At 40.7% G+C, this 281326-nt stretch overlaps 20 protein-coding genes, 2 long non-coding RNA genes and 2 pseudogenes across 56 annotated transcripts in view; 16 read left to right on the forward strand and 8 right to left on the reverse strand.

The window, feature by feature from the left end:
* Positions 1–6786: 6786 nt before the first annotated feature.
* Positions 6787–13380, reverse strand: LOC144078805 (oxysterol-binding protein-related protein 11-like). The gene is made up of 13 exons (XM_077607179.1): positions 13003–13380; positions 12687–12755; positions 12421–12596; positions 11635–11714; positions 11370–11555; positions 11016–11214; positions 9907–10052; positions 9686–9826; positions 8558–9020; positions 8299–8485; positions 8042–8224; positions 7610–7763; positions 6787–7525 (listed from the first exon to the last, which is right to left on the reverse strand). The coding sequence occupies exons 1-13, from the start codon at positions 13116–13118 to the stop codon at positions 7469–7471; spliced, it is 2157 nt and encodes a 718-aa protein (XP_077463305.1). The 5' UTR covers positions 13119–13380; the 3' UTR covers positions 6787–7468.
* Positions 13381–13895: 515 nt separating this feature from the next.
* On the forward strand, positions 13896–16682 carry LOC144083796 (glycerol-3-phosphate dehydrogenase 1-like protein). 2 transcript variants are annotated; one of them, XM_077611887.1, is made up of 8 exons: positions 13896–14122; positions 14774–14951; positions 15137–15277; positions 15353–15491; positions 15580–15692; positions 15757–15990; positions 16090–16196; positions 16265–16682. In XM_077611887.1, exons 1-8 carry the CDS (start codon positions 14055–14057, stop codon positions 16359–16361), a joined length of 1077 nt encoding a protein of 358 aa, XP_077468013.1. In that variant the 5' UTR covers positions 13896–14054; the 3' UTR covers positions 16362–16682. The 2 variants fall into 2 exon arrangements, with proteins under 2 accessions (XP_077468013.1, XP_077468019.1); XM_077611893.1 differs by having other exon boundaries at positions 13949–14148.
* A 610-nt stretch (positions 16683–17292) lies between these two features.
* Positions 17293–23017, forward strand: fam171b (family with sequence similarity 171 member B). The gene is made up of 8 exons (XM_077614413.1): positions 17293–17608; positions 17953–18186; positions 18925–19017; positions 19108–19260; positions 19363–19533; positions 19611–19724; positions 19790–19904; positions 19986–23017. Exons 1-8 carry the CDS (start codon positions 17401–17403, stop codon positions 21253–21255), a joined length of 2358 nt encoding a protein of 785 aa, XP_077470539.1. The 5' UTR covers positions 17293–17400; the 3' UTR covers positions 21256–23017.
* Positions 23018–24271: 1254 nt separating this feature from the next.
* Positions 24272–33514, forward strand: LOC144069239 (calcitonin gene-related peptide type 1 receptor-like). Its single transcript, XM_077594494.1, has 13 exons — positions 24272–24382; positions 28405–28470; positions 28551–28695; positions 28783–28893; positions 29268–29380; positions 29456–29547; positions 29774–29900; positions 29972–30125; positions 30198–30258; positions 30329–30395; positions 30469–30687; positions 31154–31195; positions 31932–33514. The coding sequence occupies exons 2-13, from the start codon at positions 28408–28410 to the stop codon at positions 32136–32138; spliced, it is 1401 nt and encodes a 466-aa protein (XP_077450620.1). The 5' UTR covers positions 24272–24382; positions 28405–28407; the 3' UTR covers positions 32139–33514.
* Positions 33515–36797: 3283 nt separating this feature from the next.
* On the reverse strand, positions 36798–52948 carry LOC144084558 (uncharacterized). The gene is made up of 55 exons (XM_077613110.1): positions 52721–52948; positions 48498–48710; positions 47959–48183; positions 47813–47829; positions 47059–47097; positions 46945–46977; positions 46803–46856; positions 46421–46513; positions 46242–46319; positions 46110–46154; positions 45843–45896; positions 45707–45760; positions 45538–45591; positions 45390–45443; positions 45253–45306; positions 45121–45165; positions 44995–45048; positions 44860–44904; positions 44682–44735; positions 44493–44591; positions 44370–44414; positions 44193–44291; positions 44069–44122; positions 43786–43893; positions 43635–43688; positions 43422–43520; positions 43294–43347; positions 43122–43220; positions 42991–43044; positions 42842–42895; positions 42622–42675; positions 42491–42544; positions 42375–42419; positions 42197–42295; positions 42011–42118; positions 41875–41928; positions 41690–41743; positions 41524–41577; positions 41390–41443; positions 41206–41313; positions 40556–40609; positions 40408–40461; positions 40170–40331; positions 39979–40086; positions 39796–39903; positions 39666–39719; positions 39490–39597; positions 39339–39392; positions 39158–39265; positions 39021–39074; positions 38837–38944; positions 38428–38764; positions 38160–38350; positions 37814–38053; positions 36798–37378 (listed from the first exon to the last, which is right to left on the reverse strand). The coding sequence occupies exons 1-55, from the start codon at positions 52815–52817 to the stop codon at positions 37232–37234; spliced, it is 4752 nt and encodes a 1583-aa protein (XP_077469236.1). The 5' UTR covers positions 52818–52948; the 3' UTR covers positions 36798–37231.
* A 1767-nt stretch (positions 52949–54715) lies between these two features.
* pjvk (pejvakin) lies at positions 54716–57020 on the forward strand. 2 transcript variants are annotated; one of them, XM_077614246.1, is made up of 6 exons: positions 54716–54929; positions 54993–55188; positions 55466–55607; positions 55707–55824; positions 56508–56651; positions 56719–57020. In XM_077614246.1, exons 1-6 carry the CDS (start codon positions 54716–54718, stop codon positions 57018–57020), a joined length of 1116 nt encoding a protein of 371 aa, XP_077470372.1. The 2 variants fall into 2 exon arrangements, with proteins under 2 accessions (XP_077470372.1, XP_077470382.1); XM_077614256.1 differs by lacking the exon at positions 56508–56651.
* A 725-nt stretch (positions 57021–57745) lies between these two features.
* Positions 57746–63750, forward strand: pwp2h (PWP2 small subunit processome component). Its single transcript, XM_077603317.1, has 21 exons — positions 57746–57927; positions 58252–58364; positions 58437–58531; positions 58610–58709; positions 58790–58933; positions 59347–59482; positions 59562–59800; positions 59883–60026; positions 60096–60166; positions 60238–60374; positions 60583–60731; positions 60812–60959; positions 61050–61200; positions 61503–61683; positions 61752–61899; positions 61985–62093; positions 62241–62306; positions 62385–62603; positions 62700–62850; positions 62919–62993; positions 63503–63750. Exons 1-21 carry the CDS (start codon positions 57910–57912, stop codon positions 63690–63692), a joined length of 2784 nt encoding a protein of 927 aa, XP_077459443.1. The 5' UTR covers positions 57746–57909; the 3' UTR covers positions 63693–63750.
* A 57-nt stretch (positions 63751–63807) lies between these two features.
* eed (embryonic ectoderm development) lies at positions 63808–67538 on the forward strand. 2 transcript variants are annotated; one of them, XR_013300659.1, is made up of 12 exons: positions 63808–63979; positions 64458–64610; positions 64724–64816; positions 65129–65194; positions 65346–65471; positions 65553–65634; positions 65708–65799; positions 65889–66022; positions 66086–66191; positions 66269–66393; positions 66955–67028; positions 67104–67148. XR_013300659.1 is itself a non-coding variant. In XM_077603331.1 (12 exons), the coding sequence occupies exons 1-12, from the start codon at positions 63860–63862 to the stop codon at positions 67228–67230; spliced, it is 1332 nt and encodes a 443-aa protein (XP_077459457.1). In that variant the 5' UTR covers positions 63809–63859; the 3' UTR covers positions 67231–67538. The 2 variants fall into 2 exon arrangements, 1 of the variants encoding a protein (XP_077459457.1); XM_077603331.1 differs by having other exon boundaries at positions 63809–63979; positions 66269–66427; positions 67104–67538.
* A 1038-nt stretch (positions 67539–68576) lies between these two features.
* Positions 68577–83906, forward strand: LOC144072936 (copper-transporting ATPase 2-like; annotated as a pseudogene). Its single transcript, XR_013299969.1, has 20 exons — positions 68577–68872; positions 71053–71785; positions 72865–73071; positions 73216–73379; positions 73441–73602; positions 73669–74023; positions 74459–74692; positions 74787–74878; positions 74962–75089; positions 75414–75568; positions 75704–75838; positions 76113–76307; positions 76384–76566; positions 78188–78365; positions 78444–78584; positions 78652–78794; positions 78881–79084; positions 79168–79285; positions 82416–82518; positions 83684–83906. The product of XR_013299969.1 is annotated as a copper-transporting ATPase 2-like (transcript).
* Positions 83907–87635: 3729 nt separating this feature from the next.
* On the forward strand, positions 87636–120647 carry LOC144070934 (uncharacterized). The gene is made up of 5 exons (XR_013299508.1): positions 87636–87870; positions 87995–88023; positions 102760–102902; positions 102975–103060; positions 120543–120647. It is a non-coding gene; the product is annotated as an uncharacterized LOC144070934 (long non-coding RNA).
* On the reverse strand, positions 88812–92196 carry LOC144077712 (leucine-rich repeat-containing protein 3 pseudogene; annotated as a pseudogene). Its single transcript, XR_013301075.1, has 2 exons — positions 92049–92196; positions 88812–90453 (listed from the first exon to the last, which is right to left on the reverse strand). The product of XR_013301075.1 is annotated as a leucine-rich repeat-containing protein 3 pseudogene (transcript).
* Positions 99396–113068, reverse strand: LOC144070903 (poly(rC)-binding protein 3-like). Of its 9 annotated transcripts, none has more exons than XM_077595437.1 (13): positions 112711–113053; positions 108067–108232; positions 107952–107975; positions 107841–107873; positions 107437–107553; positions 107052–107183; positions 106856–106984; positions 106215–106358; positions 104892–104933; positions 104175–104253; positions 103700–103752; positions 103366–103535; positions 99396–101623 (listed from the first exon to the last, which is right to left on the reverse strand). In XM_077595437.1, exons 2-13 carry the CDS (start codon positions 108139–108141, stop codon positions 101569–101571), a joined length of 1053 nt encoding a protein of 350 aa, XP_077451563.1. In that variant the 5' UTR covers positions 108142–108232; positions 112711–113053; the 3' UTR covers positions 99396–101568. The 9 variants fall into 9 exon arrangements, with proteins under 9 accessions (XP_077451563.1, XP_077451571.1, XP_077451554.1 ...); XM_077595445.1 differs by having other exon boundaries at positions 104175–104250; positions 112711–113052; XM_077595428.1 differs by having other exon boundaries at positions 103700–103755; positions 104175–104250; positions 112711–113050.
* LOC144070940 (uncharacterized) lies at positions 119654–122905 on the reverse strand. Its single transcript, XR_013299509.1, has 3 exons — positions 122690–122905; positions 121085–121236; positions 119654–119712 (listed from the first exon to the last, which is right to left on the reverse strand). It is a non-coding gene; the product is annotated as an uncharacterized LOC144070940 (long non-coding RNA).
* A 296-nt stretch (positions 122906–123201) lies between these two features.
* On the forward strand, positions 123202–140087 carry LOC144070929 (fibronectin type III domain-containing protein 4-like). The gene is made up of 7 exons (XM_077595495.1): positions 123202–123731; positions 132877–132992; positions 135030–135131; positions 136840–136942; positions 137151–137240; positions 137315–137481; positions 139287–140087. Exons 1-7 carry the CDS (start codon positions 123647–123649, stop codon positions 139326–139328), a joined length of 705 nt encoding a protein of 234 aa, XP_077451621.1. The 5' UTR covers positions 123202–123646; the 3' UTR covers positions 139329–140087.
* Positions 140088–145728: 5641 nt separating this feature from the next.
* Positions 145729–160319, reverse strand: gpd2 (glycerol-3-phosphate dehydrogenase 2 (mitochondrial)). 2 transcript variants are annotated; one of them, XM_077599087.1, is made up of 18 exons: positions 160194–160319; positions 157187–157293; positions 156239–156256; positions 154525–154693; positions 154330–154454; positions 154155–154252; positions 152965–153128; positions 152036–152200; positions 151812–151956; positions 151353–151546; positions 151155–151289; positions 150902–151077; positions 150171–150302; positions 149931–150089; positions 149633–149745; positions 149455–149533; positions 149287–149385; positions 145729–148108 (listed from the first exon to the last, which is right to left on the reverse strand). In XM_077599087.1, the coding sequence occupies exons 2-18, from the start codon at positions 157286–157288 to the stop codon at positions 147983–147985; spliced, it is 2199 nt and encodes a 732-aa protein (XP_077455213.1). In that variant the 5' UTR covers positions 157289–157293; positions 160194–160319; the 3' UTR covers positions 145729–147982. The 2 variants fall into 2 exon arrangements, with proteins under 2 accessions (XP_077455213.1, XP_077455221.1); XM_077599095.1 differs by lacking the exon at positions 156239–156256.
* Positions 160320–161415: 1096 nt separating this feature from the next.
* LOC144066200 (nuclear receptor subfamily 4 group A member 2-like) lies at positions 161416–167309 on the forward strand. 2 transcript variants are annotated; one of them, XM_077589685.1, is made up of 7 exons: positions 161417–161548; positions 161631–162436; positions 164413–164542; positions 164632–164789; positions 164890–165089; positions 166346–166524; positions 166795–167309. In XM_077589685.1, exons 2-7 carry the CDS (start codon positions 161636–161638, stop codon positions 167052–167054), a joined length of 1728 nt encoding a protein of 575 aa, XP_077445811.1. In that variant the 5' UTR covers positions 161417–161548; positions 161631–161635; the 3' UTR covers positions 167055–167309. The 2 variants fall into 2 exon arrangements, with proteins under 2 accessions (XP_077445735.1, XP_077445811.1); XM_077589609.1 differs by having other exon boundaries at positions 161416–162436.
* A 4502-nt stretch (positions 167310–171811) lies between these two features.
* On the forward strand, positions 171812–176034 carry LOC144070942 (tubulin alpha chain-like). 2 transcript variants are annotated; one of them, XM_077595536.1, is made up of 4 exons: positions 171812–171981; positions 173651–173873; positions 174521–174669; positions 174872–176034. In XM_077595536.1, the coding sequence occupies exons 1-4, from the start codon at positions 171979–171981 to the stop codon at positions 175844–175846; spliced, it is 1350 nt and encodes a 449-aa protein (XP_077451662.1). In that variant the 5' UTR covers positions 171812–171978; the 3' UTR covers positions 175847–176034. The 2 variants fall into 2 exon arrangements, with proteins under 2 accessions (XP_077451662.1, XP_077451652.1); XM_077595526.1 differs by lacking the exon at positions 171812–171981 and having other exon boundaries at positions 173645–173873.
* Positions 176035–178801: 2767 nt separating this feature from the next.
* LOC144075698 (inactive dipeptidyl peptidase 10-like) lies at positions 178802–199423 on the reverse strand. Its single transcript, XM_077603019.1, has 27 exons — positions 199187–199423; positions 191732–191846; positions 190774–190869; positions 189019–189113; positions 188847–188921; positions 188333–188385; positions 188163–188244; positions 187981–188101; positions 187180–187334; positions 186183–186280; positions 185986–186109; positions 185768–185806; positions 185305–185412; positions 185146–185237; positions 184282–184329; positions 184081–184199; positions 183928–183975; positions 182856–182954; positions 182694–182763; positions 182209–182337; positions 182072–182137; positions 181539–181593; positions 180841–180940; positions 180683–180741; positions 179423–179495; positions 179262–179335; positions 178802–179195 (listed from the first exon to the last, which is right to left on the reverse strand). The coding sequence occupies exons 1-27, from the start codon at positions 199244–199246 to the stop codon at positions 179064–179066; spliced, it is 2385 nt and encodes a 794-aa protein (XP_077459145.1). The 5' UTR covers positions 199247–199423; the 3' UTR covers positions 178802–179063.
* A 2979-nt stretch (positions 199424–202402) lies between these two features.
* On the reverse strand, positions 202403–209567 carry LOC144085027 (sodium/hydrogen exchanger 2-like). Its single transcript, XM_077613989.1, has 13 exons — positions 209106–209567; positions 207245–207570; positions 207042–207179; positions 206679–206929; positions 205842–206059; positions 205570–205769; positions 205405–205494; positions 205260–205330; positions 205020–205187; positions 204700–204805; positions 203192–203308; positions 203016–203109; positions 202403–202947 (listed from the first exon to the last, which is right to left on the reverse strand). The coding sequence occupies exons 1-13, from the start codon at positions 209380–209382 to the stop codon at positions 202619–202621; spliced, it is 2385 nt and encodes a 794-aa protein (XP_077470115.1). The 5' UTR covers positions 209383–209567; the 3' UTR covers positions 202403–202618.
* Positions 209568–212240: 2673 nt separating this feature from the next.
* On the forward strand, positions 212241–243201 carry LOC144070970 (inositol polyphosphate-4-phosphatase type I A-like). Of its 13 annotated transcripts, XM_077595591.1 has the most exons (27): positions 212241–212373; positions 212745–212830; positions 219632–219866; positions 219982–220026; positions 220099–220217; positions 220309–220425; positions 220498–220577; positions 220654–220765; positions 220852–220942; positions 221160–221307; positions 221395–221525; positions 222669–222773; positions 222849–222957; positions 223125–223142; positions 223745–223931; positions 224005–224220; positions 224620–224761; positions 225661–225819; positions 228549–228581; positions 228682–228854; positions 228929–229052; positions 229698–229765; positions 236750–236949; positions 237249–237346; positions 237431–237543; positions 238173–238327; positions 239913–242313. In XM_077595591.1, exons 3-27 carry the CDS (start codon positions 219761–219763, stop codon positions 240091–240093), a joined length of 3030 nt encoding a protein of 1009 aa, XP_077451717.1. In that variant the 5' UTR covers positions 212241–212373; positions 212745–212830; positions 219632–219760; the 3' UTR covers positions 240094–242313. The 13 variants fall into 13 exon arrangements, with proteins under 13 accessions (XP_077451717.1, XP_077451754.1, XP_077451698.1 ...); XM_077595628.1 differs by lacking the exons at positions 212745–212830; positions 239913–242313 and adding an exon at positions 242678–243201; XM_077595572.1 differs by lacking the exon at positions 212745–212830.
* Positions 243202–246302: 3101 nt separating this feature from the next.
* Positions 246303–248442, forward strand: LOC144071018 (D-beta-hydroxybutyrate dehydrogenase, mitochondrial). The gene is made up of 4 exons (XM_077595693.1): positions 246303–247040; positions 247191–247343; positions 247443–247576; positions 248014–248442. The coding sequence occupies exons 1-4, from the start codon at positions 246689–246691 to the stop codon at positions 248377–248379; spliced, it is 1005 nt and encodes a 334-aa protein (XP_077451819.1). The 5' UTR covers positions 246303–246688; the 3' UTR covers positions 248380–248442.
* Positions 248443–250950: 2508 nt separating this feature from the next.
* Positions 250951–269334, forward strand: als2b (alsin Rho guanine nucleotide exchange factor ALS2 b). 4 transcript variants are annotated; one of them, XM_077596173.1, is made up of 34 exons: positions 250951–251136; positions 251346–251442; positions 255148–255293; positions 255365–256341; positions 256785–257163; positions 257746–257920; positions 257990–258086; positions 258421–258498; positions 258582–258782; positions 258984–259155; positions 259224–259413; positions 259498–259563; positions 260193–260355; positions 260425–260556; positions 260952–261080; positions 261177–261200; positions 261996–262066; positions 262157–262223; positions 262316–262488; positions 262567–262632; positions 262724–262822; positions 263389–263553; positions 263636–263747; positions 264360–264437; positions 265123–265256; positions 265605–265769; positions 265859–265976; positions 266313–266470; positions 266587–266916; positions 266991–267042; positions 267115–267176; positions 267474–267623; positions 267716–267812; positions 268237–269334. In XM_077596173.1, exons 2-34 carry the CDS (start codon positions 251423–251425, stop codon positions 268273–268275), a joined length of 5085 nt encoding a protein of 1694 aa, XP_077452299.1. In that variant the 5' UTR covers positions 250951–251136; positions 251346–251422; the 3' UTR covers positions 268276–269334. The 4 variants fall into 4 exon arrangements, with proteins under 4 accessions (XP_077452299.1, XP_077452308.1, XP_077452316.1 ...); XM_077596190.1 differs by having other exon boundaries at positions 250954–251136; positions 256785–257118; XM_077596182.1 differs by lacking the exon at positions 261177–261200.
* Positions 269335–270330: 996 nt separating this feature from the next.
* Positions 270331–279752, forward strand: mpp4b (MAGUK p55 scaffold protein 4b). Of its 3 annotated transcripts, none has more exons than XM_077612000.1 (22): positions 270331–270527; positions 270971–271052; positions 271142–271263; positions 271749–271826; positions 271904–271985; positions 272073–272206; positions 274019–274100; positions 275360–275445; positions 275716–275790; positions 275870–276066; positions 276140–276189; positions 276800–276817; positions 276908–276949; positions 277028–277048; positions 277172–277186; positions 277414–277455; positions 277534–277704; positions 277783–277863; positions 277963–278056; positions 278229–278337; positions 278601–278735; positions 278839–279752. In XM_077612000.1, exons 2-22 carry the CDS (start codon positions 270995–270997, stop codon positions 279028–279030), a joined length of 1884 nt encoding a protein of 627 aa, XP_077468126.1. In that variant the 5' UTR covers positions 270331–270527; positions 270971–270994; the 3' UTR covers positions 279031–279752. The 3 variants fall into 3 exon arrangements, 2 of the variants coding, with proteins under 2 accessions (XP_077468126.1, XP_077468135.1); XM_077612009.1 differs by having other exon boundaries at positions 275719–275790; XR_013303649.1 differs by lacking the exons at positions 275716–275790; positions 275870–276066; positions 276140–276189; ... (9 more) ...; positions 278601–278735; positions 278839–279752 and adding exons at positions 272468–272852; positions 272981–273813 and having other exon boundaries at positions 275360–275426.
* A 34-nt stretch (positions 279753–279786) lies between these two features.
* Positions 279787–281326, forward strand: part of LOC144084333 (transmembrane protein 237B-like) — a 5571-nt gene continuing 4031 nt past the window's right edge. Inside the window, exons 1-2 of one of the 2 annotated variants that reach the window (XM_077612659.1) lie at positions 279787–279961; positions 280167–280202. In XM_077612659.1, the coding sequence (XP_077468785.1) occupies positions 279941–279961; positions 280167–280202 (57 nt within the window). In that variant the 5' untranslated portion in view covers positions 279787–279940. The other variant, XM_077612667.1, reaches the window with a different exon arrangement.

Consider the following 281326-nt stretch of genomic DNA (forward strand, 5'->3'; position numbering starts at 1 on the left):
CTTTTGGGGAGTGCCATGTGTTTACACAGTCTGGGAGCTGCTGAGCTGTTTTCCTGACTCACATGGCGGCTGCTGCTGCATTCCTCAAGTGTGTTGGCTTGGCAGCCCAAGTACGTCTGTCCTGCGTTGCCTTCTCATTTAACTGGACGCACATGACTCCGAGGTTCGCTGCCAAGTAGTTCTCTTCACGCCGGCTAAGAGCCACTGGAGCTTTGGTTTTCATTGGCTTTCCTGCAGGGGCCTGCATTCCTCCTCGCCATCCACCCATCACGGTCACAAAGATGTGCAATGAATCTCATCCCAGATGTTATATTTGGTGTCTTTTAACTTCTGGAGCATGCACATTAACTTGAAATCAAATTGCATGTTTGTTAGTTGTCATTGGACGACGCAAGCTATGGGTTCAGCTACCCACGGCCTGACTCGCACAACCGCAGCAAACAAACGATCCACTTGAGGCCATCTTTGGCACATTCCTTTCACTCATCAACACAATCACTCTGACCATGATTTTGTCCTGTTGTTGCATTCTTGCCCAATAAGCTCACGCAATGGAAGCAATATTAGGTCAGAGAATGACATAGAGGATGAGATATTACAGAAGTTGAAAAGGTCACATTTCTAAACCAAAATAGAAATACACACATAAAAAATCAGGAGCTCATGTCAGTGTTCAATTCTAATTCATTGACTGGAATGCTGTTAAATGCATCTGGAGACAGGCAACAATATTGACCATGGCCTTTCCAGTTCATTTTTGCTGCGAACATGTTCTTTTTAATAACATTTTCTTATGTGGTTCCAAGTTGGGGTTTTTTCTATAACTAGATTGCTGACATAAAGCTGAAACATCCAATTTGTACTGTAAATAATCTGGCTATATTTTAGTTGTCATGTTTTGAAATGTTCACACGCGACTTCCAGATGAAGTCTGCTTCACCTAAAAATGTGTGGGTTCATCTGGTCAAGAAACACAAATGCAGCATAGATCTAGGACACAAGCCACGTTCAGTGTCTGTCTCCTCGGACACTGAGCAAGGCGTTAAAGAGAAACAACACATCACTTTAAGAAACGCATTTATCAGGGGACTCCGTTGTTGTTGCAGCGGCTGAAGCAGTGCCATTGTTTTCTCATCGATACATACTAATGTCAGCTGTCTTGGGGCCCCTGGCTATTGCCTGCCCTGTTCCAACATCTCTGACTGTAATCCAGATAATTGCCTCTTGTTTTTCACAAACAACACGTGGAAGTCAACTGATGGTGCCACGGTAAATTCCCCTGATTTGAGTGCAGTCCTCACTTGCTGATGTTTTGAATGGAAGAGTGAATGCTTGTCATTCTCTTTATAGGCTCTTTCACTTGCTGGCAACAAGTGCACACTGTAGTCCCCATTTCGGAAGAAGTCAGCTGGGATAGGCTCCAGTTCCCTGCATCCCTGAACATGCTAAATGGTATAAAACACTGGTCTAAAACTCAAGGCCCAGGGGCCAGATCTAATCCACAATATCATTTTGTGTGGCCAGCGAAAGTAAAACTGAGCATCAACTTTACTTTTCGAGCAAATATAAAATTCTAATCCAATCTCTGTACTCTTCAAAAAAAAGATCAACAACTTCAAAAATCCAATATTTTTGTAGTTGTAAATATTCTTTGAATTTAGAAACTAAATAGAGTATGGGTTAGTGCAGGGGTGTAAGACTCGGGTTGATTCGCGGGCCGCGTTAATGTCAACCCGACTTCATGTGGGCCGGACCATTTTAGATAAACTTAGATAGCCTTTTTATAAATGGATTAAAAGAACTGGATTAAAAGCCCTGAATATTCAGTTTTTTATAGATCTAAAACAATGTTTATTTTAGCTTTTTATGTATTTTTAGATTTTACAAAATGATTTTTGAACTAAAAACACTGAAAAAATGTATAAAAAAATTACAATTATTGATTTAAAAGGGGGAAAATCAGGAAATTTAATATACATCTATACTCTTCATTTTAATTTGATCCTAAAACAGATAGTCGGCATTCATGAGTTACTTTCTCGGGCCACACAAAATGCCAGATTTGGCCCCCAGGCCGCCACTTTGACACGTGGGTTAGTGCATCGATCTGACAGTTCGAACCTTCCTGTGTGGAGTTTGTATGTTCTCCCCGGGCTTGCGTGGGTTTTCTCCAACATCCCAAAAGCATGCATGGTAGGCTGGTTGAACACTCCAAATTGCCCCTATGTACGAGTGTTAGCGTGAATGCTTCTGCTCTGCTATTGACTAGCCACCAATTCAGGGTGTCAACTGCCTGGTGCCCGTATTTAATCGAATTGAACTGAATGCCTTTATGGTCATTATACAAGTACAATGAGATTTAAAGCTTCAGCTGAAAGTGCACACATTATAAGTAGGCATAATATATATATATATATATATATATATATATATATATATATATATATATATATATATATATATATATATATATATATATATATATATATATAGAAAAATTATACACAATAAAAAATGAAATGAGGTAGGAAAGTGACTCTAGTGGTGAGCAGCACATGAAAGAGGTAGCTCTGGTGTTTTTGTGCAAGTATAAAAGTGCAAGATAAAAATGTCCAGTGTTCGGACTGAAGAACATGTCAAGAATTGTAATGACAGTTTAGATTAATTCCTCAGTGCAAAACTCGAGTTGAATGTAGTGACGGCTCTTGGGAAGAAAGTGTCTCTGAGTCTGTTTGTTTTGGCTGATATGGTCCTGTAACGCCTGCCACAGGGCAGCAGGTTGAAGAGGTGGAAGCCGGGATCTGTGTTATCTTTTATGATGCTCTTTGCCCTTCCTAGGTGAATGGAAATTGTAGATGTAGGACAGGGGACATAGGGGGCAGCTGATGATCTTCTGAGCTGTGTTGATGACCCTCTGTAGCCTTTTCCTGTCCGTGTCTGTACATCTTGAGTGCCACACTGACACAGCATAGGTAAGCAAATGAACTGTTTCTTTTAAGGAACAACTTTTAAGAGTAATAACATTATCCCAACACACACAAAAAAGTGCTTTTCGCACTACTGTATATTACCTCATTCTCTAGTAGTGACAGCAGCGGACGACCAATCCATTTATCTGGGATGGTTGAAATTAAATGATGATCATGTTTGAGTGCAGTTGACTAAATGATCGCTGCTAGCCCTCCCATTCAATATGGATTGGACGTCTGGACCCGGCAGCCAGAGAGTTGTATCCTTTGAAGTAGTAATTGCTTTAAAATGTTTTAGAACCAACATGCTGTTTGAGTTCTGGTTTAAAGGCAATGGCAGTCTGCCCTCTGTCAGGCAGAATTTTGTGCTGATGTCAGCCATTTTAAGAGCGAGTATGAAGCTGGAAAGATTTACTGTACGTTACAGCAGGATGAAGAGCAGAAAGAGAGCACTTTGCACGCTGACATGTTATTGCAATAAATCAAGGATGCTTTTTTGGTGGTTTATCTGCATTCGTAACGGATTTCAGATTTTTTTTCGACTGAAGTTTTTTTTAAAGTGGGAAATGAGACCGGGCATCCTGCCAGATCTTTACTGCACGTCGGCTTAATTCAATTGACTTATGGTCAATGATTTCCGGACATGGGCCTATTTGTTTGAATGGAGGAATCCATGGTATTCTAAAACCATCTGCTTTCCTCTGCTCCCCCAGATGTAAAAGGATGACAGTCACTATCTTGTTGTGTATTATACACATCTTTGGATGAGATCTCAGCAAATCTTGTGAGAAGACAGTTAAGTGTTTACCAAAAGGATACAGTCACAAGTTGTTTTGCTTTTCTGAATATGATTACTATTCCTTTTTGATGCCACTGCTGCAAGGGTATCCACAATGGCAAAATAACCCTCTCCAAGCAGAAAGTTCCCTATTCACGTTTTAGTGCAGTATTTGAATGTAAGTTTAGTTAATTTGCCTAGCACATCCAATAAAAGATTTATGGAACAGTTAACAAGAAGCTTTTCTAAATTAAACAGTTAAGTGCAATGAAGAGTAGTGAGAAGAAAACATTTATGATGACAACCGATATTAAGCACGAAATAATCGAAAAACATGCGAGTGGTGTACGCGTGACTGAGCTTGCTCGCCAATACGAGAGGAGTACTTCGACAATATGTGCCATCCTTAAGCAGAAGGACGCTATAAAGGATATCAAGCCTTCCAAAGGACTATAACCATAATTTCCAAGCTGCACAGTGACATTCATAAGAAAGCCTTCTTTTAATATGGATAAAAGATAAACAGTTAGCAGGAGATAGTGTGACTGAGTCAATAATATGCAAAAAAGCCAGTGGAATCTACATAGACTTCAAAGCAAAGCAAGCATCTGAAAAAGACACCAGCAAAACCCTTCAAAGTGAGTTGTGGTGGTTCGGTAATTTAAAAAAATAAACTGGACAAAATGAACACTCGGCTTTGAGGCATGGAGAAGCAGGAAGTTCCGCCTCGAATGCCGCAGTGGAATACATTAACATCTTTGCCTCGATTATTGCACAAGATGGTTTAAATTTAATGTGACGTATTTTTAAGTGTGTGTATAGGTAAATTTAAAGTTTTAGTTATGTTACGAGCTCGTCCATCACGTTTCTCCGTTCTCTCTCTCTCACTCTCTTGCTCTCTCTCTCTCTCTCTCTCTCTCTCTCTCTCGTCCGCGCACTCCGTTACCGTCTGTCTGTACTGAGTAATGTATCATTTTAGTATTGAAGATCACAACCACTAGATAGGTATTTGTTACTTTGTGAATAGGTGGGGAATTAGAACCAATAAAAATATTTTTTCCATTGTAATATCCTGTTTTGGTGGGGGGGTTTTCAGAGGGTGGGAACGAATTAAATGGTATTTAGTTCATTTCTATGGGAAAATTCATTTGAGATACAAGTAAATTGACATACGAGCTCGGTCCCGGAACGCATTGAGCTTGTATCTCAAGGTATTACTTTATTTTAGATAATGTCCCCATGTTGGTAAGTGCTTTGTGGATCCAGGAAATATGCATATTATAAGGTATTGTGGTATAGGTCCTTGCAAGAAGGAGAGACCGATTAATTTATATATTTGTAGGAGTGGGCCAGAAAGTAATGACGACAATGAGTGTCAAACTGTGATATCAACAGCCGGCATTTTAAATGGCACACAAAACAAAACTCCAAAACCTCAAAATAATGCAGAACAAGTTTCTGCCTTAACTCACATTGAGCACATTTCCTGCACTTATTTTCGATCAAATTTCATGTATTCAGATAAAATTCATCAATTTGAGTTAACAGCATCTTTGAGTGTATTTTATGCACAATTGGTAACCAAGAAAGGCACTAAAATGAATACAACTAAAATGAAGGCCCAATTGATTACACAGGTTTTTTTCCTCGTCCATGTAGCAAACCTTTGCTCACAAAATTGAATAAAGGGTTCAAAGTTTAAACGTATTTGCCTGTCGGAAGTGCAATGATCTACAGCACTTCGTGTGAGGTTTCGCACTCCTTCATTGAAGGCTGTAAATCTAAAGATGTGAACCATGCGGTCTGGCCCGAGGGTGGCCCACATGTGAAGAAAAGAAAACAACTGTGGAGCAGCTGAAAGCTGAAGGAAGAAGTTTCGATGAAGCAGTAAGACATATATGGAGACACACATGATAAGAAGCCACTGCAAATACCATTCGGATTAAATCATAGCTATTAAATAAGTGATGTAAATGAATAAAACATTTGAATTTGAACTTCTAAATATATACAGTCGTACCTCTACTTATGAAATTAATTGGTTCCAAAACTTTTCACGTAACTTGAAAATTTCGTACGTGTACTTTATTTGAAAATTCTCCAATTCGTTTCACGGTCATCACAGAACTACCAACTAAACCCTTTAAAATTGGTCAGTGTCCCAATTTTTTATGAAAGATGTGAGGAAAGACACAAAAATGAGAGAAATTGTAAGGAAATGATTTATTAATGTCTTAAAATAAATAAAGCATATGAAAATGTGCCCTGCACCGCTGAACTATCTCCTTCTGCGGCCGTTATAGATGTAATAACCGTGTTTGTCTGCCAGATGGCGGCAAGAGCCCGTTCTACCACGCCCGAAAGCCGACCACTTTTTCGTGTGCTATGTTAGTGTGTGAAAATATGTGTGACGCTGCATTTGTAGTTTTTAATCGCTTAAGGGGAATTCAAAATTTTAAAAAAAAGGATAAGGAAATGCATTTACTTTTTGGGGGGCTCGTAATTTGGATCTTTTTCGTATCACGAGTCACATATAAAAATTTCGTAACCTGAAACTTTTGTACCTAGAGACTTTTGTAAGGAGAGGTATGACTATAGTACTTTCTGCTGAGATATAAGATATTTCCCTTATAAACACCAGCAAGTCCAACTCTTACAATTTAAGATGCATTAAAATATTTCCTTAACAAAGGAATATCTATTCCATAATTTGTAAATATAGAGAATTAATCTGAGGATGTTAATGGAACAGGTAGTCGGAACAGGCTGCGTGAAAAAAGACCTCAGGTCTATTCATACATCTAAACAGTGCCACCATGCGGAATACAAGTGTAATGCAGACAGTAAATTATAATAGTACGCAATTTGCCTTTCATAATTGCACCGATATTATAAGTACTATCTGGAAAAAATAACTATGCACCACTGCATTAACACCAAGCGTTATGTGATTACGTAGTACGCATTGAAGAAATGCTTAAACAAACCTATTATTTAATACTGGTTGGTCCCCAACTGTGCTGGAATCAGTGCAAGACGTTTAAAGAAAATTGTATTTATTCCATTAAAAAACAAGCACAATTGGTCAAAAACCTCGAATATATTATATAAATGTGTGTAATGCAGATGCAACATGAGCAGCATGCATTTACACCAAATTCGTTCATCCACTGCAGCACAACAAAGGAAATAAAATAAAGGGAAGTCATTCTTTCAGAGTCAACACATACTCCATCTGTGATAATCTGGCTACAATGTGACTCCTCAACCAGACTATTTAAGGCTATAGAATACCTGTACAAGAATAGCTTTTATCGACAGTAGATTATATACATAGACACTTAACAATGTAATTATATCCAAGGCAGGAGCTGCACTCGTGCACGGTAACTACTTGATGCAACTATAATCTTAAACCCCGCAGTCATAACGATAAAGCGGTAAAGTTCTACACCCCAATGCATGAACATATTGGTTAATTACTGCTGATTTGACTCTCAACCAAAGTGGAATATTACCACCATTGCCATCACAGCTCTGGTATTGGATACCAATGACACTGTGAAAATTGTCAATGTTGTGCCTGCTCGTTGTATACTGTGTAGATACATAATCAGAACAGCAGCTCGGAGGGTTTGTTAGAATTAAAACTCCATCTGTTGTTGATTGCAGGTGATCTTGCTCTCTTTCCACAGGTTTATCGACCGCAGTAGAGAGAAAACTATGACTTCACAGCAGCGCTTTTGGACAGTAGTTTGTGATAAACCCAGCCATCGCCCTAATGGAAAGAAATCTGACTTTAATACAGGACACAAGGTGTGAACAGCAGTAAGAAATTCCACGCTGAGTCATTGTGCCTCACCTCCCTGTCAAAGTATCTGGTCCGCCAAGAGGTTTCAGTCTCAGCCCGGTGCCTCTCCTCAGACCGTTGTCGCTCCTCCAGGATCCTCTTGTGCTCAGTGGCTTTGTCGATGTCTTTCTGCCGTAGGGCCTCCGTAACATGCTGCCATAAATGCCTAAAAGACATTCAGTTCAATCCACTAAACACGGGCCATTTTTTTTCGATTCATGGTTTGGTCTACAGCTTGTGCTACTTCCTCATAGGGTGAAGCATTCTTTTTTCTAGGTCAAGGTCTTCACACAGATTGTGAATTGTTTTAGAACACACAAGCAACTTTGACTTAGCTAAAGAAGTAAACTGAACTCAACTCCATTATTGTTAAAGTTGAGTTGAGACATGGCATGCTTATTTGACATTTACAACTATGACAAAAGAATGAGTCTGCGTACTAACCTCGATTCCATTGGTCCTTGCTTCTCAAGGGGTCGAAGCCACTTTCTTGTTACAGGTAGTTTAGTGACATCGATCACCCTGGTTTCCCCATTGGTATATGCAAATTCCAAAGCGCCATTCCACTCCCCCTGAATGCGGCACACGACCACGTTGGTGGTGTTGTGTTTCACTTCCGCTGTTACTCTAAATTTGTGAAATAATGCAATTCATTGTCATATTCTTGCCCTGGATTTAACTGTGATATAGTTAAGTTTTACTTGTGCAGTTTGCCACCATAGAAGGGTTTGGTCTGGAAAGTGATGACTGCGGCATAGCCTGTTTTGGCGCACGTGATGGTAACTTTTCCGCCCAGCTCCACCCAAGGAACAGTGAGGATGGAGCGTGCGTATGCGCATGGCAACGTGAAGGTGTATTCTTCATCATGTTCAAGCAAGGTCAGACAACCTGGGACCAAATACGTCAGGACAGCAAACATTAAACAAGGCCAAAAATAAAAAAATAAACAGTCTTGCTTACCTTCTCCAATCATGGAAACTCCGATAGACATGCCCATAAATTTGCTCTTAGTCCACACGTGTGTGTTTACACACATGCGCCTTTCCTGACATTCTGCATAGAACCCAGACACAGGCGGGTGATGGGATACTTGCTCGGCCACAAAACGCACTTGGTAAGAATCCTGGGAGGCAGCTGGTTCAGGGCTTCCTTCTGGGGGGTCAACAGATGAGGCCTCTTGTGTCTTGGGGACTTTCCAGGAACAATGGAAGGTTTCCCCAATAATTGGATTGTAGGGCTTCTTGGCAATGGCACCCTTGCGGCCCTCGTGAAAAGAGGTGAGGTAGTACTCTACAAAGCGGACCATGCGGTCTTCTGGGGTGGTGCCATCTGTAATAGTCACAAAGAGTTCTGGGTGCGACATGAAGTCTGCGTACATCTCCAATAGAGAACGCTTCTCCAGGATGAAGGTAGGAAGAACAACCTGGAGGACAGTCCACAGGAGTCAACTTCACAGTTTATGTTTTCACGTAATATAGATACCACACACGCATATTAGCTAATCCAAACATTTGCAGGGCTTTCCGTGTGCTTTATAAGCTTGGCGCATCGCCAGGCATCTCCCATTTGTGAGAATGTGCATTGTTGTTTGTCAATACGTTCCATTGATTACGACTCGACGCTGAGAACTACTTAAGTTTACTTCCCGGCATTGGCTTTGTTGAGCGGCTAGACAGGAGCATTTTAGCAATCATTAAAAACAACTGCAACTTGATGGGATTATTTCAACTTCAACTTTTGACCCTACATTAAAAATATTTTTCCAAATCAGATCCAGATATTTTTTTTTTTTTTTTAAACACAATTTAGTCAAGTTATTATTCTTTTCCATTTCCCAAAAGCTGCATGCACTATGACCAAACTTTGAATAAGAAAATTCTTGAATAAATACCTATCTATAATTAAACTAAATTCAATTCAGGTTAATATGTAAGAGACACTGGTTTCAAAGCTGAAAACAAGACATTGCTGACAACAACACAAAAGATACGAGTAGTGGAAATAATCCGATAGACTCTGCAGTCGTTTGCAAGACAGCGCACCACAATTTGTTTTTTGTCATCGGTCAGCGCAGGGAACTCGACCTACCCGCGTGAGGTCCATGCCTAGCTTCAGCTGCGAGAGCAGGTGTAGGATAACGCTGCGCTCCTCCTCCACCGCACACAAGTCCTCCTCTTCATCTGTAAAAGAGTCCATTATCTCATCTTCAGGATCAATGTCGTCCTGCTCCTGAAAGAACGAAACATAATGGATGAGATTACCCATGCTGCATTTTGGAAAGTGTGTGTCTATATCTCCATCAGTCTTACCCCAGAGAAACTGCATGAATCTGGGCTGCTGAGGCCAAGACAGCCCTCCTCCAGTGGGCCCTCTCCTGTAGTGAGGCTGCCCAAGGAACTGCTGCCATTTTTTAGGATGTCAGGCAGCTTGGGCTCCAGCCACTCGATGGTGGGTCCTGCCATGGTCAGGAGGTGCAGAGCAGCAGGTTCAGAGGTACTCATTGTGTTTATGTACCCCCCCTCTTTCTCGAGACCCTCCTTTCCTGGACCTCGCACTTGTGCTGAAACACTGTAGCTCTTGGTAACCTAACAATCGCGACGACTGCCACAACCACCTGACTTATGCTGGACAAATTGTTCTAGTTCAAACTCTACGGAGTGCAACTCGACCCTTCAGTTAGACCGCTCACAACAACGGGCCCACCACCAGGAAACATGGGCCCACTCTGATTGGCTAAAGCCTGTCGGTGTGGCATCTTTTTATGTGAGTTTGCTGGTGGGCCGATCCCATTTAAATTCACCTTGCATGTTGCCGGGCAACTTAATCTGATTGGCTGTCGCGACTGGTGCTGCCTGATGAAATATGCATTGAGTAATTGGATCTGCTTGACAAAAAGTGGGACATTACCTGCCTGTTGGCCTGCTTCAGATGATTATGAACAGTGAGAAAGTGCACAAGTCAAACACAATTCTGATATACTGTGCAATATTTGCTACATACTTTAGACTGACATCCTAATTTACTCATATATACCCTGTTGTGTCACCACAGACTTACATGGATAGTTTAAGTCAAATTACTGTTGACACAAAGACTGATAACAGGTATAGTTCCCTATCAATAATGCAAAATGATTCCACTGTTTGTCTAAATTGGATAGAGGCCAACAAGCACAACTATGTTTTGTCCCTCAGCCTTGGTGATGAAACATTCTTTCTTCACATTTTAACTCATACGCTCCCACTAACGGTGAAAGCTGCCCAACCAGTTTTTTGACTTGAAGGCTATAGCCGTCGAAAGCAGTGAATCGTGGACATTGACTCCCAGGCCCTCCCAATTAAAATGCAAGGGACATCTATCACCGTGAATGGCAGCAAATTAGTTAATATTTGGAATGGAAAGAAAACAAGCCACTCACCTTCCATGGAACCTCTCTGTCGGGCTACCTGCTGCAAGTTCAGGATATGTAGGCACTCGTTGAGGCAGGTCATTGTGGCCATGGAGGTAGCCTTAAGCATGAGCAGGTCCTGATCCAGAGCGTTAAGTCCAGGAACTGTAGGAAGTCCCTCGATGCCCTGGATCAGGTCTTTGTGCTGACCTTGAGCCTGGCACATCATCTAAACAGTCATTAGATTTTTTTTAAAAACCTCAAATGATAGAACACTTTTAACATGTATTTGACACCTTTGTGTGTCCAATTATTCATCACGGGAATGTACAACTATAACAATAGAGATTTCTGTCAAAAAGTGCAGTGTGCTTAGTTATTTACTTCTCTAGCCTCCAATAGGTGATCCGGCAGCAGGGAACGCTTGCTTGAGTACAGTGATGAGCCTTTGTGTATTTGCCAATTGAATAAGGAACCAGGATTCTGGCTAGGTCGGCGCATAGACATGGGTGAGGTGCTGCTGCCTTGAGACACCGTGGAGTAGCTGCGTGACTTGGGTGGAGGATTGCTCTATGTAGGTCCGAAGAGAGTTGGAAAAGAAAAATACTAAATTTACATCTATTTCCACCTGTATCAAGTTAAGTCTTACCTTTCCCATGGCTTCTGTGTGATGCTGTGTGCAGATCTGAAGTCTGCTTACCCAGTGTTGCCTCTCTTTGGCGTCTGCGGCTGATTATGTGGAAAAATAAATAAATTGGAAGGGTCACTTTAAAACTGTAACACAATAGTTTTCAAACATTTTAACCCCCAACTCTATTGCTAACAACATTTGGCTCTGCAACTACCACCATAATGATAAGACAGTTATGTAGTGGGCCAGAGTATCATCTAAACAATCATATATAAACTTGAAAACGTTCAAAAGTTAAGTTCAAGATGAAAATATATTTAAATAGTGCCTGAAAGTAATCTAAATATTCATATATCAATTGAAATGCTCACTATAAATGAACCAAGTACCTTTAGATGTCATCATATTTTTCAAAATCCACTAAAATACTCTTAAAATGAATATGAGAAAAAAAAATGCACTTAAAAGATGATTAGAAATGTCTGTCATGTAAGAATGAATAACAATTGTATTGATTCCAAGCAAATGTTCAAAAACCATTTTAAGTGATTAGTTGCAAATGCATTGTTCCAACAGTCAAAAGCCACTGAACTGGACTCCACAATTGTATTGGGATTTTAAAACCAAATAAAAAGTCACTAACATTATGCAGTTTTAGTGATTTCTTAGCTTTATCTTTCAAGGGAGCTGGTGTAACACCAAGCGATACTCATATTGCAGTTTGAGAATTACAAATCAGACAGATAGGCATAAGGGGAAAGAAAAATAATGAATGAGTGCAATCTGGCAATTTGTCCAACACACCCCTGAGCTTGTACTGCTCCCCACTGATGGCATTGACAGTGAAAGTATGCGAGTCCTCGTCACTTGGGGATATGACCGCCCCGGCCAGCGAAAGCATGCCGCGGGGCTTCTGGGGTCGGGACTGCTCATTGACAAAGTACTCCAACAAACCTGCCTCGTTGTTTAAGACGAAGTACCTGGCAACACAGGTGTACAAGAATGTAAAAGACAGTCATGTGCATCACATTGTTAAATGTGTTTTATGTAGTTCAAAGGTGGCAGATCACCTATACTGCCATCCTGTCACCAAGTTGGTATACTTCATCAAGTTGCCGTCGATATTCTCCATGTGGTCACTGGCAGCCAACGTTATCATACAAAAGAGGACAAACAGAAGATAACATTGGGGTTGGTGAGGCTCAGCACATAGATACAAAGGTGAAGTTTCTCCTACCTCGTGATTTGTCGGGTGAAAAATAAAGCAAATGAAAGTAAAGACAAGGACCGAAACAAACGTTTCTGTCAGCTCTACTGTCTCAAACACAGCGATTGGCTTCTGTATCGAGCTTTATAACGTCATCAAGCTTAAAAACGATCACTCACCTATACTGCCAGCTCTTGGCACTTGCTCTTCCCGAGCTCGGAGTCGTGTTCTGGGGGAATACATCCAGTTTTCCTTCGTTTTCCGTGATTCTTATTGCCGTGGTTTCCCCTTGCATAGTCACGGGCAATACCACCACCTTTAGCTTAGCCGCACTGTGCTGGCCTTAAACTAACCCGTCAAAACAGGACAACGTGAGTGAAGGAGACGATCGCCCTCTAAAATGTTAAATGTCGTTTAAATTCCATTTGGCCTTGACCACTCAATTTAGATAAACCCATTTGTGTATTTGCTAAATTGAACGAAACCTAAAAAAAACATGCCCAGCTAAACTAGCGGCATAGCCTTCCTGGTAGCTCAACCGGATATAGATCACGTGACTCATCAGCGGCGGAATTTCCCACCCCCAAGAAACGCCAAATTAAATCAAATTTAAACAAAATTGCATTTTCAGGCCATTTAACAACAAATCAAGATTTTTGAAGTGCTCAGAAAATATTCTAAATTTGCTTGGTACTTTGAGACAGTGCTTCCGTCACGTGACACAAGTGTAACGTTTCAGCTCAAAATGAAGATAAAATAAATGAGTCCTGATGTTTGTGGAACAAAGAATGAAACACATTTAAAAAGTTAATAATAAATTTAAAAAGCGTTTTTATCACCTGGTTTTTCGTCAGACATTTCTGGTGTGACGTCAGAACAAAAACAACAATAAGGTACCTGTTGAGTAGCATATACAATTTGCAATAAAATTGTATTTATTACATTTTCATATGGTAACATGACAAAATTTACATTGTACTTATCGACATAATTTTTAAAATGACATTAATTTCCCGAAAGATATGGGTGGATAACAGATCCAACGCCACCCTAAACAGGAAAAGCAGGAAAATATAGAGTATAATTGTAAAGACGGATGTATTACTGTTCACAAATTAACATTCGGAAAGGCTGTCAAAACGGTTACAATTTGTTATTTCAAAATAAAAATAAATTTAACGTTTGTGATGAACGTGTGGGTGAATCATGGGGCGTGTAAGGAAGTTTTTATATGCGGAACACGGCTAACGTAACAAGATCAGACAAGTACAATCTGGATCAAAAATGCCTGGGACCAAAGTGTGTATTTTGGGATCGGGAAACTGGTGCAGTACATTTCATTCTCCTTTCTTATTTCTTCCTTCGTCTTTTGCGATTATTTTTTTGTGAACATTTCACATACTTAACATATTACATTTGCATTTTGAGTTGTAATAAAACCTCATTAAAAGTATTTCAAATCATGGAAGAAAAATGATGTCGAACTCATTTGGATGTGCACACAATTAATTTTAGGCCCTGAATCCATTGAAAATTAGTTTTTCTCAATTCTCATTAAAAGTTTTTCTCAAAGTCAAGTAGTAGCCCTATACAACTTTTTAAAAAATCATCTTCCGTAACATACATACTGTAATGGCAACTGTTACTGTACTTTGACCTCGTTAGGACTGATACCTGTTTAATATGACTTGATTAATTATTTACTTTCTTAACATTGTAAAGCACATCAATATCTGGTTTGAAGAGTAAATTGTATCGTGACAAATGTCTGGAGAAATAACGTTTTTTATTTTATTTTTTTGTAAGAGGATGCAAATATATTTTATTGGAAAATTCCATACTCTTTAGACCCAGAAGAGCCTGTTTACCAAAGATGGAAAATTCTTACAAGAGAAAAAAATGAGTACATGAATGATTGACAGTTCAAATAAATCTCTGCTTTTTTTTAAGGGGCTCTTCAATAGCCAAAATTATTGGGCACAATGTCAGGTCATCGAACCGATTTGACCCCGTGGTGAAGTTGTGGGTTTACGAAGAAATGGTCGATGGGAAGAAGCTTACTGAGATCATCAACACACAACATGAAAATGTCAAATATTTGCCTGGTCACAAGCTGCCGAATAATGTGGTAATTGTATTGTCAATATGAATTAATTACGTTGGAATAGAACAGTAAAATAACAGAACATGTTTACACCATGTTTTAACATAGAATTTGCCATGTTATGTTGACACAATTTAAAGTTGTATAGAGCTGAATTATTTGTCTCTTTACCGCACCCACGTGTCCACGTTTGTCCATGTTTTGTACAGGTGGCTGTGCCGGATGTGAAAGAGGCTGTGAAAGGAGCAAAGTTGCTTATTTTTGTCATCCCACATCAATTCCTCAACTCACTTTGCGAAAAGATAAAATCTCACGTTGCAGACGGGGCCTTGGGCATCTCACTCATCAAAGTAAGCTCATCTTTGTGTGTTCTATTGAAAAAAATAGAAGTTGCTGGGTAACTTCTGGTCATGAACTCAATTTAGGGCATCGACGAAGGCCCGGACGGGTTGCAGCTTATATCAGACGTCATTAGAAGGAAACTGGAAATTGAGGTCAGTGTCCTGATGGGGGCCAATATTGCCAGCGAGGTGGCTGAAGAGAAGTTCTGCGAAACCACAATAGGTTTAACACTGTTTTGGGTCTAAGTTGATCACTTCTTCCTGTCGCTTATTGTTAGTTAAAGTTACTGTTCTATTTCTCCATCTTACAGGTGCCACAAATCAGGCAAGTGGACTTGTCTTCAAAGAGCTACTTCAGACTCCTAATTTTCGCATCACCGTGGTCCAGGAGAGTGACACAGTGGAACTGTGCGGTGCCTTAAAGGTAAACGTGTACATATTGTGAAATCACAGTGGCAGAAAGGGAGCCAACTATTGTGTTGCCTCAGAACATAGTGGCAGTCGGGGCCGGATTCTGCGACGGCCTAGGATTTGGGGACAACACCAAGGCTGCGGTGATCAGGCTGGGTTTGATGGAGATGGTTGCCTTCACCAGGTTGTTCTGCAAAGGTCAAGTGAGCTCCAACACCTTCTTGGAAAGCTGCGGCGTGGCCGACCTCATTACTACCTGCTACGGAGGACGAAACCGCAAAGTTGCAGAAGCCTTTGTCAAAACTTCGAAGGTGACTTTTTTTTCTACACACCATAAGCCACCCACTGTTCTGTCATTGACCAGTTCATTCCTTGCACGCTACAGTATATTAAAAATATTTCTTCGCTAGTCCATTGCAGATTTGGAAGCTGAAATGCTCAACGGCCAGAAATTGCAAGGTCCACAAACCTCGGCTGAGATATACAAGATTCTGAAGAAGAAGGACATGGTTGACAAGTAAGTCACCTGGCCTCCCTGATCCAGATTATGATGACTTTTCAGAAATGATTGTTTTTCTCGTTCAGGTTCCCACTCTTTGCATCGGTATACCAGATCTGCTTTGAAGGCAAAGAGGTCAACAAATTCATCACCTGCCTTCAGAACCACCCAGAACACATTTAACAACCATAATAAGCCTTAGGTGCACTGATGCAGACAAAAGTCTTCTGAAACCAGAAGCTCTGGGAATCCAAGAATCTGGTTGAATATAACCCAGAGTTAACAGTCATTCATTTGTCACAAAAGTGGTGGTTATGTTCTTTTTAGTTTTAATTATTGGCAGAGCGTGACGTGCAAGATAAATGGTGATGTAAACAGAAGATGCCTTACCTCTGATTTGAAAATATTGTTAGAAAAAAGTATTATAAAGACACCTCTGGAAGTTATCACTCTCTCTATTCATGCTACCCGATGCATTTCAAAATAAAATCATTTTGATACCCATTCTGTGTCTTTCATGACATTAACAAAGGTCTCAAGACATGTTTCACTCATTGGCATCCCCTTTTCAATATTTTTTTAGCACTTTGCTTTAGAAGAGAGAGATAGAGAGAAATTTGGGGGAAATGTGAAACAGCAGTCGTGACAGTTGTGAGCTTCATGTCATTCAATCTTCGGAAGAAATCAATCACATTGTAAAATGATTGTAGAATGATGTAAAATGAATATGGGATTCTCAACATCAAGATCACATTAGTAGTTACTGAATGTGTAGACAATAAATTCACAATTTCGTCAACATTACAAAAACAGTTGTACTTATATTTCAAAACGGAAAAAAAACACAAATGTATACATTTGACAAAGTCCAATTACGTCACAGTGTTCATTCTCAAAGATATATACAAGCGTAAGATATCTCACTTTGATGCGTTTGGTTTTCCTATTTGTTTATTTTTTCCTTTATCTCCTTTCCCTACCAACCCACTATATTTTTTCATTTTTCACAATAGTACGCAGCGTGAAAAGTATCACTCTCATCGGTAGAGTGGAATTCTTGAAGAATCCGAAGTGATACGTCTTTTTGTTAGAAACGATCTCAAACAATACACACTCCCAGCCTCAGCACCAGCGCATCCTGACTTCATTTGCACCCTCTCTTTAGGCCACGTTCTCTTCGCTTTTAGCGGGTCGTTATGTCTATACACATTTATGTTTCGCCATGCCCAATTCCGAGCTCCGCCTGACTCCATTCCTGCCGCTGCAGCCGCTTTTGCTGCTCTTCGTGCGCGCCTTGCTTCTTATTTCTTCTGATGCGCCAGTGGGAGCCGCGGACGAGGGCGGCGGCCTTCCCCCCACCTTGCCCGGGGACAATGGCTACAACGCCACAACCGTGGGGGTGGTTCTCGAGAGCCCCCTTTTAACCGAAGGTAATGAGAACATCTGATCTGCTCATTATTACCCGATGTACTCACGTGCATTTGCTTTTAATGTACTATGTTGTTGTTGTTGTTGTTATTCTGCTCTGCTTGTTTTAGCTCATATTTCCCCAAAGTGTATCAACATGAAGTCATAAATGCTATTTAAAATTGACTCTCTTCTTGTCTTGGAGGATTACAATATAAAACACCAGGATCACAGTCATTTTGTTGAGGCAGCATATTGTAATCCTGTGTTGCTCTGCAGATATGGAAGTGTGTGTCAGCAAAACGTAACATATGCATGATACTGTTGGGGTGTGGAGGGTGCTTCATTTCTTCTTTATGAATTGTAGAGACCCGGTTTGCCCTAAAGATTCTGGTGAAAGACATGGTGACACGTCGTGTTTTACCGGAGGCCACAGTGGGGATTTACTTGAACCACACCTTGAACAGTTCCGACTGGACAGGGCAGAAAGGTGAGGCTCTTCTATGGATGCCTTACAGCCCAGGGCTAAGTATGACTTTGGTGGCCACCCTGGAAGGTTACATTCCCAGCCTGATGCCTTGGAGCACGACCAAGCGACCCAGTGAGTAGCACCTGCTGGAAAAATCCATACTTTGTTATTATTATTTATTCATTCATCTTCTGTACCACTTGTCCTCACGCTGGTCACACTTATAGTATTATTTTTAATCGTATTTTATGTATTATACACTGTGATCATGGACATTTCAGCTTTATATATATATATATATATATATATATATATATATATATATATATATATATATATATGTGTATATATATGTATATATATATATATATATATATATATATATATATATATATATAAAAAGCTGAAATGTACATGAATAATTATTTAAATTATAGTAAAAACTATCAGTTATTCAGATCACTAAAGCCAAAACAGCACAATACGACAGCATGTTTACCAAACTTTTGACCTCAATCCAAATGAGTTACAACTCCATTAGTCTTCATCTTAAGTATTACCTCTAGACAACTCCATCAACCCTGGAAGTAAAGGGCACACCAACAGATCTATTCTTGCGGCTGTGTAAAACAAAATAAAAAACAACAACATATAACTCACACCTGAGAATAAATCACATACTCAGCCAAATTATGAAAAACGTGTTACTTTTAGTCTGGACAATATAATATAATTTTGGGGGGAGGTGTAAAATCAGTTTCAAAGCTCATTTTTTGATCAACTTCAACAGGTCATGTTAACCCAAAATTGAAAGTATTTTTGAATTATGCGAGAATCAATTAATATGTGCATATGGCTGTGTCATTGCAGTCTTCTCTGCTGTGACATTGCTGCTGCTTCCTCAGAGGCAAGGAAACATTTGGCTATTTGAAGATTCAGTACTCATCACAGCCAAGTTACCTGGTACGTTAAGACATGGCATCTTTAAATCTGGCAGTCTTACTCTGTCAAAAAAAACATACACCTTGATGTTTCTCTTTCTTTTCTTTACAGACAGTGCCTCTCAACCAAAGATAAAGATTCCCATGAACTTGCTCACACTACCCGACAACAGCAATGTATCATCATTGACAGCTTACCTGACTGTGCCGCCGTTAGCAAAGGACTGTGTGAACTGCACACCAGGCATCATTGTCAACATGTCAGGTGATCACTCACAATACTTAGTATCCATATTTACCATTTAATACATTTTCTTATGATTAGGTTTTGTATCTTTTGGAAACATAACATCATTGCTTGCTGCAGTTTTTCGAAGCATTAGGTTGAAGCCGCTGGCGGCTATCAGTGTCCAGCTCTACTCGGGTGGCAAGGAGCTCCAGATTCGAGGGCCCATTCAGTTCAGCATACCTCTTGGGAGAAGCAACCACCTCCGTGTGTCTGACACCATGCCAGCCTGGGCCTTCAACCTAAAAACAGGTCGGCACGAGTCTAACTGAGCATGAAATGACTAGTTGGGTATTGCAAGAATATAGGATTAATTTATTTATTCAAAGGTGCCTGGGAGAATCAAGGTTTGGGAATAGTGACAACAGTTGGTGAGGAGCTGGTTTGGACTTATACCGCTTCCCATTTGGGATACTGGATCGCTGCTCCCCTGCCTTCAAATGGTGAATTTTTTTTTTTAATAAGTCCTGTACTGCTACTATACGAATAATCATTTTTCATGTGTTAGAACAAGGAAGCTCATTGGACCTCCTTTCCCATCACACCCTCCTGATGGTAGGAATATTGGCAGGAACTCTGGTGGTAATGATTGGATTCCTGTCTTTGCTGATATGTCAGTGCAGGTAGGCAATTGCATGTAATCCATTTGATACACCAAGCCTTGACATTTCTGAAAATTATCAATTCAAATATTTCTCTAAAAGTTCCCACCGAGAGCCCAAGGGGAGGCGAGGCCGTTTTTCCAAACTCACAGTGGTGAAAAAAGACCAAACCACCTCCATGCATATGGAGGAGGGCCTGCTTTTCCACTCAGGTGAAAATATGCTGGCTTCTTGTAATGTCCAGTCTGAGCCTTTGTCCACCCCCCGGCGCAAAGCCAACTACAACATCTATGTGGAAGACCCGTCCAGTCAAGCGACAGCTTCTCCATATGACAATACTGATCATATCAAAGTTCACCAAATCCACTCTCATTACATCAACAACGAGGACGTATCTCGACTTATGGAGCAGATGGATTTGAACCACAGCAACCTGAACTCTGACAGCTTCTTTCCTGACAAACTGGTTCATATCTACAACCACCCAGTTGCCATCATTCAAGCACCAGATATTTTTAGCAATCAAGAGGCACAGAAATCTAGCTGCAAGTCTGCCACATTTCCCCGCAATGGAAATGAGTTTGACTCTCACTCCGATGTGCCAAGTAAAGACAACTACCCTCAGAATCTTGGCAAAGTCCAAAACAACCAGCAGCAAAGCAATCCAGATGAACCGCAGCCTCTTGAGACACCTCCCCAAAGCCAAGGACCTCCTACTGTATGGGGTCGCTACAGTAACCTACTAGAGTCCTCTGTCTCAGTACCCGGTACCCTCAACGAGGCAGCTGGGATTGAAGCCTTCGGCGGCTGTCACGGCATTTCTAGTGAGCTGCAAGGCATCTCAGAGCGCACTCTGTTGGAGCTGACTAGGGGCAAGTCTTCATCATCCCACCCCAGGGCCTGGTTTGTCTCTTTGGAGGGCAAACCTGCCCCTCAGGTGCGCCACTCAATCATCGAGCTCCAAACCCGCCACCGTCCTCCCAGCAGCAACGACACCAGCCTGGACTCTGGAGTGGACATGAACGAGCCCCAGCAGAATATCCGCGAGCTGCACCGAGAGAGGATGTCAATCAGGGCTTCAGGCCGGAGCGGGAGATACGGTGACGAGCAGGATCTGAGCAGCAGCGAGAGCGGCACCACTGTTACCGGCACTCCAGAGGACCACTCCCTCAGGAGCATACTAGATGGAAGCAGTGGGGCTATTCCCAACATTCCCGAGGAGCAAGACGGGATGGACACATCCAGCACTCAAGAAGAAACTGAGCTAAGAGGGACACCCCCACCACGCCGCTTGAAGAAAGCAAAGGTGAAAGCAGAGAAAAGAAACATAAAGCATGTTCGAGAAGGGCGACCTCTGACGAAGCGACGATAAATGAAGCGAACGTTCAGTGAGATCCCGGTCTTGCTTTTCCTCTCCCAGGCAATGTTGTTGTAGAACTGCGTGATTATACAACTTTGCCAAAGATTTCAGAAGTATTCTGTCGATGCATCAAGTACCTGCTAACACATTCTTAAGATCACCAGCGAGATTCTCATTTAATGTTGCACAATCCCTGCACTGAGCGTGCCTTCTTTCTGCCTGCAACTATGAAGTCATTTAAGATGGAGATAATGCTGGTCAGTCTGCGCGACGGACACAACACAGGACAACATACGTATGTAGTGCACTTATCCTCAGCACCAACTTCCGGCAACACATTTCCGGCATACTGCCCTTTTTCTGCCTCAAAAAGAAACTCTTTAAAGGGAACGACAACATGAAAATATGATTATATGATTTTTTAAGTATCATTTTCTGAATATTTAAGATTGGAGAATGATTTAAATGAAAACCCAGGATTTCCAGGAAGTGGCTGCCTGACATGGGGGAAGCCATTTTCTCATGGCTGGTACTTGAATTGAATTGAACTATTTTATTCATTTATTTTCTGTACTGCTGATCTTCACAAAGGTTCATGGGGGGTACTGGAGCCCATCCCAGCTGACTTCTTCGGGCACCAGTTGGTCACACCCTTGATTGGTGGCCAGCCAATCGAACCCACGATCTCAGAACTGTGAGGCTGGTACTATTTTAGCCAATCATATATGAGTATCCCAGATTCCCGGCCTTTATCGTGACGTCATTAATACTCATGATCACATGCACCTGTTCTTCAGTCTATCGGTGCATATGTGCGTTGGTAAAATTGAGGTCACATTTTGGCTGCCCTCTTAACAGTTGTGCATTTTTTGCGTTTAAACATTTTCTTCATTATCAGAGATTTAAGAAATTCTCTATTTGCATCTTTAAACACTGAGCAACTATGTTCAACTTGAAGGTCATTTAATGTAAACTAGGTGTTGTCTGTCCCTTTAAATGTTACTAAAACTCAAACTTTGTGGCTTTCAGGTAGGGTAATGACATTTGTAAAAGTCTGCTGCCATTTTTGAATTGCATGGAAATAAATATACTGTAGTTTATTGTTTTTCAGAGAAATATGGTTCTCTGTAGCGCAATTGTCTTATCTTTGTAGTTGACTGAGCGTAAGCATTATTCACCTTTTCAAATTCAATTTTAAAATATTTCCCATTTTTCCTTAATGTATCTGTTCCTTGTTAAACTACATTTTGTGCCTTGAGAATTTGTTTCAAACTTTTTTCCCCTTTCAAACCATGTGTAAATATCCATAAGAAAGGCCATCAATCTGGGATTGATTTTCGCAAACAATGCCAAATCCAGAAGTAGGTGCAGCAAAATTGATGTTGTAGCTGACCAGTTTTCCCGATTGTAGTCTTCCATTATGGATTCAAGCTTTGTATTAGTTTGTGCATAAATAGCTGAAAGTGATGTTGTTAGTTGAGCATTTTTTCCTTCTATTAGTATATCTTCATTGGTTTGAAATGCTTTCACAAAACATGTGGTATTATTACTTTCTATGTGATAATCAATATTAGTTTTCAATGTAGCAACAATATGAGCACTTAATGAGACAGCAGGCTTACAGAACATTCACATATGTACAGTAGTCATCTTTGAATTCCTGAAAGTATTTGTCCTGTTCCAGCTATTTCATTGTCAGTCCTGCCAAGCTTCTTTACAATGATTTATGTACCTACTGTATATTTTGGTGTGCTCTAAATGATTAAACACGTATTTCAAATCACTGCCTCAGGCTTTTTCGTGAGATCTTAAAAAAATGATGTTGAGCCTTGATTATCTTGCTGGATAACAAGTTGGCCACGTGATCCCATTAGAACCTTTAACAATATCAGTGTGACTGACCCAAAGACAGCTGCCAATAAACCCAATTGCTGCTCTTCACTGATAAGGGCTCCCATCCTGGATCAGGATCAAAGATGCTGCTGGTCATTAGGCTTGAAATACTACATGTGGACTGAAGAGGGCAATGTTTGGTACGATACTTACCGTATGTGTGCAGTGAGGCCGGTGAATCAACCTCATCCATTCCTTCTTGATAAAGCTCTCGAGTAGGTCGAGAAATGGTCGCATGCTATTAGCAAGACACCATTCGACAAACGAACATTCACACCGAAAAAAGTGTCTTGATTTTATCTAGTGTGTATTTGATTGAATGCATGAGGAAACTGCATTACCCCGATAAATCCCATGCAGATAAAAGGGAGAACCCACAACCTCTTACAGTGATGGTCGGTCTAAGAGGCCTTGCTTTTTGAGGCCTAAAAAATGATTATTTTGAAATTGCCCACTTTCTCATGAGCCAAACAATTCAAGCAAGAATCACAATTTAAATAATAAAAGTACCCCACCTTAAATTCCCAAAAGAATGCTTGCAACCAAACTGATTTGGATATCTTTCTTCACACTACAAGACAAGAAAAACAACAATGGAGTACATCAGAAGCAAATAGTGGAAGTCTCGCCAGAGATGGACAAAATCTGTTTCAATATTTATAATTCGTAGGCCGCTGAAATGTGTAACGCCCAATAATCCAGCCTAGGCACAACAAATCAAGGAGGTTGTCAAAGAAGAATGCTAAAGTTTGGGATGTCACTAGGTCATGAGCGTAATGCAGTTTTTACAAGAAAATAATATACTAAGCAACTAAATACTAATCCTATTTTAATCAATTGAATCAATGTTAAATACAGTAATCTTAAACTGCTCATCCAATTTAGCTATAAACATGGAAATATATCTTGGCAAGTCAAAACCCTTCACTTTTAATTAACGGGCACTTTGTACAATTCAATACAAATGTATCAATTTAAATATTTACTGTGTATATGTTTTGAATATGTGTATGTTTGATGTTGCCAATCTTATGCAAGGATGTCCCTTTACGCCTACTCTACATGGAAGGCAAACACATGATGTCATCTGTGAAGTGTCCTTATCAGGACAGCTCAGTGTTGCCTCAGACTGTGGACGGGAACACTGCAGACACACTGACTCCTCAAGAGCAGATATTAAATCTTTTTCAGTTCAGCGACGAGAGTCAAGGGATTAGTTTTCAAGCTGCTCAAGTTACCTGCAAAGGTAAGCTCTTGTTTACGTCCTCATTACACCTTGACATGATTATACATTGCAGTGGACTTCATGAAACAATCTATGATGGATGACATATGTTGACTACAAATAGAGCAAACAAATACTTGTATGCTTTTGCTTTGGAATTAAAAACGTTGGGGTCAGTAAAGCAGGATCACCAGGAAGTGATTTTATGCTGAATTGCCATTCATTTTGCTCAACTTGCTCAATACTGTAAGTATATAACAAACAGGAAGGAAACTGTGGAGGCCAAGGAAAGAGAGAAAGATCGAGGTTCAATCTTTAATCTACTTTCAAACAAGGAAAGGTAGCAAACTGTGTAGTATCCGAATGAGGGCTCAAGAGCCTCGCTAAAGAACCCCCTGACAGTAGGATTTTGGAGATTTTTGTTATCATGTTTTTAGAACATCACTCGGTCCTCCTGTTTTTCATTTTCTCCCTGGGCTTGCTTGTATGGTTTTTTTTCCCAGGTACTCCGGTTTCCTCCCACATTCCAAAAACATGCATGGTAGGCTGGTTGAACACTTTTAATTGCCCCTACGAATCTGAGGAGTCTGAGCGTGAATGGTTATCTGGCTCCTCGTGCCCTGCGATTGGCTGGCCACCAATTCAGGGTGTCCCCCGCCTTGTGCCCGGCCGGAGTCAGCTGGGATGAGTGAGGAGGATAAGCAGTTCAGAAAATGAATGAATTATTTTTTTGAGATATTGGGACACAATTATTATTATTTAATGGTTATATTTTAACTTAATAGATTAAATGCAAAATGAAAATAGTCAAATCATATAAGACTATCACTCAATTTACAGCCACCCTTTTTCTAAGCACTGCTGAAAGCACACAAGAACAAAAACAAAAAAAAAATCTCCAATTCTCAAACTCATTTCGCTGCTTACTGTAGTCACTAGGAATTTGTTCATTACATTTTTTTTAATCATAGTATATATCCATTAATCCACACGTTATGTTCCTGGAAATACACAAACAAAAAGCATTGCAATAGATGTAAGACAAAATCACCTGCTTATGACAAATGACAAATGAAAAGTAGGTAGCAAGTGGCACTCTTAATAAGTCATGTATACCAAAGAATACACTGAGAGGTACATAAATAAAAAAGCTTGTATTGTTCCAATGTAGTGGCGGGACAGCACTGTGGCACAGAATTTGGAGTCAAAGGTTAAAAAGAGAAAATATTTAGCTTATCAGTTTGATTCAGAACTATGTCCCAAAACAGGAAGTAAAAGAAATGCAAGCATTTCCTAAAAGAAGTGGATTATTTTATAACATTACACATTAATGTATTAATACATTTTCTGCTTAGCCTCACAAGGGTCACGGATGTGCTGGAACATATCCTAGCCAAATGCGGGCAGTAGGTGGAGGACACCCAGTTTTGTTTGCCAGCCAATCCCAAGACAAACAAATATTTACACTTATACATAGGGACAATTTAGAGCACAGGTGTCAAAGTGGCGGCCCGGGGGCCAAATCTGGCCCGCCGCATCATTTTATGCGGCCCGAGAAAGTAATACATGAGTGCCGACTTTCTGTTTTCAAAAAGCATTTTGTAAAATCTAAAAAAGCACAAATATTTTCTGTTTACCGTTTTAATATTGAACATGATAAAAGTATATTTTGTTTCCTTTTGAAATGGAAAAAAGCTCAATAAACATAGTTTTATTTCTATTAAAAACGGAATATTTAGGGGTTTTGATCCATTTCTTTTAATCTGATTTAAATATATATATATATATATATATATATATATATATATATATATATATATATATATATATATATATATATATATATCAATAATATATCTAAAATGGTCCGGCCCACGTCAAATCGAGGTGACGTTATTGCGGCCCGCGAACCAACCCAAGTTCGACACCCTTGATTTAGATTGTCAACCAGCCTACCAGTGGCAGGCCGTCAGGGCCTTCAAGGCCTTATCTGCTGGCCTAAGAAATATCTGAATCATATTATATTTTGTCCATCAATACGTACTTATTATTCCAAATGGTCTGTTAGCTTCCTTTCATTGCTTTTCCCCCTGGTTGCACTGCTTCCAGATGTGTGTTTTCATATTGAAGCATTTAACCAATCACATTTCAGCCATTATTTGTTGCCAGATCAGATCTGCCTCAAAGCTTGCACAATCAGTTCTTGCGGGCTCTGCTGCATTAAACTAGACTGTTGCTTTTAACCAATCAGATTTCGAGTTGGCAACCCCACAATGATTTTTCATAGGCGTTAGCATTTTGCTGGCTGGGTCATGTCATTGCTTTCACAAACTATGATTGGCTAGTAGGCGGGCCAAAGCAGTACCGAGGCAGCCGAGATCGCAAACTCCACCCACTATGGCCGGCAGAAACAAAAACAAATAGATTCTGTTTGCTCACAAAGCTATTTTCCAGACGGACTTTTTCAGGAAAACAATGGACATCATTAAGAAAGGGCGGTCAACTCCGAAGCTTTAATCCTGTTACAGCCGGGAAAATGGTGTGTGTTGTGTTGATTTAATGCTATATGCTAAATATGACAGGACAGGCTCGACTTTCATCATTAGCTTCGATGGCGATAGGAAAGAAGGAAGAAAGAAAGGAGGATGGATATTGTGTAAAAAGGATTTTTGGTGAGTAAAATTACAAATATGGCTATATTCCTAAATAATATTTCAATTGTGGGCCAATTTCTGATATCTGAAAAGCTCCAGTGTTTGTATTTAATCACAAAATGCTGCTAGGAAGTGGATTTTACCCCAGTTTAATTTTTGGCGTTTCACCATTGACGTCCATCGCTGTCTTTTCCCGGGAAAAATCACCCCCTGGCCTGGTTGTAATGTCTCAAAAGCTCCAGTATTTGTATTCAATCAATAAATGATGCTAGGAAGTGGATTTTACCTAATTTTAGTGCATTTTTGTCATTTCACGTATGGACGTATCGACGTTCATCGCTGTCTTTTCCCGTGAAAATCAACCCCTGGCCTGGTTTTAATGTCTGAAAAGCTCCAGTATTTGTATTTAATCATGAAATGCTGCTAGGAAGTGGATTTTACCCCATTTTTGTGCATTAATTTATTGATTATTTTTTTATGTGTCGCAGCTGTAGCTGCAGTAGAGGTTTTATAGCCATAAAATAGTTTTTATGGGTTGGATTGATACGTTGAAGGCGCTACCAGAAAATTCACCGCCCGCCACTGCAGCCTACGTACGTGTTTTTGCAATGTGGGAGGATTCCCCAGTGTCCAGAGAAAACCCACACAGGTTTGTAGAGAAACTCCACACAGGAAGGTCAAAATCCACAGAGGATTGAACCCTCAATCTCAGATCAGACGTACTAACCACTCGCCAACTGTGTCACCCATATTACAAATTTTGTCCCGAAAGTAAAATATTACACAAAGACAAACAATATCCTAATTGTGCTCTTACTGATACTTAACATACAAAATAATATTCATGACACCAATGAAAAATAGATAGCATTCATCTCTAGTGACTATAAAGGTGTCAAACCTGGGTGGTGATAAAATGAAAGTAAATAAAAGTACCAAACAATAGAAACTTCACAACATTTTTTATTTTCCTTCCCTTGATTCTGGCATTTGTGTGAGATCCAATCCTATTATTTTGTGTACTGTTTGAGTATAGGTGAGTTTTTATCAATGTCACACATAATTCTAGCTCGCAGTCACACATAGTATAGCACTACAGTAAACGAAGCCATACCATTTAACCAGGGTATGTCTTTTATCAATGGCTTGAATGGGGATTTGACGTGATAGTAAAAATATGTTGAGTGAAATAAGCTGTTTTAATGGTAGACGGAACACCAGTAGTCATTTTCTACAGGGAAATTGATTCAAAAATAAACGTGGCGGAAATTCAGACCAAGGAAATGGTTAACAAGGGACTTTTTCTGTTCAGAACAGCTGATTATATGGCATTTTTTACATTGACACTACAGAATTGTTTACTTAAAATACATGATATGTCTTCCTCAGACAATGCATTGTCGAATATCCTCAGCGTGTTTTGTGTTTCTACTGGTGATGTCCTCCTTCAACAAGGTAGTAAAGAATTCCCAAAATCTTGTTTTCATAAATGAACGGCAGTCATAATACGCATTCTTATGTTTTTAATGTGTCAGCTGCTTGTGGCTGAAAGTTCAGAAGAAGAGCGTCAGGAAATTTTGAACCATCACGGGCAACATCCATTGTCAATCACCTTGGCCCAGTTCAAGTGCTTTCAGCGGATGGTGAGAGGAGACGATCAATGGAAAACTCAAACAATTGGTGAGGATGATGATGTTGCAAAACATTTTGGACAAAAAATGTAGGAGAAACAATTTTAAGGGTAATTGGTTGATGTTTTGTTTGCAGGACCAAAGTGTAACATGACCTGGGATGGGTGGTTGTGCTGGGATGAGACTGAAGCAGGACTTGTTACTGAGCAACACTGCCCAGACTATTACAAAGACTTGGACCCCTACGGTATTATTATTTGTTTTTATCGGGTATTATTATTATAAATGAAAGCATAAAAAATGCATTGTGTGAAAACCATTTTCATTCAAATTTACTGTATACCTAGTGGGGTGATATTAAAAGTATTTGAAATTAAAAATGGCTATTTTAAAGTATAATATCCTCATTCATTTCACTGCTAGTGATGGCTACATTAGTGAATGAGTTAAGCTATGGAATTAAACATTGAGCCCTCTAATCAGTGGATATTGTTAGAAGAGTACATTTTGCTGAAATACATTTATACTATTTGGATAAATTTTAATAATTTGTGTGAAAGAGATTAAACATGATTTAGGGGCATGTTCGAAATCCCTTAAAAGTCTCCAATTTGCCAACAGCGCTAGCATCAAAAGTCTGTACGGAATCAGGCAAATGGTGGCGTCACCCAGAGAGCAACCGGACATGGACCAACTTTACCAATTGCTATGCCAACACAACTCATCATGGCACGGTGCGAACTAAACAGGTGTCATGAAATACACGTAACCCACAACCTAGAATATTCTGATATGTTTTCCTTCTATAGGTAGTGATGACTCACTTCTACCTGGTCATGATTGGCCAAGGCCTGTCCCTGGTATCATTGACTATATCGCTAGGAATATTCTTCTATTTTAAGTAAGTGCAATCTATATGATTAGACTTTTCAAATCTAATTAGCATGTGATTTTTCAACTGCATTTTATTATTCAGTCAATTTTAGTCACTGGCTTGTGGTCTCAGAATAGACAAAGAAAATGAACGTTTTGATAAAGAGGATTGGCCATCTGCGGGATACAAAAGTTCAAAAGATGGGCATGAAGTGGACTACAAAGAGATTCCGTCTTTTGACTTTCCTCGGTAGGAGTCTGAGCTGCCAGAGGATCACACTGCACAAGAACCTTTTTGTGTCATTTGTTCTGAACTCAGTCATCACTGTCATGTGGCTGATGAAAGCGACCAAGAAACAAGGGCACGCTTACAACGACTCAGTGAGTGAGTGACTCTCTTTCCACGAGTAGGCCACGGAGTTATTGTCATGTCGATGTTGTCATATTGTTAGGTGAGTTGCAAGCTGCTCGCATTCATCCACCTCTACCTGTTGAGCTGCAACTACTTCTGGATGTTATGCGAGGGCATCTACCTGCACACTCTGATTGTGGTGGCCGTGTTTGCGGAGAAGCAGCATCTCATGTGGTATTATCTGCTCGGCTGGGGTGAGCCCAAACTGCGACAATGCTATGCAATCTTTCTGCAGACGTATAAGGCATTTCTTGTCCTCTCTACAGGCTTCCCGTTAGTCCCAGCAGTGATACATTCCATAGCACGGCACTGCTACTATAATGACAAGTGTGTTCAAATCTAAAACAGAAATGTATTTTTTCACTATCCATATTTGAAAGATGTTTTCCTTTGACAGATGCTGGGTCAGCTCAGATACGTCACTACTTTATATCATTCACGGTCCCATCTGTGCAGCGTTGGTGGTAAGTGTTAAGCCTTCCCATCCATGTGTTGTTGTGTCCATTCTTCCGTCATCGGCTGCCTTTTTGCTTACAGGTGAACCTCTTTTTCCTACTGAATATTGTGCGGGTTCTCATTACTAAGCTGAGAGTTACCCACCAGGCCGAATCCAGCCTCTACATGCGGACAGTTAGGGCCACACTCATTCTCATTCCACTGCTCGGGATTCAATTTGTGCTGCTGCCCTACAAGCCTCAGGAGCATTGGGTCTACGAAATCTATCTCTACATCATGGAGATCCTCATACACTATCAGGTGAGTACTGATTCAGCACCGAAATATAAAACATCAGTGTTCATTTACTGATATTCGACAATTACTTATTTACTACCAGCCCATATATGTGTACATAGCATTCACAGAATATATGAAGTAGTAATCAGTAAAAGGAGAAAGTTTGAATTAAAAACACTCATTAAGGGCACTTGACATTCAATCCACTTGAACTCGCGTGGGGCGGAAGCAAATCAACCCTTTAAAAATAAAGTAAAATAAATGAGTAAGAGTTAGGTAACAAAAATGCTTGTGATATTTTAATGATTTGTGTCACAAGCTGCAATGTTGGTATTTTAGCAACTTGGATTAAATGGATTCAATGCGTTGATTTGGTTTTGCGGGCCACACAAAATAATGTGACAGACCGGATCTGGCCTGCCAGCCTTTTGTTTGATGCCTGTATGCAATTTCATAGCTAACCAAAGAAATTCTCTGGCACTTTCAGGGTCTCCTTGTGTCCACCATATTCTGCTTCTTTAATGGCGAGGTAAGCAACATATGTACAACTTAGAGCAGAGGTGGGCAATTATTCCACAAATGGTCAAAGTGGGTCCTGGTCTTTGTTCCAACCAATCCAGCACAGACAGTTCAACCCAGTGGTCTCCAAACTATTCCAGAAAGGGTCGTTCCAACCTGTAATAGGAAACCTTTCCACCAATGTGGTATCGTAGAAGTGCAATCAGTGGATTACAGTCAGGTGCTTCTTTTTTTCAGCAGAAACCTCATTGGTTAAACTGTTTGTGTTGGATGGGTTGGGAAAAAACCTGCACCCACAGCGGCCCTCGAGGGCCGGTTTGGAGACCACTGGTTTAACCAATGAAGTTTCTGCTGGAATAAGCAACACATGACTGCAATCAACTAATTAGACTTACAAGATACTGGACTGTTGAAAAGGTTCGTATTGTTCGATTGGACTAAAAACCTGCATGTCCTTTGAGGAATAATTGCCCACCCTTGACTTAGATGCTAGTGACTTGCCACTGCTGTTCTGTAGCAATAAAATCTTTCACTGTGATTTCACACGTTTCTTCAATGACATGACCAATAATCATACTTTTGAAGTCATTTGACCATTACTTCAATACTTACAGTACTGACCGAGTTCACGGTCTCTTCCTTACGTCTACACATGGATGAGCAGTAGTCTTTCTGAGGATAATTCGTGGCATTTTTGGACCCGATCAGACTTAAGTCATTTTTTTCCCTGTGATCTGCCGTGTAAGGTTCAGAGCGTTCTACGGAGACACTGGAATCAACAACGGATACAGTTTGCTGGCACTTTTGCCAACGCCGACCTCTTCCGCCCAGCATCCTACGTGGCGTCATCGCTCACTGAGGTCCATCGCTGCTACAGTATCGAGAGTCACACCGAGCAGAACAATGGCAAAAGCTATTCGGACATATTCCGTTCTGACAGCCAATTTGTTTGACAAGGATATTTCAATTCAGAGGAACTTTGATTCTAGAACAGGATCAGGGGCATTTCCATCTTATTTTAATTTTACATCGCAATTGTTTTCCAGAATTAGAATGTAAACGGAACATCTCTGCAATGGGACAAATAACAGGTGACATGCCAGTTGAGAATTTTGCCATTCTTCTCCTTATTAGAGAAAACCACTTTTGCCCAAAACACTGAACAGTTGCATGTGAGGTTTTAGAATTTTCCCCTCGGAAGGTAACAGTGGATTTTAAGTGCTTGCTGAAATTCCACTTTTGTCAGTAGGGGAAATTTGGGACCACGTGGCGTTGTAGTCACATTTCTATGACAGTGCCTTCTCTTTTCAAACTTTTGAGTATGGCAAGTTTTCTCCGTTGTTGTTATATTAATAATTATTATTATTTATAATTTCTTCATGAACGCTCCACAAATACTTGGGCTCCTGTTTGTTCCTAATTCCAAAATGCTGGAGATAAGATGGCGCGATGAGTATCATATTGTATATAAAGATAACATATTTTGATATTCAGTTTGAATCATCATTTTTTTTTCATGAGTGGCTCTAATGGCAATGTATTTAGGAGCTGCAGGTTTTAGCCTTCTAAAATACTGACTGATTTCTCTGTCACCAGTGGCTTGCTCGTTTAAAAATACTTTTTTATTTTTCTTCATTGACCATTTGAATATAATGAACATTTGGTGACTTGCATCTCATGTAAGTAACATTGTTTTATAATAAGCATTAACATGGCATAAACAGGAATTTATGTTCCTGTAAATAAAGATGGCTGTAATGACCAACTTCTGTTACCATTTTGCTGACATTTGAAAAGATGACAATATTTATCTTAGTCACATTAAAGAAAAGATACGATTTCCTTTTCTGTATTTATAACCTGACCACTGTATGCTTTTACCCAGCATGAGAACCAAGAGAAACTCTCAAAGGAAAACCCTTTCAGTGCATCATTTTTCAAGCTGAAGAAGCAAAGCTGAAAAAACAATTAATGTGGCACACTTTTCACATTGCAGTTCTCATGGAACAGGATGTTTATCATTTTTTTGTCGACCATCCTTCTCCAACTCCTCCCTTATTTACCTTTGAGTCAGAGGGATCCCTGGCTTCCCATTTCTAAGAATACAGTACTTTTGCCATAAAGCACTTCCTTCGTCTCGTGACCAACAATTGTTTAACGTCTTTACTTCCACATGCAACATGTAGTGAATAAGGCGGGATTGTGTTGTGCTTAAGACTGCTGCACGCAAGGTTGGGCAACCGTTTTTTATGATTGGCCATGACTTGTATTTATTGTATTTCTAAACTTGAAGTGGATTGAATAGACAGACAGGTCAAAGGCCACATACTGGAAATATACAATCAACTATAAACTTCAGGAATAGTGTGTGTTACATATTGTATATATTTCTCATTTGACATTCTCCTCATCCTTCACATGGACACAACTATTCTCAAATTTTCACATAAAAATCAGAATTCAGTGGTCAACATTTATGCGAGAGAAGCAGAATTTACACTGTTAACCAAAGTACCTCTTGTTCTCTTTTAAATGTGAACTTTCAATGCACCAAGTCTCATACATTCCAATGAGTCAAAGATGTTTCCAGAACACTGACATTGAGTGCAGTCTCTCTCTCTCTCCATTGAGCACTATACGTTCTGGATAATTGTAAACCATAAAGGTATATATTACTTTTTGTTTTCCAAGAGTAATAGAAATTTTGAAGTGTACATAAAAACAATTTAAAAAAACATTTTTAGTACATACATTCTGCATCAGTTTGGTTGCAAAAATCGTGTTTTTAAGATAATTTGGGGTAGCATTTACAATGTCATCCCAAAAAAAACGGGTCCCAAATTTTGATGGGCATCTATTTTTTTTTTCTAATTAAAAGATACAGCAGCTATAACTGGTTAATTTTGTTTAAAGCTTCATTTTCAAAACTGTGGCCTCATTGACCACTCCAGATTTCTTTCTTTGGGGGTATCTGAAGGACCGAGTGTATGCAGGAGAGACCCAGAAAGGTTCAACTGTAGAATTATGCCAATGTTCACTGGTTCATGGTTTTGAACACGATGATAATCCTGAAGTGCCAAGCAAGAAAAAAAATCAAATATAGATGAAAATTGCCCTTGTGATGATAAAGGAGGGGTGACGTGCCTTTTCGAAATGCTTTTAGACTGCACAGATCATACGTGGCTCATGGAGATGATACTTGACTGGGGGAAAGACTGACTCTTGAGAACAATAGAATGAGTTCTTGGCCCCACTCAAGGGTGTGGAAGGCTTACAATTCAAGGGGTGAGCCATGCCGCCTGCCTGTGTGGATGTGACCCAGTCTGGGCGGGGAAACAGGATGTCCGCACCACCCTCTCGGACCTGCAGAGCCTCAAACACGGGGTCACAAAGGTGAAAGCAGGGACCATGTGATCATGGTAAAGTGTGAGGATGCTTCTGATCAAATAAAATAAGTACCACCCAAAAAAAAATTCATCACCCCAAGTACCACCATTATGATTACTATTAGAATACAGTTGGGGGAATATTTGATAAAAAGCAGACTGTAAAGAATATTAATTAAAGAATATTTAATACTGTTGTCATCCACTGTATTTTTGATTGATTATGCGAAGTTGAGAAAAACAGTAGTTAAATGAGTCAGTGCAAATGTATTTCACATAAATTGAATAAATTAGGTATATATGTAGGTAGTTCCTGAAGAATGAAAGCAACTGATTTAAAAAGTAAATAAACCTTAACTGTGCTTTTAAAAAAAAACTTTTTATATTGGCAATGATTGTAAATAATATGATAATGCATTCGTATACTTGATTGTAGTTCATGTTTTAAATTAATTTTATTCAGCATTACCATTTTTTGGAGTCAATTTAGTTATTTCTTCTTTCCTACTTAAGATGAATACCAAACAAACCACTCGAAACTGTCACAAACAATCACAGTATGTCACAGTTGAATCTTTTCAGTTCCTTCATTCGGCCAGTACAGTACGTGCAAGGCGTATGATCAGTCTCGTCTTCAGCATTGTCATCTGCCAACAGGAACTCCCTAACTCCTCTTTCAGTTTCCTGCCATTGTTCTCTGTACTACCACCAGATGCAGGCTCTGCCCAGGATCCTGGAAAAGGTGGGATGTTAAAGTGGTCGATTTCCCCTAACAATTGTCGATGCAGGAGGCGAGGGTTTATGAGAAAATGAATTGGAATACATGTATGCACAGATTTTCAGTCAAATCCTCTTTTGAGTCACAATTTTCATTTTCCACCTGCATGAAATCACCAGTTTCTGGTGGGTGTCTGGCGGAAAATGACTGAAAGTTTCATCTCAACACAAGTTTCTTTATATACTGACTTGTATTTTCTATAATGCTGGAGCACCTTTCATTCTAAATTAGGAGCATATTGGGGTGCTGGCTCATGTGCTCTGCAGGAAGGAAAAGGAGTTGCTGGGAAATCTTGCATGAAGGTTCCTCAATGAGCAAAAGACACTCCAGCTGTGATCAGTTGGGCGTTACTCGCCAAGTCATTTCAAGGTCGCAGGACCCTGGAGAGCTTGCAAGGATACAGACACGTTAAATTTTAGCATGAAAGTATAGTCACGTGTGAGCAGTTTCGAGAAATTATGGGAATGTTCCCAGTTGGAAACTTGCCATGATATTTAAACGGATTTAAACAAGTAAGGTTAGGTAAGGTAAGAGGGAAGGTATTACACATTGATATGAAAGATGAGTGCCGATTTGCAGTTTAGCTCTAAAACCTCCCTGGCCAACTTGACATGATGTGCCCGTAGATGGATGCCCTTTGACCTCCCAGACTCCAACAAATATGTTTCATAAAGGACTATCAGTGCACAAGGACATGCAGATGGGGGATGACCACACTAAAATGGCACAAAACAGCAATTTTCAAATTCACGGGCTGATTTGCAGCTTCCAAGTGAGAAACCGTGCACAAATTGGAACATATAAACATCTCAGAATCACACGATTTTCACAATATTGAGCTTTTCCTCATTATATGAAAATAGCAATACATCTAAAAATGACCTCCTCCCTTGATGCCAACCAGCCAGGAAGTAGATTGAGTGCATGGGTTTTCTTTCAGCATTGGTGTGGCAGGCAGGTCAACCCACAAACATGTGCAGGCTGAACTTTGGCTCTCATTCTTCCTGCCAGAACGCCTTCCCTCTTTCGAGCTCTTTGTGCTCGGTCATAAACCGCGACATTTACTTACGCATGTTGAGAGTCGAGGAGATGCCTGCCATGCTGCCATATGTTCTAAAGCTTGAAGTAATACACTGCCTTTGTGAGAAATGGTTGGTTTGATTTCAGCCACCCTAGTGAGGAACTTGTTTCACTCGGGTTAAGGTATGGCAGGAGTATACTGTACGTGTACTGGGAAAGGTGATCTTCTGCAAATTAACAGCACCACCTAAAGGACAGATGGTTGAATGGATCCTGCAAAACTAGCGTTGGAGTTGTACACGTGTTAAATAAATGGTTCTTTTATTCTTGTGCATTATTGTGTGGAATGAGGTCAGGCACCCCAGGAAAAAGACATTTATTCTAAATCAATTAACAACAAACAAATACATTTTAATTTACAGTCAAGCATGTAGCATTTACAGGTGACGTTTAAAGAATTGTTGCAACACACATTTTCTTTGGAAGACTAAATATATTTCTGAACAAAAATGTATAATTTAGGATCAATAATTTTATCTTAGCCAAACTAAGAGATTTGTGTGCAAGCTCTTATGATGAATTTTCTGGACTTAAAAATATATTAGTCTGTAATTTTCTTCATTTCAATGCCAAAAAAAAGACGTGTCTTGGCATTAGGCATTTTTGGCATTTAATTTTTTACTAAAATGACTATATGAAGTTTTCACAGACAAGATGAATAAATAATGGTGGCCCGTTAACGTCACACATTTTTTTGTAGCCACGTGTGTAACAGCAATGGTCTAACTCATCCACAGCACTCACAGGAAGTGGTGTCATTTTTTTTAATTATCAAACTTTTTTTTTCTCATGCTGCTGTATTTCATGAGAAACACACAGGTCCGATGTCAAGGCCGAACTCCTGATTGGCCTTTCCAATGTCAATGGGTGCCACGTCCACAATGGGCAGCCTGATGGGGGTTTGAGTCCTGTATTCAAATACTGTCTTCGCCCACTTTCCGTTAGACTTCTGCAGAGAAAAGAGTCACAACACGAAAGTTACGAACCCTGGTTGGTCACATGATCACACTCATATCCACGCACAATTTAAAGTGTTCAACCAGCCTTGCATGCATGTTTTTGGGATGTGGGAGGAAAAAGAAGAACCTGGACAAAACCACGGGGAGAAACTCCCACCAGGGATTGAACCATTAAGCACAGAATTGTGAGGTGGGAACACCACATTGGGACAAATTAATTGGGAGTATTAATCAGTTGACCACATACTATGTTCTATGGCTCCTAACCGCCCATTCTATGTGTAATGTGTGTTAGTCATGTCTCCATGCCCATCTGTATTTGGACCCAACTAGCCTTCAAGGATCAGGCAAGGGAGCGCATTACCTTACCCGACCATGTCTTGCAAATCTCTGGTATTTCATACTTCTGTATGTTAAGGACTTACCGCACAACCATCCTCAATGACAGTATATCGCAGGCGGTTACTGCCTTGGGCCCTTAGCTCCTGACCATTGGCGCCTTTAAGGATCATGGCTTTCTTCATAGTGCCCTTAGTGTCTTTATAAGCCACACTGTTCTTGCAGTGGTAGGTGATTCTCTGGTGAGACTCTGTGGACAGAAGCTTTAATAGCTTCATTTGAACTGCCACAGTGTTTGGCTGCTCCTCAGCATTCCCATAACGGAACTGAAAGGGTTTGAAATAGTCTTGGTCATTCACTTCCAAGGAAAGTCACAAGTGTGAATTAAAATTATACTATCAGTAAACAACCACAATCTTAATTTCTGCTTACTGCGGTTCCGTCGAAAATCTGTGCTTGAAACCAAACAGGTTTGTTGGCAGTGGGAGTGGATTTTATCCACCAGGATTTGCGGGAAATATTGGCTGGATTAGCAGAGATGCAGGTTTCACCACTGTCCATGTTGCAAAACACCTTGATGGCATCTTTAGTGCTTCCTTGGTTTGGATCGATCCAGTACTCTCCTGTAGATAAACAGAAGATATGTTAAGGTTGGGATAGGTTTGGATTTTGTAGTCCTTATTGAGAAAAGGAGTCTCACCACTTGTTTTCTGTGGATAGCATTGCTTGATGTCCTGACAAGTTTTTGCAGGATTCTCCATTGTCCCATCTGGACTCTGCATGTTTTGCAAATGCTTGCTGAGGGTTTTTAGAGTGCTGTGGGCATTGATGGGACTCCTATTAGGAAGAGCCTCATCTTTAATTAACTCTGGAAGTGGAGGAGGGACAGCCGCCACGTCATCCTTGAAGAACTGATCAAATTCATGCACGCCGTCCTCATCAAAATCCTCAGGAGCAGCAAAATATTCCTTTACAGCTGCAGTGGGAGGTCCTGGTGGTCCTGGAGGCCCTGGGGGTCCTGGTTCTCCCTCAGGACCCTGAGAATGGACAGGGAAAAAATTGAAGCTTTGGTCCAAAGGGAGGAAGCTCAACATTGTATAACACATTACCTGAACTCCAACGTCGCCGCTGGCTCCTCTGCTTCCGGGTGCACCCATTGCTCCAGGCTGGCCCATGTTACCCTCCTTCCCGGCAGGACCCACCACACCTGGAGGGCCCTGTGTATTTATGAGATAATGTAGTTATATAGGGTTTTATTCAATTTTTCTGACATTATAGTTTTTTGCATCTTACCCTCGGCCCAGCTGGCCCAATGATACCTGGAGGACCAGCATCTCCAGTAGCACCCTGAAGGACAAAAAAACAACTGTAAACTTTATTATTTGTTTATATCTTCACAGACACAAAGCTTAAAGTTAACATTCACTTACAGCAATTCCTGGCAAACCATGGAGACCAGTAAAACCTCTGTGACCTTTCTGACCTCTCTCTCCTTGTTCGCCATCTGGTCCTTTGTCACCCTGTGGTCCTTGAGGGCCCTAAATATATTTTAAAATATCTGCATTATTCTGCATAAGGATTTTAAAAATGAGACTGCACTGAGATTCTCACCACTTTGCCTCGTACTCCAGGTGCTCCATGGGGTCCGGGCGATCCTTTGCCACCCTAAACCAAAAACGCATAAATGGCAGGAATTAAAATGAACACTTCATCAAGCCGGTTTCATCATTCATTTTAAAACCACTTCATTGTTGAAACTCACATTTTCGCCTCTCTTTCCAGGACTGCCAGTAGGGCCCACTGGGCCTTCATTTCCTGGAGAACCTGGACCTCCAGCCAGACCCTCAGGACCAGCATTACCTCTATCACCCTGTACAGTTGTAGTAATGAGTACATATGTCAGCGTATGCACTCAGGCTGCCCAGTGTCTACACTTACTCTTGAACCTAAAAGTCCATCGGTTCCAGGAGTTCCTTCCTCTCCAGTTACACCCTGATTTAACGCATAACAAACATAAGCAAACTCATATAAAATAACTTCAGCACCCTCTATTGCAATTATCATCAACCTCAGGCCCCGCATCTCCTCTTGGCCCTGTGGCTCCCTTTGGACCAATACCACCAGGAGGACCTTTTCCACCTGGAATTCCAGGAGCTCCTGTTTTTCCCGGAGGACCCTAAAATTTAAAAATAAGATGAATTATTGTCCACTTGTTGATCTGAAACTGTTTAGCAAGGGAAGTCCTACATACGGCAGAACCAGGCAAGCCTGGCATGGCTCCTTCTCCTCTCACACCAGGATGACCCACAGGGCCTCGCTGTCCTGAAGCGCCAGGAGTACCTGGAGGTCCCAAAAGACCCTAATGCATAAACACAAGAACAATGGAGAACTCCGTATGTGCAGCAGGTGGGACTTGTGAACAAAAAATGACTTTCCACTTACTGGTGCACCATCCTCTCCAGAGTCACCCTTCTCTCCAGGTGTGCCTGCTGGGCCAGGAGCACCAAACTCCCCTTGAAGTCCAGGGGCCCCATTTTCACCTCGAATACCTGGGGGCCCCTGCTTTCCAGTTAAACCAATTGGCCCATCTGCTCCAACAGCACCCTATTGCATATGTCAGATTGCATGTTACAAACCCATTTAAAAAACTGGAAAGTAGGTATCACCCAAGTGGACTCACAAGTGAACCGTGTGGCCCGATGCCACCAGGTAAGCCAGGGAAACCAGCAGAACCCTGTAGCAAAAGAACACTTGTGAAACCTGTGTCAACAATGGGTTGCTCTGAACTATAGAAGTAACAATGATTAATGTTCGTAGGCCAGGCTCACCGATGCACCCTGCGTTCCTCTGCCACCTTTGAGTCCAGTCAGACCAACCGGGCCCTGAAACAAGTCTCAATTAATTTATTAAGTAAATTACTAGGGGAAATTGGCTTTTAAATTGCTTGTATACAAATCATTCGTTCTCTGATGTGCTAACCATGTTTCGAAACCAAGTACATGTTTTGCTCTGTTGTCCTTGAGCTCAATTTTTTTTGTCTCTGGGTGAGCTGTTCTATATTTTGTTTCATTTTGACAAGCGGTTATATTTCTTGTTTTGATGGGAAAAGATCATTCAACATCAAAACCAACAAGAAAAAAATAGCCACATTGTGCTTTTTTTGTATGCTGAGATAAGTGGTAGCGAATATTGTTGAGCTCTAACTGGTGGATTGTTGTGGAATGCACAGTCTCTACCCACTCCCTCATGCTGTAATTTTGGTCATCATGGTTATGAAATCCTTGGTAATACAGTAGAGAGTTTGGGTAAACGTAGTCACATATAGTACATTAGAGGACAAAAGAAGGCTAAGTCTGTAAGGCTAAAAATAGGGGCTGTTGAGACAGCTAGTAACTGTATTCAGAAAAAAATGAGGAATAAAAAATATATAACACTCCCAGTATGTCGTTTTCGAGTGAATCCTATTATTAATGCACACCTGCACTCCTGTTATGCCCGCCATTCCTGGTGGTCCAGGTGGTCCTGCTTCACCCTTAATGCCTGGTTCCCCAGTCTCTCCTTTGACCCCAGGCTGACCTTCAGCACCCTGAAGAAAAAAATGAAAGTAATATGTGGGTATTTGGACCTATAATTTGGTAGAATGTTTTGAACTGATAACTTACAGCAGTTCCAGGGAAACCTGCAGCTCCAGTTGCACCATGCTCACCAGTCGAACCCTGTAAGGGTTGCACACTTGGAAGTCAGAGACAGAGTAATGATGGGTAATGAATTATCATTTTGAAAGTGTTTTACTCACAGGTACTCCTCTTGTTCCTCGGCGTCCGTTAGGTCCTTGTGCACCAGGTTCACCCTAAAAAAACACATTTTAGGGTTATATATTACAACCATAAATTAAATCAATATTGTTGAATGCCATTTGTGTGGTTAAATGGTCAACTCTAAACAACAAACACCAACCATACCTTGGCACCATTGGCTCCAACAGCACCTGGAGGTCCAACTGGTCCAGCCACACCCTTTAATGAACAAATGTATAGGAATTTTGACAATAATACTTTAATTGCCTTCAGACCCAGGGGATCATGTGCAGACATGGTTTGATTTTTTTCAAGAGTCCATGTTAAATGTTGTGGTACAAACAACTCACACGAGTTCCATCGCTTCCAGCTTTGCCTTCTAGTCCTGCATCACCAACAGAGCCCTGTTGACAAAGACTCCCTTAGACTTCATGTGTCAATCAGTGAAATTGGTTTCATTATGATAATGTTGCAGATGGCACTTACCACATCCCCTTTTGGGCCTGAAGAGCCTGGAATGCCTCTTTCCCCTGGCATCCCCTGAAGTCCTGGACTTCCCGTTTCCCCAGCGGTCCCCTTTCCTCCGGCTTTTCCCTATAATACCACAGTATTTAGCTGAATGATACTAACTATAGTTACACTTCAATCATGTCAACCTTTTTTCTATGTTACCTTGAATCCATCTGGTCCTGGAGTACCTGGACTACCTTTAGGTCCCTGTAGTCCTTTGGGTCCAGTTTCACCCCTTGCTCCTGGTGCGCCTCTTTCTCCCTGTTGGGACAGTGCATGATGTACAAAAAGCATTTTTGCACTTGACATTTAAGAAGCAAAATACAAATGACTAATTTACCCTCAATCCTGAGGCTCCGTCAGATCCTTCCTCTCCAGCAAATCCCTAAAGAGAACATTAAAAATACATAATCCCTTATACAGTAATTGCTGAACTATTATGTTTTATTGCCATACCTCAGTTCCTGGTTTACCAGATTCTCCTGGTGGGCCTGGCACTCCGGGCAAACCCTGAAACACACCCACACTCATGAACAAACATGATCATGATTATATCAACTGCTAGGCTTTTTTTAGTGGTGTATCACCTGGAACCCAGTGGGTCCCTGTGGTCCCTGCTCGCCTCTCTTCCCTCCTGGACCCTAAAAGAGAACATGGGATGAAGGGTAGCAAGTCTAGAACATTAAGCAGACACATTGAATGTTGGACACTTGGAATTTAGTCTTACAATCTTCACTATAAAACATGTACCAAACATAATGACCAAAGTAACATGATTTTGGTTTTGATAATAAATGAGATACTCACAGCAGGGCCAGTTGGTCCTGCAGCTCCCTCCTCCCCATCTTTTCCGTTGATTCCCTAAGAGATGTTTACGGTATGCTATTGTAACTCACTTCATTTCTTTATATGATTTATAGCAAATATACATCTATTTCTCAGAGAAAACAACATACTCTTTGACCCTGGGACCCAGTACTGCCAGCCTCGCCATTTTTTCCAGGATCACCCTGAAAATTACATGGGAGTCAATATTGTCTACAGAATTAATGGGCTTCTAGAGCTAGGTGAGCCGGATTAAACTGACAGTGAGGCCTTTTGGACCTGATAGGCCCATGGGTCCGGCTAAACCCCGACCTCCAGTTGAACCAGCTGGGCCTGGTTTGCCATCATCTCCGGATGAGCCCTGCAGAAGATGGCATCAGACACATACATGCAACAATGGCTGCAAAATGCACCTAATTAAAAAAATAATAAACCTGTGGTCCTTGCTTGCCTTCTGCTCCTTCGGCACCAATAATTCCAGACAGACCCTAAAGGACATAAATGTAGCATCAGGTATGTGTCCTACAATTTTAACAGAGCTGTGGATCTAAGGAGGCCTTACCCGGGCACCAGTTAACCCAGACTCTCCAGGTCGTCCAAGATCTCCTGTCAGACCTTTTGTACCGGTTGTGCCTGGAAGCCCTCTTTCACCCAGAGCTCCCTGTGATAATTGAACAGTGTTTTTTCGTTCTGGTTCCTCAAAGATTTATTAATGATTCAGGTCTGGATGTTCCATTGAGAATGGAAATGCCTTCAAAATAATTATCAAACTCACTTTTGCTCCTGGGAAACCATCCGAACCAGAAAACCCACGATTCCCAGGGACTCCCTAAAAAGATAATAAAATAAAGTAATGTAACATTATGAAATGTTTGCCATTGTAAGTGAGACTTGTAGAAACTCCACTCCTAATTAATTCAACTCACTGTCTCGCCTTGAGGTCCCGGGTCACCGACAGAACCTGCATCACCTCGGGGTCCGCGCTTGCCTTCATCTCCCATGGGGCCGATCAGACCAGGAGAACCATGGTCGCCCTGTCAACAGGTTTGAACAACACAAGGTTAACCTTCTCAATTCTGAGAATGGCTCTGAATAACATTAGAAAATATGTTTTTTTTTCATGGCTCTCTCTGACAAAAAGGTTCCCGACCCCTGCTCTAGACTATAAAATAACCACTTTTGATTATTTTGAATTATTTTTATACGTACTCTTTCGCCTTTAAGTCCAGCGTCTCCTTTCACTCCAGCCACACCGCCATCACCCTGGAAAAAAGATTGTGTCATGTAAGTGGCAAGACTCAGAAAAACAGTGTCACTCATTCTTGGCTCTTACATCTTGTCCTTTTGGTCCTTGTATTCCAGTGGTTCCCTGGGGTCCTGGAGGCCCAACTGGACCCAGCAGCCCTGATGGACCCATCAGACCTGCTATGCCCTGGAAACAAGTTATAGATTTAATTTAAAAAAATAATTGTTGCCATAAGATTTGTTGGTCCGCATTTGGCTCACGTACTGATGCGCCTCTGGCTCCTGGCGTTCCATCAGGCCCTTCAGATCCCTGTTAACAACCACCAACATACTTAGTAACAATATCAACTTGATTTCTTTCATTAAACAGAATAAAACAATTGCTTGCCTGCTGTCCAGTGGGCCCTGGTGGCCCAACGTGACCTGCATCTCCTCTGGGTCCCTGCTGACCTCCACTTCCTCTCACACCAACTGGTCCAGCTTCACCCTAAAGATAATCAGAGTGATATATGAGATGGCATTCATTTTATTGGTCTAAGTTTTTTTGTAAACATCGAAGGCAAAACTGCAACTCCACCTTCTGTCCAAAGACACCTGGGAAGCCAGGCACACCAGGGATTCCAATTGGACCCTGTGGTTGAAAGGTATTAGTATCTTTTTTGGAGGGGGGGCAACATTTCAGAGAAAAAGTTTGATTCACTTCACAATTGTTTTTGCCCATATGATGAAATGAAACAATTGCACTTCAAACTTACCAGAGGACCTGGTTTGCCAACATGTCCAGCAGCTCCACGTTTTCCCTATACCAGAAATTGATTTAGACATTTAGTTAAAATCCTACAACATTGTTCATGTTCCAATAAACACAGGTTATGGATGACTGCTCTTACCACAGCACCAGATGGACCTGCTCGTCCTCTTTCTCCCATTAATCCTGGTGGCCCCTGACAGACAATGAATTTTCAATACTTTACCACATCAAAAGGTGTCGTGAGATTATTGTTTGGGTGGCCTACCACTGGGCCAGTAGCACCCATAGATCCAGGAGTTCCAGAAGCACCCTGCAAAACACAATAGCAAATAGAGAATGGAGGTGATAGAAAATTGGGAATGCATGTTGAATGTTGTTATTGATAAAGAAATCCTACCTTGAGACCCAGAGCTCCTGGCTCTCCTCTGGGACCAAACATGCCCACTTCACCCTGTTTTGAGAGAGATACACGAGTTCTTCTTCTGTCCCAAAATGTAAAGGCAATAAAAAACGTCAACTACTGTTTGAACATACCTTGTGGCCTTTCAGACCTGTAACTCCTGGAGTACCGGGAAGTCCTCGTGCACCCTAATGAAGTGGCATAGTTAGATATGAAATAGTATCTACGTTGAGCCAAACAAGCAGAAGAACTAGGCAGTGGATGTGGAAATCTTTTAAATACCAATGATCCTGGGAATCCATGCTCTCCTGGAGCACCAACAGGTCCAGCCTCACCCTAAGCAAATAAATATAGTCATAACATTTAAATCAAGTTAATCATGATTTATTAATTAACACCAAAAGATGGGTAACAATATTATTGAATGGATTGATGAATGAATTTCACTGACATCAGCACCATTTTTTCCTGGCAATCCTTCTGGACCTCGAAGACCTGGTTCACCCTACAAACAAACACAGGGAACCTCAAAAGTTGAGACATTTCAAGATGCCTCGGCAAAAAGGTCAAAATGACAACAATTATACCATTTGTCCTGGCTCTCCAGCCTCTCCTGGGAGTCCCTGACCACCGCTTGGACCCTGAAGAAGAACGACAGGAAATGTCTACTTGGTATTCATGCAAAAAAAATTTGGGGAAAAACTAGCCATTTCCACAATTGTCAAACTCAGGTTCCATCTATCCATTTCATGAACCTTTTATCTATTTTGTTAAAAACAATGTGTATGTGAAATTTCCTTCACACACACTAAATCCGTTTTTAGCAAATACTAATTTTCGAAGATTGAACTTACAGGTGGTCCACTTGCCCCAGGGGGTCCTCGTGGTCCTGCTTCACCCTGAAACAATAACACTTCGCTCACTGCACATGCTGCATAATAAAATTCCAAACAGTTTATGGACATACTGGGACTGGTTGCACTCACCCTTGAACCGGACACCATACCGGTCAACCCTGCTGACTTCTCATTGAAACCTGATGCCATTTGTGAGACAAAATTACCCTTGAATGACGAAAAAAATTGACATTAATATCTGTTGGATATAAGGAATAAAAAAACTATTATTTTTTTGCCAGAAATGTTTTAAAGAGACACAAGCTAACCCCGGGAAGAGAGGGGTAACCCGGGGGGCCAGCTGCTCCTGGATTCCCTGGTATGCCAGGTTCTCCATCAAAACCTGGGGGCCCTTGGAATCCCTGCAATGACAGTATTTACTTAAGTCATCAGTTTAAAAAAAACAATTAAGTGTACTGTTCTTCTACTACTTCTTGATTTTACCTCTGAGCTATATGACAGACACCTACTGTATTTATAAATGTAAGCAGTAAAATGGGTTAGTCTAGTTTAGTATGGTACAGTATATAGTAAAACTAGTGAATATTAATTCCTACAATTGATCGAGGTGAATATTATGAACAAATTTCCAAAATGTTCAACCCGATGCCATAGTTTGTTCAAGGTATTTTTCAAAGTGTTTCAATTTACCCGTCTGCCTTTAAATCCTCTATGTCCAGTTCTCCCCTGAGCACCTGGAGGGCCCTGAAAAGGAAACATGCCAGATTCAATCATTTTTCAAGATGGAGACAACGGCTGATCTTTCTGATGCTTTAATCAAAAGAAAACTCACGCTAGGTCCCTGTGGTCCACGGATTCCCACCAACTGAGTAAGAGAAAATAATGTTGTGTCACAAGGTGTACAATATGAAAACTCTTTAATTAGTAGACATCACTTATGGCTTACATGGGCATGGGGAATATCACCTGGTTCACCCTTGTGTCCCTACACGAGTGAAAAAACACAATTTATTACATAATGAAACTTTTTAAAGGCATTCACAATTTATACATATTATTAGAGAGCACAAACCTTTTATGATGTGATTATATTCATAGTAACGATAAAGATTAACTTATTAAAGTACTAAATGACAACAGTTGTGACTGAAATTTGTGACTTTTGGTGTCAGTAGGGGACTAGTGGTGAGCGCATCGGCCCCACACTTCTGATATCGAGGGTTCAATTTTATGTCCCGACCTTCCTGTGGTGAGTTTGCATGTTCTCCCTGGGCTTACGAGGGTTTTCTCTGGGTACTCCGGTTTCCTACCACATCCCAAAATCATGCATGGTAGGCTGGTTAAACACTCTAAATTGCCCCTAGTTATAAGTGTGGTCGTGAATATTTGTCTGTCTCCTTGTGCCCAGCGATTGGCTGACCACCAATTCAGCGTGTCTCCCGCCTGGTGCCCGTAGTTGGCTGGGATATGCTCCAGCACCCTAGTGAGGATAAATGTTACGGAAAAAGAATGAATGAATGTTGTCAGTAGTTACTCCATAAAATAGCTTCATTATATACATATGCTAATTTTATGGCTATCTTTTCTATGTATGTGTATATTAAGTTATTAATTTGCAAGTACTGTATGTGCATGTACTGTATATAAATGGATATTAGAATATAGTACACCGTGTTATTTGAAATTTAAAAATGACTTACCCGATAACCCATGATAGCTTGAAGAGAATGGGAGAAAAAAATATTGTTTAATTATCAAAGTAATTGTAATTTATGCTTTCAATTTACACAGCAGTGCATCCTTGTGGATAGGAGACAAAAGTGCACATTGATCCTGGCGATCTTACCGATGTGCCTGGTGGCACTGGCCAGATTCTCACACACTGGGCAGCACTCGCCCTCTGGGGTCATCACTTTGGGACAATTGGGCACCACCTCGCATTGCACATCACTGCAGATGCTTACGCCATTGTCGCATACACAAACACGACACGGCACTGGCTTCCAGATGTCGTTATGAGCGTAGATCTCCCCCTCTACCTCGCAGTTTAAACTTTCCTCATCTGTGGGAGCTGTAGCAGTACGAAACACAGATCGGTGGAAGGTCTCTATGCCGAGAGCGTATCATGACAGACAGAACAAATGATGGCAGAGTTTTCACCAAGTAAATTCAACGAGATCACTTCATGAACCCCTTACTTAATGTAAAAATGCCCTATTAGCAAGGACCACTGGCGTGGTGAGTGGACGAGAATCAGACATATGTATTACTCAATAACCATTTTTGGGGCATTCACATGAAATATTCTTTTGTGCAGTGTGATTTTGGAGAAAAAAAACAGCTTTGCTTCAATAAAGTTTAGGATACATTGACATCAACACGTACCTGAAGAAGGGTTTGATATTGATGTGGTCCCTGGGGTCACGCACACCGGGCAGCATTCGCCCTCCGGGGTCACCGTTTGGGCGCAGTCCCCGAGGTCATCACAAATTATTGCTTCACACATGGTGTTGCCAGCCTCACATACGCAGATCCGACAAGGATCAGGGCTCCACATTTCTTTGTTGCCATATATTTGTCCATTGTCGACGCATGTGTCTATAAGGAAGAAGTCAAATGTCAAAAAGTATTTGGAGACAGAGTGAATATTTTTGTGGTTGAACATCATGGTGGGCCATGGATTTGCAAATACAAAGTGCTACAATATGTGTTGAATTGAGTGCTTTTATTGTCATTATACAAGTATAATGAGATTTAAAGATTTCACCACATAGTGCATAAATAACAACAACAAACAGACAAAAAAATAATCAATAAATAAGAAATAAATGAATAAGTAATCGGATGTTTGTTCAATGCTCTGGTGGGTTTTTTAAAGCTTGCTCTCATATTCCAAAAACAGAATGAAAATGAAGAGTAATCAGTATATGACCTGTGATTGGTTAACTACCAGTGGTGAAGATGGCCTAGTGCCCGAAGTTAGCCAACGGAACCAGCTCAACCACAGTTCTAATGAGGCCAGGTCATATAGAAAATTAATGGAATGGTTGCTCTTGTTGCCAATATAATGGTAATGCTCAAACCTCAGCAGAAGGTAAAATATTGCAAGAAATTAAAGGGTTTCGATATGTAAATATAATGGAGAATATAATTAGTATGAGGTATCAGGAAACAGCAAGAGAGTATTTATATGATATATGTTGTCATCCTTGGAATTTGGGTTTTCGGTCTGAGTCAAAGTTCTCACTTCACATGATTGATTAGATATTCTGGGTTAGAGATGACAGCTAGTTATTTTCATCATTATGAGTACAGAGGCAAAAATAAATAAAAAATACAATAGATTTTGCGGAATCATTTGCCCCCTGTTATTTGAATCTGAATAAGTAAAGTACAAAATCCACAAAAATCCCACTACACTTTATCCATTTTTCACATTTTTTTCCAGTTCTAATTAAGTGAACTTCAGAATATAGGTGGGCGGGCCAGTAGTATCTATGGATCCTCAGGGCCCAATTTCTGATTTTATTTTGGATCAGGGATGAATAATTAATTGCAGACTGATTAGTGACTGTGTTGCCTTAGGTTACTAGTTAACCAGTAGAAGGCAGGAGCATATACATACATACATGGACTCATGATGCCTGTTTTGCTGCTAGGTTACGAGTTAGCCAGTAATGGGTGGGTATACAAGCCTCCAGCCTGTAGTGTGCTCAAGCACCCGCATGATTGTGTTATTTCAAACATTCCATCATTTTGAATAAGATGCATGTGACACGTTTCAAAAAAGCTGGCAAAAGAGCAAGTTTTCAAATGCTTGCTTGGATGGCAGCATATGTTGCTCCATAACCTTCATGTACATTTCTGCATTAGTGTCACCATTGCAAATTTACAAGTTACCCATGGCATGGGCGCTAAGACACCCTCAAATCAACCATCACTGATGCTGGCTTTTCAACTTAATTGCTAACAGCAGTCCGGGTGATCCTTTACCTCTTTAGCTCAAATTTTCATGAACAGTTTAAAATGTGGCCTTGATAAAATATGCAGGTTTTCGGTGACTCTAGCAGTTTTCATACATGGCTAGCAGTTTTCATACATGGCTAGCGGTTTTCATACGTGGCTGACTGTGTACGCATGCTTTAACTTGCATTAAAAACTGGCATGTTAAGTCAAATTGGTTTTATAAAGGTCAGATTTATCATTGAGCTCTGTGATTTTTCCCCCCATATTATTAAGAGATCGTTTTGGGGTGGTGTTTCGGAAAATAGGTGCCTTGCCTTGAAGGGGTTGACAAAAGCGTTATCATGTCCATCCCAGAAGAAAGGATCTTACTACTTAATAAATTGGAATAAAATAAAATTGTCCTTTTTATTGATTATTGAAATAACGAGGAAAAAAAATACAATTTTAAATAATAATTTTCTTCACAGTCAGAGATCAATTTACATACTCAAGTAATGAGCAACTGTGTTTTACATGAATTTCAATAAATACTAAAACTGACTTTTTCTTTAATAATAATCATTACGAATATACTAGTGCTACTGCGATTGGCTGGCAACCAATTCAGTGTGTCCCACGCCTGCTGCCCATTTTGGGATGGGATAGGCTCCAGCACCCTCCGTGATCCTTGTGAGGATAAGCTGTACGGAAAATAAATGTATGAATGAAAGAATACCAGTGCTAGCCCACCTTGCATAAACCTGAAAAATTGTTAGGTCACATTTTTTGCGGGTATTTTTAAAGTACCACTTGATAAAGTTACGTTCCTAAGACCTTATTATTAAGTGAATATATACAATTTACAGAGAATCACAGAGTAAGTGAACAACAATCACCTTCAATGGGGTTTTCCACTGCGGTGCAGAATGTGAAGGCACACTTAGGTGTTTAAGGAGCAATCAAGCTGTGGTAGTTCGACGCCTGTATCATCATGACAGGAATTCGCCAAGTGGCACTCTCACTAGACTACACTATGATTGTGACAGTTCCTCGATGTATGAAGCCTGTGACAAAGTTATTATGTATATAAACTGCTTTCATAGGGTTTTCCTTTTTTAATTCAAATATCTTTTTGTGAACAATTTCCAAATAGTGTGTGATCCAAATCCAGAGCCCATTTAAGCCGGTTTTGTCAAGAATGTGGCCACCTGCTGCAGGCTTTGTGAGGCTTTCCATCTGCAGGTCATAATTATGTGGTGAAGCCTCTCCCCGCGAAAGACACTCCAACTCACCAGCAGCAGTTATTTTTGGGAAAACCTCAGTAGATATTATGTATATGTTGGATCTAGCCAGAACCGTGTGGTTTTTCTTTATTTGGGCTATGCCACGCCCGCACGAGACTCATGAAACCCCGTTTACAGATACAAAATCTGTCTGGAAGTATTACATTAGGATTATCTTCTTCCTTGTTTGCAGAATTCAAACATAATTTGCGTTTATGTTGAATTTCACAGTATTTTATATAGTCCTGCTTCACTATCTAATCCTTTGAAATGAAAGAAAAAAGAAATCCAGATACAATGCTGATGAAATACAGGACAAATGTGACACTTGCTCGTTATGCCATCCTGCACCTGAGCAGCTCAAAGTCAGCAATGAGTTAAATCAGCAGTGGGCTATTCTACTTGAGCATAATCCAGCATCCTTTCACTTAGGGTGTGTCCTATGTGCCTTTGAGACCAAGTCTGACCAAAATTAGTGGCCTGCTTTTGTCTGTCCCTCCACGTGGCCACATCATTACAGGAGAGGAGCTCGGCACCCCTTCATTGGGTGCTGACCTCGCACTGAAATAGACTGGCCGTCCCACACGCTTCTGTAAGCACATACTATACTCAGAGGGGGTAGAGATTGATTTATTTTTCTTCCATCTTGGCATCATTGTGATGTAGAAAATGTGCCAAAGTTTTTTTTTTCCCAAACTGTTTAGGAATTATTTTCATTCTTCTACATAGAACATAGTTAATTTGTCAAGAACACTGATGTCAAACATGTAACCTGTTGGTACCACTTTAAAAACTTAAATCTCATTATACTTGTAGAATGACAATAAAAGCATTCAATTCAATTCAAATCAATTCGATGAAACCATAGAAAATACGTAGATTTGATTCTTTTGATGTAACATTACTGTGATGCAGGCAGCCTCGCAGAATGAATATGCGACATTGTAAAAATTATTATGTACGGGTCTTAATATTCTTTATTCTGCGATCGATGCTACTCCAAATTTCACCAAAGGTTAATAAGACAATACTTGGGGTGGGGTACTTTATTTTGACCATGAAATCTTGGGACAATTTTCAATCTTCAATTTACCCACCACCATGCATATCAGTGGATTGTGGAAAGAAGCCAATTTTTTTAGAAGAAAACCCACACAAGCATAAAAAGACATGCACATTTGACACAGGAATGCCTGATTTTAGATTCAAACTCAGAAGCTCTCAACTATGAGGAAGACACACTGAATAGAGTCCCTAAATAAACAAAACTAAAATATAAACACAGGGGACAACAGACCAGAGCATTATGCAATCATGAAAAGATTGTGTGATGCTCATGGGAACACATGAAAGGCCCTAAAATGAAGGTAAGTGACTCACCATTTGTGTGGTTTTCTTGGCAGGAGACAGTGATCACCTGAGTTAGGTAGATGGCAGCCAGGAGTACAGTAATCCTCATATGCACAGAGGAGCCCATTTTTGCACGCAAGGCATGCAAGGACCTCTCACACACACACAGTTAAAAGAGCCTGACCCCGAGCTAGAGCATCCAGCCCGAAAGATCCGAATATCCCTGAGTGTACCCGCAGAGCTCCTTCTCCTCCTCCTCACTGCATCTTCCTCCCGCCTCCGCCTCCCTCTTCATCATCCTTTCTCGTTCCACTTGAGGGCCAACCTCCCCAGCAGACGCCACTCGAGTCTTTGAACGACACACATAATTAAAGGCTGTTTGTAAATTCTCCAAGATCAACTGAAAATTTAGAAGGTTGGGAAAGCAAAAAAAAGAAGGAACATAATGTATTAAGCATGACCTTTAACCTTGAGTTCTAGCACAACAGATTTTTGTGTGACTTCATATACCACACACATACATTTTCCTGCCTTACATGTTGAGGTATGTTCAAACTTTTGTCAGAAAGGACATCCGGTGTAAAACTGAATCTGTTGGCCAGCCAATCACAGGGCACGAGGAGACGGACAACCATTTGCACTCGCACTCATACCTAGGGGCAATTTAGAATGTTCAACCAGCATACACTGCATGTTTTTGGGATGTGGAAGGAAACCACAGTGGCAGGAGAAAACCCACACAAGCCCAGGGAGAACATGCGAACTCCACACAGTAAGAACCGGCCTGGGATAAAACCCATGACTCCAGAACTGTGAGACTGATGCGCTAACCACTAGTCCACCAGGCCGCCGTATGAATATTTAATGTTTGAATTTGAACACCAGCACCCCCGCCAATCCTTTGAGGATAATCAAGTAATTAATAATTTGAACTCTTCACTTGGATTGGTTGTTGGAGAGTGGATGTGTTGGTACAAGCACATTTAGGCAAGATTAATGCACCATCACTGATTGCAAATCTACTCGTTTGCAATCGTTTGGCTTACAAGAGCCATTGCCATCAAATAAGAAACCACAACATAACAAATTTTAATCAGATCACGCACTAATTTCCACCTGCATGCAAGGTTGCCTTTAAATAAACACCTGTAGACATTTATTCTGCTTAGACCCCTATTTAAATAAAAAAATATATTGTTTTGTGAATCCTTTCTCTCCCCAAATGTGTGATTCATATTTTAAGGCCATACATTTTCCTCCTGTCTGTCATGTTTGCAAATTATTACCAATAAAAAGTGTTAAAAATGCTCACAAGTAAACCGTTTGTAATGGTTTGGACACTTCTCCAGTCTCTAAGCATCATTTTACTCGAAATGTCGACTCTAAAATTACAAGTTTGAATAATAAAAACCAAAAGTAAAATACTAATTATGGTATATTTTAATATTCTTGTTTTCATGAAAGTGTCGTAAAATGGTGATGTTTAAAGATGTTAAAATAGTTCTAACTTCCTCTGTCAATACAAAAAAAAATATGCTAGGAATTGTTTGTTTGTTTTCATTGTCTTAAAAAGAAGTGGCCAAGAAGATGTAAGGACTTTTTCCATTGCAAGGTCATATATTCCTTTGTGGAGGACTATATAAAGTGAAATGGCTTCCTCGCCGTATGTTATGGTGAGATGACAAACTACAAGTTTGTCATCTAGCCATGTATGAATCCATAAGTGCTGCCACAAAAGAGAGCAGGTTGGCCCACATGCCATGCACCACCACAGATTTACAGTATCCAACCTAGATGAATATGTATGAATTTTCCACAGTGGAAAAAAATGTGCTTTCTATTCTCTGTATTCTCTTCTCAAATGCTAAAGATAAGTCATGTGACAGGAAGTTACAGCCTGAGAGGTGACCAGGTTGAACACGCATATTACTTTACAAAGTCCCTGCATTATTTACAAGCCAACGCGAGAAGCGACACAATGATGAGCACGGAGGGCTAGTCTGGGTTGCGTGTCGTCCATTTGAGATGTTTACAGCCGCCACCAAGAACTTTGTGAAGCAGGTGGGAGACACCGGAAGGTTGATCCCCGTCCCGAGCCTGAGTGAGGCAGACCGCTATCAGCCCCTCAGCCTTGTGACCAGAAGGAAAAAGAAGCGTTTCTGGAAGAAAAAGAACAAATACGCCTCCACTGCATTCTCTCTCAAAGACATCCTTGTTGGGGAGAAGGAGATTACAGCAGGTACAGTGAGGACATACGTTTTATGACTGAATCAAAACATGAGATTATCTTTATATTCTTCAGGTGTATCCTCTTATCAGCTGCTGAACTATGAGGACAAATCAGACGTGGCTCTCAACGGTCGCCTTGGAAACCACCTCATCAATGACGTGGGCTTCAATGTCAGCGGCTCCGACTCAGTGGCCGTCAAAGCTTCCTTTGGTATTGTGACCAAACACGAGGTGGAAGTGCCCACGTTGCTCCGAGAACTCAACTCCAGGTAGAATACAACTTTGAGTCAGCCTTCATTTGTCAAATCTGATAATCGTCTCGGTTGTTTGACTGAGCTGCAGTAGAACAACAAGTTCGTTCCCACGTGAACTAAAGATACAACATCCATTGACAGTTGACCTATTTGACAGTGGGAATATGAGAAGAGAGCTTCTCTGAATAAATGATCATGTTATTCTACACTAACGCAGAGTTCGCAAGGGTGTCAACATTGGAGTAAGGTAAGGTTTGGAAGGAAAAACTCACAAACATTAACTCTACTTTAGGAAAGTAGATGTTGAACACTGCCTCGTCCGCCAGTCAAGGGAGAGTGGATGCAGTGTCCTGTGTGTCGTCATGGAGAGCATTCGTACCACCCGCCAGTGCTCTTTGACTGTCCATGCTGGAATGCGAGGGACCACTATGAGGGTAAATGTATACTTCTGCTAAAATATATTCACTGTTTTCACCAAAAGGTGAAAACAAAGCAATAGAAGACATGTTTGCAAGGTGATCTTTTTGCTTCAGTTTCAAATTGACGATGGAAGAAACCCAAAAGGCCGAGACAAGGCCATTGTCATCCCGGCCCACACCACCATCGCCTTCAGCATCTGCGAGCTGTTAGTTCGACTGGACGGGCGGCTAGGTAGGAAGGTCACCTCCATCCTTAACAACCACATAATCAACCCCAAAAGGGCACTTCCCCATTAAAAGTGCTCGTTCTGTGATCAAGAGCAAAGTCAAGGAATCACCTCAGATATTAAAAATGTGTTATTTTTGGGGAGGATGGGTTCATATTTATAAGGCTACATGAAAAAGTCACGTTAGCACTTAAAGATTTGCTCTGCATGTGATTACCTTTCTTGAAAGTTGAAATAGATGTATATAATTGATGGAGAAGTTTCTGCTTATAATGCCCTGAAGTGAGTCTCCCTCTAGTGGTAAGAGAAAAAAGGCATTAAAACGTCACTGCAGTCTTAAATTGCAGTTTTAAATTGAAATATTACTTTCCACTCCAGTATCACATCCAAGGTGCGTCCTCACTGTGTGAAGTTTAGTGTGTTCGCCCAGGGCCTGCGTGGGTTTTCTCCCGGTGCTCCGGTTTCCTCCCACATCCCAGGTAGGCTGGTTGAAAACTCTAAATTGCCCCTAGGTATGGGTGTGAGCATGAATGGCTGTGTTTCCTCGTGCCCCACAATTGGATGGCCATCATTTCAGGGTGTCCCTCGTCTGTGACCGAAGCCAGTTGGGATAGGCTTCAGCACCCCCCGCAACCCATGTGAGGATAAGTGGTTCAGAAAATGAAAGAATGTTTTTTTTTTGTATCAGATATCTGTGTAGCGCCAGGATCTCAAGGTGGATTTGAACAGGAGCAAATCAGGGAGCAGCTTGGTGGCTTCATCGGCCATTTCTCTATGGGCCGACTGCGTCGCTTCCTCTCAGGAATCATCTACGGGAACCCCTTCAGAGCAGGTGCAGTAGTGACATCTTCTTTCTTTCTACATTTTCTTGACTCCATGTGATCGCTCTGCATATACAGATGATAGAACATTCGAGGAGCTCACTCACTCTGACACCTTCATGGACGACACGATGACCGACTACTATGAGAAAGCTGCCAGCATGACTGACATATCCACCGCCTATCTGAGGGAAAGCTCCCACACACGCGTCAACCTCCTCAAACACAACATCCCCAAAGGGCCATGTGCACTCTGTGGCATGGGCAACCAAAAAAGAGAAACTGTCTATGGCTGCGTTGAATGCTCATTTGGTGGTCAAAAATATGTGAGGCTTCATGTGGTACCCTGCTTTGACCTCTGGCACAAAACGCTTAAATGAAAAAAAAAAACATCTACTTTTGTTTCCAAGGTTAAATATTTGTGTTATATTTTGTGAATAAATGTCTGTATCAACACTGGTGATACTTGAACAAGTGCTGGTAGCATTATTTCTGGCTTAATTAATAACCAAAGTAGGCCTACTGTACTTAAGTAGATTTTCAGGTATCTTTCCTTTATTTAGGAGAAGGGAATCTTCTTGATTTTAACCTCACCTGCTTCTGGGATTTGTTTGGGGCAGTCCGGAATCTTATTAATGGACATGTAGACTTGGCCACAGTTTTGGAGAATTAATTTCTACATAAATTGTTTTTGGCTGTGACCACTGTGTGTTGTTGTTGCATTATGTAGCATTGTATTCTGTCATGTGTATAATTGTACTTGTGTACTTGTATTTTTGTATAAGGCCAAAAACGTAGTATGGTGTGCACTGTGTAGTTATAATAGGGTAACCCTACTTCACGTTTTTTAGCGGCAATCTCTGGTCTATATTATTCATATTCTATACTATATTTGAGAGATTCCTGTAAATATGGTGTCAGATTCAATAAACGATCCCATTTTAACCATACATTTTGTTTCCACTCATTTAAGTTCAGCTCCTTTTACCTAAAAGCTGATTAAATCAGCCCTCAAATTAATTTTGGCAATGCCCAACAAAAACCTCCAGAGGATGAATGCTGGCCTTCCTTGCCATGTGAGGGCGCTATATTTAACTTTCTTGACTCAATCCAATGCGGAAGTTCTAAGTGTCAACACAACGTAAACACGTGCGAGGATCGCTGGATGAATAAGCATGTGTTTTAAGACCTTTACTAATTTTTCCATTTCAGAGTTATAAAGAATTATACTGATCATACAGTATATTAATTTTGGGACAGTCAAGCAGAATGAAGTTCGCCTATAAGGTGAGTAAAAAATCATGCTTGGCAAATAGAACAAGAGATTCAATTGTGATCATATGTCAATCAGACAGAGTTTACATTTTTCTTTCTGTCACAATTACTACATTCATGTTGAATTCAGTTATATACGCTTTAATTCGGCCGACGTGGCTGGCTTTACTACATAGTGTCATCATCCGAGTAGATTAATAAAAGGTGACAAGCCCATTTGGACAAATTAAAGCGTAGGAAGTACACTTCCATTTTGGAATGTATTCTTGTTTTACTTTAAAACAAGCAATTGTTAAACATTTTAAAGATGTGAACAAAAATATTCTCCCCATCAAGTTTTCAAATCTGCTTGGAGCTGTCTATCGTCAAGGAAATATAAGTTTCTCCAGGGATGGCAATGCTGTAGTCAGTCCTGTTGGAAACAGACTCTCCATTTTTGACCTAAAAAAGTAAGTGTTCTTAATGCGCGTGTCATTTTTTGAACACTGAAATGAATTGGAATGAACACATTTGTCCTTCAGCAACACATCAGAGACTTTACCTCTCTCCACTGAAAAAAACATTACAAGTGTGGGGATCTCACCAAATGGGAACTTGGCAATCGTGGTGGATGAAGGTAGGTCCACACATTTTACTTTTATCTTTTTTTAATACACGACCCTGAAAAGATTTTAAAAAATCCTATTTTGTGCAGATGGTGCAGCTTTACTGGTCAGTCTCATCACACGCGCTGTCCTTCATCATTTTCACTTCCACAAACCTGTCCACAGCATCCGATTCTCACCTGATGGCAGGTAAAGTTGTCTGATGGATTCATTCATGCAGTGAAAGCAACCACAGCAATTTGTTTAATATACTGTGTCATGGTTTACAGGAAATTTGTTGTCACCAAGGAGAATGTTGCGTTACTTTACCATGCTCCTGGCAAGCAGAGGGAATTCAATGCCTTTGTGTTAGACAAAAGTTACTATGGTCCCTATGATGAAACAACTTGCATCGACTGGACTGATGATTCCAAGTAAGCCACAGCCACATCACAAATTGTCTTTGACTTATGTACTTTACAGGATCCATTATTTGAAACCTTGATTTTGTGGTGATGCTCTTCAAACAAGATCAAATAAATTGTGTTTTTAGCCCTTAACTCTTTCACTGCCATTGACAGTTAAAGACATCCAATCCATTTCAATTGTAAAGGCTGGCATTGAGTGATCACGTTTCTGTGCCATCCAATAATTGCTGTCAATCCTCCCAGTCAAACTGGATTGGACATCTATTGCCAATCTGTTAAAACTTAAAATTAGATGAATACATTTTAAAAACCCTACTTAATTAAATAAATAAAACAAAGTAACCAAACAGTCAATTTAGCAAGCACCACATAGGATTGCAGACATTTAGCTGTGCTTCCTATTTCCTATTTTTCACCAGGTGTTTTGTAGTGGGCAGCAAGGACATGTCCACATGGGTTTTCGGTGCAGAACGCTGGACAAATCTCATCTACTACTCACTGGGTGGACACAAAGATGTTATCGTCGGATGTTTCTTTGAGAAAGACAGTCTGGATGTAAGTTTTTTCTTTTTCTTTTTTGTATTCTATTACTCAAATACTTATGATCTGCCACATTGTGTCTATTGGGCCTTAGCTTTACACAGTGAGCCAGGATGGGACTCTGTGTGTCTGGGAGAGTGACACTGAGCTGGACGCCCTCGTTTTAAAGAATAAAAATGACAAAACCAAGAAGCCGAATCAGGGTGAGGATGACGAAGAGGAAGAAGAAGAGGATGTGGAAGGGACTCAGGAGGGGGAGGTCATCAGAGGGAAAGCTCAAACGTCCAAAAATCAGGAGAAAACTAAAAATGTTCGATATAAGCAGATGGGCAAGTACGTGAATACGCTTTCTCACTCCTCTACAGGATGCTGTTATGTGATGCACTTTTTAAAGGTTTAATCCTTTCCCTCATAGGCACTTCTTCAACAAGGAGCGTGACTTCAACAACCTGACTGCAGCAGCCTACCACAAAGCCACTCACATCTTGGTCACAGGTTTTGCATCTGGAATCTTTCACCTGCATGAACTTCCAGAGTTTAACCTCATCCATTCACTCAGGTTGGAAACTGACCACAAACAGTGAAAGCTTGCGAGGGGGTATGTGATTTTGAAATGTTTCTCCTGTAGTATATCAGACCAAAAAATTGCTTCAGTGGCTCTAAACAACTCGGGCGACTGGATTGCCTTTGGCTGCTCAGGTAAGAATTTTTGTTTTGTATGAGCATGGCGCGTAACTTTTGCGTGTTGTAAACTGCTGCTGTGTTTCCAGGGATGGGTCAGCTTCTGGTGTGGGAGTGGCAGAGTGAATCATATGTCTTCAAACAACAGGGACATTTCAACAACATGGCGTCGCTGGCTTATTCGCCAGACGGGCAGTACATTGCCACTGGAGGAGATGATGGCAAAGTACATTCGAAAGAAGTGGACTTTTTGTGGAATAGCAATTGTTACCGCATTTTTAAGATAGAATTAGTTAAAATTAGTGTGTGGTCTGGGGGTGGGTGATATGGTTTAAAATGGTAATATAAGCAATCATACACAGTTTTGCACACTGTATATTATGCTTGCTTTAATGCCCACTCTGGATTTGCTAATCCGTCTCAATTGTTTTTAGGTCAAAGTTTGGAACACCAATAGCTGCCTTTGCTTCGTCACCTTCACCGAACACACCAGCAGCATCTCCAATGTCGTTTTCACCTCCAGTGGCTTTGTTGTAGTGAGCGCCTCTCTGGACGGGACGGTTAGAGCGTTTGACCTGCACAGGTAGCCGATCGTAATGATTAGTGAGAAAACATGTTTATACGGTTCATATGTAAAGAGTTCCATTTCCGCCTTTGCTGAAGGTACCGGAACTTCCGCACGTTCACGTCGCCTCGGCCTGCGCAGTTCTCTTCCCTAGCAGTCGATGTCAGTGGGGAACTGGTGAGCGCTGGGGCTCAGGATTCCTTTGAGATCTTCTTGTGGTCAATGCAGACTGGAAGACTGCTGGAGGTGCGCAAACTGTATATTCTGAATTGGTAAAGACCCACGAATTGAATTTGAAATGACTGTCAGACCTCTGCATATTTTCTTGTTGTTTAGGTCTTGGGTGGTCACGAGGGTCCAGTGAGTTGCTTGTGTTTCAGTCCAGTTCAGTCAATTCTAGCCAGTTCTTCGTGGGATCGGACCATTCGAATGTGGGACATGTTGAACAGCTGGCAAGTGAAGGAGACGATTCACCTCACTTCTGAGGGTAAACAATCATAATTCAAGCCAAAATTAGCAGGTCTTGTTTCATTATACTACATTTTGAGGTCATTTGGTTAACACCTGGCGTGGAATTGTCTGTAATTCTTAAGATTTCTTATTTAGGGTTGTTTTTCGAACAGCTCTTTGCATTAGTAGAAAATATCTCCATTTTTATGTTTAATTTATACTCTAGGTCTAGGTAGGAAAACAACTTCAAACGTGAACAATTTAGACACAAAAATTGGACATTTCTTTACATTGGAATTATGAAATATATGGTTTAAAATGCTTCTTTTGTCACCTCAGCATTGTCGGTAGCTTACCGGCCTGATGGTCAAGAGTTGGCGGTGGCTACGCTGAATGGCGAAATCTCTTTCTGGAACCCCAACACTGCTGCACAGGTCGGCTCTGTAGCAGGACGTCATGACTTGGAGACGGGCCGCAAGGAGACTGATAAAGTCACTGCTAAACAACTGTCCAAGGCCAAGTGAGAGCCAAAACTGCATCCCTTCTTTGTGTCAGTGCATGCTCACGTTTCACGTTGGCTGTATCTAGGTGCTTCACATCACTCTGTTACTCTGCGGACGGGGAGTCCATTCTGGCTGGTGGCCAGTCCAAGTTTGTCTGCATATACAACGTGAAGGAACAATTGCTCTTAAAGAAGTTTGAGGTCTCGTGCAACTTGTCGTTTGACGGCATGGAGGTATTGGTGCACGTTAAGCTTGATACCAATCTTGTTAGTATGGAAACAGTGGTGTTTGATGGAGGTGCTTGCATTTTACTTTTAGGAGTTTCTAGATAGACGTAAGATGACAGAGTTTGGCAGCCTGTCTCTGGTGGACGAGGGGGCAGGCGACAAAGACGGGGTCAGCATTAGTCTCCCAGGGGTGCGGAAGGGTAAGAGGTCACCTTTGATTATCAGGGCACATTATTGACGTCATTTTCTTTTATTTTTTTTTATTTTTTTTATATATAGTAGTTTTAGAGTGGTGTGGCCCAAGGCTTAGAGAAGCTTAACATTCTGCTTGCATTTTTTCCCCTAAGGTGATATGAGTTCTCGAAATTTTAAGCCAGAAATTCGCGTCAGCTCGCTGCGGTTCTCTCCAACGGGTATGTGACAGAATAATCCATTTTGGGTGTCTGAAGAAAAGACCCAGGGTTTAAAGACATCCATTCTTGTCATTTCAGGGCGCAGCTGGGCAGCCACAAGCACCGAGGGCCTACTCATCTACTCCCTCGATGGGTCTCTCGTCTTTGACCCCTACGACCTCGATCTGGACGTAACGCCGGCCAGCATACACACGCAGCTACGGCTTAAGGAGTGGACATCTGCCATTATTTTGGCATTCCGTCTCAATGAAAAAGCCCTCAAACAGGAGGTGCTGGAGGCAGTGCCACATGACCAAAGTGAGTGCAATGCAGTGGGGTTACAATGGCTAGAGTGCCTGTTTTTTTAACTGTATTACTGGTCATTTAACATTGCATTTCATGTTTCCCTTCCAGTCCAAGTTGTTTGTGGCACACTGCCTGACATTTATGTTGAAAAGTTGCTCGGCTTCATAGCAGAATGCTTGGAAAAGTCAGGTCACCTGCAGTTCTACATGACGTGGGCTCAAAGCTTACTCATGCTGCATGGACAAAAGCTCAAAAACAGGTATGCTACTGCCACAACTTCAGTCAATGAGATGAGAACAAGATCTCACAGTAATGTTGGGTTTGTAGGTCAGGAGCTGTACTGCCCACACTGCAAGCTTTGCAGAAAAGCATCCAGAGACACTGGGACAACCTATCTAAACTGTAAGTGTCATCATCGTCATTATTTGGTGAAAACCCATGATTTATCTTTTCTTTTTTACTCTGGCATATCTTCCAGACTATGAGGCTTGCATTTTCTTACAATCCGATGCGTCTTATATATGGATCAGTATTGTTTAAATCATGGTATGGTATTCTTTTTTGCGTAGCTCCGTCTAGTGGATGCATAAAGCAACCCTTCCTCAACCACCAGTATTGCTACTACTGTGCCTACTGTGCCTTTATAATGCGGTGTACCGTGTATATGGAAGAAGTTTTAAAATGGGCCATCTATGGACATTGCACCTTTTATAGGGCGGAAAATACGGTGCTTTTAGTGATAGAAGTTTCATTCAGTTGCTTTTGATAGGAAATGTGCCATGTAAAAAAAATACTGTTCCTTGCCTTAGGGAAACCATAACTACTATAACAGACTTGAACTCTGGGTCTATAATATTGTACATGGATTGACATATTGAAGCTAATTCCAAATGTTATTTCCATTTCCTTAGCTGTGACTTCAACCTGTACAATATTCGATATGCAGTGGCTCTGTCCAAGCAGAGGGGCATGAAGAGGGTAGCAGACCAGGAGAACAGCGAGGAGGAGGAGGAGGACGAGGGCGAGGAGGAGGAGGATGAACAACTGTCTGAGATGAGCCAGGCCTCTCTAGATGATAAAGAGATGTCAGAGATGCTTTAGACTGTGTATCAATTAATTGTAATCTTTTTTTTTTAAATAAATGTATATTACACGTGTAGTACAGAAAACTTCCTGTGATATCGGTACGTGTTGAAATCGAACTACACTTCCCAGCAGCCCTTGCGACGACTGAAGCCGCCGAGCGGAAAAGGCGGAGTTGCAGTAACATGAGGGAAAATAAGAACATGTCTGAGTCCCCTTTTCAAGCGGGAAAAGAAGTACCGGTGAAGAAACATAAGCTAAGCAGTGATGAGAATAGTAACCCAGATTTGTCAGGAGACGAGAACGTAAGTGGTCAGCTGTGGTTTTGTTTCTCGAACGACATGAGTCTCAATTGTGTTAACACTGAAATGGTTTAGCAGCCTCGTGCTACAGTAGCCGAGCGTGAAAAGCAGCTAGCTTGACTCCCTGTGCAAGTAGTAAAATTTAATTTCGCGTTGACTTTGAACATGTCTCTAAAACAGAGCAAGATTCTTCCCTGTAATTTTCAAAATGCTAATCCTCTTCAAATGGTTTTGGTCCCAACAACAATAAAATCATCGCCGGTGATAGCTATAGCACACTTGTTAGCACAAGTTACTACCCTAGTCGTAACTAATTCAAGCATTCATTTCAATTCATAAATTGTTCAATTTTTGAACTTGAGTAAATGGTCGTTTAGCGTCCTTGTTCACTCTGTGTGCGCAGAGTAGTTTTACCCAAGGCATCTGTTTGCTTTGATTCATCCTGTGTCATGATAATGGTTGAGTTTGTGTCGTGTATCAGGATGATGCTGTCAGCGTTGAAAGTGGCACCAACGCAGAGCGCCCCGACACGCCCACCAACACCTCCAGTGCACCAGGCAGGAAGAGTTGGGGCAAAGGCAAATGGAAATCCAAAAAATGCAGATACTCCTTCAAATGCGTCAACAGCCTACGAGTGAGAGCTCACAGAATTTATTTTTTTTCTATTCCAAAAACCTGGTCTTGTTGCTGACATTGTGCCTGCAAAATGTTTTCACAACAGCACATTTGATGGGTTTTTTTTTGCAGGAAGACCACGGGCAACCTTTGTTTGGAGTGCAGTTCAATTGGCACAGTAAGGAGGGAGACCCACTGGTGTTTGCCACAGTCGGGAGCAACAGGGTAATAAATCTTGCACCTTTTGAATTGTTAATAGATATCCACTAAAGTCTTAGGTGAGAAGGACTAAGCTATGTTAGGAATAGCAAATTTCTGCAAGTAGGTGATGCCCCCCAAAAGTTTTATTTCATCGCACAAGATTCACTGTCCTCACAGTTGACTAAAATCCTGCTCATACTTACTCAATGACCCATATTTTTCTTGGGATATTCAAGTTAAGATTTTACAACAAATGGATTGTGACTACTATACTGTGTTATGTTTATTTTACTTGATCATTAAGGGAAATATTAATGTATGCTGTTTCCTCCCCAGGTTACACTTTATGAATGTCATTCTCAAGGAGAAATTCGACTTCTGCAGTCTTACGTTGATGCTGATGTATCCTTGCTCTTATCAAGTTGCTCTGTTAGAAGACAATTGTATTGTCTTACAAGTTATTACGTGTCTTTGTAGTCCCTTAAGAGTAGAAGTTGCTGTATAGTGCAGTGAAAATGTATCGGCCAGTTTTCTTGACGGAAGGCACACACAGGCAGATGAGAACTTCTACACGTGTGCGTGGACCTACGACACTAACACCAGTCACCCCCTGTTGGCTGTAGCCGGGTCGCGAGGAATAATTCGCATAATCAACCACATTACGATGCAGTGTATCAAGGTTAGCCTTATTTTATTTATTTTTGCAAGGACATACTCACAATAACTTTTCTCAGTAAATCCTTGGTTTTCTCTTACGCAGCATTATGTAGGTCATGGAAATGCAATTAATGAGCTCAAGTTTCACCCTCGGGACCCAAATCTTCTCTTATCAGTCAGCAAAGGTACAGTTTCATCCCCACGGGGTAGAATCTTGCGTAAGTTTTGTTTTAATTCCTTGAAATTGTGCGTCTGCAGATCACGCCCTTCGCTTGTGGAACATACAGACGGACACATTAGTGGCCATATTTGGTGGAGTGGAAGGTCACAGAGATGAAGTCTTGAGTGCTGTAGGTTTTTTTCCCCTCCTCGTCTCACTCTTAATTTGCTCATAGAAACTATAAACCCACAATTTTTTTGTCTTTCAATCCCACTTTAGGACTTTGACCTCCTGGGCGAAAAAATAATGTCATGTGGGATGGACCACTCCCTTAAACTTTGGCGAATTAACTCTGAGAGAATGCAAAAGGCCATCCGTGGATCTTATGAATACAACCCGTCAAAGACCAACAGGTAACATCAGAAGCAAACTAACAATGCACTGATTGTTTTTCAACCATTCTGTTTTCTTTTCAGGCCTTTCGTGTCACAGAAAATCCACTTTCCCGACTTTTCCACACGGGACATTCACCGAAATTACGTAGACTGCGTGCGGTGGCTAGGCGACCTCATTCTTTCAAAAGTACAAATTCTAATTGAGGCTGATGAGTCGGGTCTCCCTTGAACCACGCTTACTTGCTTTTATGTGTCTCCCTGTAGTCGTGTGAAAATGCCATCGTGTGCTGGAAGCCAGGAAAAATGGAGGATGACATTGATCACATCAAACCAAACGAATCAAACGTCACCATCCTCGGACGTTTCGACTACAGCCAGTGTGACATCTGGTACATGCGCTTCTCCATGGACTTTTGGCAGAAGGTGAAGCACAGTGTTTTAGTAATTTTTGCATTGTCAGGATGACAAATCGGATCCACACAATCACTCCAGCCTCAGTTTGCAAAATTACTGTCACATGATGTTTTCGAAACCATGTATGAACACGTGACGCAAGTGAAGTTTATTGATGAAAAAGGTTTAGGTCACCGATTGGTACGCACGCCATTAAACAAACCCGCCACATAGTAAGTAGTGGACACCATCTGTGTGCATTTTTATTCTAGTCACGGTACCACATTTGTCTTGTCTCCTATGGCTTTGGACACTGCATAAATTATTGCTCACCTTCATGCTGTTTTTACTCTGAACTCACTCCCCCATTGTCTGTACAAATGGATGCAGCTATAAGTGGACACAGCATGCTGCATCTGAAATAAAAAAATTCTAATTCAAGTGCATACCTTGCAAAATTCCGGCAGCTCAAGCACAATGAGATATTAACTGCAGTCTAAATTTTTCTTATTTTTTTCACATGTCTTTGTGTGCTCATCTTTCCTTTTTCCTGACAGATGTTGGCCTTAGGTAACCAGGTGGGGAAGCTTTACGTTTGGGACCTCGAAGTAGAAGATCCACACAAAGCCAAGTGAGTTGATTGAGACAATTGGTTGTGTTGCTTTTTTTCTTCCCATGTCTAACAGTGTCCCGGTCTCATGTTTAGGTCGACCACGCTCACGCTCCCCAAATGCACGTCAGCCATCCGCCAAACCAGCTTCAGCCGCGACAGCAGTATTTTGATCGCCGTGTGTGACGACGCCTCTATCTGGCGCTGGGACCGACAACGTTGATCGGCTCCAACCCAATCAACTGTTTCTTTTTCTATTTTTTTTTTTGCAGTAAAATCCTATTTTGTATTATGTATAAAAAAATTCCTACATTCCTCTCTGTTTTTCATAACTTGACATGATGGATAAGATATTGTTCCTGGAATCACAGCCAAGAGTTACTCGGCAAGATTAAATGTTATCACGTAGAAACTTTTCAATTTATGTAGTTACCCTGTAATATTAATTTAGGAAGTCATTTTCCTCTGTAGGGTGCTTCTATTTGAGTGTACTGTATGTGGACTTGAATAAACCTATTTTTTTATATACAACTTGCATTATTTTGTATGACTTGAATGAATACAGTATATGTTAAAGATCAGGATGCAACTGATTTACAGATGATCTTCTGGCTCATCAGAGACCACTGATTTGTTATTGCATTTTTACTCTCAACCTTCAACAGGTTAATAACTTTTAACTCTTTACTGGACACAACTTAAATTGCTCCCATTGGTGGTCATCCGCTGGTTGTCTTACCATAAATGGCACTGTAAAATGAACATTCTTAGTCAGTACTCCAAATGTTATTCTAGAGTGTACATATTTGTGTGGGTTTTTTTTCCATTTCATTATGTTTTTACATAAACGTGTTACCTTATCCATTCTTGAATGAAAAAAAGTATTAAAATTAAAAAATCCAATGATCTTTAAATAAAACATAAGTTGAGACCTATATACGTGTGCGTATGTAAACATGTACTATATACTGTATAATATATAGAGAAACTAGAAGTGGTGAAAAATATAACTTCATAAATAAAATGCATACTTAAAATTAATTAATTATTATTAATGTACTATCTACAAAGTAGTCACTTCTATGCCAAGTGTCAACACTGTGGGATCCAAAACCTAAAATGTCATGCCCGCGAATGTGATTCCCAGGTTTATTTAGTTGTTTAAAATGGCCAAAAGGGGTTAAACTACGACTTAAATCCGAAATGTAAACTTTTCCATGTCTTTTTGCGCCAGTGCTCCTACGCTACCACGGCCAATTAAGCAAACAGTGAAGGAGTTGGGTCAATTTCAAAATAAAAGCTTCTAAAATACATCGAACGGGAAAAAAATGGCAATTTCTGTCCAACCAGAGGTACGGAGAAACATGTATTTAATAGTAAGTGATTTATTTTTATTGAACTGCGGAAATTAAATTCAGTGTTAAAAACGTATTATACGTTTTTAACACTGAATTTAATTTCCGCAGTATTATACGTTTTTAACACTGAATTTAATTTCCGCAGTTCAATAAAAATAAATCACTTACTATTAAATACATGTTTCTCCCTACCTCTGGTTGGACAGAAATTGCCAATTTTTCCCGCATGACAAAATTGCATGCGCTGCACGGGAAAGTCAAGATTGAGATTGTTATTCCAAAAGCCTCGTCTCAACCCGGCGCTCTCTACTGCGGACTTTTGCACTCTTTCATTGACGAGAAGACACGGCAACGGCACGAAAGCGCTGGAACCAGAACAAGTCGGAGATGTTCGCCACCAAGTCGCCCAAAAGTCTGTCCGAAGATGCGTCAGCAGAGCAGATGTGTATGGTCGAGTGCCCCTCCGAAAAGGAACTCAAATGTTCCGAGCGCACTTCTGAGCAACAGGTAGGGCTCCTCAACACACGCAGTAGTGCATATATTGTTCGAATTCCTTTATTAATACCTTTTAATTTCAGCTATTTTTGCACCATTGATCACATTGATCATAGTTATTGGCTATTACATCAGAAGAATAAGACTAAATACATAGATGGAGCATAATGGAAAACTTTTATTATCAGTGAATGGTGCAGACATTGTTTGCGATATCATTTTTTACTTTTATACGTATTGACAAAATTTGGAGACAGAAGCCAAAGCGACGTCACTTAGACGTTTAAGCATCAAGGCTTTCAAGATTAAATGGTGGATACCCAAACTTGGAAATCAACTGATTCTTCTTGTTTATTTGGTTGCTTTTTCATACAGTATTTTAGTCCCCTGATCATTCCACGAACATCCTGTAAAATCCCTCTGAAACTATGAGATAATTAAAAATGTACAGGCAGTAAAAAATAAGACTTGAGTCCATTGCAACGACAAGATGTTTATTGAATAGATGTCAAAAAGGCATGACTAACAGTGCTGGGGGGGGTTCATCTCAAGGTGAGCATGTACAATGTCTTCATTTAGTCTCTATTGGGCAAGTTGGCAATTTTGGGGTAATTAAAAACAAATCTTTACTCTGTAAAGACGTGGTCTCTGCATATGTGGACGTCAGTTTTTTAATCAAAATTTTCTGATGATAACGGTATGCATATATTCATTAATTTTCTGAATCGCTTATCCTCACGAGGGTCGCGGGAGGTGCTGGAGCCTATCCCAGCCAACTATGAGCACCAGGCAACAGGACGCCTTGAATCAGTGGCCAGCCAATCACAGGGCACAAAGAGACGGACAATCATTCCCTCTCACACGCATACCTAGGGGCAATTTACAGTTTTCAACCAGCCCGCCAAGCATGTTTTTGGCATGTGGGAAGAAACCGGAGTACCCAGAGAAAACCCATGCAAGCCCAGGGAGAACCCTAACCCTAAACCAAACACAGTCAGGACCCACCAGGGATCTAACCCTCAACCACAGAACTGAGAGGTCGACACGCTAACCCCTCATCCACCAGGCTGTATACATATAGTATTTTTTGTTTGTTTGAACGTACACATTTGTAAAACTGATTAGTTATAGACTTCATTATGGCAGCCTCAACATTTGTGGATACATGTCTTTAGATCTAAATTGGCTTTGTTTACTCCAGTTCGATATGCACTTTGGACAGTAAATGAGTCCTTTTGAACCTCACAGACAACATTAGTGTTTGCCGTTCAACTGGACCGCAAAGTAAAGAGACACTATGGTGGATGCAGTTTTTGAACCCCATAGATAGATTCACATGCCCGTACTGTAAACCAGCAAAATCAATATGTGATGTAAGCATTTTCTGACCTGTAGACTGGTCACATTGCTGGGCTAAAGAGTTGACTTTGAACCCGTTGAGGTGCTACTGACTGACTTTAAGCGGAGTCACATTAGAAATCATGTGGAACGCAAGTCATGTGCCTTCAGAAAGGTCATTTTGGATTAAGGAAAGACCGTCTGTCAGCACCGAAGTTTAAACAATACAAAAGAAAAAAATGTAGACATTAATTCTAGCATTAACTTTTCGCTGTGTGACCAATGGGCCATTTTCAGCAAAGTAAGGGTGTAAAAACTGTGTGTAAAAACAGATTTTTGTCAGAAGTTGTATTTTAAATCCAAACCCTCTTTTTTCTAATTTTATAATCCACCTGCAGTCTAGCACCGAGTCTTTTCTGGCACATAGTCACACACTTCTGTTGGGATTCTCATCTCGACCATCTTGATGTTGTCCACGTCTTAAAAATAGTTTCCTTGCTTGGAAAAGAGGGAAAGTAATCACTTGGAGCCAGGTCAGTGAGTAGGGAGATTGCTCCAATATATCGGATGCCCATGCAGATTCTCATACAAGTTGTCAGTGAAGCAGAAAAGTTGTCACTCCAGCAACTCTCGCCCAAAGCAACTGCCTCAGAATAAGTTTGTAGATATTCAATTTCATCGTCTGGCCCACATGGAAAGTGAAAAGTTTTGAGTTTGGAATATTTTTTGACAACAATCATTGTACAGTTTTTTTTTGCTTACAGCATGTTGAATTGGCTACAGCATGTTTCATAAACACAAGGTAGGTGGACCCCTGGACATGTGAATATGATGCTTTTCTATTGTCTTTCCAGGAGGGCCATGACAACTTGGCTTATGAGTATGGCAGCCAATGTGACATCTGCCCTTCAGTCAAAACCTCCACAGAAACCTTTAAACTCGTGGGCGTTGCCCAGGAGCACCCCGCCCAAGCTGTCGTGGAAAGCAGGATATCCAGGCTGAGCGGAGTGCTGTCGGTCAGCTCAGCTACGCCAAGCCGGCTGACCAAGGTGGAGTACTTGAGCTCTCTGATCTCTGCTGCACAGATCGCCCAGGAACTGCATGAAATGGGCTTCCATGTGGAGTCTGGAGTATGGATCAGTGTGAATGGCACGCGCCGGCAGTCTTGTGTGGAAACTATCGAGCAGCATGTGGCCTCCCTGCATGGTGTCTTACACGTTCAAGTTTCACTTGAAGAGGGCAAATTACTTGTTGTTTTCCAACCACTTCACATCACACGACAGGAGATCAGAGAGATGATTGAGGATGTGGGTTTCCAAGCTACTTTACTGACTGATGATCCATCTGGAGCTATCAGCCACTGGCAGGCGGTTGCAAGCCAAACTGTGACCGTTTGGATTGGAGGAATGACTTGCAACTCTTGCGTGCAGTCCATAGAGGGGGGAATCTCTCAGGTGACGGGTGTCCATTCCATTGAGGTGTCACTTGAAGATGAAAAGGGCACAATTACATTTGACCCTGGCCTCACAGGGCCGGAGCAGCTCAGCCTCGCTATTGAGGACATGGGCTTTGCTGCGTCACTCCAAGGTTAGTATATGTTCGAAATGTTGGTGATTCCCAGTCTAAAGTGGACTCATAATTAGCTTGTGATGATTACAGCGATATTGATAATACAACATTTAAAGGCCCACTTTCACAGATTTTTATACACTAATGATAGAATCCCATCAAATAGGATTTAAAAATAAACTTTCAAGAGTCACGTAGATTCATAACTATTCAAATTAGAACAAAAAAAAGAACGTATGTACAGTTAGCATCAGCTTTTAAAAAAAAATGTGATGCCGCTTAAGCATCATTGGCCACCTGTCATTTTTCACTTGGTCAAAGCAGTCTTGAGGAAAATATTTGAATTAAAACAACAGAATAGACTACTTAGTAGGTGCTCCATTTCCTTCTGGGTTCAAGTCACTAACTTCACCCCTTGGTCGGATGGGAAAATTAGATGCATATATCGGCAGTGTTTGTATTGTTCCAATTTCCTACACAACATGGATGAAGTATTTTCCAATTTAATAATTTAATTTCTTGGGGGGAAAAACTAAAACCCTGGCCACCAAATTAATAAAACTAAACGTAAGAGGTCATATATGCAAAGACTCTGTTCGTTACAACACTCGGTAGTAGTACTTTAGTATTCTCACCATTAGAGAAATGGAATTAAAACAGTTTTTTTGGGTTGCATTTTACAGTGAAAATGACTATGGATCGTGACTCAGTAAAGTCCAATCTATCGAATTCAGTAACCCCCGCCCCTAAGATAGTGAGCCTTTAAGTGTGATCTCCTATGTAGAAAGCAAGACCGAATGTGTTAAATGTCAGGGCCAGTCACCCTTAAGTTGGCCCCGAGTCGGCTACCATAGAAACAAGCCAGCCTTGCGCGCTCGCCATTGTGACATGAAGGGTTCTTCTGGGGTCTTTCTTTTTGGATTCAAGTCAGCAGCATTTTAGAATATGCATGATTAACTACAGAGAGGTCAAGTACTGCTTTAAAATGTTGCAGACACATGGCATCTTTGGTTTAAGTTTAATTATATGGAACTTTTTAAGTAGAAAATGAAGACGCATTAATCCTTGATTCTTTTGGCCAATTTTGTGCTCATCAGAACCTGTCCAACCTCAGGAAGCATCCATAAGCCATGAAATCTCAGACTGGTCTAGGAAAACAAAATTTAGCAATGGCAGTGTATGTCATTCCATTCCTGCAAACCAGCAGACCGGCACCAAAGAGCAAAAATGCTTCATCAGTGTGAATGGAATGACCTGTGCATCATGTGTAGCCAACATTGAGAGAAACCTATTGAAGCATCAGGGTAAGTCCTGTAAAGTAGTTGAGGACTGTAAACAAAATCATGAATTGAGAATCTTTAAACACATTGGAAACTGAACCATTTTGTTAAACATCTCCATCACCTTGCTGTTGCAAAACAGATAACTTACAGTTCACCTTTGCGTAGGGATCATCTCTGTTTTGGTGTCACTGATGGCTGGAAAGGCAGAGGTGAAATACAACCCAGATGTAATTGACATTCCTGCTGTGACTCAGCTTATAGAGGACCTGGGCTTTGGTGCCAAGTCCATAGAAGACAACAAAATCACACACGGGGAACTGGAACTCACTGTAAGTTGATTTATTGTACCAACAGCTTTTGGAGAGTTACTTGCCTTCACTTCACTTCCAGATAATTGGAATGACGGGCACGTCTTGTGCCCACAATATTGAGTCCAAGCTCAGCACAACCAAAGGGATAATAGGTGCCTCTGTTGCCTTGACAACCAAAACAGCCAGCATTCAGTTTGACCCAGACCTACTGGGACCTCGAGATATAATCAAGCTCATTCAGGTGAAACGTGGGACTCATACTGTGATACTTTCTCTGCCATATCTTGAGGCAAGTGTCTCCCTTTAGAACCTTGGCTTTCAGGCCACTCTGAAGAAGGTGGGCTTCAAAAGCAATCTTGACCACTCAGAAGAGATTCGACAGCAAGTATCTGGTCACCTTGTTGTTGCAACAAATTTATGCAAAAGTCATTTTAAATACAATAGTGAAAAAAATGTGTTTGCTTTTAAATGGTTGCAGATGGAAAACATCCTTCCTGCTTAGTCTAGTCTTCGGCCTGCCTGTAATGGGCCTCATGATCTACATGATGGTGATGGATAGTCAGCATCAGCAGCATGGTGGCGTCATGCCAGAGGAGCAAAGCCTGCTGCCTGGCCTTTCAGTCCTAAATTTGACCTTCTTCCTACTATGTACGCCTGTCCAGGTACATTTCTTCCCTCATCAGTGATAATCAAATTGCACACGCTGATTGAGGATTTTTCTTATGAGGTGTTAGAAAAGTTGAAGAATCATTGGTCTACATTTTATAGCCTCCCTTTAAATCTCATTCACTACCAAAGAAGTATGTGTACATTTTTTTGAACACTTTCATTCGCCACCAAAAGTTTTGTATAAACAATGTTGTTCATGATGTTCAACCTCTAATATAACTAAAGAATGAATAATACTAAAATATACCTTTTTTGATGGTAAAGATGGGAATCTAGTTTTTGTTAGTTTTATGTTTGTTTTTCCATGGAACACAATGTTATCCGGTGCTTGAAAGATCAGTCAAAGTCATCGCACATGCCCGGTCCCGAAGGGGATGTCTCGTGAATGAGTAAACTCACAACATTCTCTTGGCCTTGCTTTCCACCAGGTATTCGGGGGCCGTTATTTCTACATCCAGGCGTATCGCTCTTTGAAACACGGCACAGCCAACATGGATGTCCTTATTGTACTGGCCACCTCCATCGCATACATTTACTCTTGCGTGGTGCTCATTGTGGCCATGGCAGAACGAGCCATTCAGAGTCCAGTCACATTTTTTGACACACCACCAATGCTTTTCGTTTTCATTGCACTGGGCCGATGGCTGGAGAATCTGGCGAAGGTACATACAAAATGAACAATTTGTAAACTATCTACCCAAAAAGGCCATTCTACAGCAAGACAATCAATATGTTGTTCACCTTTTTCATGATTAGAGTAAAACCTCTGCAGCTTTGGCCAAGTTAATGTCACTACAAGCCACTGATGCAACTGTGGTCACCATGGGACCTGACCACTCTATTATCAGGTGAAAAAAAACACAAATAAAAATGTAGATAGTAAAATTTGAGCTAACCTTTAACTTATTATACTTGACATTGTGTTTCTCAGTGAGGAGCAAGTGCCAGTGGAGTTGGTACAACGGGGTGATGTTGTGAAGGTGGCCCCAGGAGGGAAGTTTCCTGTGGATGGAAAAGTGATTGAAGGAAGCTCAATGGCAGACGAGTCTTTAATCACAGGTAATTCATTATTTAGCCTATCCATTATCTGTGTGACATTTCCACAGAGGAATTAACATATGAAATCCGCAGTTCAGTATTTTCGGTGTGGTGTCTGCATTAATGGTTTCATGCCTACAAATATTTTTTTGGGTTTATCAAAGACTCTAACTTGCCCATAGCAGTGAAAAACTGTTTGATCGAACATATATGCACAATGGCTGGCTGTCAACCAATCCAGACACAGGCTTCAGCTACCAACACCCTTGCATAAAGACCGGATGAGTGGATTTCCAACGTGCTACTAGTGTGTCCTAAAAGGCATTTCCTTCTCACCTCCCTCAGGAGAGCCCATGCCTGTCAGTAAGAAGGTGGGCAGCTCAGTGATTGCCGGCTCCATCAATGCTCACGGCGCTCTTCTTGTGGAAGCCACCCACGTTGGCGCAGAAACAACACTTTCACAAATAGTCAAATTGGTGGAGGAAGCCCAAACTTCCAAGGTTAGTCAATATGCATTTTTGAGTGTTTTAACGTCCAAATTTTTGGGGGGAAAAATCCAGTTTTGCCCTACTTCTGATATTTTGGCTTAATGTGATTGTATGTATTAAAAAGCCTGCACTATTTCCTTCCGCCAGGCTCCCATTCAGCAGTTTGCTGACCGACTCAGTGGATATTTTGTCCCCTTCATCATTGTGGTCTCTCTTCTAACACTGGTGGCGTGGATTGCCGTAGGCTTTGTCAACTTTGACATTGTGAAAGAAAACTTCCCGGTAGGTGTGCACTTTGCCCACCCTCATATTCAAGAATACTACTTTATCAGAGCTTGAGTAGATACAGTAGGTCAGGAATCTCCTCATTATTTGAATTGTTTTCTCATTATTTGTTAGCGCTATTTTTTGCATTAAAAGCAAACACATGCATCGCGTCTATGGTTTCTGCACTGTGTGAAAATATGCTAGTTTTATCTATCTATCAAACTTGCGATCACATTCAAGAAAAAAAACATACATTTTAATGCTTTGCACATGCTTATGTTCGCCACAGGGTTATAATAACAACACATCGAAGGCAGAAGTCATCATCCGGTTTGCCTTCCAGGCATCCATCACTGTCCTCTCTATTGCATGCCCCTGTTCTCTGGGACTGGCAACACCGACAGCAGTCATGGTGGGCACCGGGGTGGGAGCGCAGAACGGGATTCTCATCAAAGGAGGGGAGCCTCTGGAAATGGCGCACAAGGCAAAGCAAATTAATTTAGGCTTCACTAGGTTCCAAGAGGATGGAGATGATTAAATGACTTTCACTTTCCCTTTAGATCGATGTAGTGATGTTTGATAAGACCGGGACGATCACTAATGGCGTGCCACGTGTGACGCGTGTGTTGGTACTGTGGGAGATGGCCCGAATGCCTCTGAGAAAGATCCTGGCTTTGGTGGGAACAGCAGAGGCCAGCAGTGAGCACCCACTTGGCATTGCAGTTGCCAAGCACTGTAAAGGAGTGAGTGTTTTCCATTGTGTTTTAATTTTCTGAAGTCAAGTTGGTTTTGTTTGTACAATTCTATTTCACAGCAAAAGTTATGTCAAGGGTGCAAGCCACCTGATGGTGTAGTGGTTCACTCGCCTGATTTCGGTGTGGGCAGGCGCGGGCTCGATTCCCGCTGGTAGTGGTATGATTGTGAGTGCCAGTGGTTGTCCGTCTCTGTGTGCCCAATTGGTAACTGGCGAGCAGTCTAGGCTGTAGTCTGCTTTTCGCCTAAAGTCAGCTGGGATAGGCTCTGGCAACCCCCGCAACCGTTAGGAGGATGCCCGGTACGGAAGATGAATTAAGTTATGTTAATGCACTTTTCCCTGAACCTCACATTAGTGAAAGTCTTGGCATTGGAGTCAAGGATGGGCTTCTTAATGCAAGAACCCTCAGAAAGGAGGGCCCCTGTCTTAGCTGGCTGGGTTGCAATGGAAAAACAGTAGAGGGACATGCTAATTAGATTGAATTTTAATCATTATCACAATTTTGGCACCAAAATTACAGTAGCCTGATTGTTGCCCATTTGTACATTTAAACTGTGTGTTTTGGTGCGTAGCTCATCAAGCACCTTCTCACTCAGTTGTCAGCTAACCACTAACGCGAGAGGAAGATAACAGGATGGAAACTTATACTGATTACATAACAAATGCACACATCTTGCTCAGTATTGGCAAGAGAAAAAAAGGACAGCGAAATTGGAGATGAGGAGCATAATACAAAGAGTAAATGCATCAAAGGGGATACATTTTTATTTTTTAACTTGTTTTGGAGTCAGGGCCAAGTAACAAAAAGAGCCCGTTATATGTTAAAATTGTGAGTATACATTTATTCTTTTGAGGCCCTCAAATCTAATATGACAACCATTTCGTTTAAAAGTTTCATCGTCGACTGAAAACTTAGATATTGTTTGTTGAAAGGTTGTGCAAAAAAAAACTGATTCCTCAGTTCATTCAGCCATGCCTACACTGTCACACACATGGGACTAGCTGTTACAATACGGAGCGGAAGGAGCAACACCTCGGTGCCGCCGGGGATTCGGAGCTGGACAAAAGTGCCGGGAGAAGAGGCAACGCTTCTGACCAACCGTTCCATCGTGGGATAAGATGGAAGAGCTGTCGGCGCTTACTAGCAACGGAGTCGAGGTGCCCTACTCTGCAACTGTTGTCTTCAGCTCCAGACTACTGAGGAACTGTGCAGATAAGCTTGGAAGAGTGACTCTGCATATTCTCTACCTCGGTCACAGTCTGCAGAAGTTCCCTATCTTGTGGAAGACTTCCTGTGTGTGGTTCCAGTTTTTTTTCTTCCATTTTCCAGTTTCCATTTACTTTGATTTGCTTTGTACTTTTTGCTTTTGCTTTGTTGTTGTGCGGCCTTTGCGACTGTACTGTCTAACTTATAACTATGCCTTTTCTTGCTACTGTCACAATGAAATTTCCCGAATACGGGATGAATAAAGTTATCCAATCCAATCCAATCCTTGACTATAGGTTCAAGTTTGGTCTAAAATGTGAGCCAGGAAGATGGCTTCACAGAAGAAAAGCCTTAAAACAAAAGGCAGCACAAGGGAGCTGATTGGTATTGTTCATGTGTACAGGAGCTAGGCTCCGATGTGCTGGGTTACTGCCAAGACTTCCAAGCAGTGCCCGGCTGCGGGATCAGTTGTCAGGTTACCAACGTGGATCACCTGGTACCTTCGCACCGTGAACAGCAGTTCCTTTTACCGGGGTCGTACACAGATGAGACAGCGGAAATGCCGAAATCAGGTCCATCAAGTGAGTGACTTGACAGCAGATGCAATTTGCTCACTTGAATTACATTGTAATGCTTTAAAAAAATGATCTGTCTTACAGACGAGATTGTATGTTACTCTGTCCTCATCGGGAACAGAGAGTGGATGAGGAGGAATGCCCACCATGTTGGAGCAGATTTGGACGAGGCCATGTCGAGCCACGAGGCCAAGGGCCAGACGTCTATTCTGGTGGCTATCGATGGTGAGCAAAAGAAGAACCGAGGGTTATCCTGGACAAGCTGCATTCTTTCAAATGCTTCTTTCTACAGGCGTACTGTGCGCCATGATCGCCATTGCAGACACAGTAAAGGCGGAGTCTGCCTTGGCAGTGCACACACTCCAAAGCATGGGCATTCAGGTGGTTATGATAACGGGGGACAACAGACGCACTGCTGAAGCCATAGCTGCACAGGTTAATGTACACGAAGCAGTCTGAAAAGATGACTGAGCATTAAACACTCTCAGCCTTTCACGTCCAGGTGTGCTTATCCACCACAGGTAGGGATTAGGGAGGTGTCTGCGGAGGTTCTACCCTCACACAAAGTGGCCAAAGTGCAGGAGCTTCAGGAACGAGGTTTGTGTGTGGCCATGGTAGGAGACGGCGTCAACGACTCCCCTGCCCTCGCCCGTGCTGATGTTGGCATCGCCATCGGTACAGGCACTGACGTGGCCATCGAAGCAGCGGATATAGTTCTCATCAGGGTGTGTGTCAACGCTAAGTGTAGAACGTCACATCCTTGTCATGTCACGGCTTGCCATCATTTCTTACTGTGTCCGGTCTGCAGAATGACCTCCTGGATGTAGTTGCCAGTATCGACTTGTCCAAGCGAACTGTGCGGAGGATACGGATAAACTTTTTCTTTGCCACTATCTACAACCTTGTCGGAATACCCATTGCTGCAGGTGAGCACTTAGGTGATACCACGTAGAGCAGGGGTCTCGAACTCAATTTACCTGGGGGCCGCTAGAGGCCGAGTCTGGGTGAGACTGGGCCGCATCAGGATTTCCACAAGAAAAGCACTGATAAAACATTCCAACGTTATCAAATATCTTTATTTAAAAAAAAAAATAATGAATTAAATAAATTAACTTAAAGATGAATAAAAAATAAATCAATCAGTAATACAAAACCAAATAATACTAATGAGCATACAATAGATATACACTGGCTGGCTAAGTAGAGAAAATGAATTATTTTTATTCCGTTTCAAATGTCTGTATTAACAGCTCTTTAACCTTTAACTTTCTGAACTTGAATGGAACATTGAACATGAAATATTCTGAACACGGCTTCTCTTGCCTACTCCTTGCTGCTGGAGACCTGGCAGCGCTTCTTCTCACATAGTCACATTTGCCTTGAGGGAGGAAGCAGTGGAGACCCTCAGTATTGCTTGAAGATGCTCATCAGTAAGTCTGGACCTGTACTTGGACTTATTGAAGTTCAGGGTGGAGAAGAGCTTCTCACACAAGTATGTGCTCCCAAAAAGGCACATGGTCTGCTTGAACATTCGGGAAAGTTCAGGGAAGCTGGGGGTCAACTCTCTCAAAAATTGCCCAAGCTTGTCTGCTTCTCCACTCACCTCCCTGAACTTGGCTTTGAGTGCAGAGTTGCACTGCAGGTCAATGAGCTCCATTTGAAGCTCAGGAGGGGCATCTTGCACATCAAAGGAGAAGGGGTCCGCAAAAATTTGAAATGTGGCTTTGTGTGTCTTGAAGTCTGCAAATCTGTGATCAAATTCCTCCTGTAGCTTCGAAATGGCCTCAACATACTTCTCACCACTGAATGGTGTGCCTGCATCCACGAGAGCCTTGCATGCTGGGAAATGGCAAAGTTTTGTCTGAGAGAGCTGGGCTTTCCATAAAACAAGTTTAGTCCAGAATGCTCTCACGTTGTCATAGGCAGCACTGACAAGTTGCCCCTGGCCTTGTAGCTTCTTGTTCAGTACATTAAGCTCATGTGTGATATCAACAAGAAAAGCCAAGTCCATGAGCCATTTGGGATCACTTAGCACAGGATCAATCAACTCACAAACGGCGTAGCTAGCTTTGACTGCTGCATTACTGTCTTTGGTAGCCTTCTTGAAGAAATCCTGTTGCCTCAGAAGACGTGTTTTAAGACTGGCAACCTGGTTGGCTCTCTCATCTCCCTGGTATTTTTCGTACTCCTCAGCATGTCTCGTAGTACAATTACGTTTCAAATTGTATTCCTTGTGCACCGCAACTTTTTCAGTGTAAATGGGACACGTCGGGGTGCCCCTGTGTTCAACAAAGAAATATTGCACTCCCCACTTTTCTTGAAACTGTCTGTGCTCATCACCGACCTTTCTCTTCACGGCAGGCTTTGAAAGAGACATCTCTGGGGCTCTGTAATATGTTTTTCCACTTGGAATGAGTCTCGGGTTGATCTTTCACATTCAGTCGCGCGGGTTTGTGGCGCATGTGCACTTTCGCTCTCCGTTTCAATCGCGGAGATGGCTACAGACACTGACACAGGCTGGATCACGGATCATAGCGCCTCATTCAGTTCTATGCTGAGAGCAGCGGAGGAGTGTGCGCGCCGAGCGGAGTGATCGGCCTCACGGCTTCTCCTCCGCCCAGCTGATTGGAGGAATGAATGAGTGAGTGAGCGAGGCACTGGACAGCCCGGCCGATGTCCCGCCCTCCAGAGCCGTATACCTCACCGTGATTGGTTCATTCAGCTCCGAACCAAAGTTCCCTCTAATTTTTTGTTGGTCTGAGCAGAAAGACAACCTCCCTGAGCGCACTGAGTACCAGTGTGAGCGACATCATCGGTACTCGGATGATTCGCCTAAAGACGTTTCGCCGACGGACGTTTGACAGACGGGCAGGTCGCCGAATGGACCTTCCACCGAACGTTCATTCGGCCGAACGGAGGTTTCGCCGAAACGGGATTCGAACGCTCGCCCCGCCGGATCGTGTGTGTACAAGTTTTTCAACCTCGGCCCGCGGGCCATATACGGCCCGTTAGGATTTTTAATCCGGCCCGCCGCCGGTGTTGTCCAAATTATAGTAAAAATCAATGTTCGTCTACCATCAATGGCAGCCCGGGAATAAGCACTCTTGGGCGGGCATGGCAGTCCGGGAATAAGCACTTTTGGGCAGGCAGATGTAGCAGAACCGAGCCGTAAAATGACAGCAATCGGGTCAAATCCATCCTAAAACAGCATTTAATGATTAAATACAAATACTGGATGATATCGCGATGGCGGCAAAAAAACGTCTATAGACGTCCATTCGCCAAACGGCTCAAAATGCTCTCAAATTCGGTCAAATCCAGCTGAAAACAGCGTTTAATGATTAAATACAAATACTAGTATTTGTATTTAATCATTAAACTAACAAATACTAGTACGACCTGTCCGTCTGTCAAACGTCCGTCGGCGAAACGTCTTTAGGCGAATCATCCGGTCACGACATCATCATTGCTTGCTATGGGCACACCAGTATCACACCTGCCACAAGCAGGTGCATGTCAATGTTCCCTCTAATTTTTCATGTAAAACGTGCTGTAAAACACGAAAAACATGAGTGGACAGAGCTACTGCCACTGGCTGCCACTTAAACGGCGCCATCATGGGGAAAGGGGTAAAAAAAAAAATAAAAAAATAAAAAGATTTTTTTTTTACTGCGCGCCATATGATTGTTACTGCGCAGAGAAGACGAGAGTAGTGCGCAATTGCGCATGCGCGCAGCTTAGAGGGAACATTGCTCCGAACACAAGTGTCATTCATATCAATTTTGCGGGCCCACGAACATTAATCTTTCATATTAAGACGGGGGCCGCAAATTATCGTCCCGAGGGCCGCAGTTGGCCCGCGGGCCGCAAGTTTGAGACCCCTGACGTAGAGGTAAATCAGTCTTCAGTGGTGTTTCAACTTACAAAAATCAGTTTTTAATTCATTCATTTTCTTAAATAACCATGTAACTATTTAACGAAAGAGTGCGCTGTTGAAGTAGCATTGCATATGTCTTGAAAGCCATGCCTACCAAGCCCACTTTCCACACACCTTAGGAATGTTCATGCCTGCCGGTCTGGTGCTCCAACCGTGGATGGGCTCAGCTGCAATGGCCACCTCTTCCATTTCTGTGGTGCTGTCATCTTTGCTGCTCAGATTGTGAGTGCTGCTTCACTATTACATTGTGTGTTTGTGTTCATTTGCATGGTCTTTTTGTGCTTGTGTAGATGTTCTCTGCATTGTCCAAATAATGCTTTTACAGGTTTCAGCTCAACCCCTCATTTCTAAAAGGTGTTTGTGTTTTGGGCAGCTATTCAGATACTAGAAGCCACCTGTCTTCCTATTACCACAGCAAATGTTTGGATTCGATACACACAGACCAGACTTGTCTTTCCATTATGTAGTTGCCAGATGCCAAGTCCTTGCTTGAAATGAGCAAATATTGCTATGATATTAGCTGGGTTGGCAAACAGAGCACCCATGCACTGGGAAAATGCAAACAACTCACAGAATGTTCCAACAGCAACTGACTTGTTAGACAGTGAAAACAACTTTGGCAAAGTTTTACAAATACAAATGTAAAGACAAGAATTTGGAATTTAATGTATTCATGGACAAATTTAAGGCAATTCACCAGGTCCAGAGCTGAGAAATTATTTAAGCCAAACATTCAAACATTAAAACAACATTTTCTTTTCAGCAATGCAAGAAAATAACCTTAACTTTAAACATTTATTTTTGCAAATCAGTCAATTTCAGTAGTTCTACGTTACAAGTTAGGGCAGCCCGGCGGCTGAGTGGTTAGCGAGTCAGCCTCACAGGTCATGGATTTAAATTAAATCCAGGCTCGTCCACCTCTTTGGAGTTTGCATGTTCTCCCCGGGCCTGCGTGGGTTTCCTGTGGGTGCTCCGGTTTCCCCCCACATTCCCAAAACATGCATGGTAGGTTTATTGGACACTCTAAGTTGCCCCTAGGTATGGGTGTGTGTGCATGGTTGTCCGTCTCCTTGTGCCCTGCGATCGGCTTGCCACCGATTCAGGGTGTTGTCCACTGCCTCTGGCCAGAGTCAGCTGGGATAGGCTCCAGCTCCCTCCGCGACCCTAATGAGGATAAAGCGGTTCAGAAAATGACATGATATGAGTCTTGCATTGAGACTCGATATTGGCACACTTTCAAAATCAGGTGACTCAGACTCGCATGCAAAAATATATGATTGGGACATCCCTCTTTACTGCTGCTGCCACATAAAACTCAGTGGCTGTAGTGCATTTTATGTATTCATGTCATTTAAAAGCATCCAATCATATGAGTATATTTTTCCAGGTACAAAAAAACTTCTATGGAGGTGTATGAGTTAAGAGCGAGAAGCATCATCCAGAGTCTTCAGTCCTCACAGATCAGCACGTATCCGAGACCAGAAGGTCACCGGCGCAGTCCTTCTGCAGCTTCTGCCACTAGATCCTGGGATCAAAATGGCGCCAATGGTGCACTCGTTTTATAATACAGTATCTCTGTATATTTATGTGAATAAAGATTTCCAAAGAAATTCTTTTTTGTTCGCCGCATCAATGAGAGTAGTCAAGTGTGAAATAGAACAATTGCTCAACGCATTAACAAATGTGACTCGTGCACAATGATTTTGGTTATAATTTCAGGTATTATATCCCTTTGAAAACATGAAGTTACAACGAATTGATATATCACGGGATCCGGTTTGTTTTAAGTAAATCATTTTTAGGACCTCCAAAATTGTAAGTTAGTTTTGAGCAGCTTTTGGTTCTGACTGTATACTGGTTGTTAATTAGATATATAGAGCGCATGGAGGCATAATGAAAATATTCATCACAGTAATTGAAAACATGCTGGTGATGATAGATTAAGTCTGACTGATTAAACAACTTCCCCTTCATTTTAAACAAGTACTGAGTGCACCATTTGAGTATACAGCATAAATATATAAAAAATATATGACAGGTATATCATCAGCAGAAGAGCATATCAATAAAGTTAATGTGGCAGCAGGGAATGGGGGGTGACAACTAATGAATTATACTTGCGCTGTCCTTTTTTCTCTCTTTAGAAACGTAGCTTCCTTGGAGCTGGACTTCATTCTAAATAAGGACATCAATTTATGGAATGACATGACATTTTACTGGCTTAAACTAGTGAATGGTTGCATCTAATTGGACATAGACTGTAGCACAGAAGCCAAATGTCTTGTGGGTAATAAAAAAACTTTCAAAGCTCTTTTACCCGAACTTAAATCTTAGTTTCTTAATAAATCACTGATATTTTTAAGATTTCCATCAACCCCATTAATCCTTCTTTGAGAGGATTAAATTTTTTGGCTTGATAGCTGAGGCCTCCAAAAAGTGCGATACTATCGCAGACCTTCAGCCTTCCAACTACATTCTCATCTGATCGACACTGAAATGTTGCAGTCATTTGTTTTCATACAGGCAGACACATTTGTCAATCTTGTGCTCTCGGTGCCTTTGCCTTTGAGGGCCCCACAAGGTCCTTTTAGCATAAAAATATCAAAGCCAAGAAGATCTTAAGGTTCAAAGCTAATACCTGTGATTATACTGTTGACAGGAAAACATAAGGGCACAATGTCCTTTGCTCTTAACTAAGGAGTCCTCCCATTTTGCAATCTGGGTAATGTGAAAAACGATAGAAACCAGTACCTTTTCCCTGCACATTTTCACTATCGGAAGCTAAAAAAAATAAAATAAAAATTAAAAAAGCCTCTGCGTGGACATCTTTGGCTGCTCTTCAAAAAGGATGGTTTGACCAGGGAGCAGCAGGAAGCCTGGATCAAGCATAGTTACGCTGCCGCTCCCAGTGGTTTACACTTCTTGCTCTGCAGAGCAACATTTAGCTGTGATGCAGCCAATTTTAACTTCTGCTTCAGAGATTTGTGTAAGCGACCTCTTTGTTATGGGGTGGCGGCCAATTTTTAAAGCTGCATCAGCTTTTGATAAATGACCTCCCCAATAGGTGACCGTGTGTCGAGGGCATTTTTTTTGACTGAGCTTGGGGCTTTATTGTTCTGTTGTGCATTCAAGATCAAGTCCACCCTATAAATCACCAAAATAACATAAAAACAACAAACAAACTGACAAAATCGAACGTTATCACAGAATCACTGATTCAATATATTGCTGTAGTATATAACACATCTGAAATGAAATCCAATTGTGGTTATATGTTGTGACACATGCAGTGATCCAGATTATATTACAGAGCCTAAATTATGCTTTACATGTGAAAGGGGGGCAAGTGGTTAACGTGTCAGCCTCACAGTTCTGGGGTCGAGGGTTCGAACCCAGGTCCGTCCTCACTGTGCGGCGTTTCCATGCTCTCCCCGGGCTTGCGTGGATTTTCTCTGGGTACTCCGGTTTCTTCTCAGCTCTCCAAAACATGCAGAGTAGGCTGGTTGAACAATGTAAATTGCCCCTAGGTATAAGTGTGGGCTATAGCAGCTCCCTGTGACCCTTGTGAGGATAAGCGGTTCAGAAAATGAATGAATGTAAAAGTGACACTAAGAGTATTCATGAATCCATATATCGTTTCACTGAGCCTTAGTCCTCTCACGGTAAAACATATCTGATTTGTGTCATAATTTAATTACTGTACTGTATTTGTGCTGAGTTCTCTAGCCTGTCCTTGAGCAATTCATTGCCAACTTGTTACTCCGCACACCCCCAATACCTGTATTCTATTAATTTTCAGTACAGCTTGTCCACCTTGAGTTATGGAATAGGCCACTAGTTGCTACTTAAATGTAGGGCGCATTTATGTACATATAGATGATGGAATGTTCACACTCACATTCAAGTCTATAATGATTTTAGATTAAAGGTTTATGCATTATGATTTACCAATTGATCTCCTTTCAGATGACGCACATCTTTAAATCTGAGTCCAGGAAGATAAATGGAGGTGATAAAAGCCTTGTGGTGATTTTATTTGCTTTTATCGGCATCTGGCAGAGACGTATAACTTTGCATACATCTTTAGACTGTACATAATGAGTTTGATCCTTCTTGGCGAGAGTTGACCTGTTTAATCCATTCCTATTTCTAGCTGCGTCATTCCAAAATATGATTGGCACTTGTTTTCGCGAATGTCTCAGTGAGTAATTACAACATCATAAAAGTTTCCTTTTCATTGATTTACTTAAGTCATAGCCAAATAAATTTATTGCATGATAAAAATGAATTACACTGTGAGATCAAAAAATGCCTTCAGTGTTGATGTTTTTGTATTTCTCACCTTTGGCTGAAACGCCAATAATTTCTCCCAAACAACGTCCTAGCATTAAATATTATTTTATTATATTATATTGTTTTTCGACAAAAGAGCTGTTAATTTTCAAGGCCAAATTTTTTTTAAACCTATTTCGTCTTGCATTTTATACATTTTTCACTTAATTTACCCATAAAATATTCAGGAAACAAGGTGCACTAAAGTCACACAGGTTTTTCAAACCGAACCAAAATTCGACCAAAATTCTACAAAAAAAATTCAAATGTATTTCCAATATTCCAAAATGACCCATTATTAACAGGAGACTCACAAGGGTCATGGGGGGAAGGGGGTGGGGGAGCATATCACAGCCTATCCCAACTGACCATTCACACATACACTCATACCTCGGGGGGCAATTTAGAGTGTCCAATCAGCCTACCGTGCATTATTTTTTAGAATGTCACAGTTCTGGAGTCCTGGTTTCAAATCCAGGTCGGTCCACCTGTGTGGAGTTTGGATGTTCTCCTTGGGCTTGCCTGGGTTTTCTCTAGGTACTCCGGTTTCCTCCCACATTTCAAAAACATGCATGGTAGGCTGGTTGAACAATCTAAACTGCCCCTAGGTATGAGTGTGTGTGTGAATGGTTGTCTGTCTCATCGTGCCCTGTGATTGGCTGCCCACCAATTCAGGTTGTCCCCGCCTCAGGCCTGAAGTGAGCTGGGATAGGCTCCAGCAACCCCCGTGAACCTAGTGAGGATAAAGCGCCTCAGAAAATGAATGAATGAATACATTTTTAGTTTTTCGCTTATTGATGGAGTGGTCTGGATAAGGGAGTGATTTTAGTGGAAGCAAGACCCTTGGCCACTGAGGGAGAGTAAGATTTTTGGGTCGATGTTAATGGAGTACTGTGAAGCACTTGCTTTGTTTCCCATTCAGGACTAATGAGCCAACTTCAAGCAGCTGGCAGAGCTGCTGATTACATGAGCCAGTTGCAAGTGATTACCTGATTGCACCTGCTGGAGGGGAACACAAAGGAAACTTATTTGAAATTATATAGTCATATTGTTCCACATTATGAAGTGTAACTTTAAAGTCCAATTGTCACTTCAGGGGCTACTTTACTGAGTTTGGTAGATTGAACTTTACTAAGTACAAAATGCAGTCCTTTTCTCTATAAAACAATCTAAAGTGAATTTTTTTTAAATCTCATTTCGATGTTAGCCAGGAAGTTGTTGCTGGAAGTGATGTAGACGAAGGTAGGCTTTTCGCACACTGTGCCCTCACTATCATTAAATAACTAGTTAGTGTGTAAAAAAATTGTGACAGTTGGACTTTAAGGTGTGAAGAAAGGCGCCAAAATCTTTGCCATTTCTGTTTCAGGTGAAAAGAAAAGTTATTATTGCTCCACAGTAAGTAACAAATAGTCATCTTCCAGCTGTTGATTGTCTAGAAATATGACATTTTTGTAATGTATGATTTGTGCATTTGTTTTGTTGACATTTTTCAATTTTGCTGAAGGTCATCACATTGAGATGACAATTGAGGTTGAGTGGTTGTTCCCGCAGTTAACCTGCAGCCTTTCAGTAAATGTGCAAAGTCCATAAAATACTCACACTTCCAAGGGGATAAGGCATAAACAATACCGGAGTCGGTTACTAGTAGGTACTAAGTGATGTTATTTTCATGTTTCTATCATGTGCAAAATTGAAATTACCAACTTTTTGCACAGTATAAGTTATTTCTTGTTCTTAGCTGCAAAAATACTTTTTTTAAATCAATATAAAACTCCAGTCTGGAGAAATGGTGCATTATGCACTGACATACCTTTCTCCCTGATCAATGAGTTGGATTTAATAACGTTTCGAGAAATGCTCGTTATAATTTTTTTAGCTGTCTGAACTCAAGAATTCCCAAATATGAACAAATGTTGCTAGGTACAACCTAGGGATGACTAAGATCAAAGTAGAGGTGATTTGAGCACAGCAATTTCAACAAAACATATAAAAAAACTGTTTTTTGGTAACGAATGAGAGCACAAAAAGTAATAAGCTACGACAAGATAGCATATAAAGCATCGCACAAAGTCTGCTCAGATTTGTAGATTTAATTTGTTGATGGAATTAAACTCATTAATAGCAGTAAAATGATTTATTTTCTCTAGAACAACAGAAGACAAGTGTTATTATTTTTTGCCTGATGTCATTTTCATCTGCAGCAATAAACAGGTAAACAAAGACGCTGCCGCCACTGCCTTAAAGAATAGATGTTGATTTACCTGTCACCAACTTAAATGAAATAAATGATCATTTAATTTTTTTTTTCATCATAAACAAATACTCAAGCAATCTATCTTCCTCTCCGTTTGCGGGATTATTTTCAGCACAAGAACCAAAATACGTTCACATTAAACAAGCAATAACAGATCTTCAACATCACTAAACATCCACTTATACTACGTACTATTCCATTAAAATGTCTAGTACGGAGACTGACTGGCCTTTTTGACAAGGTTCTAAATTGTAGAAGGTAAAGACATAAATCTTGAAAACCCACAACTTGAATCCCAGGATATAAAAGGCATGTGCCCTAATTTTCTTATAACAGCCAACACATTGAGTTGTTTACACACACAAAAAAATCTGCCACAACTGTTTCTTACAAAGGACCAAAAACTCACATTACAAGTTGTCCGTCTGGCTACATTCTGGTACTGAGAATTATTTTACTTCTTATTTGCCAAATCTGACTTGTGCAGCAATGTAACGTCAAGCAGAGTTTTATCGGTCACTCGCCTCAAACATATTCCCTGCTCGACTTTCATCTATATGCATCAATGCACACTCATCTATATTCATTGCCGCATCTTTTCTAAAACACACTGCTGGCTGTATCGTAGTCCTTGCTGATATGGGAGCTGCTTGGCAAGGACTTGAGGTACTCCATGTGCCTCTTGGCTTCCTCCTGGTTGTGCCGGATGTAGTAGATGATATAAGCGGTGACCATGGAGAACCAGCAGAACATGGCCACAAACATGGCCACATCAGTCGTCTTCTGGTGAAAGTTGCAAAAGTTGATTCCCGAGTCTAGGACATGAATGACCGGTTGTCCTACGTATTTGTCCGGCACGGCCGTATGGCATCTGACCTCGTTGATGGTCTCGGGGTCTAGTCTCAGCTCCCGCAGCACTTCCTGCAAGGAGCACTCGCAGTTCCAAGGGTTGTTGGACAAACGAATACGAGCTTGCATTTTTGTAAAGGTTTCCTTGGGAAGGCTGCTGAGGTGGTTGTTTGAAAGGTCCAAGGTCCGCAAGCCTTCAGAAATTCCTTGGAAGGCACCCTCCTCTATGCTTTCAATGAGGTTGTGGGAAAGGTCCAATTCCCTGAGTCGGTGAAGGTCGGTGAAGGCCGCCTTAGGGATGTGTGTGATCTGGTTGGATGAGAGCAGAAGGATCACGGTGTCCTTGGGTAGATTGCTGGGGATGTTCTCCAAGTTACGTGACGTGCACTGCACCACGGCGCCATTCCTTTCAGCGCAATGGCATCTTTTCGGGCATGCGTTTGCAATGGAAATCTTGGTTGATAAAAGCCACAGAGCAGCCAGAAAGTGAAGACAAGAGGAAGATTTAATGGACGACCTTGGAGTGGCCCCCATTAGTCTTTGAGTTTCATCCTCAGGGTATTTTTTAAACTATTGCCTGCCCGTTTGTCATCTGTGTCCAGATGAGCCTTCTCGTTGCACAAAATGTCTCCTAAAGTTTGCATGATTGTTTGTTGAGGAATCAGAGTGGAGCGTGATCAACATCAGTTTTGTTCTTGTCCCACCCCATTTTTCACCAACAACTGGAGGAGAAAAGAGATCAAGTTGCAACATTGTTTGTTTACTTACGTCACCATTGCATGGCATATTTATACCATTTGTACCCATTTTCAAGACCCCACGAAATCTTGTGTTCTAGGATTTAACCGAGGCAATACAACTCAAGGACACAGCAAAACAAAGTGATTGTGCTTTTTTTCCCCTTCTGTGGTAATAATTGATTTTTGGGGCATGGGTAAGTTTTACAAAATGAAGCTGTTTGTGTCAAGCTTTTTGTGAAAAGGAACTCATCAAGCAGAACGGTGACTCTGATGCTAATGTTTTTCGCCATTATGTCATCACTGTTTTGTATCGAGTTTTTTTTTTTCACATTTCTGCCTGTTCATAGTCTGTCTTTCCGTTGTGATTTTCCATTTTCACCTGTTACTGCCTCAGCCTCTGCTGCCTCTGTGTCACCCACCTGTTCCCCACGTCTCATTAACCCATGTCTGTGTATTTAAGTTCCCTGTGTTTGTTCATTTCTGTTTGCGTTCTTGTCGATGTTATATGTATTGTCGTGCCCTGTCCAAGTCTTGTCCTTGTTTCGTTGGTTACTCTGGCTTTAAGTTTACATAGTGTATTTTTGGACTCCCTGCCTTGTTTTGCGCTTTGTTTTATCGTCTTATTGATAAACCTTTGAGCTACCACGACCCTGCATTTGGGGCCATCCCTATTTTTTGGCTGCTTGCACGTCACATGTGACACCTTTATCATGTGGACAGTCATTTAGTTAAATAAATCTGCAATAACGACATTTGCGAAGTGCTTTTGATTGCAAAATAGCGTATTTCGAGGTGTACACACATTTTGAGATTATTCACCAGGTTAGATGCCAGTCGTGGGGTTGGTACTGATTAAGACTTGTTATTATGATGATCATGGTCCTCGCTATACATGCAAGATCTCAGTTCTACCTGGTCATATTCATGATACAAACTGAGCACCACAAAACTTATACGTTTAGTATTAAGACATATAATTTCTCGTCTCATTTCAGTTGTAAATTGTGAAACTGATATTGCTGTTTTTTTTCTCTTGATGCCCCATCATTTGCAGTCACAAAAAGAACTGCAACTCTCAAATCTAAAATGATGCGTATAGTAGGAATTCAATTACAAATTACTGTAGAAAACAAATCCGTGCAGTGTACGGTCCCCCGAACAGAATCAAACGGTAGTCTGGATGAGCCTGAATTCAAAATTGAAATTAAATGATTAACATTGACAGGACAATGTATGAGAGAACTGAAGGTCAGTATCTGTCATGACATCATCCGTCAGCAGAAAGACAAGCGCACGGAGGACAAGTCAAAGTAACTTATATACAATTTCAGATAATGTTTCTGCTTTGCTATTCCTTGCATTCAGAAGATTGCAGACACATTCCGTAAATCCATTCAGGTGTAAAAAGTATACTCCTTAGAAAGAGTGACAACATTTAAGTGTACAAATCTAGCTGGAATGAAAAAGTAAATTAACCAATGTCATCATTAATTTAGGAGCATATACACTTCAGTTTGTTTTTCCTTTACATCAACTTCCATGAATAATCCAGAAAGGTACAAGTGAGAAGTCAGTACCTGGCCGGTTTCTTCCTCTCAGTCCAGTCGCGATGTGTTGGGAAAAGTGTTGAGAATCGACCTTCAAAATAAAATCGTTTCTATCATGTCCTTCGATCCTATGCTAAAGATGAACTGCTGAGCACACTTGCAGCCGCCAAGATGTAAGTGCTTACTGAGAGTTTTCCTGCTGCTGTCTGAGCAGCTTTGAGGCTGTGTGGTTACGCGCGTGCCTGTGTATGTATGCGCCTTTTGCGTCCCTCTCATACTGTATGTCCTACTATAGCAGACAATGTAGTAATTACATCTTCTGGTCATTTAGCTCGTATCAGTGGCAGGCAAGTCAAATAATATCTTACAATTAAAATATTGGAGTTGTAAATGACAGTATGGTTGGATATGGAAATTGAAGGGATTTAAAAAAATGCACCTCAACTAATTTGGAATGTAGATTTTATGTGCATTTATTTAAAGTTTGTGACTTTATGATTAATATTGCATATTTATATGCATCCATCTTCCGTACCGCGAATTCTCGTAAGGGTTGCGGGGGTTGCCAGAGTCTATCCCAGCTGACTTCGGGCGAAAAGCAGATTGCACCCTAGACTGGTCGCCAGTCAGCTGTGAACCACTACACCATCAGGTAGCTCTATTTATATGCAGTACATACTATTTTGCCTTTGTTTCCCTTTGCACAGAGATCTATTGAGAAACAAGTTTATTCCTTTGGCAGCTGTTACTTGATAAACTATTTTCGTCATGGTTCACATTGTACTGATAAATTAAATTAGATTAAATTTGATTTCTCTCATGGTTACCTACCACGACTTTGAAACCCTCACAGACCTGCCAAATACCATGAATATTCTATGATTTACTATGCCATTTTTACCGAAATACTATATATTCATTTTGTATCAAAACTATAAAAAATAAAAAATAAAAATAAAACGTTTTTTTCCCAGCAATTTACGGACTAAAAATTGAAATGTTGAAAATGTTCATTTTTGGATCGCCATTTTAACTTACCATGACAATTAATTTCCGAATGCAACATCATTTTCTAAATAAGTTTTGCATTTTGTCAAAACGTTAAAGTAGCGTTCTCACTCTTCAACGTCATTATTCATTTCAAGCAGTGTAAATGTGCTATATATGTCCACAAAAAAAAACGTGAGTACAGTGGTACCTCGAGATACGAGCTTAATTCGTTCCGGGACTGAGCTCGTATGTCGATATTCTCGTAACTCTGCCGGGTTGGCTGTTTGCCCCGCCTCCACCCTCACTTTCACTATCGATGGGCTGTTTGCTTTTGTATTTCCTTCAAAATATTCCGAAAATGATGCACACAAATGTCCTCACAATAGGATAAACCACGACCACTTGCCTACAAGAAGTAGTCTTGAATAAGCGATCGCTCCGCCAACAGGAGCTAACAGGCTAAGGGGAAAAACACTGAAAAACGCTCCGCCCAGTGCTCGCAGACACATTACAAAAAGGGAGTTGCGACCAGAGACATTGCACGAGGGAGTTGCGGGGAGAGAGCCAGTGCTCCTGATGTTCTTATGAGCAGCCAACGAGAAGTGATATATACTCCTCGTGTTAGCGATCGCTTCGTATTTCACGCTGAGTGACGGAAAAAACACTGAAAAAAATGCAACGCTCCGCCCAGTGCTCGTAGATATCTGTTATACACGAAAGAGATGCAGCAAAAAGTGCGCTAAAATCATAAACAGCCTCTCATGTCTTGGCCACCTGGCTTTCTCGTATCTCGAAATTTGTCTCGTATCTAGAGATAATTATTTGCTCGAATTTTTACTCGTATCTCGAAATGCTCGTATGTCGGGGTGCTCGTATGTCGAGGTACCACTGTATATGTCCACGCACAAAAACGTTGGTAATAGTAATTGTTTTGGTGTTTTTTTTCTTTGCAAGGAATAGTATTGAAAAAAGGAATCTATTTGAAAAGCTTTAGAAACTGTTATTTCTGTACGCCTGGCTGGTAAATGCCACTAGGAAAAAGGGTCACAAAATCTGAAAATTCTCTTTACCCACTGCAAACCATGAGTTTTGACGCCAGGCAGCTCTGCATCAAGACCTCAGGGTATTTTTACTCTTGCCATCGTTATTTAATTTCTCACCCTTAACAATGATAGATGTCTGATTCATTTTAAAGGGGAGGAATGGCTGTGAATGCTCATGTTTCAGTGCCATTGACGGCACTAGCCGTCAAAATCATTTTGACCGATAGAGCTGTCGGCCGGAATGGCAGACATTGAGTTATGACAGCCCATTCGCGGATAACTAGTTTCTGGTCGTTCACAATTTTCTTTCAGTCATCGTGGAGCGATACAGGACTGTAATACCTTGTCTGTCACGCCCATGATCACAAAAGACCTTTTGAAGGTAGTCCAACACCATCACTGTAAATACCTGGACACAGCCCAAGCATCTGTATGATTAAATGGCAGCTGTGAGCAGAGTTCAGCCACGGCATTTTGCTGAAAGGCAAAATGATTGATTATATTGACGACTGAAGCATTTTAGTGTGTATGAGTTTGCTTTATCCTTCAGTCTTCTTGACAGTAGCCCAAGTGTCAAAGTGCACTAATAAATGTTGCAAAAGCCCAGTAGCAGTGTGGTCCTTCTACTGGATAATCAGTCTTCCCGATGCAGTTGACAGAAAGGGGAGCCGCGCGGAATCTGCCAAGGCATTTGTTTAACATCCTTACTCATCTTGTCGGATTTCTGGCAAAATTCCTATCTGCTCACCCATTGTGACGAAAGTGCACCAGCATCCCCGAAGACCCTTAAAGTGTGGCACCACATTTAATCAATGTTTAACGACTAACTGACCAAAGAATCAGAATACACATAGGACACGTTTTGCTTTTTTCCCATCTGCTACCGCTGCATGCTTTATATTCTTTATGCTTTATTTTGTGAGGTGGCCCTTGGTACCCTGAAAAGGAAATGGCTCCAGAGACGCGGTTAATTCCCATTTCATTTGATTGGATGACAATGTGCATTTAGTTGAGAAGCTCAGAAACCATAATGCAAAGTCTTCACCATTTGTATAATGAAATGACAAAACATATGGGTCTATCTAGATTTTTATTATTAATAATCATTTCAGCTGGATCCGTGACAAATGTAATTTTTTGTAAGATTGCATCTGTCAAGACAATATTTTAAATCTTTTAGTTGATCATAATTTGTGATCAAATAAACGCTGTCAAGATCAGTTACCACAACAGTTGTTGTTAGATTGACAGTAGGGCGGCCCGGCGGATGAGTAGTTAGCACGTCGGCCTTACAGTTCTGGGGTCCTGGGTTCGATTCCAGGTTGATCTGGGCGTGTGTAAGCTTTCTCCGGGTACTTTGGTTTCCTCCCAGATCCCCAAAACATGCTTGGTAGGCTGGTTGAACATTCTAAAGTTCCCCTAGGGTCATAAAGCACTGAATTCAGATTTTTGAGAAGAAGATTGAAGCTTCATATTGGACGTAGTTTCATATCCTAACCGGACAACATGCTTCTCAATCTGAACAGCTCCGATTGGTATTGACTGTCCATGACGTCGCTCTACGTGATGGAAAATTCAGTGCGGCAAAGTGTCAATCTAACTGTAGGGCGGTTAAAGATAATGGAGCACGCTGAGGAGAGAAGAAGAAACGCTCTTCCTCATTGGTCTGTGGGGAGATAGATCTTGACAGGAAGAGCTCAAGGCCATACATGAAATTAAACAAGACAATATATGAAAGTATTTTGTTTGAGATGAAAGAAAGAGGATAGAGATGGGCATGGCTACAGTTCTAAAGAAAGGTAAAAAAAACAAGACTGTTGTTAGTGAATGGTTTTCGACAGTTGCGGGTTTGAAAGTTATCTTCTTGGGTTGAAAGTGGTTGCGGCACTGGCGCTGCCTGGAGTTAAGTAAAAGATTTATGTTTGTACACATTTTTTGTGTTGTTAAAAATATATCAAGTACACGACAAAGACAAGATATTAAGAAATTAAGATTGGCAACAGCGAAAGTGAGGCATGGCAAAAAAGGGCCCTTTAAGAATTATTACATGGTATTTTTGGGGACTGACTCAGCGTAAACAAACTGCTTTTGCTCGCCAGCACAGAACCTTACGAAGACGGGTATATGGAGCATATAAACAATGACAATATAGGTAAGTAATGTATGATACTTTGGTAAAATGCAGTGCACTGGTTAATATAATTCCCTACCAATGCTGAAAAGTGATTTTCCTCTGCTTTACATCGTTTTTTACTGAGCTGTTTGGTTACAAGCAAACTTAAGTTGGATTTTTTTCAAGATAAAACTCATTCTGAGCAATTAGTTGTGTGATGTCAAACTACGGCAGGGGTGTCAGACTCGGGTTGGTTCGCGGGCCGCTTTAATGTCAACTTGATTTCACTTGGGCCGGACCATTTTAGCTATAATCTTTAGATATTTTTTTTTATAAATGGATTAAAAGAACTGGATTAAAAGCCCTGAATATTCAGTTTTTTATAGATCTAAAATGTTTATTTTAGCTTTTTTATATATTATTAGATTTTACAAAATGATTTTTGAACTAAAAACACAGAAAAAATGATTAAAAAATTACAATTACTGATTTAAAAAGGGGAAAATCAGGAAATTCAATATACATCTATACTCTTCATTTTAATTTGATCCTAAAACAGAAAGTCAGGACTCATGATTTACTTTCCCGGGCCACACAAAATAATGCGACGGGCCAGATTTGGCCCCCGGGCTGCCACTTTGACACGTGCTCTACGGGCTCTGAATGATGACCCATTTGTTGCCACAGTAACCTGTCGGATGGGTCAATAATATGCTGAACAGGCCCAATTCCAATTTGGACACTTTGGATACAAAAAAATCTGAACAGCCAGCCCTAAAAATCAGATATGAGGACGAAACATATTGGAATCAGATATGCCTGCAGCACAGCCGTAGAGGCAGCTATGCAGTGAACTGACTTTTGCATGGGTAACAATTCCAACATGCTCAAATGTCAGAGATCAGTGAGGATAACACTAAAGAAAACTTCCAAATAGGAAATTTAAGTGAGAAATATAAATTCACGCTTTCCTTTGTTCTGCTCACAGTAGCTATAGTAGCTTTTCTTTTGCTTGAAATGTCATCTGATACCAATTCAACTTCTGACAGCTCCCCTTATTAACGATACTGTGCATTTTTTCTTATTCTTCAGCTAATATGGATTTGGGTGCAACAATTTTGATCTCCACTATAAAGGTGACCCATCTTTCCGAACTCCTAAACTCCGGGTTTGAAATCTTAGTTGCGATATAATGATCTGTTATTAGCAACCAAAATTGGCCACCTTTAAATGTAGTCAATACGAATTATTTTAGGTCAATATCACATTTTTAGACATAATTAGGAATTATCCATTTATATGCTCGAGCATACATGATTGATAATCAATCGGCATAATACTTTCACTTGGCAAAATCATTACGCACAGACAACGTGCTTAAGGACATCACATCCATTTCAGTAATCCGCTGACTGGACTGGACTCATTTTTACACTTTGCAGCTATAAGTTTATTGGTCACGCAAAAAGCATTTTATGTGTTTTTTTTATAATTGGACTACTTTTTCCTGTGCTAAAAGTGCATACGTTTAATTCAAAAGTACTATTCTAATAGTGAGTTTACATGGCCAGACATTTGAAACCACAACATGATCTTATTTTGGTGTTTGAAAGTCTTTACATTACCTTCCATAATTGGGTTACTGCCAAGGTTTGTTGGCTGCATGTAAACAGTGTTATAGACATTAGCCAGTAGTTCAGGATATTCAAAAGCTTGGCAAAGATGCCCATTTGGCATGCAGAGATTGACAAAGTAAGTCACCTGGATGATTCAGTGCTGCCTTCATGAGAGAAAAAAAAAACACCCTAATAACATAACCTCACATTTTTTTCAAATTTGTTAATTAAAAAAATACTACTACAGAAACAGTTACCATGGTGTTTTTGTCTATTGATTACTTGTTGAAAACATTTCAGTACAGTCATCATATGTCTTATACGTTGGAAGACTGTGTAAACCTAATCCAAGTCTAACATATTTTAGTTAGAGGCACAACTAAAACTTATATTGCTGGGTCCATTACAACAAATTCCAAATTTTTGTATCTTGCGCAACCCACTGACTTTAGTCAAAGAGCCAATAATTACCACCTCGCCAGCACAAAACATAAATAGGTTGGCACACACCCAATGTCGTTGGGGTTGGGGGAACATGGTGTCTATAATCAGGTAACCATTTTGGAAGGGCAGCTTGCCCCTTCAGAGTGCATGCTTGTTTATTAATGTTTTTGGTACAGCTCTTTGAGTTACAAAAGATCTATTCCTATGCTGGCGATGTAACGCAAATTTCCGCATAAAAAAGATTTCACCATTCATTCAGGTGTCCCCTGCCTGGTACTCATAGTTAGCTTGGCTCCAGCACCTCCCGTGGGTACTCGGTCGTTTGGTCGCCGGTCTTTTGGTCGGCCGGAAGGTTATTGATAATTACCATTTAAATCGTTGCTCAAATTCCCTATTAATTATTATTTAGTCATACTTAATGCCCTTTTAATTATTAGGCTAAAGAAAAGCTCCAAATTTCCCGTACTTTTATTGTTTTTTGTTGGAGAACTTGTTAAGACCCTGACTGACGTACCTTCCGAAGGGGACAACTCCTGTACATACAAACTTATACACTCACACGTCGGCTCAGTGAAACTGCTCAGGGCCATTGTTGGCTTTTATTGATGCGTAGACCGTGTTGTTTTACCTTGTTTTGTCGCCAGTCTTTTGGTCGCCCGTTGTTTGAGTCCGGGCGACCAAAAGACCGGTGACCAATCGACCGCACACGCCTCCCGTGACCCCTGTGAGGATAAGCGGTTCAGAAAATTTGACCATTGCTCGAAGGACCTTCTTTGACTAATAAACCTGACCTTTAGGAAACACAGCAATTTTCGACATGGCTCTTAAAGTCTGCTATTCTGAGCATTAAGATTCATAAGACACTGGACTTTGGCAGGAGCCGACGGCAGTATGCATCCATTTTGGCAGAGCAATTTGTAAGCTATTTCAGGACACTGAAATATTTTTCTTCTTTGGCTGTTGCTGACATAAAGACTTAAAAAGTCAGCATGTCCCTACCTTGACCCCAGTACATTGTGCTGATCTAATCTGGATTTTGAAAGTATTATTATTTTTTTGCTTCAATAAAATGAGTGAGTATGTATAATCTTGATTGCTTTCAGTCTCGTGTGAACCAATTCTAAACCCAAAAATGAAATATTACCCTGGAAGTTTAAACAGCAACACATGGTCACAGAAAGCAAAACTGAAACTTTATTTGTTTTTATGCTTACCAACACTTTGAAATTAAACATAGTACTCACAACTAATATAGATCTTCACACAGAAAATAAATCAAAAAATAGTTACAAACTTCATCATTTCCCCTCAAAAACTGCAATACACAGTGCAACACGCAAACATAAGCTGAAAAATAAAAATCTTTTTTAAACCTCCTTCCACATGGAAAATAGATCTGAGAACAAAACATTTTGCAACAAGCTACAAAGCTCTTCTATGAGTCAAAAAGGAAAAAGAAACTGAATAAATAATTGCACATTGCACCCTATTATTGCATTAGTTGCAGTTTGTTTCAGTCATATACACAAATGTAAATAAATACAATTGTTCCAAATACATAATGGTACATGAATATTGATGTAATTGAAATCACACTATCACTATCAGAGAACCAGCATTACAAGTGAACACACTCTGGTCTTTTGTGCATAATTCTGAAACTTTGCAGAGGATAATAGCTTGTCTTTTGACATTCTATTCAGCCCAAATAATAGAAATTCAAAACTATTGTACCTTGCGAAGCTCAACTATCACATCAAACTGTACGATTATTGCAGAATAACCACCGACAATGTATCCTATCAACCTTTGCTCCATATTAGAGTCAAAGGCTTGGCAAGCTGCAAAATAAAAGTCGTACATAGCAATGGTTGCCGTGTTGGACATACAGTAGATCATGTGACTTGGACAGTAACATTCAACAGCTGTTTGTGTACATCAACACAGAATTGAGCTTTTACCAGAGTTTGACCTTTGTTGACTATATCTTTCCCTCATTTTAGTTAGCTAGTGTTTACTGATGAACAAACAATGTGTTTGTCATCAGACTTCGTCCCCAAATAATCAAGACCAATGAAGTTTCTGACACAGTTGTGAGCTTAAAAAGACATTCAAACCTAAAGCGTCGAATAAACAATGAAAGAAACGTGACAGAAATAAACAATCGTGAAAAAGAGACTGAGTGGTCAAGCCCGCCCAGGCCCCCGAGGGTCCCTTTCCCCTTCCCCACCCCCCAACAAACCCCTGAACATTCTTTGGCCTCTAAACACCGTTTGGCTTGGTCCAAATCCTTGTAGGTGGGAATATTCTGCTTCTTTCCTCTGTGAATTTTTTCTCTCTTTTCGTTTTGCCATCAAACAACAACAAAGGCAAGAAGACAAAAGGTTTTGGACACAACCCGAGGCCAACTAATCCCTCGCATATCAGAGGCAGTCCAGAGTAAAGTGTTGTATCGTCTATTGCATGAGCGCCGCGTAGTTGACAAATAGTCTTAAAAGTCCTTGTACAAAACAAATAAAGTATGATCATAAACAATCATTAAAATTTCCAGTCAGTTTTGTCTAATTTGCTTTCATGCATGTCTACACAATAATAGAAGGAGGCTATGGGCAGGATAAGGGACTAATAAGTGTGTGGCCAGAAAAAAGCTTAAAACATGAGCGGAAAAAGCAGGCGCACAAAGATAACATTTCAGGGTCCACTGAACAGGTTTTGCTCAAATACACAACGACACGACACTCAACACATGCAATATAAGCAATAATGTACATAAAGAGAGGATATATAAACACAAACAAAATAACGGGAGGCTCTAGGAGTGATACCATTGGCTAAAAAGGGTCATGTGATGTAATTTGACAAAAATGCAAATCCGGACAGAAATGGAATAGTCCAATATTCTTTTCTAAAGGCTCTGTTTTTCTAAGGTAGATTATAAAAATTTGGCTACATCCCACCACACTCTGCCGATAGCATCACTGAGCTGTAATAAATGCAAAAAAACTACTTCTACAAAATGTTCAATCGTTTACTTCTTAATTGTTCTATGACGCAGCACTGACAGAGAAAAAAAGATGAACAGAAAGAATAAAGTAACACAAGTTGTTGCTAATAAACATTCAACATGCTTCAACAATTCCCTAAAACAAAAACATGAACAGATTTCTTCTTTTTTTGTGTTTTTTTTAAATTGGCTCTCTGAAATCAAAAGTGAGCGCTCGGCCTCACTGGTCCGTAGAGGACCAGGGCGACGGATGTTCAGGGTTTTCGGAGAGCCACAGCCAGAGTCCGAAGGGCGTCGTCAGTTGTTGGAAAGGGCCAGATGGAAGAGCCAGTCAGGGAGCTCAGGAGGTGGTCATGGAGGATGGATCGTTCCACATGGCCGCCACGTCTCGAAACCTTGAAGATGAAATTAAAGGAAAAACTCTATTCGGTGCTTTGTGAAGAAATGAATCAAAAAGTCATTTAGGATAGTCATAAAAAACACTGGGCAGCCTGATGGTGTAGTGGTTCACTCCCCTGACTTCGGTGTGGGCAGGCGCACGCTCAATTACCACAGCTGGTGGTATGGTTGTGAGTGCGGCTGGTCATTTGTCTTTCTGTGTGCCCTACGGCAGACTGGCGACCAGTCTTGGGTGTAGTCTACCTTTTGGGATAGGCTCCAGCAACCCATTGCAACCCTTACGGGAATGCGCGGTACGGACGTTGAATGAATAAAGTGACCCAGTTCGATATGGTCCAACATACTCCCTATACATTAGTGGTGTCAAACTCGTTTGTGGGCCAGATTAACATCACCAAGACTGGGCGGACCAGTTTGTTTTTAGCTAAAAAAGTTAACTTACTGCCTACCATTGAGGACGCTAGACGTCCAATCCATTTTGACTGGGAGGGGCGAATGAATGTTCGTTCACCTCCCAGTTCAGCCATTTCGCATCATTTCGCTTTCTGTTGAGTTTTGGGCATTTTCAGGCTACTTCATGTGGTTCCTTGTTAACTCTCCGATATTGAGGAAGCCGTTTTGACGCCAAGGGGTGAAATAACGAATGTGACTGTGGATAGACAATTGAACAAAGTGCAGTAGTGCACAGTCCATTACACAACTCGCAAAATTCTGGTTTTGCGGCGCCCGTGTAAAAAAATAAAAGCATTTAATTCTGTATGTACAATATGAACAAGCTTCAAAGTGCAGTCAGAACAACCCAGTGGGCCAGATTGGACTCCCTAGCACCCCTGCATTATCTTGAGTATTTAACCAATGACTTAATCAGAGAAATAAATGGCATCTCAACTTCAAAAGGACTTGAGGATTTAAGATTTACTAGAGGGGCCGAATGGCAAGTCTGCGATCCAAAAGGAAAACTTCATGTTCCCCATCAAAGAGATGGTCCAACCACCAGAGCTTAGTTCGTCGAAAGAACTCATTCACTGGCAGCTGTTCTCAGAGTAACTAAACTCATCTTGCTAGCCATTATAGAGCATTTTACGGACTTGTCGATAGCCCCCAATTCTCACTGCATGTACTTCAATTTCAGAAAATGATGGGATTGATTACCTGGCTCCCCAACACAATCCACCAATTTCTTTTTGAAAAAGAAGAATAATCAAAAGGACGATTGCACGAATGGATCATTTGCGTCTGAATACATGCTGAACCCCCTGGAACAAGTTGAGGCTTGTGTGTCTGTTAGTTCTTACCAATGAGGTTTATACTATTTAAAAATCCTAATCTCGGGTTTTCTTCTTAAAGGGAGCAGCAGCTTCCTGATTTATTCTGAAGCTTGAAGGTTGTTGGGAGCACTTTTGACATCAGCGACACTGCGTGCCATAAAGAAGGTAATGGGCTGGGCTATAGTGATTTATGAGTTTATTCTTGAACTGTTTCATACACTGTAAGGGAAGCCAACGATGAAAACTGAATGGTTTAACCTGGCATGAATTGTTTGCCAAATTTAATGGACAAACAAGCAACCAGACAGTGACTCAAAGGTAGACTGAAAATTCCACTGCCTGTACCCTAAACAGTCACCCTCTTTATTGGCTCCCCAACCTCAAGCAGGATTAACCTCCTGAAAGTTATGCAATCAAATGCTCAAAGGAGCACTTAAAGGAAGCTTGAAAAAAATGCACAAAGTTTTTACCTTGCATTGATGAGGTACTGGGCCAGGCTTATGTTGGCGGGGGTTCCTGTGATGGTGATCTGGCGCTCCGATGACCCTTCCATGGCGTTAGCAATTTTGATCTGTGCCCCAGACATCTGACGGATCTCGTTGATTTTGGTTCCCTGACGTCCAATTATGCAGCCTATTAGCTAGTGAAAAAACGGGGGCGGGACTTAATAGGATAGCCAGGGCATATGCATGTTGGTCTTTATCGTCGGCATTTATTTGTCAGATTTATACTAGACTACAGTCAATTTTTCGTTATGAAATTAGCATCAATTCATCTTGAATCGTGAATTAGTTGGATACTCACATCATTGGGAATGGTGAGTTCATGAGTACTGGCCTGGTTACTGGCATCCAGACCTGCTGTTGACCACACCAGGGACAGGAAGAAGACGGGAGAAAAAATACATAAAATAGAGTTGGACACATTGGCGGAACTCGCAAACATTTGAGCATTGCGCCACACACTGCCCACCAACAACCATTAGAACACCTGGCTCTCTACACAGAAAGTCTCGAAAAGGCAGTTGCATCATTTTAAGAAAGGATGCTATGGAGGGGGGGTGGGGTTTGGGGACACCTCAACACCAACAAGAGCAGACCACCAGCAGGCCATGTCCAAGGCAGAGAAAAAGGTGGAAGACAACAAGAAGAATAAGAAGAGAAAGAGCAAGAGAAAGTGAAGAAAAGAGTGTAGGAGGAAGAGAATGTGTGCGCTTCTACAGGTACAAACGAGAGAAGGAGTTTCGGTAAAGAGGGTTGTCGTGTAGGTGGGTACGTACCGGGAAAGGCAGGGGTGGTCTGTCCGAGGGGGGTAAAGGGGGTTTGCTGCATAGCCAACTGGTGGAGCTTGCTCAACTGCTGAGGGGGGGAGGAGGAGGACAGCAAAGCTATGAGGTCATCGTTAAAAACACATTTGGACACACACTCACACAGAAGTCTGTCCGAAAAGTTACGAGAGTCAAGATAGGATCTGAGGAAACATTAAAAAGGTGAAGTTCGAGACGTTCGCAAGGGCTTGGCCGGGATTTATTGTAGAGATACAAGCATCTCGACGTTGTCGCAATAGAAGCCATCATTTTAAAATAAAGAAATAAAAATACTTCCAATACTTAAGAAAAAAAAATATCATCCTCGAAGCATCTAAAATTTACTGTAGCTAAAATTTTGAGCAAAAATCTTTTCTGCTCATAGATTTTACGAAAATATCATACTCAATACGAGCCTTTCATTTTGCATGAAAAAAGGAGGTAAATGGAAAATCATGATGTTTGTCATGAGCTACAGGCCAAGCCCCTCGAGATTTAACAGAGAACAGACAGAAGGGATTCAAGAGTGTTCAAAGTCAGAATCAATTGGAATTACATGTCAGATATTAAAGCCATATTAATATTAGCATTTAATATTCATAAAGGAGGAAGGGTGTGCTGGTAGGAGCCTGTGTTTCCAAGAGAGATATTTGGATGCAATGTGGAGTGCCTGATGTGGCGAGCACTCACGTCTGGATGAGGGATGGCATATTGTCCTTGGATGGTGTAAGCCTGCAAACATGAAAGGAAAACCTCATTTTTTATAGTGTATTGTTAACGTGCTGCCGAAATAAAAAGGTCCATGTAGCAGTAGCTTGGTTATTGTGGAGAGTTACTTCAGTTTACAGGAAAGGCATGCATTGCATTGTTGAATGCTGTCAAGTTGGACTATCATCAATCAAATCCAGTTGAATTACAATACAATACAATCATGGGATCACTGTGACGGGGGTAAGGGTGGGAGTAGAAGGGGGATATGTGACTTGGTCTAATGATTAGATGCCCAGAGCGCCGCAAAACTATATTAGGTTATGGGTTGGAGGGTTCAATTTGGGTCTCCACATGTATAGCAAGTTTGGAATAAATTTAGTAAAAATCTAATAAGAACTTTGTATGGCCCCTCGTCATCATAGTTAACGAAGTAGAGTTGAATAAGGTGCAAGAGTGGATATTGTTTTGTGTTTTTAGTTTATTTTGCCATATTCTTGTTTCTTACCAACACTGAGCTCAATCACGCAATCAATGTATTGACCATCAGACTAAAACACTTGCAGTTTCTATATCGTATTAATCCAGGATGGGTTCTGAAATATCCCCAAAATTTACGAGTTGGGTCGAGCAGGGTGATGTTGCCGGTCACACATATTATGGTTTCCAATATATTGTGTAAATATCTAGTTTTAACACATACGGCATCATCATGAAATTTCCCAAATACGGGATGAATAAAGTTATCCAATCCAATCCAATACCACGTGATGTCACAGGACTCATGAATGTGCGATTCTCTTTTGAAGTGAGCCACAAAAATCGACAATGGATACATTGAATTTGGTGCCATAGGCAAAACTACAATCACAATCTCGTCTTTTTAAAAATGTATTTTATGAGTTTCACCTGGTTGGTGTGAGCGTCAATTACATAGGATTAGTTACAGCTACAGCTAGTTCGCACTAATTCCTGAAAGTTTTTGTGTGCTGCCTATTCAGTCCTGAAGCAGCTTGGACATTTTTCCAATCTTTTTTTGGCTCTCATCAATAATTTATTAAGCCGGCCAGCTTCCTCCTCCCTGCAAACTTGATGGATTTGTACAACCCAGAATAATACAGTGCAGACCCAGCCAAATCATCTCTTAATGAGTCCTGTGATGCTTTTTATCCCAATTTCAGGCTGATGGATGACAGTGGGGGCACAGCGGACAGCGGGGTTTCATGCCAGTCGAGGGGACAGGTGGGGAAGTGAGGGTGGGCGGTTGTGTGGGATTGGTAGAATAAAACCTGGTGCGACACTAACAGGCAGTGGCTGGTGCTGCAGTAAGAGGCTGAGGTTGGCTGTAGATGCCCCCAGTGGGTCTGCTCTTACCTGGCCACCTGAAAAAATGACAGGGGTGGAGGCAGGCTTGGGGCGGTAGGGGATTGTGGCACCTTTCGGTGGGGACTAAGGAGAGCAAGGGTGGGAGAAGGAGTGAGATGTGGAGAAAGTGTTAGAGAAGAAAAAAGAGGAAGAAAGAGAGCATCAAGTGAGACCGAGAGGGACAGTGCCTGGGGGAAGATCTGTGACACAAAAGTGCTCTTCACTGTGCACATGCTGACAAAACGTCCAGTTTTGTGAATCACCTGGAACATCACTTTCAACTGGATAATGATGACGCTACGCAGTTAAAACAACTCCCTGAGCACTCTGGAGACTTACAGCCATGTCGCAACTGTCCCGGCAGCCCTGGTGGGTGCCATCATGAAGGCCCGCTGCACAGCTGGCAGTGTAGACAGTTCACATTTTAACAATTAACAATCCCAATAAGACATAAACCAGAATAATGATTGCCAGTGAGCTATGCTCATTTATAGCAATCAACACTGTCAAATCCTTTTAGAAATATCGGGCAGTCGGGGGTGAGTCTCATGCATCCTCATGAGAAGGTAAAGCTGCCGTACCTCCAGCATCACCACACATATCTGTTTAACACACTGTATGATGGCTTCCGGCGCCCCGGAAATGGTCACCGCCCTCTCTGTTGAGTTGGGGAGCATATCGCCTGCCACCTGGACCTGAGCACCTGTGGACTGGGGGTGGGAGGAAAAAAAGTCTGGATGTTTTGTTCACTGGATAGTTAGTTTATCTTTTCGGTACCTCTCTCATCTCCTTTATTTTGGAGCCTCCTTTGCCAATGAGCGAACCACACTGGCTAGCTGGCACTACCAGCCTTAGAGTCACAGGAGGCTTGCTGGTGGCAGGACTGTTGCTCATAGAGTTGATGATGTCCTGGAATGACAATTTGGGGGTCTTGATCAGAATACTTGGAATTAACTATATCAGAAAACTTTACTAGATGCCAGAAATGTGATTGCCCAACCATGAAAAAAGCATGTTGCACCTACCAAAGGTACACCAAAAGTTTTTTTGTTGATGTTGATATATTGAGCACTTGTCCAAATATCCATTCATTGTTTTTGTGCCCTAATAAACTACACAAACAGTGAACCTCAGCAGAGGAAATAAGAGTGAAAACCTGTACCTCCTCAAATTTGTAGGCGATCATTGCAAAGGCCTTGAAGATGGCGTCCGTAGGCCCGGTGATGGTGACTATCCGTTCGGGACAGTTGCCTTCTGAGATGTTGATACGAGCTCCACTCTGTACATGAGCACAGTCTCCTCTATGAGTGAGAGGTTACAGCAGTACCTTGACTAACAAAAGCCCCTACTATTTTCAATTTTTGATTCATATCCTTAGTTGTTTACAACACTGTGCTATTTCCCTTGTGATTTAAAATAAAACTGTGTATTTTCAGGGAGGTAGGACAGTCAATGGAATAAAAGGCATACTGAATTGAAATACAATATTATTGCAAATTAAACTCGTAAATCAAAGTACTGCTTTTATTAGGTTTCACAAGATGTTTGCAAATAATGTCAACTTACATCTTCACGCATTTTTTTCACTGTCTCCCCTTTCTGGAATTCAGAGTTAAATTAGATATTGGACGTATTTCTTAATCCAAATATTGGAAAATGTGAGCTGATGTTATTTACCTTCCCTATGATGCTTCCAACCTCCTGCAGGGACAAAAATGCACACAAATGTAAGGAGTTTGTTTGTTAGTTTGTTTGTTTGGATGTGAAATTTTCTTAGTTGTGGACATCACACCTTTCCGTGCATCAGCAGCCGAATGGTAAGGGTCACATTCAGTCCACCTTCTGATTGGACCTTAATGGGCTCCATGTCGGATGTTAGCGGAAGGGGAATGGTCACGCCTGAGAGGAGTTCGTGGGGAAAAACAGGGGTGTGAGGGTGCAGTTAGTCAATGGGTGACCTGTAAAGTAAAGACGGACAACATTCAGAAATGTCACATGGCTGATACTCTTGAAATTACTGTATGTCCAAAGGTGTGTTCTGCCTAAAATGTGCTCAATTTTAGATTAGATTAGATAACTTCATTCATCCCATATTTGGGAAATTTCACTTGGCAAATAAAAACACCTCAAAACCCTGATGCCCGTTTATATCATACAGTACAGTAATTTTAATGGAATGTACTAAATTTCTATTTCCAAGGCATTAAAAGCGTTGAGGCAATAGTTTGCTCAAGTCCTTTCTGACTCTTGGGTGACGTCAGGTCTCATTTAAAGGGTGAACACTAGAGGGCGCTCCGGACCATAGTAGAAAATTCAGTTAGGATGGGAAAAGACAGCCAAATGAACTTCGTCAAAATATATTGTACACCGTTATTGCTGGTGAATATGATGTTTTTCTTTTCTTGGGGTGTGCATATTAATGGCTGAAAAAGGCAGGTTTTTTCTAGTGGAAAGGTTTACATATATTTTACACTTCTAGTAGGCATTTGAAAATTACATTTGCATGTTGTGTTTTCGCAGAAACACAACCAGACTATAGGCGTCATGGAAGGTCGTCAAAGTGATGTTAAGTTGCTCAACTGGATTTTAGGATTCAGTAGAATATGCAGGGTACAGCAACATTTTTTAAATTGTTTTATTGCCCATCCTCATGGAATGAAGGGCCCCTAAAGCTTTATACGAGAATGTCCAATCAGTGCGATCGACATCCAAATCGATTAAAGTCAGAGGGATGGTAGTAAATGATTGTGTTTCATTGTGTCATTAATGGCGATAGACGTCCAATATATATGACCTGGTGGTGGTTGACAGGAATTATTTCCAATTCAAATACATTGCATGTCTATTGCTGTTAATGGCATTGAATGAATTAACCGGGAGAGCTGGCAGTGATCATTCATGGAGTGAAGTCAGTTGTCAATCCATTTCAACTGGGAGGGCAAGATCACTACCAGTCTTCCATGTTTAAAATGGAATTAAATGAGGTCATTGTGAGTGGCAGCCAATTAGTTACTATTTGTGGATTAAAACTCATTTTGATCTGTTGTCAGATCTTGTACTTTTTTTTAATGTTCAGATTTTTTTTAAACTAAGATGCATCATATCCTGAAAATGACACTTGAATATGAAGAGGGAGAAACCTTTAAAATCAAGTGACCTTGTGAATCCGCCGAGCAGTTGAAAAAAAAACACTTTCAGTTTTCATCTCACCTGCCCCAGGTGCATTATTCTGTGGCATCTGTCTCCGTGCCCGCTGCTAATTAACAGCTGTGTAATTATAGTCGTGCCCTGGAAATGTTTTAATTGCAAGAAATCCAGATCTTCCTTGATTAAAACCAAAAAGAAGCCAGCTGTTTGGGGAGGGGAGGAGAGCTACTGATCTTGATTGCATTTAGTTTGACGTTTGGAAGGTCAACAAAACGCTCAACGGCTAATCATCCACGTTTGAGAGATGGTTCCATTGTTACCTTGTGAGCAACATATTGTTTGCTATTATTGCAGCAAAGCCACATTAGCATGTTGAAATCATACCTCTGCAAAGCTAGTATGCTGCATGGCTTGGTTAGAGGCCAGTGGACGGCCAAGAGATAAGGACAGGGATTCTGTCGCCAGCTGTCTCTCCAATCTCCCAGAGGAGACCAGATTACATAAAAAACCTTAATCCGGGTTTAAGACTCGATCCAGTGGTTCAGGTCTTCACCCGGATGGGAGGGGGGAGGAATGGCATATCGAAGCGCTGCAAAGCCCATTCTGTAAGTTGCTTTATGTTGAACTCATAGACTGCCATTGATGGCGATAGAGATCCAATCTGTTTTAACTGGGAGTTCTGTCATCGAATGATCATGTTTCAGTGCCATTGACGGCACAGTCCACTCCCATCTGGTTTGGACGTCCATCGCCTTCAATGATAGCCAATGAGTCGAGGTTGCGTTTCTCCCTTCATGTACACGTAGACGTATGTAGCACCTACTTAACTGCCATTAATCACGCCAAAAGCTGTAGATTGAGGTCAGTGAAAAATATACAGAAATCCCTAGCAGTGTTTTGAGCATACATCCCAGCAATGGAATTAGGTCGAGGCCCTGTGATTCATGTAGCCAATTGGACTAAAACCTTGCAGCAAATTGTCATTTTATTTTTAGGTCAGATTTTGTTTTTCATTTTGGAAGCGAGTTTCTTCACATGCCCAAAATGGTCCTTGTGAAAAATAATGTCAATTATTTGTCCCTTCTTTGACAAAATCCAGAGGCTAAAGTGTGACAAATATCCACTAATATTTTTGAAACCCCCCCATGTCTGACAGTCTGGCAGGAAGTTGGGGGGACGACACACAATGAGGGACGACAGGGAATTTTTTATGACATCTGATGGAGAAAGTGGGTCATGCTCGGCGTTGCAGCGCTGCTAGCCTCCTCCTCTATGGCGGCTATTGAATTAATCACGCTTTACGCTTGGCTGGGCAACACAGTGCACAAAATGCATCGTACTCCCTACGCACACCCCTCGCCTTCCTCCTGAATTTCCTTGCCTCTGATTGCCGTGCCCAGAAAAGACTTGTGCATTGCTGTTGAAGAAAGATGAACCCGAGGCCTTGTCTCTTTGTGTCTTGGCTTCCATTTCTGCTCTTGTAACAATGGAGAGGTCTTGCTTTTTTATGAAGAGCCGCTGATGTGTAAATGATGCAAAAGTACCCCTGGCTACAAAGGTCTTTTTAGTCCCAAAGACCACCTTCCTTACCTCTCTTGCAAAGGAATCTTGCATTGTGGCAAGGGCAGGTTTAACCACTGTGTGTGTCAATATTCAATAAGCTGTTATGTAAAAATGTTGTCAAACAAGTCACAGCAAGTACGGGAGAAATCCTGTATGATCCCATCCAAAGCCTGTGTCATCTGTTCCTTCTTAATCCACACATCAAGGGAGGGACGTCACCATGATGGCTAGATGACGGATGAAATATTCCCTCGGCAGCAACTCAAAATCTTGACATTCTGGTCCCGTTCGAGGCAAGAGTTGCGCATCATAAACTTGTTGAGAAGTCAATGTTCCTGCAATCATCTGTCACAGATGTTTGCATCTTCACAGGAGACCACTCATCATTTGGATTTTGGCAACGCCTGAATGTGGCTAATCATACAACTCTCATGATATCTTTGTTCCAATTACGGGTCAGCCTTCTGGTTGACCTCATTGATACATTTTTTTTTTACCAACATTTGTCATGTAACTCGTAGACATCCAATCAATTTCAACTGGGAGATGGGGGCCTCTTGATCCCAGATGGTTTGGACTTCCATCGCCGTCGATGGTAGCCGACGAGTTTGGGGATGAAAATCAGATTTCCATTGAAAAGGCTTGCCAGCAGACAATTCCAACAGATATTCAATTCACTGGTATGAGAGTAGCTCTTGGCTCTTGTGGGCTTTTGTGTTACATGTGATACAATAGGATGGAAGTAGGAGGGGGCATCACGATGCGCCACTATGACATTGCTTTCAAAAGATGTCAGTCCTAATCAGCGACCCAGAATTCCGATACCTCAGTCCTGATCATGATCAAAAGCTTCCGCAAAGATGCCAGAACCAACTTGTAGCAAGAAACATTCAAAGTATCTCTGAGCGTGTCTGCCTTGCAATTGTGGCAGTAGTCGAAGGGGCGGCTGGATTGGTGGCGGGGGGTACGAACATCCGTGGCGCACTGTCAAAGGCTTAACGACACAGGCGCACCATGTTGTGCTGTGAAAAAGCAGCACGTCAAGTCGGCCATTTTAGATTTGCCATAATTTGTGATAAGTTCGATAAGTCGGGCTCCTGTGCTCTTTGAAGCTCTTTGACTTTAAGGTTGCTTTTTGGGTGTGGAAATGTCGTCCGCGTTCCTCAAAGACAACAACAAAGCAGCCATTCATCTTGCCACGGAGCCTTAGAACGCAGACCACGTTTCAGGTTTACAAAACATGGCAGCCTTAATAATATTAATGTGATGATAATTGAAATAACTATACAGCAAAGGTCATCCCAGCCACAGAAATAATCATTTTAAGTAAAATCGATCATGCTTGAGCCAAACAATAGATGTGCTGGGTCAGATCACTGAAATTCCTTTGTGAAAATACATGTTCATCAGACTGGGAACAAGTTAAGAAAACGCCAGTGAGATCTTTTCCGAATGACAGAATAAGATAACGAGCCATAAATACGGCATCTCATTGAAAAGGTCATGGTAACGCCGGTTAATTAATAATTTGAAGTACCGATGGCTTGATTCTGCGCCTTAAGTTCCATGTGTCGGAAATTCCAACAACGATGACTTTCCCAATTATATGCAATTTCCAATATTTTAAGGGGACAAATATGAGCAATCAAGTCAAAACAGCTAACATATGATATTGGCCTTCCGAAGCCAAATAATTCCCCAAAATGAAGAGAAAAATGAGTTTTACCTTTCTGTAGGGCAGGATGGTAACAACGATGACAGCGTCCAGCGATGGTGTAGCAGATTAAAAATCGTAAAAAGGAGAACGATCTCCGCCCTCTTCCTTTTGCTCTTGCGAGAACAAAACGCCACCCGATTGGACCACGTCAAGGGGTCACGTGGGTGACCAGGAGAACGCGTGACCGGTGTCGAAATTCCGTGATCGCTGTGCGCCTCGGCGATACAAGTTTCGTTGCTTTGCCGCAATTTGTTTTTAACGTTGTTCGGTGTCGAGTGTAAATAGGCCGTATGGTGAAGCGTAATCTGGACGAGCATCACCCACCGCCCTATCGGGACCCTCCGACCCCCCTCTGTGTTTACCGCAACAAAAGGAGGGCATGCATGCCCACTGAGGCAAAAGGGCATCGTAGGGACATATCTAGGATTGAGGTGCTCTAAATCAGTACTGTGGCCTGGGGGAATCTGGGATTATTAAACGCGATGCCTACTGCGTACTTGTTTTATTTCTAATGTACTTTTTGGGATCGCCGAGGACGTTCTCAGAAGTTTAAAATAAATAAATAAAGCACCCACTCTCCTGCCATCACATGCAGATCCTCTGCTTTTTAATCTGATCAGTGTGTAGGCGTGTGTATGTGTGTGTAGAATTATAGGGCTTTGGAAGCAGCCCATCCAGATTTTCCAATCCAGCACAAATCCAGCCTTCATGTCAGATGGACAGTTGTGGAGAGCTTAATCTGACATTATTAGGCTTGGATGGGGATGCTAGGAGAAAGCAAATGTTGTTGGATTAGGGGCAGTGCAGACAATAAAGAATGTGTTTTACCTTTTTCATAATAGTTATCCCCGGTTTTATAACATACATTGCTGATACATATGGGGCTCTCAGTTTCATATCTACCCCACACAAATTGTAATGCATCAACCCAACTGTAAAATAGCCCACGGGACAAACTACAAATAGAGCATTAAATTAGCTCTACATTGACCAATAAGAGGTGTGGGGGTGCATGTTATGATGGCTTGCCCTACGTCCATAATGAGAACTAAGTGCAATCATGAGAAAAACATTATTGAAAGACACTTGAACAAGGGACAAAAGCCTTTCAATAAAATTGTAAAAAGCTACATTCGGGTCCAGGCTAGGATTTTACAACTAGAAATGCCAGATTAAAGACACAGAAGGTTTTAGGTGTCAAGAGAGCCCTATAACCTGATTGACCCTGCCTGCCAATGGCCTCCAGCAAGGGGATAGGAAACCTCGTTTACACCCTACCCTACCAGAACTTGTCCTCACATTTCCTATCATTATGCTTGTGTCCTAATGGAGGCAGACGGCTGTGAAGGACAGAGTAAGGGAGATGGCAGTCATAGTCAATCCAAACGATTGCTGTCCTTGCAAGAGAGAGAGAAACGACATCAACATTGGCTCAGATGACCCCACTGATTGAGCGTTTCCCCCCCCCCCAAATTTGTTGGGAAAGTCATGGAAATTGTGTGATTGTGTTTGAATTATGTTGTGAAGATGAAGCCTATACTAATTTTTACCAATAAAGCATGATATACCATAATATTTCAAATGTGAAACAATAAGAGTGAAGACAAACATAGTACCAGATGCATACATATTACAATGCGAAAATAAACTATTATTCAGGTGCTACAAAAATAGTAAAAAGTCAACATAATTCCCCTGGATGTAAAGACAGGAGGATTTTGTGGGAAAAATCCTTTTGATTTTGAAATACAGTTTCTGTACATGGATTTTGTGCTTGCAATTCTGCAAGCAAGATGATATGATGATCTGTATTCTTTTAGGGTACTAAACTCGTGTTACCAAACAGAAAATGCAGTTTCTGTAAAATGCATGAGAATAACAAATGAAAATACGATAAATAAATTAGTATGTTGAATAAGGTGGAAGAAAAGTGGAATTATTTAGAATCAAACATTTGGGCAATAATGTGCAAAATCATTGAATTGTGTGGAATGTTCAACAACCTTTTATGTTATTTAATAAGGGGGAATGATGTTCAAAAGTGTAGAATGATCTGGAATAATGTTCAATAACGTAATTGATTCTTGGCCACTCCTGGGTCACTTACACTGTTGTTATTGGAACACTCCTGGGTCATTTCCTGTTTAAATTTGGAATGATGTTAACAATTTTCAAAAATTGAGGGAAAAAAGTACTCCCAACATTCAAACAGTTACTGTATATAATTTACCTCACAGGATTTATAGAATAGAAAGTCAGTAAAATAATGTGAAACTTTCATATCCTCGCATCTTTATTTCTTTAAGTTTTAAGCTTTTTCTGACACACTTTGCTTTGCAGTATTGATTTCCAGCATCAAACACAACAGCACAACTGAAATTGACATCAATGATATGGACTAAAACCAGCCGGTGGGCACCACATAAGCAATCATCACTGATTCAATTCTAGTCCTGCATGACCCTAAAAAAGTCATGTATTTAGTTAATAATGAATGATTATTCCTTACTAAATATTATCATTTGCAATGAAATGTTGTGGTAGGAAGTCTCAATTTAAAAATCCACTGGCATACATCATTAGAAAACACACACAAAAACAGTCCACTTCAACTATAAAGATGTGAGTTGGCTAAAAATGCTGTACCTATCTTTATGTATAAAATGCAGTGGTATCTGGTTTGCCTGTTGTATTAAAAAGCATTGAAAGAGATTCAATACTCTAATGTAATCTGGCATCTTTTGTGTTGAGTTTATATTCCCGTTGGCCACAGTCAGAGCACTCTAGTGCACAATAAAGCCTCGCTCTAAAAGCATCCCTTATACCTCCGATGGCCCGCCAACACAAACCCCAGCTTCCTAATGGAAAATAGTGCCTGACCCTCTTTCCTGTAACACGTAATGGGTCGGTCCACTTTGCCTGCTGGCAAAAAAAACAATGATCTATTCAAACTTCTCTCTCTTTGAATGTGTCGGGGCTTTTTGTGTTTGTTTGTTTTATCTCTAGGTCCTGCAGCTCTGTCTTCATACTTTGCTGGAGTAAAGAAACATTTTGACTTGTAAAAGGCAGCTGTGTGCGGCCCGGTGGAAAAGTGGTTAGCACGTTGGCCTCAGTCCTGAGATCGAGGGTTGAATCCCAGGCTCAGACCTTCCTGTCTGGAATTTGAATGTTCTCCCTGGGTTTATGTGGGGTTTCTCCTTGTGCCCTGCGATTGACTCATAACCAATTCAGTGTGTCCCCTGCCTGATGACAGTAGTTAGCTGGGATCGGCTCCAGCACCCCCTGTGACCCTTGTGGGGATAAGCAGATAATGAAAGAATAAAAAAGGCAGCAGCATTTTATGTGTGTTTGTATGGGATGCATTTATCTGTGTTTGCAGTGTTTTTATTGAATAGCAAACCACAAGTTATATATTTTATGCAATACAGGCTTAATTCTGTGAGTGATCACTCTTATCCACCACTTAGAATAATAGTTTTTTTTTTTAATTTACCTATCAAGAAGGCTTGGCTCGGTGAATAATAGTTGTTATTGTTATATATATTGGCTGGGTGTGTTACTATCTGTTGCAAATCTTGATCTCATTTTCTGAACCGCTTTATCCTCATTAGGCTTGTGGGGGGTGCTGGAGCCTAACCCAGTTGACTCCAGAGAGAGGCGGGGGACATGCTGAATCGGTGGCCAGCCGATCCCAGGGGACAAGGAGACCGACAACCATGCACACACACACACCCATACCTAGGGGCAATTGAATGACAATCAGCCTACCATGCATGTATTTGGAATGTGGGCCCAGGGAGAACATGTAAACTCCACACAGGTGGACCGACATGGACTTGAACCCGGGACCCTAGAGCTGTGAGGCCGACGCGCTACCCACTCGCGCCCCTGTTGTAAATCCACTTGCTTTAATGTGAAGGCTCAATTCCAAACTAATGTATCTACAAAGAAAAGAGAATAGATGTAGACTCCATCGCATGATTACCTTGATGGCACCACAGGACATAGCACAGCTCTTGAGTCATAATAAATGCAGCATGAGCAAAATCTATTTTAATCAACACAGCACATTGACACGTGGGCCCTCCTGGAACAATCCCAATGGGATTTAGTCCCCAGCCATGGGATGAGATCTGACACGCTAAGATACATGCAGCGGGGAAATCAGATGATGATGATGATGATGTTTAGAAGGGCACCCTTATGATGAACTATAGCCATATGAGCTAGGGGATTATGGGTATGACCGTGCACTACGGGGTCAGAAGTATAGGAACGCATAGTGTACTCACTAGTAAATGAAAGTACAACTGGTTAAAAAGACAAACAGACAACTGGTGCATTGCAGTGGTGGAGCAAACCATTTCCTTAGCTTGTCCAAAGCGTGCTGTGATAGAAATTGGACCTGACCATGCCAGAGGCTGGAGATGAGACACACTGGCATGCACGCGCACGCACAAACACACACTAAGAGGAACATCATAAAGCTCAGAAGGACAGCTTTTGACGTTAGCAAACTTGGAGGGCCTGCAGTGCAGAAACCCAAGCGATAACCTCAGGTGCTTCAAGTGGCTGCAAAGTCGGCAGAACCAGTTCGAGATGCTGCGGATGACTGGGTGCTTACATGGTAAACATTTATGAGCTGGAACACGAGAGAATAAGGTACCTACATTTAGCAATGCTTGGGTGTTTTATACAAATGTTGTGGGTGCTTAAGAAATTCAAACAAAACAGAATAATATCTACTTTTTGAAGGGATTCTTTGAGGAAAGCAACTCATATTAATACAAAAAGTGGGTTCGCGGGATTTAGCGGCCTCAAGTGTTGAGGTTGCAAACTGCCACGAAAAGTTGTCACCTGTGTGGCCACGCAGCTTTAACCAAACTGCTTTGACAAAATTAGCAGTGCCTATCGCAGTTTATTTGAATTTGTAAAACTGACCTTCTCTCACCGAGATTTTTTTACATCCATCCAAAGAAATGGAAGTGAAATATTCTTCAAGCTCCTTGTAACTGAGCATGGCTGACCAGTATGCAAGATAATCATTCAGATCACATCCTCAGCATCCCCTTACACCAGCCCACCCCATCACGGCTCTGCCTTCTAGCTGGAGCTGCCATTGTGGCACAACCAGTTGCTTTGACAAAGGACACAAGTTCCCCTGGGTGTCAGAATGGCTAAAGCCTTCATGCTTTCAATTGACTGAAAGTGTGTGTGTGTGCGTGCGGCCATCTGTGTGTGTGTAAAGGAGATAAAGTGGGGGGTCTATTCTGCAGTATTTAGTGGCTGAATTTACATGACAAAGTTATTTTCTATTGCTTCTAGTTCTAGACTGCATGTTTGATACGCATGCATTAAGTGGTCACATTTTGCAATGCTCAACTCATGGTAGGGGGGGCCTTGGCCATGAATTACTATGTTTCTTGTGTATGCAAATACATAGTAATAGGATGGACATGTTTGCACGAAAGATTTGCAGTTATTATAATTGTCTGCGACACTTTTCAATCCTTCATTTTCAACACCGCTAATCTTAGTCAGGGTCCCGGGGTGACGGGGCCTATCCCAGCTGTCTTCGGACTACACCCTAAACCAGTGGCGGGTCGTCAGGGTCTTCAAGGCCTTCTCTGCTGGCCTAAGAAATATCTGAATTGTATATTATATTTTGTCCATGAATACTATTAAATAATTCCAAATTGTCTGTTAGCTTCCTTTCATTGCTTTTCCCCCTGGTTGCACTGCTTCCAGATGTGTGTTTTCATATTGAAGCATTTAACCAATCACATTTCAGCCATTATTTGTTGCCAGGGTCAGAAATCTGCTTCAAGGCCTTCACAATCAGTTATGCAGGCTCTGCTGCATTAAACAAGCGTCGGTAAGACTGTTGCTTTAACCAATCAGATTTCGAGTTGGCAATACCACAATACCTTGTCGCAGGCGTAGGGATACGTCATTGCCTTCTCGCAGGCGTAGGGATACGTCATTGCTTTCTCGCAGGCGTAGGGATACGTCATTGCCTTCTCGCAGGCGTAGGGATACGTCATTGCTTTCTCGCAGGCATAGGGATACGTCATTGCCTTTTCGCAGACGTAGGGATACGTCATCGCTTTCACCAACTATGATTGGCTAGTGATTAGCCAGAGCTACCAAACTGTATCTGGAGTGAGCTGCACAAGCAAATATATTGTTGTGTTGATTCAAAGCCATTTTCAAGACAGACTTTTCAAGAAAAAAAGCTGGACATCATTAAGAAAGGTCAGACAACTCCAAAGCAAGCAACCGGGAACGAACATTTTCAGCACTAAATCGAATAAAAAAGGATGCCAGAAATACGACAGGACAGGCTCGACTTTCAGCATTAGCTTCGATGGCAATAGAAAAGAAGGAAGAAAGAAAGGAGGATGGATATTGTGTACAATTAAAAAGGATTTTTGGTGAGCAAAATATGGCTATATTCCTAAATAATAATTCAATTGTATGAGGTTATTATTGATTATTTGTTTTATGTGTCGCAGCTGTAGCTGCAGTAGAGGTTTTATAGCCACAAAATAGTTTTTTAGGGTTGGATTGATTCGCTGAAGGCGTCGCTAGAAAATGCACGGACCGCCGCTGCCCTAAACTGGTTGTAGGGCACACACAGACAGAAAACCATTCAAACTCACAATCACACCGACACTGAGGGGGAATCAATCCCACTCTGCCTGCATCAAAGTCAGGCAAACTAACCGCTTCAGTATACACCGTTAGATGGCACTATACGTATTAATATTGATATCATCATAATATTATTAATAAATACCAGGCTGCAATGATATATTAAAAAGCTCCTGAAACTCTCTGGTTCTATACAAGGTCGACATGCAAAGTTTTGTCGGAAATACTTATTTTCCTCATTAAAAAAAACACTAACGTTTTTTTATGGATGGGAAATCAATGTTCTTACCATACTGTGGCCTATTGTGGATTTGTTGGTGATAGGTGTGCCGAGAAGAGCCATTGTCCAATCAGCAGCTGAAACAAGGTCAATTGGATGTTTTCCAGGTTCATTTGTGTAAAAAAAACGGCAGATATATGGAACAATCAATCGAGCATGCCAGGTTAGTTTAATAGAGTATGGTTTAATGATCTTGTGACTAGCTATTTCAGATTTTTTTGTAGGGGGACACATGTTTATTACTAGTTGGCAATATTATGTTCTATAAATAAATTTAATGGTGTACAGTAAAACAGTATTTGTATATGCACATTCAAAATTATCTTTTGAAAACAGCAACTTTGAAAACAGCAACTTTGAAACTCAGCGACAGCAAGAATTGTGTGCAGGTGTGTTTATAACTAGTGGAAAAATAGCCATCAAAACGTACACTCCTGCCATTCTATCAGCACGTACCCAATATTAAAACTAGGTTATCTCTGTTCAGATGTAAACTAGCCTAGATTTGAGATTAGTCATGGTGCTTCGTGCATGTGTGTGACGACTTGACGATGGATGGCCGCTTACTAAAAGTGACTTTCCTCACGGCCACAGCACACGGCAGCACAGCACCATATGTGGAGTTACTCACTTAGTTCATGCATGACTGCCTCTTCTAATTAGCAGAGAATAAAACAAATCAAATTAGCCCTCATAATTTCAAGATCCCTCTCAGCCCCTTGAGGAAAATTACATTTTCGGGCATGCGCCTAAATATGTGGAATAAACGAACATGGGTAGTAACATGTCATTTGAGGTGCATGCATTTAATAAGATTTTCATAATGCAGATGTCATGCCAGGCTATTTTTACTCATAATTCTCCACAATGTTTTAATCTGCATGCATTTTGGGTTATAACACACCAGGAACCAGTCAGCTGTGAGGAATTAAAACCAGCCCGGAAGCTCAGCACCTACTTTGTTTTTTTGTTTTTTAACAGGGATGTTGTTTTTTTTATGACTGACCTAACGCATCTTAATATTCAGTAAATATTCCAGGAGTGGAGTGAGAGTAAAGATTTACATAAATAGAAAGATTCATAAAATACCTTTTTTGCAGAGGTGTTGACTGTACAAAAGTGCAATAAATAATGAGTGGCTTTTTTGAGACAAATGTATTTTTTTGCCTTTTTTAAGCAATACTTGGGGTCGATTGGAGTTAGTTTTTTTGTATTATTTATTTATGTATTATTGATTAGGCCCCCAGTTAATTGCAGTGCTCATAGGCAAGAAACCATTCAAATGCTCCCTTATCGGAATTCAGATGTAACTGAGGTATACCTTCTTTTATTGTGCCGGGAACCCTGACCACCACAATTCTTTTTATGTTGTCTGATGTTCATCTTTTTTGTCATGCAGGCTATAAATATATGGAGAGATCTCAACGTGAATATAAAATATGTAACCACCTGAATTAAGTAGCCCCTTTTCACTGGGTCTGCACTGCATGAGGGTACTGTAGTGTATCTAGAGGAAGACGCGTTCTGAAGTTTCTTGACTCAGACAGGGAGCTTTTGCATCGCCAAAGGTCACATGAGCTTCTGCTGGATCCTGACGCCCCCTGCCGGAAAATATTGGTCAACAGCAATCCCAGTTTAGAAGTACTATTATTACGAATTCTAAATGGCTCACTAGGACTTTGGGGATTTTCTCTCTGTATGAGTGTCTTTGTATAAAATTTATTCTTAATGTAGTATCTAAAAGCAGAGGCAATCTTGGCCAATTTTGCTTTCTGGCCAGACAAGACTCTCACCCCAACCCCAACACATATATCCCACCCTCAACGTAAGAGTATATCATATTATTCATGTAATTTATGTTTACCAAATACACGCCAACATACAAAGGTGGATATTCTTTTATTTATTATATTATTTGGAAAAAAGCACCCCCACACTAAAAAGAGTCGAAAAAATGCCAACATTTAAACACCTATGTAGTATGTGAAAATTAAAATAACAATCTGATTTCATCTGCCTGATGGTGTAGTCTGTAGTGGTTCACTTACCTCTCTTCAGTGCACACAGTCGTGGGGTCAATTCCTGCTGGTGGCAGTATGATTGTGAGTGTGACTGGTCATCTGTCTCTCTGTGTGCCCTACGGCTAACTGGCGACCAGTCTAGGGTGGTCTGCTTTGCGAGCAAGATCAGCTGGGATAGGCTCCAGAATGAATCTAAATTCAGTGTTGAGACTGTAGCAGATGTTTAAATGTGTATTTGGCATTAAGTTACTTACTAAATGTAACTTTTCTGGCTTTATGTGATGTGAAATCATTTTCAAAAACCACAACTTTTGTTACAGTAAGAAAAAAAGGTACCCATTTTAGACTGGAAACGGTCACACTTTACAAGAGAGGCAATGTCCCCTTGGTAAACTCTGCTGCACAGCAGACTCATTTGATATTGAAATGAGGAATAATGGTCTGGAGGACTGGCAATATAATTGGGATCAATGTTTCCTCTAATTTTTTGTTTGTTTGGGCAGAAAGACAACCACCCTGAACACATTGAGTAACATCATCATTGCTCGCTATGGGCACACACCAGTATCACACCTACCATAAGCAGGTGCATGTCTAATACACATAAATGATTTAGTAATAATAAAATGTAATGATTAATATCTATGAATGGGCGGCTCGGCGGATGAGTGGTTCGTGCGTCGACCTCACAGCTAATAAATAAATTTTTAAAAAATGGGATTTTATTTTGTGTGCTCCATATGATTTGCTGTGCGCAGAGAAGACGAGAGTAGTGCGCAATTGCGCACGCGGGCAGCTTAGAGGGAACATTGATTGGGATTGGTTTTTTTGGGGAGGGGGGGTGACTACTGTGCACCCCCAAATAGACTGCACCCTGGGTGGTTACCCCCATTGCCTTTAGCAACAACTGGCCCTTTCTAAAAGTTACCAACTTGTTCTTTGGAAAGTGAGGATAAGACACTTCTTTCAGATGTCAACATTCAAATTCCAATGAGAATGTGCCATTAAGTGTGACTTTAAAGTCAAGACTCACCTACTGTGTGTCCCTCAGTGAGCGATCTTGCAACAAATCAATCCCACGGATGCCATTTTGCAGCAGACCTGCAGTTGTGGGCAAACAAGATTTGAACGCAAACGCCTCCAGCGGGGGAACCTTCCTAAAGGCATCCTTCTTGCACGTGACACATCCACCTGCAGTCTTGTGGGAGTCACACTGTGCCATCATCAATTATTCATGTCTTACATCTTTATCACTACGTTGTCTTCTCGCAAATCGTCTGCCATTCACTGAGATGGGAGGGAAAAAGAGACAGGCTTTAAACTCTTTTATTTTTTGCTTCATAAATTCATTCCTAGAATCAGTGACATAATTTATTTTAAAATACATCTTTACATTTAAGTTTAGCAAGAGTGAATGAAATTTAAAACACAATGGTGTGGGTCGTCGATGTCATCATATGCAGCACACACGTGCGCGTGCCCACCCCTCATCCATCCAAGGTACCCTCCCTTCTTTCCTCCTTTCCTAGAACTATCAGATGCAGTGCAGCTATGGGCTGGAAGCATCTCTGTCTTTGCCCTAAAAGAAATCCGGAGCTCCTCTAGCTCTTTCATTTATTTATCAATCCATATTTTGCTCTTAACAACCGTATTTGTCGCGCAGCGCTGGACGGAAGCGGAGCTCCAACTACCTGTTAGCACCAAAAAAAAGAAAAAGAAACAGAGGAAATGTGAGCGCACACTCGCTGATGGACAGTGTGAGAGTGGAGGGGGAAGAAACAGTATAGAAAGAAAAGCTGCACCGCATTTTTCCAAGCTACTCCCTTTTTGGCTATTTTGATTTTTCTCCTTTTTTTCTGAGAGCTGAGAAGATGTCGGGTATCCTGTGGTGACCTTGAGAACAAAACATACCGTCAGTCTTACTGAAAGGTGGAGGTGGAAGAAGGTGCGCGCCGTAAAGCCAAACGTGTGCGCGCACTCCCAGCAGGTGATGACTGCGTTTTCTCACCTGGACGCCAGGCTGCTCCTGCCAATGATGATACTGATGATGATGGGATGCTTGATGGTGGGCGGAAGTAAGTTTTTAAATGATGCCAGTATTCTGTCATAGTGTGTCATTAGTGAGTGGCATAAATATTCAGATAATAATCAGAAAGAGGCATTTAAAGCAACGTACAATGGCAGTAAGGAGTCGAGATTCGGAGACTGGGACTATGACTTTATTCGTTGTCATGGCTTTTTATAATTTTATTTCCGGAGTCATTCATTCAGCATATTACTTTTGATTTCTTTAGCAGTTGGCAAAGTATTGACTGATATTATTATTATTTTTATTTCTCAGATTAAGTTATGTGGGACCGACAGATAAGTGGTTAGCGCATCAGCCTCACAGTTCTGGTGTCGATGGTTCGATCCCAGGTCAGTCCTCATTGTGTGAGGTTTGCATGTTCTCCCCAGGCTTGTGTGGGTTTTCTCTGGGTACTCCGGTTTTCTCCCACATCCCCAAAACATGCAGCATAGGCTGGTTGAACACTCAAAATCCCCCCTAAATATGAACGAGAGCATGAATGGTTGTCTGCCTCCTTGTTCCCTGCAATTGGTGGACCACCAATTCAGGGTGTCACCCGCTTGGTGCCCATAGTTAACCGGGACATGCTCCAGCACCTGGCCCGGGACCTTTGTGAGGATAAACGGTTCAGAAAATGAATGAAAGCTCAGCCGATCACAGGGCATGAGGAGACAAAAAAACATTCATACTTACACTCATGTCTAGGAGCAATTTAGAGTGTCCAATCAGTCCACCATGCATGTTTTTTGGAATGTGGGAGGAAACCAGAGTACCCATAGAAAACCCACACAGGCCCAGGGAGAACATGCAAACTCCACATAGGTGGACCGACCTGGAATCGAACCCAGTACCCCAGAGCTGTGAAGCCGACGCGCTAACCCCTCAGACGCCGGGCCACTTTTCACTTATTATTATTATTTAGTAAACAAAAATAGTAACTTGGAATTAAAATAAAATGACTACTTTAACTATCTAAAGCAATATTTGTGGAAGAAAAAACAAAAACAAGCAACAACGTTCTGGCGTCCACATCCGTGGATAGGACATGTTGGTCTTAAATCGACTACAAGATTAACATTTCCTATAGTACAAGTATAGCCTACAGGACCCAAAATGTGATATTCATGTGTATGGATGTCAGGTCTCAAAATATACTCTACATACAGTGTATTTTAAATGTGATCAATATTTTTTCATTTTTTTTAAATATTTTATTAATGTATACATTGAAAAATGTTAATAAAAACAAAATTACTTATATTAAAATGAATAAAAACAGAAATACACTTTGATTATGATATTATTTAGAATTTTGAGTGTACATCCCCTCTAAAATACTCTTTGTCTACTTCTCATACAGAAATCAGTGCAGGGTTTTTTTTTTAGGAGTAGGTGCAAATTTTTAAATTCATGGGTGCTTGATAACCTCTAAAACTGGTGAATACACATTAGTAAAGGTAAACAACAAGGTAGACAAGATAAATTTACCCATAACAGTGTGCTCCCCAGACTTATCTTCTGGTTTATGTCCGGCAAGGATTCAGTGATCTAATAAACACTCTCACAACATTTGGAAGCGGTTTATCACTCACTGCAGTTTTATTAGTGGAGCTTCATTGTTTTGTTGAACAACATTTACCGTGTGTAAACGTGTCGTAGTAGTTAATCATTCAAAAAGTGGTGTTCTCTTCACATAGAAATATTAGATAGATATGTAAAAAAAATGATACGCACCACTCAACAAGTGGTGTTTTTGTCCTATAAAAATGAAGACAAAAAAAAGACTCACATGATGTTCAAAACCCAACATTAATGTGCCTTTTACTTTTGAATTTAAATGGGGGTGTGTAGAGATATTTGGCTAAATGATGAAAGAGGCGAGTACTGCTTGAAATCCAGCATCAAACTCCACTTTTTGGGGGCACGTGGATACTTTTACACCACCATACTTCAACTGGAAAACAGTTGCTGTAAAGCTGCCAAAACGGCAATCGATTATCCACCAAGGGGTATTCCAAAGCAATATCTCTTGTTGACTGCCTCTCTGGCCTTTTTAATTAGCTGCAATGCATATCTACAGGTGTTTAATTCCTTCAGTCAGCCCTCCACTTGCTCAAGCTTAGTTCAAGCAAAGCACCCGTGGCAGATGAGCCCATCAATGAAGAAGAAGGAGGCTAATCTGCCTTTACCACTCTCCATATTGATTGGGCAGAGGAAGCACTTTCAGGTTGCTCGATTTCACCCACTTTGCTCCAATCATGTGACTTCAGGTGAAAGAGAAACGACATCTCCAGTCAGTCACAGGACCCATGGTGCATAGGCACTGACAGTTCATGAGATATCTTATGACGGCTAATGTGAAAGTTGGAAAAAGATTGAATAGCAGGAAAACATTTTTCTTGTGCAGTAATTTTTGCAGACTCCCCGCTTTGAATCCTGCAGTTTACAGTCCAGTGTGGCTAATATCACATAATACAGTATGGATACCTCCCGTTTATAGTCCAGTGTGCCCTGTAGTATAAAAATTGCAGTATTTTTTTTTCCTCCACATTTTAAGAAGAGACATTTTTTTCTGGAGATAATACTATCCACCCACCCATTTTAACAGTGCACATCCTTGCTTGCTCACACCTCATATCGTGGAAACTGAATTGGTTTTCAGTCAGTCACAAGGCACACTCAAAGACATAAAAACATTTACATACCTCACATCTATGCCACATCTGAGTGGGAATTGTTCCATACCGGCTGGTTGCAGCCACAATTTTTATGTTCATAGCACCCACGTCGAATGTTTAAATATCCATATAAGACACAGGCTGCTTAGGAAGTGTCGTATTGGTAGTTTCAAAACCTCAATTTTAGAAATGTCATGAAATGGTATATAGACTTACACTTGTAGAGTGCCTTTCTATCTTCAAGGTGCTCAAAGCACTTTGACACTAATGTCCTCATTTACATAGTGATGATACAGCATCAGTAAAAATGTGGGGTTTGTCCTAAAGGATATTTGGACAAGGGCAATCAAGGTAACGAATCAAACCCATAACCTCCGTTGTTGAAAGACCACACCGCCAAGCATTTATCATACTACTCAACCTATCCCTTCATGCACACACATGCACATCTAGACATTGAGTGGTCTTTTTAGTCAGGTGTGGCTTTTTGGGATTTTAACAGTGGCGGGCCGTCAGGGCCTTCAAGGCCTTCTCTGCTGGCCTAAGAAATATCTGAATCAAATTATATTTTGTCCATCAATACTTATTATTCCAAATGGTCTGTTAGCTTCCTTTCATTGCTTTTCCCCCTGGTTGCACTGCTTCCAGATGTGTGTTTTCATATTGAAGCATTTAACCAATCACATTTCAGCCATTATTTGTTGCCAGATCAGATCTGCCTCAAAGCCTTCACAATCAGTTCTGCGGGCTCTGCTGCATTAAACTAGACTGTTGCTTTTAACCAATCAGATTTCGAGTTGGCAACCCCACAATGCTTTTTCATACGCATTAGCATTTTGCTGGCTGGGACACGTCATTGCTTTCACCAACTATGATTGGCTAGTAGGCGGCAGCAGCCAGAGATCGCAAACTCCACCCACAATGGCCGACAGTGGCAAAAACAAATGGATTCTGTTGCAGATTTCTCTCACAAAGCTATTTTCCAGACTGACTTTTCCAGAAAAAAATGGACATCATTAAGAAAGGGCGGTCAACTCCGAAGCTAGCAACTGTTACAGCCGGGAAAATGGTGTGTGCGCGCCACTTTCAGTGTGCTAACTTAGCTGCACCATCAAATATATTGTTGTGTTGATTTAAAGCCATTTTCAAAACGGACTATGCCGGACATATGACAGGACATGCTCAACTTTCATCATTAGCTTCGATGGCGATAGGAAAGAAGGAAGAAAGAAAGGAGGATGGATATTGTGTACAGTTAAAAAGAATTTTTGGTGAGTAAAATATGGCTATATTCCTAAATAATATTTCAATTGTGGGCCCGGTTCTGATATCTGAAAAGCTCCAATGTTTGTATTTAAGCTCCAGTGTTTGTATTTAATCACTAAATGCTGCTAGGAAGTGGATTTTACCTAATTTTAGTGCATTTTTTGTCATTTCACATATGGACGTATCGACGTTCATCGCTGTCTTTTTACCGGGGAAATGATACTCCGGGCCCGGTTCTGATGTCTAAAAAGCTCCAGCATTTGTATTTAATCAATAAATGCTGTTTTCGGCTGGATTTTACCCCATTTTCGGGCAATGTTTGCCCGTACGCCATTGACGTTCATCGCTGTCTTTTCCCGGGCCTGGTTTTAATGTCTAAAAAGCTTCAGTATTTGTATTTAATCATGAAATGCTGCTAGGAAGTGGATTTTACCCCATTTTTGTACATTGATTTATTGATTATTTTTTATGTGTCGCAGCTCTAGCTGCAGTAGAGGTTTTATAGCCATAAAATAGTTTTTGAGGGTTGGATTGATACGTTGAAGGCGCTACGAGAAAATGCACCGACCGCCACTGGATTTTAATATGTCTGCTATTTGGTGTGAACATCCCATGACACAATGTAGAGACCTTCAGTGTATCGTCCAGTGCGTCTTATATGGATAAAGAGAATTTTCTTGTTTAAAAAAAATGGTGGGTGCGGCTTATAATCTTACCTTGCGGTAAACAACATTCAATTTCATTGAATGACACCGGAGTACTAAATGAACAATTGTTTTATTATTGGTGGTAATAGTTTCTGGTGGCAAAGGATGGCACAGCGTCATCTTGACAGGCATTTCCACTGAGATTTGCAGCACAGATTTAGCAAATGGACCTGTTGGTAAACAAAACGTGTCACCTCAGCAGTTGCTGTGATGCAAAGAAACATTGGAAATGATCCCCAACTTCCTGTCAGCCGTCAAGTGGTTCATAAAAATCCAATCTCATCTCCTGATATACAGTATCTACATCAGCATGCGCAAATTTCATTGTCTTTACGGCAGGCGCCGCATGGTCATTTATCCTTCACGGAGAGCCATTAGCCAGATGAGGCTGTCCCAGTAGATCAGCAAACTGTTTGTTCCCCGTGATTTAGCATCTGGCCTCGGATCATGGACCCCATGATAAACACTAATAAGTAAACATACATCAAAAAGCTCATATTTGATTTTAGCAGCAGGAGAAAAAAGGCTGAAAGGAGCAAAATGTTGCTTTGCTGAATTTGTCGTAACTGCTTTACAAATTAGGTAGGGGCATAGATTGTAAATTTGCAGCTGTGGCCTCCAAAATTAAAAATGGAGAAGGTGCGACATGTGTGCTTTTGTCCTCCACTAGTTTTTTTTAATATAATTTTATCAATCAATACATGTGTTTTCTCCTCAACAGGCTTTCTATCGCTTGTTTTTTTTCATGGCTCTCTCTATCATTGATCTCATCCCCCTCCCAGGTCATTCATCTCCCTTAGGCCCAGGCTTCTCTCGCCTCAAAACCGAAATACTGAATGTTCTATCGCTGTCTTTTGATGCTGTGGCTCATTTGTCCTTGTCATGTTTCTGCCAATGTTCAGCCTCCTTATCTTTCATATGTCTCACTTCATCTCACAATGCCCTCACTGAAATTTGACGTCACAACTGAAGTTGATTGGCTTGCTCACTGGAGAGGGATGGAATTTTTCTTTAATCGTGTGCAAGTGAAAGTGCAGTGTGATAAATTTGTCCTCTATTTGCTTCACCGTGACAATGTCTCCTGACGCACAGGCAAAATCTGCATCCCCACCATGTCAAGAAATGGACCAGAATGTAATGCGGCCATAAAACAGGTTTAGTAGGCAGTAGGAACTGGGAAGAATCCCATTCTCCTGTGGTTTATATTAATGCACCCACACACATCTGGTATATAATCCTCTCAAGGAAGCTCAAAATGTTGGCACTCAGCAACCATGCAGTCTGCTCGAAGGTCTTGTCAAAACTACAGTTAGCACACAAGTTGAACATTCTTATGAAACTAGTAGGGGCAAAGCTTGCAGGGATGGGGTGGACCCCAACAAGTCCCAGTTTGGAGAGGGGTTCTAAATTAGAAGTGTGTGTTTGCCAGATCACCCCATGTGAGCTATGAAAAGAAATACAGTATTTGTATAGAAACATGATACAGATCAAGTATTCCTGATGCACAATCAAGAAAAGATTAACATCTCTAGGGTTTAGCAATGATATATAAGGCCAACCATTAAGCTGAGTCATGATTGTCAAATACATTTTCCAGAATTGACATCTAGTTCTTGGTGTAAATATATTGAAATAAAACATGCTGTATGACTGGCTTTACTTTTAGTGTCAAATTTCAATTCATATGGCTCTTAGTGGGATGTGGCCATTATCTCTAATTCCATTCTCAGTAAAATCATCTTTTATCCACTCTAAACCACCAACGCCCTCAGTCACTTAAGCGGACAAAAATAAACTGTCATCAGAGTCTTGGAACATGTAAGTTCATGGAAACGTATATGTAGAGATTCACAGCAAAAAGAAAGGCAAAAATGTGAAAAATAGAACAACACATTTCTAAAACTAGGCACGTATTTTGTTCATCCTTCAGGAGATGAACAACCCGAGATCTTTGACAAGTTGACAACATAGGTCTCTAGGTAGGAATTCAAATAAACCACACAATACACAATGGGCTCAATTTTCCGACTTTTTATTTTCGTGCCAGTGAAAACAACATCCCACACGTTTTGGAATTCGGTAGCCCGGTCTTACATCATTCTTACTTTGTATTGGCGGACCAGCACAGCTGGTCGATTACCAGGAAGGCGCACTGCAAATGATACTTTTATTAAAAAAAACACATTTATACTCATGACCTGGAATAAATTACTATTTCTCTATAGATTCTAATGTGTAAATTAAGTGTTTAGCTGTTGATAGTTGTTATTGTAATAGCCCAGCGGTTTTAGTGTACTAGCTTTTAAAAGCCATTATTGCCTTCTCAGCTATAAAGCGGCGATCTTAGGGACTGGCAGGTGTTAGCAAATCCAAGGTAGTAGTTGCTATCCATGATCATTTACAGTGGGCTAGAACTCTCCATTTGCTCATTAATTTAAATAGTTCAAGTGGGTCATAAACAGATGTGGTTACTTTCCGTGATGCTGAACTGCGTTGAATTTGTGTGGTTTTATTATTAGGAACCATTTAGCCTTTTTTTGTTCTCTTAGGATATTCTTTATGTTCTTGCAAGCCATCCTGATGCGGGCATGTGTTTCTTTTGAAATTATCTTGGGATTTTCTTTATTATGTTTGCATGTGGGTTTTCTCCAAGTACTTCAGTTTACTCCCACATCCCCAAATCAAGCATGGTAGGCTGGTTAAATACTCTAAATTGCCCCTAGGTATGAGTGTGGCCATGAATGCCTGTCCATCTCCTTGTGCCCTGAGATTGACTGGCAAACAATTCAGGGTGTCCCCCACCGGCTGCCCATACTTGCCTGGGATAAGCTACAACAAAAACCCCTCACCCGTGGCCCGTATGAGGATGAGCGGTACAGAAAATGAATGAATGATCTTTGTTGATTTATTACAGGCTTTAAAATCAGCAGCTTGAGAACGAAAGATACATCCTTGGTTGTTACGTACGGGGATGGAGGACCCCAAAGCAGGCGAGGGTGCAAGCCTGGTTCTTTCAAATATTTATTTCGATCGTCCGCGAGGCGGGCGAGCACAAGAGGGGACGGGGCCGTAGCGGGAAGGTCGGTTGCCATGGAGTCCGTGTGGCGTGTACAGGTTCGAAGGCGCAGTCGTTGTCCGTGGTCCGTGATCTGTGGTCGTTGTCCGTGGTGCGTGATCCGTGGCCGTTGTCCGTGGTCCGTGATCCATGGTCGTGGGGGCAGAGCATGGTCGGAATCCTGGGTGCAAACAAGAGGTCGAATATCAGTAAGACAGGCAAGGAAAACCACGAGAGGGTACCTCACAGTAATCTGTTTAGACAATCCAGCAGCATGGTCATGTTCCTGGTGGCTTTAAATACTCCTTGTAGACTAATGACTCACACCTGGCAGCACTCGAGTCATTAGGGGCTGGACCTGTGACAGGGTGACAGGCGCAAACAGCCACCAGTCTAGTCTGGGGCCTGACATTGGTATCCTCTTTTCTTCATTCAATGGGAACTCTTAAATCACACACGTAAAAAAAAACATGAATGAAATATTGCAGTTGATTGTTCTTGATAAGTAATAAAAAGAAGAGTTTGTAAGTTAAATGTCAGACTTTGACAGGAGTTTATTAATATCAATATCTGTGAAAGGAAATAGGGCTTCCACAGACCTATATTACATGTTTTTTTAATAAATCAATCAATCAAAGAGAGGAGGCATGTTTGACGAATTACTGTTCCTTTCCCAAAATGTAAAATCAAGACCCCCAAAATTCAGAATTAAAATTCTATACTTAACCTTTTTGGGTCCTCATCTTGGTGCTTATTGGCTCCCATCGACAATGCTAGACATCCAATCCATTTTTGACTGGGAAGGGCTGGCACCAATCCTCCCAGTCAAAATGGATTGAATTGAATTGAATGCCTTTATTTTCATTACACAAGTACAATCAGATTTAAAGCTTCGCCATAAAGTACACACATAAATAAGTAGTCATAAAAGATTTATATATAATAAAAATGAAGTGAGGTAAAATATAAGTTACTAAAGTGGTTAGCAGCCCATGAGGTAGCTACAGTGTTTTAGTGCAAGTATCAAAGTGCAAGATGATAATTTGCAGTGGTAAGAATGAAGTCTGAAAATATTCTTTATTGATATGCATCTGGGATTGTTATGGCATGTTACGTATATTTCAGTGTCAGCACTTAATTGAGTTTAGATTAGATCCTCGGTGCAAAACTCGAGTTGAGTATGGTGACGCCTCTTGGGAAGAAACTGTCCTTGAGTCTGTTTGTTTTGGCTGATATGGTCCTATTTGTTTCCCAAAGTGTTAATAATATAGCTCATATGACCCAAAATGTGGTCTATGTGAGTGAACGACACACATAGTAAAATTATTTTACTTATTTATTTTACCCAAAAATGGTCTCTGTCCTTGTCGGGTGGATTTTTATCTGTTAAAACATCTATGCAATACTTTTCTAATATTGTGTACTTTTGTGTTACTATGGCAACAGCCGCACCAGCTGCCCCTGTGAATGTGTCAGTGACCCAGCTGAGGGCTCATTCAGCCAGGATCACTTGGAACATTCCTTTGGGAGACAATGTGATTGGATACGCCATCTCACAGCAGGTAAAGTACGCTGTTTTCTACAAATATTTTACTTTTCGGGTGGTAGTCAGTGTGGAACTGGCACAGAGCTAATGATGGATTAAAAAAATAATAATAATAGTAAAAAATAATTGGTGTCCTGCCGTTGAGTGCTCCCATACTCAACAAGCTTCAAGATAATTGTTGTCGTATCATCGTTAATCTGAATCGCTTCCTAATTGAAATCACCTTTGTGTGTTTTTATTTCTGACTACTTCAAGGTCATTAACAAACAGCATCGCAAAAAAAACTCGAAAACACTGCATTAGATGCACCTTTATTATTTAAAAAAAATATTAGGAAAGAGCTACCAAAGAGAAGTAACAATGTAGATTTTCAGAAGGCTGCACTATATAAACAGGCGCTAAAAATAACAGTTGACACGCTCCATGTAATTTTTTTAAGGCTGAGGGTGAGAGAGGTTTGTGGCCAGCATGTAAATATTGTTTTTATTTTAGCTGTGAATGTTGAGAAGCAGCATTTCTATTCTGGTGGGACCATACTTTAAAAAAAGAAAATGAGTGGACAGTTTGCTGAATTTAGGGTGTTTGTATATATGTATGTGTATGTATATATATATATATATATATATATATATATATATATATATATATATATATATATGTGTGTATATATATATATATATATATATATATATGTGTATATATATATATATGTATATATATATATGTATATATATATATATGTATATATATATATATATATGTATGTATATATATATATATATATATATATATATATATATATACACATACATATATATATAGATGTGTATATATGTGTATATACATGTATATATATGTATATATATATGTATGTGTATATATATAAATTGTGTCTGTTCTTATTTGTGCATGTGGTGAAAGCTTTAAATTTCTTGATACTTGTGTAATGACAATAAAAGCATTCAATTCAATTCAATTTAAAAATCTATCAGTCAAAGAATACAAAAGTGGCTGAGCATCTTTTATTTTTCAGGAGAAAAAAACCTGAACATCCCTGTCCTAAACTGACCTTTGAAAAAAATGAATGTTTTAAGCCTTTTACATTTCATATTTTGTCCAACTTACTCCAGTCAGCTTGTCAAGCACCCGCAGTTTGGCATCAGTGACTGACTCCCATCAGTGAAAAGTATTTTGCCAGCCGCATACTCTATCTCATCATGTGATTTGTGTATGAATGATTAAGCGAAAAGGGGGGAATTTGAGGTCCTGTAAAGCGCCCCGACACAGAGTGGTCTAAATAAAGTGCTAATTTCTATTTTAATTGGCCCAAAACAACCTTGTTCATGTTAACATAATCTTAGGAAAGCAGCTGCCATCGCTTAGGAGTCACAAATTGTGAGGTTTCATTAAGAAGATCCTAGTCATCAGGGATGGTTGTGGATTCATTTAAGAAAACACTTTGCCCTTAGTTTTCTTTCCGTGAAACAGCAAAAAAAAAATCAATGTTATGCTCTCACACACTGTAACATGCTGAGTGAGAAGGGCAGGACAGCAAAATCTGCAGACAAAGACTTTTTTCAGGTTCTGCATCCATTTCAAATCCCAAAGCTCCAGCTCTTACAAAGCACAAAATCCATATCGGAGATGCCAAACCTTTCAGTCAGTTTTTGTTTGTTCGGAGATCCCATCAAACTGAGTGATCATTTATCTATCCACAAACTGCAAGTCAAGTCATTGAACTCTGTGCTGCTTTAAAAACGGCATTAAGTACACGGGAAGACCCGTGTGTATTAAATGACATTGAAAAACATGCAGTACAGTTGACCGTTCTTCATTTATTTTATTATTATTATTTTTTGTTATATAATCTTCCATGGCGATTATGCGGTGTATTGAAGTCCGTCCCTGCCTACTCCAATCTGTTTCCTTTTACTTAAAACAATTATTGTGATGCTTGCTGGCCTACAGATAAAACTCCCCCACCCCCTCTGCATTTTCTTTCAGAGGAAAGCAATTTTATGCTGGATTGAATTGATGCGTTTTTCATCCATAGAGGCAAGACGGCTTGATGCAACGCTTCATTCGGGAGGTTAACACATCAAGTCGCTGGTGTGTGCTGTGGGACCTGGATGAGGACACACACTACAGTGTGCAGGTGGAACACACTCACACTCGAATAGCTTTATTCACAAAATGACATTCAACTGATTTTTTTTAATGTTCATCTGTGAACACGTCTCCTGCAAATGTATCATTTAAAGGCTGCTCAGCAGGGAGTGATAATCTTCGATCACATTGGACCTTCCCCAGGTGCAATCACCCTGCAAGAAACATTGAAAAAGATTATTTTATTGTATTATTATTATCAAGGACGAGTTGACAGATAAGCACAAGGACAGGAGAATGCTGAACTCTGTGTTTCACGGTGAAGCTGTCACAGCAGTCATGTTTGAAAGTTATAGCCACATAAAAACTATTCTTAAAACGCATGCATTTTGTTTTGAATGACATAGTTAGGTATAGTTTCAATTAGGAATTGATTTAATCTATTTGCATACTTCCTATTTGTAGCGATTGGTTGTTATGTGTCCCAACCTTTATGTACCACCTGCTGCAAAACTGAGCCAAAAACAACTGACATTCATTCATCCTCTGAATGACTTATCCTCACAAGGGTTCCGAGGGGGTGCTGGAGCCTATCCCTAGCTAATTACGGGCACCAGGCAGGAGAGACCCTGAATCGGTAGCCAGCCAATCGCAGGGCACATGGAGGCCAGCCAGAAATACCATTTCATTCCATTCATTTTGTGTGTTTTTATATCCATGTCAGAACTGGAAGAGTTGTGAAAGAGCATTTGTTACTTTTATTGTCTTGTATAATGACTTCATGCTTGTGTTGTCCGGGCATAAAATGACTTTATTGTCATACGAGTAGATTATTGTGCCACCTGTTTGGCATCTGCTTGACAATCTGCAAATATTGGATTGTTAAAAAGAACAAAAAAATTGCGATCATGAAAGTTAATTCAACTCATTTGACATTAAGTTAATAAAATGAAAAAAACAGAGGCACAATCTGCAAGATAAGCAAAAACCCCTATTATAAATAGTACTATATATATATATATATATATATATATATATATATATATATATATATATACACATATATATATGTATATATGTGTGTGTATATGTATGTATATCATTTTCTGAACCACTTTATCCTCATTAGTGTCACGGGGGGTGCTGGAGCCTATCCCAGCTGACTCCGGGCCAGAGGCGGGGGACACGGTACAAGGAGACCTTCAACCATGCACACTCACACCCATACCTAGGGCCAATTTAGAGTGTCCAATCAGCCTACCATGCATGTTTTTGGAATGTGGGAGGAAACCGGAATACCCGGAGGAAACCCACGCAGGCCCGGGAAGAACATGCAAACTACACACAGATGGACTGACCTGAATTTGAACCCAGTATCCCAGAGCTGTGAGGCCGACGCCCTAACCACTCGCGCCACCAGGGCGCCCAATAGCTTGTCAATATATCTTAAATAAAGTATGAATTCACATATTCTGTACTGACATTGTCAAGGATAGATGTAATTTGAGTGATTGTAAAAAAAAAAAAGCAAAAATTGTGGTTTTCAGTTCGAGGCCCATATTACAACCGTTATGACTTCTGTCTGCCACATAAATTTGTCATCACTTTTACCTTTTCCTTCAAAACACAATAAATTTGGAGTAAATGGCTTATTCTGTTGTTAATGTATTGCCAAATTGTTGTCTGAACTGTCTGACTTTTGACTTCATTACACAAAAATATAATATATAGTTTATATGTATGTCATTGGTGTCTAGGTGCAGTCTGTTGGACTTCATGGAGACAGTCAACCCAGCCAAGTCATCCACTTCAGGACACTGGAAAGAAGCGACCACTACCCGGCAGGAGTACTGGACCACCGTGAGTGAGCTTAGAGCTTTGTGACGCACAGACTAATATTCTTTTTAATTCACCAGCTCCCAATGACGGCACGAGACGTCCAAATCATTTGAGTGGGAGGGCTCAAAGCAAATAATCTTCAAGTCAAAATGGATTGGACTTTTATGGCCATCAAGAGAAACAGTGATTATTTTGCGCAGTTCTTGAGGAATACCACCTTTTTCCTCAGACGAACCTGCTATGGAGGGTTTGGGAATGACGCCTCACATGCAAACCGGCGAGCTGCTCATCATCACCACGGTGCTGCTGTTATGGGCAGGTTGGCGTCCTTTTCCCTCCGTATGCTCGCGTGTGTCACTCAACATGCTTACATGCCACCATCTTGTTTCGTAGCTGTTATCGCCCTATTCTGCCGGCAGTACGACATCATCAAGGATAACGACTCAAACGGCACCCGAGAAAAGGCCAAGAGGCCGTTAGTTCCGGTTGCGTCCTCCTACTACAACGCCTCTCCCACCAGTTCTCCCATCTACCATAACGGTGCCATTAACAGTGGCAGGGTAATTCCTTTTTTCTTGTTATTTTCTTTTTAGTATAAGAGCCATAAACCAGAACAGCCTCTGTGGGTGTCTCGCAGATCTCTTAGCAACTGGAGCTTCTATCATCAGGGCTAAATATAAAACAAGTAGGCAGGAGCAAGAGTATTCAGTTCATTTCTCTCTAAATGCGAGTTGCTAAAGGCATGCAGTATTTTGGGGCATTTTGATGTGATAAACTGGTGCAAAGGAAATTGCATTGCAGGAAAACAAAAGTATTCCTTCTGATATCCAGTGCCGTCGTTTTCGGACTATAAGTTGCACTAGCCAAAAAATACACAATGAAAAGGGGGGAAAAAAACATATATACATGTCGCACTAAAGTATATCAGATTTTTTTCTCCCTTCATCAATTTACACACAATTTACCCCTCAAGACAAACTACCATTGCCTGAATCTGTGCCCTAGCAACAGCAAGGCTTGTTCATCCGTGAACCCTTATTGTATACACACATGTAATCAAGTAAAGACTCTAATTAACTGATTCACCTTCATTGCAAGTGATAGACGGCCAATCCACTGTAACTGACAGTGACCATTCACGGCCAACTCTTCCAGGTGAAATGGATATGTCGACATCTATGGGAGTCATTGAGGTGAAGTATACGAACAAATTGCTAATTTCAAATAATTCATTTTATTTATAGGGCACGTGCATGAGTTGGGGGTACACCTTGGATTGGTCACCACCAAAAGGCACGTGTAGATTAACAACAATTTCACATCACATTCACTCCCTCAGAACTAACTAATAAATGAAACTGGTGTAAGATTTTTTGTACTATCCTGTAGTGCTGCTTAGTGGACACAGAGAGTCATGGCCTCATTTCTTCCTGACTGCACATTTTCATGAAACCTTTATATGTATAGTAGTGTATTTTTATGTGGCAATCACCACAATTAGTTAACATTCTTTTCCAAGCAAATATGTGGGATTGAGTACATTTTTTGTGTGTATATTTAACTTGGGATTTAATGCTTCATTGCAAATAATTTGGGTGAACAGATCCCTAACGTGTCTTTGTGGGGAAAATTTGGGGTTCCAATGCTTACTCTCTTTTTCTTAGTTTAAAGATTATATAATGTGCTAGAGCAATATTTTGTAAAAAGTGTATTTTATAATGGAGTGTACTTGTTAGACCTGTGTTTCATTATCGTACACCATTTAAAAATTCATTTTTCTTCTTGAAGTTGCACTTTAAGAGACAGAATAAGCAACAGAACCCCTGAAGAATAATCAAATTTTGATTCTAAAAGAAAAAAAAATCAGGTTAAAAACTAACTGACCAATAGCTATAGCCATACAAAATATATTGTATTTTGGAACACAGTAATTATAGAATATTTTTGACTATTGGGCTTTTCAGTTACAGTAGTGTCTTGGAAAGTCCGCATGCGCCCAAATATGACTGTGTATGGGGAGAGGGCATAATTCTGGCATTGAGACTATACTATACAGTACTTATTTCAGAACAAGCTCTCCTGTTCATTTTCAGTGAGGCAGAAATTTGAGGTCCCAGCGTGTTGTAATGGTCAAATTTGAATAGGATACAGGCAAAAGTGAGCTCTTCCTTTCTATCGTGAAAGTCAACCAAATGAATTATTCCCCATTTCTGATCAACATACCCTGTATCTGTGGGGACGGTTTTACAGTACTCGTGAAAGTGCATCAGTAGTCTAGTCAGTCCATGAAAATTTCACTGTGAGTGTGAAATGACTTTTTGAACCATGTCCCTGACTCCCACTCATCCTATTTGATCCTCTCTAGCTCCACCGATCCCCCTCCTCTATCAGCATTATACGAGTCTGAGAGCTGTGCGGGGTCCACGGAGGGACGCCGTCAAGGACCTTTCCATGATTTGATCACAACACACTAAGAGACTGAACCAACTTGACTGAGGGCCTATTTTGATGGAGGACATGACATGGGAAAGCAGACACGCAGGCAACCGGGACTCAAAAGCAATTGAAAAATTTCTATCAAGAACTGTGGAAGAAACTTGTTGTGGTCTGAATACTTGGCCCTGCTTTCCATTTCCTGGCTGCCCAAAAGGGACGTTAGGACGACTGGCTAAATTCCTGTTTCTGGTTTTGCTGCTCAAAGACTAACGTGAATGTTGGCCAGCATGACAGGCACATCTGCACATCCCTGTGCTTTTGTTGTTGTTGCTTTTTTTAGGCCTATGTGTGTGTGTGTCTTTGTTAATAAGTGCAGGGCTGTCCTGTTTTGCAAGCCAACTGGAGTTTGTGTGGGGTTTCATTGTTTAGTCAAGAATTGCATATTAGATTACTAACACCAAAATATTAATGCCTTTTCTTCTGAGCACATTTTGTGGTTCTCAAGACCACTTCACAGGATTTAAACAACAAAACGGATCTAAATGCCACGTTAGGGTTGATGATTTTAACGTTTACCACCCATATGGTGTCTTAGGTTGTATGCATTGTGTATCTCTATCACTAACCTAAGTAGTCAAGTCATTCTTACAGAAAAGTAGTGTTAAAAAACAACTTCTAAGCCATTCTTAGAAAAATAAGACATTCACGTTCAAAAAAAGCTTTACCACACGTGACCATACGAACTGAGAAACCACACTAATTGTTCTTTGATTAATTCACCAATTGATGTTAGACCCTCAATTCAAACATTTTAAAAACAAGATTGTTATAAGTCTTCCCCTCTGATTCAATGGTTATTTTTGTCATCATCTTCCTGTGAGAGGAAACCAAACATTTTTTAAAACATCTGCAGATTTGAACCTTTTTCATTAGCAAAGAATGTGTGTAATTAACGATTGCAAATGCCACACACTTTTAACAGTTGATAAAGTGGAATGTGGGACTTTTCCAATATGTACTAAAGCTTTTCCAATAGTAAATTAAATGATGCATTTCCAGAAAAATCCATTGAGAAAATTCCTTCTTCTGATAATAATCCAGAAGAAGCAATTTACTCTTTTTATCAAGCTCAGGAAATAAGAGGATACAGTATTCCCATGATTTTTAGTTGGCAATGAAGATTTGAAATCACAAGGATGGATCATCTGTGTCCACAAATGACAAAAAAACACACCCCTAATTAAGCGCAACAACATATTATTTGTAGGGTTTTTGCTTGATAACATGCCGGGAAAGGTATAAGGATGCAGGTGATGTCTGCTCAGTCTGATGCATTGTTTAATGCATTGATCTATTTCAATAAAAGCGGATTTTGACTTTCTTTTGCACCACATAATTTCGACATAGTAACAGCAGATGTCACCAAAGCTCCGTAATAATTGTCCGTTTCTAAAAGAAACTATACATTGTCTGTTTTTGTGTTTGCATATCAAAGGAGACGGACAATCATGCACTGTCACACCCAGGGGCAATTTAGAGTAGCTCCAGCACCCCCCGCGACCCTAATGAGGATAAAGCGTTTCAGAAAAAGAGGTGAGATGAGATATATATGTGTATATATATATATATATATATATATATATATATATATATATATATATATATAAATACATATTATATATACATACATATATATACATATATATACATATATATATATATATATATATATATATATATATATATATATATATATATATATATATATATATATATATATATATGTTTTATAACCATTAACGCTCACACTCATACCTAGAGGAACTTTAGAGTGTTCAACCAGCCTACGATGCATGTTTATGGGATGCGGGAGGAAAGCAGAGTGCCCGGAGAAAACCCACTCAAGCCCGGGGAGAACATGCAAACTCCCAACACAATGAGTACCGGCCTGGGATCAAACCCTCCACCCTAGAACTGTGAGGCCGTAGCGCTAACCATTCATCCGCCACGCTGCCTATACACACACAGACACACACACACACACACACACACACACACACACACACACACACAATTTTAATACAGAACATTATTAAATGTATGTATTAAAATTGCATGTCTGTTGTATTAATAGCACAAAAATAGTTCAACAACAAAGTTTTTCATATCTACCAATTGCATAGCTAGCGATGCATATTTTCAAAAGAATGCATATTTCTGCTTCATTTGACGAGTGGCAAATGCCAACGTGAGGTCAGAGATTAGAAGGAGATCAGGTACCGCAGGCACTCCTTGACCTTTTGTCTTAAACACAAAATATGTTGCTGCTTTGTTTTGCTTTTGCTTCACCACCGCCTTCAGTTTTCACCTCTCACATAAGATGGAGCACAAAAAACAGGAAGAAGGTAGCTCAAGCGGGGGTGTTTGAGGTAAAGGGCAGTTCAAACCTGCTCTGCACGCCAAAATACCACAGCCTGCCTGGGGCCTGTCACCCTCTGTCATACTGAGAGGACATTTGTCAGTGGGAATCTTGAGGAAGAGACAAAAGATCGATCAAGTGACTGAATCATATCTCTCCAGCTCATTAATGAGAATTTGAATGAGACGTGGTAAATTACACGTTCCTTTTATGTGACAATAATTGGCGTCATGAAGAGGTCCTGGTTATAGAAGTGACAAAAAGGGGACCGTCTTTGAAACAGGACACCAGTGAGTAAATTTAGCTGTGCCATTAAGATAATGTTATATTATAAACTACATGTATGTTCAAGTATGCATGAAGCAGTTTTTCTTTACAATGACTGTATAAGTGAAGAAGGAAAAATGACTCAGACCGTAAATGCAAAATCTTGTTAAATAAGCTACCATCAGTGAGGACCTAACATAGACCCACAACACAAAAGAGCTGGTCAAAAAAAGCTCAAAAATGGGACGGAACTTCTACAGCTGCATTGTGGAGAGCGTTTTGACAAACTCCATTCCCGTGTTGACAAGACAAAAAGGGCTGCCTGCCACTGTCACAATGGAAAACACAAACCTACAGTGCGTATGGAGTGTTTACACATCTTCAAGATGGAGCTACAGGAGTGTTAATTGCAGAACGACAGTTTTAGAAACTCATCTAACCCCACAGAAATTTCAATCATCAATATTTCAGCTTACTTTGTTAAACTTGTTTCTTTGAAAGATCTGGTTTCCCTTTTCTTCTGGCAGCTGAGTAGAGAGCAAAGTAAGACTTAACATGAACAATAAACACATTGAATTTATGAATCAAAGAGAAGAAGCCATTTTAGTTAGTATCCTCTAAAATGGTCAGGCTACCAATGGGTGAATCAGTTCGAATGATAACAGTTTAAAAAAAAAGGAACTGTGGAGTGACTAACCGTATTACAATTTCTTTTATAAGCAGAGGGACTCAAACTTTGACCCTTTACTTCAACTGCCTCACCTTTGCAGACAATAAATAAAAAGTACAGAAAACACAAAGCTAAAAGTTTATCTGAGCTTAGACTTGGAAAAAGCAAGAAGATGAATAATAAATGAAAAGGAACATGGTTGCTGTGTAAAAGTTTATTGTTTTCTTTTGTATTGTATTGTCATTGGCATTGTTGAACTATAAAACTAATAATGAAGGTCCAGACCTCAAAATGTTTTGATTTTCACTGCAAGACAATATATCAAAGTGGCCCATTTCCTTTTCCTTTTGACATTTATTTATTTATTTTACAACTACTGCGATTGGCTGGCCATCAATTCAGGGTGTCCCCCGCCACTGGCCCAAAGTCAGCTGGGATAGGCTCCAGCACCCCCCACGGCCCTAGTGAGGATAAAGCAGTTCAGAAAATGATAGATGAGGGGAGAGATTTTACAAATACGTACAGTACAATGTTATAAGGAAAAAAAACTGTCTCTACAATGAAATCTTTTGACCCTACTATAGTAAAGCAATGTGTGATCTTAAGCAAATCTTTTCCAAAAAATAATTCCAAAAATGAGTGTTAAACACACAACTAAACCTTAAAATAGTTTAAATTTAAATACAACAAACCCCTAACATTGAGGATCCCCTGAAAAGCCAAAAATGTGCCCCCCAACTCATCGACTGACAATAACACAATTGCACTCTGATCCATTTTAATAGGGTGGACTGTGTGAAGTAAATGATTTGCAGGGAAAATTGCATGCAACAACATGTAACATTAGATGTTGCGATAAGGGTGATAGATTCATATATATAAATATAGATACATAGTGGACATTTACTGTACAATATAGTAAATAGAATTGAAGGATAGGTTCCATTATGATAAATGAAGTCATGGGGATTCAATTCAAGCACTCACAAATGCAGGAAATCCTTTATCATAACTCTATAGAAACCTGTGATATTGTCCCCATCCCAGTGTGAAGAGGAGCTTTGTTGCCAGGCAGTGTCACAACGTGCCACACAATTTGCAGAAGTATACTGTGCGATATGAGGACTCTTTTGGAGAAAATTCAGAAAGTTCAAACATAAAAAGAAACTCCGTGTCAGCCAGATGAAGGCATCAATTAAGGTTCAACTTTCTGTCTTCGTTGGACTCTTTGGATGATTGGCATGCGTCTGTAATGAAAAAGAATGTGCCCCCCAGGCAAGGAGAGACTGAGTCTGTGTATGACGCAGGTAAATGTCAGGACACCTTGCAGAATGGCGCTTTGTTCCACCGGAGGAGGCTCACAAGTTATCTGGAAAGGTTCAAACCATAAATCTGAGACTGTTACAGTTCACTGCGTGTTTTTTAACCTTCTTCCTCCAGTTGGGAGCACTTCCACACTCACACATCCGCTTGAAAATGTCTGAGCTGCTGATAACATTTTCAGGTTAAAGGTTACAGGACTCGGCTACACCTGCAGTAATTGAAAAGGGTACAGAAAAGATGGAGTTGGGACTCAATGTGCTACTATAAAAGCATCTATAGTTTTCATACAGTGCAGTACGTGTATGAAATAATTGGTGTAAAAAGATCATAATATATATATATTTTTAAATCACTATACTAACTATGAGTTATTCAACAGCAGAATCGTAAAGCTCTGGCTTGGCCATATTTTTGGAAAGTATTTTTTTAATCACTGGAACAGCCCAGATAACCTCAAGAGTAAAACTGCATTAGTTACCACATGACAAGCACATTTGTCTTATGATCAATGTTCCCTCTAATTTTTTGTTTGTCTGGGCAGAAAGACAACCTTCCTGAGCACACTGAGTACTGGTATGAGCAACATCATCATTGCTCGCGATGGGCACACACCACTATCACGCCTGCCATAAGCAGGTGCATGTATACTACACATAAATGATTTAGTAATAATAAAATGTAATGATTAATATCTATGAATGGGCGGCCCGGCGGATGAGTGGTTCGCGCGTCGGCCTCACAGCTAAAAAAAAAATTGGGATTTTATTTTGTGCGCTCCATATGATTTGCTGTGCGCAGAGAAGACGAGAGTAGTGCGCAATTGCGCACGCACACAGCTTAGAGGGAACATTGCTTATGATCCATTTCAATTAATCGCTTGTGCATTCTTCCGGCTTTTCCCAGACAGAAAGTGCAAGCCACAAACGCCTGAGCTGCAAAATGCAATAGGAGGACTTAAAGCTGTCACTCAAATCTTGTGGTGACCTTTAACAAGAAAAGGCTCTAAGATTTCTAAGTTTTTCTGTGTTTATATCCTTAACAGAACTACACTGACAATGTGAACATTTTGTAGAGCTGTAACTTGATCGGGTAGCTTCCAATGTTTTGTACTGTATCACACCATGGGAAACCAAATCCCATTGTATTATCATTACTATTAGCAGATTAACCAATCCTACAGAGGTGTGCCAACTACTGCCCGTGGGCCACCTGCAGTCCGCTGCTTGAATATGCCCCAAAGAATCTTAAATGCTTTAAAAGCAAAAAAATATTTTATACTTTAAAAATATCCTGATACCGCAGGATTATTTTGTTGCTGGTAGCCCTTAACACATTCATTGCCATTGACATCATTGAATGATCAGTCAATTCGGATTAGACGTCTATTGCCGTCACTGGCAACTAATGAGTTAATATTAAAAATATATTTCATAAACCTGGCCTTTTTTTACCCCATGCCAATCCTCTCTGAAAGTGGAAGGATTTTAAGTTGGCCCTCACATCCTTTGATTTTTTCTGAAAGTGAAAGTTTCAGAGCAGAGTTTATAATGCTTATATCAAATTTTATTCTGAGTATTACAGGTAAATTACAAAAAAAATTGAGATACTCCAAGTCAATGTAAATTATTCTAGTACTGACTTCTATTAATATATTTTATAGAAAATAGTCACCAATGATTATTCAATCAGAAATCTGAAAATCTCATTTTATTGTAGCAAAGTGAGTAAAACACTGCTTTTCATGTCACCAGTCCGATATCCAATAGTTGAGTTACATGTTCACAAGCATGCTCACATGACGCCTTGTCACACGGTACCCAGTGGGAATGACGCCAGTTAACATGACAAAAACACAAAGCTGTTCGAGCAACAAGATACATTTAATTAGATAATTGTGTTGTCTCTTCAGAATACTGGTTCAAAAGTATTCTTACAGTACAAGTGGTGGAAAAAAAATGGAACATGATTCTCTTTGAGCAGAGATAAAGCTGTAATTTCATCCAAATAGGAGACATCAGGATACCGTGACTGGACGTTTCGTCGAAAGACGTTTGGTCCCCGGACGTTTGGTCCCCGGACGTTTGGTCGACCAGACGTTTGGTCGACCAGACGTTTGGTCGACCATACGTTTGGTAGAACGGACGTTTGGTCCCCGGGTTCGCTCGCTGTCAAATTATGACAGAGTTTACTGTTGATATTTTAATATTAAATATTTAGATATTAAACTCACTCTCTCTCTTTCTCATGATTATAATTTTGAGAGCTGGTTTCAGCAGTAACAACCCAGCGGCCAAACGTCCGTTCTACCAAACGTCCGTTCTACCAAACTTCTGTTCTACCAAACGTCCGTTCTACCAAACGTACATTCTACCAAACGTCCGTTCTACCAAACGTACGTTCTACCAAACGTTCGTTCTACCAAACGTCCGGTCGACCAATCGTCCGGTCGACCAAACGTCCGGGGACCAAACGTCTTTCGACGAAACGTCCGAGTACCCAGGATACACATTTAAGACTGGGTTGTGATGAGCAGTGGTTGGCAAGCAACGTTGGCAGTGTGATGGTCTTCACTTATGAAATGGATGACAAAAACCCAATGTGACGACACACTCAAAAAACACTGTTGACTGTGGGAGGGTGTCACTTGTAATACAAAAAGTACGTGCTGACATGAGCTCCTGGAGGCCAAATGGATAACATTCACAATGCTGCATAAAAGCTAAGTGTGAGCTTCTGCAGTTGAACAATCCAAATTTGACACATCCAAAGCAGCTAAAAGCTCATGGAACCTTGGAAATGTAGTAAGATGACACGTGAGTATTCCCCACTGGCTTTGTGTCATCATGGGAAGGCACAGGTAACATATATCGTCTTTTGTAAAATGAACATTAACTGTGCAGTTCATGTTCAAATTGAGCAACTCACATGCACGATGTTCACACAGCATTCCTCAGATCAGTTTTGAGGAAAGAATATAAATTCCCCTTTAAAATATTTTAAAAAAAATGTCACAACACTAAAATAAGAGCATGCATTTCCACAAAATTAAAAATATATAATCCCTTTTCAACCTTTTTTAATGAAAATAAAATACAGTGTTTCAATTACAACCCAGTGAATGTCTCTATGCCTTTATATTATATGCCAATAATTTCTCTGGTTAAAAAAATAAGTGTAAATAATTTTAAATAGCAGAATCAGTACAAGTAAAGCTCAAAACCTGTAAACATCAGTAGATTGCAGGTGCTTCAGAAGATGTTGACCCAGGTGAACATCTTTAGCTTGCCAGAGGAACCTTTACAGCATTAAATGGGCTGTAAATAGATGTTGAAGTGCTTGTACGAGTCAGTACCTGAACAGTAGTACTTCTCAGTTCAGAAAAAAACTGGAAACGTTTTACTTTGCAGGTCTACAATGCCTTGTTTCGTTTGGTGGATTACATCAAATAAATTTTCCATGGGAAAAGTGCTTGGTTGAGTGTAAAAAAGTAAAACACTTGGGAGTCATCTTTGTTGCCCACTTATCTTACAACTAGCATCAAACCAAATGTACTACTAGCCAGAGATTGTCAACCTGTAAAATAAAAATGCAGTTTCCATTCATTTCCATATGTATTTACTATTTACACAACATTCAGTGTCAAGTTTTAAAATGAGGGTTATAAAGCTATAAAGATAGAAATATTTGAGTTTAAAAAAAGATGCTATAAATGGACACATTGTGCCCTCTGGGATACTGGAGGCACCTGATGCAGAGAACCAATCAACGCACAGAAAAACAGGCGGCTCTGGAAAACAAATCTCAATCATTGGATTCTATTTCACACAAAACATTCAGGAGCGTCGCCGGTTTGCTCGTGATTTGGTCAAATACCCGCCGTCGGCTCTCTGATTGCATTGTCATTCCAATGAGGTTGTTCACAGGAGACCATCATGAAATCCTGGTTTCAGACTCCACCCCCACTGCGGTCCACCGTCACAGGCCCCCTCATATCCAGCGTTTCCTCGGCTGACTTCATTAATATGGCCAGGCGACTATCGGACACTTGACCCTTCTTGACGGCGCTCATCAACTGAGTGGCAGATGATAGAAAATAAAAGAAACATGAATGTACTGTACTACATAGCTGGGTCAAGAGACAGAAATCTGATGTATGTACAATGGATGAGTGGTCCAACCACCTAACTAACTAAACCCAACACCGGCTGCCTTTGTTGTTTTCCTGGTGTGTTAACACTGAACTGGATGTTATTTTAACTGCTCGGGCTTTAATAAAACAAAATTGATACGACAGTGGTTAGGACGTCTGCCTCACAGTTCTGAGATCAAGGCTTCAATCCCTAATGGGTTCTGGCCTTCCTGTGTTCTCTCCCCGTGCCTGCGTGGTTTTTCTCCAGGTTCTCCGGTTTTCTCCCACATCCCAATAACATGCATGGTAGACTGGTGGAACAGTCTAAAAGGTAAGAGTGTGAGTATGAATGGTTATCCTTTGTCTCCTTGCAATTGGCTGGTTACCACTTCAGGGTATCCCCTGCCTGGTGCCCATAGTTGGTTTCCAATCAGCCTGGCATGCATGTTTTTGCAATGTGGGAGGAAACCGGAGTAACCGGAGGAAACTCACACAGGCCAGGGGAGAACAAGCAAACTCCACACAGGTGGACCGACCTGGATTTGAACCCTGGACCCCAGAGCTGTGAGGCCGACACGCTAACCACTCACGCCACCGGGCCGCCCCTCCATTCTCATTCCAGAATTATTTTCCGTCCACCAGTTCTTTGCATACCCTACCTTTCTGTAGCCTCTCATTCAGCCACCAACAGGATGGAATCATGAGCAAAAACAAATATTGACATTCAGACACAGTTTTTTTTTACAAATCTGCATCTCCCCCCCCAAAAAAGGGAAAATATTACTACAAAAATCCGGCTTAACCCAAATAAATTGACCATATTCTATGTGCTTATGAGTGGTTTATACTAATGAATATAAAAGCACACACTGTCACCATGTGACCTTATGACTTTTTTTCTCAACTTGTCACCAAAGTGAGAAAGGAGCTCAGCCCTCATTATACCTGTGGCACATTATCCACCCTAATTGGTTTCATCTAGTTGAGTCGAGTTCACACCTGTTGTGTACAGCAGGACTCAGGTAGACAACCTGTTTTTCTTTTCTTTGTGCTCCAATTGGATCCAAAGGAAAGTACATATTTATTAACCGTCACAAGTACAGTAACCAGCCATTTCCTACCTTTAGGAATTCATCTATTTCAATCTGTCCATTCTTGTTAACATCCACCTCGTTAAGAATCTCATGGAGGGAATTCTCATCAATTTGGACATTGATACTCTGTTGAAAGAGGGACACTGGTTGGACTTAGTAACAGTGCAAAAGAAAAATTAGGATAAAGAAACTCACATCTAGAACTTGCTGGAGATCAACTGTTGTGATGAATCCTTTGCGATCTTTGTCAAACATTTGAAAGCGCTTCTTGTACCTGCCAACCACATTAAAGTTAGATTAGATTAAACTTTTTTCATGCTGTCATTATTCTTATGCCAGAGCCAAAGTCAGTTTATTCTTCTACTTCTTCTACCTGGCTACTTCCTGGTTGTCCAGAGTCATTTCCGATGTCTTGATCAGCTGCTCGGAGCGAGATCGGTAGCCCATCTCAGTATACAAGAACTTCTTTGCGGCTTCTAACTCGGCCTGTGTTGTAAAATGTGACACATTGAAAGAACCACATTTGCTGTGCGATGTTTTATTTTTTCTGCCACTGCTGTTTCAGTTCACATATCTTTTGAAGAGGTTGGTGTCTACTTCCCCATTATGTTGTAATAAAAAAATGCCAGTGGAGTTTTTAGGATAAACTATTTTCCAATGCTTTTTAGTACCGTTTTTCGTTCCTGGCTCCAGCCCAATTCTTTGGCCATGATCTGTACAATGCGTGGGAGGGCTTCGTCGGCAGCCTGAACGTTCAAGAAGCCTAATCTCGTTCGCCGGGCTATGATGTCAATGGCGGTGCACGCGTACTCCTTTATGGCGTATAACACCTGCAAGAGATGGCGTGTTCATGTCAGTATTTCCAAAGGAGGAGTGATCACATTGTAAAGATATGCAGCCTACTACTTCACCTCGGCCTCAATATATGGAAACTCTGACACCAGCCTTTTTCCCACGATCGGCCATCTTTGCCCTGTGACATGTGCCATCTTGGCCACGTCGTATGCCTTCCCTCCGTACGTAGAGGCCAAATGTTGCGCCACCTGAACACACATAAAAGACCTAGTTTATTAATTCAGTTGACCTGGCCTTGACTGCTCACATTGGCTAATAAGAATGATGGATTTTATTGGCGCCATGTTGTCGAGTTGTCACGTTGACAGAATACACAAAAGCTTCTTGCTATTCAGATCGTTGGTTTGCCCATCATGCAAAAGGGCAAACACTGTCCAAATATCAGCAGTGACCTTTTAAGAATATTCGGTACCGTCTGCTAGCGACTTTAATAAGGAGTAAGTAGACTGCAGAAACACTGAAACAACTGAAAGAAAGGTCTGTTCAATTTAATGGGGACACTGTGGTTAAAAGTTGCACACAGCTGATGGTGGTCTAATGAATTGTTTTTAATGAGTCAAGTCTTCTGTTGGATGGAAATGTCGACACTGTTATTGTCAACGCCTACACTTAAACGTGGAAGAAGACAATCTATCAGAACACAACAGCTTCTATCTTCTAAACCGACATGCTGGTGTAGTAGTTTATAGCTGGGCTTCCCTCTTTCTACTAAATAGAAGCAATTGATATGAACAGTAAATGTCAGCGCTTTCAGATTAAGCATTTATGATCAATAAGCATCACCCACTTCCTGCTCCAAGCCATAGTCTTGCACCAGTCGGATGTAAAGTGTCGGGGTCCAGCCCTTGGAACCCTCCAACATCAGACCCACAGTTTTGCATTCCTCAGCTGGGAGGTTATGTCTTTTAATGGCGGCATCCAATGTCTCTTCAGCCATTGATCTATAAGTAGTCCACTTCCCTCCTGCGAACACAAGAGGTAGTGTGATAATGAAAGACAAATAAACTTCTCAACATGGTCTCACACAAAGACGGACTGACCTGCAATGGTGACCAATCCACTGTCACTGATGCTGACAATATGATTACGGCAGATTGACTGAGTGTCTTTGGAGTTTGGGTCCGTCACCAGGGGACGGATTCCGCTCCAAGCTGCTAATACGTCACCTCGTCTTACTGCGGGACAAAGTTTATCATCTAAATTGTCTCACATTGTCAGGCAAGTGACCGAGACGATACCTTCCACATCAGGGCTGAGGTAGTTGCGGACCTCCCTCAGGATGAAGTTGATGTCGTCCTCTCCGGGCATGGGGTGGGCTGTTACGTCGGTGGGAGTGTCTGTAGTTCCGGCAATGGTCATCTTCTCCCAAGGCAGGAAGAAGATGACTCGCCCATCACTAGTGGCGGGATCCAGCAGGCCCATGTTGTCAGGGCTGTGTACCCCCACAAAAAAATTGTATTTAAAACTCTACACATCCTGCTCTGCCATCTCATTCAACTTTGCCGTCACAAACAGCTTAAAGTGTCGGCTTAGTATTCATTTCTAAAACATATCCTTAAAGAATGTGACTTTTGGATTTTGCCATGATACAAATGCTAAAGTTTAGACTGCTTACACTGTATTGAAAAATAGAAAAATAACAGTTGAAATAATTGAAGAAAGTTAGTGTGAATTATTGCGCAAGTGACATAACTCACCTGTAGTAGCCAGGGATGACAATGTGCACGCCGGCACTGGGCTGGCAGATGTTTTGATTTTCCTGGCTATCCATCTTCCTCACTGAGTCCGTGAAAGGCCCAGTGGCATTGATCACACATTTGGCTTTGACATCGAATTCCTCTCCTTTCAAAGGTAAATCGTTGATTGTCGTCATGTGATCACCAGCGGTGGGTTCTCTTTACACGTGGAAATCTTTTCCCACCTGTGAGCACGTCTCGGCAGTGCGCCCCGCACACATTGTCCATTCCGGTCTGTGGGTCCTTTTTCTTCAGCAGGTGAATCACTTCAGTGTAGTTGGCCATGGCGGCACCGTAGCGGGCAGCAGTGAGGCCGATGGCCAAGTTCATACGGGCATCATTGTGCTGTCCTGTATGGCAACGATAAGGAAGTTTAAAAAGGAGATTTGCGTTTCACAAGAATAAAGAAAACACATGGTGGTGACAAGAATTGAATTTTGGCTAAATAACTAAGTAAAATGAAATAAAACGACAAATGCCAATTGGTTGTCTACTGAGAATAAGACAGGAAGAGACATTTGTTGCTTAGACAGCCTCCCCAATTGCGGAGCTCCTCAGCACCTCCACACCAACGGAGAGAAGGTCAGACTCGGAAATGCCACAAGCGTGATTGTACCAGATGGCATCAATATAGAGAGAAGAAAAGAGGCACCACTTGCAAAACATCCCCCACTACTGCTGCCTTGCAGGAGGCGATGCGGGTGGAATGTACAACAAAAAACCCTGCACGGTGTTCTTACGCATTTCTCAGATTGCAGCTAACTACCTGTGAAAGGAATTCCACGATCAGTTTGACTAATCACAACATACATGGGTTGGGATATTGTTTTCAGTGGTTTGGGAGGGACAAAATCCAAAGGCATACTACAAGCCCCTTGTCATGCAACTGGACTAGCCTCATTCAAATTCAATCAGATAACAAACAATTGCATCCTTTCAAACCTGCCAACTGTTTGGAAAGGACCAGAAGCAACGTGATGGCTTTGGGCAGTTTCAACGGTAACTTTTAGTCTTTGTCTTGGTCAATGTATAGGATTTCTTGGAATCATCTGTTTAGGAGTCTATATATACAGTAAATGACGTGAAAAATTAACCATAAAATTTTGACTCTTACCATCATAATAGACAATGGCTCCCACCAGCTTGTCTTTCTTCAACATGGGAAAGAGCTCCAGCGCTTTGCTCTTACTGAGGACATAACTGGTCTTTAAACACTGTATCCCAGCTACAAGGTCGTACATCTTGATGCCTGCCCAATAATATGGAAGCTGCCACCATCTTAGACACAGATTAAAAAACAAAAGAAATACAATGGTGACACTACTACATACAGTGGTACCATTACTTATGAATGTCTCCACAAACAAAATATTTAACCAATACAACTCATTACGCTCGCTGTGCTTACATTGTAAACCAACTGATAAACAAAGCTAAATTAGTTCATCATGAAAACTGAAAAATACTCTATCAGCCTTGTTTTCTTTGATTTTAGGCAATGATTAGATTTTTCAAAGTTTTTACCCCAAACGCTGCTTGTTTTAGGCTAGCACAATGATTTTCATTGTCATATAAACCCATGTCAAAAATACCACTTGACCAGTTGACATTCTCATCTAAGGTGATGGGTACTCGGACGTTTCGTCGAAAGACATTTGGTCCCCGGACGTTTGGTCCCCGGACGTTTGGTCGACCGGACGTTTGGTAGAACGGACGTTTGGTCGCCGGGTTGTTACTGTTGAAACCAGCTCTCAAAATTATAATCATGAGAGAGAGAGAGTGAGTTTAATATCTAAATATCTAATATCAAAATATCAACAGTAAACTCTGTCATTTGACAGCGAGCGAACCCAGTGACCAAACGTCCGTTCTACCAAACGTCCGTTCTACCAAACGTCCGTTCTACCAAACGTCCGTTCTACCAAACGTCCGTTCTACCAAACGTCCGTTCTACCAAACGTCCGTTCTACCAAACGTCCGTTCTACCAAACGTCCGTTCTACCAAACGTCCGTTCTACCAAACGTCCGTTCTACCAAACGTCCGTTCTACCAAACGTCCGTTCAACCAAACGTCCGTTCTACCAAACGTCCATTCTACCAAACGTCCATTCGACCAAACGTCCGGTCGACCAAACGTCCGGTCGACCAAACGTCCGGTCGACCAAACGTCCGGTCGACCAATCGTCCGGTCGACCAAACGTCCGGTCGACCAAACGTCCGGGGACCAAACGTCTTTCGACCAAACGTCCGGTCACGAAGGTGATGGAATGATGACATCTATAGGTGACCTAGGTGATGACGTACTTGTAAACGGGAAGCATGATGGGGAGTGGTGCTGACAGGTGAGGAGCAATCTCTAGAAGGTTGGCTCGCTCATGGAGGGCCTCTTTCACCATCATGTACTGTCTCAGCAAAGGAACAATCAAGAAAAATACTATGCAGAACCAAATAAGGAGTGTCAAAAAGGTGAATTTGAAACCTGCTCATAGTCTAGTTTCATGATGGCCTTCTGGAGGTAGCGCACCCCACCGTGGATGAGCTTAGTGCTTCGACTGCTTGTCCCTGAAGAGAAGTCGTTCCTCTCGACAAGAGCAGTGTTAAGGTCTGCAAAAGACGGGATGGAATACTCAAAAGAACATTCAAAAATAGCTCTGGATGAGCTGAGGGGTCTCACTGCGTGTGACGGCATCTAAGGCACATCCGACACCAGTGGCTCCACCGCCAATGACCAGAACGTCAAAGTCTTTGCTTTTCAGTGTGGCAAGCTGTGCCTGCCTCGACGGAAGCCCATCTGCAAAGGGAGCCCTCAGTTTTGCTTCTGCTGCCACGTAAGTTAACTGGACCTGAATGTGATGCAGACAGGCAGAATTTTTTTTTTTTTTTATCTCAGACTCTTGTTTTGATGTCGTTCTGTTGGAAATGCCTAGTCTTTTAGCAACACTCATCTTAAAATGAAATAAACATTGGGCACACACCCAAGGCAAAATGCACGTTTTTTAGCATTCTAGTGACTTCATGCGTATTGTTAATATTAATTAGGTAGAGATAATAATAGAGATCATGCTTGAAGCTATTTCTTTGTATCCAAGATAGAAGAGATGTGTAAGGTGCACCCCTATTGGAATGTGAGGACATCATATGGACCTGCATGGCCTAATGTACAAGTTTTTCGAGTTCTGAACTGTCCCAGAGTTGAATTTTAGCTGTGTTGCATGCCAAATTTTATTAGAACTCGAGTTAGATGGGCACAAACTAGTTCCCACAGGCTTACACGCAAAGCACACACAATGGACAGCGCAGCGAAAACATGTTCCGACTTGACCAAAACCTATCATTATGTGCTTCATAGTGAAAGTTTAGTAGGCCCTCTTTTATTATTATTTTTTCATAAAAAAGCTATTTTGGCCAGTTGATGAAATTTAGTTACTCCAATTGAGGATGTTGACAAATTGCAAGTTTGATTATACGTCAAATGCTTTTAGTGTTTTCTCTATTTCTCATGGAATTAGATCCAACTTCAGTAAAAACGAATTAATGGCAGGATTAACGTTCAGTGTTTTTACAAGAAAGTATCATTTACGTACCTAATAAATAGAATAACTAAATTCCATTCATTCTGTTGTAATGATGTGTTCATGGTGTGTTTTTTTTTTTAATTCGGTCTGACCTGGAGTTAAACTTTTATTCAACTTACACAATACTCATTTGTACTTATATTTATGAAGTGAGAACCATCAGACATTTGTATAATCGTGTTATTTTCAGTAAACGGAACCACACTATTAATTCTGTGCGTGTCTAGGCTTAAGGAGGACTTGTGTTTAGATATTAAAGTTGCTACTGTGTGCTTGTGATGTCTCATCCTTTTCAAGTAAAGTGCTGCTAAAAATCAAGGCTTTCTTCTTGATGTAATTAGCTTCCAAGTGAGAACGTGCACTGGGGGAATTTAGGGGAAGGGGGTACAACCTGCTGCAGCATGCTACTTATCTTTGCAAAACCCACAACACAAATCATTGTATTCATTTATGTCTTGCATTTGATTAGCAAATGATTTTAAGTCATAATCACAACATCAATTCCCCCGCTGACACCAAGATGTGCCATTTCACCTCTAATGAAATATTTATTCTTGGTGTTTTTTCTTCTTCTCTCTCTTAATGATTTCATCAAGCTGCTTGAAAGTGCATGCAGAATTTGACTTGCAAATGTGAGCCAGCTTTTGCAATTTGCCACTAAAATCATTGTCTTCTCTGATGATGCAGACGGACAAATGCCGCCACAGAGTTAAATGCTGGGGATTAGAATTACTGGGATTAGAGGCATGCATGATTACAAACTATTGTGAAAATGATTACGGTATATTTCATCAACATTGGCTTCTTTCTTACCAATCCAGTCTTGGTTGTCTGGGTCACGCCAGGGAAGAGAAGACATTAATGACACGGGACACAAACAAAGTTCAAATTAGCAGGCACAGTTAAATAAAGGCTGGTATGTAGCTTTGTGGGCATTCAAATTTAAGTCTATGTCAGTTTAAAGGTCAGGGGAAACAGCTGCTTTGCCCTCCCAAAAGAAGATGACTTCGGTGACAAAGCTGGACATTAAAACTAAAACTTCAAGCACCATCTATTCAAAATAACTTAAAAAAATGCCCCTAGGAAAAGGGAGGAGTGTGTTTATTTATACAACACAAGGCTGCTGTGACAGCATCCTGCAAATACATATACACGGTGGCCTCATGAAATAAAAATGTGTTTCATGAACAAAGTTTGAAAAGGACCAAATAAAACTGACGCATTGTGGAATCTCGGGTTACCAAAGGAATATTTCACATGCAAATTGGTAGATTTAAGCCCCAAAACTACATTATAAATAAATAAAAGCTAGACTCGTGAACAAGGTCATCCGTGACCTTAAGTTACACTTTATTGAATTCATCATAACCCTTCAGAACAGAAGGTTCTTGATAAGCAAACACATGTTTGAGGTGATTCACACAAATGTAATGAGACCTGCAAGATACTGAATCTGCATGACCTGCAGGCAATCACACACCTTTTTTTTCCACACCCCAAATGACTCAACCAACAAGTTATACAGTTACATTTAATTCAGCAAATGGAGATGAACTAAACAGTGAAGAAAACGTTAGCATGGAAGTCTGATCACAGCGGCAAAATCCAAGTTTGAAGAAAAAGCTGCTTCCTGTGCAGCAGCTGTTAAATGAGGGAAGGACTATATATCCTAAAGGCATCAAATACATTCCAAAATCCAGCTAGAACATGCATCAGCAGACTGTTTGTTGCACAAAGTGAACAATGTTGTTGGTAACTTACCTGCTTTTTCCTATATTCTATGAGCTGTGACAGACCAAAAAGGGTGGCAGCGGCCCCTCCACCTATAACAGCTGTTCGTTTGAGGGCCTTCCTGAATGCCATGTTACCTGCGGAGAAAGCAACATGCTATGAGGTGTCAACGGGACTGAAAACCATGTCGTGGAGGCGTGCCAACCTCGCCATGCGTGAGGAGGATCCAAAGTGGTGAGAATGGTAAATTCCACTCCTTTCTTGTTTTCATTAGCATTGCTAAATACTGCAGTCAACATGTTCAAATGTGATCCGTGTATTTGTAAAAAAAATACATTGGTGCTTAATATGTGATATTAAAATCTACAAAAATGTAAAATACTATATACATTTAACTGGGTACAAATGAAAAACAAAGAACTAATTCCAATAAAAGTGGTTCCTTTCTGTCCCTTTAAATGTGGCACTCACGTGTGTGTGTTTAAAAGTCATTAGGCAAACAGGTGCAGCAACCCATTGGCCTGCACAAAACTCCAAATACGCCATAACATAAATAGAACCCAATAAGTGGAAAGAATGTGTACAGATTATTAATACATAACATTCTACAGGAATAGGAAGCCTTCATTGTCATGTTTATCATAATGTTGCTTATAGTGTGAGCCTAATTACAGCGGTATGAAAAAGTCTCAGCAGCAGATTTCCTACACAAACGCTTAAGCACAGTGAACAATCACATCCAGTCTTCCACAGTAGCATTAGGTTATGGTGTCATTATAAATAAATGTGAGGTGAAACTATTGCACATTTCATTCAGTCATCTTCCATTACCCGCATCCTCGCTGAAGCCTAATCCAGCTGACATCGGGCGAAAGGCAGACTACACCCTAGACTGGTCGCCAGTCAGCCGTAGGGTACATAGAGACAAAGAAATATATGCCCTCACAATCATACCGCCACCAGCGGAAAACGAGACCGCGCCTGCCCGTACTGAAGTCAGGCAAGTGAACCTCTACACCACCAGGCAGCTGCAGATTTTTCACTGATATCATATTTCAGATTACTATTTGATCTGATTATTTGTGGGGGGGAATTTAAGAAACTTGAAATTGTAAAACCAGCGCTTTCTAAATAGTGGGTCATGATCCCATCGTCGTGCAATATCGTAAACAAAGCATTTCTTGATTTAATACAAACCGTGTGCGGTCGATTGGTCGCCGGTCTTTTGGTCGCCGTCTTTTGGTCGCCGGTCTTTTGGTCGCCCGTTGTCGCGGTCGGGGCGACCAAAAGACCGACGACCAAAAGACAGGCGACAAAACAAGGTAAAACAACACGGTCTACGCATCAATCAAAGCCAACAATGGCCCTGAGCAGTTTCACTGAGCGGACGTGAGTGTATAAGAGTTTGTATGTACATGAGTTGTCCCCTTAGGAAGGTACGTCAGTCAGGGTCTTAACAAGTTCTCCAACAAAAAACAATAAAAGTTCGGGAAATTTTGAGCTTTTCTTTAGCCTAATAATTAATAGGGCATTAAGTATGACTAAATAGTAATTCGCAGTTTGTATTTAGGGAATTTGAGCAACAATTTAAATGGTAATTATCAATAAACTTCCGGGCGACCAAAAGACCGGTGACCAAAAGATCGGCGACCAAAAGACCGGCGACCAAAAGATCGATGACCAAAAGACCGGCGACCAATCGACCGTGTACCAATACAAACAGTGATGAACCATTTACTCGTTATGTTACATTTTGCATTATTTTTACTTGTCTAAAAGTATGGCCGTCCTGGGTTGGTCCACCTGTTTAGAGTTTGCATGTTTTCCCTGGGCCTGCATGGTTTTTCTCCAGGTACTCCGGTTTTCTCCCACATTCCAAAAACATGCATGTAGGCTGATTGGACACTCTAAAATTGCCCCTAGGTATGAGTGGGAGCGTGAATGGTTGTCCGTCTCCTCGTGCCCTGCGATTGACTGGCCACCGATTCAGGGTGTCCCCCGCCTCTGGCCTGACGTCAACTGGGATAGGATCCAGCACCCCCGCGACCCTAGTGAGGATAAAACGGTTCAGAAAAAGAAAAAAAAAGAAAAAATATGGCCATCTTGAAAGGAATCGGATTGGAACAGAGGTCAAAAGGTCAGTATTGGGAGATTCCTAAGTGTAATTTTATTTTGATGCAATATTGCAGATGTTTTGTAAGGCCGATAATATAAAAAAATAAAAAATAAAAATATTGAAAAATGAGGTTAATAAAGTAAAAAAAGAACAAATAAAAGTTGCTGATTTGTACCAATAAACCACTGTATATTGTCGCCGGTAGTTTCTGGTTTAAACAAGTGCATTTAATACTCCATATTTGTTCTTTGACATAATTTGAAGAATCCTTGTCAAACTACAGCAACGCGTGTTCGCATTCACACCTTCCATAGACTGGCTCATTATAGAGGGCTATAACAGCAATATACAATAATTAAAAGACGAACTGAGAAAATAGGTGAAGCCGATCATCCACACTTGTCAGACACTTGTGGGCGAGCGAAAAAGCCCTCAAAAGAAAAGAAAAAAACATCTCATGGATTGCACCAATGCTTCTCTTACATCAGCCAACACACTCATCAGCATTGGAGGGGGCTTTTTGGCTCTGATGTAAATCGTGAGATTTTTTGTTTTGTTTTCCATTGTAAAACTACTATTACATACAATATTATACTAGTACTATTATAAAGAATTATAGCATCCTGAGCTGTCATCTTGGTTTGGATTAAAATGTTCACTATAGTTTGATCTTTAAAAACACTGACAAATAATATGTTAAAGGTATAAAACGCACCATATATACAGATTACAAAAGAAACGTTAGAGGAACCCTGTCTTTTTCTTTCTTTTTTGTAGTCTGCTTATTCACATTGAATAACACCACACACGGAAGGTTATTACAATTCTTATGAGCCACATACTACGCTTTGACTTATGGACAATCGACAGGTTGGGCATGGGAAAATACTATAGAGCGAAGACATGTGTAATTTGACTTACAAGCTGTCGCGATTTGTGGAAGATAGAACGTCGGTCACGCTCAGGGCGATGCAGGGCGGCGACCGGGACATCGGTTGTTCTCCTAGCCTGCTCGGTAGCCCGAGTTTGACAGCTCCAACCAGGAAGTGGAGCAAAAACTGGAGTGACGTGACAATGCACCAATGAGAGGACGCGAGCGCGCGATGTTCTCAGCCAATCAAATTTCAAGACAGATTGTGCAGCCTTTCTGTGACGTCATTGGGGAGAAGGCTTGCACAAGAGGAGCGTCGACCCTTCAGTATAATAATAAAGAGCCAATTGTCACCATCTGTTGTCTTTCTGCACGTGACGTTTGCGCTCCAAATATCAACCTCAATGGTAACAATAAGATTATTCATTTAAAGTGACTGATTTCAAATGATTTATGCACCGCGCCTTGGATTTATTTTGTTGTATTTTTTTAAAGAGAGACCATTTTCAACTCAATATATTGTCCTCTTTATTTGATCCAAATTAAAATTCAACCAGGGGACTGACAGCTGGAATTGATTAAAAATATTTTTAAAAATATACCAAATACAACTACAATACAACATTCATTCATGTTCCGTACTGCTTATCCTCACAAGGGTCGCAGGGGGTGCTGGAGCCTATCCCAGCCAACTATGGAGACCAGACAGGGGACAGACTGAATTGGTGGCCAGCCAATCGCAGGGCGCAAGGAAATGGACAACCAATCATAACTTGGGGCAATTTAGAGGGCTCTGCCATCCTATCCTGCATATTTTTAGGATGTGAGAGTCAAGTGGAGTAGCTGGAGAAAACCCACACAAGTCCAGGGAGAACATGCAAAATCCACACAGGAAGGTCAGGACCTGGGATCGAACCTTCGTTTTGAGAATCAAATGACATATTCTCCACTTTTCTAAACTGATTGTTACTTAATCACATATCTGTGACATTAACACAGCACAATTTCACACAAATCCCTACTGTTAATCCTCACGACAGTCGCGATGGGATCTGGATCTCCACTAATCATGGGCAAGAAGTGGGGTAAACCCTGAACTGGTCGCTGTGCTCTTGCACTCGTAGGGTCCTATTAAACCATGTAGTATCTGGCTACTATGTTACCAAGTACAGTGCCTGCACAAAGCCCTGGTGGGCCCCCACCGTGGGTGCAAAGTAGAGAGACCGCCCCCTCTCTCTCTCTGCATGATGGTTTTGGTAGACACAGCACATAAACAAAAGCACATTGTGAGTGTCAAGCCTTGGAGTGCGAAGCACTGGGAGCCATTTCTTCACCTTTCCAACCAGCAAGAGCACTTGATGATCTCTACGCATCTCTTTAGCAGCATCCTGGATGAATGTCTAAGGTACAGGCCATTTCCAGAAAAATAGGAAGTGAAGCTCTATTTGCCTATGGTCATATAAGCATCATTTTTGGTCCGATTGCAGTGACCATGCCATGTGTGCAGACCCAGTGCAGCTCCTCTCCTCCAGGAGCCAGCCCGGCGTCTCAAAGCGCAGGAGGAGAGCCGAGCTGTGACCTCCTCTCGCCAGAGTTCCTCAAGTTCAGCATGGACCTTGCCAACAGTGAAATATCAGCCACATCGCCCAGCGCAGATGCTTACGCTTGTAGCTATGACGCCAAGTCCCAGTGTCTCTTCCAAATGCCGCTTCACGGGGAGATGTCATCGTGCGTCAAGGCGGAGGATGCGCGTGGATTCCCAGCTCGCTTCCAGTCCACCCAGCAGCAACAGCACCTGCATGCGGCCGATTTGTTGTCCTCTGCGAGTTCCGTTTATTATTATCCATCCTCGCGCGCGCCCATCACGCCCAACTTCCAAACTCCACCAAGAGCAACGTGGGAGGACGCGCACAGTTCTCTCTTCCGTCAAGAGTATTTAGTAGCGGCGCAGAGGAAAAACGCCTTCTCCACATTCTCCCTCTTTTCCATCAAACATCCTCAGGAAGGCAATCCCAACTTTTCCGCGTGCGCTCCGATGAAATTTGACGCTTTTGAAGCGCTGGACACTCCTGGGCTTCTTTGCCGTTCTGGACTGGGTAAGCAGACGTGTGCGGCTTTTCACCCTCTCCAGCTGGCTCACAGTCAGCAGTTCATGGACCACTTCGGTAACCCCACGTGCGCCCCCGACCGAGGACGACTGAGCGCGGAGGGTTTGTGCGCGGTGTGCGGGGACAATGCAGCCTGCCAGCATTATGGAGTGCGGACCTGCGAGGGCTGCAAAGGTTTCTTCAAGGTGGGTTCTTTGACCACACACATACATATATGTGAAATAAAATATGTAGTATATGTACAAGGAGGTGCTATGTATAGGTTGCTTACAATACTTCTCTATCCATGTGTCACCAGTATTCATGCTTCAAAGATAATGGTCCTAAACTAGTTAGACACAGAGCAAAAAAAATCAACTGTTAGAGTCAAAGAGTCACACTACGCAATGACCTGCCAAAATAGACTGACACACACAAAAACATAATTAAAACCATGTTATTCACCATAATTATCCATTATTATTAAAATATCACGATTATTATGATTATTATGTATTATTATAACACTTTATTCCCCTTACAAAACAACAATCCTATCTGACAAATTAGATTTTAGATATAATTTATGATCTATTTTTCATGGGCACCGATGAATTTGAGTGTGTTTTAGGCAAGAATAAAATATGAGGCAAAGAGACAGCATATACAAAATATGATAAGAAGCACAGAGCCCCATGTTTGCCCCCTTGTCCTAAACATATAGCCAAATAAACCCAATATCCGTGAAAGGCAGAGCCTTGTTTGGTTACTAGATGTATAACTGTTATTATTTTGTTAAATCAACATGTAAGAATCATACCCAGTATAGTATTTTGAAAAGCTTTAGACACAGAGAACAGTGGGGAACACCAGAGTTATCCAAAGTCGCATTTGTAGCTCTATAAGTTCTGGCGCAACGAAACGTCCGGTCACGATAAGGGCTAATGATACAAATACAAAAACAATCAGAAGGTTATTTAAAAAACTGTTGAGATATCAGTCAAAGAAAGTAATTTTAAGGGTAGGTATTACAAATCACAATTTGTATTTTCAGTCATTGAAAAGCTGTATGTATATTAGGAAAAAAATATACACTTTTATTAAAAGTAGTAAGCCACACAAAGGTAATGTTTAAAAATTTAATCCAAGAAAAAAAGTTACTGATGACAGGCCACAAGATGTTTACTATATACATAATAACTTCTTGCTTGGACAATGAGTATCAAACTGAGAGGTAGACTATTGTCTACCATTGTTTTACTGGATTAGCATTTGTTGAGCGAAGTGGAAAAGTTGGAAGTGAGCTGTAATCTACAAAGATACATTTTTCGTTATTTTTGTTTCAGTGTGAATTGATTAGAAATACATAAATCCATGTAATGCACATGATGTCACTAAATAAACACATTTCAACCAGCGCTTTGTTATTTAGCCTTAAGCCTGCATTGTGATGCTCATTTCTTAATGTCTGCCAGCAGGATTGTTGGGTGTTTGAAGAGCACACTTCTCTGACCTTTCTATGTTCATAATGTGTTTCTATTTCCATAAATCATGCAAATTCGTTCATTTGGAAACTCCAAATTTTTCCTTACACGCAAAACTGAGTTGCAAACCTTTTTTGTGTATCTATATATGCTCTGATGTGCTGATATGTTCTCAGTCAAGGGTAGAGCTCACCTGCAGTAAAAGTCAGCTGTGATAGGCTTCAGCTCACCCATGACCCTGAACAGCTTAAGGAGTAAAAAATGGATAGATGGATTACTCACATGCCTGCTTTTGACCTCCTGACCTTAGCGTTCACAGGGCCAAATGCCTTGTTTGAAAGTCGCCATCGACGTGCTGTGAATCAGAAACCTTCTTCTTCCCTCTTTGATAAAGATTCCCAGGACAATTGCTGCAATTATGAATGGCCATGACCCTGTATTTACCCAGACTGGCCAGTCTGCAAATTGAATGCTTTGCAGCACCTCACAGAGCCCCCAGGACCAAGAAAACTGCTCCTGATTTTCAAAGAGCCTTTCCACTTAATGGAATTTTGAGTATCTTAGCACCTCAAAATCAGTGGAACATTGATGCTCACGTTTCTTTCTGAGTCTGTTTCTGAAATGTTTCAGTGTTTCCACCTCATGTCTTTGTCAATAGAACTTTTGTACAGTGACTGAATATTGTAATCCTCCTCCAGCGCACAGTGCAGAAAAATGCCAAGTATGTGTGTTTGGCAGCCAAGAGTTGTCCAGTCGACAAGCGCCGGAGGAACCGATGCCAACACTGTCGCTTCCAGAAATGCCTTGCAGTGGGAATGGTCAAAGAAGGTAATATTTGAATGCTGTCAAACAGTTTCCTAAACTGTGACATTATTTTTTACAGTCTTTTTGGGGTGGGGGCTCCTTATGTCATTCAGTGGTGCGGACTGACAGCCTAAAAGGTCGCAGAGGTCGCCTTCCCTCCAAACCAAAAGGGCTTCCTGACTCCTCCTCACAGTTCAATTCGTTGCTCAGTTCCCTCGTCAAAGCACACGTGGAGTCCAACCCTTCATCCTCACGGCTTGATTACTCAAAAGTATAAAAAAAAAAAAAAAAAAAATGTTCTTAATATCAGAAGGAGCTTTAACTCCATAGAACACTTACCATACGTTTTTATTTTTCGTGGCCTTCCGGAGTTTCACGAAGGTCTAGAAAGCCCTTCAGGAGATGATGCTCAGCATGTGCGGCAATTTTACGACCTTCTGACCAGATCAATGGAAGTGATTCTGGCATGGGCGCTGAAGATACCTGGATTTGTCTCTTTGCCTAAGCATGACCAAGACATCTTGTTCTATTCATCATTCTTGGAGCTTTTCGTGTTACGGCTGTCGTACAGGTAAACAGAGATTACTTCCTAAAATTTCAAGTCATTCATATATTTGAATTGTCTGTGATGGTACTCGGTCGTTTGGTCGCCGGGCTTTTGGTCGCCAGTCTTTTGGTCGCCGGTCTTTTGGTCGCCCGGAAGTTTATTGATAATTACCATTTAAATCGTTGCTCAAATTCCCTAAATACAAACTGCGAATTATTATTTAGTCATACTTAATGCCCTAGTAATTATTAGGCTAAAGAAAAGCTCCAAATTTCCCGTACTTTTATTGTGTTTTGTTGGAGAACTTGTTAAGACCCTGACTGACGTCCCTTCCTAAGGGGACAACTCATGTACATGCAAACTCTTATACACTCACACGTCCGCTCAGTGAAACTGCTCAGGGCCATTGTTGTCTTTTATGGATGCGTAGACCGTGTTGTTTTACCTTGTTTTGTTGTCGGTCTTTTGGTCGCCCGTTGTTTGGGTCCGGGCGACCAAAAGACTGCGACCAAAAGTCCGGCGACCTAAAGGCAGCGACCAAAAGACCGGCGACCAAACGACCGCACACGGTCTGTGATGATATCAAAGAATTATGTGCCTGCATTTTGATTCACTCAGGTTCTATTGATACAACCAGATCGATCCATTAGCCTGTAACTCACTGGCCGCCAATAACAGCAATAAACACCCTTAGTCAACTTGACTGAGAAGTGCTGGCAGCCTTCATTGGTCCTCCCAATCAAAATAGATTGGATGTCTACCACTGACAATGTCGCTGAAACATAATCTAGTGCCTATGTAACTTTTGGCCTTTATGTATGTACTATTCGCTAATAGTATAGTATTAACACTATTGGGGGCAAAAGTGCTCTATTGAAGAGGTACAGCAAAAAAATGAACGTCTCCTGGGTCATGGAACGTGAACTTGGGGAAACAAATTATGGCTGTGTATTTTATTTCCGATCTCGTGTCAGATGAACTCTTAATACAATAAGGAATAAAGGTGAGTTTCCTATTTTACCACAGCCATTACTGAATTATGAAATGGAAGATAATTGATTTCGTTTTTGTTGACATACATAAAAAAGAAAACAAAAACAACAATAATTGAAAAATGCTTGTTTTCCCTTTACTTTTCTGTAATAAGAGGCCCACAAAAACGAAAACTATGTGTGTGTTGCGGCTCATTCTATTTTGCGCCTCCTCCCAGTCAAAATGGATTGGATGTCAATGGCACCCAATAAATCAACCATGCAGGATAAGGTTTTGCTTTGTTTCAGATCCAACCCTGTTGAAGGGAAGCTAGTATTCTGCGATGGCTCTGTGTGGCACCGCCTTCAATGTCAGCGGGGGTTCGGTGAATGGATTGACAGCATTGTGGAGTTCTCTACCAACCTTCACAAGATGAATCTGGATGTGGCTACCTTCTCCTGCATATGTGTTCTTGCCCTAGTCACCGGTGAGACGTCCCATTCTTCTTCATCGATATATCTAAATATATATATATATAGATATATATATATACACTATATATATATATATATAATATTATATATATATATATATATACACTATATATATATATATATATATATATATATATATATACACTATATATATATATATATATATATATATATATATATATATATATATATATATATATATATATATATATATATATATATATATATGTATATATAAATGAATGATCTATGTTGTTGGACAGAGCGGCACGGACTGAAGGATCCAAGGAAGGTGGAGGAACTGCAGAGTAGCATTGTCAAATGTCTAAAGGAGGGCAGTCTACACACAGAGAGAGACTCAAACACATGGTCAAATCATTTGTTTAGACTGGTGGAAAAGCTTCCTGAGCTGCGCACTCTGTGCGTTCAAGGCCTACAAAGGATTTTTTATTTAAAGCTGGAGGATCTGGTGCCGCCACCTGCAATAATAGATAAGTTATTCCTCGACACGTTACCTTTTTGAAAACCCCAGAGGGCTCATTCAAGGACATTGTGAGAAGTTTGTTCTGCGTCAAGTAAAGATTTATTTAAGAATCCAGCACACAACATTTCCTGTTGAATTGTACTTTCCTCTAAATGTGAAATTTGAATTCCAATGAATGGTGATTTTTATCCAACAAACATTATTTTTTAATACATTTGCTAATTCACAATTGTCTTGTCAATATCAATCTGAACATCCTATTTCGTGTCTTCTCGTGAATGTAAATTTATTTGTTTTGTCTTGTCATTGCCAAGTTTGTTTCAATAAATAATATTTGACAATTGCTGGACTCCCTCACTTCAGATCAGAACAGGTGCAAAAGGTCTGACAAAAGATCAGCACAATGTCAGAGAAATAAAGAAAGGGGCCCTCTCAGTCAATCATTTAATAAACGGCTGAGAGAAAACATAAAATTTAGCATTTTACTATACTACTAGATGACGTGACCTGCCCCCAATGAGTGGAGCAGTACACAATTCTATTACATTAGGTTAGATTAGATTAGATTAGATCATCTGAATGTAAACCATCAGAATCAATAGTGACTGCTGGAAATAGTTCAAGTATTAGCAATGGAGTTGTTTCTTTAATAGCCACATTTCAAATGTGTCTTCCTGTAAAAACAGTATCTTTTTGTTTCAGGATGTGATATTATATACATATTGATTGTGTACGCCACTAGATGTTGCAGGTACTATTGCAATTTTATCTAGTATCGATTATTTCTCTGTGGCGACCCCTGGTGGGATAAGATGAAAGTCAGTCACATTGACAGTCTTTGAGCGATATGTGATTAAGGCTGTATAAATAAACTTGACTAGACTTAGTTTCAGTATTAGATGAGTCTCCATTTAAGGTCTCAATCTAATGCCAGATTCCCATTTTCCTCAACTGGAGAATGAGAACTTCCTGGAAAAAAGTTTTTCTTTACTTCTGGGATGCTTTCGAACGCAGAGCCTTCGGGGCCCTCAGGCCATCTAATGGCCGCACAGCAACATCAAATAATATTTCATCAATTGGTGAGTGCTCACTTTCATCTCTGCATCCATCCAGCATCACTACAGCTCAAAGCCTTATCAGTGGCAACACAGAGCCCCCGAGCACCAGACCACCGCTGATGGGTCAAAAGGCCCAGACCCCTGATGACTTTTAACATGTAATTTATCACAGATTAGAACGAATTACTGATCAAGTGCATAGAATGTTGAGGGGAGTGCATGTGCATTTGTTGACCAGCAAACACGCCAAAGATGCATCCATCCTACCTCTATTGCTGTATGTCTTCTAGCAATAAACATAATAATTATGGATTTATGATAATATATTCATAGCTATATTATAGCTTTAGCACTTTTTAAGAACAAAGAAGAGGTATTTTGCTTTTGCATCTTAATTTCGATGTCTTCAAAGCACCATATTAGTTTAACAAATTTAAAATGGATTTCAGTTGATTAGTGGTTTAAGATGAAGTGGCTACTTCAAAAAACCAAATAATAATTGGGAGAGTTTCATTTTCAATGGAATATCCTTCAATGGGTCTCTCAAATTGTGACCCAGTAGGGGTCCAAACACTTGAATCAATGGATCGGATTATAGAATACAAGAGTCTCCCGAGAGACTGGAAATCTCCCCAAATCGCTCACTTACACCTGAAGCTAATAAACTCACCGGTGATAATTATTCCAGTGCGGGAGATTTGTTTCTTTGTTTTTCAGTAGAAAATGAGAAATAAATACTTGAAAAGGGAAAGGTAATCTCTGGATTTGAAAGAGGAGGATGGATAAACTAATTTCTTATCACAAAACAATCATTTCTTTCAGAGAAAAAACACTCAGGGGTGCGTTTGAAGAGGAAACCAGGGGATAAAGTCTGGACTGGGTAAAATAGTTTGTTTGAGGATTATCAGGATGCTTCCATTCACAGTTGGAGAAGCTATGGCAGACCTTCCAAAGGTCACCAGCCAAATTCTTCATCCCTGCACAAAGTGATCGACAAGGTATGGAACTCTTTATCTATTATATAGCATATACAGTTGTGGTCAAAAGTTTACATACACTTGTGAAGAACATAATGTCATGGCTCTCTTGAGTTTCCAGTTATTTCTACAACTCTGATTTTTCTCTGATAGAGTGATTGGAACAGATACTTCTTTGTCACAAAAAACATTTATGAAGTGTGGTTATTTTATGACTTTATTATGGGTGAACAGAAAAAAGTGATCAAATCTGCTGGGTCAAAAATATACATACAGCAACACGAATTAGCAATTTTGGTGACTTAGAAAGTTGTATCAGTGAAATGAGCTTCATAGCATGGCCTCTTAACTTCTTGTGAGTGATTATGAGTGACTACAGCTGGTGACTTCTGAGGCCATTTAAATAGGGCTCATTGGATGCAAACGCCCACAAACGCTACAATGGGAAAGTCAAAGGAGCTCAGCATGGATCTGAAAAAGCGAATCTTTGACTTGAACAAGTCAGGAAAGTCACTTGGAGCCATTTCAAAGCAGCTGCAGGTCCCAAGAGCAACAGTGCAAACAATTGTTTGTAAGTATAAAGTGCATGGCACTGTTTTGTCACTGCCACGGTCAGGAAGAAAACGCAAGCTATCACCTGCTGCGGAGAGAAAATTGGTCAAAAGGATGAAGATTCAACCGAGAATCACCAAAAAGCAGATCTGCCAAGAATTATAAGCTGCTGGAACACAGGTGTCAGTGTCCACAGTCAAGCGTGTTTTGCATCTCTATGGATTGAGGCTGCCATGCAAGAAGGAAGCCCTTGCTCCAAAAGCGGCACCTTAAGGCTCGACTGAAGTTTGCTGCTGATCACATGGACAAAGATAAGACCTTCTGGAGGAAAGTTTTGTGGTCAGACGAAACAAAAATCGAGCTGTTTGGCCACAATGCCCAGCAATATGTTTGGAGGAGAAAAGGTGAGGCCTTTAACCCCAAGTAGACCATGTCTACAGTCAAGCATGGTGGTGTTAGTATTATGCTGTGGGGTTGTTTGCTGCCAATGGAACTGGTGCTTTACAGAGAGTAAATGGGATAATGAAGAAGGAGGATTACCTTCAAATTCTTCAAGATAACCTAAAGTCATCAGCCCGAAGATTGGGTCTTGGGCGCAGTTGGGTTTTCCAACAGGACAATGACCCCAAACACACATTAAAAGTGGTAATGGAATGGCTAAATCAGGCCAGAATTAAGGTTTTCGAATGGCCTTCCCAAAGTCCTGACTTAAACCCCATTGAGAACTTGTGGACAATGCTGAAGAAACAAGTCCATGTCAGAAAGCCATCAAATTTAACTGAACTGCACCAATTCTGCCAAGAGGAGTGGTCAAAGATTCAACCAGAAGCTTGCCAGAAGCTTGTGGATGGCTACCAAAAGCGCCTAATTGAAGTGAAAATGGCCAAGGGACATGTTACCAAATATTAGCGCTGCTGTATGTATATTTTTGACCCAGCAGATTTGATCTTTTTTTTCTGTTCACCCATAATAAAGTCATAAAAGAACCAAATTTCATGAATGTTTTTTGTGACAAAGAAATATCTGTTCCAATCACTCTATGAGAGAAAAATCAGAGTTGTAGAAATAACTGGAAACTCAAGAGAACCATGATATTATGTTCTTCACAAGTGTATGTAAACTTTTGACCACAACTGTATATAGCATTTATAATTTAAAAATATATACATTTCTTTTCATACCATACATTGAGAGACATGGGGCAAACCGATTGGAGCCTGAGAAACAAAATGACGATGGCGCTATCTGTTGACAACAACTGATATTACAAGGCTCCCAATATTAATCAATAATAGGTAGTAAACTATCAAAGCTTAGTTTAGATCGGTTTGAATATCAATGGAAAAAATATAGTCATCCATTCATTATCCAAACCGCTTATCCTCACCGGGGTTGCAGGAGGTGCTGGAGTCTATCCCGGGTAGCTACGGGCACCAGGGTGGGACGCCCAGAATTGGTGGCCAGCCAAATACATGGCACAAGGAGATGGACAACCAATCATAGCTAGGGGCAATTTAGAGGGTTCAACCATCCTATCCTGAATATTTTTGGGATGTGCGAGGAAACTGGAGTACCTGGAGAAAACCAACACAAGCCCGGGGAGAACATGCAAACTCCACACAGGAAGGTCAGGACCTAGGATCGAACCCTCGTTTTGAGAATCAAAGCTTCAAATGACATATTGTCCACTTTTCTAAACTGACTGTTACTTAATCACATATCTGTGACATTAACACAGCTCAATTTCACACAAATTCCTAGTGTTAATTGTCACAAGAGTCGTGAGGGGGGCTGGATCTCCACTAATCATGGGCAAGAAGTGGGGTAAACCCTGTACTGGTCACCGTGCTCTTGCGCTCGTAGGGTCCTATTAAACCATTTGTCTGGCTACTATGTTACTAAACACAATGCCTGCAAGAAGCCCTGAGACAAAATTTCTTATCTAAATTAGGAAAGAAAATGAAAAAAAAAAAAGATATCATATGCATACTGGGTTAAACGAGGGAGAGTGATAGTCAAAAATGTTACTGTCCAAATTTTCTTCCAATTCACAAATGTATTATGGCAAAATACTGGCGTCATACTTGTCAACTGTTTAAACTGTGCTAGCTATGAGCAAAGTCATCCGCAAATGAGGCCCCTTTGCTTTTGGTCTGAAAAGGAAATGCAGGAAGTCTCCTCTCGTGGTGGAAGCCAAACTGGGTGGAAATTCAACTTCTGGCTCCACCTCTTCCTCCTCCTACTTTGTCAGTTATAAAAGTATGTGTTTGACAGACCGAATGGACTTTACTCACAGAGATCTCATTATAGGTGCACTGTGAGGATCATCTGGTTTTAAATTCTTTTCCAAAAAATAAGGACACTGCAAACATCAGAATGGTGAGTTTTAAGATTGTTACTATTGTGAATCTTCTGTGTTGTTAGACTGTACTTTTTTTTCTCTGGCAACTAAATCAGCTCACTCTCAGAATACAAATGTGCTAGAAGTGGAAAAGAAATGGAGGCAAAGTAGTGGAAAGGGGCCTCCAGGCATGTGACTGTGGCTTTTACTGAAGGTTAACACTTTCCATATGGGGCCTAGAGGCCTGATAAAAGGGTTTATGTGCGTGTCTTTCTGGCGGGGAATGCTGATGTGGCTTCTATAGGCCGAGAGGTTTTCAAATCTTTTTAAGCTTAATATATATATAGTTTCCAAAAACAAATGCAAATTATTTTGGTCGAATGCAGATTAGGGTTGATATCGTAAACACTTAGAGTCTTAAATCCTTTGTGCACTATTAGTTGGCCAGGCCTGGTCAGGGAACTACTACTGTCAACTTTTGGCGGAATCGGGGTGTGTTGTAACAGCTTGTTGAGACAGAGCGTTGATTGGTGCAATTTTGAGCAGCTGGCACTTCCTGCTTGGTCATTCAGGATACAACATGTCGAGAAATGGTGTGTGGCGTCACTAACTGACGAATGGAACTGAACTAGCATATTTTCTCCATATTGTGAGGAGACCTTCAAACGCATTTATTTTTTCAATATGCACCTTCACACGACGTGTTTTCAGTAAATTTACTCACTGTATTTTAGAGTTTTTTGCAGTTTGATCTAATTAGATATGAAAACATGTTGATGTCGTAGGAGGACCATTTTTGTTTTAATCATTTAGGTTCTACATGACACAATAACATTCTATTACATTGTTCCAGAGTTCTCTTCAACATGTTAATGTTGTTCGTGTATTAGGGATGTGTGGATGTTTATGATAATGGCATCCATATGGGAGGCAGCTGCTGAATGAATCCCTCAAAATAGCTATGCTGACTGCTGTCTCCATACTTAGCAAGCCCCTATTGGGGGGGACAAGGGAGGGTCAAAGGTCAAGGTTAGGGAATGCAAAACAAAACACCTCAAGTGATTCTGTACTGTAAGCATTGGAAGCGCACCAGACAGCCAGTGACGCAGTTGTAGCATCAGTGGAAAAACACAATGAGTCTCATTGTGGACATGTTTTAGGCTTGACTATCTGCAGAGGGCTAGAGAGAGTGGGTTGGAGTGAGAGAGAGGAATTTCCCAACAACACAAACATACCCATGAGTCACGTCCCATCCCCCTCCAAAGAAAATGAAGTCACGAGGGGAAAATTTCATAATGTTGATAGAGAGGTGCATACAGAGCACTTGAACAAAATGCCGCTCAGGAGTTTTGATAATATTAACCCAAAGAAAACTTGTTTGAGCTCATTAAATATCCTGAGTCATAGACTGAGTGCTTTAGGCCAAACTACTGCACAACGATGAGACTTGACTTGTAAATCGCAGCGTGCTCCCTCCCACTTCCTTCTCTTCCCTAGCTTTAAAAAAAAAAAAAACTTGAAAATTCTTGAGCAGGGTGTGAGATCGTGGGGCCACATTGCCATATGTGCTAATCACCACCTCGCTTATTTAGTTCAGGTTCCAACTACTTTTGATTGCCAGGATACACACAGAAATGGTCTGTCTGGCTCGGAACAAAATGGAATTTGTGCCCATGTTAAGTGTTTTCTTTCCTTCATCCCATGCAGCGTGAGTGTATCTCCATCCATGTGGGTCAGGCTGGCGTCCAGATGGGCAACACCTGCTGGGAGCTGTACTGTCTGGAGCACGGAATCCAGCCCGACGGCCACATGCCCGAAACCAGGCCCGCGGGAGTCTCTGATGATTCCTTCACCACATTTTTTAGTGAGACCGGCAGCGGCAAGTACGTGCCCCGGGCCATATTTGTCGACCTGGAGCCCACCGTCATCGGTGAGTTGGACTTTCATTGAAGTAGCTGAATGTGATAGCCGACTGTACTGACTGAATTTGATATTAGTCAAAGTTGTAGTCAGCTTGTAGAATATTGTTTGATTTTTAAAAAGTATTTGTTGTCACATTTGTTTGAAGAACAAATACACAGGACTTATGGTTGCTAGAAGCATTTTTTTATTATTTTTAACACTGACCCAATGCCCAGTTTTTATTGGCCTGCAGAAAATAATGAAAATGAATATGGCATGCATAAGAGGCTTAAATCCAGCCTACATTGCACTTCTCAGCTTTAACACTAGATTGAGCTAATCACTTAAACATCACCTCATTATCTTAGAGGTCAAAATCTGAGAATGTGTGCAACCAAAAGTAGAAAGTTGTGTAGATTTATTTCAGTACTGTAGATATTAGTATATATAGATATTAGAAAATCTTTATAGTTTTGTATTATTTTGTTGTTTGTGGCCCTTAACTCTGACGTCTATTGCTGTCAATAGCAACCAATGAATTAATACTTAAAATACATTTCAAAAACCAATCTTTTTTACCTGATTTCATTTATCTATTTAACAAAGAAAAGTGGAAGGATTTCAAGTTGGCCAATGCATTATTTGCTGTTTTTTAATCTTCAAACTATCTTGCAGATGAGGTTCGCTCAGGCACATATCGTCAGTTGTTCCATCCAGAGCAGCTCATTTCTGGGAAGGAGGATGCTGCCAACAACTATGCCCGTGGCCACTACACAGTTGGGAAGGAACACATTGATTCAGTACTGAACAGGATCCGAAAATTGGTGAGTTGACGCAAAGCATTTCCAAACAGTAACCAGAGTTACTAGTTCTATCCCTTGAATACGGGTCTTATCGGACATTTTCTTTCCCACCATTTTTGGATAATATCAGTTCAAAAGTCAAATTTCCCTAATTTCCTATCATCAATAGAGGGGAAAAAACTTCAGAGAAAATTGTTAATTGTAATTGTCTCTTCTCTTTCAGTCTGACCAGTGTACTGGCCTCCAGGGTTTCTTGGTGTTCCACTCCTTTGGAGGAGGAACTGGTTCTGGCTTCACCTCTCTCCTAATGGAGCGTCTTTCAGTAGACTTTGGAAAAAAATCCAAGCTGGAGTTTGCCATTTATCCAGCTCCTCAGGTCTCGACCGCTGTGGTGGAGCCGTACAACTCCATTCTGACCACACACACCACCCTGGAGCACTCAGACTGCGCCTTCATGGTGGACAACGAGGCCATCTACGACATCTGCCGTAGGAATCTAGACATCGACCGTCCCTCGTACACCAACCTGAATCGGCTCATCAGTCAGATCGTCTCCTCCATCACCGCCTCGCTGCGCTTTGATGGAGCTCTGAATGTAGACCTGACTGAGTTCCAAACTAATCTGGTGCCCTACCCACGCATCCACTTTCCCCTAGCGACCTACGCCCCCGTCATCTCTGCCGAGAAGGCGTACCACGAGCAACTGACGGTGGCGGAGATCACCAACTCCTGTTTCGAGCCATCCAATCAGATGGTGAAATGCGATCCTCGCCACGGCAAGTACATGGCCTGCTGTCTGCTGTACCGCGGCGACGTCGTCCCCAAAGACGTGAATGTGGCTATTAGCAACATCAAAACCAAGCGCTCCATTCAGTTTGTGGATTGGTGTCCCACCGGCTTCAAGGTAGGCATCAACTACCAGCCCCCCACCGTGGTTCCTGGAGGAGACCTGGCCAAGGTCCAGAGGGCCGTGTGCATGCTGAGCAACACCACCGCCATCGCTGAGGCTTGGGCACGACTGGACCACAAGTTTGATCTGATGTATGCCAAGAGGGCCTTTGTGCACTGGTATGTGGGTGAGGGGATGGAGGAGGGAGAATTTTCCGAAGCCAGAGAAGACATGGCTGCACTAGAGAAGGACTACGAGGAGGTGGGCCTCGACTCGTGGGAGGAAGCCGAAGATGGAGAGGAATACTAGATAAGGAGGACGTAGATGGAGCTACTTCATGTCTGACTCGCATTGTAAAGGCTGGTATATTTTCAAGTAATAAACAGATGGCGATCTAAAGTCTGCAAGGCCTCAAACCAAATTGCTTTTCTTAATCTTGAGTCTTCTTTGGAGCGATACGTGTTTGTACTGTCTTCAAATAAAACCGTTAAAATGGGGTTTTGTTGCTGTTGTTTCCAACAAGAATGTACATAAATATTCCATTCTCAAGGATAGGTATCCCGGTTGGAAAAATAAGGTCAGATAAAAATTCAGTATCATTCATAAAGAGTGTAAACTTTTTTTTTTAATAAACTCTTGTATTTACTACTAAAAAAGTGTGCTCATGCCCTCTGTTGGCTAACCTGGGAACTACAGGTAACTTCCCGACAATGTCTATTAGTTTTACATTATTTATTAGCTCAGAGAGTAAAAATACAAAAAAATGGGCTTTAAGACTTGTATACTTCCCTAGAATATGAATATATATATACAAAATGCCGTTCTAACGCAGTCTGTGTCCTCGCCAAGAAGGAGAACAAAGCGAGTTTGACCTTGAGGCCTACCTCTGAGCGGTCTAAAAATAAACTATCACTAGTGTGGTTTATACACCATGTCCAAATTTAGTCAATTCTCTATTTTCCCCCATAAATCTACAGTAGCCTTTGGTCATTTGCCATGTGGGTATATATATATATATATATATATATATATATATATATATATATATATATATATATATATATATATATATATATATATATATATATATATTAAACCAAGCTCTATTGGTTTGGAACATGAAAGGATTCCCCCCAAAACCAGTGATTTATAGGGTTTAACAATAACCTAAGGAACCTGACACATTTGTGTAAAATTATGTAAACAAATAACCTGGCTTTGGGGTGTGTCTCATAAGATGAATTTAGGTTTTTCAAAGCAAAGCCATCAGAGAGTTTTGAACTCCTCACACAATATAGTACTTCATTATACTACAACAGAATTTTCTGTCTTTGCTCACGGTAGGACAACTTCATGCTGTCCAAATAATTGGATGGAGCTGATGAAAGCTGCACAGATGGAGCAGTTCTAAAGGTCATGAAGGACTGTATTTGGCAAAATGTTAGTTTGTGATTGGGTGGACCGGCGCATGAGTGGTTAGCGTGTCGGCCTCACAGTTCTGGGGTCCTGGTTTCAAATCCAGGGTGGTCCACCTGTGTGGAGTTTGCATGTTCTCCCCCGGCCTTCATGGGTTTCCTTCGGGGACTCTGGTATCCTTACACATTCCAAAAACATGCATGGTCGGCTGATTGGACACTCTAAATTGCCCCTATGTATGGGTGTGAGTGTGCATGGTTGTTTGTCTCCTTATGCCCTTCAATCGGCTAGCCACCGATTCAGGGTGTCCCCCGCCTTTTGGCCCGGAGTCAGCTGGGATAGGCTCCAGCACCCCCTGCGAACCCAATGAGGGTAAAGTGGTTCAGAAAATGAATAAACGAATGAATAGTTTGTGAATTATTTCTCTTGGACTGTCACATACTGATGCCCTGCTTGTGTATTTCCCTTACAGAGGCCAGGTGTGTGGCGGTGGGCGGAGCTCCTCCATCACACCTGTGTTACATCTCGTCAGCACATCATTTAAATCAGACCTGGGCACTTTGGTACTCGAGGGCCGCTGTGGGTGCAGGTTTTTCTTCCAACTGATCCAGCACAGAGTTTAACTAATTAGATTTCTGCTGAAACAAGAAGCACCTGACTGCAAGCCAATGATTGCACTTCTAAGATGCCAGTTTGGTGTAAAGGTTTCCTCTTATGGGTTGGAACGAAAACCTGCATGCACTGCAGCCCTTTGTGGAATTAATTGCCCAGGTCTGATTTAAATACTACATGCCATCCAAGAGGAGGGTGGTGAGATATTACCTTGCTAGTGACAACACAAGTTTACCCTCTAGTGCCTTTGTTGTTGATAGAGCTTGTAAGATGTACATTTGTCTTGTTTTTATTTGGCCTTTGTTGTGAAAGTTGTGATTGTAGTAGCGGAGTGATTCGGATGGCAACCCCATTCACGTTCAGTGTTCTATGTGTGGGTACAGTAAGTGATGTGTTCAACAAACAATCAAAAACACAACACAAATTCACTGTATTTACAACACAATTGTAATAAATTCACCATATTGTACTTTAACCAATCAACATAAAATATAATTTGACAACACAATGAGACACTTCCTTATTTAGATCTTGAAGATATATAAATTTACGTTAAAAGGGCTGATTAAACTGTACATTTTCTGTAACTTTATCTCTCTATAAAATGTAAGGGTGAGGTTATAGGTTAATGTTTGTTTCAACTTTAAAGGTCTTGTTACACATACTGTAGACAGATACAATATTAAAGGGCAATTAGCATCACGTTAACATACAAACAATGCTGCAACTCTAAAGCTATTTTTCTACGTTCACAAAAGTGTAAGGCCTAACATTGACGGATGCAGGAGTGTATTTCAAGTAATAAACTCCCCCCAAAAATTCACATTCTGAGGACTGAACTGAATGCTTTCAAGCACATAGTCAACAAAAGCTGTTCAGTGCACAGTTGCCGTGGTTTCACCACCAACATTTTTGGTCTCAAATTGTGCAACACATTATATATATATATACTTTTTTTTTTAATCAAGCAATAGTCTTGGTTTCTAAAAACAGGTTCTGATTATCTAACTTCCAGTTCAGGGCCTACTTATTTAGCTTCTAAATTGTGGGTTTCCAAAATACTGCTTGGGGCAATTCTGCAGCCCACTGCGCATTATTTTTGTGACCTGCACCATTAACTATTAAAATAAAATCATTTGCCAAGGGATGAAATGCTATGAAAAAAAGGATGGGGATGAACAACTCAAAGGATTTTCTAGATATGCAAAACAAAAAGTAAAAAAAAAACTCTCTTCATGAGGATGAATGAGCGTTCCGTATTTTATTTTTAGAAGAAAAATAGTTTGTTGCATTTTCAGTTTCTTGTCAAAGTCCAAGTCATCAATGCGAAACTGCTCATTACATTTATTAGTGTGACAAAAGATTTTGGATTTAAGTTAAATAATTCACTTTTTTGTATGCGGCCCTCAGTTTTAACACTCCTCTTCTGATTCCTCAGTTACAAGGCTATAAAACACACACACACACACACACACACACAACTATTCTGTGGAGTTCCTCAGTCGTCCTCCACTTGCCCGTGCAGTAATGATGAACCATCCGACAGACAGCCTCTAAAATAGGCAATCAAGGAATGCCTCAGCTGAATCTGGCTGCGTCTTGACAGGAAGTGGCCCTCATCAGGGTAAATCTGTCCCAGAAAGTAGCAAGTAAATGTCTTTCAGGAACTCTTTGGTCATGTAGTCATTTCTGTTACCTGCATGGTGTAGTTGGCACCGATACTGATCAAGTGCTTGATGAGCTCTGCTGAGTGTTGAAAGTGAACATTTGCTATGGAGAAGATCACAAATGTTTACATCTGCTGCTCAACAACCGTATTGCAACTTGATTGGCATGGGAATCCAAATGTGTGTGTACCATCTGCAGTCCCATGGGCGAGAAACAGTGTTCCTCCCTGTAGGCCTCTCAAGTCCGGAAGAACTTTGGACATCTGCATTAATTAAATAAATAAAAAACTTAACTATTTATTTAAAAGGGCTGATTAAACTTAAATTAACTATAACTCATTAAAACCACAATGTGAAGCTTTATTGCCATTTTTTGTGGGACCAATTTAATCAGAGAATACATAAATGTTCACTATTTTATGCTCTGGCCCAATAAAATATAAAACCCGTCATAGACCTCAGTTATCATTGGAGTTAGTCTGGAAAATGACTTGCAACGTTTAAAATTGTAAATCAGGATGAAGGAAATATAAAATGGGAATGTGAACCAGCCAGAAAACTGGCACATATTTAGTTTTTTCTCCCAGGTGTAGTAGTTTTCTAATACTATGGCTGCACATGCCTATAGAAGGTGAAAACTATCAAATCCCAAAGCTGGCGTTCCATCAGGGGACAGACAGATGCTTTAAGACCTCATACTTCCTTCCTGCTAACAGGACTAACTAATTAGTGTCCATTCACCTTATCTCTAATCATTGGTCGTCACTTGAAGAGCAGCCCCCACCCTTTCCCCATCACAGAAATAGAGCACTCTGGCCCAATTCAACACAACCCGCAAAGAAGATAAACGTCTGCGACCTTCACTTATTGGACCGTTGTGTCTTTCAACTTAGTCCCTTTGCTTCCTTCCTCTTCAAAAGGATATAATAGCCACATTTTCGTTTCTGACCTGAATAGCAGCATATAATGTCTAAAGAATATAACATATCTACAAGAGGGCTGGGTGATCTCTATAAAAAAAGGATAATGATTTTTTTAAAATCATATTCCCCTTAATTATTTTCTCTTTTTTTTCAAATTGGTTTTTATGTTGTTGATTATTTTAACTGGAAGTTTCTATACATTGGTTTGTATCACTTTTTTTTCATTACGCTAGCAGGGATTGGAAAAATAAAATGTATTTTGTATTTTTGTTGATAATATTTGTCATTTTCTTCATTTGTGTATTACATGGACAATTTACCTGGAGTGGACTAACCTGTCTGAAAACCATTTACACGAGACTCTCTTTGATGGACAATTCATAATCTGCTGAAATAGTCACATTGCTAATGAATATGTACTATATATTTGATTAAATATGCTTTAAACTTTTTTCTATGAGACGGTCCATTTTAAAAAAAAAATTGAGATGAATTACAATGAAAATTGGTTGCTATAAGCAGCTCACTTGATAGATGTTTTCCTCAAATGAAGGCAATCCAAAATATCGCTCTGAGAATGCTGACGCTGGAAGCAATAAACAAACAGAGAAAGAAGAAAAACAGCACATCAACACAGGTATTGCATCTGACTTACATGTGTGAAGGAATTGAATTAACCGCTCACCATACATGGTCCAGTCAACCACAGGAGACTGAGCTGCAGCGCATCGGATCATCCCCTCCGTGGACCTGAGCAGCATTAGTGTCAAGTAACCGCCATAGTCCTGCAGACGTAAAGTTACTTTAAAATTCAATTGAAGATTTACTCGCACATTGAATTATTCATATTGCGCTGGGCTGCTAGTTGCTCTCACAACTTTTTTTTGTTGATAGATTGCTTGTTAGATTTTTCTGTTTTTGTTTTTTTGGTGGACTTGAACTATGAGAGCAAATCAAAGATAAACCCCAACTTCTGACCCTACATTTCAATGCTGGTCATTGTCACTGTCACACTGTTTTCCTTAGGTTGGAAGGAATAATTTTGTAGCATTTTTTGCTGCTATTACACCAATAAGGATTTGCCACCTTTTGAAATATCCCATAGAAGAATTAGGAAGGACAAAAAAAATTGAACTGTATAGTTATTTGTGCTTAAATTGTCTGAGTTTGTAAATCATGCTGTGTTCATACAGTACAATACTTTTCGGTGCATTTTTTCATTGTTGAATGAGATTTTATGGAAGGGTTAGAACTTAGCATTAGTCGGATAAACGTTAAAACACGAGTGTTTTGAGTGATAAGCCTAGCCTAGAAACATTAAACTTGGATTACAACGCTTCACTGTACAGTCAAGATGAAGAAACGGGGATTAGCTTTTCACACCTCGCCAAAAACGCCAACCCTGGTGGGGTCGATGAAGGGCAGCTTCAGCAAGTACCTAGAGAAAGATATATTTTATCAGGAGCATAAGTAAATAAAGGTAAAAGAGGCACACATTCCTTGTTATTGAGTACAAACAAACTCCCATCAGAATCAATTTTGAAAAGTCAACACAAAAGCTTATAATCAGAACAAACCGCTTGAAATGTGTGGATCAAATACATTCACAATTATTCATGGAACATTTCCCTTTTCTTTCTATTCAACATAATGCCAGCCACTAAGAGTGGCAACATATTTTTCGAAATCCAGGCGGTTTGGCCCCAAAAAAACATGAACATTAGTTGTTGACATATTTGGTGTTATTCATGCCACTGATCGCGTATCATATAAACTTCTGTTAAGCAGCTACACGGTTTGGTAACAAGTAAACTTGTCCGAATTCAAACATTTGGAGTATAAAAGTAATATAAATGCTGGCATTAAATTAAGAGACTTCAGTGAGCTTGCGTTATTTTCTTGTGAAGATCACGTACCCCAGAGCTGCTATCTGGTCATCTACGTCCACCTGCCCAATATTCTGATGGAGCTGCTGTAACATCCTGTGATGTAAAGGTTAAAATGAGCTGCAAATCTATTTGACGGACATCCAATTTGAAATAAATCCACATACCTTTGACCTTGGCACCCTGAACCCCGACCGTCGAGCTGAGCAACAATCACCTCCCCTGACCCCACGAGCACCCAACCCCAGTCCAGCCTAAACTCTTCTGTGACTTCCTGACCTCCAGGAGAGCTGCCACTATTATGTACAAAGTCAAGTTAGGACACAAAAAATAAAACTGTCTTAATCACCACTTTTCAAAAATAACTAACTGAAACACTAAAACATTTATTCAAGGTAACCTCTACCCAAATGATCAAGCATTGAAGCTAACAGATTACAGTCAGTATAAATGATAATGAAATGTGCTTAAAATGGCTAACTTATTTATCATTCTGTGACACTTTTAAAATGAAAATATCCTGAAGGCCACGTAGCTACAATGGGAATAATGAAACTCTCTAGGATGAAATGTGTCCCTTTAATTGGAGTTGAGCCTGCAGCTATGGTGGCAGTTCAGTGTGAAGGTCGCCGTGGAAGAAAACAATACCCACATGATGAGCAGAAGGCCGTAGAGGGAGGACTCGGAAAAGCCAAGAGGAAGGGTGAGCTTCAGAGGTAGCTCTGCACATGAGAAGGAAGAGGCGTCTGAATCCCCTTCACATCATCAAATTGGCATTTGCTTAACACTACAAAGCAAATCTCCCCATCCCTACCCAAGTTGCTCTGATGGATGGTGTGGAATTGGGTCTGAACTGTTGTTTTGGTGGACAGCATTGACCAGAGGGGCTCATTGTTCTCCAGAATTGAATAGGCTGAAAAAAAGACAGTCATTAAAAGTCAGAAATTATGTATGAGACATGACAAGATAATGGCTGACAATCAACAAATAAATGCTATATAGCCCTTCCCTTTTGGTCTTTAAATATTTATCTCAACTTATCGTCATGTATTATCATTGTATTGGGAAAGACATTAAGAAAAAGTACTGCATTGACAAAGTCTTAGGGCACCTTGGAGTTGGCAGCCCTGCACTATCCTCAAAAGACTTTCAAGAAGCTTAGAGTCTGGCATTTGCTGAAGAACAGTTGTGAGGTTAGAGGTCAATAACGGCTCGCTGATTTTGTTCTATTTCATCTCATTGCTGCTTCAGGTCAGTGCTCTTAAGATCTCCCGCATCAAATCCACCCAAGTATGCTAAATTGACCTCTCTTTCTATACGAGGATAAAAATAGATAGGAACACAAAATGGGTCGAAATATTTATTTTACTTGAATTTAAATTCTTGTGTCAATTCACAAATTTATTTTTTTAAGCCAAATTATTTATTTCAAGATAAAGGCAATTTTTTTTCGTGTTCGTCCCAGTGGAAAAAGACTGTATTCATAAAATAAAACCACAGAATTTTCATTCATCTGTTTTGTTGTAAGGGAGAAAAACGTAAATAAATATCAGTATTTCCAGGAAGTAGCGGCCTGACAAGGTGCTAGATATTTTATCAATACCGGTGCTATTTTAGGCAATCAACTGCAAGTATACGAGATTGCCTCCCCTTCCTCGTGATGTCAATATTATCACACGAGTGTGTATGTGCTTGGGTATAACGGAAGTCACAAAATGGGTGCGCTCGGAAGCGCTGCCATTTTTAGTGCTGGTATACTTTGAGCAAGTTTGTTCGGGTGAAGGTCCTTTATGCTAAGTGTTGTATTTCCCTTTAATAGGTGTGCTGGCATTTTGTGACTTCCCTCTAATTACATAAAGCAAACATTTGTCTGCCAATTCACTCACAGTCCATCTCATCCAAATTGAGAAGAAGTACTGATGGCGCTCCTGGACCTATACAAGTGTCACAAGAAGTAAAAAGCATACAAAGTTAAAAAAAAATTTTTTTTTGATATAAACAACAATGCCATTGTCAACATGTCATGGCGAGAGTTTTGCCTTTGCAGTGCAGGATGGCGTGCTGCGCGTTGGGACTTATGTCGACCTCAAAGAACGTGCATCCTTCTCGCAATCCGCAGGTGAGGCATTGCATTGGAAACATACCCGAGGTGGACACACTGACAGAGAGCACATGCACATGTTGGGAGAGGGAGGTGCCAAGGACCACCGAGTTAGGGAGTACAAAGTGTGTATTGCTACCTGTATAAATGCCTCTGTTGTGCTGAAACTTCAGTGCTCAGGAAGTATCTGGGTGGAGACATCAATTCATTTTACACTTTAAAAACCAGGGGTATACAAACATGTTAAATTACATGTGACATAAAGTACATTTAATTACCCAGTGTTAAATAAATTATGCTATACAAACATATTGTCCTTGTCTTGCATTCTATGAGGCCATTTTACATTATGATTTTTTTAATCACTTTTGTTCTATCATTTTTATTAATATTGCATATAAAATGGCAGCTTTTTTGGCTGTGGAATCTAATACTGAGTTTTTCTCCGGCACATCAGGTTTTCTTAGGACTGTACTCAAGATATGTGCACTTTTCTGAAAATGGGAGAGAAGTTAAAGAAAACAGACATGATTTTATTTTAACAAAGGATATTGCAAGTAGAGAGGCTCTCGGGAAAAAAAACGACTAAAATTGCAGTTTAATTGCATAAAAATCTAACCCTTTCCCAAATTGTTCTTATTATTAGTGACTGGTTGAAAAGTGCAATCATGTGTTTTTTAATTGCTCTTGACCAGGGGAGTCCCAACTATTCCACAAAGAGCGGCAATGGGTTCAGGTTTTTGGACAATTTAACCAATGAGGTTTCTTCTGTAACAAGCACCTGACTGCTATCAGGTGATTAGACTTTTAAGACACCAGATCGGTGAAAATGTATCCTCTTCATTATTTGGAATGAAAGCCTGCAACCACTTTGGCTCTTGAGGACCAATTAGGACACCCATGCCCTAGACAAGGGGTGGAAAATTATTCCACAAAGGGCTGAGATGTAACATCCTTGTTGTAGACAAATGTTTTAGAGAGGAAAAAGACAAAGGAAACATACATGACCTGCTTGTTTTCATCATAAGACACCATTTGTGTCACCTCCCAGGCACCGGACGTTATATGCTTCATTTCGTCCTTGTCTGACGCAACCTAAGAAACACAATAGTTCTTTATTCATCACTTTTTGTTTTGATTTTGTCAAGTACATTATCTGCACCTTTTTGGTAAACATGGTGATGTGGTGGAAGTCACCCTGACCACCTTGTGTCACAGGAAGAGCAAGGAAAAATCTGCTTGTGTCTTTCAAAAACAAAGGCTCCTGGTTCTGAAGGAGGAAAAAGAAAAAAAATTATAGCTGTGAGAAGAACATAGGGTCGTGACAATGGGTACTCGGGCGTTTGGTCGCCGGACTTTTGGTCGCCGGACGTTTGGTCGCCGGTTGTTTGGGTCCGGGCGACCAAACATCCGCAACCAAACGTCCGACGACCAAACGTCCGGCGACCAAACGTCCGGCGACCAAACGTCCGGCGACCAAACGTCCGGCGACCAAACGTCCGGCGACCAAACGTCCGGCGACCAAACGTCCGGCGACCAAACGTCCGGCGACCAAACGTCCGGCGACCAAAAGTCCAGCGACCAAACGTCCGGTCACGGTGACAATGACCTCTCTGTAAACTTACCTGCCTAGAGATCCAAAAATCTGAAGAGTCCTCATGCCTCTGAAGAAAAAATGAAATAAACAAACAACAGCGCTGAGTGAAGTCCTCTCTGAATCAGTGACGATAAATTTGAATGTGAAAGCAACGGTCCTGAAGTCAGGATATCATTTTCTTAAGCTAGACCACAACTAACGTGAGCCAAGGAATCCTGTGAAACTTGAGGAATGAGAAGCACGTACCACACGGCAGACTCCTACAACGCCATCACACACTGTCAGTACTGATGCATTCTGGGCCCGAGTGATCCACCGCACAGCGAGGTGCGTGCTACTGATCCACTTCACCATGGTGATATAGAAATCCCTGTGGGGGGAAGAAGCCAGGAGTGAAATGAGACCAAAGATTTTGTGTTTTCTGTGTATTTTATTTAGGTTACCTTAGCCTTAGGTGATTGGGAGGCTGCAGTTCAACAGTGTGCGTTATGCCAAAAAGATTAACCACAGATAACTTGGCCACAGGGTTTGACTGACCTGCCTGGTGAAACATTTAGAACAATATTGGAGGGTTTCTTTTTTTTTTTTTACCAAGCAGCATCTATTTAATGCTTAACCTATTATAGGACACTAATTTAACTCATTGTGTGGCATTGATGGAGCTAGATTTGTAATCTGCGAGCGGCTGGCAGCAAATCTATGTATCTAAACATTTTTAGGGGTGAAACGGTCCACATGGATATCTTTAACCTCTTTGGTTTTGCATTTTCAGTTTGGTTCATTAATTCAACCAGAGTTCCACCTTTGATATAACCTTTGATATTAGAATTGTGAGGGAGAAGTGCTAACAACTTGACCAACGAGCCACCCGGTTTGATTCAGTACAATTCTGGTTAAGTTTTATGGATTTTTTTTCATAGAAATATAACTTAAACGCACTTCTGAGCAGAACTAAATTCCTGGGGGAGTTTTTGCAGGGAGGCCTTCAAGTCTCGGACAGTTTTGAGAAAAATGGTTACACGTGAATGGTTTGCAGCCATGATAAATGCAAGCGGAAAGCCTCGGCTAGAAGACTCTCCCAGATGTGAAGATCACATTTTGTTCCCACTTATAGTATACTAAAATCTTAGAATTGTGGCCCACACAACTGAGATGGACACAATTGAAACGCCAGGTCTTGATGAGGTTCAGTTTTTTTAAAAGCCCAAACATTGTGACTTTCCCTATCAAGTGCCACTATCATAATTAAAATGAAATATAGTAATAGCACCTTTTAGTTTTGTTGGTGCTTTCCACCCGTATAGGTTGGATGAGCATTGTAAAAAAGTTTTATACATGTCTCATATGACAAAAGAGAAAAAAAATCAGCATTGAGCTGCAGTGTGAAAATAGACATTATTCCACCATAACTCTATCATTAATTTAGTGTTCTTCTCTCACCATGGGATATGGATACTGCAATCCTCGGGGGTAGGTGCTGCCAGTGAACTGGGCCAAAGCCATGTTGGGTACCAGTGTGTCATTAATGGTGAGATAAGCCAGTTTCTCTCCATCAGGCGACCACCAGTGGGCCAAGTGTGAGTGCAGAATCTCCTCTGTTGGGAAACATATACCTCTGTGCAAGTATTGTGATGTCACTTTGAGCTCCTCTCATTTAAAAAGTATATATTTCGATGGCTTATTCATGTGTCCGAGTCCCTTGCCCCCAAACGGAATTGCTAAATGGAGAATCTTATGCATTTTTTGTTGTTTATAAAAGGTTGTGATTTCAAGGCATGTTTATACAAAGAATACCCAAATAATCACATATTTTGTGGGTAAACCTCATCTTCTGTAACTCGCTTTTTGCCATCTTTGTTCTAAGGCTAAGCACCATCAGATAGCATGTTGGTACTGAGACCAAACCAAACCTCTCTTTAGAATTAGAGAGGCATGTTCTCTTTGTCGGATTATTACGGATTATAGATAAATATTGTTTGTCTCCATCATATTATGACATATGACAGGACTACAATATCACAGTGTGTGCATTAAATAATGGTGAGCCTGAGTACACAGAGTTGCTAATCAAGGCTAAAATTGATTATGCAATCCGCGCATGAATCTGTCTGTATTTGTCAGTGTAGTATTTTTTTGGGGGGGGGGGTTAAACTACTCGTATTACTGTAGAGTTTCCCAATGAGAAAAGACAATATCTTGTCTCATTGCTCATCTTAATCGTGACAAGTAGATGACTCACACCTTCATACAGCCAGTCAGCAAGCCCATTGAAAATGACGCCATCCATGCCAGAGGAGGTGATCCTCAGGGAGTTGCTCCTTACGTCCGACTGGTAGTAGATATTGTTCTCAAAAATGTAAATCTGGAGCCAAACAGGAGCATTAGCACGTTCACTTGAGAGAAAAAAAATGCTGCATCCCTACCAGTTGTTGTCCTTGTTTCCCCCATGCAGCATACTGCAGCACAGCATTAGGAACTTCTGGAGGGTTTAGCTCTAAAACCTCCCTGAAAATCACACCAACATAAGGACAAGCACCAAAGCCAAAATGGCTGTAAGTGAAAACACACACTCACACACTTACACACAAGCTACCTGGTGTATAAGTTGTAAACAATGTAAGAAGCCAGGAAGGAATGTCTGTACATCTGGTGGAAAGAGAGGAAAATCCATCACACAAAGCAAACAATGACTCCGACCTGCAGGTTGGAGACACATGAAGGTGACCCACATTGTGCAACACATCATTACAATCTATTATCACACCTTTACAGTCTGAACGTGTGGAGAAAAGAAAGCTTTCGCATGAGCACACAAACAACGAAATGTATAAAGAAGAAATTAAAGAGAAATAAGACAAAAAAACTGCAAAGAGAAAAATCATGGCACATCTGTTAAACGCAGGTGGCGGGATTATTTTCACAGCCGGTGTTTGTTTGTGTGTCCGTGTGTGTGTAGCACGGATAAATATAAAAACAATGCACACGCCAACAGACTCTTTGATTCAAGCCATTTCGAATATTGAGAAAAAATCACGAACCTGGAAAATGAAATGAATACTAACAAGAAGGTTTTAAACAGACGAGATGTGAGTGATGACAATGCTTACTTGTTTGACATCATAAGCGAAGAGTGCGTATTGGAGGTCTGCTGAGAGTGAATATTTTGCCACCTTAAACGCCACCTGATGAACAAAACAAATTGCTTACCCATGCAAGCGTCGTGTGCACATTCATTCGGAATCCACGACCAAAAACACAAAAACATGAAAAGCAACTTACAAAGGTGGTGTTGTTGAGCAGGACTTCAGTCTTGTTGAGAATGAAATCAAATTTCACCACATGATTATCTCGGTTCCTGTACACAACTTCAGAATCTGAGCAAGAAGACAAGAAACCACATTGCTTACTTTCAGGATTCCAATAATAAAGTTCAGTTTCTACATTAACCTTTTTATTTTTTATTATAGAGGTCCTTCTTATCTGCAATAATGTCATACACGCCAAGCAGAGCAACTTTGATTCACTGCATTTTCTTCCCAAGCTATTTAAAAGTAATTTCAGGCAATAAAACTACTGCCAATGAAAGTCCAGTGCCTGGTTCCTATGGCAACATAAAGGACTGAAAGCTATGCAAGCGGCCATGGACAGCAGAAAATGCTCAAAGGGCTTCTTTGAGCATGCTACCTTATTTATTCTGCGCATCTTTATTTGTCCTTGTTTTTGAAGGTTGTGCTCATTCCTCTCTTATTACATAATGTTGCTCTAAAAGTTAAGTTGAATGCAGAACTGTTTAACAAGGACTCACGGACTGTTTTTATTGAAGTATAGATTATTATGTAGAATGTTGCTCAGGCCATCTTCCCTTATGCATTGCATGAAAAAATAGTCTAATGCATTGCTTGAGAAACACAATATTTAGATTAGTTTATACATCTTGCAGATCTAATTTAGATGTGTTTTTCTTAACACAACCGTTTTAACAGATGGGTTCAAGTGTAACCCTTGAAATATTCCCCAGATTGCATTTAAACTGCACAGGCTAGCAGACATTTGGACACGGCATCATCAATCTCAACTAGAAACTAATACAACCACCATCATCTGTGGACGGAAAGATTTCAGTGTGTTTCTAATTCTTCATCACGGACACTTCAGATTGATTTGACATGCTGCATTCTTTATTCTAATCATACTTTTTTTGCGAGCGTGTTAATCATCGTGTACTCTGTCAGTAAATTAAATTGATAATGTTGCGTTTGTGTAGATTTGGATTATGTTAGTGGTAATGTATTGTCAAAACATTTTGCTGATCAAGTATGTGTTGCTTGTGCCTGCTTGTGCAGCAAAGAGATTAATTGAGTTCATGCCAACAGAAGTCAATGCCTGTGTGGTCATGTGTTGTATGAAGTAAAAGCAGCAGCCTTGACAAATGTCTTAAATTATAACAATCAGTCACCTGCAGAGACATGTTACAAAGCAATGCCTCCAGTAAGTGAATGTGTGTCTATGAATATTTGAATATTTCAACACGGGGTAACATCAGTACCACTGCATGAACACAAAACAAATGATTTCGGACAATTATTCCATCAGAATTCTGGATGTGATTTCAGATAATGTGCCAGTGACTCATTGGCTGCAATTGATAGGGAAAAAGCACAGATTATTTTACTTCCACCCTTCCAAGTCAAAATGGATTGTACGTCAATTGCCATCAATGACAGCCAATGAGATTAAAGAGTTTTGCAACTTCTATGTCTTTGCAGAGATGGATTTAAATTTATATTCATACATTTGGGTTGATGGCCTTTTCATACTATAAAAAATGATTGTAAATTGAAATTGGCTGCCAGGATAAACACTGGCTTTTAGTATTGTTTTCCACCTTATATTTGTGTGCCAAAATCATACCGATAATAATGAGAATAACAAGAAACACATAATAGCTTGTTATTGTTCTCATTTGCAGGGAGCATTAGGGGACACAATATCCTGATGGCACTCGCATCCAGGTTGCTTCTCGTAAGTGCTCACCGCTTATCCATTTAGCTTCTGGGTCATGCACAGTGAATTCTGAAGAGTACAGATCATCTATGGTCAGCGCAGACTTGCTGCTTCCTGGGAAATCGGCTAAAGAAATAGAGAAATGTATGTATTAAAAGATAAACTGAACTTTGCGCTACAAATCTCCAGGACACTTTAGTGAATCCCTGCATTTCATGGAAATCTACATGTTTATATGTGGGTGGGATTGTCTCTCTTTTTTTTCGTTTTTGGGGGGCTGTTAGTTTTATAGATAAACAATCGATAAAAACATAAATATTCAAATGTTACTTCTTTCTTCAACATGTCAGTGTAAAATAATTATCTATTAGATCAGCTGTGTCAGCATTAAGGCCCTCCGCATCATTTTGTGTGACCTGCAATAGTGAATCATGTGCATGGTCTTTGTCGCAAAAATAAAATTCAAATAAAAATTCTTTAGTCCTCAATGAAAGATCGAGGATAACAGAAATAAGAGAATATTTACTTCTAACCTGGACCTTTTTTGGCAAAGATGCATTGGAAAAGGTGACATTTGTTGTTAATTAAAAAAATAAAAAATAAAAAGGAAACACAAAAAGATCATTTTCACCAGTTTCACTCTATATATTTAAAATGTGTTCGCTTTTTTTAATTAAAGAAAAAAAATTAAAAGGCAATATTCACCCTTTTTCTTATGTAGAAGGATATGCATAATTTTTAGCTCGACAATGTCTTTAAATCATTTGTCTGCTATAAACAGTGGTCTATTAATTTGATAATCAATTAGCTGCCTTTTAGACAATTAATCGTGGCAGTCCTAGTCGGCAGACATAATGGTCCAGCAAAATAAACCGTTAGTACAATGTGGTCCAAGACTGTTGACTGATGACTTTGGCGCCCTTGTTTTAGATTGTCTTTCACTGTGATACATTATGACATTTCTCAAAATGATGCGTGCTTGTTTTACCAGGCGTGAGGACGACCACAGACATGCTAATGAGGGAGCAGACGACCACGATCACCAGCAGAGAGATGGCGATGCCTTTCCAGTTCCTCTGTGGCGTGCTGATGTCCACAAACTCCTGCAGACATGTACACACACACACACATATATATTTTATCTATGGACATTTATGCGTCCATCTGTATCACACATCCAGCCAGCCAGTTGGAAAGTTGCGCATTTAATTAATTGGGCAGACGCACACAATCGAGTGTTCCGCACACACCACTGAGCCATGGGCGGCTTTCTGACTATTAGTTCAAGGCTTATGATCCGATTCTCAGTGTGCACGCTGTGTGAAATTCCTCAGAGATAGACTTGCTACTCACACTCACTTAAACTGACTGGAAAGGCAGGAATGAGTTCAGGCGCAAGAAAGATACTGTATGCACAGTGTCTGCCGGACAAAAAAGAAGTACGCGAAGAAGCAGACCTGATTTAACTACTATTCCTCTGTCCGATTTTTACAGCAATTGTCCTCGTTAGGTTCACAACTGACTGTGTATATTCTGTTTTACCTTCAGCGAAAGGCGTGGTACTCTCTGGATTGGCCAACAGGAATGAAAAGGTGTGTAGAAAAACGACTATTCAAGCTCAAATTCAAAACAATGGATAATTTCAAACAGGTTGTTCTACGACCATGACAGAAAGGTGAAAATATAGTAAATCTATGTGTTCCTTAAAACTGAGCCCCAAGTTTTTTTTAAAAGTACATTTGACTCATTGGCTGTCCCTGCCAATGACAGAAAATTGATTGGTCGCCTGTCGCCGTCAATGGCAGCCAATGAGTTCATATAAACACAAGCTACTGAAACATTCTGTTCCTGTTGAATATTAACAACGCGATAGAATAGAGGAGAAAGGAAATGACCATTTCATTTTCAAAGCAGAGAATAATTCTAATGATTAAAGGAAAAGGATTGTGAACTTCAACTGATATTTCAATACAACGGCAAGGAAATGGCCAAGGGGATGTCAGCAATTCAATTGAACCTGACATGCCTGTTATATTGGATTGTGGAGAGGGGGTTGGTGGTAAGGGGGTCCCTGAACACCCACAAAACAAGTCATGCAAACGCAGGTAGAACATAGCAAAATGTTTTGCCTTGATTTAAAACACAAATGGAAAAATACACACTTGGATTCAGACAGAATATAAGATTAAAATCTTCTGACTAGGATGAAATGCGAGAAAATCTGTAGAACTCAGCACACTGTAACAGACTTGCAACCACTAAAGAAAATATTCAAAGGTAGTCATTCAACCATCAACCATTCTCATAACCATGTCCATTTTCAACAGGTCATCGAAGCAGTATACAAATAAATTGACATGCTTTACTTGTCCCCCTGTCAGTGCACATGGATCATTATCCCACCTTGTGAATTGGATCCCCAAAAAGGGATGCTTTTGTGCATTCGGCTCCTCCCGTTTACGACTTCATTTGCATTTATGAAAACCGTCATACAGTAAGAGATTACACATTTTCAATTGTCGCACCTGCTCACGTTGATGATTGAACCAACAGAGGAAATCTTCTAATTGGACGCTCGTGAGGATGCAACACAACTCAATGTGAGAGAAAAGAATGTTCACCCATGTTTAACGTCACATACATCGACTGTCACTCGTAGCCAGACACATTTTAGATATTAATTGTTTTATCAAAAAAGAGCGCACAATCCACGCAAGGCGCATTCTAGCAGCTGCAAGTTAATGGGAAGGTTTCAATACCTCATCTTGCTGATCTGCCTTTTGCTTTTTCTTGCTGGGATCCCTAGAAGCTGTCATGGCACCGAGTCCACCTCACCCTGAAATGTGCACCGAAACCTCCCGGTAATAACATCAAAATCTGCCTCTGAGTCGTTTTAACGCTTCAATCAGGTTAGCTGTAACGTTGATTAGCAGAACTTCCGCAGTTGACTGCCAAAATAAAGGTCTACAAAGTACATTTTCAAATACATTTCTGTGAATGGTTCATTAAATCACTGGTACAAAATCTTATTTGATATATGTATTATCTTACAGTTGTAGTAATGGTTGTTGTTGTTGTTGATTATTTGACCGGCACCGCATTATTTTAAATCCAGTCTAGATTAGATTGATTGGTTGTTAGATTTTTAAGGATTTATGACTAGGTAAAAACGTTAATGTTGACTCAAATAAATTATCAACTTTTATATCAAGAGTGTGATTATGTGACATATGTGACATTTTTTAACTAAGGTGTGGAATAATGGAAAATATATGGATTATACATATTGACTTATCTATAGGATGTTTAAATGAACGAAATCACAAAAGGTACAATTCACCCACCTGGTGTCAGTTATGCAACAGAATAGTTCTAAGGCTTCTGAGTTAATCAGCCTTTTAATAAAGAAAACAGGTTCATATTTCTTGTAAGTTTACAATTTCATTATAATGAGATTATTGTTATTTCTCTGAACACAATGAAGTTTTGCAATGTTTGCATTTTGGTTGATTACATTTTTTTTACTTCCTTTGGCAAAACAATTCCCTGGTTTTACAAAAGATTGACAAAGTACACGATTGATTTTTTTGGCGCTGTCCAGGTGCTGAAACGATAATGCAATGCGTGTCAGTTTAGAACAAAACCAAAAAATCAGTCAATGACAGCCAGGAAACACAATGTGAGTTATGATTATTTAGGAATTTAAGCAAAATATAGGAATAATCCCTAGGCCAGATGTTTTACATTAAACATACTGAAATGCACACCTGATTTACAGTTGGTAGGCTTTTAACAAAGCTGCAAATCAATTATGTTAATTTCACAATTTTCCTCCTGATCACACAGACCCATTTCAAAAACATGTAATTCTGTGAATATGATGCATTGGAATATGTACTTTAGTCTTTTCGAAAGCTTGCTTTAGCAGCTGTGACAGGATGGAAATGTTAGGTGTTGCAATGAAAGCCCTGAGGATAAACGCATGCTGTTCAAGAAGCCTAAAAATAAGACAAGAGGGGGAAAAATGACAAATGAATTTCAACAGAGTAGGATAGCGAGTGACTTTAAAACAGGTCCGTGTAGACTTTTTGAATGTATCCATGGCCATTGTTAGTTTTTGGTTACAATTGACATCAATACATGCAATTCTCTCAATATTCCTCTCAGCTGTTTTTGCCCTCTTATTGTAAATGACTCAAATTTGTTCCATTGAAATGGGCATATGGAAGAGAAATATTCATTTAAGCCTAAATGGCGGACAAGAGAGGTAGCAAATGGGTTTAATGGCCACAGATCAAAGTCTGAGAAGAATGTTATGAATTCATGCAATGTAGAAGGAGAATCATATTTTTGGACTATAAGTCACACCAGCCAAAGAATACAGAATGAAGAGGAAAAATATATAAATATAAGTCGCATTGGAGTATAGGTTCCATTTTTGTGATGGGATTTTTTAATTTTAACAAAAAACAAGAAAAAAAGTAAGAATAGTAAAATGGAGAACAATAGACCAAATAGTCATGTGTTTACATAACAGTGTTTCAGATCATTAGAGGTTACACAAAATTACATCACAGCCTGTCTGTGGTCAAAGAGAAAATAAAAAAGTGTCTATATTTTGAGTATTAGTCGGAAGCCCATGCAAATTATGAAAAAAAACTCAACTTACAAAATACTGAGACAAGGAATTAAGAAAAGATGTGTAGATATCCATGAAGATGTTCACCATGTTTGTTATATGTTAGTAACCAATAAATATATACCCTCACCAGCAACAGTGTTCCCAATTGTAGTAAAACCTCACTGTTTACTCCCTTCAGGCATTTACTCATTCCATCTAAAAATGGATGGGTTTCTGCCTGAGATAGCAGGTGAATGTAATTAGCCTACGGGCAGGATGGGAAACCCTTGAGTCTGGAAGCTGGAAGTGTGCTTGAGTTGCAATTCAAAAGCACAAGGGAGCCTTGTCCCTTTAAATTTTCTCCAATAGAGGCCTGAAGTTTCCCAATTGGTTTGCTTTAGTATTCAGTACAAAAAAAACATTGCGAAAGTAAAGAATACTATATGCCATTTCTTTAAATGATTGCGAAATAAGCAGGCTAAGAAGCATTTTCGCTTAAAATCCATTCATGGCGTTAATTTTTTTTAAAACACAATACATTTTAATTGATTTAATTTAGATTGTTTACTTACATCCCATTGCAAATTTGTGTGCAAGAAATGAGCACCACATTTTATGACCTACATCAGAATGAATAAACAGCCGTTATTTTAATACTTCTTTTCAGGCAGTAAATGCATATAGAGTAAATTTAAATCCCATTTTCTCATTGCCAACCCGTAAACGCTTCACAACTATTGGGGCCAAACATGAGCAATATATGCAACTAGTTGTTTACTCAAACACTTAAAAGTCACTTCCAGAATGAACTGGATGACCATTGTGGGGAGATTAAATGTTGGGATCCTAGCCCCAATGAGGATGTGTCACGAAACTAGGACAAGAAACTATCAACAGTGACCAAACATGTCCCAATTTAATACTGTTACCAACAACAGAGACACAAACCTGCACATTTCCCCAAATCTTTTAAGCTGAAAACCTGCATACAGAAGTTTCTCACAGGTGTATTGCTGAATAAAAACACGGACTAATCCTCCCTTGCAAAACATGTCTCTGCTTTAACAAAAGCCAGAAGAGTGTTTCCTGGTGCACCACTTCAAATTTCATGAAAACACACTTCAACTGACTGATCATACATACACTGAGCCGAGAGGAGTTGTCCATCACAGATGGGTGCACAACAGACATTTATTTTCACTACAAAGACATGGACACTCACACACACACACAACAAAAAAACTCAAAATGTTTTAGCAGCAGCAAAAAGGTCAGAGTGACACCTCACCTCCAGAAATCTCAGTTCTGGTTCCATCATCTTGGTCTTCAGATAAGAAGCATGAAACTCTTCTTCACTCCTTTTGTCTCAAGCCCAAAATGACTGAGAAAGGAAAGCAGAAGCTCGCCTCCTCTCGTCACTGGCATCTGTCGAGTTTCTCTCCCGTCGGTAAACACACGGGAGAACCCCTCCTGCTCGCGGCTGCCTTTACTACTTAAGAATTGGTGTCATTCATGAGTAAAATCGGTCAACCCAGTTTCACTTGGCATCTTCAGTCTGATGATCTAAATCTGTGTCAGAGGGGATTTGCCTGTTGAGGCCCATTGAACTGAATTTACTTACTATTCCAAGTAGAAAAAGGAGATCTTTGATCTGTAAACCAAAATTTACATCTTTTAAACCCAGAGTAAATCCATATTGATGCAAACGAAGGTTTGGTTGTGAAGCAACAAACGTCTCATCTGACTTACAGCAGGCGTTCAAAGTCAATCCATTGTGCTGAGACTAATTTAACAAATAGAATAAGAGGTGTTGCAGCGCTGAAGGAGAAAGGGAATTGGAGTGGATGTGAGGTCAGACATTGCAGATTCCCAGCAAAAGTGCAAGGTGACTTTGTTCTTAATAAAGACTGTTTAAATTGCATTGTAACCTGTTAAGTCGTATCGTAATTGTTGCATGATTGCATCATTGTTCTTCAGGTGCATTTTAACTACAAAGCTCCTTATCATAGAAGATAAGACTTAAATGACAGTATCAATCATGATAAGAGCTTTTTATAACCTGAGGGGACCGTCTGCAACCTTCTAAAATACCCCTGGAGGGCAGCCATGTATCTGAAGGTTTGTGATTGATTAAGAAAAAAGCTTTTCTGTTTCTGAAATGTTCAGTCATTTCTTCTTTTTTCATCTCAATTATTGTTATTTTTGCCTCCCAGCATTCAAGTCGGTTGCTATCAAGAATGAAGACATCATGCATGCAGCAAAATACTTGTTTTTAAGACTCTCCATCAGCTTTTGTTCAAAGATGAAGCAATTTGACATATTTGTCCTCAAAGAATGATCAATGCTTTCCCTAATAATGGCCAATTTTGAAGTAATGATGATTCATAGTGGTTTGTCTCCCATAAATACCTAAACATTGTCATGGTCGTCCCCAATTGATATTAAAAACAAACAAAATTTCTTATTGAAGCCTCTATGCAAGACCGCCCTCTAGCGTTACAATCAAGTATACAGCCACGAGAGGAACCAGATTGGTTCATCAAATATCTCATCTCATCTCATTTTCTAAACCACTTTATCCTCGTTGGGGTCGCGGGGGGTGCTGGAGCCCATCCCAGCTGACTTCTTGCCAGAGGCAGGGGACACCCTGAATCGGTGGCCAGCCAATCGCAGGGCACCCATACCTAGGGGCAATTTAGAGTGTCCAATCAGCCTGGCAGGCATGTTTTTGGAATGTGGGAGATAACTGGAGTGCCGGGAGGAAACCCACGCAGGCCCAGGAAGAACACGCAAACTCCACACAGGTGGACGTGACCTGGATTTGAACCCAGGACCCCAGAGCCGTGAGGCCGATGCACCAACCACTCGCTCCACCGGGCCGCCCTCTTCAAAGCTTTTACTAACTACATTTGATTAAAATGATGTCTAAACAGAAATAAAATACTATAAGGAAGTGTGGGCTTTTTTTCCCGACTGACTTTTTCAGTGGGTACAATACAGATCACAGATCCAGTTGAATCAAATTAGTATATTTTCTGTTCTGACACAACTCGAGAGAAAAATTGTATCTCTATTTTCATGTTGGACATTTTCCAGCTTTAGTCGAGCTGAGCTGTGTTGGACAGTTTGGTTTTAGTGCTAAATCGTTTTGATGAATTATGGTGTATTGCATTGAAAAATGCTTATTTCTTATAGTTTACAAAAATATTTTTCTATTTTAATAGCTAAGCCAGTTTAATTTTAGCAATGTATGTCATATATATCTTATTCGTGTCTTAACTGAACCCTAGAAGGGTAACCTGGTACATTTTTCAGTACGTACCAAATTATTTTTTTTCCTTTCAACACTTGCAGTATGGCAAATTATTATAATATCAATGAAACACATACAGTACTATACATACACTCAACTGTTAGATACAGGGCGTGAAAGGGGTTACCTTTCACGCTTCTGAAATAGAGGGTTACCATTCTAGGGTTAAAATAATGTTAGGTGCAAGTATGTTTTGTAGACCAAAATCAATACTGCACCTTGCCTTTTATTTTAATTTAAAAATGCGTGACTCACCGGACACTAGAGACTCTGAAAACAAATGGAACATGTCAACGTTTACTGTCTTACATAATCAGGAAACTCCAACAAGTGCCAAATGGTTACATTTTCAGTGCTCTTATGCCAGCTACTGTAATAGAAAAATCTCGGAAGCCGGTCCTTTCATGCCGAGTACATAACAGATTCCTTGGATCGATTAAACGTGCTACCCAGGTTGTACTGGGTGTGAAAAATAAACATGGTTTCAAATTTTAAAAAAAATAGCCCACCTTGACATCCTTGGTGGAGTGACACTCAATCTGATGAGAGACTGATGCAGTTTGGTTCATCTTTGCTGCCTGTTTATCCAATCAAATGTGGTTTCCTTCCTTCACGAAGCAAGAAATCTGATGTCTGCTTTCCACCGATGTCCTTTAGCTACAGCATAGTCTGACTAAACAGTCTTCTATCCTGCTAGTGGTGAATTGTTGTCATTTGATGGCCTCCCTCCCGTACTGTGTTCTTGTGGAGTCAAATTCAGCAGGTTGTCCAATGCCTCCCACATACTCTTGGATATGTCTCTTGATCAGAATGTACACTTCTGGCAAAGACGTTCACACTCTCGAGAAAGAACATTTCCCAGCAGGCTATTTGTTAATTTAAAATGCATTTTGGCAGCGTGTGTTACACTAATGTGCTGTTGGTAAAAGGCTGACAGTGAAGCTTTCAAAGCACCAGATGCTGTTTGTTCAAATAAAGAAAGTGAAAAAGAAAAGGAGAGAACAATCAAAAGACATTTAAATTTATTCAGTGGTATCATGTCATTTGGTGTGAGTCGAGAACTTTCAGTGTGCTGCAAGCCTGTCCTTTTATATGCTCCCTCTCGGACATTTCGATTAAATAATATTTATCTCTTATCCAATGATATATACACACACATGATTACAGAGTGTTCATAAAGCCTCTGTATGCTATAAAATATATATGTTTATAACTATACATATTTGTATTCTAATAATATTCTTATAAGCATAAGCATTTACAATGGACTCTTAAGTTTAATGGACTTAGTTTTTAATACAATTATTGAGCAACTCTTCACCACAATATGTCAAACTTTTTTTTATTAGGTCCCAAAAAATTTGTTTTGCAGAATTATTTTGCACAGATAGTTTGATCTTAAGAAAGAATGTTCAGTGCTTAAAAATATTTTTTAAAATATAATAGAAAAAAAGAGATTCTTTCAAAAAAAATTAATACTTAAAAAGTTGTCGGGCGGCCCGGCGGACAATTGGCTAGCCGTCGGCCTCAAAGTTCTGGGGTTGAAGTTTCAATCCCAGGCCCATCCTCACTGTGTGGAGTTGGCATCTTTTCCTTGTGCTAGTGTGGGTTTTCTCCGGGTACTCCAGTTTCCTCCCACATTCCAAAAACATACATGGTAGACTGGTCTGACACTCTAAATCACATTTGTCAAAGTGGCGGCGCAGGGGCCAAATCTGGCCCGGCGCATCATTTTGTGTGGCCCGGAAAAGTAAATCATGAGTGCCGACTTTCTGTTTTAGAATCAAATTCAAATGAAGAGTATAGATGTATATTAAATTTCCTGATTTTCCCCCTTTTAAATCAATAAATGTACATTTTTAATCAATTTTTTCTGTGTTTTTAGTTCAAAAATCATTTTGTAAAATCTAAAAATATATTTTAAAAAAGCTAAAATAAACATTGTTTTAGATCTATAAAAAACTGAATATTCAGGGCTTTTAATCCAGTTCTTTTAATCCATTTATTTAAAAAAAAATCTAAATATTATATCTAAAATGGTCCGGCCCACGTGAAATCAAGTTGACATTAAAGTGGCCCGCGAACCAACCTGAGTCTGACACACTTGCTCTAAATTCTCCCAAGGCATGAGTGCGTAAATGGTTGTCCGTCTCCAAGTGCCCTCTGATTGGCTGGTCACCGATTCAGGGTGTTTCCCGGCTGGTGGCCGTAGTTAGCTGGGAAAGGCTCCAGCACCCCCTGCGACCTTTGTGAGCATAAGCGGCTCAGAAAATGAATGAGGAAAAAATTGTCCTTTAGGGTTAGGGTTAAAATTGTATTTTACATTAGACCATATAAAAATAACAGCACACGCCACATGACACGTTTACAGACAAAATGGAGGGCAGCTAAGATTGTTCGAATTTAAGGTCTGATAGATTCCAGATTCAGGGAAACCTAAGGAGGACAAACATGGGATGTTGAAGGAAAGCCTGAACAAAAACAAAAGAAGCATGGGGCGGAAATGCAAAGTACACACAAAAAAACACAGATCTAACCAATTCCACGATCCGGAATGTTAAGGATATCAGACCATCTGGATTGCCAAAAAACAAGCAACATGTATTTCTGACAGTCCACCCACATTCTCTTGCCACAAAATTTTGTGTGAAACTGTGAAATTGCTTTAAAGGGCAATTATTACCACACAAGTGACCCAATTCTTGAAAAGTTCAGGAAAGATTTTTTACAGGAATATCGTTTCATTTTCCATACGATTTCATATTTGTACAGGTGTGATGCATAAACTAAGTTAAAACTCATTACATTGTTTGCATGGATCAAGATAAAAATAGGAGGAAGTCATTTTCACATTTGGCTGTTTCAGTCTTCTTGCAATGGTAATAAATGAGAGAGTGACTCAGAAGAAAATGACATGTGCAATTAGGTAATCATCACAAAGCCGTTACAGCAGTATGAGCAAAGTCACAGATTTGGGTTAAAAGTTCCCTTGTTGAAAGTAGTCTTCACTTATACTTAGGAAACAAGAGTCTCAGGATTCAAAGCAACGTCAAAAGTCAATATTCAGCCCAAAAAGGAACCTTCATTGTATTCTAAAATCTTAGTCCAGCCCAAAGAAGATTTTTGTTCGAGTATTTGCTTGTATGTGGCAAGAATAGTTTCCACTAACAGAACTGGAATGGAACAGAGGCGCCAAAGACACCATGATCTTTCCAGGACGGTGGAAATATTGAGGACTGTTTGGATTTGGAAGAGGCCTGCACTCAAAGGGTGCCATTCTAGTATGACTGAATGCTGTAGAGCAGGGGTAGGGAACCTATGGCTCGGGAGCCATATGTGGCTCTTTTGATGGGTGTATATGGCTCTCTGCTAACCTGTGTGGTAAAATATGGGAACCGCTGGTGAGAGACCACCTAAGTCCCGAACGCACCAATGGGAGCGTCACACTGTGGCACTATCTCTAGCGCCTTTTTAATCATAATTTTTCTTCATTGGACTCTTCTGCATGCATACTCTCATTGATACTCATTGATTAGAAACAGTGAAAAAATACTTTTTTTTAACTTTCAAAGTGGTGAAATAATTAATTAATAAATGCACATATTTTCATGTTTTCTTTTCTTTTAAATTCTCAGTATGGCTCTCAAGGAATAATGTTGGAAAATATGAATTGTTTATGGATCTCTTCATCAAAAAGGTTCCCGACCCCTGCTGTAGAGTGTAGACTGAACTCCCTCATGCATGGTTTGGAATTAGTGATTTCTGTGATGTTCTGAAATTACACTGTTCCTGTGGCTCCACCTAGTCCCATATTGATGTCAAGCAAGATGGTTGATGTGAGTTGAAACATGCGTTTGATATAAATGGGAGTGCTTTGTTGCCATCTCTCAGCATCAACTCATCATGGTTTATCCATTTGTAGGTCAACCAAGTCTGACCTTTCATGTTCTCCTTGTGTATTGAGATCCCCGTGACATGGGTCTAAGTAATGGATCTTCTGTCTCATTGTCCCTGATGTTTTGGTTTTCAGAAACCCAGCCAGGAGGCAATGGTAATGGGGGAGGAGCGACCGTTTTCTCTCCGTCCCCTGAAGGCTGGTTGTTGAGATTTTGTGGGGCTGCAAATGGACCCCTGGGATGTCTCTCATCTAAAACATCTATCTCAGGAGATGAACCAGGCTGACCAATTGCACGCGTGGTCTCCTTGACAGTGTTTAGCCTTCTCATAGGAATTATGGAACGGGATGAGGCCTGTGGCCGGTAGCTTCCAACTGAAACACATGAACAGGACCACAAAAATGCCACTCGTGTATTTTACATGTAATTTTAATGAACTCACCTGGACTTCGCCTTCTGAGAGGAAAAGCAATCTCTGAATCCTCTCTGGGCTGCAGTGAGTAGTATTTTTGGGATTTGGACAAATTCTCAGCAGCCTGGAAGAAGTACAATCTGGACTATATAAAATGAAACTATTTGGGGTGAGTGTCTGTTTCACTTTCTTCCAAAAAAACCCACCATCTCACGAAGGCTTGCAGATCGGAGGCTGCGTCTGAGGCTCGCGTGCCGACGAAGCAGAATCTCTCTGGCTCGGTTATTTTCAGGTTGGCTGAATTTGTTGGTGTAAGCCATCGTCTGCACAGGAAGCAGGTAAAGCTGAGTCAACATTATTTTTGAAAACTTCTCGCCTTGAGTATAAATTGATGTTACAGTCTACCAGTTTGATACACATGTGCTTCAAATACCTTTAATTTCATGATTATTAGCAATGGTGATTCTTAATAATCCCATATACTTTGCTTTGCTTTGTTGTTCTGTGGCCTTTGTGACTGTATTGTCTAACTTGTAACTATGTGTAACTCAGTGGCGGGCCTAAGAAATATCTGAATCATATATTATATTTTGTCCATCAATACTTATTAAATAATTCCAAATTGTCTGTTAGCTTCCTTTCATTTCTTTTCTTCCTGGTTGCACTGCTTCCAGATGTGTGTTTTCATATTGAAGCATTTAACCAATCACATTTCAGCCATTATTTGTTGCCAGGGTCAGAAATCTGCCTCAAGGCCTTCACAATCAGTTCTGCAGGCTCTGCTGCATTAAACAAGCGTTGATAAGACTGTTGCTTTAACCAATCAGATTTTGAGTTGGCAACACCACAATGCCTTCTCGCAGGCATAGGGATATGTCATTGCCTTCACCAACTATGATTGGCTCGTGATAGAGTGGACTAGCCAGAGCTACCAAACTGTATCTGGAGCGAGCTGCACAAGCAAATATATTGTTGTGTTGATTTAAAGCCATTTTCAAGACGGACTTTTCAAGAAAAAAAAGCTGGACATCATTGAGAAAGGTCGGACAACTCCAAAGCAAGCAAGCCTGTCACAACCGGGAACGAACATTTTCAGCACGAAATCGAATAAAAACGTATGTCAGAAATACGACAGGACAGGCTCGACTTTCAGCATTAGCTTCGATGGCGATAGAAAAGAAGGAAGAAAGAAAGGAGGATGGATATTGTGTACAGTTAAAAAGGATTTTTGGTGAGTAAAATATGGCTGTATTCCTAAATAATATTTCAATTGTATGAAATTCCCGGGTAAAGTCGTCCTCCGGGCCCGGTTCTGATATCTGAAAAGCTCCAGTGTTTGTATTTAATCAATAAATTCTGCTAGGAAGTGGATTTTACCCCATTTTAGTGCAATTTTTGCCGTTTCGTCTATGGACGTATATGGACGTATCGACGTTCATCGCTGTCTTTTCCTGGGAAGGTTTTATAGCCATAAAATAGTTTTTGCTAAAGGCGTCACTAGGAAATGCACGGACCGTCACTGGTGTAACTATGCCTTTCCTGTATCTGCATTCTCACCCTCTTGCTACTGTCACAATGAAATTTCCCGAATACGGGATGAATAAAGTTATCCAATCCAATCAATAATTATTACATTGATGTTCATTACTGAATGTCAGAGAACCACTCAACATAAATTCAGTGGCATTAAAAAAAACAAAAGCAGCCAACTTACCCTTTCCCTTATCTTGTACATGTTCTTTGACAGAATGTCATGCATCTTCCTAACATCAGCGGCCATGAATTTCTTTTTTGGTTTGGATGAATCCTTCCTTTCATCGCTGTGGAAGAAAATTGAACACCCTTCGTCAGTTAATCATTATTGCAAAATGCTGACAAGGCAATAAAATGATCAACATGTAGTTGACATTGGTACATATTTAAAATTTCAATACATCTCACTTGCTGCCACTAGTGGTGATAAATACGCAATAAAAAAAGAAACAACTGAGCTCTTCTGTGGAAATTACTCTCATTATTATTGATAAAACTTACTGAAGAGATACAATGGATGGCGCTGCACTCAGGTCACCCACGGATGTGTCCAGCAAATCAATTGCTGTTTTCAGCTCAAGTTTCTTGTACAGAGACACGATACTGGATTCGGCCCTGTTATCTCGAAGGAGGATGCGTCTCAAAACACGATCGTTAAACTTTTTAAACCTGAGGCACAGATTGAAAACATGGTGTTTGAATTATAGCCACATACTTTATGATACATTCTTACGCCCTTACTTGTCTTTCCAATAATAGTGACTCCATTGCCCACACAAGTCCTCAATGCCACAAACAATATGCTCCATTACCTTAACACAATACACAAGATATTAATGAAAGAAAGGGAACAGATACGTGATGAAGTAAGAGTACCACTTCCTACCCTGTTATGTATTTCTACGTTAATGGTGCCCAAGTCTTTGTTGGTCCTCCTGATATTCATATATTCTATGATGGGGCGAATACTGATCCCCTGCCAATGTCCAAAATATGTATTTTTAATATTGAGTAATTCATTCAAAAAGCCAAACCTAACAACGGACCTTACCTGTATAAAAACTGTGAATATTATAATAGCAATGGAAGCTGTGACAAACAAATTCTTCCTGTTGATAGTGTCAGGTAGAGTAAAGACCAAAGCGAAGCAGATGGCACCCCGAACGCCTCCGTAGGCCAGACCAAATTGGTCTTTGAAGGTGAACTGGATGGTCCGGAATGGATTGACAATCTGAGAGAGAACCAAGATGCCTACAGGGAAAGAAAATCGAACAGATGATTGAAGTCTGATTGCTCACACTCATTTGTTCAGGCTGCACTTACCAATTCCTCTCCAAAAGAGTGCAAACAGGAGCGTGAACAGGATGTAGGCCCAATTCCACTCATGTTCGCTTGTAATGGTTATAACTCCCAGGAAAAAAAAGATGAGCGTTTCAGAGATGGTGGCCAACATCTTGACCACATGACGAATAGTCGTGCAGGACCTCTGAGACACATTCTCCTCAACGTAATACTTCATAGTTATTGCACATATTACAATCCTGCAGGAGGGCAAAGATACACTGAGAAATGAATTTTATTGAAAAGCAAAGATTGTATGTGTATTTTACTTTTTTGCTGTTTGTGTCATTATTAAATAATATCACCATAACCCCCGAAATAGCTAAACTATTTTCTCAGATTGAACAATTGTAAGGCTCATCCTTATTTTTATCGGCATTTATTTATTTTTATTTATTTTTTAGGCTTGGCGAAATTAGCTATGTTTAACTGCAAAATGTCATGAGAAACACTTTTTTATTGCTGTGAAGGTGAACATTTTAACAGCTTTTGTATTGGATGCCATAAAAATGTTTATAGCTGTCCCTTATATATTTGCCAATGAGTATTTGCTGCAGGGCAATAAATAAATGAATCAGAGCATTGTCCTTTTCGAAGCCATACTCCCAAATTCCATTTTACTTTCGCCTTCCTAAAAGAGGACAAGCAAGTTTGACATGTTCCATCAGGCCACAAGAATCAGGAATGATACCTTACAATCTCTTGACCTGGATGTGTACTACCACAAAATGAATTGCATCAAAAGAATGAATCTATTGGTGCCATAAATTTTCTTTTCACTTTATATTGGATTATAATGCAATGCACTTGTTTACTTACGCAAGAATGCTTGAAATGGCAAACAGCTCGGCCGCCAGGTATGCCAAGTAGCTGAACATGAAGACAAAGAGGGGCTCGATTTGTCGAGCGTTGTGGGTGAAACGTGTAGTGAAGGCCGCTACAAAACCAAACACAAGACCAAAGAAGACACCCCCGGCCCCCACTACAATAAACCGAGCCACCCCCAGAAAGACATCGGAGGATTCCATGGCTGGCATTTCCGCCACAAAGGAAAACATGTTGTAAAGTACCTGTTATGAGAAAAATGCTGTTTTCAACAATTTGTTTTTGTTTCATTTTGAATTGAGTTCACAGCCAATACAAGACAGTAAATCTATTGCTATCTAAAAGGTGCAAACTCACCACAGTGACAGCATCATTGAAGAGTCCCTCTCCAAATATCACAATGTGGGTCTGCTCATTAACGTCAATGTCTTCAAACACATTAAGCACAGCCACGGGGTCCACAGCAGATATGATGGATGCAAATAATAAATTTTCCTGCCAAAAGCATAAAACATTTGAATTCTGGGATCCACTTGATCCTCCCCGCTTTCCCAACTAACCTGCAAGTTGATATCTTGAACTCCAAAGACCTCAAACTGACAAATGGCAAAGAGTGAGAGGCCAATTCCAATGCTGTTCCACAGAGTTCCCACAACGGCATACCAAAGCACCGTGCCAACATTCTCGAAAAAGGGCCGTGTGGGCATGAAGTAGCCATTTTCCAAGACAATGAGCGGCAACATATAGAGGAAAAAGACATTAGAATTGAGCACAGCTGGCGGTTCCTCTTTGACCGAGTGCATGATGGCGCCAACAATGAGGCCGATGGTAATGAGCAAGCAGGACTCGGGGATCCAGATTGTGATTTTTTTGTAAATGTGGAAACCTGAAAAAAGCAGGAGAAATTAATTGATAAATGGTTTATACTTGTATTGCGCTCTTTCACATTTCAAGCACTCAAAACGCTTTGACTCTAGTATACCGTCATTCCCCTACTAATGACGCAGCATCGGGGGCAACGAGGGGTTCAGTATCTTGCTAAAGGATACTTAAACAAGGGCATCAGGGCAGTGATTTTAACCCCTAACCTCTAGGTTGGGGAATGACTACTCTACCACAGAGTCATGCCCCTACTTTCTCGGTACACGGTCGATTGGTCGCCGGTCTTTTGGTCGCCGATCTTTTGGTCGCCGGTCTTCTGGTCGCCCGGAAGTTAAGTGATAATTACCATTTAAATTGTTGCTCAAATTCCCTAAATACAAACTGCGGATTACTATTTAGTCATACTTAATGCCCTAGTAATTATTAGGCTAAAGAAAAGCTCCAAATTTCCCAGACTTTTATTGTGTTTTGTTGGAGAACTTGTTAAGACCCTGACTGACGTAGCTTCTTAAAGGGACAACGCATGTACATACAAACTCTTATACACTCACACGTCGGCTCAATGAAACTGCTCATGGCCATTGTTGGCTTTTATTGATACGTAGACCGTGTTGTTTTACCTTGTTTTGTCGTCGGTCTTTTGGTCGTCGGTCTTTTGGTCGACCCGACCGCGACAACGGGGCGACCAAAAGACCGCGACCAAAAGACCGGCGACCAAAAGACCGGAGACCAATCGACAGCACACGACTTTCTCTTTCTCTAAATCACGCGGAGAACATTTAGTTTAAAATAAATAAATATATAAACATGTTTTAAACGTTTAATAAAATCGAATATTTCCCTTGTTTCTTTTTTTGTTTGTTTGGCGAGTAGTAAAGAGACAAACAAATAAACAATTAACAATTCCAAATAAAACAAAAAATGAAGAGAGGTATGTACTGTATTTAACTTTTTAAAATTAAAACAAAAAGTAAAAATTCTGTTTTGTTTTTGTGTTAAAAAATTTATACAAAATAAATACAAATTTAGTTTTTACACGTTTTTCCCCCCTTGTTTTGTTTTAAAAAATATATAAAAAAATTGTAAGTAAATTTAAAAAAAGAAACAATATTTCATATGAAGGCCCTCTAAAAAGAGAATTCAGATGATTTGTGTCACTTGATAATTTGACAATCAAGCTACAGGTATCAAATAATTATCTCTCGATAATTTATTAAAAAATGATTAAAAGCCAATGAATGCCTTAATGAGTGCCTTGACCTTTAGAGGCGAGGGGAGTGTCTACAACAAACCAAAGATGATGCATGACATAGTGTTTAGCTTTTTATTATTTCTACCAGCAGCAGGCATTTTTTCTGCTCAGCCCTAGCTTGGCCGATCAGCTCAAGGGGTCTGTTGATTTTTGTCCCACAAGTGTCTAGTTAACAGATACTATAAATCCCCTCTGAAGGAAACCAAAACTTCGATGGGTTTGCCATGCCTGCCTTAAAGCATTCTATTTCGGGCTTGCAGGTGTTAAAAAAAAATAAAGAAACTTACCAATTTTGGCAAAAGAGGCCAGCAGTACCCACAGAGTGAATTCAAAGGGTACTTGAATCCGAGGATAATCCATCGTAAAGACGGGAAGACTGGCCCTCTCCTCTTCGGGGAAGGCCTGAGGTTGATCAATTTCATTCTCGAAAGGTTTGATGGTTGGCAGGCTGGTGGATGCCGAGGGTTCAGATTTTTTAATCGCACATTTTCCCCCAAGATGAGAGAGTGATAAAAGAAGGAGAATTCCAAAGAATTTTCTTTCAAGCAAAAACAGGCTACACATATTCACAAGTTGACACAAATCACAAAAAAATAAATGAAAGAATGATTACGGTTAAAAGTCAAAACATATCACAAAATGGGCCAGTATTTCCCATTTCTGCTCTTCTCAGTCGTGAAATACAGTTGCATTTCAAATGAAATAAGAATAGTAATAACAAGTATTTCCTCTCTGCGCTCTCTCGGTTGGAAGACAATTCAGGTTTTAACTGTTGTTTAACCTGCTTTTCACAGGTGCCTTACCTGATGGGTGGAGCTGTGGCATGTCTGGTTTATGTAGCTTCCCTATGTTCATAGGCTAATCAAACTCACAGTCTGCTTGAATGTGTCTGAAATGAAACATTAATTTAAGAAATCCTATTGTACTTCAGCACTGTCAAGCACCATCTAATAATAATAATAATAATAATAATAATCGGACATAGGCCATGTCGTCATTACCACAACACAAAAAAGCCTACTTGTCATCACACGCAGAAACTGCGTGTGACGAAATTGATGGTGCTTCTCCATAAGCTACGTTTAATCGGCAAAAGACCTAAATAAGTGTAAGTTACGGAGTTGTAATTTGTCAATCCGCTGTTGTGGATACAGGTCGCTTACCTCTCGATTACATACAGGTCGCTTACCTCTCGATTACCGCACACTGTCTGCCACTTACCTTCCTTCAAGCCAGCTAGTAGGAGGCAGATCACCAACCAAACATCTATTCATATGCCGCAGAAGGGAATGTGTGTATGTCAGCGCGAGTTTAGATGTCTGATGGATGTGGGGAAAAAACTGTCCTTAAGCCTATTTGTCCGAGCTTTGTGGGACCTATAGCGTCTGCCAGAGGGCAGCAGCTGGAACAGATTGTGACCAGGGTGGTAAGGGTCCCCTATGATGTGCTTGGCTCTGCTGAGGTAACGCGGGCTGGCAATGTCTTCAAGTGCGGGCAGAGAGCAGCCGACAATCCTCTGGGCAGTGTTAATCACTTTCTGCATGGCCTTTTTGTCTGCCGCCGTGCTTCCAGCGTACCACACTGTGATGCCGTACGCCAGGATGCTCTCTACAGTGGTTCTATAGAAGGTTCTCAGAAGATTGGAGCCCAAGTTGTTCTTCCTGAGTACCCTGAGGAAATGGAGTCGTGTCTGAGCCTTCTTCACCACTGCCGTGGTGTTTGTAGACCATGAGAGCTTGTCCGTGACGTGGACCCCCAGGAATTTAAAGGACTGGACCCTGTCTACACATACTCCATTTATGAGGAGTGGGGCCAGATCTGTGCCGTGTTTGCGAAAGTCCAAGATTATTTCTTTAGTTTTCGTGGTGTTCAGTGTGAGATTGTTCACCGAGCACCACGAAGACAAATTGTTGACCTCATCTCTGTAAGCCGACTCATCCCCTCCTGAGATGAGTCCGACCACAGTGGTGTCGTCAGCGAATTTGATGATGGCGTTAGACTGGTGGGTGGGTGCACAGTCGTAGGTGTACAGGGAGTACAGAAGAGGACTCAGTACACAGCCTTGAGGGGAGCCAGTGCTTAGTGTAATGGAGGAAGAGAGGTGGGGACCAAGTCTAACAGTCTGTGGGCGGTTGGTCAAGAAGTCCTTTATCCAGCAGCAGATTGAAGAGGATAGTCCAAGGTGGGAGAGTTTGTCAGTCAGAATGTCCGGTTTTATGGTATTGAAGGCTGAGCTGTAGTCAATGAAGAGCATCCTCACGTAGTTCCCAGGGTGTTCCAGATGGCTCAGTGCTGCATGAAGAGCAATGGCAATAGCATCTAAGTACTGCACATTCCAGCAAATCATAACACATTGTTATTATCATTATTATTATTATTATTATTAATCTTTTTATAGTGGTGGCCCGGGGAACGAGTGGATGAATGGTCAGCACGTCAGCCTCACAGTTCTAGGGTTGTCGGTTTGATTCCAGGCTGGTCATCACTGTGTGGAGTTTGCAAGTTTACGTGGGTTTTCTCCAGGTACTCCGGTTTCCTCCCACATCCCAAATACATGCAAACGAGGGGATGAATGGTTAGCACATCGGCCTCACAGTTCTAGAGTTGTCGGTTCGATCCCAGGCGGGTCATCACTGTGTGGAGTTTGCAAGTTTGCGTGGGTTTTCTCCAGGTACTCCGGTTTCCTCCCACATCCCAAAAAAAATGCTTGGTAGGCTGGTTGAATACCAGTAGGCTGGCCAACGATTCCGGATGTTCCTCACCTGGTGCCCATTGTTAGCTGGGATAGGCTCCAGCACCCCCACGACCTGTGTAGGAATAAGCGGGTCAGAAAACAAATATTAAATGAATGAATGGGTGATTGAACAAACGAAGGAATGATTAATAGTGTGGTAATGGTGGTACGCGAGTTCCCTCTAGCGGTACGATAAAGAATCACTGCTTAATAAAATAATAACAAAATCGCTCATCAAGCAACCGGAAGGAAGTCAACATTAACTAATTTGCTTGACAGCAATAGACATTCAGTCCATTTGAACTGGGAGATGCTGCCAGCGATGCTGCAAACCCAGCTTCCCAGTCCAAATGGATCACACGAATCATCACTGCCAACCCTCCCAGTCCAAATAAAGGTTAAGATAAAATGTTAAGTAGCCTCTCGTAATAACATAACTATATTTTAATGGTAGCCATAAAAGTGGCACTTGGGGGGGCTAAAGAAAATACATTAGTAAAGTTGTTTTTGGTGTAAAACAAAAAGAATTATGGAATAAGAGCTGTATGCAAACCATTTTATAATAGGAAATGACAACGTTTTCTTTTTGTTTTTCTTGTGTTTATTATGATTTCAGTTGAGTTTATTGGCGTCTTAAAACACCGTTTGCCGCACGCACTAGAGCGTGGTGACGTCATGACTACGTCACGAAAGAGGCGGAACTAGCCCGCTCGGCTGTCACTTTTGCTGCATTAGGAAAGGTAATCTGACGACAAATGAATCTTTTGTTTTTCCACAACATATCGCAAGAGGATATACTACCATCTATTGAAACCCAGCAGGTAGGTCATTTCCTTAACAGGCGTAGTCTAAAAGGACCATCTTATGTGATTTCCCCTTTTCGACGGTGCTGCCCCTGTGTTTACATGTTAAGGAAAATGAAGTCTTCACGCAAAGTTCCTTCAGTGTTTCGTATTTTCTAAGAAAATGTTCTGTTCAAGCTTTGCATTTGCGCGATGAACTTATGCAACTGAATGGTAAAACGCGAATGAAGATATGGTGAAAGATGTTGTTCTGTGACAGGAAATGACTCAAGTCTGTAGTTTGTGCCTCCATTGTGTCAGCTCGATCGCAGACTGAGCTACATATGTAACTTAGTTAGGAATTGTTATTTTATCCTTCTAAGTCTTTATGTCTGTGTTTATTTCTGTAGCGATGATTTGCCTTTTACATCTTTTAAATGCAACACGTTTTGGCGCATGATGATGGACAGTGATCGTGTGCGCCAATCCAAAAGATGTGAGTCCAGTATACGTCAAATTTATAGATGTATCTGTGAAAATGTGTATCTTTCGGTGAGTTTCACTGCGTACATGGCATCTTTCCTAATTCCATTTAAGTCCAGTTGTGTATTTGACAGGCAGAAAATGTCATCAAAACGCCAGGCATTCTATTAACATTGTTACGACTACTCCGTTATTACTTATGTATGGAGCGTCTTTTCTAAAGCAAAGAAAAAAAATCTACTTTTTCTTCAAATAGACATGATAGCTACAGTATTCTTCCAATAAATTGGCACTAAGTAAGGTAAATATAGAATGTTTATTGTGATTGATCAACCCTGAGATGGCTGACTTTGTGACAAAACAGGCGAAAACAGCATGGGTGTGGAAAAATGACTATATTGTGGTTTTAACTGTCACTTTGGTGAGAAGAGGATGTCCTCAAAATGAGAGGTAAAAGCCAACACTGTAAACAATTTTGAAATGCCAGAAACAAAAAATATCTTGATAAATTGTCTATGTCAACATTTAGGGCCATAGCACCAAATTCTGGACCCTTTACACTCCCAACGTCAATTGGTCTCTATTTTAATTATTTATTTATTTATATATATATATATATATATATATATATATATATATATATATATACATATATACATATATACATATATATACATATATACATATATACATATATACATATATACATATATACATATATACATATATACATATATATATATATATATATATATATATATATAAACATAAACAGCTTGGTCACTTTTGGCAAACTAAACCATTTTGTACTGTCAACAAAGGGACCTTAAAATGTCTAAAATGTTGGAGCGCAGTTTTTAAGTCATTTCTCTTGATTATCAATATAAAGACATTTCCCCACTATGTAGACTTTCCCCCCAAAATTAAAAGGATGAAAAAGTATATTATGGAATAAACTAAATGGAGAAGTTAATTTTTTATCAAAATAATACTTTTCCATGATTTTTTTACTTTGACTTTTGTTTTGAAAAGGGATCTGTATTTAAAATAAATTATGACACAATCTCAACACTGAAAAATGGCCCTTGACATTAAAATAGCATTATTTACAAATATAATACCACAAGCTATTTATCATTTTCATGTTGGCAATTCAACTACACGAGTTAGAATTGAACAACATCCATGTATTCACATTATGTGCATACGTGCAGGACCAAGCCGTATGCGAGCGATACAGCATGTGTAAGTGTGTGAACGCACGCAGTAAAAATGTACTTTTTTTAGCCTATACAAACTTTGTCTGACCTTCAAGGAGAACAACCACCTCGTGTTAAATTTGTATTTAATTTGGGCCACACCGCTATAATTTCTTCTCCAAACTCTAAACTGTTGCTTGCTGAGCGCATCCATTACACTTCTGACACCTGCTTGCTTTTCTAGAAGTACACAGTTTAATCGTAAGTGTTCCAAAACAGTAATCGTTTTCGATATCGTGTTCTAAAAGAGGTAAAAAAAAATACATCTTTGGTGGGGAACGAGTTTTAATTAAAAGTCCCAATTCATTTTAAATGAAAAAAAATCATCATAATAAATTTAAAGGAGGTTTTACATGGCCTGCTTCTCCTCTGGGCCAAGGGTATTTCGGTCCACTTCCATCCCCCATCCCCTCACCCCACCACCACACCCATGACAGCATTTCCCAAAGCACATTCATATTCTGTTGCATGTATACCAGAAGGTGTACAGGATTATTGTACCTTATCATCAAATAGATGATATATAATACATGCCGCATACATATAGTTGAATAAAGATACAATTGCGCTCATGTAAAAGGTGTGTGTATCATTACAGTAAGATACAGAAATATCCTAAAGGTAACCCGATTTAAATTAAGACATTTGTAAGCTGAGGGGGGTCTCAAAGAAATACACTGGAGCACTGATACTGGATCTCTAGGGGTTTAGTCTAATGAATCATTAATGAGCATCAGGGAAACTGTGGTAGATTTTAAAAAGAACATTGAGTTAGTTGAGTGTGTGCATTTAGAGGCGGTGGTGGGGTGGGGGGTGTCCATCGCACACACGTGTCTGTAGCTGACCCTTTGAATGATTGGGTAAAAAAAAGAATAGGTGTTTGTGGTTTGGGCTAAAATGAGGTCATTATGTTTCTATACGCTGATCTAAATATTATATTCAGTAGGCAAAAGTGGTGTATAAATATTTTGCACCAAATATCCACTCTAACTGAAAAAACACGTACACTTGTATGGCCTTGAAATGTTTATTAAAATATTTCCTATTTAAGGCTTATGGGGGAGACTGTTTTTGGTGAAATGAAAGAGTTAAAAGGCTCGAGTGCCAGAGGAGGAGGAGAGGGGCTGAGACTGCAGCTGTGTCTCTGCCTCATGATGCGTTCAGCAACGTGACTTTGTTTACATCCATCGGCGAAAACGCAGGCACTCTCGAGTACATGTGGAAATTAAAGCTGGGGGCAAGACATATTAACTAACGCTGATCAATACTTCTTGTTGGCATCCGGACGGGAGGCTGATCTGCGTTCGGACATTTGGAGGAAAGTGCATCATCATGGTGTGTGTACTAGCTGCTGGAGGCCAGTTTCTTTTCACAGACATGATTTTTTTCTGCTACTGCATTCAAACAAGAAAAACACTCTTTAGCTTTCATTATAAAGTGTACCTGTCTGCTAGTAAAGTGCCTTCTTATGATTCTTTTCAAGGAAATACTCAATGTCAAAATACATACATTTACGATAACATACCACCAAATTGTGCAGCTACTGCATTCAGGTTTCATCATATAGTGTACTCGTCTGCTAGTGCAGTGCCTTATGTTTTTTTTTTTCAAGGAAATACTCAATGTCAAAATGCATACATTTACTATGTATAACACAGTGGCGGTCCGTGCATTTTCTCGTAGCGCCTTCAACGTATCAATCCAACCTTGAAAAAATATTTTATTGCTATAAAACCTCTACTGCAGCTTCAGCTGCGACACAAAAAAAATCAATAAATCAATGCACAAAAATGGGGTAAAATCCACTTCTTGGCAGCATTTCATGATTAACATTTCAGACATTAAAACCAGGCCAGGGGGGTGATTTTCCAGGGAAAAGACAGCGATGAACGGCAATGGCGTACGGGCAAACATTGCCCGAAAATGGGGTAAAATCCAGCCGAAAACAGCATTTATTGATTAAATACAAATACTGGAGATTTTTAGACATCAGAACCGGGCCCGGAGTATCATTTCCCCGGGAAAAAGACAGCGATGAACGTCTATACGTCCATACGTGAAACGGCAAAAAATGCACTAAAATGGGGTAAAATCCACTTCCTAGCAGCATTTATTGATTGAATACAAATACTGGAGCTTTTGAGACATTACAACCAGGCCAGGGGGGTGATTTCCCCGGGAAAAGACAGCGATGGACGTCAATGGCGAAACGGCAAAAATTGCACTAAAGTGATTAAATACAAACACGAGCTTAAATACAAACACTGGAACTTTTCAGATTAAAGAACCGGGCCCACAATTGAAATATTATAGCCATATTTTACTCACCAAAAATCATTTTTAACTGTACACAATATCCATCCTCCTTTCTTTCTTCCTTCTTTTCTATCGCCATCGAAGCTAATGATGAAAGTCGAGCCTGTCCTGTCATATTTCCGGCATAGTCCATCTTGAAAATGGCTTTAAATCATCACAACAATATATTTGCTTGTGCAGCTAGCTCCAAATACAGTTTGGTAGCTCTTTGTAGTCAGCGCACTGAAAGTGGCGGACACACCCTTTTCCCGGCTGTAACAGGCTTGCTAGCTTCGGAGTTGACCGCCCTTTCTTAATGATGTCCATTTTTTTCTGGAAAAGTCCATCTGGAAAATAGCTTTGTGAGCAAATCTGCAACCAAATCCATTTCCTCCGTCGGCCATTGTGGGTGGTGTTTGCGATCTCTGGCTGGCTCACTTTGGTTTGGTCCGCCTACTAGCCAATCATTGTTGGTGAAAGCGATGACGTATCCCTATGCCAGCGAAATGGCCTTGGTGTCACCAAATCGAATTCTGATTGGTTAAAGCAACAGTCTTATCGACGCTTGTTTAATGCAGCAGAGCCCGCAGAACTGATTGTGAAGGCTTTGAGGCAGATTTCTGCCCCTGGCAACAAATAATGGCTAAAATGTGATTGGTTAAATAATTCAATATGAAAACACACATCTGGAAGCAGTGCAACCAGGGGGGAAAGCAATGAAAGGAAGCTAACAGACAATTTGGAATTATTTAATAAGTATTGATGGACAAAATATAATATATGATTCAGATATTTCTTAGGCCAGCAGAGAAGGCCTTGAAGGCCCTGACGGCCCGCCACTGGTATAATATAAGACAATCATCCGCCAAAGTGTTTTCCAAGCATTCTTGTATACTAACAGCTGACATTGGAGTGTGTCATGAAACAATGGGTTATTCCCTTTTTGTAATCGAGACGAATCTGGTCCTATACAAGGGGTGAAATTGGACTCAAATGAGTCCAGGTTAGAGCTTGTTCATTGTCATTACCATGAAAAAGGCTTACAGTACAGCTGCTCCCTCTCTCTCTCAAAAGACAATATTCATGCTTTATTCTAATGAGCTCGCAGATGGCATATCTCCTCTTTTTTGTTTCATGGGCTTGGGTGGGGGCTTTTATTTTCTGAGCTTCTCAGTTTTATCTGCATGTAAGCTGTTACACCATGTTTTGATTTCAATATTGTGACCTCTTGCTGACCTCAATTCCTGTGACACATTTATTCAGTCGGTAAAAACTAAAATCATGAATAACATTGAAGATTTAAGCCCACTCATAAAGCAATTTAAGCATTTGCCAAATAAGGTGTAGGCTTGTTCATTTCTCCAAAGCTAACCCAGTAAGTAGTCCAATGACCATGTTTGGTCAACTGGACCAGTTCAAAACACACACACACACACACACACACACACACACACACACACACACACACACACACACACACACAACCACACACACACACACATGCACACACACATAAACGAGCAACTTCTACACATAATTGTAATGAGCTCTATTGTTAAAATGCAGCTTCATAAAACCAATCACATAATTGTTTAAGAGACACAAACTTCATGACTTCTAAAATAAAAAGGGGGCCTCACAATTTAAACTGCCATGGGTTTTCTTTTTTTTTAAATTCCTAATTATTATTATTATTATTAAAAAAGTGAGTGATTGATTGTAGTATTTGGAATTGACTTGTCAGCAATTATAACCTGCAGCACACCATTGACTCTTAAAAAAAAGGTATGCATTAAGAAATGAATGAATGTGGCAGTAGTCTCTGTCCAAGATTTCAATCCAGTGTAAATCCTGTACGCACGCATGACTCAGAAATGTATACACAAGCTTGAAACATGAGGCTAAATTTGGAGTGCCCTTGTATGGCAACTTTTTGGCTTACATTGACTAATTTAAGTCTTGGCCACTGAACACAGTAGTGAAACAAAGAAGTCATTAGCTTTTCATGCAATTTCTTGTAGTTTTTTGTGAGTCTATAGGTTGCCTGTATGTAACCATTGAAAGCATTTAGCAAATATACCCAAATAGCCTTTTGTACCAGGAATGTTTCAAATAAGACAGGTGGTGAATTTCAGTATGTCCAGTTGCAGATGTAGTTCTCGTGAATCAAATTAGGACAAATCAACTGCCGAGATCAGTCTAGATCAGTTCTCAGGAAGTAGGCCACAAACTATTAACCTACAAGCACAGTTTAATTGGATCCTTCTCAAATATAGGATTTTTTTTAGAATACAGCATTTCTAAAAGTAATACACTCAGTAACTAAATGAACTACATCATCTACATCAGGGGTTTCCAAACCCCACAAAGAGCTGCAGTCGGTAAGAATATCAATAACCCAGATCTTTAGTACATCCGTGTCTGTGATATCTTTTGTCCAAAAAGTTCTCCAAGCCTAGTCCAAAGTATCGCTAGGTAAAGCTAAAACATTTTGCCATCAAAGACATGATATTTGCCACATCATTGTTTTTATTTCATTGTGAAGTGGCTTAAAGGATATCTATATATATGTTTTTGTACAAATTCCAAATAAATGTGAGCTGCATGTCTCCAGCTGCTATTAGTTTCACATCTCTTTCTCTCTCTCTCTCTCTCTCTCTCTCTCTCTCTCTCTCTCTCTCTCTCTCTCTCTCTCTCTCTCTCTCTCTCTCTCTCTCTCTCACTCTCTCACTCTCTCACTCTCTCTCTCTCTCTCTCTCTCTCTCTCTCTCTATATATATATATATATATATATATTGCACTTTTTATGTCATTAATACTGCTTGATTCTCCTTAAAAGTAAAATAGTGAAGTGTTAAAATTGTATTTTTTGAAATATTTAGGTGCATTACAGTTTTTTTTAAAGAATATTTGGGAATATATATGCACTGTTATCTTATCCTCAGCTTTTACCTAAGTTCCAAAACCCTTGATGCTGAAGAGCTCATTTTTCTTTATCATGGCACATTCTACTCTTACAATGAACTATGTCTTGAACTAACGTTTTGTGAATGTCAGTTTCAGTTTGTTGACCAGATCTCCTTTTGTGGTCTGACGTGGTCCATTTTTTTCCACGGCAAGTAGACACAGAGTGGAACTATGATTCTTTATAGGCGCTCATTGCACGATGGTTATTTCCAAGCATCAGTTTAACCTCAGTAAATTAAGTTCCATTATAAACAGGAGGATTGTTCATTATTTTCTTGTGTGTCATCATGTAGAAAGGCGAATTGCTGCCATAAGAAACTCTGGCTCCTGAGAGGGACCAAGTCACATGGGAGTGTGCAACAGCTCGTGCATAAGGCTGTGTGTTCAGGCCTCCCGTCATTGCCCCCTCTTCCCGAACCAGTATGGCAGGGGGCAGAGAGCGCACTGGCCGAACCCAGAGGCCGTGGTCTGTCTATCGGGCTAACACATTCCAGTTGTCCAGTGAGATGATTGGCTTGGCCCTAGCGGGTAAGAGAATTTTTTTTCTCCTCTAGTCGACATTGGATCCGATCCTAATCCCTTGGCATTAGTGGCGTTTCATTCTCTTCATGGTAATGTTTGGAAGTTTCATATTGTGTTCCAGGAAATAGTCAAGACCCAGATGAACCTGTGCTCGAGTTCAGCATTGGTAAGGCAAAATAAAAACAAGAGATTAGTGTTGAGAAGTAATTGTTAAGTTTGTGTCTGTCTTATTGGACAGCCTGCACAGACCTGCTGATTCTCGGGCTGGATCGGAAACCAAATAGCTTTGTAGCAGTGAGCTGTACCACACCACCACAAGCCTTCTGGACTAAACACGCACAGACAGAAGTCATAGAGGTCAGACTGCTTTGTGAACCCTGAAAAAGAAAGAGTAGCTTTGATGCACATTATACACACTGTACAAAATGTTGCCATTCATCGTCTTCAGGGTACTAGCAACCCCATCTTCCTTAGCAGCATCGCCTTCTTCCAGGATTCCCACATCAACCATCAGACACAGGTTAAACTGGCTGTTTACGATGTGAAGGACCGCTCCCAGGGCACGGTGTGACATCTATGCGAGCATCCATCTCTGTTTTAACATGGAACTGAAAACACTTTTTTTGTGTCTGTTCAGATGTACATGTTGGGCTCAGCTCTTTTCCCGGTAAAAGAGTTGTTGCAGGACAAAGACCACAGATTAGAGATGGAACTCAGGTAAAGCAAACAACACATTCTTCCTCATGCAAAAATGACACTTTACTGGTTCTGGCTGGATTGGTTCAATACACAGGTCAGCAGAGAACAAGCGGGTGGGAAACATCTCTGTTTCTGCGTGGCAGATGGAAGAAAAAGCAGATCAGAGACTTGTGGTCGGCTGTTTTGCAGATAACATCAATGGGCGGGTTAGATTCTGTCGCATATGAGAATCTTTTAAAAATGACTTTTCAACATGTTGCCTCAAGCTGAGTCCCCTCATCCTCTATTGTAGACGGTGCTGCCAGTTGATGAGAGTCTAACAGAGGCGATGGGAGTACGGATCAAGTACGCATCCCTGTGCAGAGACACCCTTCTGCGTGCAGGTATGGCACTCTCGAGCAGTCTCTCAGCAGCAATCCCTCTCCACTGTCCTCCATCTGTCTCGAACACATAATAATAAATATATCCATCACATCACAAGTCAAATTATCATGCAGCGTATTGATTCTTCCCGTAATTATCAGCTATCACTTTTCATAAATAATGACCAACTTCCTGGAATAGCACACATCACAATGAAGAATTACACTTTGTCTTCAGTGTTTGGAGGCACGATGTCCAGGATGTACCGCTTTCCAACAACTGATGCCAACCACCTGCGGGTGCTCGAGCAGATGGCCGAGAGCATCTTGTCCCTTAATATCCCCAGACAGTTCGTCAAAGTATTGCTGGAGGAGGACGCAGCACGGTATAAAGACGCAAACTCTAGTGAATATGCATGAAAATGGTTTTGTTACCTATTTTTCACCCTAATTCCTGATCTTTTGTCTGGCAGTGTGAGTGAGCTAGAGGAACTGGGAGAGTTGTCACCCTGCTGGGAGAACCTACGGCGACAGATTGTCACACATTACCAAACAGTTCTAGTCTCGTACCAGGAAACACTGTCTGACCTGAGTGAACATAAAGGTTTGAACAATAATAGTAACCAGAACACATACCCCCACCAGGGCCAAACTATTATACGTACAATAATATAGACCAACACCAACATTCAGGGGCTAATTTATATTAAAGTATCAAAAAGCTGATGTTGAATTGCATGTCACTCTAACAGATTGTAGTGCTGTTGATGGTCATGAATCAAATGACATACTAAAACTGTAAATATTAATTTATCTGAGTAGTGCAACTGCAACAGAATGAAAGAAATCCATTCCTCCACTCATTATGGGTAAGCCTGAAATGGCTCAAATAGTTTGTTTGTTATGAATGCTAGGGAGTTGGGTGTTAAAACCCATCCTGTATAAAATTTAAAATATTTTTAATGGCTTATGACATTGTCTTTTGACAAGACTGGGAAACAGCTGGCAACGATCAATTGCCATGAGCTACATAAATAAGCCATGCAGACATTTTAATGTGAGTTGCAAAGAAGACACCCCTTAGATTATTGAGTAGCTCCAAAATTGCTGTATTTTTATGTCTGACATTTTAAAATTGTTTCCACCAGCAGATAATAGCTGTTCTCCCCACCTTTTTTATACAATGCTGTGATATTCTCCTGGCTACATACAATGTTGCTGATTTACAGCGGTGGTTTTGAAATGCAAAATTGTCCACTGCAATTTCAGACAACTATTCACATTGCACTTTCAAAGTTAATTAATTTGTATGTAACTTCTCCCCAAAAATATTTGTTTGATACAATCCTGTGTCTTGTTAGCATATTACTTTTCATATTTGTTTGTATAGGTGTTTAAGATCGACCGTACTACGTTGTTCAGGCCTTAGGAATCCAATCTACTGCACATATCTGGAATTTGTCATATAGATTTAACATTGCTACCCTGCCATTCACTTTAGCTGGGATAATCTCCAGCACCCCCACCACTCTAATGAGGATAAGCAGTACAAAAAAATGAATGGATGATCTCAGCAATACTCACCAAGAAATAGAGAAAAAAATCTGCTTGGTGCAAAGTAACAAATTGGATTAAATGAATGACCTTCCCCTTCCTCACTCTATCAATGCAATTTGTCAGGTAGTTTACGCGGAAAACGCAAAGCATGACTATGGACTCTGAACACCCTCTATCTGCTCCCTACTAGGTCCATCATTCAAAGCCAGCAGCCTAAAGGCCAACAAGAAGCTGGAGTTCTTGCCAACCAATCTGCATGTTCAGAGGATGAGGGTCCAGGATGATTTAGCCGTCGGTTAGGCTAAGCATACATTTGTAAAACCACTTGCTCATGCAAAGTACTTGTATTTATTTGCACCTTTGTTCCTAGAGCATACGTATGACATCATCACTGTTGGGGCGCCGGCTGCCCATTGCCAAGGGTTTAAAAATGGCGGCCTAAGGAAACTCACTCAGAAGTTTGAGGAGGCAAAGAAACAGTAAGTTCAGAGATTGTTTGCAAAAGATGTTTTCTCTTCTCTAGATCATGATGATATAGTTTTTTAGTTTGGCTGCAATCATATTTACTTTTTGTGAACTATTACATTATTCCTGCAGTTTTGTTATTACTTTTAATAGCTTTTGTTTTTGTGACTTTTGTGGTCAGCGCATATGAGGAGTTTTGGTGAGTTGATGCACTGCTTTGCTTCTTTTTTTGTGTCTGTGATTGTGGTCCAAAACAAACATCCATTAAGCCATCACTCCACGGTCCACCACAAAGCAGCACAAGTGTCTCTCTAGTTTGCTTTCAACAGTGATGTCTTATTTTTAGCAAGAGGTGTTGTAAACAATAGGCACAGAGGATAGACAATCAATTCACGCTCACCTTCAGACCAGTAGGCAATTTGGTACATTGACCTGGTTTTTAGAAAGAAACCAGGATACCCGTAGAAAACCCACACAAACAACAGTAAAGATCTGATTGTCTGTGTTTGTACTGATGCATTCTGTTGATTGTTGTGCATGAGAACTCTGTCTGTGCCTGCAAAGGAAATATTTGTACATATAATCAAGATAAGTGGAACTATTTTACATTATCTTAAGTTACAGAATAGCTCCTCCTATACATGGAGACACTACATATATACCAGGGGTCTCAAAACTTTTTTCTTCAAGCCCAAGGCTGTAGTTTGGGAATCCCTGCTATATCCATACTTATAGTGTACTGTAAAATGATTCAAATATTCTAAACAAGCAACTGACCAACCAAACGTGTCCCCTCTACAGCAGCGCCCTCTCCAGTTCCCAGTCTATCATCTTCATTCCGCAGGACGTGGTTAGAGCCAAAGAGATCATCGCCCACATCAACACCCTGAAGACACAAGTCAACTACTATGCCGAGAGGCTTTCCCGAGCTGCGAAGGACCGGTCTGCTAGCGGCCTGGAAAGGACACTTGCCATACTGGCTGATAAGGTACTTATTTGATTGACATTTCTCCATAGTTTGCTTCCTCGATGAAATAATAACATGATATTTTGGCACACAGACTCGACAGTTAGTGACCGTATGTGACTGCAAGCTGCTTGCGTCGGCCATTCAAGCCCTCAACGCAGCACGACCTGAATACATCGCCTCCAAATTGTCTCCATCCGCCGATTCAGAACAAGTAGTCCTCCGTAATGACCAGGACACACTTCTTGCTAAGTGGAGTGGCAGTAGCAGTCGCTCATCGCTGCATGTAGACTGGCATGAGGAGGAGTGGGTTTGTGACACACACAAAAAAGTGCAAAAGCATTTCACAAATATACTTTGTATATACAGTTAAATTTTAAACACATTTCTTAATTAACACACAAAGAAACACCTCAAGTCTGTATTGTTTTTTAAATGTGTGGTCCAATACACAACCAAAGAATTCAAATGGCGTACATCTGTTGCATTAGAGCCAGAATTAGATTAGAAAACGAAATTTGCATTAATCCTGCTATTACATTTGTGGCAGGCCCAGTCATTTGCATATAAATACGATACATCTGTCCATTTGATCTCAGTTCAATCCCGAGGCTATGTTTACGTAATTGCGGGCACCTCTCTGCAGGGCATGATAAGCAGGCACTGTGAATAACCTTTGTGGTATCTGCCTCTTTACGTGTGCTGTCAGGAGAAAGTGTGGCTGAATGTAGACAAGTCTCTAGAGTGCATCATCCAGCGTGTAGACAAGCTGCTCCAGAAAGAAAGAAAACCAGACAACACCATTCAAGACCGAATCAACACAGAACTTCAGGGCGCTTGCATTAAGAAGGGTAACAAATGCACATACTCATGCAACAATTAAAGGGGACATATTGTGGTAAATTAATTTTTAATCAAACTGTTTCGGAAAGTACGGTCGGCGGACCAGTGGTTAGTGCGTTGGCCTCACAGTTCTGGGGTCGAGGGTTCGATCACAGGTCGGCCCTCAGTGTATGGAATTTTCATGTGTGGGTTTTCTCTGGGTACTCTGGCTTCCTCCCACATCCCTAAAACAGGGTAGGCTGGTTGAACACTCTGAATTGCCCCTAGGTATGAGTGTGTGTTTATATTTGTCTGTCTCCTAATGCCCTGTGATTGGCTGGCCACCAATTCAGGGTGTTCCCGTCCGGTGTCGATAGTCAGCTGAGATAGGCTTCCGCGACCCTCTGGATGATAAGTGGTTCGGAAAATGAATTAAAAATGAATGTTTCGGAAATGGCCACCTGATGGTGTAAGGGTTCTCTCGCTTGACTTCGGTGCGGGTGACCGTGGGATCAATTCCCTCTTGCTGGTGGTACGACTGGGCGTGCGAACAGTTTTCTGCCTCTCTGTGTGCCCTACGGGTGACTAGCGACCAGCCTAGTGTGTAGTAAGCCTTTCGCCTGAAGTAAGCTGGGATAGGCTCCACCAACCCACGCGAGGATACGCAGTATGGAAGATGAATGAATGTTTCGGACATACCCCCCAATCATTGGTTGAATTGACTTTTTAATTGCTTACATTCAAATATTTCAGTTGTTTAGTAATTTAGTTCGCCTTAGTTCTTCAGTTCCTGCCACAAATGTTTTATTTATATATGTTCAACCTGATTCCAAATGTGGGAAGATTGCATAATATGTCTCTTTTAAGTAATCTAGCTATGACAAAATCTCAGGCCTCATTAACTTCAGCTTTTGTGGGTGTGAAAAAGGTGATGGTAAAAGACAAGCTTTCTGGATCATCCCGGGAAGTTCATCACAAGAGTTTCCATCATCATCATTATTATCATCCTCATCCTTGCCTAACCCATCATCATCTTCTTTGCCTGCCATCTCATCTGTTTGCTCTCTGAACTCTGAACAAGACAGCAGTAGGTTTATTGCACTCATGCAAGCTTTTTTTCTGTGTTGAACCTGTCACTTTCATGTAGCATTTACAGTTGTGGTCAAAAGTTTACATACACTTGTGAAGACCATAATGTCATGGCTCTCTTGACTTTCCAGTTATTTCTACAACTCTGATTTTTTTCTCTGATAGAGTGATTGGAACAGATATTTCTTTGTCACAAAAACATGCATGAAGTTTGGTTCTTTTATGAATTTATTACGGGTGAACAGAAAAAAGTGATCAACTCTGCTGGGTCAAAAATATACATACAGCAGCGCTAATATTTGGTAACATGTCAATATACATATAGGAGCGCTAATATTTGGTAACATGTCAATATACATATAGGAGCGCTAATATTTGGTAACATCTCCTTTGGCCATTTTCACTTCAATTAGGTGCTTTTGGTAGCCATCCACAAGCTTCTGGCAAGCTTCTGGTTGAATCTTTGACCACACCACTTGACAGAACTGGTGCAGTTCAGTTAAATTTGATGGCTTTCCGACATGGACTTGTTTCTTCAGCATTGTCCACAAATTCTCAATGGGGTTTAAGTCAGGACTTTGGGAAGGCCATTCGAAAACCTTAATTCTAGCCTGATTTAGCCATTCCATTACCACTTTTGATGTGTGTTTGCGGTTATTGTCCTGTTGGAACACCCAACTGTGCCCAAGACCCAATCTTCGGACTGCTGACTTTAGGTTATCTTGAAGAATTTGAAGGTAATCCTCCTTCTTCATTATCCCATTTACTCTCTGTAAAGCACCAGTTCAATTGGCAACAAAACAGCCCCACAGCATAATACTACCACCACCGTGCTTGACGGTAGGCATGGTGTACTTGGGGTTAAAGGCCTCACCTTTTCTCCTCCAAACATATTGCTGGGCATTGTGGCCAAACAGCTTGATTTTTGTTTTGTCTGACCACAGAACTTTCCTCCAGAAGGTCTTATCTTTGTCCATGTGATCAGCAGCAAACTTCAGTCGAGCCTTAAGGTGCCACTTTTGGAGCAAGGGCTTCCTTCTTGCACGGCAGCCTTTCAGTCCATGGAGATGCAAAACACGCTTGACTGTGGACACTGACACCTGTGTTCCAGCAGCTTCTAATTCTTGGTACATCTGCTTTTTGGTGATTCTCGGTTGAATCTTCACCCTCCTGACCAATTTTCTCTCAGCAGCAGGTGATAGCTTGTGTTTTCTTCCTGATCGTGGCAGTGACAAAACAGTGCCATGCACTTTATACTTACAAAAAATTGTTGCACTGTTGCTCTTGGGACCTGCAGCTGCTTTGAAATGGCTCCAAGTGACTTTCCTGACTTATTCAAGTCAAGGATTCGCTTTTTCAGATCCATGCTGAGCTCCTTTGACTTTCCCATTGTAGCGTTTGTGGGCGTTTGCATCCAATGAGCCCCATTTAAATGGCCTCAGAGAAGTCACCAGCTGTAGTCACTCATAATCACTCACAAGAAGTTAAGAGGCCATGCTATGAAGCTCATTTCACTGACACAACTTTCTAAATCACCAAAATTGCTAATTCGTGTTGCTTTGACCCAGCAGATTTGATCACTTTTTCTGTTCACCCATAATAAAGTCATAAAAGAACCAAACTTCATGAATGTTTTTTGTGACAAAGAAGTATCTGTTCCAATCACTCTATCAGAAAAAAAATCAGAGTTGTAGAAATAACTGGAAACTCAAGAGCGCCATGACATTATGTTCTTCACATGTGTATGTGAACTTTTGACCACAACTGTATCTAGTGTGCTAGCTATTAAAGTAAGTACCTTCACCTTCCAAAAATACATTGCTGTCCAAGCACCGCCAACGTAGTAGCACTGTAGGCCAAAGTGCCTATTTAAAACAGATATTATTTCCCAAAAATATTGTACATTTAATTTTAAGATAAGCTACCATAACAACATCCCTAATTTACACATTACCAGTGCACTTGAATTTAGGGGAAAATATAATATAAATAAATATGATTTTATATGATAATTACAAATTGGCTCTGAATTAATGAATAAAAAATTCTCAGCATTTGCACAATGTTTAGAAATTATTTTCAAACATCTTATGTGTATTTAGGAATATACATTTCTAAATTCATGGTAAAGGATCTTTAAAATGCTGCACTGTCAATGTGGTACATGCAGTACCGGAAGTAGGCCGATTGTATATTAAAATCTACAGCAAAACAAACCGAGATTCATTTACAGCCAAATAAATGTTTTTCAGTAACATTTAAAAATGTGTATCTGTTGTAGAAATTGTACAAGCTATCGTGCTCTGATGCATATTTTATCAGCAAAAATGCTAAACTTCCTTTGAGAAAAAAGAAGAAGAAAACAAGCACTCTTATCAATCTGACCAAGCATTGTAATCTTACTTTGCAGTTTTGGTTGTTTGAGCTAAGACGATAAGAGCCGTAATTCCCAAACCTTATAGAGCGTAGGTACATACTTTATATTTAACAAAAAAATAGCAAAAAAAAATTATATCATACCACACAACAACATTACAAATGTTAAAAAATGTTACATTTTGAAGAAAATAAAAAATTGGGCAAATGCAAGATTATTTTCCACACCAAACCCCATTATTCCTCAAGCATAGTCATTTGCTGCGGCACCTTGTTTGTACACTTTTGTTTGGACCTCAGTGTCTTAAAGTGCTCGCTAATCACGCATGTTCCATTTCGTCCGTTTTGTAGATGGAAGCCCCAACGTAGAGGAAGCCTACCCAGGTAAGAGCTTTCTGCGAGCATCACAAGCACGCTTCTTCTTCTTACCCGTTTCTGTTTCTCCTATTTTTTTTCAAACTTTGTCTTAATGTGTGGCTCCCAGGAGAGTGGAGTGAAGCCCTATACCCACTCCTCACCACGCTTACTGACTGTGTTGCCATGATGGGCGACAAGGCCAAAAGGTCAATGGTCTTTCTGCTGATGCAAGACATTGCCCCGACTATCGCCATGGACGTATCCCTACAATACCGTCGCGACGTTGTGTTCTGCCAGACCGTGAGTGTGTTGTCACTGTAACTGGATTGTACGCACAGTTACACCAGAAGTTGCTGCTTGTGTATGTGAGACAGCTCACCGCTCTGGTCTGCGGCTTCATTGTGAAACTGAGGAACTGTCTACGTGATAATGGATTCCTCCGGCAGCTTTACACCATCGGCTTGCTCGCTCAGTTTGAGTCACTGCTCAGCACTTACGGTACAATAACTAATGCAATGCTACTCAATGTGCTTGTTTTTCTGTGTGTCGGCATAGTTTATTTTACTAAAAATAGTCTATTAATATAGTATTTTAAAGTGGCGGCCCGGTGGGGCAAGTGGTTAGCGCGTCGGCCTCACAGCTCTGGGGTCCTGGGTTCAAGTGCAGGTCAGTCCGCCCGTGTGGAGTTTGCATGTTCTCCCCGGGCCTGCGTGGGTTTCCTCCGAGTAATCTGGTTTCCTCCCGCATTCTAAAAACATGCATGGTAGGCTTATTGGACACTCTAAATTGCCCCTAGGTATGGTTCTGAGTGTGCATGGTTGTCCGTCTCCTTGTGCCCTGCGATTGGCTGGCCACCGATTCAGGGTGTCCCCCGCCTCTGGCCCGAGACAGTTGGAATAGGCTCCAGCACCCTCCGCGACCCTAATGAGGATAGAGCGGTTCAGAAAATGAGATGAAAGAGATTATATTTTAAAGCGTTTGGAATGATGAAGAGTGATTTAGTTTGATTGCTGGAGGACTGAGTGTAAGATTAATTGTTATGCCATCTTTCACCATTGCATACTGTTGGAAAAGCTTAAAACTTGGTAACAGGTTTCAGTGTGACTTGTGAAAAAGGAACTGAGTTTTGGCATATGTTTTTAGGAGAGGAGCTGGCCATGTTAGAGGACATGAGTGTCGGCGTCATGGATCTGCGAAATGTTACCTTTAAGGTAGTATGCCTGTTTATTACTTCCCACCAGTGTTGGGGTTAGTTATGAAAAAAGTAATGTTTCACATTATATATAACTCTCAGCAATAATATTGCCTTACATTAATGAATTATTCCCCAAAGAAAGTATTTAGTTACATTACTAGTTATATTACATGTTACTTTTTTTCAACCTCTTCAATGTTTTTTTGCCTACTGTTAAATGCTTGTAAAGGAACTAAACATTTACTTTGCACCAGTCAATCAGTCTCGAAGGGGTCCATTTCAGAAATGTTTGGCTCCAAATGTGAGTCACATAGAATGAAAAATTTTCACCGAACTTTTGATCAACCCTAATCACAAAAGTAGGATTAGAAATAAGACAATAAGAGGGCGTGTGCGGTCGATTGGTCGTCGGTCTTTTGGTCGCCGTCTTTTGGTCGTCGGTCTTTTGGTCGCGGTCTTTTGGTCGCGGTCTTTTGGTCGCCCCGACCGCGACAACGGGCGACCAAAAGACCAGCGACCAAAAGACCGACGACCAAAACAAGGTAAAACAACACGGTCTACGCATCAATAAAAGCCAACAATGGCCATGAGCAGTTTCACTGAGCCGACGTGTGAGTGTATAAGAGTTTGTATGTATACATGCGTTGTCCCTTTAAGAAGCTACGTCAGTCAGGGTCTTAACAAGTTCTCCAACAAAAAAACAATACAAGTCCGGGAAATTTGGAGCTTTTCTTTAGCCTAATAATTACTAGGGCATTAAGTATGACTAAATAGTAATTCGCAGTTTGTATTTAGGGAATTTGAGCAACAATTTAAATGGTAATTATCAATAACCTTCCGGGCGACCAAAAGACCGGCGACCAATCGACCGTGTACCATAAGAGGGAATGTGAAGGTTAGGCATTTTGGAGACAAGTTCAGAGAGACCACACATGGATGGTTTGGACATGTCTAAAGGTGAGATAGGGACTATATCGGTAGAAGTATCTTGAGTGTGGAACTGCCAGGGAACAAGGGTAGAAGGCAACCTAAGTGTTAGGTTCAAACACCAGACATTTGTTTCACCAACCTGAAAAGAAGGAAATCACAGAGAATTTGAGTTAACTTTATTTAAAAAATGAGAGGTTCAGAGACTGCCCCTGTCACAGCCCTCCAAAAACACTCTGAAGAAAATCTCCCCTCGCCTATTCTCTTATTGTGTTTTGGGAGTGTCCAAGTTACAGGAAGTTTCAAGCTGATCACAGGAGAGATAGTTCTCTCCCAGTTACAAAAGGTTCTTTGATCATGACCATATGCCCCTTCGAGATAACATCTTTACAGTCACCCTCCTGATACCTTGCAACCCTCACACAATAGTCCAAACAGACAGGCGTCGGCCCCCCTGGGTAGTTCCTCTAAGGTGAAACTTTCCAGGGCCCAAGACATTCTCATTCTATTAACTAACATTTCAACAGTCATACCAGAATCAGGATAACTTATATAAAATAATTCCAACATAACCCTCCTGTTTATCCGGATTCTGCTATAAAATATCATCACCCATAACCTCTTCTTTTCAGATTTTCACATTACAGGATCACAAAAATAACAGAAAAAAACATTACACTCAAAATTCAATGCCATAGTCTTTAGCATCTGGGAACATGTCAGGCAGTCCAATGAACTGCATTTCCTCCTCATCCCCAGATGCGTCGGCGTCGTCGTCATCCCGTGGTTCGCCTCCAGATGTCAATAAGGCATACATTTCGGATTTGACTGGTTCTATGGCATTTGTTATTAATCTTTGACATAACGCACGAATACAGGGAATGCAACAACATCCACAAGTTGTGAGAATGGCAGCATAAACAGCGATTGACATTAAAACTGATACAACCAACTGTTTGTATCTGCCAAACATGCTACCAAATTCACCCCACATTGAGGTGTCGATTCCAGAATGTTCTTTCATCTTGCTGTTGAGGGATCGAAGGCCCTCCAGGACCTCGGTTAAACTCCCGTCAGCTGCTGTGTTGTTAGGGATGAACGTGCAGCATTGGTCGTCAAAGATGGAGGTCACGCCACCTTCCTTTGCCAGGAGCATGTCAACAGCAATTCTGTTCTGGAACGCCATCAGGAGGTCACCGACAACTGTTCATGGATGGCTGCAAACCCTTCCTCCGTCCTGTTCTGGAGTGGTGCAATTTGGTCAGCGAGTTTATACTCATCTGGTATGCCGCAGGGAACCCCGATGTTGTTGATGTAGATTGGGTCCCCGTCCAAGAGCGGACCGCTTGGCTCTGCCTTTCCAGCGTTGAGGCAGGACGTTTCCTGCACTTGTTTTCCAACTCGAGTCTCTGTGGGCGGGGCGTTCAGATACGCCCAGGCTGTCACTGACAGTCCAGTCACTGACAGTCCAGTCACTGTGATGTGGATGACAACAGCTTTCACTGTGGCTTCTGTATAGAGGTGCAAAGTCTATGGGAGGTCAGGGTTAAGTGAGGGGTGCTCGTGGCTGGTGAGTAGACGTCAGATGAGTTTCTTCACGGACAAGGGTTTTGACACCGTCCGACTTAGTCCACTCAGAGTCACCTGTCTCGAACTCTTGACCTGATGAATCGACTTTGACTTTTCAGTGATCTTTGCTGCTGTGGAGGTTGGTGAGTTGGGCCACGAATGGGTCTTCCCATCGTGGAGAGAACCAGGACTTCATTTTTATGACTCGGATCAGGATCCAGTCACCTGGCTACACCACCTCCTGCAAGATAGACAAAAAGATCACGGCCGCTTACATGTTCTTTGGATAGTTTCTCTCCTTCATCTTCCCATAAAGGAAGTTGAAATGGTCTTCCAATAACTATCTCAAAAAGTGTTAATCTCGAGCTAGTTCTACCAGTTGTTTTGCCATGTTTTGCACTATGCTGTTTGAAAAATGAGCTCCATTGTCACTCCAGATGATTCTGGAGATCCCACGTTCTTTACAGATCAATAAAATAACAAATTAAACAGTTCCTACAAAAATTTTAAAATAGGTATTTATACCTCTTCACCATACCTCCCCCCTGTTGAGACATTTATGGCTCAATTATGGAATACATTTTTGGTAGGTACGGTAGGCCTTTAGCTTTGTACAGTTCGTCTGCACTGTTCTTGAGATCGGCTCAGTTTTGTTGTTGTGTATGCTGCTGTGTTCTGTCGTGGTCTTTAACACGTGCTTAACATTCATCATTATGTTTGTGAAAATTTAAAATGCCTTATCAGTCAAAATTAAACATGCTAGCTGATATTCTATTTTGAACACTGCTTCCTTGTTAAGATCAAAACCCATATTTGTTTTTTTCCTCTTTCCTACAATTACACAAATTAACTAATCATACTAAGAATAGGAAAAATACAAAAAGCAAACCAGGCTGCTTTCTCCCCAGGAAAACAGCTTTCCCGTTCTCTGTAACAGTTTAGATTCACATCAATTAATATTCAGAAACAAAATGCACACATTTATAATTCTAAATAGAATTGAACCCAGTAAAATGTAATCACCCCTTGTTTGTCAGGGTCAATATTTTTAGCATAATTGTATCCTTTAGAGCAATTAAAGCCCATTACCTTTAAAATGCATACTAATCAAGTCCCAATTCATCTAACAATGTGTATTGCGTTGCATATTAACCTCAGTGTTTTTTTTTTCCCAAAATATCCCAAACTAGTAGTCTTATTATCCAATGTAACATTCCATTGTCTTCGGAGTTTGCAAATCATCTCCTATAAAACTTCCTTAATCAATATTTTTCAATAGTCAGGCATAAAATTAAATTCTAGTTACATTTCTATCCATTGTAGTTTCTCTTTTCTCTCTAATTGTTTACTTCAACTATATGTAAGAAGATCTAGTCACAATTGTTTACTTTAAAAATCTGTAAGAAGGTGTAGTCTCAATTGAAACGCTTTTTTATATGGAGACAATAAACCCAATATAAAAAGTTCCTTATGGCTTACAGCATTGCTCCCCGAGCAATAATCTTTCCAATCAATATTGGAGTGCTTGCCATTTTATCTGATTACGTCAAAAATTTTATCTTACCTGTCTCCTCATACGCTTCAACTGAGAGAACCTTCTTACAGAGCACAAAATGGATCCGCTATTTTCATGTCTGCTGGTTTGGTCAGGAACATTTGCACTCTCATCCCGGGTTGCTCATCATGTTTCCTGTTGAGAAATGCAATCTCCCTCTGCCAACCCAAAATGAATGCGTTTCTTTAAAGTTTTTTCTTTTATGCAGACATATGATTAGCCTCATCCTCCAATTCCAATTGCGTAGTTAATAATGGCGTTTGGTATATTCCACTAAATTAGATTTCCATATATTTTTTTTCTTTTTCGGAACGAAATATGGAAACTTTTGTCAATTCAGTCAATTATTCTGTTAACACAATTTGGATGCCATTATCACAATAAATCAATAGTACTTTGGAATTTGGTATCAAGCACTGTCTTTTCAGTGCTCCTAAATTTTGCATAGCAGATTTGTTTCTCCACTTCAAATTTCACGTTTGGAGTACTGCTGCTTTCACCATTAAAATTTCATTTGACTAAACAATTTTCCATAATTTTCATCAAAATTTGATTTCAAATTTCTAAATCATTTTCCACCTTGATATCTGATTGATTATATCTTGATGGTCGGCCAATTAGAAACACAAAAAGACAAACAATTTATCTAAATTTACCTAATAATTTGGATAAATGCCATTTCTGCATTGTTTTCATGTTTGATATCATTAATAATTTGGATGATTCTTAATACTTAAGTCTAAATCGCAAATCACTCTCATATTTCTAAAACCAATAGTTAAAGCTCTGGCTGAATTCCTATCCGCTCTAAGAAGGCAGTTTTATTTAAAATAAAAGCCATTTTCTGTGCTCACTATTACCTCAATTACAATTCAGGGAAAATAACCTTTCACTAGGCATTTCCTAATATAAATTTTAGTGTTTAATAAAAGACCCATAATTTTTACTAATATATCATAACACTATCAACTATCTCTGTCTCTCTTGTGGTAGTCTTTCCTGCCCTTTGTTTTTGGTGTGAAGGGAGCAGTAAACTGTATGCCCCCCCCCCTCTCCTTTTGTTTGCAAAGAGTCTGCTTAGCTTGAGGGGGGTCTGCATCTGTGAAGGGGGGTTTCACCACCTTTTTTATCTATCTCTCCCCTTACTTTTGTTAACCATTTGTTTTGCTACCTCCTGTTTTAGTCGTGCGCTATCATGTCGTCGCTGTGCGCGGGGAGGGTTGCCCCCGCATTCCCTGGCTATGTGGCCCTCTTTGCCGCACGACCAGCAGGCCCCCTTTCTCCCCCCTCGTCGTCGTGCTCCCCGCTTGCGTGTGGAGCCTCGCACGAGGAGAGCTGAAGAGGGACCACTGTTTTTTAACAGGCCTAATATAGTTATCTCTTCTCTTTTTTGTTTAGCTACTTTCTCAACCTCTTCTATTTGCCCTGCTATTCGCAACCACGCTTTGGTTTGATCATAACCTTGTTTTTGCATTTTACTTCGTTTTTTGTTACACGATTTTTCGATTTTTTGTTGTAGTTCACGGATATCTTTTATTATTAGTCTACCGGTGAACCCATATTTTTTTACCCAATAACGCAAGGATTCCACCGCGTCGGGATCCTCTCTATGAACTATCTTCCAGTCTTTAGACGCAAGTTCCGAGAGGAATTCCTCTTTTTTACTTGTTTTACTTTGTACTTTACCCATTTTTGAATAAAATTTAGTCCCAGTGGGTCTTTGCACCTATAGTGCACTAACACTGGGTTTAGACAACAGGATGTCGATAAATTCCTTTAGTGGTAAACTCACTTCAACCTTTTCAGGCGGAGTTTCGCGTCTACATACATCCACTAGAGGTCGACATTTGTCTCCTGTTGTTTGATATGAGATACAAATCACCAAATGGTAAAATGTATTTCCAAACACACTTTTTGCACGTTCACTCCTTTTAATTCGCAACCAAGGCTCCGCAAACCTTTACAGAGTTTAATTAGTCTTTTGCAACTAAGGGGGTCTGTTACGCCACGAATTTCTGGTTATTGTTTGTTCAATACAACTTGGACTCCGATATCCTTTACAGAGTTTAATTAGTCTTTCTCAACTAAGGGGGTCTGTTACGCCTGCGGATTTTTAATTTACTTCGTTCTCATTCATTCCTTTTTTAAACAAAATTTTACTCACGATTCTCTGCGTCCTCGGTATCCCTTCAACCTTTGGACCCCAGCCCGTAAGGAAGAAACAGTCCTGGAAAAGGATCTTTATGCTGTGGCCACAGACTTTTCTGGATCTTGCTCACCCGCTGGGATCGTCCGGTATCTTGGAATCCGGCTCGAAGGACCAATTAAATGTTAGGTTCAAACACCAGACATTTGTTTCACCAACCTGAAAAGAAGGAAATCACAGAGAATTTGAGTTAACTTTATTTAAAAAATGAGAGGTTCAGAGACTGCCCCTGTCACAGCCCTCCAAAAACACTCTGAAGAAAATCTCCCCTCGCCTATTCTCTTATTGTGTTTTGGGAGTGTCCAAGTTACAGGAAGTTTCAAGCTGATCACAGGAGAGATAGTTCTCTCCCAGTTACAAAAGGTTCTTTGATTATGACCATATGCCCCTTCGAGATAACATCTTTACAGTCACCCTCCTGATACCTTGCAACCCTCACACAATAGTCCAAACAGACAGGCGTCGGCCCCCCTGGGTAGTTCCTCTAAGGTGAAACTTTCCAGGGCCCAAGACATTCTCATTCTATTAACTAACATTTCAACAGTCATACCAGAATCAGGATAACTTATATAAAATAATTCCAACACTAAGAGAAGATGGACTGATGTAGTCTGAGAGCACACGAAACTGGCTGGTGTAGAGGAGGATAATGCAAAGGACAGTGCGGAATGGAATGCTGTGGACTTGTTGAATTGTTTATTAGTAGATTGTTTTGAATCATTTTACTCGGTGTGTTTTTGAAGGTCACACAGGCGACGGGCAGCACACCTCTCGATATGCTGCCAATCATCACAGGCAACCGGGACGGCTTCAATGTCCGCATCCCTTTGCCGGGAAGCATGTTTGACACGTTGCCACGGGAGATCCAGAGCGGCATGTTGCTGAGGGTCCAGCCGGTGCACTTCAATGTCGGCATCAACGAGCAGCAGACGCTGGCGGAGAAGTAAGTGAGGAAGAGGTGGAGGGCTGAGCTTTGAAAAGTGTGGTACTTTGACTTCAGAGTGCCCTTGCTTCTAAGTTTTTCCGAGTTATTACCCATCGTTTTATCCATTGATTTGCTATGACCAAAACGTTTTTTGCAGTTTATTTTGGGACTGCAAAATTTTATTGTATAAGCATTTCATTTCACTAGCGAAAAGTGGTCTAAGTAGTAATTTGAGCTCAGTCACGAAACTAATTAAATTCAGAAGTTAATAGTACTGTGACTTTAGAGTAAAAAGTTGCATTTGATGCATGTTTCAGATTTGGAGACACATCCCTTCAGGAGCTCATCAACATGGAGAGTTTGACCAGACTCAATTCTTACTTTGAACAGTTTAAAGAAGTCCTGCCTGAGGACTGTAAGAATGTGACAATACATTTTAAAAATATATAAACGTATCTATCAATAAATTGAGACCAATAAAATTTCTGTTGAACCACAGGCCTCCCGAGGTCTCGCTCTCAGACATGTCTCCCTGAGCTACTCAAGTTCTTGGGAAAGAACGTGGAGGCGAGGAAAAACAAGAACGTGGACATTCTGTGGCAGTCAGCTGAGGTGAGCTTCCATTTCTTTTTTCTGTAACTGAGACCTAGCTTACACATATGATAATTATGCCATGTTGGCCAATAAAATTACTGGTACAGGCAGCAGAGTTTACCTCAAGTTTTAATGATGTTGGTTTTAGAGATCAAATGCAAAGCCTAGAGCACGTGTCAAAGTGGGGGCCCGGGGGCCAAATCTGGCCCGCCGCATCATTTTGTGTGGAAAGTAAATCATGAGTGCCGACTTTCTGTTTTAGGATCAAATTAAAATGAAGAGTATAGATGTTATTTAAATTTTCTGATTTTGCCCCCTTTAAATCAATAATTGTAATGTTTAATCATTTTTTTCTGTGTTTATAGTTCAAAAATCATTTTGTAAAATCTTAAAATATATAATAAAAAAAGCTAAAATAAACATTGTTTTAAATATATAAAAAAACTGAATATTCAGGGCTTTTAATCCAGTTCTTTTAATCCATTAATTAAAAAAATCTAAATATTATATCTAAAATGGTCCGGCCCACGTGAAATCAAGTTGACGTTAAAGCAGCCCGCGAACCAACCCAAGTCTGACACTCTTGGCCTAGAGGAAGCAACCAACCTGTTATTTCTTGTAATTGTCAGTGTTCTCCGCACTTTCAGATCTGTCGCAGGCTTAATGGAGTTCGTTTCACCAGCTGCAAAAGCGCCAAAGATCGGACGGCCATGTCAGTCACCTTGGAGCAATGTTTGATCCTGCAGCACGAACACGGCATGGCGCCACAGGTCTTCACGCAGGCGCTCGATTGTATGCGCAGGTATGATGCCCATTTTCCTCTGTCATTGTTTTAAACCTGGCACGGGCTCGTCTTGCTAATTGATTCCCTAATTTTCATATAAAAGTTACGCATTATTTTATGCACCTCCATCTCTCGTAGCCAGAGGTGCATAGTAACCCGTTACATTCACTTTTTGAGAAAAATATGCTTCTTAGACTAGTTTTACCAAGGCATATTTTTTTTACTTTTACTTTTATGCTGCTACTTTGGACTACACTCAATTCTTACATTTTTCCTCTTTATTCTCCATGATAGATTTTACTTTATTTTTGCCAGTGATGTCGACAGTGGCTCTTAAGCACTGCTATTTTAACTATTTGTCATAAAGTCAACAATACTCGAATCCCTCAACCGTCAACCTCTCTCCCAGTTTTTTCTTTGCACCAACAGTCCATGGAAAATTCGATGTTTTATTTCATGGTATGAAATATTTTTTTCTCCACTTGAGGGTACGCATGCTCTTTGGATGGAGGTTTCATTTCTGTATTTGTCTTTTCGTAATTCGATTACATTTATGCATTTGTTTTGCCTAATATGGTCATGTAATACGTATTAATACAGTATAATAATAACAGTTCATGTAGATGACGTTGTGCTGAGGAAAAAAAACATTGTTTAAAACAATATCAGGAATTGTAAGACGTTACTCGTCATGTCACCTATAACTTGAGTATTTTTTTGGCCAAATACTTTTTTTTTTTACTTGCACTTGATTACATTTTTTGGGGGACGACAACTTTTACCTTTCCCAATATAATATTATTTTGAAGAAATACTACTACTCTTATTGGAGTAACTTTTTTGACTACTCTACCCACCTCTGCTTGTAGCCTACTTTTAACCCCATTCCTGCCTTTTATGCTCTTTTCATACGTACATGCCCAGTAAAGACTTGGAGTGCAATTAAAGGAAAGAACAAATGTACTGTGAACCATCGCCTATTAGGCATTTCTAAATTATATAATTACATAATAGTGTATTCTACTTAGACAATGTTTATTGTTGTGTGTACGTGTCAAAGGTTGAGTTAAATAACTATTTTGTAAGTGTAATTCTATGAATCATAATTATGTACAGTTATATTGTGAAGCACACACCTTTACAAACGTAACGCTATGCAAATCAAGTTGCAGGATGCATGAACATATTTACATAACTACATTTCTAGTTGTTAGTGCTTCGCTGCCTTCTTGAGGCAACCATGGGCAAATACAAAATCATTTTATGCGCAGTGTTAATTGTGTGTCATAAAAATTCACATTTTTAAGGTGTTTAAAAATATAATGTTAGGAGTAAAGTTTATTTACATTTACTAATATTCATCTTTCTGAACTTTCTCTTATTTTTTCTCTTTTCCCACTTCCTGTTTCCAATGCGTTTGACCATCATATAATTCATTTTTGAGATATTCTTGGCCATTCCTGTTATTTTCTGGCATTTCTGTCTGCCATTGCATCACCTCTCTGTGTTTTTTTGGCATTCCCTTCACTTGTTGCTTCTCCTCTACCACACCCCTTTGACACCTTTTCATAATTCATGGCTCCTTACCCTCCCGACACCCCAGCATTGGGACAAGCGAGGGTATGATCCAGAAGAACCTGTGCGGTTTACTGCCGGTGCGCGACTTCTGCCTGGACCCCAGCCTCTTGTACTCGCTCCCCCTGCTGGCCCTCACTCCCAACCTCCTGGTTGTTTGGATCTTCCTCAGCGTGACTTTTATCTTGACAAGACTTCGCTTTGTCTGAGTGATTTAGTCGAGCCCAACCGAATGTTTTGTGATGCAATAGTCACCACGAGGAGGTGGGGTTGATGTGGTTCTGCCAACTCTGCTGCTTGCACACTGATGCCTCAGCTAAAAAAATATTCTCCAGTTTTCTGTCAAATTTAATGACCTGATCATATACATTTGAGAAAAACAGCAGTTACTTAATATCATGATCTTGTCACTTTCTGTGAGCAGCCCGCGCTCAGGCTCATGCACTGCATTTTTAAAAAGCACTTTGGATAACTGACAGTAGACAGGAAATGATGTCAAGTGACCCTAATGGATTGCTCTGGATCACATGATTTTCCGTGGATTGCTAATGACATACTTTGAAAAAAATTACATTGTTAAAGCATTCTATTAGTAGCTACTGTAGTTGTCTTGTCCTCATTCGCATGTGCGCTTAATCTCTATGCAAGAGGTTTACCTTGATGCCAGAAATAGGTGGTATGTCATTTGAAACCACTATACTCTTATTCTAAAATTTATTTTTGTAGACAACTTTAAGTTAGTTTTTGTTCAATAAAGTCATTGGTCCATTCACTCAAAGGATAAGTAGAGAGGACTAAATTCACTAACCATGTTAACCCTGAAAACTCATCTATTCACACCAACAATTCATGTAGTAATTTAAATTCATATAATTTAAAGAACCCAATAGGCATGTTTGGGACTCCGCAAGAACACTTAACAAGCACAGAGAGAATCAAGAAAATCTAGAACAAAGCCTGCACCTTGTAGCTTTCATGCAGATTGTTCTATTCTAACCACTGTGCTGCCACTGTATGTATTGTATGACGCGTAGTAGATGTGCATTGAACCAAATCTTCAACAATTTTGTCTTCCTCTGCTTCTTCTTTGCAATCATTCATGCTTTGTTTCCACGTACCGTACTCACGTACGTACCTTCAAGGGAGGAAAGAACTGGAACAAAGTCAAGCGTGGAGTCTTTACATTTTTTGTAGACGAGTTCCCTCTGTAGTCTACTAGAGAGTATATTCAAATTTGATCTGATCTTTCATTATATGGGACTGCAGATAACATTCCATCTGACACGCATGTACTCATTGCAGTGTTTTCTGCTCCTGTGGTTTCGGGGTGCATTTTTTTCTCTATTGCAAATGTTTTGTGAGACTGGAATTCAATGTTAAGTTCAATCGACAGAAGAGATGTTATGTGGGAATGCATGTGGGTGCGAATATGTGTAAAATGTATTTGTTAAATATATTTTTCTCCCCAAATAAGAAGCATACCAGGGTAGTAATTGTGATGTTGTGATAAGAGTAATAATAGTGGTGATCCTACTCCGCGGTTTTTGATTATCGCGGCCATATCTGGTCTACATTATCCACAAAAAAAACGAGGGATTAGTGTATAGCTAAGTGATTTATCATGCAGATTTAGGGTGTGGGAAAATAGGGTAACCAGAGGTGGTGGTGTATAGTTTTACAGTAGAATGCTGTGAATTATGAATGGATGGTACTGTTTGGTCAATTTCAGCCAAATAAGGCATTTGAAAGTTTGCTAAATGTTACATCAAAACATCAAGCAATTACTCAGAGGAGAAGCTTAGGTTTGAAGTTAAAATCAAGTTCAACTTTTCAATTTATTTGCACTTTTTTCGTAGAGGAAATGTTCTTCCTCCAAAGGGTGGCCGCTGTGCTGTCTTTGTATGTTCCCACAATATAACTTGACCAATGATGAATGCCTATTTTTGCAAAAGGAATAACAATAATTTTGTCGCTGTCTCCAAAAAGGTTAAGACCCTGGACTTTACATGTTTCATTTCAAATATCCATATGATAGTTTTCAGTTATAAAGTGAACTTTTTTGTTTTGGCTTGTTCCGAACTACCTCTGAGAGATATTTTGTGTGTGTGAATATTATAAATCAGTGTAAATATGAATCAATTATGAAAACAATGTATTCCATATTTAATTCTTTGGCCACATCTTATAAAAGTTATGTGCTTCCGCTTATGTTATTTTAAAAGACATACAATTACCTAACGTAATTGATTTATTTTTGTCTTTGACAGTATCATTGGTTATACATTATTTGTGCAGTTGTAAAGAAATATATTTAAATACTACCATGGAAACAGACATAGCATATGAAAGAAATATGCTCAGTAGTATACCCAGATGTAAGATCTATAGATTGATTATGATGCTTATGCAATAAAGCTATATGTACTATTGCTCCGTTATGGGTGTTTTTGTTTTGTTTGTTTTTTTGTTTTTTGGCCTCAACTGATACTATGAGTTCTGTTACTTCTAGCCTTAAATTCAAATTGTTGTCACATGTTCTTAGCTACATAGACATTTTAGTTATTTGTGAATGGAGATCAATCATTTACTTTACAGGTTTTGACAGTCAACATGTTGACTTCTCAGGATTGCTGTTTGTTACAAAAATGTACTTTGAACCTTCAGAATTTCCCCTCAACAAGCATTTTTTTTTACCCGAGAAGTTTTTGTTTTCAATGAAAAATGTTGTGTTTCTATTTTTTTGCACATAGTGTGGTTTAGTTTTTACTTCTGATCTGTTTCTTGTCTCATCAGTGAGGGTTGCAGACGGGAGAACACTGTGAAGAACGTGGGCTCGAGAAAGTATGCCTTCAACTCCCTGCAACTCAAAGCTTTCCCAAGACACTACCGCCCACCTGACGGCACGTATGGGAAAGTAGAAACCTGATGGCAATGCTCTGTCTTGAGGGTAAAAGAGATCATATCCTCACATGGCTCCCAATGAGAAATCTGTCACGTTCCTGACAATTCTGTGACTCACTGCTGTACAGTGCCTTAGTCGTAAAAGCATTCATGGACTACACAGAATGTACTATAGTTTCTTTTACCACAAAGCATACAACTAGACGTGTATGATTACAGAGATGTTTAAGCACTCTTCTTTAAAAAAAAAAAAAAGAGCAACTGCTGGTTGGCCAAGAATTGCTTCAGCTGAAATAAACAGTGACATATGTTTGCGACCAGACCAAATATTTATGTTTAGCTAATAAAAAGCTGTCAAATGTTCATTATCTCACTCACAACTCAGAGTAAAATTAATGAAATACGTAATTATCAAACTGTTTCCTTCCTTTTTGCCTCACCATGTTAGTTGTGTACACCTCTTGGCTTAAAGTGAAGAGTAAAATTAGACTGGAACACAAAGGGGTCCAAATATTTAATTTCATTATTATTCATTTTCTGAACTGCTTATGCTCACAAGTGGGATGATAGAGCCCTAGGCACCAGGCAGGGGATACCCTGACTCGGTGGCAGGCCGATTGCAGTTTACTTTATTTAACTGAAAAGAAAGTAGCATTTGTCTGAAATAATCATCATGACCTTGCTCCTTACTGGCCACATAAGTAAGAAAAAAAAAATGTTTTTGATATTGGATATTAAGTGTGAAAGACGTGTTATGCAAAGACATTCAATACAGTGGCCATTGTAAAGCCCCCACAAGTAAGCTTTTATTTCCGTGACTGGACATTTCGTCGACGGACAATTCGTCGCCGGACACTTCGTCGCCAGACAGTTTGTCGACCAGACATTTCGTCGACAGACAACTCGTCGCCGGACACTTCGTCGCCATACAGTTATAATAAGAGACGAACTTAGGGGAGAGATTTGTTTTAGTCGAAGAGGAAGATATTGTTTTAATGGCAACTGACACTAATCTCGATTTATTGGCAAAAAGTATGCATTGGTTTTGCGACGGTACGTTCGATAGTGCACCTGACAACCATCAACTCTATACCAGTGCATACTTTTTGCCAATAAGTCGAGATTAGTGTCAGTTGCCATTAAAACGATATCTTCCTCTTCGACTAAAACAAATCTCTACCGTATTAACGAAACCCTAAGTTCGTCTGTTATTATAACTGTCTGACGAAGTGTCCGGCGACGAATTGTCCGTCGACGAAATGTCCGGTCGACGAACTGTCTGGCGACGAAGTGTCCGGCGACGAATTGTCCGTCGACGAATTGTCCGTCGACGAAATGTCTGGGCACCTTTATTTCAGTAGGGGGACAAGAATTTTTGAAAACTCAGCTTTAGTTAACTCCATATAAAATATAGCTTTACATTAATGAATTACAGGAATGTATTATGTGTCCAGTCTCATTTTTCAGGCGGTGATCTTGTACTGTTGTAATTTTTTTTTTTTTTTTTGAAAGAAAGAAAGTCTTTTTTTCTGATGGTGTCCTCCATTAATTTGTAACTGAAACAGATTCACACAAAAACTTGCAGATACTCATATTGGTGCACATTTGGACCAGCCACACTTCTGTCCACCCATGAAATACTATACCCCAATGACCCCTGTTTTTGTGAATATACTGTGGCAGGCAGCCCGGTGATTAGTGGTTAACATGTCAGCCACATAGTTCTGAGGGTCGTGGGTTCGATCTCAGGTGTGTGCTCACTGTGCGGAGTCTGCATGTTTTCCCAAGGCTTGCTTGGGTTTTCACTGGGAACTCCGGTTTCCTCCCACATCCCAAAACAGGCATGGTAGGCTGGTTGAACACTACATTGCCCCTGGGTATGAGTGGGAGCGTGAATGGTTGTCCGTCTCCTTGTGCCTTGCGATTGGCTTGCCACCGATTCTCGGTGTCCCCCGTTGGTTGCCGTAGTTGAGATAGGCTCCACCACCCCCACCACCCTTGTGAGGATAAGCGGTTCGGAAAATGAATGTTCATACTGTGGCATTTATTCTTTGGGCGTTTAATGATTTTTTGCTGTGTTTCTATCTTTTAAAATTATAATGAAGATTACAAGTGTTCTTATGTGACACTGAACAAATAGTATATTTGCTTAAGATTTTTTTTCCAGGTGACTCATAATATAATTTTTTTCTAAAGTACTACTTCACTTTAACTTTTCTTTTTTTCACATTTACCATTTTCCTAATTGTTCCAGCTTTTTCACAGAAACTACAGTTCAAAGAAGAGAAATAAAATCACATCAAATCAATTAGACAGGCTCTTATTTAAAACCCATGTGGCGTTACTTTATGTCTCAACCTTGTGTTACATTTCCTAGAGTTGGTCTCCTCTCCTTTCTGACTCAGTCAAATACACTTGAGGTAAGGACACATCGACCCTAATGTGACATTTCATTTGAAAGATATTCAAAAACAACCTATTAGTAGGATTGTCACATGAATCTGGATAAGGGGAAATCAAGTAGTGCCTATTAACAGTTCTCATAGCTTCCTGTATTAAGAATGGCTTTAATTATTAGGAGTTATTGTGTAACCATTTACATTTCCAGGAAACAAAATACTCAACAATAAATTATTAACAGTTGCCAGTGATGTTTAATAGCTACCTCAGATGTTGACTTTAGCTGAATAAAAGCAAATCTGGCTTAACACTGATAATTTAATCAAGGTAATTAAAGTTGTACGTTAATTAAGGCTTTTGTAGTCTGTGGAAATAGAGCACTCAAATCTCTGTCTTGGCTTTTATATGGTCATCCAATCCATGCTAAATGGAAGAGGTGGGCACTGAATTCTCACCCAGTTAAAAGTGCCCGGCCATTTCGTCGCCGGACAATTTGTCGCCGGACACTTCGTCGGCAGACAGTTCGTCGAACAGACATGTCGCCGGACGATATGTTGAATGGATATTTAGTCGGAGAGCGTTTTCGTCGAACGGTTGCTTCCTCGCGAACAATTGTTTTGTTGCATAAATAATTTGTTGAACGCGATCAAGCAGGTAATCTCTCTCAAAATTATAATCACCCTAACCTTAACCACTAACCTTAACCACTATACCCTAATCCTAACCACTAACCTTAACCACTATCCCCTAACCCTAATTCTAACCACTAACCTTAACTACTATCCCCTAGCCCGCGGCGAATTGTCCGGCGAAGAAATGTCCGGCGACGAATTGTCCGTCGACGAAATGTCCGGTCACGCAGTTAAAAGGAATTTGACCTCTATGCCGTCAGTGGCACTGAAACATTTGCATTTACTACCAGCACTGCCAGTTCTGATGAACTGAACGTCTATTGTCGTGAGTGCCAGACAATGTTTTAAGAACAATACCAGTATTACTATAAATTAAAAATTAATTGGATTAACAACCTCCCTGTTTGTGAAAGTGAGGTAACATTGAAAAATAAGAAGCTAATAAGTGAGTGTACAAGAGCAACTACTTTGTATAAATGGGAAAATCAGAGGAACTTAATGGACCGTACAGTACTTTTTCTTATATATACAGGGTATTGTATGAAATGACTATTTTCTATTATGAAAACACCAAAATAGAGCAGCATTTGTTCTGCCACGCCGACTGCTGACTTTAATTTACCTGAGGTCGTCCAAATCATCCAGGCTTCAAACATCTGAACGATAAAATAGTTTCTTAGAGGTGTATTGCAAAAGGATTTTGCAGAACGCCACATTAATTTGACACAGATCTCAAGTGTACAGGCAAAGAGGCATTGTAGTCACATGTAAAGCAGAACAAATTGTGTGGCAACCTTCAGATAAGTATAAAGAAAAACTGGTTGCCAGGCTCCAGACGCCTCACAAAGTGTGTCACGGACACTTCGCCAACATGTATGCCTCTTTATCCACCTATCTACTCCTCGGCTTCGTCCCCATCTTGGCCATCCTGTTGCTAGCATTTGGTAAACTTTTATGCCACTGGAACCGCACTCCAGTTAATGGTCACGGCTCTGCTGTACTGATTACGGGCTGTGACAGCGGCTTTGGATATGAGCTGGCTCGATGCTTAGATGGCAAGGGGTTTATGGTCTTTGCTGGCTGTTTGTTTCCCGAGGGAATGGGTGCGCAGAGCCTGACTGCCCAGTGCACAAACCATTTAAAAATTCTCAAACTGGACGTGACTAGTGACGAAGATGTGCAGCAGGCAAAGAGGATTGTCAAAGAGAACCTACCAGAAAAAGGTGAGAGAATTAAAAAAAATCTATGCTCTTGTAATTGAGAATTGAATTATGTCAAGTCTTGATATAGCACAGAGCTAAAAGCCATTTTTGAATCCACAGTTCATTGTGATTTTTTTTTTAACCCTAGATTTACACTTTTGGTTTACACAGGTCTCTGGGGAGTGGTTAACAATGCTGGCATATCAGATTGGGCAGAAATAGAGTGGAGCACAATTGAGGACTTTCGACACATGGTGGACATCAACCTCTTTGGCTGCATCAGGACGACTGTGGCCTTCCTGCCTTTGGTGCGGGCTGCAAAAGGTGAAAGCAAAACCAAAGTTTTATTATTTATCTTTTTTTAATTATATTTTCCTCTTGTTTCTCCCATGACACATTTATTTCCCTTACCGGTTGCTGCAGGCCGGATGGTTTTTGTGTCGAGCATCTTCTCCTTCTTCAACTGCCTGAACATGGGAAGCTACAGCGTGTCCAAGAGAGGACTGGAGGCATTTGCTGACTGCTTACGGGTGGAAATGGCTAGCTTTGGTGTGAAGGTACTTGAACAAAACAAAACTGCAAACAAACCATCTGAAGAAAGAAACTGTACGTGAACGCCTGCACATTTGTGTAAAAGGTTGTCTATGTTACTGTGACTGAGTGTAAAAAAACAAAAAACTAATTAACATTACGTTTTTAATGTCTTTTGACAGTTTTTCTTGGTAAAGGAAACTTACAGTATATGTAAATCTGTGTTTATGGTATTGCAAATTGTAACCCAACTGCTAAATTCCAAACAAAAATCAGAATACATTTGTCTACAACTTTGCTGACTTCAGGCTGATATTTTAAATTCGGGCAGTGATAGACATTCCACAAAGTCAGATCAGACGTATAATACTGAATTTTGTGTATGAAAGGATTAAATCTGTTTGAAGATAAAAGATCCCACCATGCAAATGTCACAGATTTAACACTTGTGTTCCTCCCTCAGGTCAGCATCATCCAGCCGGGCAACTTTGGCCAGGCCACCAACATTGTAAAGATGAAGACCCAGTCTGATATTTGGGCAAAATTTGATGACGAGCAGAAGCAAATGTTTAACCCAGATTATGCCAAACTAGCCATCGAGTACTTTGTCTCCACATGCAAGACAGGCTTCACCAACGCAGACAAGGTCATCAATGCCATGGTGCACGCCGTTACAGCCCCCAGCCCCAAAAAGCGATACTTGGTAGTCGCAGCCCTAGATCGAATATTTTTCCAACTCTACCCTATTCTCCCCACTGTGCTAACTGATTCTGTGTTTTCTCTCAGCTCAATGTATGATAAAAGAAAAGAAATGTTGTATGTGAAGTAAGTCATTAAAAAATATATATTTTCTATATATACATTTTTCTCCTAGGGTGACTGCAGTGCTGCATTTTTTTAAATTGTTCTTCTATAATCCTATATGTGGTGATGCTTAACATGTTATGTTCAGTAAAGCATTGCAAGAATGTTTTGTCTTGATCTAAATTTCCTGAACTTCTGGCGCTTTCAACTCATTGGATGCCTGTGAAGTCCATAAAAGTTATCAATGGCAGGAAATTAGTTAATCAGCAGATCTTTAAAAAAAACCTACTAGTACCGTTTCGATTTACTTTTGTTTTTAATATAGACTTTTAACAGAGATGTCTATTGGCAAACTCTGAAAAAGTGGCTTAGCTGGCAAAGAACAGTGAACACTGAAGCTACTTTCCTAGAATTGTCATCATTTACAGGAATTCATGATAGTATAAAAAATTGAGGCTTGATATGATGGAAATAAAAATACTGAATCAAAGTAAACTTTTTCCGTACCACGCATCCTCGAGAGGATTGTGGATTGTGCCGGAGCCTATCCCAGCTGACTTTGGATGAAAGACAGACTACACCCTAGACCAGGGGTCGGGAACCTTTTTGAAAGAGAGAGCCATAAATAATTCCTATTTTCAAATGTTATTCCTTGAGAGCCATACTCAAAATTTAAAAGTCAAAATACATGAAAATGTGCATTTTTTTTAGTCATTTAACATTGTTATGCTGTTGCTAATCAATGAGTACCAATGAGAAAATAGATGCAGAAGACTCTAATGAAAAAAAAAATCAATGCCACATTGCCAACGTGACGTTCCTATTGGTGCGTTCGGGACTCGGCTCTCTCACCACTGGTTTCCATATTTTAGCTCAGAGCCATATGCACCCATCAAAAGAGCCACATGTGGCTCCCGAGCCATAGGTTCCCTACCCCTGCCCAAGACTGTTCGCCAGTCGGCCGTAGGCCACACAGAGAGACAAACAACCATTCACACTCATAATCATACCGCCACTAGCGGGAATCGAGCCTGCGCCTGCCCACACTGAAGTCAGTCGAGTGAATCCCTTCACCATCAGGTTGCCATTTCCGAAACATTAATTTTTAATTCATTTTCCGATCCTCACAAGGTTCACGGGGTGAACTTGCAAACTAGCCAGGACCGACCTGGATTCTCACCCACCCATAACTTTAGCTGACCTCCATTTACTTCCCACTTTCTACAGTCCAATACATCTGCCAAGTTTCCTGTAACTTCATATCTTTATGAAAAACCAAACTGCTTGAAAATCGGTTGACAATTGATCAATCTATAATTATATCAAAGTCAACACTCCATTGACTTGAGTGTTAAAAGGAAAGCCACACCTTGTGTAAATGACCTTGATGTGAAAGACGGCTGTTCATAATATTTAATTATGAAAATAGCAAATTTCTTACACACCTGATAATGAAGAAAATTAAATGACACCGCTTATGGTAACGCAAATGTGACATCAGTTATACCCATCCACACAAACACTGATAGACTCAAACACTAGTGCACGTTCACAATTAAGGATGGACAATAGGATACTCGCATTTGATTAGCAAAAACAGTACCAGCATTAATAAAATGTCTGCCATCATGCTTAAACTCTATTTAGTATTAACTTTCCAATAGGATGCGCATGATAAGGTTTTGTCTGGCCCTTTAAGAAGATAGACTGAGTCTATCATGACATGGTCTCTAGTTCTGTTGTAAAATGGAGGGTTCTTAGAAAAGGACAGATTAGTAATAATAATCGAACCAATGTATGCCAATTGATTGGCTGTTTAAATTTAAGAGCCATTAATCTGATTTCAAGTGTAATGTGATTTATCACTGTAATGTGATTTAGTATCATGTTTATTCTTTCTTGCGTATTTGGGTGGTATGACTGTTTGTCAAACGAAGACATCTCACTCTCATTATATTTTTGATTCTTGTACGTAGTATATTTTGGTTTTGGTTTATATTTTACCTTAATCTCATCCTCTCTCCAGAATAAAATATTTAATTTTCCATCGTGTTTTTTTCTTTATTATTATTTCGCACCTTTTTTATTTGAATTTTTCATCACAGAACAAAGAAAATTTAAACAAAAAAGCTATTTAAAATGGAACAAAAACAACGGCACTAAAGATAACATCAAAAATAGTCAAGACAATAATTAAGAAGAATTTACTCAGTATGCCAAAAAAAAAGGAGTCAGATGATCTCATTTAACAATTAGTCCGCCATATCAATAGCCCCATATATTAACAAAATTCCACATACATAAGTAAAGATGAACAACTTTGATGGACATTTTTGTTCCCCAAAACACCGTGAAAAATAAGATAAGATGGCCACGATAGCAATATAATGTAATGATATTAAATTTAGGGTTATAAGATTACTACAAACATTTCAGGGTCCCCCCTGCCTGCTAACTGTGGATGGCTGGGATAGGCTCCAGCACCCTTTGCAACCTTTCTGAGGATTAGCGGTATGGACGATGATAGAATGAATGAATTAGATAGAGCATTTTACATCACATTCGTTGGTGGTAGTACAATTGCGCATCATTTCTTTTTGAGAGCGTCTCCTCAAACGAAACGAGCTAATAGACGATCTTTGAAGTTTGCCCTGTCAACAGATGAGAAGGCGCCTACTCTGCTCTGCTACGCTAGGATAGCCTCCACGTTAGCATCTGCCTGCCATATAGACTTTGTATTTGCTTGTCGACTCACCGTAAATATGAAGCAAAGAACCAGTTGGTAAGAATCACTCTTAAAATGCGACAAAATAATGAATGAGTATGGGCATGCCATTTTAATTGAATGAATTCGCCACTGGTAGTCGGCTAGTGAATTGTTAAGCGGTAACCAATGATAACAACAGGATGACACCTGCTCGACGTCAGTGATCGTCTTTGGTTTGGGATAATGGACTGACATGTAACATTTTATTTTCTCCTCGCTGACAGACAAGGAGCATACTGGACAGGGTGACAGGAAGCGGGGGAGTTTTTATAACACGTCCATGGAGAAATAAAGCCCACGGATGGAAACCCAGAGGAAGGGGTGAGGAATAATAAATAATGTGTTGTCGGCCGGCTTGTGATCGCCATGTGATCACCCACGGCCACTGCGGTATACTTATTTACACACACAAAAATATTTGTGTTGGGCAGATTAGAATAGTGTTTAACTGACTGGCTGCAGTTAGATGTCCAATCTATTTGGACATGGACCCTGGCAGCGCTGCCAAAATCCCCATAATTTAAACGTTATTGAATGGATTGGACGTCTACAGTTGTCAATGGCAGACATTGACGGGGGTCAGTCTTTTAGAAAGTCTAAAAAGGCGTTGAATTCTTTATTTTAAAAAATAAGGCCTTTATTGGCTTTAAAATGTTTTGTATTCAAATTTTCAAACGTTTTAAAAACACAATCTTTGAAACACACACCTCCACCAGAGAGAATAAATGTGTGATTTTCAAACATGTTCTGAGCTTGGTTTTGAAATTGCTAAATAAAGGTAAAATCTCAATCTACTGTATTTTCTCTATAATTGAGCACCCTGGAACTAAGGATAATTGATTGAACTTTGAATGCATTGAGCATGGGATGATAGATGTAACCGAGTAGCAAATATTTATGTTTTGACTGATTCATTTATAACAGACTGGTGTTTTTTAGGTCGTTTTGTTACCTGACATGTTTCGGCTTGTTACTTCCCCCTTCATCAGTTGAGTAGGTTTCTATATCTCCGGGTTTTATTTTGTTACTTCTGGTCACTGGCCATTTAAATTTGCATTTTAGCCAAATATTTAGTTGAGGCATTTAGATTCAGATTTGTATGCAATCCAATCACTTTACTGCTTTCCAACACTACCCCAAACATAGTCACAATTATACTATATATTTAATGTGGCCTGTATACATAAAACATTCCAATGAAAAACATTGAAGGCTTTATTTTGCCAAGTAAAGATGTATTTTTGCGCTCACACCATTCAGAATTTCCAAATGACGCAAGGCTAATCGTAAACTCCTGTGCATGTCCTCCCCTGACTTGTTGCCTTCGGTGTCCTTTGGGTCTCCCGTTTGCTAAGGCCAAAAGCATTTTCTTGCTTTGGTTTCCCTGTTATGATGTTTTTCTGAACAATCAATCCTTTCACCGTAGAACAAACATATCTATGTTGTCAAGTATATAGCTCATCGCATGACTCTAACTATTTATAAATTAAGATAAATACTGTAGATCAGGGGTCACCAAACTACGGCCCGCGGGCCGGATACGGCCCGCCGGCACATTTGGACCGGCCCTCTGAACAATACCAGAGATGCTATCGGAATTTATTTTTTTTTTTGAATTTTTTTTTTTTTTTTTTTTTTTTTTTGGGATGCGGCCCGCCGGCACATTTGGACCGGCCGCTATCGGATTTTTTTTCCTATTTGGCCTTGAAGACTGGGACATTTTAATCTTGTGTTTGGTTCATTGCACCCCTGCTGAGCCCACAAATCATCCCAGTGAAGCGGGGCTTCGCATTGCTTCTTTGCTGACACGCGCGGGGAGAGTGTTTCCCTTTGATGCATGCGGGCACGTCCACCGTTGCATGCACGAGCAGTGTTACCGAGACATCTGGACGATCGCAGGTGAGGGCGGAGCCCTGGGACCATCGCGGACTATTCAAGCATATTAAAACTGCAACCTGTTTGAGAACGGAATAATGGCGAAAAAGTTAGGTGAGAGAAAAATTGATTCAGAATGCAGGATATTTAACCTGGAGTGGACAAACGATTATTTTTTTGTTCAATGCAAAGAAAAGGCTGTTTGTCTCATTTGTCAAGAGACGGTGGCGGTATTCAAAGAATACAATCTTTGCCGACACTATGAATCCCGTCACAAAGACAAGTACGATAGATTGCAAGGCCAAATACGAGCAGACAAACTCTCAAAGCGAAAAAGTGGACTACTATCTCAGCAGAACCAGGCATCCATTCGGGCCAGCTTTTGGGTTGCTAAATTGATAGCAAGCAGCGGTAAGCCTTTCACTGACGGAGAGTTTGTTAAGAAATGTATGGATACTGTCGCGGAGGAGGTGTGTCCCGAGAAGAAAGATGCATTTAATGCCGTAAGTCTGTCGGTGAGTACAATGACCAGACGCGTTGAAGAAATCGGGAGTAATGTATATGCCCAGCTGCAGCAGAAGACGAAATAATTTGACTTTTTTTCATTAGCACTGGATGAAAGCACGGACGTGCAAGACAGCGCAACTGCTCATTTTTATTCGTGGAGTTAGCGCAAACTTTGAGATTTGCAAGGATCTGGCAGCCCTCCAAAGTCTCAAAGGGACTACAATGGGAGAGGATATTTTTGACAAAGTGTGCCAAACCATGGAGAAGTTGGACCTGGACTGGTCAAAGCTAGCTAGCATCACGACTGACGGGGCTCCTAGCATGGTGGCCGAAACTCGCGGTCTAATAATGGGACGCATGAACCGGGAGTTGGAAAAAAGGGGTCTCACCGCCCCGCTACGAGTCCACTGCCAAATTCACCACCAAGCACTGTGCTGCAAAATGTTGACGTGGGATTCTGTAATGACGGTTGTGGTGTCATGCATAAACTTCAGAGCAAAGGGAGAAGATTGTGCATGGCACAACAGAAAGTTAATGTTCCATGGCTTTTTCTGTTACAAACTGACACCGGCCCCCCATCAGAGAAGGGAAAAGTTATGTGGCCCTCACAAGAAAAAGTTTGGGGACCCCTGCTGTAGATCCTTCTTCCAAACATATCAACAAAGTCCCATTCAGTAGATTAGATCTAAAGAGCCCCTAAAAATGTTGATCCTAACATCATCAATAATGGAGGGATGTAATCCCTCGAATATCGCGGTTAATGTAGACCAGACATGGCCGTGATAATTGAAAAATCGCGAAGTAGGGTCACCCCTATTCTAACTTTTTTTCTTCAGTGCTGAGTCCTAGTAGCAAGAGTGGCTTCTGCTTACGATTTTCACATTTTTAATTACTTTAACAATTTAAAAAAATAAATAATATCGGAAAAAGATCACGAGGTAGTGAATTCGCGATAAGCGAATACACGATAATCCAGGGATTACTGTAATGCTGTAATGCAGTTACTTCAACTTCATTTAAAGGAGCCATATGTAAGACTTGTTTTTCAAGTGTTCATTAAATGGCCCAAATATTTCTATTGACATAAAGAAACATATTTTTGGGCTGTGATTTTCCCATTTTAAAAGTCGATAATTGGCACATTTTAATTTTTTATTGTTTTGATTATGTGATAAGAATGGATGTCTTGACCTGCATCAATTATCTATGTACGAGATTAGTTCTCTGTCATCTTCCAGGTTCCCAGATCTCTGTAGGCAATGTAAAGAGTTAATAATGTAAATGTCAATGTGTAGTTTGTTAGCCTCTGTCTTTTGGTCCAAATGCAACATTGCTATGATAACGCAGTGTGGTTCTCCTTTGACAAGCATTTATCTGGCAACCCAAATGGGTAAAGTATGGTGAGTTCTCAATATTCTTAACCTGATTAAAGTACTCTTTATGTCCATCAATCTGACACATGGTGCCTTTAAATTCGCTAAAAATTGCCAACATTGATTCTGTTCAATTCCGTTTTTTGCCCAATTTATTAAATCCCCATGGAAGGTTTCTGGGAATTCTGCTACCACGCTCCTAAAACATGTAAGCCAAGTTACCCGACTGACCTCTGCCATTCCCTGTATTTCTTTTTTCTTAAACTTGCAGCTCTGGAGATGATGATGGAGGACAGCGAGGCCTGCTCCATATCTGGAAGGGCTACTCTTACAGTGTGGCCCTTGAGAAACTTCTCCTTCCCCACTCTGTTCTCCAGGTTGCTCTGGGCAGAAACCATGGCGTTCTGCTGGTGGAAGGCAAGTATGGCAGTGTTTACAATATTTAGACTTCATGTCCCTGTTTTGATGTCCTTGTTCTGCACAATCAGGTGGCCAGGTGTTCACGTTCGGGCACTTGCCATGGAGGCAAAGTCAACTGGCAGAGCTTTCGGCTCCCATTTTGGAGAGTGTACTCAGTGGACAGCGGGTTGTGGCTGTCGCTGCTGGAAGCTTCCACATTGGGGCGGTAACAGAGGAGGGCGGCGTCCACATGTGGGGTGACAACAGTGCAGGACAGTGTGGTTTGTTAGGCCTCAGCTCTGTTCCCAAACCAACTCCAATCCCTCTGGCTGAGTCTGATTACAGCTCCTTGCAGACAGTGCCTGTACTGGAGCTCGCCTGTGGGGAACAGCACACCTTAGCCCTCTCGGTCCAACACGAAGTTTGGGCTTGGGGAAGCGGTTCCCAGATGGGCCTCAGTGCCACTGTTTTTCCTGTCTGGAAACCACAGAAGGTGGAGGTACTGGCAGGCAGGTTTGTCCTTCAGGTGGCCTGCGGAGCTTCACACAGCCTGGCTCTAGTGCGCTGCCAGGGCCCCCAGGACATTCAACGACTCCCTGCAGACAAATGTGGACAGTGTAAGCAGTTGCTGTACACCATGACTGACAAAGAAGATCATGTCATCATCTCTGACAGTCACTACTGCCAGCCCTGCTCAGAGAGCCCAAAGCACGAGGAGAAGCTTCAACTGCCTACAACTCCTGGCCTGAGGACCTCTCCATCAGACCCTGCTCTTTCTTCCAAAGCATTTTCCTCACCACCTCACTTAGCGTCTCCAGAATCTGTAAATGTCATTGAGCCATCCAGTTTACAGAATTTAGAGAACCAAGAGTCATCTTTGACAAAAGAGGAATTGCCGTCTTCAGACTATGAACTGTCAGGGACGAAGTTCACCGAGGTCACAAGTTCCAAATGTTCGCCTTATCCAGATGAGCAGGCAGTCAAAGATTACCTGAAGAAGCTCTCAGTTAACACTCAGGCTGAAAAAACATCTAAGGTGACAATTGGAGGACTGCACACTTTGTTGGTTAGTGTTGCTATTACATTTCTTACTGCGCGAGTATTTTACAATTTAGTCACCCATTTTCTATATTCACACTTGTGGGGAGCTAGAGTCGATCCCCTGTGACTTTTTACGAGTCAGACTGACTGGTCATCATTCAAAAAATCCTTGGGTGTATTTTAAATATCTCATTCAATTATTTTGAAAAGCTTAGGAGAATTTCTAGAGCTTGCATGATCTCTGCATAATTGTGTCTTTGGTATGAGTTGCATTCACCAAAAAGCTATGTTAATTTCTTTATAAATCATCTACTAACAATTAACCTTCAGTGTGCCTCATAAATTGGTGCCAACAAGTTCAGGTCAAACGTCGAACAGGGCAAGGGTTGCAAAATAAGAAATAATGTTATCTCTATATCTATATATTTTTCCTTTATTTTTTATACTTGACTGTCTTGTTTCTTCTAGCCTTCAGCAGCCGGAATCATCAGCTCCTCCAGCAATCCCCTCAATAGCCTAGTTGCCTCCTGCGCTTCTGCAGTTGGGGAAAGGGTTGCCTCCACCTATGAGGCATTGTCCTTCAAAAAAATGATGAACCTCTATCTTCCCACTGGATCACTGAAGTCAGGCGGGCAAGTCAAGCTAACGGCAACGGTGCTCGAAGCGGGTGACAACAGCAGCCAGCTTGTCGGTCAGGTGGATTCTGCGCCGGCAAAGAAGAGTTCCAGCACCGGGGATATCCAGGAAGAGGAGGTCGAACGCCTGCAGCGCCGCCTCTCGCTCCCAGGACTCCTCTCACAGGGTAGATACGCTGTTCATCTCTTATCCTCCTCCTATGCACTGCTGTGTAAGTTACGCCTCGTGCTCATGCATGTTGGTGTTAAGTGCATGTTTACGTCACATTTCAATGTGTTGTTGGTGTATTGTATACACTGTTAAGTCAAATGAAATACAGTGGGCAAACACCACCTAGTATTTGTAGTTTGCAAACTCCAGATTCATGTAATAGAAATGTATTTGCATATTTTCTATTTTGGGGGGACCAATCTGTAAAGGTCTTCATCCCCACATATTCAAGATTTTTTTTAGGTTTGGAAGGGAAAAAAGTTTGTTTATTTATGTATTTATTTATTTTATTTTATTTTATTTTTTCAATCGCTGCCACTTATTCACAAATTTTCGCTTTTGGCAAAAAAATAAGTTTGGAGTGTGTCTTGTCTTTGTGTGCTAAAAGAAAATATCCATGGAGGTCTGGTTTGTTTTGAGATTCTGGAGTTCTACATCCTTTTTGCGTAATTGGAGCAAAGTCACAAAGATTGGGAAAGTCCTATGTGACATCACGTTTAAAGATAAAATGCCATTCCAATGTGTCATCAATTATGTTTTATATATACATATACCCCCCCTGCTTCTGGATGCTTGTTTACAGTGTCACCACGACTGCTACGTAAGGCTGGCCGCTCTAAGATGGGTACTGCGGCACTATCGTTATCCGGAATAGCTGCCCCAACCGATCAGGAGGTTCTTCCCTCCCTACAAACTGAGGTGTGGAGCTGGGGTCATGGTGAACAAGGTCAGCTAGGCCATGGGGACAACATGGACAGGTATGGAATTCAGCCATTGAGCATGGTACGCTTCAAGGGAGTAAACTGCCATAAGTGTGATGTTTTCAGATTACAGCCGCTCTGCATCAAAAGTCTCAATAGTAAGGAAGTTGTACGAGTGGCAGCCGGTGCTCATCATTCCCTCGCCCTGACTGCCCAATCACAGGTCAATCAACTGCTGAAATTTGTGACGGGCATTTCAGAAATACAATAGATGCCAGGATACATCTGGGTGGCAAAAGTGTCAGTCACAGTAAGTCAAACAGTGTTTATTACCAAAAGCGCCACTTACTGGTAGGTGAAGACTATTAAACACTCATGGTAGGCTTGCTGTGGACATTTTCTTTCTCTTATCAAAGAATTAGACAATCCTTCAATGATCATGTTAACAACATATAAATCACAGCAAACTCATGCTTTTGCCACCTGGACAAATGTGTGAACTCGCATTGTAATGAACAAAGTGACTGTGCAACGACTAATTAGTGTCTGTATTACAGTTGTTCTCATGGGGAAGTAATAGCCAAGGCCAGTTGGGGCACATGGAGTCCCCAAGCACAGTTCCTCGGCTTGCTAAGGTCCTCGCACCAATTTTTACCAATAATTTGTCAAATCTACAATTGTGTTGTCTAATACTTAGTTCTTCTTTGTCACACCACAGATGTCAGAGGGTATTCGCGTCTGGGATGCAAGCGCTGGAGAACGTCACTCTCTATTGCTTGCGGACGGAGACTGCATCCAGCCCATTATTTATTACAGTGGGGAACAGGTGGAGGCGACCAAGGAGAATAGCAAGCAGGAAAAAGAGGAGACATCAGACGGTTACACCCAACAGCCAGTGCTGTTGCCCTTCTGCATGAATGTAAGAACTGTGCTGTAAGAAGTGTGCTGACTTTTTTCACTAAACCCTTTCAAATCCCCAGATGGGGTTCAGTGTTTTTCCCTTTGTGATTAAGGGCTGTAAACATTCATGTGACTTGACTTGAGCACATGGCTCGACATGAACCCGAGCGGTTATGGCGGAAAGAGTAACACAAATGTTTTGTTGTCGTGTGTTTCCCAGTTGGGATTTGTGAGTCGTGTGATTGCTGGTGGCCGGCAGTGTGTGGCACTCTCCGACAAGAATGTGATGGGCTTTATTGCCAGCCTCCATGAGCTGGCGTCTGCTGAGAGGAAGTTCTACTGCAAACTATGTAACATCAAGACTCAAGTCTTAAGCCCTTTGCTAGATCTTGGTAAGTGTGACACATTCACGAAAATGTTTTCTTCATTTGATGGTCAATTGTATTAATTTATTTCATAGAATCTCTGCGTTCCAACCTTGGCCCAGTGATATTTAAGCTCATGCAGATGCTCGTCACCCAGTTTGGGCAATTATGTCACCTGACGGGACAACATGCAGTCAGTCTCACAGCAAACCTACGCCAGAGCCGCAGCATTAAAAATCTGTTCATCCTTGAACACACCAAAATCTTCCTGGACTCCTACAGCGAGTAGGTCAACTGATAAAATAATGTCTGTGAATGGTGTGCAATGTATTATTAATAACGATGTTTTTTATATCTTAACCATTCGAGATACTGCAACACTTTGGATGACTTCCAGGTCATGGGAGGATTTCTGACCCTAACTAAACCGTCATTGTGAGTAAATTGTCACAAGGAAACCTTTCAATAAAAATGTTCATTTGTAGTTGATGCTTTCTATGGTTGCATGAAAACAATCTTAATCAAAATTTGCATTTTGCTCTTTAACTCCATGTTTGCCGTTGTGTGGGGAAATTTGCTTGTGTTTCTTACCGCTGCCTTGCAGGTGAACCTAAAATTTTAGGCATATGCTGAATTTTACTTCTATGCTCAATGATTGAATTCAATTGTTAATTTAACTCTTGTTATGCCGTTGACTGCACATAGGCCACGAGGAAGGTTGTTACGTGAAGACATGTTCACTCATACACTGGGCACGAGCCATGACATCTTAGTATCGTCTTTTCTTTGCCTCTTCACTGTCTGCAGTACAGAATTGAATAGTGAAAAAGCATTTTCTGTACCAATGATGAATTTCTTTGTGCGTTCTAGAGGAGTGGAATGGTATTTCCTTTAAAACTCTAAAACAGAATCTAATAGTTTAGAAAGCATGTCATTTACTAATGGAGGCACTGTGGAGGCATAACCACATACCACACAGTTGCAATATTATTTCCTTGAAGTCGCAAACAATAATTTGACAGAAAATGTGTAAATGTGTGTCATGTTATTTTTTTCATTTGAAGAGATTTGTTTGGAAAGAGTCCCGAGCTGCTACAGAGGTTGGGGGAGTTCAACGAGGGGAACCTCACTGTGATGGAACTCCTGGTAGCGCTCTTCTGCCTGCCAACAATTCATCCGCAGGATTATGGACGACTGCTGCTCAAACTGGCCACATGTTTTGAAGTGGTATGTCAACCGAGTAAAAAATAAAGTGTTTGATTTATTTGTTTAAAGATGAAATGCTCACTTTTTCAGAGCTCTACTGAGTACCAGCAACTTCAAGATAGCTGTTCCAAGTTTGAAGCTTTGGATCTTCTTCTAAAGAGGAGGAGAAAAGAAGCTGAGCACACCTTTCTCTTTTGGAAAGGCTTTCCTGGCAAGATGACGGTAAACGAGTGTGTTTTTCCATTATTTTTATTTTTTTTGACCAATATGGAAAACCTGGGACACCCATTTTGTACTGACTAAAGAGGATAAGGACAACTCACATTGTTATCAGTGCTCTGTTCAGAAGCCTGCATCTATGATGGTATTGTTAAGGTAAACTTAATACTGTGAAGTTTTAGGCCCACTGGTTTAGGTAAACGATTTGCAGGTAATGGCAAGTTGAAGTAGCAGGTTTTTAAAAAGTTGTGCAACGAATCGAAACAGGTTTTTAAAAAGTTGTGCAACGAATCAAAACAAATAACTATACAAAAAGAAACGTTTTTCAGCCTCATCACCCACCCCTAGCTTGATGTATTAAATGAGCTTAACCTACATTTTTCATTTATTATTCTTAGGACTCTCTACGAAAGCCTCACCGTCGACTCATCTGTGAGAGTAGCAACAAAGCTCTGACGCTGCAAAATTCTGGAAGGTTCTCCGTCAACTGGTTCATCCTTTTTAACGACGCCCTTGTCCATGCACAGGTTAGCATCACACAAGCATATAAGCACTAACACTTTCAGACACTGTAACATGCTGCGTTTTCATGCGTTTGTGTGTGCTTGCTTGCATGCTCTCAGGGCATGGCGCCTTATAAAAACCTTGTAAGTATGAAGCTCTGCCTCACGGTTTTGCTTATTTTCTGTTTTTGGGGAAAAGAAAGATGCGCACTTGTTAATAACATGAATGTTATAAGTATCATCTTTTAGACTCCTTTGAAGGAATTGCTATAAAATTCCTAATTTGGCCATCAGAGGAATACTACATGACAACTTAAAACAAACAAACGCCTCTTTTCATACATGCTACACAAAGTAGTGTTTGGTAGTGCAATTGAACAAAATAATGACTGGATTAGAATATAGCTGATGTTTTTGATCCCTAGCTTTTAGCTGCTCACTGTTTTGGGTTTATGGTTCCACCTCTTTGGCCCCGCATTGGCCGAGGTGGCCGACATTAGAAAGACTTTCCCAAAAGCCACTTTTAAGGATTGCCATTTTGTAGTAATGAAAGGAGTCTGATTTTTGCATTTTCGATACCCTTATTGCCCATTGTTGTCATTTCCTCTTTCCCATACATTTCTCTCAGAATGAAGCTGATGTTTTTGATCCCTAGCTTTTAGCTGCTCACTGTTTTGGGTTTATGGTTCCACCTCTTTGGCCCCGCATTGGCAAGACTTTCCCAAAAGCTACTTTTAAGGATCGCCATTTTTTTGTAATGAAAGGAGTCTGCTTTTTGCATTTTCAATACCCTTCATTGCCCATTGTTGTCATTTCCTCTTTCCCATACATTTCTCTCATCAGCAGTCATCCAAAGCTATAAAACAATTTTGTCTGCGTGGCATGAACTGATATTTTTTGTCTAGCTGACCTTAACCTCCTTTCACCTCCAAACCCTAGTTCTCCACCCATCATATCTTCCCCTTGGCCACACTTTGGGTGGAGGCTATTCCAGAGGACAACACTGGTCTGTGAGTGCCTTATCACATCAAGATTTACAATCAAAGATGTTTTAATTACATTGCAATACATTGCCTTCTTTCATTGTTGTGTGCGAGTAGTCAAGGGCTTAAACTGATCACACCAGAAGAGATGTTCACCCTTATAGCAAGCTCCGCCATGGAAAAGGTATATAAAATGAATAAATAAAGACTTATGATTAATAGATGATACATTTGAAGAGTTGATGGAAGACCTTATTTGTGGTACCTACTTGACAGGCCAAGTGGATCCGTCATATTAACCAAACAGTGGCTCAGGCCCTGGGTTTAGGTGAGGGACTACAGTTTGAGCCTCCCATTTGTAGGACCGCCACATATACATTTTACAAAGACGGACGGCTAAAAGATGCCACCTACGAGGGACGTTGGCAGGCTGGAAAGCCCCATGGCAGGTAGAATGTGAATGAACAAACAGAAACACTTTTGTGGCACTGTTCAAAATTGATAATCAGCCTGACTGCTTTTTGCAGCGGTGCGATAACTTGGCCTGATGGGAGGATTTACAGGGGCTCGTTCAAGAACGGACTGGAGGATGGGTGAGTTTTTGCCAGCTAAAGGAGAATGGATTTGACATGATATTTTCAACATGTATATAAATATCTTTGTATATATATTTTTTCTTTTTAGTTTTGGTGAATTTGTGGCTCCAAATAAGTCCCTGAACAAGAACGATCACTATGAAGGTTACTGGAAGGATGGCAAAATGCATGGTTTGGGAACATATAGGTGAGCTTGTTCTGCTTTAATGTTCCATGATACTAAAACTTATTTTTGATTTATTTGGTTCAGGTGGAAATGATGGGGATGGCTATGCAGGCTTTAGAAATGCTGCACCTCAGTAAAATTGAAGTCCAATACCAAATGAAAACACTTGCGAGTGATAATGTTGAACTAAAGGTTTAGTGTGAGCTTCTGATGTTGCTCAAGAGGCTACACCCCTAAAGTGGCAACACCATTATCATGTGTATTCCAGTGGAAAGTATCTTGTGTAATACATTGAAAAAAGATTTTTCACGTGTAATAGTAATGCAATACTTAAAAAAATGTCTTCCACGTTAAAATAAGTTATAATAGGCGTTATTCTTCCTCGTAAAGGAAACAGAGCTATATGGCAGTGTGCCTCTATGACATTGAGCCTAATTACTTTTTCTAAAACCGGCTTTTCTTCCACTTTCCTTTTTTGTTTTAGAATTCTGGAGACGTTCTTTTCTATTTTTTAAAAAAAGGAACAAATTTAATTTGCAGGTTAATGTACAACTGTAGGCTTTCATAAATACTTTGACTTTTGACAGATATGCCAACACCGAGGTCTACGATGGGTCCTACCAGGACGGCCTGCGGCACGGCCACGGGATGCTGCGCACCGGCAAGCTCAACACATCCTCACCCAGCGTCTTCATCGGCCAATGGGTACACGACAAGAAGACGGGCTATGGCGTCTTTGATGACATCACCAAGTACGGCGTGGGGTCCTTAGGTGTTGTGTAGTTTCCTGTTTAGATTCACATTGAGAACTTTTATGTGTGTTCCCCCCATCAGAGGCGAAAAGTACATAGGAATGTGGCAAGACAACATTCGACAAGGCACTGGGGTCGTGGTGACGCAGTTCGGCCTTTACTACGAAGGATCCTTCAAAGACAATAAGATGATGGTTGGAAAAAAAATGATGGGGGGATTACAATAACCTTTTTACCAGGGAAACTGCATGCAGGGCGGCCCGGCGGCTGAGTGGTTAGCGCGTCGGCCTCACAGTGGGGGTCCTGGGTTCAAATCCAGGTCGTTCCACCTTTGTGGAGTTTGCATGTTCTCCCCGGGCCTTCGTAGAATTTCTCCTGGTACTCCGGTTTCCTCCCACATTCCAAAGACATGCATGGTAGGCTGATTGGACACTCTAAATTGCCCCTAGATATGAGTGTGAGCGTGAATGGTTGTTTGTCTCCTTGTGCGCTGCGATTGGCTGGCCACCAATTCAGGGTGTCCCCTGTCTCTGGCTCGATTTCAGCTGGGATGGGCTCCAGCAACTCCCGTAACCCTAGTGAGGATAAAGCGGTTCAGATATTGAAAAAAAAAATGCATGCATGGCTTTACATGTCCACTCAGATATTCATATATAGCAATATTACAAATACGATAGAGCTAAAAGTGCATGCCTTTTTGGTAACAGGTGGAATGTGTGATGAGTAGCAAGTTGGTTGTGCTAAGGAGTGGTTAGGGTTCCCTGAGGAGTGTGATGTAAAGTCAAGGGTGAAATTTTGTCTTGCAGGGCACTGGAATTCTTTTGTCAGAGGATGATACAACATATGAGGGAGATTTTTCTGATGACTGGACCCTTAATGGCAAGGTGACTAATATAAGCATCCAACATGATAATTTATACACAACTCATGGTAAAACTTGAGCGTATTGTAGTGGACCTTAGTTGAGAGGTGGGATATCTTAACTTCTACCAAAATAATGGACCGAAACATGGTAGTGGAACCCTCATAGCCTGTCGATATAAGGCTGCTGGTAACGGCTGATTAAAGCAACAGGACTTTCAGGGGTTTCAGGTCGTCGTATCGTTTGCACATATTCAGGCAAATGCTTCAGAACTCATTGGACAGGAAATAACAGTGCATATTACGGGGACCCTAAACATAATGCAAAGTCAGTCCAAAAAGTTGAACTTTTTAGGCCATTACAAGGAATAATATTATGCAGTCATTTCTGTAGTTTTAATTCATTATATTTGAGCTGTAATCATATTCCATTTTTTTCTAGTTGGTTAATGAGTTGTCATGTAGACATGGACTATAGTTATATCCATCCATTTGTCCTCCTTTAAATATGCTTTTTGTTATTCTGTCTAAAACATTTTTGGAATCTGGCACAATGCACATAGCCCTCTTTTGCATGAGTTCCTAGATATAATAAATACTTTTTTAGTTGTCACTTTTTTTGTCTCCCTATCCTTTCCATGTTTGCTCCATCATAATCCATGGCAATGTTTTTTATTTTATTTTGTCTTATTTTTTAAACATTTTTAGGGTATACTGACAATTGCCAACGGTGACTACCTTGAGGGCTCCTTCAATGGAGAATGGGGTGCAGGTCCCAAAGTAACCGGCTCCTATTTTAAGCCACAACTTTTAGAAACTGACAAGGAGAAGATGCGTCTTGTGTAAGTTTACCTTAAATTGCTTGAAGGTGCCAAGTTTCTATGGAAATTGTAATGAAAGACGGTTTTGTCTTTTTTCCTTTGGTTCTCCTGTTGGTCTTTAGCCCTTTCTCTTGTTTTCTTTCTCCATCTAACCTCTCACTTCCTATTCTGTTATTTCAATCCTAACTAAAATAGATAGCTACCCTACTGCAAAACCTAAGTTGTAATGCTTTCCTCCTTTCTCAATTCTTGTCCTTGTGGCTGAGAACTTGCCCCAGTAGGCTTCAGTAGTATTTCTTCTGAGGTAACTTTTGTCAAGTGCTATATGAAGAGTATTAACTTAATGTATGTGTGTTTTAAATGTTTCAGGAAGCTGGGTTGTCTGTGCGTGAGTGCTGAAGAGAAGTGGCAGGCGGTGTTTGACGAATGTTGGAGCCAATTAGGCTGCGAGGCTCCTGGCCAGGGGGACTACTGCAAAGCATGGGACAACATTGCTGTGGCCCTCACTACTAAACGGCGACACATTCAGGACAGGCGTGTGATCACTTGTAGTCATCTTGAGTATACAAAAGTCATGTTCCCTTTGTCACATTTTAATGGAAGAAAATATGTGTATTCCTCAGTCCAGAACTGCTGTCTCGAAGTCACAGCAGAACTCTAGAGAGTTTAGAGGTGATTCCCCAGCATTCAAGCCCTATTACCATAGAGCGATATCACGCAATTCATATCTACCTCATTAAGGTGAGTCTGCTTTGTCATTGCAAGTTATACAATACTTATATCCCTTTTAAATTAACTGAGCTCATGAAAATTAAACAATAAATATCCATGAATGCTTCATACCCAAGCATTTTTCCCAATGCCATGAGCTTTACAGACAGTAACCAAACAAACAGGTTAAGTGATAGAATAAAAAAAACTTCAGTTATCTCCCAAGCAAAACCAGCAAACACACCCATCTGCAAACACAATAAATGATGAACAATACTTACATTAAAGCTACTAGCACTAGTAATAAAGTACTCTTACCAAAGAATCAAAACACCATACAGTGGCAAATGTTCCTCATCTTTTCAGGCATGTGATACCCCACTGCATCCGCTAGGCCGGCTTGTGGAAGCCTTGGTAGGCGTCTACAGGATGACCTATGTTGGCGTCGGAGCCAACCGCCGACTCCTTCCGCAGGCTGTCAGCGAGTTAAAATCATACATTCACCGCATCTTCCAGATTGTAAGGTAATTTTCTGAAGTCCAGCAAAGTCAGTTTCATGTAAAGAGTGCCAAATCACAAGACACAAGAGTTATCTTGTTGGTTTCTCTTCTTTCATGGGTTGCTTGCTTACTCTGTGCAGGTTTTTGTTCCCAGACTTGCCAGAAGATGGTGGTATAATTCGAGAGCCAACCCAACTTCAAGGCGAGGAGTCATGTTTAGAAGTTGAAAGCCTGGCTGATAATGAAGCTTCCAAGCAGAGCTTAAACCGAAACATGGAGCGGTCCCTCCTCAGTCACGTGGTGAGCAGCTTGGGTCTGCTACTTCCTGTCTTGTTGCCTCGCCTCTACCCACCACTCTTCACCCTCTACGCTCTGGACAAGGAGCGAGAAGACGATGTCTACTGGGAGTGTGTTCTCCGCCTTAACAAGCAGCCCGACCTGGCGCTGCTCGCCTTTCTGGGAGTCCAGCAGTACGCGTCACGACGTAACAGAGTCGCTGTAAGGTTTAATTTGCACTATTAAATCTCAATTCATTTCTTTTCAGGAAGTTCTGGCCTGTGTCAGTCTCCATGCCAGCACATGTGGAAAACCTACAGGTTTGGTTTTGGTTCTTCACTTCTTTTTTCAGGACTGTCACAGTGTCTGCATGGGTCTGTATTTCCATCTAGGTCCTGTCCAGCACCAAGGACACTTCCTTTGCCTCTGCAGTAGAAGCTTTGCAGCAAATCAGGTTTGTTCTTTTTAGTATTCAGGAACTGCTACACTGGTACCTCATGTGTATCCCACTATAATAATAATAATAATTAAAAAAAATGTTTTTTTTTGTTTAAAAAAAATGAATAACTCAAAGTAAGGTAAAAGTAATTATTCAATAGGAACTGATAGAGCACTGGTCAGTTTCCCCAAAAACTAATATAACATTTAGTTACATTGCGACCATATAGAAATGGAACTTCATAGTATACTGAGGACCCATTGTAGACCAGCTTTTTACTCACCTCACCTCCAAGTTTTCTTTTGTTTTTAGCACAACTTTCACCCCATCTGACAAATTGCACATTATCCAGCTGACCTTTGAGGAGATCACTAAGGAAGTGCAGTTACTGCTTCGGCAGGACTTTCTTTGGTCCATGGATGACCTATTTCCTGTTTTCCTCTATGTGGTGCTGCGAGCTCGGTGAGTTCAACTTGCTATATTAATTATAATGACCTATCAGTTCATTTTAAGCCAAAAACAGACTTCTAAATTGCAATCGTTTGGCATATTAGAATCAGGAACCTTGGGTCTGAAGTCAACCTGATCGAAGATCTGATGGACCCTTGCATACAGCATGGAGAGCACGGAATCATGTTCACCACTCTGAAGGTAACCATGGCAACCATAATCCAATGGTACAATGAAATCCAATTATTTTCCTAAGCATGCTCATACTTTAATCTCATAACTATCTGTTAAAATATCAGAAATAGAATTATGTACTTGAACAAATTTGACTCATTCTTGAATGCAATTTCTAGATGCCAGAAGGTGCAGTACTCGTTTGTTGAACTGTCTACAAAGTTTTATCCCTTAGAGAAGTTTCAACAAACGATCATCATCCATATTTAATTTTAATTCCTCAGGACAATATTATAGTCAAAGTAGTATATTTTACACTGTGCTTACGCACGATTTTAAAATTGTTCACAATATTCAGCATCATCTGTTTTGCTTATGCTTTGAACATCTACCATCTTTAAAATCATTCAAATCCTTCCAAACTAACGTGATCTTGTCTGTTCTTCCACAGGCTTGTTACTTCCAGATCCAACATGAGAGGATCACTTAATAAGTCTGCTTCTTCATTCTCTCACCGCGTTTACAGCGACTCGTCCTGCGCTGTCAGCTTATCACAGTGGCACAGCTAAGTTCGCTATGCTTAGCGACCATCTGCTACTGACATCAATAGAAGACCACTGTCCAAGCTTTTGTCACCGTGGGCAGCTGCGTGAACGCTGTTAGGTCCACGTGCAGCCCCACTTCAAACCATCCATAAGCAAATTTGTGACATCACTTCAAAGTTTGCTGCGTGGTATTGGGAGGCACTAGTGATTGCACGTTTCTTCGCATCGAAAGATTTCTTATTGTTTTTAGTTCCTTATAGTTCTCTGTGTGGGACATTCGCAGCCTGTGACAGAATTTAAGCCTTATTTTTACCAAACAGTAAGCAGTGTTGATTACTGGGACACATTGTCAACCATCATTGAAATGAAAAAGGACATGCAAAAGAGCAAAGAATGAACTGATTTTGGTTTTCTTGGCATGTGGATCTCTTTCACCTGACAAACTTTGAGGAGAAAAAAAACTAATTTGTATCCGCATTTGTGTCAAGGTGCACGTTATCCCAAAATTACTCATCCGAATCAAATGGGATGCATGCAAATGATAAGGGCACGTTGACAGCACAAATGTTCTGTCTTTTTGTAAGCCTCTAATATTCAGATTGTATCATCATTTTGTCTCCTTTCTCTCTCGGCTTTGTCCTAAAAGGGCTTGAGAGGGATTATTTTGAGTTCTCTGATGATTTTATAGTGGGAGAGATTTCAGCCAACGCTGAACCCCTCCTGTAAATGACACTAAAACAGACTCAGTATTTACAGTTCACTACTTAAGCAACCTCACTCATAAACAGTCCTGTTTAAATGACCAATTTTTGTGATACAAACAAATGAGACCAATGTACTAGATCAAATAAATAATTACAGTCAAAGTGGAACTTAGGTTATGTTGCACCCAAAAATATTTTCATGTGTTTTGGACCATTTGTTGTCATCTGATGCAATTCATCGGAGTTGTACTCATTTTTGATAACCTCTGGAAAAAGTATATTAAAAAGTATTTAATCGTTTACCAATTTCGTCATACGCAGTTTCTGGGTATGATGATAATTAGGCTTTTTGTCGAGTCGATGATGACAAAGCCTATGTCCGATTATTATTATTATTATTATTATTATCATAAAAACATACTTTTTATTTTTACTGCATGCATTTTGTCAGTGTTGCAAAGTAAAATGCCAGCGCTCATTGGAATTACTTTTAAGGTATTTTGATCACTGCGAAAGAATGAATTCAAAAAAACAAAAATATTTGCAAAGTACTTTTTAATTTCTCATGAAAGCTAATGGTGCGATTTTTGTTAATACCAATTGCCCAACACTAGACATTCAATGCTATAGACGAGAATTGACATCAAATTTGAATGGGCAAAAGTTATGAATGTAGTAGACCAGGGGTTGGGAACCTTTTTGACGGAGAGCGCCATAAACAATTCATATTTTCAAATGTTATTCCGTGAGAGCCATACTCAAAATTTAAAAGGAAAAATACACTAAAATGTGTGCTATTTGTAGTAATGTCACCACTTTTAAAGTACAAATATTCTCTGAGATCTTTTGACAACACTGTTGCGCTGTTGCTAATCAATGATAATCAATGGGAGTATGCATGCAGAAGAATCTAATGGAAAAAATTTTTTAAAGCCGCACTAGAAGTAGTGTCGGCACCACAATGACCACATAACGCTCCTACTGATGCATTCAGGACTGAGCTCTCAACAGCGGTTACCATATTTTACTTCACATTTTAGCGGAGAGCCGTATGCACCTATCAAAAGAGCCACATATGGCTCCCAGGCCATAGGTTCCCTACCCCTGTAGTAGACCAATCATGATTAAGTAGTAAAGCTACACCTGCATCCTTGAAAACATTGCCTGCGTGCCACCCCGAGTCTGAAAGAGTTAAGAAGATTTGTCAGCTTGCAGGCAACAAGCCAGTGGGTGAGAGAGGAACTGGCTTCCGGTGGCCAGAAGCAACCGCCTCACTTGCTTGGGATTAAATGGGATCGAGAGAGATTACAGCTCTCTCATTCTTTGCAGCTTGATGACACTGCTTCATTCTGTTGTTTGCTCAGTCTCTTGGGAATGATTTACCAACAAAAATTATCTCTGTGTGTGTCTCTATGCAATTGGATTGATGTGATGGGATGATGAAGAACACAACATCTGGACGATAGACTTGTGGCATCCTCTTGGACCTGGAGGTACAATGGACTTTCTGTGTCACTTGAATGCATTACATGAATTCAATATTCTCTTAATCATGTTTAAAATGTTTTTTAACATGACAGGTTTAATCATTTAACTGTTTTGTCTGCATATGTTTTCTAATATACCAATAATGAAGTAGATATAGTTGCATTCTGTCTATTACGTGCAAAATCGAGCACATACTGAAGTTGGCACGTCTTCGTAACAGTAAGTAATGGTGTTACTACCACCGTGAAGCGTGCCATTAACCCCTGACCTTTTCTCACCGGCAACCAGCTCAAGAATGGATTAGCATTAGAAATTGGGTCAGCTGTCACAAAAAGCCCCCACAAGTTTCAAGATCACACCTACCATGTGGGGGAAATATATTGAATGCACTGTGTTAGCATTTGTTCCATGTTCTCCCTTGTGAAAATATTATTCTCTGTTCTTAAAGTTTCCAGGCTCTTCAGCTGTGAAGATGAGGCAGGCGGTTGAGGCTCAGGTGTTAAGCCCTCACTCTGAGCTGGGGGAGCAGGGTGAGTAGAGAGAATTCAGTGTCATGTTTTTCTCCACGACCACACTTGAGCCATCTGTCTAACTGTGACTGTATGGGCACGTGTCACAGGCCTTCGCCAAATCTTCACAGATGTGGTAGAGGAGGTGAAGCGAACACTCAATCCTGACATTGATGGGGCGCAGATTCTACATAGTCTGCTCAACGCCCCCTGGCTGCAGTCACTGCTCAAGGTTCACGCTCACAGAAACTATGCATGCATACAAAATGACTAACCCTTTTTAAGGCACTCTTTTACGAATTAGTAAATCTCATTGGGGTACTGGGGCCTGCACCAGATAAATACAGGCAGGGCTCACCCTGAACAGGTTTGCAACCGTAGGGGCACATATGTTTAGACAAACAACCTTCTACGCTGCTAATCACACATAGGGAGAATTTGCAGTGTCGAATCAAACTTAATGCATATCAGCTTGACTCAAAATCCTCGTGACTCGACTACTCTTGACTTGTCCACAACAGGAAGGAGTCAGAACTTGCAACTGACTTGGATCAGAAGGACTCATGCAATTTTATGTTAATGAACTATCTCGTCTAGAGGGCTTGATGGGCTTGATCTGATCATTGCCGAAAATGAACTTCGTTTTGACGGCTCCTACCCCATCTTCTCATCTTGTGGCGCATCACATTAACTCGGAATTAATGATTATTTTAACAGGTCTATGAGTGTCTTCAACAGTATCTGCGAGAGTCTCCAGCACCAGTTCTGGACTACGCCTCTGGACTATCATTTCAGGTTCCACTCCAGTTGCCTTCGGATGTTTCTCTCGTGCTGGAGGTCTGCTCCACACTCACTTTGCTCTGTTTTTGCAGCTTCTGGTAGACATTAAGACATTGGCAAGCTGCTCCGAGGAGGCCAAGGAGCTTGACCGAATCTTGAGACAGCCTCACCTTAAGTTAAGAAAATGGACTGCTGCTTCCGCATTTCTTTTATTTTTATTTTTTTAAAGAAAAGTATAGAAATTGTCTAAATTATCTATACAGGCACTGTTTTCTGCACACGATACAGTGGCACAGAAAAGCTACGAGCCTGTATTGCCACCGTTGTCAGGTGACATCCCAGATGAAGAGGAGGCTACCAGGATCGTGTGCCTAGTCAAGAACAAACAGCCACTGGTGAGCTGGCATGCCTCTTTGTTTCTGTAAATTTAATTTGAGCTGATTCTGTATTAGACCCCACTTGAAACCAGAACTGGGTCACATCGAGACACGATCCCAGAGTACCAGGTTCCCTATGTGACACACAATTTAGACTGTTGGCATTTTTCAGTGTTTGTATCTGTTCTTAATGTGTATATTGGCAAGACCAGGAGAAAGAATTACAGTGAAACAAATGTTGAAAACAAGTGACCTTTGAGTCCCTTTGTTGTCTCACAGCTTCAGAACCAACTGACAGCTTGTTCTCAGCTGCCTGCAGTGTCACCCCCTGTGGCAAAATACCCAAGAGCTGAAATCCGCAGTCACTGGGGTACACTGAGGCGCCTAACACGGCAGAGGCTTCACTTAGAAGGGGTTTTGGGGCCCAAGAACATCTCGAGCCCGAATAAGAAGTGTTTGCCAATTTGTAACATGCGCAGAGGCAGCTTCCCATCAGAAGTAGCTGTGTGTCACTCAACAGTTCGGCCACACTGCTCACCTTGCTGCATGCCAATGAACCGCACTTTCAAACCAATAACCCAGTGCAGACTTTGTCACACTAACCTACTCTGGCAGCAGAATGTGAACCACTCTGCTCCCTCGGTCTACAGCTCGGTCCTGATTGGTAAGGAACAATCTGAAAATCCATCATCCACACTCAACTGCATCCTCTTCCGCCACCACCCATCACGTTTGCTGACACTATTTGATGATTGTAACACAGAGTCCTTTCTTTTTTTTTTCTTTTTGGAGACGGCTTCATTGAAGAGATAGATGGCAAAAAGGAGGATCAGTCGTCTCCGCTGCGCTTCCATTCCCCCAACGTGCGCCAGCAATGGGATCTTTCTCCGCCTTGTCTCTCTGTACCCTACTACGCCAAATTGGACCACTTTCTACAGCCAAATCTGACTCCAAAACTGAGAGACATAAGCCCCCGGAGTCGCACGGCACCCCCCAGCCCCGCGTGTCCACACCGCCTATCGAAAATTCCGCGAGCCCTTCCTGTAGAGCTTGCTAAGCAGGAAAGTCTAGATGAGCTTCGTAGCACAGTGCAACTAGCCACTAGCTCGATGGAAAGCAGCGCCAAAGACATCAGGCTACTTGGGCAGAAGATGGCAAATGCTACTGAGCACATGTCCGAAACGGTCCAAGAAAACTCCCAGGCTTTGACCTTGCTCAGCCAGGTGGTAGACCGGCTTCAGATGGTCATCAATACCAGCACGACAGAAAAAAGCACCCACCTACAAAACAGAACATTCATAAAAAGCAAAGTGAAGCGGCCATCGCTTTCATCTGTGCCTTCGATGATATCGTCATCCTCTAGTTCCCTCAGCAGCTGCCCAGATGCGCCCTCTACCTCTCAGCCAAGCAGTTTTATTTCCGGATCTTGCCGTGGATCCCCCCGCGGAAAGACCAAAAATCCTCCTTCATCACACTCTCTGACTAACGGCACTCTGGGAGAAGCCAAAGAGTCTTCCTTTGCTGTGAGGGGTGGTCGGTCCAACCAGAGGAAGAAAGGGAAGTCAACATGAGGCCCGGGAGAGAAAAAGTCCAACCATTCAATCGATCTTTTCAACCTGCTTTATGTTAGTTGGAAGTTTTTTGGTCATCTAATTTTTCATCTTCATCGTTTTCTTGCGTTCTTTTTTTCACTTTCATTCTGTGCTCTGCTCTGCAGTCATTTTTTTTCTTTCATCTCACAACACTATTTGCTGTCTCCATTTCACTCAATCCATTGGCTATTTTACCGCATTTCAAAAGTCTTATCTGGTTTCCTCTTTTCTGCCTTAGGGAGCCACAATAAAGAGAAATGAAATCACTGGGGAGATCTTTGTGGCCCGGGTGATTCACGGAGGACTGGCCGATCGCAGTGGTGAGTTACGTCTTCTGGTCAAAGATGACACATTCAACAAAAAGAAGGATAATGTACATGAATTTTGAGGACATTTCCTAAAATGAAGTCTCTCGATGTCAATAGCACTGAAACATGGTCACTGACTTGCCAGCCATTTTGGTTCAAAACTAGTAGAGATATATCAGTGTATCTGCACAATTAGTACAGTTACAGTAGTTACCAAAATTTTACATTAAAAAAAATAAAAAAACAACCATACTAAAATGCGCCTAGCCTAAATACTTTACATGTGAGCGTTCAAAAATTTTAAGTGAAGCTATTTACTTAATAACATTAATATTTTGCAATTCTCTTTAAGGCTTCTCAACTCTGAATCATTTCAAGCCATTGTCACGCCACAGAAAATATAACTAGATCACGATCACAATTTAACAATAAAACTAAACTTCCAAATCTTAAAACTGTCTCATAACATATTTGCTCGCTGCTGTCATTGTTAATGCCAAGAACATGCTCTGTTAGCTGCATGCACAAATCGTGGGCCAGTTTGGAAAGCAAACTGCGGTAAATGCGGTGGAATTAAATATACATGTCCGCAGGTCAAATGGGGCCCATTGCGCATTTCTGTAAGATCCTCAGAAATAAATGTGATCAAGTATTTATTTTGTGCCGCAACCTAAGTTTGTTGCATTTAATTTGACAAGCCAAAATGGGTATACATGTACTCACGTATGATGCGCTTGCCCTGAAAAAAAATGTCAGACCAACCACGTTAATTAAAGAAAAGATGAAACCAAATTAAACACTTCTCATAAAGAGAGAGCTCTGCCCATCATTCTCAATCTACTACCCAATAGGATTGGCTGACCACCCATTAAGGGTGTCCCCAGCCTGGTGTCCAAAGTCAGCTAGGATAGGCTCCAGCACCGCCCGCAACCCTTGTGAGGATAAGCGGTAGAGAAAATGAATGAGTGAATACTCCCCAACAGTTCTATTGTTGTGTGGTAGTAGGCAGCCCTCTACTGGCTCTTTAATCTTACAGATGAGTAGTTTTGTCTTTTTTCTTTATGGCGGGCTATTTCGAGATGAGCTTTTGTTCTTAATTTTATATAAAAGGGTTACAATTATTGTGAGGATGTTTTGGCCTGCATCAAAACTGACCTGAAACATATTTTACTGTATGTTTATGAATAACGGACAGTACATGGTTAATAACTTTGTTTGTGAATGCAGAGCATGTGGTGAAGCCTCATTGAGTTCATGATTTGCGTGATTAGGTTTGCTCCATGCGGGTGACCGGATCGTAGAAGTAAATGGGTTTCCCGTGGACGGCCTGGAGCCAGAGCAAGTTATTCAAGTTGTGGTAAGTCAATGGATTTTAGTACCCCGTCAGTGCTATGCCTCGGTGAACACTGATTTGATCAAGTTTTAAAACGAAACGATCAGAAATTCTGCAAATAAGTTTTTTCAATCATTTTGCCATTCTTAAACTATAGAACTGTGTTGGCCATGTTAAATACAATTTTTACGTTCTTCTCTGTCATATATCATCTGTCAATATAAAGAAAGGAGGATCGCGAGGATTCAAGTCGAAGTAAAAATAAATTGACTTCAGTGATTTTATTCCAACCAGCAGGCAAAAGCACACGGAACCATTACATTCAAAGTGGTTCCCATCACCAACAGGCCAATTCACAACCACACAATGGTGAGTTGTCCTGTGTTCCCACTTCCATGCTCACTTCCGGATTCATCTGCTAACTTCTCAAAATCATGCCATACATTAGCTTTATATGCGAGCCATGGTGGACTACAGCCCTCAGCAAGATCCCAACATCCCCTGCACAGACGCTGGCGTGACTTTCAAGAAAGGCGACATTTTGGAGATTGTAGATCAGACAGACACTCTTTGGTGGCAGGCCAAGAAACTGCCCTGCGACATGGCCTGTGCAGGGCTTATACCCTCCAGCGACCTGCTTAAACAGTCAGTTCTGTCCTTTTCCTCTCACATGTCAAAGATGTTGATTTAATTTTCCTAATGTGCGTGTTGTTTACAGGAAGCAGAGGGATTTGATGCCTTATCAGCTTCACACCTGCATACACCTATGTAAGTTCACCCTATTTTTAGGATTCCAACATTCAAAAATCCCTGCACATTATGGATCAAATTTACTACTGCTTCGGTTAACAAACAGATGCGAAGATGATCTGTACTCCATGTGAAATATGAACAAAAAAATGCAGCATTATATTCTAGAACACATTATTTGCATGACCAGACGTTTCGTCGAAAGACGTTTGGTCCCCGGACGTTTGGTTCCCGGACGTTTTGTTGACCGGACGTTTGGTCGACCGGACGTTTGGTAGAACGGACGTTTGGTCGCCGGGTTCGCTCGCTGTCAAATTATGACAGAGAGTTTACTGTTGATATTTTGATATTAGATATTTAGATATTAAACTCACTCTCTCTCTCTCATGATTATAATTTTGAGAGATGGTTTCAACAGTAACAACCCGGCGACCAAACGTCCGTTCTACCAAACGTCCGTTCTACCAAACGTCCGGTCGACCAAACGTCCGGTCGACCAAACGTCCGGGGACCAAACGTCTTTCGACGAAACGTCCGATTACCCATTATTTGTGGTCTTAGTGGGCCTAGTGAGTTTGCAGACTAAATGCATTTATTTTTTTCTCTTCACCCCCTTGTTTCGCTAAAGTGAGCACGGTGGAGGAAGGTATGGCTGAGTTATCACTTTTAATTTAACAATACTACGCGCTTGACCCTAAATGTATGCTATCTTTATTTTCATTTTTTTTTTTCACAGAGGAGGACTTAATGGCCATTGATGAGAAATGTGTTGAAGCAGGTAAATGGTCATCTAGTGCATTTATTGTCAAAGTAAATGTCAGATAACACCACTATCTTTGTTCTCTCTTTCAACCAGATGAGGAGGCTTTTGAATCTGGTAGGTAAGTCTTTGTTAAATGAATCAGTTCTGATGTTGGCAATGTGCAGCCGTTTTTCGTCTGAATATTAATCTATTATGTCTTGTTTTTTTCCCCCACTTGCTCACTAATGTGGGACTCAGATGAACTCAGAGATGGTGAGAACTCCATGAAAGACCAAAATTTGGGCATATTTTTTTCTTCTTTTAAGGATTCATAAAAGTAATTAAATGTGTGTCCAGTGTGAGTCAAATGAATTCAAACTGATATTGGGAGGTTTTACTCTGTTAGGAATTTTTTTACACAATTCTCCTGTGATTAATTGATTCAGTTTATGTTGAGGATGAAAATCAATATTCATTGTTATTTTTTTCTGTCAACAAAGAAAGGGATGATTTTAGCACCAACGTCGAGGGAGTACACCTCGGTATGTCATTAATTGCAACGTTTAAATGTAATCGTTCGGAATGAAGCAGTGCAAAACAATTTACGTGTTCATTCTCAGCTGGTTTCAGACGCAGCATGCGTCTCTGCCGCAGACGCTTGCATAGCACCCTGACGTCTTGTTCTACACCGTGTTCCAATAACTGTACTAGTACCGTCAACTGGTCCTATGAAGAAGTGGTGCGCTACCAGCGCAGTTCCAGTGATGTGCACCGCCTCATTGCCTTGTTAGGTACATTAATGTCTTTTTGATTGCGCAAGACAGTGTTTTCGGTAAAATATAGGTAACTATAACAGTCTTCTGTTTTAGGTCCATCAGGTGTGGGTGTAAATGAACTTCGCAGACGCTTGATTAAAATTAATCCAAACACATTCCAAGGAGCGGTACCTTGTATGTGTCCACCACTACCCATGTTTTGTGAGATAACATATATTTGAAATTTGAAGGCAAAGAGAACAGAAAACCAAATGTCCATGTCTCCTGTACCAGACACTACAAGAGCACCCAAAGGATACGAGGAATCTGGAAGAGAATATCACTTCACCAGCCGGGACGTCTTTAACAACATGGTGCACAAAAGCAGGTGTGTGTGACTAGTACGTCGTAGTGGATCCAATAAATAACTACGAATGTGGTGTAACTGGTAAATAACCACAGTCTCTAATTAATTGTTTATGATATTTTAGGTGAAGGGACTGTATCAATGCTTTCTTCATCCATTTACTGAGATTGTTTGCACTCACAATGGCCTGCAGGTTCTTGGAGTATGGTGAATATAAAGGGAATTTGTACGGCACCAGCAAAGAGTCTGTCCGGGAAGTTTTAGACAGTGGGAAGACCTGCCTCATTGACATTGAACCAAATGTGAGTTAATTATTTAATCATATATTTCTTTGTTTATTTATTTACGTGTTTATTTATTTATTTGTTTATTGGTGTGCGTGTGTGTGTGTATTTATTAATGACCTATTGTTGTGTCTGTATGTGTTTTCACCTTATACTGCAACAAAGTGAATTTCCTGAGTACGGGATGAATAAAGTTTAATCTAATCTAATCAAATCTAATTTTCATACAAAAAAACATGTATACATGAATATCATGAAATATTCCCTTGTACCACATTCAGGCCATTCAGGCTGTAAGAACACACGACCTGCGTGCTTATATCATCTACGTGAAACCACCGCCGCTGGAGGAACTCAAAGAGACAAGACAGGACTCATGCGTAACCACTGACTACTATGTCAACCGCCCCTTTAAGGTGAGGCAGTGGATTGCTAGAATGAGAAGAAAAGTATGCATTTCAAATGACTGTTCAAGTCGTTGAGAGGAATTGTGATATGATTCTGACCTCGATACAATAGGATGAAGATTTCCAAGAGATGGAAGATGCCGCCCAAAAGATGGAGTCCCACTACTCGCAGTTCTTTGATTATGTGATTGTTAACAAAGACTTGCAGGACTCCTGCGTCCAGTTGCTGAATGCAATTAGGAAGGCGCAGGATGAACCACAGTGGGTTCCCACGAACTGGATACGACCCCAGACAGAGTCATAGAAAGAACATGTAAAGGTGCAAGAAAGATCTAACCTGTGTTTTCAAAGCAGTTTACAATGAAGGAAGTTTGCGAATCAGCACAAAAAAGTAAACAGGTGGGCTAAAGCCTATCCTGGCTGACTTTGGACTGAGATCGCAAGGAATAAATAGAAGTTTGCACCTTTGGGCAATTTAGTTGTTATTTAAGATGATATGAAGTTGGAATTCATGTGTGAAGAATATGCTGAGATTCAAATCCAGACCCTGAAAACTGTGAGGCAGGCATGGTAACCACTTGACCACTGTGGGATTTTTGTCTACATATTTATCATTGTTTCAACACAGTGATACCCATATTTTACATTTACCATCAAAATCAAAAGAATGGACTGCGATTGGCTGGCCACTGATTCAGGGTGTGTCCCCCGCCTGGTACCCGTAGTTACCTGTGATAGGCTCCAGCACCCCCCACGACACTTGTGAGGATAAGCGGTTCAAAAAACGAATGAATAAAAAAAGAATGGCCCTTTTTCCTATGTAAACTGTTTAGGTTGTGATGTAATATTTGTATTGATATTAATAAACTGTTGATAAACAGGTAACTGCGCAGTACATGCCAAAATGCAAAATTGTGGGCAGATTTTGTTGTTGTTTACATCCATTTTAAATTGAATAGTAAAATCTGGTATCATCGATTTTGCACTTCGAACTGTCAATAATAAAGCATACAAGTTTGACTCTTATTTGACTTTTATTTTGACAAAGCCGGATGCTCGTTCGGCAAGCAGAAGCTACTTCCGGTTCAAACGCCACTATGCCGATTGCCAAAGCCGAAATATGTGAAACCATACGAGTAAAGCTTTAGTGCGCATTGCATTGGATGTGATGCCGAATGAGCATATTATTAATATCTGGAAAATAGAAACGAAATATGGACAACGGACTCCCAAAGGTAACGTTTCTATTTGCAAAGGAACATCTATTTCAATTGAGTGTATGGTAAAAACATTAGTTTTCGGCGTTCTTATGAAAATTTGCTAATGTTTACTTTTGATGAAAGCAAGGCATCTAGCTATCTAACAAGTTATAAACACGTGTTTGTTACTTAAAATGCGTTGTTATGCTAGTTTGTTGCTTATGCTGTGTTTACTTTATAGCCAATACGACCCAGGAAGCTCCCGGCTTTGCCACAGGTCAGTATAAAAATGAACTCTTCTATGCCTCGTATTATTATTATTGTATTTTTTTGTAAATTAATAATCAAATGAATCAAAACACAAAACCGAGTCGTTCTTTTAAATTTGTTCATGGAAATGTCAGGGGTAATAAATGAAATATATGTATTCTTCAAATTTCCCCACCAATTCATTTAATTGCAAAATCTCATCTAACTTTCCGAACCGCTTTATTCTCATTAGGGTGGCGGGGGTGCTGGAGCCTATCCCAGCGGACTCCGGGCCAGAGGCAGGGGACCCCCTGAATCGGTGGCCAGCCGATCGCTGGGCACAAAGAGACAGACTCACACACATACCTAGGGGCAATTTAGAGTGTCCATTCAGCCTATCATGTATGTTTTTGAAATGTGGGAGGAAACCGGAGTACCCGGAGGAAACCCACGCAGGCCCGGGTAGAACATGCAAACTCCACACAGGTGGATCGACCTAGATTTGAACCCAGGACCCCAGAGCTGTGAGGCCGACACGCTAACCACTCGCTCCACCGGGCTGCCTAATTGCAAAATATTCAGCCTATTTAGGATATTTGAAGAGTTTTCTTCAAAACAAAATTCCCCAACTCAGAGATACATATTTACTTATGTTCCTTCCTTTCACATTTCATTACTTATGTCTTCTACATCTCAACAATTCTATTCATCCCACCGCATTTCGTTTCAGTATCATTTCGTTTTAGCAGTCATACACAACCAAAATTACATTTTTGTCATTCACTTCAAAACACTTGGGCATCCTAATCATACTAGCATCTCCGAAACATGTATTTGATGTTGTTCATTTCCGTTTTGGCAGCAGGACTCTAATTTTAACAATCTGTCTACGAAAACCTACTCTCATCCCAAATGAGCTTTTACCATTACATTTTGATTCAAAACCATAATCAAAATCACTTTTGACCCAAGAGCTATTCTAATACAGTAGTCACTTCTTTTACCGCCCGCACTCACTCCAAATAGGAAAGGCTTTGACCTGTGCCCTGAGTAATCCTTACTCCTGGCAGATGCTTGACCACAGATTTAGCTAAGGATTTATCAACAGTATACGTAATGTACAGCTTCACTTCACTCTTGTCTGCTTCTTGT

The sequence above is a fragment of the Stigmatopora argus genome, chromosome 1, assembly GCF_051989625.1.
Source record: "Stigmatopora argus isolate UIUO_Sarg chromosome 1, RoL_Sarg_1.0, whole genome shotgun sequence".
Lineage (NCBI taxonomy): Eukaryota > Metazoa > Chordata > Actinopteri > Syngnathiformes > Syngnathidae > Stigmatopora > Stigmatopora argus.

Coding starts and splice junctions, on each gene's coding strand:
- fam171b (XM_077614413.1), top strand. CDS start 17,401: ATGCCCAATTCCGAGCTCCGCCTGACTCCATTCCTGCCGCTGCAGCCG. Junction 17,609..17,952: donor GAGCCCCCTTTTAACCGAAG/GTAATGAGAACA, acceptor TATGAATTGTAG/AGACCCGGTTTGCCCTAAAG. Junction 19,905..19,985: donor TTGCTGATATGTCAGTGCAG/GTAGGCAATTGC, acceptor TTTCTCTAAAAG/TTCCCACCGAGAGCCCAAGG.
- LOC144070970 (XM_077595591.1), top strand. CDS start 219,761: ATGGCAGGGGGCAGAGAGCGCACTGGCCGAACCCAGAGGCCGTGGTCT. Junction 220,426..220,497: donor AGGACCGCTCCCAGGGCACG/GTGTGACATCTA, acceptor GTGTCTGTTCAG/ATGTACATGTTGGGCTCAGC. Junction 228,855..228,928: donor ACGTTGTGTTCTGCCAGACC/GTGAGTGTGTTG, acceptor TATGTGAGACAG/CTCACCGCTCTGGTCTGCGG.
- LOC144084558 (XM_077613110.1), bottom strand. CDS start 52,817: ATGGGCTCCTCTGTGCATATGAGGATTACTGTACTCCTGGCTGCCATC. Junction 42,545..42,621: donor AGGGACCCACTGGGTTCCAG/GTGATACACCAC, acceptor GGTGTGTTTCAG/GGTTTGCCCGGAGTGCCAGG. Junction 41,314..41,389: donor CAGGTTTCCCTGGAACTGCT/GTAAGTTATCAG, acceptor TTTTTTCTTCAG/GGTGCTGAAGGTCAGCCTGG.
- LOC144070929 (XM_077595495.1), top strand. CDS start 123,647: ATGACTGCGTTTTCTCACCTGGACGCCAGGCTGCTCCTGCCAATGATG. Junction 132,993..135,029: donor GATACGCCATCTCACAGCAG/GTAAAGTACGCT, acceptor TTTCATCCATAG/AGGCAAGACGGCTTGATGCA. Junction 135,132..136,839: donor ACACACACTACAGTGTGCAG/GTGGAACACACT, acceptor ATTGGTGTCTAG/GTGCAGTCTGTTGGACTTCA.
- LOC144066200 (XM_077589609.1), top strand. CDS start 161,540: ATGTCTAAGGTACAGGCCATTTCCAGAAAAATAGGAAGTGAAGCTCTA. Junction 164,543..164,631: donor AGTGGGAATGGTCAAAGAAG/GTAATATTTGAA, acceptor TATGTCATTCAG/TGGTGCGGACTGACAGCCTA. Junction 165,090..166,345: donor GTGTTACGGCTGTCGTACAG/GTAAACAGAGAT, acceptor GCTTTGTTTCAG/ATCCAACCCTGTTGAAGGGA.
- LOC144085027 (XM_077613989.1), bottom strand. CDS start 209,382: ATGTGTAGCCTGTTTTTGCTTGAAAGAAAATTCTTTGGAATTCTCCTT. Junction 204,806..205,019: donor CCATCCATTGTATCTCTTCA/GTAAGTTTTATC, acceptor TTTCTTCCACAG/CGATGAAAGGAAGGATTCAT. Junction 203,110..203,191: donor CTGCAAGCCTTCGTGAGATG/GTGGGTTTTTTT, acceptor TACTTCTTCCAG/GCTGCTGAGAATTTGTCCAA.
- pjvk (XM_077614246.1), top strand. CDS start 54,716: ATGTTTACAGCCGCCACCAAGAACTTTGTGAAGCAGGTGGGAGACACC. Junction 54,930..54,992: donor GGAGAAGGAGATTACAGCAG/GTACAGTGAGGA, acceptor TATATTCTTCAG/GTGTATCCTCTTATCAGCTG. Junction 55,189..55,465: donor CTCCGAGAACTCAACTCCAG/GTAGAATACAAC, acceptor ACTCTACTTTAG/GAAAGTAGATGTTGAACACT.
- als2b (XM_077596173.1), top strand. CDS start 251,423: ATGGAAACCCAGAGGAAGGG. Junction 261,081..261,176: donor ACGCCCTTGTCCATGCACAG/GTTAGCATCACA, acceptor GCATGCTCTCAG/GGCATGGCGCCTTATAAAAA. Junction 263,748..264,359: donor TCAAAGACAATAAGATGATG/GTTGGAAAAAAA, acceptor TTTGTCTTGCAG/GGCACTGGAATTCTTTTGTC.
- pwp2h (XM_077603317.1), top strand. Junction 58,532..58,609: donor GGCAATCGTGGTGGATGAAG/GTAGGTCCACAC, acceptor TATTTTGTGCAG/ATGGTGCAGCTTTACTGGTC. Junction 59,483..59,561: donor TTGAGAAAGACAGTCTGGAT/GTAAGTTTTTTC, acceptor ATTGGGCCTTAG/CTTTACACAGTGAGCCAGGA.
- eed (XM_077603331.1), top strand. CDS start 63,860: ATGAGGGAAAATAAGAACATGTCTGAGTCCCCTTTTCAAGCGGGAAAA. Junction 65,472..65,552: donor TTACGATGCAGTGTATCAAG/GTTAGCCTTATT, acceptor TCTCTTACGCAG/CATTATGTAGGTCATGGAAA. Junction 66,428..66,954: donor CCATGGACTTTTGGCAGAAG/GTGAAGCACAGT, acceptor TTTTCCTGACAG/ATGTTGGCCTTAGGTAACCA.
- LOC144070903 (XM_077595419.1), bottom strand. CDS start 108,141: ATGGAGCCCATTAAGGTCCAATCAGAAGGTGGACTGAATGTGACCCTT. Junction 103,756..104,174: donor GACCACCCCTGCCTTTCCCG/GTACGTACCCAC, acceptor TGTGGTCAACAG/CAGGTCTGGATGCCAGTAAC. Junction 101,624..103,365: donor CAGTACCTCATCAATGCAAG/GTAAAAACTTTG, acceptor TTCATCTTCAAG/GTTTCGAGACGTGGCGGCCA.
- LOC144070942 (XM_077595526.1), top strand. CDS start 173,645: ATGCAGCGTGAGTGTATCTCCATCCATGTGGGTCAGGCTGGCGTCCAG. Junction 173,874..174,520: donor CCTGGAGCCCACCGTCATCG/GTGAGTTGGACT, acceptor ACTATCTTGCAG/ATGAGGTTCGCTCAGGCACA. Junction 174,670..174,871: donor TGAACAGGATCCGAAAATTG/GTGAGTTGACGC, acceptor CTTCTCTTTCAG/TCTGACCAGTGTACTGGCCT.
- mpp4b (XM_077612000.1), top strand. CDS start 270,995: ATGAGGCAGGCGGTTGAGGCTCAGGTGTTAAGCCCTCACTCTGAGCTG. Junction 272,207..274,018: donor TCAAGAACAAACAGCCACTG/GTGAGCTGGCAT, acceptor TTTCTGCCTTAG/GGAGCCACAATAAAGAGAAA. Junction 277,705..277,782: donor CCGCCTCATTGCCTTGTTAG/GTACATTAATGT, acceptor CTTCTGTTTTAG/GTCCATCAGGTGTGGGTGTA.
- LOC144069239 (XM_077594494.1), top strand. CDS start 28,408: ATGCATTGTCGAATATCCTCAGCGTGTTTTGTGTTTCTACTGGTGATG. Junction 30,259..30,328: donor CACTGCTACTATAATGACAA/GTGTGTTCAAAT, acceptor TTCCTTTGACAG/ATGCTGGGTCAGCTCAGATA. Junction 30,688..31,153: donor AGATCCTCATACACTATCAG/GTGAGTACTGAT, acceptor TGGCACTTTCAG/GGTCTCCTTGTGTCCACCAT.
- LOC144078805 (XM_077607179.1), bottom strand. CDS start 13,118: ATGCAAGGGGAAACCACGGCAATAAGAATCACGGAAAACGAAGGAAAA. Junction 10,053..11,015: donor ACAGAGAGGTTCCATGGAAG/GTGAGTGGCTTG, acceptor TGACCATGGCAG/GACCCACCATCGAGTGGCTG. Junction 8,225..8,298: donor TATGGTGGCAAACTGCACAA/GTAAAACTTAAC, acceptor TCACAAATTTAG/AGTAACAGCGGAAGTGAAAC.
- LOC144071018 (XM_077595693.1), top strand. CDS start 246,689: ATGTATGCCTCTTTATCCACCTATCTACTCCTCGGCTTCGTCCCCATC. Junction 247,041..247,190: donor AGAGAACCTACCAGAAAAAG/GTGAGAGAATTA, acceptor TGGTTTACACAG/GTCTCTGGGGAGTGGTTAAC. Junction 247,577..248,013: donor TGGCTAGCTTTGGTGTGAAG/GTACTTGAACAA, acceptor TTCCTCCCTCAG/GTCAGCATCATCCAGCCGGG.
- LOC144075698 (XM_077603019.1), bottom strand. CDS start 199,246: ATGAACCAAACTGCATCAGTCTCTCATCAGATTGAGTGTCACTCCACC. Junction 188,102..188,162: donor GGAAACAAGGACAACAACTG/GTAGGGATGCAG, acceptor GTTTGGCTCCAG/ATTTACATTTTTGAGAACAA. Junction 186,110..186,182: donor CCCAATCACCTAAGGCTAAG/GTAACCTAAATA, acceptor TTCCCCCCACAG/GGATTTCTATATCACCATGG.
- gpd2 (XM_077599087.1), bottom strand. CDS start 157,288: ATGGCATTCAGGAAGGCCCTCAAACGAACAGCTGTTATAGGTGGAGGG. Junction 154,253..154,329: donor TGAAACTAGACTATGAGCAG/GTTTCAAATTCA, acceptor TTGCTGAGACAG/TACATGATGGTGAAAGAGGC. Junction 151,547..151,811: donor GTCATCCCTGGCTACTACAG/GTGAGTTATGTC, acceptor GGGGGTACACAG/CCCTGACAACATGGGCCTGC.
- LOC144083796 (XM_077611887.1), top strand. CDS start 14,055: ATGCGGAACACGGCTAACGTAACAAGATCAGACAAGTACAATCTGGAT. Junction 15,693..15,756: donor AACTGTGCGGTGCCTTAAAG/GTAAACGTGTAC, acceptor GTGTTGCCTCAG/AACATAGTGGCAGTCGGGGC. Junction 15,991..16,089: donor CCTTTGTCAAAACTTCGAAG/GTGACTTTTTTT, acceptor TTTCTTCGCTAG/TCCATTGCAGATTTGGAAGC.